General features: G+C 43.4%; 4 protein-coding genes across 10 annotated transcripts; 2 read left to right on the top strand and 2 right to left on the bottom strand.

Annotated features, from left to right (window-relative positions):
- The first annotated feature begins 60554 nt into the window (after nt 1–60554).
- Nucleotides 60555–67877, top strand: LOC144931511 (alpha-1A adrenergic receptor-like). Of its 2 annotated transcripts, XM_078855445.1 has the most exons (3): nt 60555–60663; nt 60905–62304; nt 66413–67877. In XM_078855445.1, the coding sequence occupies exons 2-3, from the start codon at nt 61383–61385 to the stop codon at nt 66850–66852; spliced, it is 1362 nt and encodes a 453-aa protein (XP_078711571.1). In that variant the 5' UTR covers nt 60555–60663; nt 60905–61382; the 3' UTR covers nt 66853–67877. The 2 variants fall into 2 exon arrangements, with proteins under 2 accessions (XP_078711571.1, XP_078711570.1); XM_078855444.1 differs by lacking the exon at nt 60555–60663 and having other exon boundaries at nt 60676–62304.
- A 7562-nt stretch (nt 67878–75439) lies between these two features.
- SMOX (spermine oxidase) lies at nt 75440–89564 on the bottom strand. Its single transcript, XM_078855442.1, has 7 exons — nt 89274–89564; nt 83942–84165; nt 81634–81860; nt 81250–81423; nt 79054–79867; nt 77601–77761; nt 75440–76843 (listed from the first exon to the last, which is right to left on the bottom strand). Exons 2-7 carry the CDS (start codon nt 84147–84149, stop codon nt 76673–76675), a joined length of 1755 nt encoding a protein of 584 aa, XP_078711568.1. The 5' UTR covers nt 84150–84165; nt 89274–89564; the 3' UTR covers nt 75440–76672.
- An 18878-nt stretch (nt 89565–108442) lies between these two features.
- PAOX (polyamine oxidase) lies at nt 108443–119785 on the top strand. Its single transcript, XM_078855443.1, has 8 exons — nt 108443–108669; nt 113159–113478; nt 114056–114231; nt 114766–114965; nt 116284–116539; nt 116826–116938; nt 117046–117206; nt 118001–119785. Exons 1-8 carry the CDS (start codon nt 108513–108515, stop codon nt 118151–118153), a joined length of 1536 nt encoding a protein of 511 aa, XP_078711569.1. The 5' UTR covers nt 108443–108512; the 3' UTR covers nt 118154–119785.
- A 759-nt stretch (nt 119786–120544) lies between these two features.
- On the bottom strand, nt 120545–283275 carry LOC144931507 (disintegrin and metalloproteinase domain-containing protein 12-like). 6 transcript variants are annotated; one of them, XM_078855435.1, is made up of 23 exons: nt 282495–283275; nt 271756–271886; nt 257761–257834; nt 215976–216054; nt 213177–213253; nt 191493–191688; nt 189231–189296; nt 184464–184535; nt 182946–183115; nt 180663–180747; nt 173983–174131; nt 160054–160231; nt 159649–159738; nt 148376–148571; nt 146589–146697; nt 144899–145097; nt 141576–141653; nt 133061–133169; nt 132236–132383; nt 131732–131849; nt 130176–130412; nt 129120–129277; nt 120545–120666 (listed from the first exon to the last, which is right to left on the bottom strand). In XM_078855435.1, exons 1-23 carry the CDS (start codon nt 282658–282660, stop codon nt 120549–120551), a joined length of 3003 nt encoding a protein of 1000 aa, XP_078711561.1. In that variant the 5' UTR covers nt 282661–283275; the 3' UTR covers nt 120545–120548. The 6 variants fall into 6 exon arrangements, 5 of the variants coding, with proteins under 5 accessions (XP_078711561.1, XP_078711563.1, XP_078711562.1 ...); XM_078855436.1 differs by lacking the exon at nt 120545–120666 and adding an exon at nt 125244–126338; XM_078855437.1 differs by lacking the exon at nt 141576–141653 and having other exon boundaries at nt 144989–145097.
- Nucleotides 283276–288358: the final 5083 nt, after the last annotated feature.

Here is a 288358-nt window from a genome sequence, read left to right as displayed (position 1 = left end):
CGGCCGGGGTTATCCCGTGTGACGGGCCTGCGGCGAGGACGCGTGCAAAAATGCGCAGACTCTTGTGATGCACGGAGTGAAAATGGGAAGAAAAAAAAAAGAAGAAATTTTTTTTTTTGAAATATTTTTTTTTCCTGTGTACGTTCACATGTTATGCCCACTGTGTGCGGCGTCGGTGGTGTGTTCCTGGCACATTGCATTGTACGAATGTTGTGTTCGCTGTGTGTTGTGTGTGTGCTGGGGGGTTTCCTGAAAAAAATGTATATACGTTGGTTGTACGGATTTCGTATTTATTCGGGGGTGGGGTGCATCGGGTTATTTTCCCTTCCTGTTGTTCTTCTCGTTGTGTTATTGTTGTAAAAATGAGGCACACGCTGGGGGATCGAGGGGTGAATAAACTTTTATTGTCAAGGTTACAGCCGGGACGGCTGCGAGCTGTACAGGGGGGGGTGATGTAGGGGTGTTACGGAGGAGCTGTATGTGTAGGGGTGTTAGAGAGAGAGCCGTTATGCATGGCAGCTTATGGGAAACAAACACAGTGGGCGGGGCTACGTGAGTGCACGGGGGGGGGGTGCTCTCAACGACGTCCGCACCAGGCAGCCCGGGGCCCCACCCCTCAGCGGGGGTGGAGTATAAAGGGGGATGTGTCAGAGGGCTCGGGGCAGAATGTTTAAGTAAACTCTTGAAGACCGAAGACTGCCTAGCTAGAGCCCTGGACTCCCCTGGGACGCCGCCCTTGTCAGGGCCGCGCAGGACCGAGCCAGCGGCGTGGTCCCGTGAACCAGAGCCAGGACTCTGGGACTCCGGGTACCGTAGCCCGACTGACCAGTGTCGGGCCAGACAGCCTCCCCTAGCCCAGTATTTGGAGGATTAGGAGGCAGGCTAGGGGTAGCTAGCCGTGTGTTCCCAGCTATCCGGGTGAGGGGGCCGATACCCCCTCCAGTACTGTATGTCCCCAGTGACTGTTGTGAAATAAATACGTGTGCCTCTACTCCGCTGTCCACGCGTCCTCAACGGTACTACACTAGTACCAAAATATAATAATAGGGTAGTTCCCCTTTTTTTCTGGCGACAAAACTGAAACCTTTTGCAAGGAATCATGATAATTTAGGCATTGTCCTTGAAACTGATTGGTCCGCACCAGAGACAGCTTTCCTTAGAGCCTAGTCTCATACGGTGTTCGACCAGATGACGCCAAAAGGCGCACAGTTCAAAGACAACACACTATCAGAGTAATCAGGACTCGGGGTAAGCATCTACCCCGAGCCCTCATTATTCTGATAGTGTGTTGTCTTTGAACTGTGCGCCTTTTGGCGAAAAACCCTATTATTATACTTTTTTTATTTTACCAAACAAGACCCAATGAGCTATATATATATCTTTTTCAGAAGCAACCTGGCCACAAATGATAGTCCAGTGAAGTGGCTTATCATGTGTACATTTTATAGCAGCCAAATACTCTAAACACATGTTTCTAAATGTGGAGGAAAAAACCGGAGGACCCGGAGAAAAATCCACCTGACCACGGGGATAAACATGCAAGCTCCAAACATACAGGCATCAGGGTCGGGATCGAGTTCACGACCTCCTGTACACCAGGCGAGGTAGTTAACATCTCGCCAACATGGAGTGGGGGAGGGCCTTCATCCATTCGTAGATTGAGAATATCTAAATAATTATTGTAATTCCTTGCATTATTTGTGAATAAACTTAATACTTCACATTTCATTGCCATTATGTCAATGTGCTTGCAAAGGTTGCCGACATCAAGGATAAATGTGAAATAGAAATTCGTATTCACAAATGGTATTGCCGATATATAGAGAGAATGATGCACACCGCACGGAGTCTTTAAATGTTGATATTTATATGTGTTGCTACTTAGGGGGAAATTATGAAAGTGTAACACCTCCTAGTTAAAACATATTTGCTGTATTGAATAATCCAAGAGTGTATGATGATGATGAGTAATCTTTGCCTTAATTTAAATTCTACAATGATATTACGGTATGCATATGTAATGTAGTAACTCCACGGGAGACGACTTCACGGGTAACACACTCTTTATTTTATCAAACTTGGTTACAGGTGACTAACACCTACTTTGTATCTCGGGTGACAAACACCCACTTCGCTACTTGGCGACTAACGCCCACTGAGTTACTCGGATGACCAACATCCACTTAGTACTCGGGTGACAAACACCCACTTAGCTACTTGGCGACTAACGCCCACTGAGTTACTCGGATGACCAGCATCCACTTAGTACTCGGGTGACAAACACCCACTTAGCTACTTGGCGACTAACGCCCACTGAGCTACTCGGATGACCAACATCCTCTTAACTACTTGGCGACTAACGCCACTGAGCTACTCGGATGACCAACATCCACTTAGTACTCGGGTGACAAACACCCACTTAGCTACTTGGCGACTAACGCCCACTGAGCTACTCGGATGACCAACATCCACTTAGCTACTCGGCGACTAACGCCACTGAGCTACTCGGCTTCACTAGGTCTTCAGCTCCGTCTTCGGGTCTTCAACTGGGTAACTCTCCCCGAGTGCTCTCGCGCGTCCCCCTTTATACCCCACCTGCGGACGTCGCTGCGAGCACCCACTTATTCGACCAATCGCCGGGTGCTGGCTACGATCCTCTTTTCCCACATCTCATCGTGCCTCACCACTCACTCCGCGCCGCCTCGTCATCTGTCACTCTCGGCGCGCGCGTCCACACCACGCCCACAACGCGTGCCCAACCCCGCACCCCGCGCCGCCCCGTGATCCATCACTGTCACAGTCGGCGCACGTCAATACCACCACTACATCACCCCCTACCACATAGCTCGCAGCCGCCCCGGCTGCTACAAAAATTACAACCCCTCCCTGTGTGCCCCGTAACACAACACAAGAACAAGAACAACAACTAAGCTAACAACACAACACGACGCGAACACCACCATCCGCAACCCTCAACCAATGCCACCGCGACAACAGAACAATATATACAAACCGGCGAGTGACAATAGCAATGTGTATACAAAAAAAATAAATGGAAATTTTTTTTTTTTCTTTCGACTCGTGCAGTGTCCCCTTTTCTTCCGAGCGTCCCTACAACGGGACATTATCCCGGCAGAGGGGAACACCGGGCGAGCTCGGTGTAGAGCACAAAAAAACCCCGTCCTCATGAAAATTGTTGAGACCTAGCCCGAGTCCGCCTTGCCGGTCCGTCGTACGGCACCAGACGCGGTTGAACGTCCGGTGGTGCCGGCGGTTCAGGAAGACATCGGCCAGGCATCGAGGACTCGTGCGTGCCCCGGGGTTCAGGCTCTCGATGGTCAGCAGCCGTCAAGCCCGAGGCACCTGGGGGTGGGTCAGGTGGAGACACGTGAGGATCAGCCTGCGACACCTCCCTCCCCGAGTCGACGGTCACATCACACGCCCGGTCGTCACGGCACAGAACGGGGTCACACGGTGCCGCATAGGGCTTCAGTCGGGAGGGGTGCACATACCAACGGCGTTTCCCCCATTTAATCTGTATACTCTGGGGCCGTGCAACCCGCACAATTTCCACCGGTCCCCTCCAAGGTCTCAACAACTTGGGGGACGTAGCCAACGGTGCATGTGGACAATGCAGCCAGGCCTTATCGCCTGGTTTCCAATCATGCGTATGCACCCTCCGCTCATGCAATTTCTCGTTTGCAATTTGCCGCGACCGCGAATTCAACCTTGCCCCCTCCCGCGCTTCAGTCAATTTGGCGATATTAAATTTGATGTGGTCTGCCAATTTAGATTTTGCACGTGGCTGGGAAATCCCCAGTTGGACGTCCATGGCCGGATCGGCCTCCCGCCCATACATAAGAAAAAATGGGGAAAACCCTGTCGCCGCATGAGGGGCCATTCGATAGGCCGCGAGTACCCCCGGCACCTGTAAGTCCCAATCAACCTGATCGTCGCAGACCTGTTGGCACAACATAGACGTAATCGTTCTGTTCAGACGCTCAACCATCCCGTCAGTCTGCGGGTGGTAGGGGGAAGTACGCACTTTCTTTGTACCCAACAGGTCGCACACCTCGCGCAACAAAACGCTCGAAAAATTCTTCCCTTGATCCGTCAGCAAGCGTTCGGGGGCGCCCTTGTCCAACACATAACCCTGGACAAAGGCGTCCGCCACCGCCGCAGCCGACTGGTTGGCGAGCGGCCATGCCATAGGCCATCGGGTGAAGTATTCCACGCCAACCAGCAGGAACCTATTTCCCCTTGGTGTAACCGGAAAGGGCCCCAAGATGTCCAACGCTACCAATTCGTTTATACGCGAAACCTGAATGGATTGCAGCGGTGGATTAGCCGCCAATGGTGGCGGTTTCCTTTTGGCGCACTCTACGCATCCCTTAAGAATATTCGCCACGTCGTTACCCATCCCCGGCCAATAATAGTCTCGCTGGATTAGGGCGAGCGTTTTGTGAAAACCCAGATGCATGAGCCGTTCATGAGCTGCCAGAACAATCCTACCCCGCATAGCAACAGGCACCACGAGCACGTGACGCCGGGACATGTTGTCCCACCTCATCAACAGGCCCTGTCTGCACACCCAGGAACCGACCCGCGCCTCCCCTTGTTCGGGAGCGCCAACTTTCCGACGCAGCGTAAGTAGGGAGCTGTCGGACATCTGGAGGCGGCCCCACTCAATGAGGGGCAACGACAACAGCGAATCCCTCCCCGTGGGGGCGTCCTCTCCCGGGGTGTCAGTGGCGGCGAGCGCAACTCCCGGGGCGCCGGCGACCGGGGGTTTGCACCGCGCTGATCCCAACAAACATGTGCAGTCCGTGCACGGCGGCAACCGCGACAAGGCGTCCGCGTTTGAGTGCCGCAACCCTCTTCGGTAAATCGTCGTGAATTGGTAGTCTTGAAGGACCTCCAACCATCGGGACAATTGGCCCGATGGCTGCGCCACGCGCATAGCGTATTGTAGAGCCGCATGGTCCGTCCGGACCGTAAAATGACGGCCGTAAAGATACGGCCTGAATTGCTGTGTAAAAAACACAATGGCTAACAATTCACGACGAGTTACGCAATAGCGTTGTTCTGCGGGGGAAAGAACCCTACTACCGTAGGCGACCACCCGTTCAACCCCCCCGACCAACTGTGAGAGCACCCCCCCGATACCCGTATTGCTGGCGTCCGTGTCAAGCAAACACGGTTGTGTGAAATCGGGGTAACACAAGGGGGGAGCCTGCACCAAAGCGTCACGGAGGGAGCAGAACGCATCCTCCTCCTCTGCCCCCCAGTGAAACCTCACACCCTTAGCCGTCAAAGCGTGCAGGGGCTTGGCTATGGTGGCAAATTGCTTGACAAAACGACGGTAATAGGAGGCAAAACCAATGAAACTACGAACCTCCGTGACCGAGGTTGGCGTTGGCCATGAGCTGACGCAATGCGTCTTAGCAGGGTCCGTCGAGATCCCTGAACGACTCACGATATGGCCCAAATACCTGACAGATTCCCGAAGCAGAAAACATTTAGCCGGTTTAAATTTTAGCTTAGCGGAACGCATCCTGAGGAACACCGCTCTCAGTCGCTGGAGGTGCTCCTCGAAAGTCCGACTAAAGACGATAATATCGTCAAGATAAATCAAACAGGTATCCCATTGGAGGCCTGACAAAACCAATTCCATGAGTCTCTGGAACGTGGCGGGGGCGGAATGTAAGCCCATGGGCAAACGGTTGAATTCAAAAAGGCCCCCAGGTGTGCGGAAAGCAGTTTTAGGTTTAGACTCGTTATCGAGTGGCAATTGCCAAAATCCAGAAAGCAGATCGAGTGTGGAAAAAAACTGCGCTCCCGCCAAGGCATCCAGCGACTCATCCATCCTGGGGAGCGGATACGCATCCGCCATCGAGATTTTGTTTAAGCGGCGGAAATCGACACAAAACCGCAAGGACCCGTCCTGTTTCTTTACTAGGACAATAGGAGCACCCCACGGACTAGAAGAGGGCGAAATGATATCGGCCGCCAACATATCATTAACCGCCGATTGCACATGTTCCTTCTCGGCCGGGCTGAGCCGGAAAGGATTCTGACGAATAGGGGCCGCGTCCCCTGTAGCTATGTGGTGGCGCAACAGGTCAGTGCAGCCGATATCGTACTTATGTTTGCTGAACACGTCAGCAAACTCAATGAGCAAACCCCTCAATGCTCCCAATTGCACCCCGGACAAGTTAGCAGAACCCGCACACAGCGAGTCCAACCACTCAGTCCCCTCATCACTTTGAGGATGCGACTCGACAGTAAAATCTGCTTGAGCCACGAGCCGTTCCTCAACGGGCAGCGGCGCGGCGTGAGCCAGCACCGTTCCCTGCGCAATTACGGCCGGCCGCGACCCCGTATTCAGGACCATTACGAACGGCTCACTGTCCCCTCTCACCATGGTTTGAGCAACCGCTAAGTCGAGGCCCTTACTGGCTCTGTTTGACGGCCCCAACAGCACCCCCTGTGCCTCCGCACCCACCTCGAGTGGCTTCCTGAACCGAAGGGGTACTAACATTTGCGATCCCGGGGGTACCCGTACAGTGTGAGTCGCCAGCGCCTGCACCGTCGCACAAACCGTGCGCACTTTGATAGGGCTCGACAAGAAGGCAACCCGCCGACCTGACGGAAGCTCTATGCAGGCCTGATCAATAAGAATTTTGATGGGCATTTTTGACAAAAAGTCCGTACCTAGCAAACAGGGAACGGCCAGCGATGATGATACAAAAATAGGGCCCGCTAATTTAATGTCCCCAATGCAAATAGTCGCCCGAATCTGGCCGATGATCCCCAGGGATCCCCCATTCGCCGCATAAAATGGCACGTCTACCGGCAGAAGGGGTCTACTTTGGACGGGAAGGATGTTATAAATAAGGTCCGAGATGATGGTGGCCGACGCACCCGTGTCAACAAGCACCCGGACCTCAACCCCGTCAATGAACCCCGTTACCACGGACGACCCGGCTGACGCAGCCACGATCCTGTGGGCCAATTCGGACCACTCGACTGCTTGCGGGCCGCGTACGGACCCCCCCCGCCGAATTGAACCCCCGGCACCCAGCCGCGAACCCCCCACCGCGAAGCGGCGACCCGAATGTGCCGTGTTTGTGGACCGAACGTGTGAGGTGCCGCGACTTGCCGGGTTTTGTTGGGATGACTTGTGGCCCTGGTCGTCGTCCCGACGTGGTCCTGCGGTGCGCGGACGCGGGGCCCGGCACCCGGCTGCGACGTGACCCCGAAGGCCGCAGTTGTAGCAGACGATGGACGTCGTAGGTTTCGGTTGCTCCAGCTTGCGGGGCGAACGTGTGGGCGAACGACCTCCCGTTCTCCACTCCCCCGGACACGGTGCAGCGAAGGCCCGCTCCTGCACCGCAGCTGGCTGAGGTTCGGCGATCGTGGCGGCCAGTGCCGCATTCCCCGGCCATTTGCAGACGACCCCCGGCTTGCGTTTGAGGACCTCGTACGCGTGAATGCTCGTGGCGATCGCCAGGGAGCAGATCTCCATCTCGTCTGCCACGTTGATGGGGACCCCCAACTCGTGGGCCAACACCAGCAGCTGCTCCGTCACCATGGCGTCCTTCCCCTCCTTATCCATGCGGGGAAAAGCCGCGTCCGCCAAGGCGAGCAGTGCCGTGCGGTAGGCTAGCGTCGTTTCCCCAGCCACCTTCCGCCGATCGTAGAACTGGTGGCGGCACGTGGAGGGCGGCCCGAACACCTTCGCCATCAGGTATAGTGCGGCCTGGAGCGTAGAGCGGGACGACCTTGCAGCAGATGTGAAGGCTGCAAGCGCGTCGTCGTCAAGCATCGCTGGCAACGCACGCAGGGCAGTGGTGTCGGACCACCCCGACATCTCCTGATGAGCGAGGAACCTTCGTTGGAAGGCTCCCCAGTCGCCCCCATCCGCCTTGAACGCCGACAGCGCGGGCAATCTTTGCTGGAGGACCCGATCGTCGTCGACGTCGGAGAGATTTTCCCGCGCTCCGCTGGAGTTGTGTAAAATGTCGGCTCGGTTGTCAGGCGCAAAATGGAGGGCTCCGGCGCGCGCCGATGACGTGGGCTGCGCTGCGCGGAGGTGTCCGGCCACGTGGCGTCCGTCTTTCCCGCCAATCGGTGGCGGCCCCCCAAAAACGGCGGCAACTTCCAGGCTTTTGGCGCGAAGCGCCCTTTGGCGGGAATCCTCCACCGTCGCTTCCTCCACGACCCCCGCAGCCGTTTTTCCGCTCGCCGGAACGGAGATGTCGGCCAAGACAGCGGCGGCGGCGAGTAGCAACTCCGCCAAGCGGGCGTGCGCGTCCTGGAGGCCGGTGTCGGAGGCAAGCGGAGCGTCGGCCATCACCGCGAAGTGCTGCATCGGCGGCAACTCCTCGTCCTCTACTCCCGAGGTCGGTGTCCCCGGTACGCAGTCGTCATCCCGACCTCGCTCGTGGGTACGGGTAGTCTTCCTTGTGTCCATACTTCTTGAAGACAGGTTTACTTCTGACGCCAGTTGTAATGTAGTAACTCCACGGGAGACGACTTCACGGGTAACACACTCTTTATTTTATCAAACTTGGTTACAGGTGACTAACACCTACTTTGTATCTCGGGTGACAAACACCCACTTCGCTACTTGGCGACTAACGCCCACTGAGTTACTCGGATGACCAACATCCACTTAGTACTCGGGTGACAAACACCCACTTAGCTACTTGGCGACTAACGCCCACTGAGTTACTCGGATGACCAACATCCACTTAGTACTCGGGTGACAAACACCCACTTAGCTACTTGGCGACTAACGCCCACTGAGCTACTCGGATGACCAACATCCTCTTAGCTACTTGGCGACTAACGCCACTGAGCTACTCGGATGACCAACATCCACTTAGTACTCGGGTGACAAACACCCACTTAGCTACTTGGCGACTAACGCCCACTGAGCTACTCGGATGACCAACATCCACTTAGCTACTCGGCGACTAACGCCACTGAGCTACTCGGCTTCACTAGGTCTTCAGCTCCGTCTTCGGGTCTTCAACTGGGTAACTCTCCCCGAGTGCTCTCGCGCGTCCCCCTTTATACCCCACCTGCGGACGTCGCTGCGAGCACCCACTTATTCGACCAATCGCCGGGTGCTGGCTACGATCCTCTTTTCCCACATCTCATCGTGCCTCACCACTCACTCCGCGCCGCCTCGTCATCTGTCACTCTCGGCGCGCGCGTCCACACCACGCCCACAACGCGTGCCCAACCCCGCACCCCGCGCCGCCCCGTGATCCATCACTGTCACAGTCGGCGCACGTCAATACCACCACTACACATACAGTACGTGTAGAGAGAACAGAGGAATAGAGGAAATGGTGGCTGAAAGCTGAACACATTAGTACTGTTTAAACATTGGTGCATTATTTGAAAAAAAAAGTTTGGAACAGGTTGCCAAGCAATCTAGTCCGCTGTTGTAGTAAATAAGAGTGCAGGAGAAGCACACAACATAACTTTCAACACCAACATTTTTACAAAAACATTTACGTATATACATGCGTACGTGCACGCATGCCCGTTTACCAGCAAAACACAGACACGCACAACAGACAAGTTTAAAGTATGACCTTCGAAACATTTAAAATGTGACATTTCAAAATTCGTCATTGGTAACCAGTAAGTAAAGAGACCCATGATAGTCTGTGTGCTTCTCACAAAACCTTGTAAGGTATGAGCTATATATTTTTCCTCGCCATCATCAAATAGATTTATTTAATTTTCTTGATTTTTTCAGATTACTGTATGGATGAACATAGAAAGGTAACGTTTCCGTCCTGGAATTACCTGCTTAAGATAGTTTTGAGGTGAAGGCTTCGATGAGATAGAGCTCCAGAGAGCCCCTCTACAGGATATTTGGCCTACTCTTCCACGCTTGCCAGACCTTTTGGAAGAGGAGGTGGGAGGACCCACACTTTAAGTGCAAAAGTTATCAAGAGCAGCATATTTACAAATTGTTAACTTGAAGTAATCAAACATTAATTGTGCATTTGGTTATTGATTATTCATTGTTCAGTGTATGTATGTTGAACTTCTTTCGCACCATACCTAACGGTATGGTGAGAAAGAATGAGCAATTCAGTGTTTTATCATTATGCATTACTTTCAATATTCTATGGATATTGTACTGTCAGCGATGTCTTTACGACCATTCTATTTTTCCCACTCTTGAGAATTATGCATGTAAAGCTACACAAATATGTGTGTACACATGTGCACCGCTCTCTATTAAAAAGGATGGCTGGGATTCTGCCCGCACAGTCTTTATCGGCCCAACCCTCCACGTTAATTGCACACCAAGGACTTATCCTGCGAAGTTAATGGGTGCTTAATAAAGTTTTTTTCTGCCACAATTAAGGCTTTTTTCTGTCATTATGAGAAAAGGCACCTCCAAATTGCCCTCATCTTTTCTGGTTCAGGTCAAATTGTCACATTCTCAAGTACTAGCTATTATTGAAGAACACTTCAGCATGATTTCGCAAATTAAAAAAAGCTATTTATTTTATAGTAGTACATTTATTTTAAGTTTGTAAGTCATGATAGTACTTTAATGCTTATGCAGCCGATTAAATTCTGTTACGTTCTCGTTGAAAGGACATTCGTGTCCACACAATTATCACAACAATTCTTCACGTATGCAATTATTTTACACCCATGTTACATTTTTAGCACCATGTTACGACTGCCCATCATGAAAGCACAATCGCCGTATTATATTATATGACACCATTAATTTATATTTTTCCTCTACTCCTGAGAAGCGTTTGTTACCATGGCTCACATTTCATTCACGTCATTTTCTTTCCATTACCTTGGTCATGACGGGTATTCTGCTGAACATAAACAGTCAAATAGTTTTCAATTGATATCAACAATGCTGGCAGGTGTGCACGTGCAAGCCAAAACAAACGTAATATTTCTCCAACATATGCCTGAAATCTGAAAGCTTTTAAAGGACACGTTTTGTAATGTTGCTTGCAGTCTGACATTACAAAAAAATACAACGTCGTAAACAGCTTTAGGAATGGCCTTTTTAAAACTTTGGCAGCCATGAAAGAAAAATAGAATCCTACGTCAACTTTTGCACACAGTTTTACTTGAGTGTTTGTGTTGTTACATCTATGTGTATAGATATAGTACATAAATAGTGAATGCAGCATCATTGGCAAGTTCAGTGTAAGGGTTGGCACACTCTACTTGTAACACAAGTCGCAAATTTGATCTCCTGCCGATCAGTCGATCACGTGCTGTGGGATGAAGTGTGGGTAGACCCACCTCTTCAAACGATGCCTGGCCAGTGTGAAAGAGTAGGCCAAAATATTCCCTTAGCGGTTTTCTAGAGTTCCCCCTAGTGGAGGCCCAGCAGTGGTGCGAGCAAATTATTGCAAGTGCTGCTCCTTTACCTATTACACAGAAGCGTTACTTTTTACTGGAACCTCCTGGTTACACCAGCCCACAGGGGATTATTGTGTCCGTCATGCAGGGAGGGGCTGGGTGGGGAGGGGCTGGGTGGGGAGGGGCTGGGTGGGGAGGGGAGGGGAGGGTGGGGAGGGGCTGGGTGGGGAGGGTGGGGAGGGGCTAGGTGGGGAGGGTGGGGCTGGGTGGGGAAGGGCTGGTCACCCCGTGGTGCCCTTAATAAACTCAACGTTTAACCTACTCACGCCGGCTTGTGCCCGCGCTCACAGTCGGGCATATTTGCGGAATACACCACGCCGCCGTTGACCCTGGCCATTGACCGAGCAACCCAACGTTCCTACCAGCTCTCTCCGCAGGAATGTGTTTCACCGCTGTCAACACAGGCCAATGGATGATCAACAGGTAAATTATACAACTATGAACTATTTTTGTATTGTACCAGGCTAAGGGGCCATCCATTTAGTAGGTACGCAAAAATCTGTCAAAAATCGACCTCTTCCCCCCCTTCCTGTACGCACGCGGACTTTTTACACCCTCTCCTCGAATCCTATAGAACGGCAGAAATTTAATCCACGCAGGATAAAGGATTAATCAATATATTAACGTGTTTAAGCAAACAGATAGTCCACCGCCGGCTGCATTAAATAATGCAGTTGCGTACCTTTAAACAGTGTGTCGAGTTCAAACGCCGACTAAACCCAGTCGAACAGGTGACGCGTTATAGGTGTCGTGTTATAGGTGTCGTGTTATAGGGGTTTCGTCAACAGGCGCAACGTCAGGCTGCAGCACAGCAGCGTGATAGCTGCAGTCAGGGGCACGGTGACACACAAGTGACACCTCTCCCACAGTCATACTTTTCGCGGTAGTACTTGTCTGAAAGCTGAATAAACTGAACTGTGGCTCAATATAGATAAATTATTATCGAGGCTTCACCCCCCCCTCCGTTTCCTATGCGTACGTACATTGTCAGTAGACCCCCATACGCAAGCGTACGTATAAGGCCCACTGAGCTACTGCATATAGCTCTTTTTCAGAAGTGACCTGGCTATCACAAATGATAGCCCAATGAAGTGGCTGATCACGTAGAAATTTGTAGCAGCCAAATACTCTAAACGCCCGTCGATTATAAGTGTGGAGGGAAAATCCGGAGGAGAAGAATTCACGCGACCACAGGGAAAACATGCAAACCCCAAATATACAGGCATCAAGGGTTGGGATCGAACCCACGACCTCCTGTATACCAGGCGAGGTAGTTAACATATCGCCACCGCGGCTCCAATGTTCACGCTGGGTATGCAAGTTATTAGTTGGCAGTAACCTTTGGACAGGTCAAGCTCTGTTTGAACATGCACTTACACATGGAATCAAGAGGTCCTCAATTTGAAACACATTTCCAGGAAGCGGCCATGTCTTGGGACCAGCAAGCAATTTCTGCTCCTTTACCTTGCCTGTTTGTGTAGCGTCAAAAGTGTACCTTGCCAGATTAACTAAGAAGATCAGTTTAAAGTCCGATGCATTTCACTTGTGATCACCAATGGGTATGTCGAGGCTAAGCACTTGCTGTGCATGAAAACCTTTCCAGAAAAACTTAAGTTTTTTTTCCCTGTTTGAGGTCACCGGGGTTTTTAACGGAGGTTTTTTTCAGACGTGCTGACACAGCACCTTTCCGAGGTACATTAGGACCCCCATAAGTCATTCAGCAGACCCCAGCCCGCTATATAAACCTACAAGCAATTCCATTAATCAACAAAAACTGGCTTTGCTCTACGTTTGTGTGTTTTAGTGAAATGGAGCCCTTTTGCCCGACAAGCCACCAGTGACCTTTGTGACGGTTGAGCATTCAATGCAAAAGGCCATGATGGGCCAAGACGCAATGTGTACAAGCCCAACATTTTAGAGGCCATACCACTTTATTTCAGGAGGATAAATCTCAGGATGAGAATTCAGGCCAACCTCTGACCTTGCGCCGCACAGCGCGGCCGACACGGGTATGTGGGAAGTGCAAACACGCCGTCACCGCCACAGCATGAAGGTTTCATGCTGTGGAAACAGGCTTACGATGAGGCATTAAACGCATTGCCTCTGCTCGCCGAACTGACTTCTAAACGGCGTCTCTTTCAGATTTATTATGAGACAGTGGTTCAGGGCCATAAAAAAAAATTGGCATTCTGCATATCTCCAAGAAAAACAACTTTCATCTTAATGCTGCACCTTCCATATGAAGGTAAAGGTGAAGCACTGCAATTGCTGGCCCATGCCACTGCTGACAGGAAGATCTAGATGACATTTGGTCTTCTCCTTCACGCTGAGCAGACGTGTTGGAAGCAGAAGGGAGTACCCGCGCTTTATCCCACCACACGCGACCGGACGATCGACTAACCGTGCTGTCACCATTTATACGGCTGGGTGAACAGAGACGTTGTGAGGGTGGATATTAAGAAACTTGCTCTGTTATTTCAACTGCCGCGCTCGAAGGCAGAATGGAGCTGGCGACCTCTGGATTGCATTTGAACGCAATGTAAAATGCACACTCTGCACAGACCGTAACGTTTCGCTCCCGTTTTTTTTAAATATGTTATTATGCAGGAGGGTAAGGGGGGACACTTTGTGCCAAATCTCTTCATTCCTGCCATGTGGGACCACTTATCTTCCACAGTGTGTTTTCAAGGTCTGGTATCTCTAAGGTTGAAAATAAAGTCTTTTATTTAATAAGAGTTGCACTTTTCCCCCAATTGTTTTTACATAACAAAACACTGAATTGTTTACTACAAATGTACTAAAGCCGACAAATACAAGAATTATAAATCATCTGGGTATTCCAGAAGATTCCAACATATTGCAATCGAACACAATGTGTACAGTGTGGCCACATATTTTTAAACCCTCCACATAATCACGCATTCCAAAACGCGAATTGTTCACTTCACCAATCGTGCTATGCACTAAATGTTTAGTGCAACAGCAACGGAATGATTTTTACACTCATGATATGTGCGTAGACTTGCACGCGTAAAGAACAGATGTTTCGTCTATTCGTATATGCTGTACTTGTGTATGGGATGTTGCTGTGGTGGAATGGTAAGCACACAAAATGTGCAATCCACAGGTAGCCAGTTAGATTACACTGGTCAACAAAAAAACATTTTTTTCTGGCCTGGACTTTTGCAGCTGTTTTAGACTAATTTCAGGGTGCTGATTCCAAATCTGATCTCAGATTTGCTCTATCACATCTCATTTTTATGCTATCGGCATACCCCCTTTTCATTGATTTTACCCGAAATTAACTCTGTCACTTATGATTGCAAGTTGTTGCGAGTCAGTGACTGCTTTAGTGTTAAAATATGGTGCTGTATTTTTATGATAGTGTGTTTATAATATAATTTTATGTAGATATCCACATTTATTTAATATTTTTCTTCTGCAGTTTTGATTGAAAATGCAATATTTGATATCTCAAAAACCTGATGTGATAGACAAAAACTGATGCCAGATTTGGAATCAGCACCCCAAAATTACATTAAAACCGTTGGAATACCTTATGCCAGAAAAAGTGTGTTGACCAGTGTTATTATTGTTATTTTACCAGGTAAGGCTCACTGCGCTATATAGCTCTTTCTTCAGAAGCGACTTGACCACAAGTGGTAGCTCAACGAAGTGGCTTATCACGTGGAATGTATAGTACCCAAATACTCTAAATGCACATTGATTCTAAATGTGGAAGAAAAAACAGGAGGACCCGGAGAAAACTCCACACGACAATGGGGATAATATGCAAATATATTGCCGTCAGAGTCGAGATCGAACCCATGATCTCCTGTATACCAGGTGAGGGAATTAACATCTCGTCACCGCGGCGTTCCTGTATATTGATGTGGCAGCAGAGACAATGATGCAAGTTTATTCAATGCCCCCACCTCTGCCCACCCAACAGTTTTAACGAGTTAACCACCTCTTCCAAGACGTTCATATAGCGTGAAAGAGTAGGCCAAATGTTCTCTAGAGGGGCTCCCTAGAGCTCTCTTTCATGACTGCAGGAATTCATATTTCTTGGGTCTTTTTTCTCCACCTGATGACGACCGCTTGTGTTGCGATCGAAACGTCGTAGTTTTTTGTTTATTTTATTTTTATTAATTTGAACCTATCTATGCGACTTTACTGAAAGACCCAAAGAATAGTTCACACAGAGACAATGTCACGAGGCCGAGGCCATTGGCAATGCTCGAGTGGAGAAGCACCACCAGCAGTGGCATGAACAGGTTATTTCAAGGCTGCGCCTATACCCAAGAATGTCAGTGTGTCACGCACGTGACGTCACTCCACGTCGACCAGCCCCCCTCATTAATAATCATGAACAGTTCACGTCCTCCACATGGACCCGCCCCTCATTAATAATCATGAACGGGTGACGTCACTCCACATCGAACCGTCCCCCCTCATTAATAATCATGAACAGGTGACGTCCTCCAAATGGACCCCCCCCCCCACAATTAATAATAATTAGCGGGTGACGTCACTCCACATGGGGGGGGGGGGGCGAGGCGCCTCCTCCCCCCTCCTCGGCGTCAACTTACAACCCTCACTACAAAGGCAGAACCCTCACGTCACGTGATCTCCGTAACGCTGTTGAGACAGAAGTAAAATGGACGTCGTGATGAACAAGGGATTATAACCTTTAAATGAATTAAGTCTGCGTCACCGAGGCCTTACAAATTGCACACGAATTGATGCAATGAATATCACGTCGTGGTCTGCTTTTCGCTTGCAATTTTCAGATTTACTGCAATACACCCGTCCTTGGATGAGCAAAAAGCTAGTTTACAATACACTACTACACTACTATACACTACTACACTATAAACTACTATACACTACTACACTATACACTACTATACACTATACACTACTATACACTATACACTACTACACTATACACTACTATACACTACTATACACTACTACACTATACACTACTACACTATACACTACTATACACTATACACTACACACTACTACACTATACACTACTACACTATAAACTACTATACACTATACACTACTATACACTACTATACACTATAGCTCTCATGACACCCACAGCCACTAGAAACCGCTACATCCACCTGAATGCAAATTTCATTGTCATTGTACTGTGAATCGCGACTCCGCATTGCGGCAATAACTAACATCGCCGGGAGAGGATGAATGCTTCACTCTCAGCAGTGGTCTTGTTAAGTTCACAGACTACACAAGTTGACACTGAACCTTGTATGCGGAGAGCTGCTGCGTTGCTTTGTGACATGCCAAACTACAGTAGTCCAACTAGTTGCAATGTGCGGGTCCCTGTTTGCATGCCACATGCCATCCCACTTGGGATATGGTTATACAATACCACTCACATCAAAGCAACCACTTATTCTTCTCAGGATTGCCGACACGTGGAAGCCAAAATATCCATGGCACATTAAGCTTCTGGCATCTGACAATGCTATCGCTCAACTGCAGCCATTATTTTCCACAACGTAGGCCATCACCTGATGTGTTTGTTCTGAACGCCAGCCATAAACACAGCACTTCGCTCCATGAAATTGGAAATAGCCTTTTAAGTGAAACGTTTCATAAGGCAATGTGGATGATAAAACGTATTTCCACCTGCAAGTGTGGAGAAGAACTATGAAGCACATAGCCTGCTAATGGTCATCTTTGCCATTGAATGGCAGCGCTCAGCAATTCGTGAGCTCACAACTTGTCTGATGTCGAATGGCTAGAACAGCTGTGACAGCAACGTATAACGTCTGTTGCCGTTCCCAAAATAAGTTGCTTATCTCTGCAACGTGATTAGCACCTCCGATTGGCACGGTTGGCTACGTGCGTACGGTGCGAAATAATTCTAGATTTGAAATTTTCGTGACTGCTTTCGGGAAAGTCACGTAGGGTAAAAAAGAAAACAAATAAATTAAATAACATTTGTTTTCTTCATTCAGACTCTCTCTTCTCGACAGACCTATTCTTCACCTGAGGACGGCTGCTTGCGTTGTGGCCGAAACGTCGTGAGAATTATTTTATTATGTTTTATTTTTATTATTTTATTATTTCCATTCCACGTGACTTTACCGAAAGAACCAAGAAGATGAATCCCTGCAGTCACGAAAGCTTTAAATCGGAATTTGTTTTCTTTCTTAACCTACGTGACTTTACCGAAAAAAACAAAGATTATGGTGTGAAAGAAGTTAAACATACATACGTACATGATATATGAAAGAATAATGGGACATTGTAATATTTAGGAAGCTCCAGGCCTCCTACCTACACCATGTTAGTCATGGGGGAAGCGAGGGGGGAGGGGTGTTTGATCATACTTCACCACGCTGGTCAGTAGACGTTAGTAAAGGTAGCCGGAAATCAAATGGACAGCGGTGTGGATTATAACGCAGAGTGATAACTATTGCCCCACAGGTCATGCTCTCAAAATATACATCACCGAGCATGGAGACAGAGTCATTCAGACTCTGTCTCCTCGACAGACCTGTTCTCCACCTGAGGACGGCTACTTGCGTTGTGGCCGAAACGTCGTGAGAATTATTTTATTATGATTTATTTTTATTATTTTATTATTTCAATTCTACGTGACTTTACCGAAAGAACCAAGAACATGTAAACACTGCCGTATAAATCACCGTGTTGTACGTTACATTAGCAAGCCGTCTGTTAAATTGCTTTCAGGTGTCATGTTAGCTTCTGATCGATTTGTGTTCCAAAATAATCTAAAACAAACAAGTGGCCAACTTGGCCCTTTGTATCTTCTTCTTCTACGCGTTTGTCCCACTCATGTGGGAGTGTCCGCTATCCTTGCCAACCTTCTCCACGCTGCCCTGTCCTGTGCTATCTCTCTTTCTGCTCCTCGGGCCACCGTGGTCCGATCGCACCACATCGCCTCCCCCCACCTCTTCTTCTGCCTTCATCTTGATCTCTTTCCTTCCACTTGCATCACTTGCACCTTCTGACCCACATCATTTTCCTGCTGTCTCTCCACATGACCGAACCACACCCACAGCCTTTTTCTGTTTCTCATTTTCTCCGTGATTTCTACCACCTTGAGTCTTCATCTCACTTCTTCGTTTCTCATCCCCCTGTCCTTCCTTGTTAAACCCCAAACATCAAACAGCAACATCCTCACCTCTGTGACTGCCATAGCTCGGTCCTTCCTCTTTCTTGTGCCCTGGTAATCGGCCCCATACAACAGCACCGGCCTCACCACCATCTTGCACTATACACTACACTATACACTACACTATACACTACACTATACACTACACTACTATACACTACACTATACACTACTATACACTACTATACACTACACTATACACGACACTATACACTACATTATACACTACACTATACACTACACTATACACTACACTATACACTACACTATACACTACTATACACTACACTACTATACACTACACTATACACTACACTATACACTACACTATACACTACACTATACACTACACTATACACTACACTATACACTACACACTTTTCCCTTCAACCAAACTGGAACCCTCTTGTCGCACACCACACCGGTCATCTCTCGCCATTTCAGCTATCCAGCCCTTGTTCTTGATCTCATCTCTCCTTCTAGTGACCCATCAGCACCACATTGTTCCACCCAGGTACTTAAACTCGTTCGTCTTCATTAACAGGTCACTTCAAATTCGCAACTTGGCCTTTATAAATATAATGTTTGAACTGAAAGTGTGGATACCCCCACCTCTTCCAAGATGTCAGTCCAGCATGGAAGAGGAGGCCAAATACCCTCTGGAGGTGCTCTCTTGAGCTCTGTCTAGTGGAGACCCTTCTGTCAACAGTGGCACGAGTAAGTAATTGCAGGGCTGTACCTTTAACACGATTGGCTACACACGGCGCGAAAAAAGTTCAAAGTACATACATACATACTTTCATCCATACAGTACTGTAATACTCGTCTGGATAGAGTCAATTTCCTATTCTGTTCCATTTTCAGTTTGGATATTGTAACTGGTAACGCATTAGCCACAGGGTTTGCAACAGATCTGTGACAGGTTAATCTAAGAAATGTTTGCGTCAAACTAACTCAGGAAAATGAGATTTTGACGCTGCAGTATGAACACTGATGGGTCCCAGCTCCCCAAGGCTTCACGTGTTCAACTCGATCACATTTTCTAAGAGAACAGGGACGATATGTGATATAATAATATTTGATACCACTTAATGTAAAAATATAAATATCAGGTGCCAATCATCTCCATTAAATTACGTTTTTTTTGGTATTTGCTTACATCAACTTAAGTGAAAGTGTCAGACGATTAAATGTTTAGCTCCAGATCAACTTGCTTTAACATACTTTACATCATGAAACAGCGTCATTGATGCCCACGGCGGAGTTACTAAATGAATTAGCAACAATAAAACGTTCTAAAAGTTTTGACATCATGTTTTCTGAGATACATATAAGACCTGCTGTTTATTTCTTTTATCTCGTAACTTGAAAACAAAAATAAGACGCGTATGGAAATTATTTCCCGAAATGGCATCTCATTCCACCTTCCAAGGAGTACATGCCACGGGCCAACAAATGTAAACGATTATTTTTTAATTTTATTTGTCAGCATCTACCCTGCAACCGAACTTGATGTGTGGCGCATTGCCAACGGTGAAGCCAGCCAGAAAGCGTGTCTAATCTCAAGGTCTGGTCACCAGGAAACATATTCCCTCCTCGCCGACTGGCTGAAGCACGTAACAGTGCAGCCCGGGATAGTGCTGTTCATGCCCAACTCATTAGACGGGCTGGGTGCACTAACTTATGAACCCTTTATCAGATGCAGCCAGTATTACCAGAGGCTAGTGGAGGTATTGTGCAACAACTGCATTTGACGTAGAAAAACACATTTTCTTTAAGCCACATGGCTCAGGAGGTTGAAAGTTCAAATCCTGTTTGGGGGTTGACCTTAGTCATTATTGGACTACCGCTGTTAACTTCCCCACAGAGACTCGCCCCCATCATAGGACTGTGGAATTTCCAACACTGCTTGAGGCTGTAAGCGGGAGCTGAGCACTGTCTCAGTGCTCATTTGAGCAAAAAATCAGTGACTCGGAGACAGCCAGCATCACAGCACCCAGTGGTGATTTTTTTTTTATCAGCACCAGCAAAAATAAAATTTTATATTTTTGGGTTGATGCCGTTTGTCTTTCAGCATGATGTCCGACGTTTCGCTCCAAGCGCCGACAGCTCCTTAAAGGAACTGGGCTCCCAGCACATGGAGCCAAACGTCAGACATTGAGCCAAGCCACATGGTGGTATTAGCCCAAAAACAGATCACAGCGCTGCACAGCACAACTGTGAAATTCTGCGTAGTAGTGCAGTAACACACATTTTTGCCCGTTAGAACTGCCTTGGCCCGCATTGGATACCACATGTGGTTGCATCTGTTGTCAATTGCTCGGTCTGCAGGATTGTGTTTTGGTTCCAGGATTTCAATAAAAGTATAAATCACAATCAATTTCTTTTTTGATGTCATTTACAACAACAAAAAATTGTGCAAAAATGTGCATTACTAAGTACATTTCTGAATAGGATTGTGAACGGTGGCACTGCGGTTGGTGCAATGTGCTCATGAATCCGGCAACATTAGCGACAATTGCAGCCACTACTAATATCGATCCGTGTTCACCGAGCCATACTGACCAACGTGGCGAAGTGCATCGTCAAACATCTCCCGTGACTCACGTGGTAATGGGTGACCCTTCATCCAGTATTTGTGACCAATTATACTGGTAGGAACCTCCTGGTTACACCAGCCCACAGGGGATTATTGTGTCCGTCGTGCAGGGAGGGGCTGGGTGGGGAGGGAGGGGCTGGGTGGGGAGGGGAGGGTGGGGAGGGGCTGGGTGGGGAGGGTGGGGGCTAGGTGGGGAGGGGAGGGTGGGGAGGGGCTGGGTGGGGAGGGTGGGGAGGGGCTGGGTGGGGAGGGTGGGGCTGGGTGGGGGGTGGGAGGGGTGGAGTTGGGTGGGGAGGGGCTGGTCACCCCGTGGTGCCCTTATAAAACTCAACGTTTAACCTACTCACGCCGGCTTGTGCCCAACCTCACAGCCGGCCATATTTGCGGAATACACCACGCCGCCGTTGACCCTGGCAATTGACCGAGCAACCCAACGTTCCTACCAGCTCCCTCCGCAGGAATGTGTTTCGTATAGAGTACATATGTGTGGTTCCTAAAATAAAATGTATTGCATTCCGGTAGAGTACATCAAATTAAATGGAAAGTGAACTGAAAATGTGTATTTCCTATCAAGGGATGTTTACAGAAGAATACAAAATCTACAAAAATGTTTACCCTTGTTCCTTCCAGATAAAATATACTACGTAATGTTTGTAACAGTAAATGTACATCCGTCCTCTAGACATATCACAAATATATAATTGTAATTGGCTTATATGTTAATGCCAAAAAGGTAAAAAAGCAGTATTTTAAAAGAAACAAACAAATGTACGGTGTTGTATTCCAACACATCTACGTAAAAAGTGTCACACTGCCATCATCAACAGCCATGATCTATCCACTGCTGGATCAAGGCTTCAACCGCGTAACCACCATCCCTCGTACTCTTGCAATGCCACTACCCATCGTGCCCCTGCGTGCGAGCATTTCTCGTTGCTCCATCCGTGCGATGGTCATCATCTCGGACAAATCCCTTCCTTCGCCTGCCATGCTGTCACCAGTCTCGTCCACTGGTTTCATCTGAACCGTCTGCTGTCCAAGCTTTTAGCACTTTCACATTTGATTTAATACGAGCATTGTCCACGCAGTCGCGCGGGGTATACGGTCCTGAGTGGAGGGGGGTGGAGGGTGGGGGCAGAGGGGGTGAGGCTCAACGCTGTGGGATGCGGGTGACGTCATCCCGCAGTGTGATATTTTCCCGAATTGTAGCCTGATTATGCTATAAGTATTACGTCATAAGACAACTAATCTATTTGTTTTTACTTTCCCAGAGCAAGGCATTATGTTGTATTATATAGCCCTCACTAGCAGTTGTTAAGGAACTGTGTTGAACTTCCCTTTAGGCGATCTGTTAGCCATTCTATGTGCCAGCACTTTTCCAGCCAAACTGCTGCAGAGACATTTTCAACACGTGGCAATCTCACGAATATTTTTTTATTCTCGGCAATTGACAATTAGCCAAGTTAGATACTTTTTTTTTAAACTTGCGGTCATTGATGACCGGGCTGAAAGCATTAACTCACTTCATCTAAAACTCCAGTTTAATTCTAGCATGACTACCCAGATATGAACCCAGGATCTCAGCGGGCGTCAGCTCAGTTCTCCGAACACTGAACCAAATGGCCACCTCCAAAGTGACTTTTATTCACATTGAATGACGCCTCTAATTCACGTTTCATCTCTGATTCATGTGTTACTCTGTCTGTGTCTCACTTTAATTCCCACCATGAAAATCACTCCACGCGTCTGTTTACTTTCTCAGCTTTTGTTCCATTCTCGCTGTCAGTGCCCGCGTTTCTTATCCATATGTCACAGCAGGAAATACTCTGGGAATACATACAGATTTAAAAGTTCCTATGTAGGCACATTGCTACGTTGCTTTTCATGATAGTTTTTTCCCCAAAAGCACCTCCTTGGGGCTCTGTCTTGCTTGCCTCCATTTCATCATTTTGATCTCCATTCACATTCACCGACTTATCCAGGGGCAGGATACACACTCTGTTGTTTTCCAGTTGTAACCCTCCAGCAATGAATTTGCTTTGTTCGGCGACCTTGACCGTGGATGTTGTTTGCTCACATTTACCCCTTGGCCCAACTTCGCACTCTTCATTGCCAATGTATTTAACAATTTCCTGTAGGTCATTTCCCTTGTTTGTTAGAATGTCTCTGTCTTTATAAAAATAAGATGCGGTTACTTGTTGACTTTGTTTGTACTAATGTCATTATTTCTCCAATCCAATGTTCAGCAATTGTCGTCTGTCTCTGTGAAAAACCTAAGTGAGAGAATATCTCCTTAACAGACTCCATTTCTGCTTAGTATTTTTTGTACATTGCATCTCAGTGTAGCTTTTCACTATGTTAAGTAAACAAATGCAGCCTCTGTAAAGGCATGTAAACAGGAATAGTTCAGCATAATATAATTGTAGCACATCAGTTGGTCATATTACGACAAACCATTTGCCCCTCTCATTTTTATCTCTCCCAGAATTTAACTCCCAGTTGTGCCTCCAGCATCACGCCACGGGACTCAGCCTCGATGTAAAACTCTCACAAAGCAGTCCATTCGCCCGTACGTCAAGGAAGAACTCGTGAATGGAGATCTTATTGTCCTTCCCCCGCACCTCCGAGGAGCACGGTTGGCTACGTACGTTGCGCAAGAACTTCGACATATCTTCTTGGTTCTTTCGGTAAAGTCACGTAGAAGGGAAATAATAAAATAATAAAAATAAAACATTATAAAATATCATTCTCACGACGTTTCGGCCACAACGCAAGCAGCCGTCCTCAGGTGAAGAACAGGTCTGTCGGAAAGACAGACAGACAGACCTGTTCTTCACCTGATGACGGCTGTCGGAAAGACAGACAGACCTGTTCTTCACCTGAGGACGGCCGCTTGCGTTGTGGCCGAAACGTCGTGAGAATTGTATTTTATTATGTTTTATTTTTATTATTTTATTATTTCCCTTCTACGTGACTTTACCGAAAGAACCAAGAAGATGAATCCCTGCAGTCACGAAAGCTTTAAATCGAAATTGAACTTCGACATACATAGTGGACATTCTCCCCACCAACATGTGGAGACAGGTCAGGGTTCCTGTCCGTGTATTCCACCTCCGTCACACACAGCTCCCTCCTTCATACGCCGCTCTCTCCTCCCGTCACTCTTCCAACGCCCCTCACAGTCCCCTCTCCCATTCCCTCCACCTCTGCTCATCCAATCCAATATCGTTACACCTCGGACCGTATCTCCTCATCTGCAGCCTCCAATCCCCTTTCTTCACACCGTGTGGGTTACTCCCAGTAAAGTATGTGCAAAGGATTTGACTTCAGAGTGCAGGGGGTAGGGGATGCTGATGTTGTGGAGGACCGTTGCAGAAGAAAGAAAATTAGCACTGATAACAGACTTCAAATAACCAAGTACTGTATTCCACAGTGGTCACATTAGGAACCACCCCCTCCATATTTCAACATGCCTTGCCAGAATGCGTTTATGCTGATGTTTTGACTGATTAAGAAAACAACAGCCGCTTAAACATTTGCCCAATAGAGTGTTTCTCAGGACCATTAAGTAAAATGTGGTCAACTGTTTACAGTAACTAGATTTATGCTTTCAATTAAAATGTTCTTAGAATATAAAAAACACGTAAAAAATAGACTCCACATTGTCCGCGACAACGTCGTTGACGGCGCTTTGGCCTTTGGTGGGCAAAAACAAGACGGGAAGGACTCGATTAGGGTCCACTTTAATATTCCACGTGGGAGCTCCACACTCCAATTACTCAAAAAAATAAATTGTGTAGGAAAAAGAAGAAGCTGCCCACGCATACACAGTTGCACATCTGCAGGAGCGGGCAGCCTTGATAGGTCCAATTACTACTTTTCTCGCCTGCCATCATGCTGTTCAACTTGATCAATAGGTAGGTGCTCCAACCACTTAACTGCAAATTCAATTGCTTAACGGTAACGGTGTACCGCGAAAGGAGAGCGACAGGGCCTCACGTTAAGGAGTGCGGATGGAGGGATAACGTGTGAGGAGGAGGAGGGTCACATATTACTCTTGTTGACCCTCAACAATCCCTGCAGTTCTGACAGCCACTGGCCACTCTGGGTGGCCCACAAATGATGCGCAGAGCTGGCTTTAAACAACCGAAAAATGGCTCTACGGTTAGCTCTCAATTAGTTCAACCACGAATTATGACAATTCATCGAATCATTTGACCGGGGGGGGTGAATAGTTCGTGTTTCCTGTGAATTGACAACAACTGCAATGCTATAATTTGCAGGAGTGCGAGGCTTGCGAGTTTGCAATTTGAAACATGGGGCTCACCCCTTAATTACATGGTGCATTAATCTAGAAAAAAACACAATGTTTGTTGGTTTAAGTGGAGAAAAAGGCCATCCGAGATCCCCAATGGAAGCCGCTGTTGGTATATACCCCTTCACTTTTCTATAAACACTTCCGATTTCTACAATGTATAGCAATAATAATGCAAAATTAATTGACAACCCTTTGCTAATATATTGCTGGGAGATGGCTTCCCGAGCAATATATTTGCAAAGGGCTGTAAATGCATTGCTACCCAAAGCCGTTGCCATGTCTCATGGACGAACAATGCAATAGTGAATCTAGCTTCCGCACACGACCTGATTGTGTTTTGTCGCTCCACGTCTATGGTGAAGGTCCTCTCAGGCGTGTTCTCTCCTTTGGCTGACACTCATTCATTGGCCTCGACCACCGGTAGCCACTCGTTTCATCAACACGTCCTGCCAAACCCCACTTACTCTTCTTAGCAGTCGGTTTTTACACGATTTGTCTAACTTGCTAATGCTTCCCGATCGCCGGTGTTTTTCCTCCGGTCTCTCAGTGTAAATCCAAAGCAAGCATCCTTGTTCAGTTCATCTTCAGGTACATTGTTGTTTTGCGATACATTTTGAAAAAAACTGAACAAAAAAATAGAAAATCAATGTTTAGTACTTGAAAAAAAAACTTCTAAATCTTGTTCAGTTCATCTTCAGGCACATTGCTATTTTGCGATACATTTTGAAAAATACTGAACAAAAAAAAATCAATGTTTAGTCAATATCTTCAAAATGTTGAAGCCAGTATGTTCATGCCCAAGCTTTTGCATGCATAAATACACCCACAGTTACTGTGCACATGCAGGTAGTATGTTGATGTTGCAAGCAAACCAACAGATACGTCACATCAGCCATCATTTAAAGGTCCGGCTATGAAAACAAGCACCATGCTGCACAGCTGTATGGTTCGGTGCCTTGGCATGAGGATAAAGTGAATAGTGAAAAACAAAAATCACACAGAACTCTAGCCTGCAGATGTTGTCAAGTCCATTAGAATATACCCACGCTTCTGTTCAAGGCCCCGTTACTTTTGTGCACTCAGTTACTGAGTGCGGGCTTCAGCAGGGCTGGATTAACGCAGGAGCTTTTCGGGCCAGTCAGTATGCTTTGTTTAACCAAGAGATGAAATAAACCTGTTGAGAGAAAAAAAAAGATGCGCCTCTTTTTGCAAAGACGACCTGGTTTCTATCCGAGCCATGGTTAATCCTGGAGGTAAATTGGTATTAAAGTCATAGATTCACTGTTTATTACGACCACTTGTGGGCTGAAATTCTAAGAATGTGCTCGTTGTAACATGAATTTATTCTTATTTCATTATTATTAGCACGCTTGCTTACCTGGAAGAGCCTCGCTGAGTCTCAAGCCACTTTCAGTCGGGGGGCTGCCAAGTTTTTTTTTATTTCCGGAAGGGGGCAACGTTGCTGCTGTTGTAATCCCAATTGAGTGATTTGCAGGGAATGTTTACAGCCTTGGGATGTTTTGGTCAACATCAGTGACGCCGTGCTTGTATGTTTAGCAATGTTAGGAAATCGGAGAACCCAAGGAGGAAACCAATGCACGACAGGGGGAGAACACACAAACTCCGCAACAGAACGGGGGCCGTGTCGGGAATCGAACCCAGGGCCTGCTTCCTGTGAGGCACGAGTGTCCCCACTGACATCCTGCCACGCATTTAGCTTTAAAATGCGTATGTGTAAAATTTGCAAAACTAGAATTGAAATAGCAGAGTTGAAGAGGACTGGAGTGTTCTGGGTGGTGGTAAAACAGTCCAGGGATGGAACTGAAACGTGCAAAGTGAGACCCCAAACTCCAATGGCCACAGGGCGCCCCTCAAACTTAATCCAGCCCTGGTTTGAATCCGTTTGATGCTGCCCTGCACTGAGAGCACAGAAGGGACAGCCATCGTCATTGTTGTCAGCCTCTTAACTTCCCGCTCCTGGTAAAAAAAATAAAAATAACCGCCTCCCCTTATTTCCTTCCACGATTCCTTTCCTTAATTGTTCCCTGTGGGGTCGCGGCCTCCGAACTATACCGATTTCATCACAGACAGAAGAGAATTTCGCGGTGAAGCAGACAATACGACGCAACGTGGGGCAGACTCGAGAGCGACTTTTTTTTTGAACCGTGGTCGTAAACAGCGCTCCGCGGCACAGAAGGCGCAGTCGTTCGCTGTGAGCTTGCCAATTCTCCGCAGCAAGTTCAGTCGATAAGGTAATTGTCCAGCCCGCACGCTGACGGCCCAGCTCCTCTGACTCCCCCCCCCACTCCACCCTTCCCTAAGCCGTCACGATGCCAATGTCTCCGGCTTGTCGAGCCGAGACACCTGAAAGTTCATTTCAGCACTTGTTGACCCTGCGTTGCCTTCGTCGGTGCGCGCACACACATGTCCACAGGCACGTGTGCGCAAGCCGCTCGTATAAGTACACGTTCGCATGCATCGATGCACACGTAAGGTACTGTGCGATATCACCTAACACAAACACTCCGGGAATGTTTTTGTTTTATTTTTTTTAAGCAAATAAACATGCAAAGTAATTGCAGATTTTGCACACACGCGCTCACACACATACACATAAATGCAAAGGTTCCCCATGTAGCCTTTCAAGAGTCTGCTGGGGCAAGTGCTGTTCGCGAATACCTTTGAAGGCCGCCATGGCGCACGACGGGGGGTTGCGTTGCCAAACACCACGCCCGGCCGCCTTCGTCTCCCCAGTGCTGAGGTTAAGGCCGAGTAGACCTAGGGGGAGGCCAAGGACCGATTCGATTTAATTCGCCACCGGTGTTGGCCGAGAGCGGGAATTGAACTGGCGTCGCCCAGGTTGTAGCGCAGCGCGCTGACTGCCACACACAAAAAAGACAAAGACCCCCTCCGTATAGCCTAAACAGACTGTCGGGGCAAGTGCTGTTAGCGAGGTAGCACCTACGAAAGCCGGCACGGCACACCACGAGGGGGTGGGTGGCCAGCACCACGCCCGATCGCCTTTGTCTCCCCAGTGGCGATGTTTAACTTCTCACCGTAGCACCAGGCGCTCGTTTGCTTTTTATGGACCTGGACTCAAACATTCTTGACATAAGGCATCAAGCTGCTGCCTCGGCGAACCGCAATATAAACTAACAAATTAATAAAAACAACAAGAGCTTTTTTCTTATTACTGTCATCGACATTTCACGTGACTGGCTTTCATCAGGATATATTGAGGTTTCCATCGAGGAGGGTGGGGGTCTTAGACAGCCTTAGAAAGTAGTGGCATGGGGGTGCCAGGTGACATTCGACAATAGACTCACTGGCAGGGGGAGACTCACAGGGTGCAAGGATTCATCTCTATCTGAAGAATGGAGCAACTCTGAACCAGATCCCTGGCGTACAAGCAGTGCCGGATTAATTATCCTAGTAGCAAAAGTAGCTACATATGCTACGGGCCCGCACTTTCAAGGGCCCCGCGCTAAATGCTTTCAAGCTAACAATTCCGGTTCAGTGATTCTACACTTGCTCAATTACTATAGTACTATACCGCCTTCAACTTTTATGAACGACTGGGTGTTTATCCGGCTGTATAGCAAATGAAAAAATACAATTACTTTACTGTGAAAATAAAAAATTTGAGTTTTAATATTTATATGTCTTTTTATTTTTATTTAAGACCCCTTTATAACATATGCTACAGGCCCCGCACGAGCTTAATCCGGCACTGGGTGCAAGGATTCATCTCTATCTGAAGAATTGAGCAACTCTGAACCCGATCCCTGGCGTACCGGGCACACGTGGAGAAAAGCAGGACAAAGGTGAGCTAGCTCACGACACAATACAATCCAGAGAAGTGGCCACCACTGAACGGAGAGTGAAAATGCATCTACATGCACTGGCTCCATTACTCAGGGCCTGCACGGAAGAGGTTCCTGCGTGCAAATAAGGGACCGACTGGGACTCAACCTAATGCCGGAGAAGCATTCCTGGCTGCCTCAAGAGGGCCACTGGAGACTTTACCCCGTGACTGGCATTGAACCCCTGGGTATCAGAAGAAATGTGGCCAGTCACGCAGAACGGTCGCAACAGGCCACGGACCCAAGGCGTATGGCACCACAATCATATACCTGCTACCAGTAGGCTCAAATCACATAGCTGCTACCAGTAGGCTCACATAACATAGCTGCTGCCAATAGATTCAAATCACATTGCAGCTAAGCAACGGTTTTGGCAATGTCCATTTATGTGTGATGAAGATGGGCAAATTCCTGCAACATCTCGTATGCTATAGATATTCTTATTTTTACGCAGTCCAATATTATAATCTGAAATCAAAGTACAAACACTGTTTGCCACATGTTTTGAATAATTGTTATAGGCATTGTAAAATATAAGAGAAAAGAGTCAAGCTGATATTATTCAACTGTACAGTATCGACTTAATGAGGTTTTTTAAATATTATATTTCGTGGCTATAGACTTCACCTTTCATCCCTTCGAGACGTTTTCTTTGCATACAAATGGTTTCTCCAGCATTATTAGGCATGATAAATGTATGTCATTTGCTTGAAACGAATGCCATAAATTTGAACGCAACATATCAGGGTTTTTGAAAGATGACTCACAAAGTGCCCTTCGAATATTCCCTTTGTGGGAGTCACGCTATCGTGAGGCTTCATTGCCTTCCACAAATACACGAAGGATCATTTTACATCTCTTCCATCGTTGGGTCGCAATGTGCTCTTCAATGAATAATCAAATACATCCTTTCAGCATCTGAAGCATTAACTCACATTTAATTTCCAAAACGTCTGTGCTTCATTCCGAATTTCAAATTACGGCACCCATAAGCGATGTATAGAACATACCAATCACCGCTTACATTGTTACATTTTGATTATGTTTTTTTCAATCAAATTATAGAATCCACAAAAACAGGTAACGAGTGGTAATTCGATTAGAGTTATTATTTTCGATGACAATAAAAAAAAACACCCAGAATGCTCCTGGTCACGTAAGATCTCGAATGCCGAACAGGAGTTGAGCCTCGATATTGCTGGGACGATTGACCACGACCCCCCTCCCCGCCCCCTCACCTTCGCCAACCCACACTGACCAGCGTGGCGAAGTATGGCCAATTATCCCTCGAGTCTTGCAAAGGTGTGGGGAGACCCCCATTCAGCAGTGGATTGACAAACAGTTCTTATGTTCGGCCATTTTTCAAGCCAATGCTGGTTGATGGATATTTCCCACACCTACTCGGTCTGGAACGGTTTTTTTTTTTCTTCGAACATACTTCACCACGCTGGTCAATGCGGGTTGGAGAAGCGGGAAGGGAAGGGTCGAGTCAGGAATGTTCCAGATATAACCTGCCACTAATGTTAGCCGGGGCCAGGGATTTAACTCAGGCCACCAGATTAGTGGCGTTGTATGCTAGCCACTTCACCACTTGGGTAACAATTATTATATATTCACAATATACGGGTTAAAGCAACATATCATTTCAATGTTTCGTACTTCATATATATGCCTGGCGTGTAGTTGGGTAAATCTTGAATATATATTCTCACATCTGTGGGCTTGGGCAAAGACACATCACAAGTCGGAATGATTACCGATGGTCAAAGTTCGCGACGGAGTGTGCAGCCAAAGACTGGAACGTGTCCACCTTGATGGAGCAGCAATAACATCGGCTGGTGTGGAGGGTGCAGAGTGGATTATTAAATCGCAGGATAATGAGAGATCAGTTTGGTGAGGCCTTAATCGAGCAGTGGATTGATCATGGCTGATGATGATATGTGCAGGTGATAACATTTACTTATCATTTTCAAATGGTTTTAGTATACATTTGCGGTCCTAAGAGACCACAACAGCGCAAGCCGTTTCTTAACACAGTACAGGCAGACAAACGTTGGCAGTTATAAAACTTTGGATTAATCATGTGCCAAATATGGCACATCACAGCTCAAGTGCATATTAGGGCGATGTTATACATGGGCGTTAACGTGCAAAACATCAAAACAACTACGATACGTCAAGTCAGAGTAACACAACATGCACTTTCTCGCTGAAATATATATTTAACATTTCCAACCTTTAAAAATACCCCGATAATATCCACTTAACCCATTTTATGTAACTAGGTGAATGCGCTTATTCTAAAGAGATGTAATCATTTTAAATGGATAAGAACATTGTGTTCTGGAGTGTTAACGTTTGACATTAAACAGTCAATTTAATAATATACACATCCGCCCCCAGGCCCCCTCCCCCTCCCATAAAATTAATTATCCTTGTTAGCTCGTTTCGGAAGCATTCTTTGGTCTCCTGGGAGCCGTGACTCGGTCATGTAACATTCCCATCAAGTTCTCGTTTAACCTTTCCAAGAATGTACAAGTAAATAAAGGCATACGAAACAAAAACACATAAACAAATACATGCGCTGGCTCATTACACACACACACACTCTACATTAAATTTCCTCTGCGAAACATTTGTTTATCATCCTCACAAGCATTTTCTCATCCTGCACGTATGTGTGTTGTGTTGTGTGTGTGTGTGCAAGGTAGTCGGTCAAACCTTGGCACCTGAGTCTGTCCCGTGACCTCCTCCTGCCAGCGAGCCTTCGACAACTTCACGTGACCTCAAAGTGGTGCCCGGCACGGCACAGGCCCCTTGGATGATGTCACTGCCACTTAGCGGTGAAGAGCGCTTCTTGTTAGTCGGTTGTCGCAAGGTACATCTCGGCATTCATCACTCTCGCTGTTATTGGTTCGACCCGTGTGAAGGTACAGCCCCTGTAATTATGAAAAAAAAATTTTTTCAATTACTCTTACCACCAATGGTGAAGAGCGTACCGTAAAGTGCACTCTCCGGAGTATTTGGCCTACTAGTCCATGCTAGCCAGATATCTTGGAATGTATGTACAGTCTGTATGTGTGTTCAAATGTTGAACTTCTTTTACACAATACGTAGCCAACCGCTGGGGAACAGGAGGTAGTACCCACGCTTTACCCCACCACACACGCGAACTGCTGATGGATTAGAGCTGGCGAGATTGTAATACACTTGCCCATTCTTTTCGACTGCCGCGCCACGAGGTGAAATCAAACAGGGAACAACCCCTCTGGATTTCAAGTCTAGTGAGCTCACCGTTACATACACAGTGGAAAACAAAATAGAATTTCATTGTCCATCACGTGTTGTTCTTGCGGTTCGACTCGTGTACAAGAATAATGGCTTGTGCGATTCATTTGACTTTCAAATCCATTTTCGACATCAATATTCTTGGCTATGTTGCGGAGTGGCGGTGGTGGCGGTGGTGGCGGTGGTGGTGGTGTCGCCACACCACTCTGAACGTTGGCACCAGAACTGCGGCTAAGTGTGTGACTAATTCTGGGTGATGAGGGACACGTGTGGAGACCGTTATGTGGGGGGCAGCATCGAGAGGAAAAAAAATGGGGTCACGCAGCCTATTCATCTTGCCCCAAACGCTACCCACATGTTGCGCTGCCTGCCTTTAGTGAAGTGTTGACAACATCCACCGAGATATTCGCATATATTCCACCGCTAACTCTCTCTCTCTCTCTAACTGGCCATGGGAGCTATTTCGCAATAAAAAACCAAACATTTAATTTTGTGCAGATTCGAATGGCGCAACGTGTGGTTAAAAGTTTGACATTAAAATGCTTTAAGTAATGCATTACCGGTCTCACTGGAATTCTTTAGACATATTTAGATTCCACAGGGGCCGTTGCCAAGAAGGAACTTGTTCTTGAAGACAATCATGCTGCACAAATATCAGTACCACAATGTCTGCTGGTATTCGCATGGAATGTCATACTAATTATTGAGTTGCTAACATTTTATGTTCCGTTAAATGTTTCTAATACATTTTTACATGTGCATTGAGTCAAATAGCATTGATGCAACGCCTGTGTTACGTACGGTGCTAAAGAGGCACATGAACCGTTCTCTCATGTGTCATTGCAGTCTTATATTCTAACTTCTACGTCACAGTGTTATACGACCCAAGGTGGTCGCTACAGCACAAAACAGCCATCACACAAACAAAGCAGCCAAATGCGTTCGAAAAAAGAAATCAATCGGTGCCATTTCTATCTCACCAGCTCATATCACAAAACGGATATTTCAATTAAAAAGTACAAAAGATCCCTTAATCGACCTCTCCTCTCTCACACCCTCCACTCATTACCATTCCGCGGTCAAAACGTGGAATGTCGGGATCTGTTTTTGTGTCCCATGGTGCCGTCTCTGGAGCCCATAGCCTAAACGCTTGCATACAGCATCGGGAGATGTGTTTACATTATTGAAAGGGGTTCCTTTTAACGGAATAGTCTCCACATTTCTGCCTTGACCCGCCCTTCATCCTGCACCACAGAGAGATCGTGGATAAGTTTTAATTGACAACATAATCATCGTGCCGTGTGTGTGTGTGCGTATGCGAGTGTATTTACCTGGATCCCTGACACCAGCTCGCTTTGTCCTCCGTTAAACAAGCGCTGTCTGTTAATTTCCCTCACCCCCACGCATGCCTTGCTGTTTCATTTGATTTAGAAGTTTAATAAGAATTAACTTCAACGGTTATTAAAATCACCATCATTTTGTTTGTTTTCTTCTCCCAAACAAATCATGCGCGCGTGAGCACATCCCCGAGGTAAACTTGGAAGAAGAAAAAACTTTGTTTGGAAAATATGGCCAGACACCGAAACTCAGGAAATCCCTGCTGTGAAAGCGCAGACTAAAGAGCAGAAGCTGTGCCGGACTTGAAAGGCCAGGGAGATGAACACAAGAGAGACGGTGCCGCGTAGCGAGTGGCTGTTCTAAAACTACAAAGGGTATGAATCTCGATGAAGGTTTTTCTGGGCTACAACTAACGAAACGCGTTGTCCGCTAAATATTTACAAATCTCAGTAGGTCAGAGCAATTCGTCTTCGGAGCAAAGTAAAAAAAAATAATAATAACCGGTGATGTAATTCACACGGTGAATAAAGTTCAGTTGTGAAATAACCACAGAAAACGTTGACAAACGATGTATCAAGGTGATGGAATCATGTAGTACGTGGCAAGGTATCGTACGTCGTGAATGAATTCGACAGTTTAAAAAAAAAATGTCTCTGACCATCTGGTCCTGACACGAATGGTACAGAGTCCTGTGATTACCATCAGGTGGGTTGCGTGTGCAGCGGTTAGATTGGTATGTGAATGAAAGAAATCGGCAATCGTTCCAAGCTGCACTCTTTTGTCCATGAGCCCAGACCAGAAGTCACTTGCCGTTACCACCTGGGGTGGCATAACTTTATCTGTTCCAATGTCGACGTTTAGCAAATACCCGCGAATTATGTAATAACAATTTCAAAGGAGTGCGGTCAAGTAATTTGCTCTGATTAGCCGTATAAATAAGTTTGTGTTACAAATTTCTGGTCTGGCCCATGGACGGACTACATGGGGGTGGGGGTTGCAAGAGTTGGAGTTCAATCAACAGTTGTATTGCTTCCTGAGCCATGTTATCTCTAGATATCAAAACTGTATGATAGCAAGATCAATGCAATAGCCTTTTATAATAAAGGGTACCGTGGCATGTTTGACAGAGACAATCGTTTGCGGAAGAAAAAAAAGGAAACAAATGTGTTATGAAACGTCTCTGGAATAGGGGAATAGAAAGAGTGTATGTGGAACAGACAGTATATACGCAAAGCTTTCTTCCCATGGTGGATAATTCCAATGTTCGTTGCATTAGCCATCCCCAAGAAGGAGGTACTGACCAACCCGCTTGGCTCATAGGCTTTACGTGCGATGTGGGTCGCAGAAAATCCGATCCACACTTTTGATGAAAATGAAATTAGAAAATTGGTTTAAAAAAAAATCATGGAACACTCATGGCGAGTTAAACATGCAAAGGTGCAATTGCTTGCTCATGGCACAGCTGGTGGAAGGGCCTCCATTAGAAGGACCTCTAGAGAGTATTTGGCCTAAACTTCCATGCTGCCAAGATCAACCGTGCTCTACCCAGTTACAGACAATCCTGTGCTTATGAACACAATTCATTCCTGAGACCCGTTCGTAAGTTGAACGGTTCGTACGTCGGAAAACAATAATGCACTGTAATCAAATTCCCATACCGTCAGTGTTATGAAATGCGTTGGGGTTCAACAAAAATGGAAGCTTTGTTATACTCATAATTACATTTGCATGCAACACGTTTTAAGCCAATGATATTTTTAAATATTTTATGGAAGCTGGTTCGTAAGTTGGGTGTTCATAAGTTGAGGACTGCCTGTATCCTGCTGGGTGGACAGAGTAGGTACAGGGTGGTGGTGGGGGGGATGAACCGGCGACCGTCTAGATTGCAAGTCCAGCATGCTAACCATTACACCCCAGCAGCATGCTCGAGGGAAGTTAACCATCGCTTTGCAAAGCCACAGTGCGTGGAGATGCAAGCCTCTGGCATGCAGCACAAACAATGCCTTAGTAAGCATTTCTTTCGAGACCAGCTGTCTGCGCTCACTGTCATTGTTCACCGACCGCAAACTATAAATCTGCTGCAAAGCTTATGCGCACAAATTCCTCTTGGCAGACACAGAAGGAAAACTATTTGTAACCTTTTCATGCAACACAGTTTGAAACCATTTACAAATAACATTTAAGTGCAAATCAGTTTAATGAACCGTCACTAATAAGAAATGTACATACAGTGTTCGACAAGGAGAATTAAATTATATATATATATTTAATGGCCAAGTGGCTCAGCGGTGCAGTGAGCGGTTCGCAATAATGAAGGTTGCGAGTTCAAATTCTGGTTGGGGTTATACTGAGCCCATCATCCCTCTGTGGTAGATAAAATGGGTAGACTTTCCCCTGTTAAAGGAATTTGGAATTTCAACCATGGCCTCATGGCTGTAAACAGGAGATAAACACTCCCTCGTCGTTCATTTGGCTCTATTTCGTTTCTCCCCAATATTCTTTTTCCACGCGTTTGTCCCACTCACGTGGGATCCGCTGTCCTTGCCAACCTTCTCCACGCTGCCCTGTCCGGCGCCATCTATCTTTCTGCTCCTCGGGCCACCATGTCCGATAGCCCCACATTACCCCCCCCCCCGCCCACACCTCTTCTTTTGCCTTCCTCTTGATCTCTTTCCTTCCACTTGCATCACTTGCACCTTCTGACCCACGTAATTTTCCTGCTGTCTCTCCACATGACCGAACCACACCCACAGCCTTTTTCTCTCTCTCATCTTCTCCGTGATTTATGCCACCTTGAGTCTTCATCTCACTTCTTCATTTCTCACCCCCCTGTCCTTCCTTGTTAAACCCCACATACACCACAAAATCCTCATCTCTGTGACTGCAATAGCTTCGTCCTCCCTCTTTCTTGTGCTGTTCTCCCCAATATTATCACCAATTCAAATAACATTGCAAAAATGTTGTTATAAAAAGTGTCAGTCTTGCCCATAACTACGACCATAACTACGATAATTTGGATATTTTGGGGGCATCACGAACTAAACATGAGTGAAGGCGCTGAATTAAAATGTTTAACGGTTTCCCAGAGGCTGATATTGTTTTAAGTAATAACAAGCTATTTGCAAGGGATGATGTGACAAGGCAATATGCTGCATATATATTTTTTCAGGTTCAAATAGTGTAAATATGTATGACAATGACCAGTTTCCATTTCTGAAGCCCTATGACTAAACCAGGAACGACCTCCAAGCCCTTTTTGATTTTGTTCCACCGCAACTACTTAGGAAAATTTACATTTTCCTAGAATTTCAAACAAACGGCCTTGAAACGTTCTCAATGTATTCACGTAACTGCCCTCACTCAGCTGGTCCCATTTATAAACAATTAAGTCAGCAGAAAAATTATTTCAAATGTCAAATATTTAAAACCCTTAATCCATCTCGTTGTTTTTGTATATTTCAGATTAACTATTTACGTCAACAATATAAGATTTATTTACGATAACAATCGAGCATTCATTAGTTTACACCACGCAACACGCCCATGCGTTAACTGAGGAATTAAAGAAATTATGAAAATGGCTCGGATAACAATTTCGAGAATGGAGTACAAATCTGCAAACGAATGCTGTAATATACTTACCACGTAAAAGCACCATTGTACACAAGAATAGGAAGAAAAAAAGGAACCACACTTCGTAACATTCGTCTCGTCACATGCAATGGAGTCGGGAAGGTCCAGATTAATTTTAGTTTCAGACGAAAAAGAAGCGCCTCTTACCTGCTCATTCATTTACCTTGACAAGAGGTTAAAGCGGTGCCTCACCAGTTGCTACCCTATTGATGTTCTGTATGATCTATGTTCCCTTGGAGGGAATTACAGTGATTTGCGGCCAATGGCAGACGCATCAGAGCAATGTCACCGGTCCGTGGACGCGAAGAGGTCAAATCGATCCAAAAAGCAGCTCAGCAGCCTTCGCCCATCAGTAACGGGGGATTAGCATCAGGAAATTAACCCGTTCCTCGCCTCACGCCGCGCTCCACTGCGAACATCGATTCCCTATCGATGGAACAGGTGAAATGAGAGGCGGGTGAGAGTTGCCTGTTATCGATACGCAAGATCTCTTCCTCGACCGTTTACTTTCATTTCAAATTCCCGTCGTCACCCTCCTTGACGTCAACTTTGCTCTTCGACACCTTGTGCATTGCCGTGAACAAAAAAAAACAAGTCAGGAATTTTACTTTGCACTCACTCGACTTTTAATGGATGAATTATTTACTTCATTAGCGAACCACCACGTTGGAACTCTATCATTCCTCAAAAGGCATTGGCATCGTTTGTGACAATGAGCTCATTTTTACGAATACGTTCTTGAGTAATTTGGAAACTCGATGACAAAAAAGCGGTGGTAACATTTTTACCGAGACCAAACACTACAAATGGCCTAGTGTTGCAAACAGCACTGTGGGAGATCTTTAACAACCAAGCTTGCAGACAGCACAATCCCAGTGAAAGATTGCGTCTAATTGATAATCCATTCACTGTCAAGAAGAACAGGGCTGAGGGCTCAATGTGAGCATCATTGCAAATCACTCACTAAACCTTCACGCTGCCAACGTGTTTGTTTTACATATGTGACTAAGCCGATAACACTGGTACATATACTGCTACATCGCCCAGATAGCATGTACTAACAGTAGAAGGCCTTAAAGGGCCTTGCACCATTTTACATTCAACAACTGATGCAACTGCACGCACCATCACGACCTCTCCGATCAGCCGATTTACATCCGCTCACATGCTGAGAACAAGACTGTGCACCTGGGGTGACCGAGTATTTTGCATGCGCTGCGCCAAGGCTATGGAAGGCCCTGTCACCAGTGGACAGACAGGCGAGTTCACTCGCCCTGTTCAGGTCTTCTCTAAAGACTCAACCTGTTTCGCCTACATGCCTACACTTCCCATGTGTGACCAGTGGACTCCGGACTTTGTAGTATAGTTTTTATATTTCCTAACTTCGTGCATGGCGCACTGAGATCCCTGGATGAGTTGCACCTTATAAGTGTAAATTATGATGATGATTAATTCAAGATCATCACTTTAGCTTCCTGCTGCTACTGATGCAATCATGCACCACTGCCCAGGTGCACATTTAGCGATTTGTGTGTTTGTTCTAACAGTTATGATGCACGTACGATTTAAGACTGCACACGATGGTATGAATACATAGTAGGAATAATATTTATTTTCTGGTTTCCCCTGCCAACAAACACAAATGGTAAATATTTGTCATAGGAATATTCACAATTAGTGGAGGAATGCTGTAATTGCCCTTTGTATGGCGAGTATATATTGGTGTTGCCAAGCATACATTCCTTAAATCCCAAAATTTTCCTTCATTAACTGCATTGTATGGTAGGGTATATATATACATACAGACACACCACACTTTTCTCTCTTCCTGTGTTGAATTGAGAAGAGAGCCATCTCTGACAATTTGGGCTTTGTCCGTTAGAAAGTGTTCCAAAATTCACCATTTTGGCATCTCCCCAAGATGGTGGTGCCTTGACAAGGCATTCATCGAGCAGTGGATTTACCGTGGCGCGATGGTGACATTGCTCTCGTATCGGTCTCCAGAGGGCAGTGAATACGGTCGAAGTTTGAGGCCACTTGGGTCCATTGTGTGCAACTCATGCCACGTTCTCCCCCACCCCTGGGAAAGCGAGCTGACTAATTTTTCGCAAACGAGGTCAACTGGCTTTGCTTTGCGCGCGTCTCTCTCTCTCTCCTCTCTGGCAGCCTTTTCTGGGTTGATCTGACACCAACGTCTTCCATGAACGAGCTGCAACACTTTCACCTGCGCCTCCCTCGGAACGAATTCTGACGGCACGGATTCGACGCCAAGAAGGGACGAGTGGTCGGTGCCATCCCACGCGTTGAACAAACCTCAGGGGCGGTATTCTGCTATGTTGCAGTTAAACAACGCACCGACAAATATTGCAAGAAGGTAAAAGGTGCAGCCCTGCAAATCGTATGCTAACACCACCTTCTGGCTGAAGGGCCTCCGGTCTCGAACCCCTCCATCGAGAATATTGTGGAACACGAAAAAGATATTAGCATAGGTTAACCTAATCTAATGTTTCGATTAAATTTCGGTATAAAGCTTTCGTGACTGCAGGGATTCATCTTCTTGGTTCTTTCGGTAAAGTCACGTAGAATGGAAATAATAAAATAATAAAAATAAAACATTATAAAATAATATAATACAGTAATATTTTTTATTATTTTCATTATTTTATTATTTCCATTCTACGTGACTTTACCGAAAGAACCAAGAAGATAATGTTTCGATTGTTTATGATTGATGTTAATAAAGCAGGACGATGGGGGGTAGGGGGGGCTGAGCTCATTACGCCGGGTGCCTCACACGTGTGTGGGACGCGTGCAATGCTGGGATCGGAGGCCTGCTGGAAAGGCCCGGGGCCATTCCTTGGAACGTTGAGCCCTGCGTGGCCCGTGGCTGTCGGAGACACAAGCAGCCCAAGCCCCATTTGGCTTTCGAAACACAAAGCAAGGGCATACATTCCAACAGCAACCAAAACACATGAGCAGAAGCCATGGCAGCGATGTTTGCTGTGTATTGGCTACGCGAACCCCTCGGATGACGAGCTCGTTGCTCAAGCTGCGAAACGTCATGCTCTGAAAGCGAGTGACCGGAGCTGCGGAGTTTTTTGTTTTTAAACAGAGAGCTGCCAGCATGTTCGGAGAAAAGGCGATCCCTGTGGCCAAACGGTCGGCTTGCCTCTCTGTGTTTGTCGAGTGCCACTGTGCGGGTAAGGGGTATTCACAGGGGTTAGAGTCCCATAGGCAGCCAATTGGGTAGCAGAAGTGGATTTGCATTGTTGGTGAACCTTTCCATTTATCGTGTTACGTTTGAACGTTTTAGAGAATGACTCAAAGGTTATCGTCAGTGCTTCTGTGAACCAGGCTAACCGTGCGCAAAACAGAGTCTTTTATTTTTAATTTCTTATCTCGCCATAAATGCTCTGTACACACTTTCAAAGTTTGAAACACTTTATAAAGAATGGCACAAGAGTATTGTTAGAAAGAAGGCCGCTGGCATTCTTGTCCACGTCTCAAATTTAAATGAACACATTAATTGCATTACCCAGCACAATATTATACGGTCGCTAAGTGTCAGAACATTGACGCGTTTGTATTGGGTTGCAGCTGTTGTTGTTGTTGCTGCCATTTGTGATACCAACGGAGAACACCAGTTCACTAATGATAACGTGTGCAGGAAGGGATTTCATTTCTGTGTAAATGACCTGTATTATATTGGCCTACCGGGGTCAGAACTGAACTTCGAATATAGCCATGGAGAAGTTAAGGTGTTTTCCCCAGCGAGAGCAATGGAATTGGGGGAAAACAAAACCTTAGTGAGTGCAGCGGGAATTGTAAGAATTTGTTGTTGTTGACAAGGCGTGGGTTGATAATGGCGTATTCTCCTTCGTGAGATCACGTGCAACTTTTTATCGCGAACATATGGGCCCTGCAATGCGACGTCTATCTGCGTCCCTAATGACATGCTACTGCGTGGTGCCGAATCACCTCACCAACCGCCTGTCGATATTAAAAATAGAATCCGCCATTGTTTTCACGCATCATTTACCACCTTCTCCCGACCAAGGACACGAACGTGAAATATTTCCGTGAAGGATTAGAAGCGAAAAAAAATCGAGACGAGTCCAGCACCTCCCCGCCATATAAATTACAGAAACTCCCTGAAGTAAACGTTCTTAACAACAACAACAAAAAACCCGAGGCTGTGTAATCAAGTGGCGTGCGTTCTGCAGCAGGTCAATACTGCCGTTCGTTTTTTAAACTCCTTTTCATTTATTTGATGGATGTTCTCCGTGAAAAGTCACCTACACAAGATGAAGCATTCGTCTTTCCAAACGAAAAAATTGGGGGGGTGGGCGGGGGGGCGATGGGGGGGGGTGGATGGAAAAGATTGCAAAGGTCATTAATAGCACAAGGGCTCCAAAGTCTGCAAATAGTCGCTCTAGAAATACCGAACCTCCTCCCTTCCGCCTCCAATTTATATTTAAAGTAAAGTGAGCCAAGTGTCTTTATTTCTCACAGTAACACCAGCGCGCAACACACCAAGCTTTCCATTGCCAGTCTCGGTGAGCACTCTACAATAAACACTCATTTTCTGTGTTTACTCTGACCAGTGCAACTGCCAGAATCTCGTACAAATATCATCATTGCGTTTGTTTTTTTTCGCCTCTTGCCTTATTACACACAAATTCAAGCCACCAGCGTGGGTCCACATGCACTATCTGAAGATGTTTCGAATTATCGACTTTGCAGGCTTGAGCGATTTGGCTTATATTTTAGATATAATACGTTTCTTTTAAACCATGTGCATTTAATTATAACATTCCACTTCAGCATGTTCTGGACAATACAAGCAAAACACATTTTTCTGGGGTTGTTCACAACTTTCATCTGAAATATGTCTCCAGGCTGTATCTGTGATAGGTTGTACACAAACACACGAGTTTAAGCCAATTAAAATTTGCTCTGCGGTGCATTTTCTGGTCGTACCGCGTGACTTACCGGCACAATATCCGACGTTCCGCTCCACGCGCTAGCATCTTTTTTCGGGAACTTAATTCAATCAAGCCAGTTCCTGAATTCAGCTGCCTTCCGGAAGTATTTTCCAGCGCGTGGAGCGAAACGTCGGGCGGAGTGGCGTACAAACACGCGGCACGACCCAAGAACGCATCAGACAGCTAAATGGGATCACTGCTATGACTTTAGCAAGAGTTATCAAGTGCATTTGCATTCGTTGAACACTTCAATATCTTGGCATCTGTACGCACTGCACAAGACGATCCGCTGGAGAGAAACAATCTCATCAGGGTAGACAGAGAAGGCACAAAAGGTGCAATGAAACTCAGACACGACAGGGGGAGGAAATAATAATGAGCTGTATGTATATTGAATTTATTTCACACCGCACATAGCCAACCGTGCTAATCGAAGTTCCTGCCCACACACACACACACACAGAGGGGCACGACAGCCAACCAAAGTCCACATAACTGACGAGTTCCAAGGAAAAGCCAAAGTCCAGAAGACGGGATGAAGAGAGCTTCCCACTCCGCCATCGCAGCACAATGCAGCTTCCCACTGGAGCCAGTGCAGCAGCGCTCACGTAGTTTCTACTTTACATTCGTCATAGACTCAGCGCAGTCAATGGCAACATGTGGAATTTTCGTCAAGTCGGTCTGTTGATTTTGTTTAGGGTTTGATGTTATTACATTAACTTAGTCTAGTCGTCGAAAGCGCTCACGTAGTTTCTACTTTACATTCGTCATAGACTCAGTGCAGTCAATGGCAACATGTGGAATTTGAGTCAAGTCGGTCTGTTGATTTTGTTTAGGGTTTGATGTTATTACATTAACTTAGTCTAGTCGTCGAAAGCACTCAATGTTGGCGTGGGGAGAGTGCAATCTACACCCCCGACCGCGCCTCCCAATATTTTGAGGTCAGCCAAGGCATGAACTGTGTAAATCTTGTTTTATTATACACACACGAAGCCCACTACCAATTTCGGTCTTCCTCAGCGCACTGCGGTCTATAATAACGTCACTAAATTACCTTAGTCTGCCATTCCGTCTATGTATTCCTTAGATCTTTGGTGATTCGTCGATGGCTCTATCATCTCACTCATCTGCATGCTTGAAGATTGCCACACGCTCATTGCCACCGTTGACGCAACTAAAATAACGACTGAGCAGGAAATATTTCAAACTCATTTCATTAACAACCTTAACACTTGCTCCAGCGACACCACCACGATGGGCAGCTCCTGGCAGGCCCCGAGGGAGTATGCTGCACCGTCACGACGCGAATCTGATTTGCCCCGCGTTTACCAAGCGGCTGGCGAAAGTCGGGGTGGTCTTAATTCGTGACCCCTCCGAGACTTTTAACATCAAAAGAACCAGGTTGGAATTTATGCTTTGTTTTCCTACTCGGGGGGGGGGGGGGGGAGATAGAAAAATGTGAGGCTCAGGATTGCAGACAACAGGATTCTTTTTTTTTCAAGAACAAAGCATTTAGCTTTGTTAGAAAACTTTTTTTTGTATTGAGAGCAAAGTCAAATGTGTATATAAATGCATTCAAAGTAAGCGTTATGTGTTTGAGGTGTGTTTAAAAATATATACACTTGACGAGTCCAGCAAACGTTAGCACTGAATCGTCTGTAAATTGACAGCAGTCTTCATTATATTTGATCGATGCAAAAATATGCCAAACCTTCAAAACACGTACAGAATATAATTTGAAAAAATCTTCAAAAACAGCATTTCAAGGAATGTAGATATCCCATATGCTGGACAAAGCATGACAGTGATTTCATAGCAAAAAAAAAGTGTCCTTGTTACACACGCTTTTCAATCAAGCGCCCTTATCAGGATGATCATCAGCCTAAAATTTTTACTGAAAACTTTCGTGACTGCGGGAATTCATATTCTTTGGTTCTTTCGATAAAGTCACGTAGATAGGAGAAAAAAGATAAATAAAGTGAATACAAATAATGAAAATAGAATAAAAAATAAAACAAAAACCACGACGTTTCGATCACAACACAAGCACTCGTCTTCAGGAGGAGTGATGGGGGGGGGCTATCGAAACGTCGTGGTTTTTATTATTATTAATCACTTTATTTTTATTATTCTTTTGCTATCTACATGACTTTACCGAAAGAACCAAAGAACACGATCATCGGCCTGTCCCTGGGTGGCCGGTCCCTCCAGATTCTCCCCGTAAGTGACTGCAGCGGGTTGAGGCGTTCCAACCAAATCGATGAGCTCTGCTGTCTCCTCTCCTCCCCCTCGTGTCCCATTATGTCCTCTGGTTGAAACTACTCCGTGGAATGTTTATTGCTCACGTTTTTCCCCGGGCGTGCCGCTGTTACAGCTCTGTAATGGGTTTTTTGGTTCGTACCGCGTGTCGTTCGGCACGGTGTCTGACGTTTCGTGCTGCGGGCTTCTTCGGGAACTGAATACGTAGGCGTGTATGTATGTTGAGCTTCTTTCGCACCGTACGTAGCCAACCGTGCTAATCGGAGGCGCGATATGTCACGTGACAACCAGTTTAACGCTAAGCTCTTTGATGCACTCCCTCTATGCATTATCAAAAAAAAATGTGTAATTAAAAATATAAATAAACAACCTATGACCACCATCATTAAGACATACAGTATTATACTGTAATTTGATAAACGAGCAGAACTTTCCTCTTCTATCACATTGTCCTCCACCGTATATGTTCGTCGTAGCCAGCGTTTATTTGTTATTAAAATATGAAACATTGCATGCTACGAAAAAAAATATCTGTACTCAATGTGGCATATTCTGTCCCAAGGACGTCCGCTACAGCAACATTTCACGTGGAAATATTAATTTTCCGAAGAAGCAGAACACCGGCGGAAAAAAACAAGGGGAAATAGCTGTCAAACTGTTGAGCCGAACAGAAAATAATCACCCGATATGTTGCCAATACCACGACATTTGTTTTTTTTATTAATTTGTTTACTTCCTCTTCTTCAAATGTCCTAATAATGTTCGCATTGTTATTAGTTTTTTTCGTCTAGCTCTCGTATTATAAAACATTGCTTTTGTTTTAGTTTGTTTCATTCATCCATTATTACATTTTCGAACGGGCACACACACTGAACTTAAAAGAGGGCAGAGGCGTGGGAGAATACATTAAATTTAACAAAAATCTTCAGATTCCGACAGACGGACGACGCCAATGTGCAGCAGCAACAGTGAGAGAGGAGAGGGAGGGGAATTCCAGACGACCGCAGCAGCGACAGAGAAACGACGATCATCTCGTCTCGCTCGAGAGACGGGGCCTTGGCAAGGAGAACTCGGCCACTTGGGGTGGACCGGAGGTTGCGAGGCAGAAACGCACGACGGGACGGTGGAAGCCAGCTGCGTGTGATTTTGCTTGGAGGACAGCGACTCTGTACAGGATGTGTTGATGAACCGAACGCCGGTGAAGTTGATTGAGAAAGCCTAAGGGATGGATGAGCTGATCATCGTGGGCGTTTTTTTTTACGTGCTCGAGATGATTTTTCGACACTTATACACGTACGTGTGTGTATGTGCGTTGAACTTCTTTCGCACAGTACGTAGCCAACCGCGTTAATCGGAGACGCTAAACGGACAAAAAGAAGAGCGCATTCCAGTAGTCCAGTCTAGATCCGACGATAGAGCAGGCAATGGTGTCTGCCAACTCAGAATGACAACGCCCGGCGAGATGGTAATTGGACACGTGGAAAACGAATGAGATGTGACATTCGAAACTCAGAGTCAGGTCTAATAGGACATCAAGAATCTTGAGATGAGTGGTCGGCATGATGAGGCACCCAGCTATCGCCAGGTCAGGAATAGAGGGCATACGGGAAAGCCTCTGTCGACCATCTATGATGATGGCCCGAGATTTTCATGGCTTCATACAAATAGACCATTTTCGCAGAACCACCGCTGGACACAGAGATAGCAGTAAAGATAGCAGTGAGTAAGACCAAGAGCAACGGATGGCGAGCTTGAGGGGTTGCTTGTATTAAGATGAACATCATCAGTGGAGATGTAATAGCTGACACCATGACTCTTTCACTGCAATCATGTTTTTAAACATGGTTTCTGGGTATGGACTACATTAGGACATAAATATACTCCACTTGTAGTTGCAAACTTTTAAACATGAATAAATAAATAAACATTGATTGCCACACAGACTTGTGGATAGTACCAGCAAGCACCTATTAAGGCCGGAACGGTGCACAAAGAAGTGGTGTGGCCAGCACCGTGCCTCACTACCTTTGTCTGCCCAGTGCTGATGTATTACACACTGCACCAGGTTAAGGCTGAGTCGATGTAAGAGAGGCCCAGGACCAGGATTGATGCAGACACACGGTGCCATTGATTTTGGCCATGGCCCGGAATCAAATTCAATTTGCCTTGTTTGTGAACGCACACTCACATATACTGGCAGTCAGCCTGCGGAGTTTTTGGCAGTAGTGATTTTATTTATTTGTCTTTACGTATTGATTTATGCATTGGCTAAAATTTCAAATCGCATAAATATGTCATTCATGTTTTGCTCTTGCGAGATACTGGCTTTGGCAAAGTCTTTTCCAACAACATGAACAAGTTGTGACTGGAAATACAATTTCCATCTTTATATCTCATCATTATCACGTGCCGTGGTTATCATCAGCTGGATGAAGGCATCCCCATGCCACCTGTACCTCACATGGCCCAACGATGCCACAAGCATCATCGGGTGCCGCAGTGGCCAGATGAAAACCGCCTCACCTGGTATACAGGAGGTCGTGGGTTTGAACCTGACCCTGATGATGCCTGTATATTTGGAGTCTGCATCTTCTCCCCATGGTCGCGTGGATTTATCTCTGGGTCCTCCGGTTTCTCCCTCCACATTTAGAAACATGCGTTGAGAATATTTGACTGCTGTAAATTACCACATCATAAGCCACTTAATTTAGCTTTAATTTGTGGCCAGGTCGCTTCTGAACAAGAGCTATATAGCTCAGTGGGCCTTACCAAGTAAATTTAGATTTTTATATATAGTTTAATAGTTTGCAAGCCATCTCATTCCACCAGCCAAAGAATAGAACAGGCCTGTGGTCACAAAATCAGGCCTGGTCTCTCCTTTGGCTGCTGTTATTTCACTCGTCTTCATTGTTTCCACTGATCGTCCCTGCCCATATGTTGCTCTCTCTTACTCTCAATGTAATTCCAAAAATGCATCTATCCGCACTTCGTTGCCTACTTCAAGGCGATTTGTTTCATTTTCTTTTGTCAGTATCCATGTTTCCGATCCACGTCAGAGCAGGTGAGAAATAATACGCACCGATTAAAAACCGTATTCTTCAGGCGCATTGATGTGTTCCTTTTCACATGCGGTACAACATATTCCATTTCACTATCATATTCAGATGTCCAAATTCACTTTATCCTGCTCTCGTTTTCCCTTTTTATTTAATATTTTGAACCATAGTCTGCGAAATGTTTTCGATTTTAGTAAATATGTTGGAACGTGACTTTCACTTTGCTCATATTTACCTTGGGCCCCAACCGCAGCACTTCTATGTTTGCGTTTTTCAATCACTCGCGATAATTCCTTTCCACGGGCAGTATTTGAAATCCGTGTAAAATTCCAACTATTTCCGCCCTTTTGGTAACTTTTTACGAACTCATTATTTTTGTATTTTAAGGGGGCGAGTGGTACTCGTGAGCAATGATTTCATTTATAAAAATGTTTTATTTCGACTCATCTATGAGTCGTTGTATAACTTTGCTGTTAAACCGCAAAGCTCTGCACGAAATACAATGCACGTTACAACTGAAAGCGCGTGTGTTATTGTTTCATGCATTATGTATGCGCGATGTGATTTTGTAAAGTTGCTTGTTTCTAATCAGCTAATTTAGATTCTGAACTTTAATAATACACAAGACAGCATCTACACTTCATACAATGTACGCTTGTGACAATTACAGAATTATTTAAAATGTTTCCACAGCAGGGTATTAAAATTGCATACGCAATTACACTTGTTTTATATAAACATTCAGCCTTATACAATTATTTAGCACTATTATACAACTCCCATAGCACATTCAAATATCTCGGTCTTTAATGTGGCCTCAAAAGTATCACCACCTCTAAGGTACCTAAATAGACTGTCCTGTTAGGATAAAAATATAAAGCAATGTTATCTTACAGTCCTTTATCAATCCAAGTAGTGTCAGACATGGTGGTTGTTTGACCATACTTCGCCACACTACTCATCGCTGGTTCGTGAAAAGGGAGCCCAGGAATGGTTCAGCTATCGCTCGCCACTGATATGAGGTGTGGCCAGGAGGTTAAAATCAGATTGTCGGGTTCATAGTAAATCTACGACCTCCACCTCTCAACCCCCAACTTCTTGTTTAGAGGAACAAGACACATTTATTTATTGCAGTTTAATTACTCAGGAAACCTTCAACGAGTCTAAAGAAGAAAAAAATTTCAGGAGGAATGTTTGGCCAAAACCATTAATTATTCTTTGGCACGTAGGAGGAAACCAGAGCACCCAGAGATGACCCACCGTGCATGCGAAGGGACGATACTTAGCAATGCTATCGCTTGGCCACAACTTGCAGCCCCCAGACCTACTACAGCTGTCGAATTCTAACAGAAGCCGTCGTCGGCACTACCGAGTCGGCGTTCGCACTCGTGCCGCACGCCTCGCTGCTGTGGATGCGGGTCGGGAAGAAGCTCCCAGCACGTGCAGGGAAACTTCAGACGTCGTGACGAACTTCGACCCGCGGTGCAACCTAAAGATGGGGTTGGAGAGCTCGTAAAGATTGTTGATGACTGGAGTTGAGACATCGCAGCTATCCAGTGTGCGCTCTGTCGGGACCTTAATTATAAATGCGGTCGTTAACGCTGGTGAAATGTACTGTTTTTTAACTCGCTGGCTGCTTTGCATTGTCGGCTTTTGGACCCGTATTTAGCAACTGTGTTGTAAAAAATTGAACTACACATGAATTAATTCGGTAATGCTCTCCCAATGTGCGTTTGTCCTTAGAAGTCTTTGATTGGTGGTAATGATGATGTCACGCAATAATGTCATCATGGCCGGGTGCATCATGTGTACCATCATTGCATTGGCCAAGAAGGTTTTGCCCATTTCTCCTGGTTATCTTATCGCCAGATTATTGGGTAACCCTATCATCACTTTGCCCAGTTTTCTGCATGGTGAATCCAAAATAGCAACATGGCTTGATACGAACATTTTCGTTGAATTATCTTTACAAGGGTTATCATGACCCCACGTTGCAGACGGACAGAGCAAAAGCCTTACCGCTGTCAACATTAGTTGGAAAAGCGATATTAACAGCAGCTTCATGTCGACAAAAAATGTCAGACTTTCTTATATCCAGTAGGCATATTTTTGTTTTAGCATCATACCTCCCAAAATGTAAAAACATGCTGAACTAGAGAACATGCAAACATCTATCTGCCAACTCTGACAACAGCATATCTGAGGATGCAATGCAACAAAATACGCCCTTCCTTGCAGTGGGCAGGGGAGCCGAAAAATCCAGCCAAGTGTTGATGGAAAGGAGTAAAAATTCTCTTCCTGCATGATTATAAATATTTTTCCCTGGCCAAATCAAGACGTGCAGGCATCTTAATCATCGAGTTATTTCTAAATATATAGTTGGATCAGTAGCTTCTCGAACACTTAAATTACTGCATTAAACTAAATCTATTTTTACATTGTACAGCTATTAAAAGGCAGACCAAAATTTTAATGATGAAATAAAAGAAGCGAATGAGAAAAAGTTGGAGTGCTTTTCAAAAGCTGAACCTGATTATGATTGTGAAAATTTGCATACCACTGTGGCGAAAGAAGAAAGTGTTTAATCAGTACTTCTTACTTGCTATGATATATTGTTTGCAAAGCAGAATCGAGAGAGATGTATGGTTGTAATTACACAGAAAGAACGAGGAGCATTAAAATGTTGAAAAAAAGTAAGTGGGCATGGCCAGGGCACATCACCAGAAGTGATGATGGCTGATGGTTCAGAATAATAACAGGGTGGAAGCCAAGGAATAGAACGCATCACAGAGGACCTTCCCCCATGAGATTGAGTGATGAAGTCAATAAGGCTGATTCTTACACCGCAGGATCGCGAGAGGCCGTGGCGGCTCGGGGAGGCTTTCATCCAGCAGTGGATCGATGATAGCTTATGCATTTCTTTTCCCCAGAAAAAAAAACAACACATGGCGACTTTCCAATCGCACTCAAAGAAGGAAAGTGGCAAAAAAGCCATCACACGCTGCATCCCACAAACGCGACTGTGTCATTGGGCACGGGTCCATGTAATAAAACACTATATATACTGAACACCTCTCCGCCAATAGGCAGGGGTCCAGACAGATACATTACTGGACAAACCATCCATGGCAGGAGGGAAAGAGTTTTCAAAACAAAACTGCACACAAACGCAGTGCGATCACCCAGTGAATTCACATACGGCTAGCTACTTTTGCTACGAACCTCTTCCAGACATGTGCACGCTGGGAATGTTTTGTTTTTCCCATTGAACGGGGTCCCATGTCTTTTTTCTACGGAGTGCTCTTAACCAATGACATATTGTTTTCTGACACTGCTTTGGCGGTGGTGCACAAAATAAAAAATAACAACAAAAAACTCATGTTCGTCAATAACACCGCATTAAGAGAAAGCATGAGAGGTGACGTTTTGGGCAATGGTCATTCTTCATAGCGCACGGAAGATAATGTCTGGCAATTCATCGGCATGTTTGACAAGCATAACTCTGGTAACGAGACCCAGAATGTCGAACGAAACCAGCCAAGAGTTTGCTTGATTTATAAAAATAAAATGTAGCTGGAAGCAAACAGGCTTGATGCCATGAACGTATTGTTACGCATACGTGGCAATACAAACGGGAGTTCACGTACATTCGCTTTGAATACGCGGCCTGGTGATGACGATAACCAATGTGGACGGAACACGGTTGGGTTGTGGGTAGAAAGCTGGCGTTCGTTCACCTTGTTTGCTGCCCTTCCCACGCACATCCGATTCGCACGCACGGTGCAAAAGAAGTTCAACGTACACGCATAGGGGCTATCCATTTAGTACGTACGCATGGAGGGTGGGGGGGGGTTAACCCAAATGAGTACGCTTGCGTAAGGGGGCTCTACTGACAATGTACGTACGCATAGGAAACGGTGGGGGGGGAGGGGTTGAAGCCTCGATAACAATTTGTCTACATTGCCCTTCAAATGAGCCGCAGCTCAGACAAGTGCTACCGCGAGAAGTATGACTGTGGGAGAGGCGTCACTTGTGTGTCACCGTGCCCCTGACTTCGAGCTATCACGCTGCTGTGCTGCAGCCTGATGCTGCGCCTGTTGACGAAACCCCTATAACACGACACCTATAAAACGTCACCTGTTCGACAGAGTTTGGTCGGCGTTTGAACTCGACACACTGTTTAAACGTACGCAACTTCATTATTTAATGCAGCCGGCGGTGGACTATCTGTTTGCTTAAACACGTTAATATATTGATTAATCCTTGATCGTTTCTACGTGGATTAAATATCGGCCGGTCTATAGGATTCGGTGGGGGGGGGGGGCGTGCGTCAATCGTACGTACGCAGGTGGGAGGGGGTGTAAAAAGTCCGCGTGCGTACAGGGAGTGGGGGGGAGGGGTCGTGTTTTGACAGATTTTTGCGTACCTACTACATGGATGGCCCCTTAGCCTGGGTATGTTGCCCCCCGTCTATGGAGCGTTTGGCACGGCCAAGGTGGTGAAGATGATTCAACGCATTAGCCAACCAGCGTGTGGTTGAGAAGTAATTGATATTCATACTCGAGATACTCTGCGAGGCTTGCTGCCATGGTGTGATAGTTCGCATACCGGACTTGCAATCACCCAAAGGTCGCCGGTTCGATCATTCATCTCGGCAGTTGAGATAATGCGCGAATTTCTTCGATGTATGTATGTCCTGTATTTCGATTTAAAGCTTTCGTGACTGCAGGGATTCATCTTCTTGGTTCTTTCGGTAAAGTCACGTAGAAGGGAAATAATAAAATAATAAAAATAAAACATAATAAAATAATTCTCACGACGTCCTTAGGTTCTTCACCTGAGGACGGCTGCTTGCGTTGTGGCCGAAACGTCGTGAGAATTATTTTATTATGTCCTGTATGTTGAACGTCTTTCGCACCGTACGTAGCCAACCGTGCTAATCGGAGGGTGCACTGAGCACATTCCCTCCGTCTCTTTCCACAGCTAATGGAGCGGTAGGTCTCGTGTGCCGGTGGCGAAGCGTGACGAATTCCCACCTTCAACGGCGTGTTCGGCCAGCGCGTCGTCTCGTGGAGGCCCCTTTCGCCAGCAGTGGAGTGAGCAAAGAAATACTAGGGCTCATACTCTGTTTTTTTCGGTAAAGTCACGTAGGTAAAACATTTAAATAGATTAAATCACGACGTTTCGGGCGCAACACAAGCGTCCTTCTTCAGGTGGGGGACAACTTAGCGAAAGCACACCGCTTAAGCCACCACTTAAGCGGTGTGCTTGAATTTATTTAAACTTTTTTACCTACGTGACTTTACCGAAAAAACCAAAGAGTATGAATCCTTACAGTCACGAAAACTTCAAATCTAGAAATAATAGGGCTGCAGCTTTACCTCCCTCGTACTTTTAAACCGCATTCTAAGACGCCGTGAGTAAGTACGTGGACACCTACGGGCTGTCTGCCCATGGATCGCAATGACGATGATGAAGTGAATACAGTTCATAGCCCGCTGTCTGTTGGAGTAACCAAACTCCGATACTCGCGAACCACCACGGTACGCCTTTTTTTCCTCCTGTTTACCAATCTTCTCCGTTCAAATTCCTTACACACTCATGCGAGCGATCTTTTTTTGAATCAGCGTAGTGCAATAGCTTAGCAATAAGCGTGTAACGACTTAATTGTATTTAAACTAGGAGGGGGGACAATTGGTAAATGTGGAGTAGACCTAGCATGGTTGGATCGCACAGGCTGTAGATTTGGACATCCTAATATGGGGACTGTTGCAATGGTTTAGCATTTGCAAGGAAAGTGAATAACTGTACTCTCGATGGAAATCCATCCAGAAACTCACTTCTCGCGCATTATGTCCCGTCCGTTACAAATAAAATGCGATTTTTTTTTTATAAAGCAATAATAAATCATGTTTTCTTCTGCTTCAACTTTCCTCTGAAGTGACCATAATTTTCAAACAAACAAAGGGCTTGTTTATACTGCATGGAGGAGCATGGCTGCATTGCGTCAAAGGGTGCAAAGCGCACAGCTTGCATTTAATAACAATCGCCAACGGGGACCCATCCGTTGTTATATAACTGTTTAGCAATTTCCGCTATCCACAGAGAGAGATAAAAAAAAGGCATCGGCATCTAGCATTAGATAACGACTTCAGTTTGATTTCAAGAGCTGCAATGATCGCATGGTATGTTACTGCTTGATCATTTAGGCAAAACATTTTGCCCACCACGACCGAATGCGATTCGAATATTACACGAATCCACATCACGATTTAACAACACGCACATATAAATGGTAGATGTTTGTCGTACCAATAATACGCCGATTGTGCTATCGGAGTCGTGTCATCAAATAAAGGGTCAATTCGGAACCCTCTCAAAGCAGTTGCATCACACCGTATGCGAGAACAGCCCGCGAAATGGGATACCACAGAACTACTTCCGACGTCTCATCACAAGTGAACATGACCATATTCTTGGGTCTTTCGGTAAAGTCACGTAGATAAGTTTAAAGAAAATAACAAAAAAATAACAATTCCATACCCGGACTCACTGAGAGGTGTGGTTATCATCGGCTTCTACTGGTGTTTTGTAAATTTCAAAGCAAATCAAGTGGAAAGTCGAATGCAACCAATCAGGGAAAACGACACATTTGATAACGTGTCTGTTGTGTAGACATTGGTGACCGGGCTGAGGCCATCAACTCTACAAACTTGAAAACCCGGTTTCCTCACGTGTGTGCCTCAACCCGAGATTCCGAGTTCAGGTTTTGTCGGCACAGTCGCCTGCTCAGTGCTCCGACTGTTGAGTCGTGAGGCCACCCTCACGCCCCCGTATTTCCAGGGTGACTTTTGAAATGCAAACCTCGTCCCCCCCTATCGTGGTCACGTTACACACGCAGCAAGCTGCTTGGCTGAGCCAGGGGTTGAAACGCGTTCGCGTGCGGGTGGCAATGGGCTCCATGTAAGAATATGTGTTTACTCTTTTTAGCAATAAAATAGGCGTGTTAAGATGGTAAAACACCAAAACAGAAACCTTTTGCCAGGAATCATGTCTGCATTGGCCACACGTACTTGTAGTGAACGTGCAAAAAAAAAACATGCTCTGATCGTATAAGCATTGTCTTTGAAACTGACTGGTTCTTACCAGAGAGAGCTTTCTTTGGAGCTGAGTCTCAATCAGTGTTAGTTCAGAGAACGCCAAAAGACAGGATTCCTTGCAAAAGGTTTTTGTTCGGTGATTTAACATCTTAACACAACTTTTTATTGCCAGAAAGGGTAAAACCTTTTCTTATATTTTGATACTGGTCCCATATGGTATAGCTCCAACCATACCTCTCAACATGAACGCAATGCAGTAAAACAAAACAAAAATGCAGTCACATGTGTAATGCCCTAGAAAAAAAAAATACGTATACAGTACACTATGGGAACCTCATTTGCCAGTAAAAATATGATAATTGGTTCTTTACCCTTCTATCTGGCAACAAAACTGACACCTTTTTACAAGGAGTCATGTTTGCATAGACCGCAATACCTGCAGTCATAATACAAACAAAAGAACATAACTCTGATAATGTGCACTGTCCTTAAAGTTGATTGATCCACACCCGAGACAGCTTTCCTTAGAGCCTAGTCTCATATGGGTTGGACTCATATGGGTTGGACCATCTGGTCCAACCCATATGAGACTAGGCTCTAAAGAAAGCTGTCTCGGGTGTGGATCAATCAACTTTAAGGACAGTGCACATTATCAGAGTTATGTTCTTTTGTTTGTATTATGACTGCAGGTATTGCGGTCTATGCAAACATGACTCCTTGTAAAAAGGTGTCAGTTTTGTTGCCAGATAGAAGGGTAAAGAACCAATTATCACGTATACAGTAGTTGCTCGTCACGTCCAGCGAATACTGAAACGACGGGAAAGATGCCACCAACATTACAACGTCAATTGTTGATAACACGGAATGCATCCAGGCTCATTCGGGGTCACATCCTTCTGGGGCTCATCAGCAAATACATGCTGAGTGACCAGACATTATTGTCAAGTGCACTCCCATATACTCCATCTACAAGACAGAGCTCTCCTCCAACGCAACGTCACATCTCCACATATATAAAAGGCAAAGTTGTGATTATGTGTGTCTGTTCAAAATGTTGGGCGTACTTCTCGACGTGCAACAAACTTGAAATTTGCCATGTGGATACTTTCCAGACTGTACACCATGCAAAAATTATAAAAATACACTTTTTTGGGGAGGGGGGAGCTCAATAATGCTAATATTTTTTGCACGGCAAGTGAGCTGTGACGTCACATCTGTCACGTGACCAACGCATGTGGAAGCGTAACGCATTGTAGTGTAGCGGTTAGCGCGCTGCGGTCTGAACCCGGCGACCCGAATTCGATTCCCGCTCACGGCCACCACCGGTGATGATTATTTTAACGGGTCCTGGGCCTCCCCTATGTCGACTCAGCCTCAAACGAGTAACTGATCTGCTGTGTGAACATCGCCACTGTGGGGACAAAGGCGCTGTCACCCACCCCCTCGTAGCATATAAAACACAAATCGCAAGAGATACATTATTATTTATTTTTATTTCCCATCTACGTGACTTTACCGAAAGAACCAAAGAGTATGCAGGAGATACATTTTCAGAAACCAACGGTTATACGGCCAATGCCTTCGACGCACAATTATACTTTTTTTTGTCTATCGAAACCTACATCATCATTATCATCATTAGCCATGGACAAACCACTTCTGGATGAAGGTCTCCCCAAGTCGTCTCCACCACCCCTCTCAAGATCCTCATATAGTACACTACCATCATAACGGACTGAACGCTGCACGAAATCGCAATCTCAAGTGTTTCCCAAAAAAGATGTTCTCTTCCCTTTGATGCGCGTGACGTGCCGGCCCAGATACTGCATTGCCTCTAATTGGCACTATTTTCAACAACTAAAAATCAATCTTGAGCCTCTGAACATTGGAGCTCTTACGCAATCGTTATAAAGTAGTTACTGCTTTCTGCACGTATAGCTTTGATTAGTAATCGAAATAGGAGCATGGTTTCGATATAATTGCCTCGCCGTACGACGATTATCGCAATATCAATTGATTTGAATTTGGAAATTGCTTTAAATTTATTTTTGGCGTTTTTGTGCTGTTCTGCACTTATAATGCAAAAAGATATTTTACTAAAAAAAAGTTTTTCCAAAGTAGTTCACTCAAAATAAGCTTGTAACGTGTCTTCTAATTTAAATTACATCATGCTGTGAGAAGACTACGGCGTCACATAATCACCACGCTGACAATTTATCCGGAAAACGTGTTTACAAAGCACAAACGCAATGCGTAATTGCATTTTCTTCACTTCAATTAGTGCGCCTGTCAAATGTAATCACTGTCGTGTTATTTCATTCATATTTTGACGGGAAATAAATTAAATTCTGGAGAGAGAAAAAAAGCAACGATAATTGCGATACCTGTATGACGATATCGTGTAAAACGGGCAATACGATTATCGTGGCTCATATACTGTACGATATATCGTCATATCGCCATATCGCGGTAATTCTGTTAATTTATCCGCCCTCATGTAGCCTATATACACCGCAAGACTCACTGCCCGTCGGCGGCAAATCATTGCTTGTATGCGAAAAAAATTGTGTTCCAACCGAGAACGTGTGCTTGTGGAATGTGGTTGGCAAATATCAAGTTAGGAGTTAGGCGTTTCCCCCCCCCACCTCTTCTTTTGAACTATGTCGCCTACTGCTTATAATTAAAAACGTCTCAGGTTTTCAATCAATAGCCTAGAATACTCGGGAGCAATAATGAACGATAGTGCCACATTTTCTACGCGTATGATTGATGACCATCTTTCGTTGTGGCGCGCAGCCCAATACTATGTGGGCTACTACTGTGTATGCGTATACACATGTAATACAACCTCAACACAGCCGTCAATAACACTGCCCTAAAAGAGGAAGCAATGCTTTACGTAATGAGCGACGTCTTGTACAATGGCCCGTCTTGATAGCTTATGCACCACTGCCAGGCAGTTACCATATACACACACACTTTAAAGCGTTATGGTGGCATAGATGTAAACGTTTCTATCCCAAGCCAAATCCCCAAAGCAAAACCCTCTTGAAACTCGGGGTAGACTTTCCTGGGTAATTAAATGGAATTGCTGATATTGATTTGCTGGCTACCAGCCTTATTCTTAATTGCTTTCAGGATTTTAAAAATTAGTAGAACTTAATAGGATGTTGGTTCAACATAAGTTATACTTACAAGGCAATGTCGCCCATGCAATTTTCGGACACAGTATGTAATAAGTTATAAGCCTGAATACACAATGTCTCGCTTTTCTAAATTTAAATAAACCCTGCGAAACGCTCTCTTTTTGTCCGATATTTCCCGAACGTCGACAAAACAAAATGATGAATCCCCATGCCGTACAAGGCCCGGACCCACGTCTTTCGTGGTCAAACATCTAAATTTGCTCGGGACGTCAGAGGATTTTTGAACCACAGCACGAGGTCCCCCTGTACATGCAGACAGTACCGTGGAGTCCAGCGGCGGGAGACGAGTAGGGGGGAGAGAAGGGGGGGGGGGGCAGGAGAATGGCTCGTATTGAGCAAATGTTATACGAGCATAATACTGGTAGGAACCTCCTGGTTCCACTAGCCCACAGGGGATTATTGTGTCCGTCCGTCCGTCCGTCGTGCATCCAAAAATGGGAGGGGTGGGGCTGGGTGGAGAGGGGAGGGTGGGGAGCGGCTGGGTGGGGAGGGAGGGGCTGGGTGGGGAGGGGAGGGGAGGGTGGGGAGGGGCTGGGTGGGGAAGGTGGAGCTGGGTGGGGAAGGTGGGGAGGGGCTGGGTGAGGAGGGGCTGGGTGGGGGGTGGGAGGGGTGGAGTTGGGTGGGGAGGGGCTGGTCACCCCGTGGTGCCCTTATAAAACTCAACGTTTAACCTATTCACGCCGGCTTGTGCCCGCCCTCCCAGTCGGGCATATTTGCGGAATACACCACGCCGCCGTTGACCCTGGCCATTGACCGAACAACCCAACGTTCCTACCAGCTCCCTCCGCAGGAATGTGTTTGGTACAAAAATAAAAAATCTAACTCTCGCACTTCCCGCGTATTTGCACGGGATACACGGACTGGCATGGGTGAGTGGGGTGGGGGGGGGTAGGCGTGACGTCAACACGCACGAACCCGGCTCAACGCTGGTGATGTCATCATGCACCGCCGTGCACTTGCCCGACCGCGTGCCAGCCAGCAAAACTTTCAAAATGTATAATGCTGTAGCGCACGAGCGACGCGCACGTGTTTTTGGACGTGCTGGTCCGTTCTTCCCGCCCTCCAGCCAGCCAGTAAAACTATGTTTTATAACATGATGCGATACGCCAGTTGCTGAGCACAGGCCCCAGGGCCTAAACAAAACAAAAACTCATCTTCTTGGTTCTTTCGGTAAAATCACGTAGAAGGGAAATAATAAAATAATACAAATAAAACATAATAAAATAATTCTCACGACGTTTCGGGCACAACGCAAGCAGCCGTTCTCAGGTGAAGAACAGGTCTGTCGGAAAGACAGCGTCTGAATGACGCGTCTGAATGACGCTGTCTTTCCGACAGACCTGTTCTTCACCTGAGGACGACTGCTTGCGTTGTGGCCGAAACGTCGTGAGAATTATTTTATCATGTTTGATTTTTATTATTTTATTATTTGCCTTCTACGTGACTTTACCGAAAGAACCAAGAAGATGAATCCCTGCAGTCACGAAAGCTTTAAATCGACATTTAAAACAAAAACTGTTAAGAGGCCAGTAACAAACAGCGCTTCTCATTCTGAGCAAGAGCCAACAGGAAATTTCCAACGTCGAGCATTGCGGGGAAAGAAACAGGATGAGACGTGTTTTGACCTGCAGTGTGGTAAACAGCTTCGACCTCCCCCCTATGCTAAAGCCAGCCCCTCCCCCCAGCCCACACTACTAATTATTACATCCATTTAAACAAATATTGGTGGCAAAACATCGTACAATTAAGCAGTGGGCGTCGCAGCCTTTCCTCACACGTTGTGTACATTGCGGGCGAGAGCTAGAACGGCACACACGATAGGCAACAGGCAGATCGTATCGATACCCGGTCCGTGTTTAGCATTTGTTTAACAACTACAAATTTGTCGCGTTGTATTTTGCCCTCTCTGAACGAAGTCACGCTGCGTGCACGGTCCCGTGAAGATCTTGCGGCACAGCGATGCCCTTCACAAGAAGCCGCGGTGACAATGTTGTTGTATACTACGTGTGGGATCTACGTTAAACTTAGATTCTTTGGGTCTACGTTAAACTGATTTCGCGACATTTCACCACGAAGCAGTGCAGTACTGATTTGCAGCAAATGTGAATTTACGTTTGCGCGGTGCACAAAGCTAGCAGATCACGTTTTGCAAAAAGGGAAGGAAAAAAAAACTAAAACGCCCCCCGAAAAAAATGAATTCGCAAGCGTGACGTCATTTGGCAAGCAACGTCAAGCATTAACATGTGCTTATATATGTGTGTGTGTGCAGTAACGAGATTCTTGCAGCTCCAGCAGCAGCAACAGCAGCAGCAGAATCGTTCAGCTATAAGCTTACAAACCCTCAAAGTATCCGTGGAAAGCAAAAAAAAAGCATCAGTAGAATCAGACATAAGCAGGTACCTTGGGGAGAGGGGAGTGGGGCGGTGGTTTTGCTGTTAGTTCAGTCATGATACGGAATCTCTGAACTGCCAGCGCTTTTTCACAGCGCTATTTATAGAGTCGATGCTCTACGCGCACACATCGGCGTCACGAGAGATGACCGACCAGTGGCTGGACACGTGGGTGTATATATGTCTGGGTCTCTGTGTGTGTGTATTCGCGTGCCGCCTTTTGCCGCTGTCACTTTCTTGCGCGCAGTTCGGCGTTGGAGTGAAACCGCGGTGGTGGTGGTGGTGGCAGCAACGTTGAAAGAAGATTCGACGGGCCCCCCCCCACCCATTCATCATCGACTACCACCGCCACCGTCGTCATATTAGTGTGCCTATGTATAGCCCGTTACATGTATGCGATTCGAGGAGAGATTAGTTCAGTAACACTGCAAGGAGGACGCTTGACGCTCTTAAGATGCTGCGGTATTTTTGTTTTATTAAATACGTGTTTTTAAAAGTTTAGTTGACTTTATACGCGGAAATATATCGGCATAGAAATCTCAGTTTTCTCGCAGTGCGATTTTAAATAATATCACAGTGTATTAATATATTTAGGGTTGTGTTATTTATTATTACAAAGTTGCGCATAACAGACACACGCTAAGTTACTTGAATGGATAACATCCCTTGGGCTAGGACCGAAGCCTCCAGTCGGTTTCGAAGACGGGCCAAATAAGAGCGACAACATGTTTGTGACTCACGAAAACTCAACCTCACATCTGAATGGGACTTCGGAAGGCATCAGCATCAGCAACGAGACGAGTCCGACCGTGGAGCCGAGAAGAGCTGTCACTTTGGCGCTGGTCCTCGGCGCATTCATCATCTTTGCCATCGCAGGCAACATCCTGGTGGTCCTCTCCGTGGTCTGCAACAAACACCTGCGCACCGTCACCAACTACTTTATCATCAACCTGGCGAGCGCCGACCTCCTGCTCAGCACCACCGTGTTGCCATTCTCGGCCACCTTCGAGATACTGGGCTACTGGGTCTTCGGACGGATTTTCTGTGACATCTGGGCGGCGCTAGACGTCCTGTGCTGCACCGCCTCCATCATGAGCCTGTGCGCCATCTCCATCGACCGCTACATAGGGGTCAGCTACCCGCTGCGCTACCCGACCATCATGACCGAACGCCGAGTGCTGCTCATCCTCATAGCCGTGTGGGTGCTGGCCATCGTCATCTCGGTGGGGCCCCTGCTCGGCTGGAAGGAGCCGGCGCCACCAGATGAGACCGTCTGCGAGATCACGGAGGTGCCAGGCTACGCGCTCTTCTCGGCCATGGGCTCCTTCTACATTCCGCTCGTCATCCTGCTGGCCATGTACTGCCGGGTGTACGTCGCGGCGCGTCGGCAGACCAAGAGCCTCGAGGAGGGCATCAAGCGGGAGCGCTCCAGCTCCTCCGAAGAGGTCACCCTGCGCATACACAGGAGGACCATCGCTCCGGGGGAATACTCGCTCAGGGACACCAGCAAGGGACCTCACTTCAGGAGCTCCTTGTCCGTGCGGTTCATGAAGTTCTCTCGGGAGAAGAAGGCGGCGAAGACACTCGGGATCGTCGTGGGAGTCTTCATTCTCTGCTGGCTCCCATTCTTCATCGCTCTGCCCATCGGTAAGCTGAGCCCCCCCCCAGAAGCACTACACATTTGTACAATACCTTGGGTGAGAGATAGACCGGGTGGCCTTTATTTGTAGATGAAGGTGCAGCCCTGCAATTTACTTGCTCACGCCACTGCTGGCGGAAGGCTCTCGACTTTCGGGAGCCCCTCTCGTTCGGGTACATTGGCCTACTCTTTCCCACACCTTACCCCACCACACGCCCCTGGCGGTCAATTAACTTGTGTCGTACCCATTTATACTGCGAGTTCGAACAGAGGCGGGGTGATTTCATAAACTTTCACATTTGCTTAAGCTGCCGCTCCGGGAAATCGAAACGGTGACCTCTGGATTGCAATTCGGGTGCACTAACCCGTATCCTCTTTCATTTTAATCAACAGGTAATACGTAATAATCGGATGGAGCAGTAGTGCAGTGGTTGGTGCACTGCGCTCTTAGTTTTTGTTGAGTGAGTGATATCCGAACCGATCCCGGTTCCCTTGCTCCATCAACTCGCACTTGCCAGTGTTGTGAAGTATGGTCAAATAACCTCCCATGGTCGACAGCGTGGGGAGACCGCACATCCAGCGGTGGATTAACAAAGCGCGATTACGTGATGTTTAAAATTCATTATTAATTGTTGCAATTTAATATTCTATCACCCCCCCCAGAAATGCCTCAGTGGTACACAATACTTTTTTTGAGAGGGTCTTGCTACCCTGGGATGGTTGGCTCATTTTGTTCATGGGAGTTTGACTCTGTGTGGTCCGACACAGAAACCCGGAGAACACCCACCACGCATGAAACAAGGCGTGTGGCAGAGGTCGCAACCGGGTACCCGATACCCGTACCCTACCCGATACCCGGCTACCCGTACCCGGCCGGGTACGGGTACCCGTTTGCGACCCTGGTGCGGCCGGGTACGGGTAGGCCGTGAGTCACTGGTGAGTAGCCGTTTGTCACTCATTTCGGGTAGGGTACGGGTAGAGAACGGCTACCCGTACCCGGCCGGGTATGGGTACCCATTTGCGACCCTGGTGCGGCCGGGTACGGGTAGGCCGTGAGTCACTGGTGAGTAGCCGTTTGTCACTCATTTCGGGTCGGGTACGGGTAGCGTACGGGTACCCATACCCGGCCGGGTACGGGTACCCGTTTGCGACCCTGGTGCGGCCGGGTACGGGTAAGGAATCAAAACCCGTTTGCGACCTCTGGCGTGTGGCACGCAACGATGCCACCTCCTGGCTACACCTCGAAGAGCCACGCATATACCCACCTGAGTTCCTAATTGCCAGGCTTCAAAAAAAAATATCCCGCTTAGCTCCCAAGATCCAACAACGAGGCGTTCGGAGCGAGTTTGGTCGGAGCCACCTCATGGCACAGACCACGGCCGCGTCAGATGTTTATGATGCTCACGCAAATTAAACGACGCTTAACTCACTCCAGATGTTATAACAGCTTCTGGGCTATTAATCCCGTTATGGTATCAATAATATCGACCACCCGTTTTAAATGCGAACAACTTGTAACAATTATACAATTCAGAAAGCGCTTTCATTTCGTAAAAAACACACTCTTTTTTTAAAACCACGCTGCGTGCATTTGTGGGTTGATCGATGTGTTGCAGCCTTTCCAGAGGATAACAAAAACCGGCTGCAGAGATTGGATAAGTTCCATTAAATTTCGGGCACAAGTGAGTCAATTCACCTCCTCCCCATCATTTGAGATGCGTGGGAGTTCATCTCTTGCGGCGAGGGATACACAACGTAATGAGAACGACGTGTTTAGTTTAAAGTATGCCTCTCCGGACACATAACCTAGCGGTGTTGAAAATATATCCTCGTGTAAATCATTGCTTTGTGAGAGTTTCGCGGAACTTTATAGTTCACAATTTAGATTAATGCACAAAGGAACTCGATTCATCACATTGCGGAGTTTTGAACCAACGTAAATTTTGGACCTGCACTTCATATAAATCGCCTTTTTGCATGCGAGCAGTCCTCGACTGCATGTCTCCTGCCGTCGCCAATGCCAAAGCAGCACATTTCAAACCCAACCAAAAACGTAAACAACAACGATTAGTGGCCCTATAATTCACATCGCTGAGCTCTTCTCGTTATTTTTTTAAAGGGGCAGCCACATTCCATATCTGTACTGCACTTATATGCTTTCTCATATATACTGCTCCACGCCTTTGTCAACCTGCACTGACCAGCGAGGTGAAGTATGTTCAATGATCAACAACGATCCGCACGGAGTGGAGAGGCCTTCATCTAGCAGTGACTTGACAAATGGATGTACACGTGTAGGTGATATGAAAACAAATCCGCATGCACACAATGAGTGTATAACTATGGTGCAGGGTTTAAGACCACGCTATATCACAGTGCTATGATTCAATTGCGGTTTTTATTTAATTCACAAGCATAAGCCAACCCATTGCTGCATGACGGCCTCGGAACGTCGTGTCGGTTGTGGGGGTTATTTGTAACCATACTTCACCATGCTGGTTAGTGCAGGTTGGTAAAGGGGAGCGCTGTGGCCGTTTCAGATTTGTTTGCAGTGGCTAAGAATCAAGTTGTCTCGGCTCATGACGCAGTGCTATGCAACTGCACCACCGCTCCAACATTCTTCCCTTCATTACTAACCCTAATTGTTATCTGCAGTTGCAATGTTTTGCACTTCCACTTGTACACACACAATGCCCTGCACTGACCAGCGTGGTGAAGTATAGTCAAACATAGAGCGTGGAAATGCCTGCGTCCGGCAATGTACTGACATAGGGCTGTACATTGTGACCAATAATATACATGTAACACGATCTCTTCTTTGCATGAAAAAAAAAGCGTCAACACATTTTAATAAAGTAACACAAACAGATTGGGTCACATTCCCGTATTTGCGAATGTTCTTTTTCGTGTGGGCGTTTGAATAAAAGTGCTGATGTCTATGTTCAACACCAGCATTGGGGCACGACGCCAATACGATATTTTAATTGTCAGTTTTGCGAACATCTACGTACGGTACAACCTGTAACACACATCGGAGTGCCATGCTGGAGAACCGTATGTGAATCTGGCCAATCGCGTGTCGGAACATCGCAAGAATGTAAACACGGTGTGCGTGCATTACACGCGTACACACGTATTCGGATGGCGTGGTGGCAGACGCCAATCCTAACACTCGGGGCCGGGGTTGGTGGGTCACACAGAGATGGGAACCCATCAGTAGGCAACGAAGCAATTCATGTTCATGAGGGGAAGCGTGAACAGAAGGGTTTAATTGCTATACCGACGTGCGTGGGGCACTTCTATCGACCACCAAATCCCACTTCTCCAGTAAAGTCACGTAGAAGGGAAACAATAAAATAATATAAAACAATAAAAATTATCACGACGTTTCGACTGTAACACAAGCAATCATCATCAGGTGATTGATGATCATCATCAATCACCTGATCAATCATCATCAGGTGATTGATGATTATCATCACACCTGATAATGATTGCTTGTGTTGCAGTCGAAACGTCGTGCGAATTTGTATTGTTTAATATTTGTATTATTTTATTATTTCCCTTCTACATATTACTAATATTCAATAATCAAGATATGTTATCGTTAATTTCACCTGGGCTCAAGAAACAAAAGTGGCACAATGCATGAGATTCCGTGTTGTCCACTTTGCCTTTATGTGTCCGTTGAACTCCGTAATTACGTGCTATGAATAAGGGCCGTTGCCCAAAACGTCACCTATTATAGATTAACGTTTCGGGCAGTGTCATTGACGAATGTTTCGAGTTGTTTATGTTAATTGTGCACGTGCTCCACTGCCATGCCGCCATCATCACGGAATAATCTAACTCGGTAAATGGTTGTATATGAACTTTTAAAATTGGTCGCTAAAGATGGATGGGTGAATTCCTAAATATATATATTTTTTTAAAGCTTGGATGCACTGTATTCAAAGCACGTGTTCGTCATCGTGCTACTTCTGCTGAAAGACATATGCAACAGCTGGCTTTTAAGTAGGTGATGGATACTCCTCTGCGCACGCAGTCGTGGTGGCGAGAGAGAAAAAAACACTTCCCTAACGCATTTGTTTGCGTTTTTTTTTTTGCACCCCACAGGTTCATTCTTCCCCTCGGTGAGGCCATCGCAGACCGTGTTCAAGGTGGTCTTCTGGCTCGGCTACTTCAACAGCTGCATCAACCCGCTCATCTACCCGTGCTCGAGCCAGGAGTTCAAGAGGGCCTTCCTGCGTGCCCTGCGTTGCCACTGCCGGGAAGGGCAGCGGCGGCGGAGGCAGCCGTGGGGTCTCCACCACGCGTCGTCGACGGGCAGCAGCTACAGCGGCGGTCGCAAGGGCAGTTCCCACCTCTCCCAGCTGCACGAGGTCCACGGGGGATGCAGCCCGGACGGCCTCTGCGAGAGGAGCCGGAGCCCCGACGAACCGTCGCCGGTCTCGCAGGACAGCCTCAGAGGCTGGAGATTGCTCAGCACCTCGAAAGCCCTGAGTGGCACCGCGCTGATATTGGAGCGGGCCAATTCTCCGCAGCCCGAGACGTAATGCTGCACGAAATTTCCGTTAAGCGATTGTACGCGCAAGTATAATCCGAAACGTCGTATGTGCTGTATGTCGATAATATATATTAATTGTGAATGTATATATTGTTATTACTATTATTATGGTAATGTGTTTTATAGGTCACGAAGCGTGATTAAATTATTGAAAAAATACAACCCGATGTGGGGAAAAAATACATTCCAAACTGAAGGCATATGTCAACGATTCGTCTTTGGACCACGTTTAAGTGGCAGCTGTCGCATTTTCTCCTGGTCTGTAACGTTTACAACCAAAAGTCGCCTACATATGAAGATGATGTCGATTATGTGTGTTGGACTGAGAACTATAGGCCATCAATTATCGTGCGAATTAACACAAAACCGGACGCTAAAAACACGTCCTTGGGATTGTCTTGTCGGTGTTATTTTAAGGCCCCGACTGCATTTTCATTGGACGTTCATTCGTGTAGCGTATGCGAAATAAGCTATGAAAGACATTTCATTAGTTTTCTTGCAATCGATTTGACTAATTCATCAAAACCAATACGCAATGCAGATATATAACCAAAGCGGTGGTGTTGAAGCCTCCTGTTTAACGAAAAAAAAACTCGTCCAGAATAAAAAAAAACACGATGGTGCCCTCTTGTGGTCACATATTGCTATTGAATTCATTTTGTACCGTGTTTTTGATTGTGCACCACGGTTGCAGGGTTTCGTGTTTGAGGGTTGACATTTTTGTTGTTGTGGCAAAGTGCAAATTACCCCTTTAATGTCGTTGTTTGAACTCACGACGACTTTTAAAGAAAACTGAAAATGGCAATGTCAGTGAGCGCTTTGCGTGATGTTGATGTTTACCGCGTAACACTCCGTGGCATTATATGTACCTCCAAAATGTACAAATATAGGTGTGCCTCGATTTGATAAACCGATGTCAGACGTTGTGAAGTTGTTGATAAGCCTGTAAGATGTCACCTTTGTGAATATTGGATGAAGTAAAACAATAAATATGTACGTGTTGAAAATATAAAATACTTATAATGATCTTGAGTTACTCAGGAACCTTGAACAACGGGTTATTTTGTGCTTGATTTCAACGTTTGCAAATATATATGTATTAACTTTGTCGATCCACTGCAGAATGAAGCTCTCCACACAAAATGTTGGTCATGGAGGGGGCGAGGGGGGGTTGTTTGACCATACCTCACCATGCTGGTCAGTGCAGGCTGCTAACGGGAAAGACAGAGTTTAGATATTAATCCCCAACTGATGTCAGCCGTGGCCAGGAATCCAACTCAGGTGATGGGTTCCGAGCCCACTGTGCAACCCACTACCCCAACGCTCTGACCTTTTAAAATGATATAGCCTATCAATTAGTTTTCTTCATATATATGACACATGCGTTAATAAACATGTGGATCAAAAGTTACAACAACACGAAAAAAAAAGAGCTCATGTGCAAATGTTCTGTATAATGAACCTCAATGTAAATAAGATGTCCACGAGTTAGAATCAAACTCTTGATGTGGGTAATTATAGAGCCCGTTTTAGAAGGCATTTTTCTAAAAGCATCTCTCCTGGCATTATTACTTTCAAAGCATATTTAATATACTCTCACTACTGAATCTAATAAGGTATGTTTACTTTTTGCTAAGACATTACTGAAATGACATGATAGTTCAAATGGTAATATTTTTTGAGACTCTGTATCAATGTTCAAGAACTGCTGTTAAAGTAATTTTTTGTTTGTATCTCATTGTTGGCCTCCCTTATTCACGAATGCAGTTTGCGTTTCTAGTCAATTGAAATACATAGCGACGCAAATCATAACCACGTACAGAATAAATTAACGCCTTTTTGCAAAGCCAATTCGCAATGTTATTTAGCCCCACATTATTTTTACACGACCCTACAATAGAAAACCACAGGCTATAAATGGGTGCGTGGTGCAATCTCCAGTTAATTTCAGATTTAATATGAGTCCGTGCACAGCCTCCCTGTAGCTCTCTGAGTGGGAGTCTCATTTTTATGCTCCCTTGACCCAGAAGGTGATGCAAACAACACGCTTGGTCCAAATTATACACCACTGGACCTTGCAATGCAATCGTTATGGAGATACGCAGCACAGAATGACATTTTCTAAGCACGCAAAGAGTAGGAGGGTAGTCACTTGGGCTTCCACATGTGAATGACCTACACAGATGATCACGTGCTTGAGCTACTCGAGCTGTCGTCGAGGTTACGTTCCTGCAAAATGTTTTCCATTCGGCCATGCCCCAACCGAGACAACCAGATCCATACCGCGCTTCCTCTGGCTGTAACACCGGAAACCATCTGGCTGCTCTGAAGCTTAAAGAAAACCACAGCACAACCAACCACACGGTTATGCTTTTAACAGGCAGCCTGTCCGCTAGCATTCCTTCTTAATACTTTGTTTTGGTAGATTGGTGTTGCAAATCAAAATGCAGACATGCTTGTTTTCCTGAAAATAAATTGCAATGAACGGTATGTGTTCAGTTGATTGTTGTGCTTGGGGAGTGGGGGGGTTTCCTCGGTCTTCCATAATCCTATCCAACTTAACATCATCGTTGGCCCAGTTGTTTCCACAACAGCATACTCATCACAAACTGCTACCAGTTTTTTTTCTTACATTCTACAGGGTGTACCAGATGTCCTGTGACCCCCCCCCCCCCCCATTTTATTATTTTAAACTTAATATTGGTTCTAGATTTGAAGCTTTCGTGTATGCAAGGATTCATACTCTTAGGTTTTTTCGGTAAAGTCACGTAGGTAAAAATTAAAATTAATAAAAGTAAAATAAAAATCACGACGTTTCGGAAGCAACACAAGCTTCCGTCTTCAGGTGGAACCGTCACAGCACGATTGCTGTATCAAGTTTTATTTTTTACCTACGTGACTTTACCGATTAAACCTAAGAGTATTAATATTGGTTGCGTGCCAATGTGTGTGAAAACAGAAATGAATAAATTTCGATTTAAAGCTTTCGTGACTGCAGGGATTCATCTTCTTGGTTCTTTCGGTAAAGTCACGTAGAAGGGAAGTAATAAAATAATTGTGAGAATTGTTTTATTATGTTTTATTTGTATTATTTTATTACTTCCCTTCTACGTGACTTTACCGAAAGAACCAAGAAGAGAAATGAATAAGCAAAGGAACAAAAAATGTTGGGGGTCAATGAATTTGGGGTCACAAGACATATGGACCACCGTGTATTGTATAAATGTTTTTGTTCGCCTGTCAACTTGTGAACTCATGAACTACTGTGTGTTGTAAAACCACGACAGTCCACGAATTTCACTGAGATTTTATTTTGTATTTATCCCAGGAGGCGTTTTCACGACAGAATATCAAATTTCTCTTGCGGTTCAGGCTTGCTGGACATACAGGTTATTCAACCCAAGTGCAGTGACTCAGAAACCCACTGCATAAAGGGTGTGCAGGGATTATCTTCCTAGCCCTGTCTCTCTCTCTCTACAATGTTCTGTTTTCCAGCCCAACATGAAACACGGATTCAGTGTTTCAATCTTGACTTGAAGCTTTCGTGACTGTAGGAATCCATACTCTTTGGTTCTTTCGGTAAAGTCACGAAGTTAGAAATAAAATAAAAAATAAAATAAAACAAATCACTATTCAGTGCTTCTTTGCTTAAGATACGCTTGAGCAGTAATCTCATTTTACATCTGTTGTAAATGTACCCCACGGCATATCCACTTGTACAGGAATTTACTACTATAATGAGCCAAGAATATCTATGTGTCCCGCGCATGACGTCCCTCCACGTGGGCCAGCCTCCCTCATTAAAACTCATGAACAGGTGACGTCCTCCACATGGACCCCCCCCCCCTCATTAACAATCATGAGCAGGTGACGTCACTCTACATGTAGCACCTCCCCCCACCCTTAATAATCATGAGTAGGTGACGTCACTCCACATCGAACAGCCCCCCTCATTAATAATCATAAGGTGACGTCCACCAAATGGACACCCCCCCCGATTCATAATAATTAGCAGGTGACGTCACTCCACATGGGGGGGGGCGAGGCGCCTCCTCCCCCCTCCTCAGCGTCAACTTACAACCCTCACTACAAAGGCAGAACCCTCACGTCACGTGATCTCCGTAAAGCTGTTGTTGAGACATTGAAGTAAAATGGACGTCGTGATGAACAAGGGATTATAACCTTTAAATGAAATAAGTCTGTGTCACCGCGCCCTTACAAATCGCACACGAATTGATGCAATCATTATCACGTCGCGGTCTGCTTTTCGCTTGCAAGTTTCAGATTTACTGCAATACACCCGTCGTCCTTGTACGGGCAAAAGGATCGTGGTGAAGATTAAGTGACGATAATGTAGCCACAGCGCTTGCGCAATGCTCGGTGTACTTTGAGGCCACGTGGAAATGTAAAAGTTTCGCCGGGTGACCCACAGGACAGGAAGACCCAGATGCTGTAGGTGCATTGACTGAGAAGATTGAAAGGTCGCTGCACCACCGCCACCTTGTGGACGCACATACACAAATCAGGTTGTAGCTGACGTTCACACGGAAATAGACTGCTCTCCCACGCAATCTGTGAAATTATGAATTTTCTCAATACAGGGGTCACGATTCGATTCCATTCGGTAATAAACGACGTTTGGCTCGTTATTACCTGCTCGTTTGCATTGTGTATGACTTATTTCCGTCTCTGTGCGCTTCGGTGTGTACCATTATCCCGAACGCTGCAGCGTTGGCACATCATTGGCGTAAATGGAAGAACGTGGATTGCTTTATCCAGACGATTTGATGTATGTATCGTGAGCCAGAAGAGCCGACACGAAATCTGTGAAACGTCTTCTGGGGGGTCCTTAGCAGTCTGCCTTTCATCCCACGAGATGCTCACCAGCTCACTTGGATCGTGAACGCATCCCAAGGGCAGTAGCAGCCTTCTATGTGCACAGATTGCGTCAGGACCGACCAGACCAGATGGGGTAAAGCAAAAAAAACCCAACGAGTTCGCTTCCCATTGACACTCGAGGTAGGCGATACTGCCTAAAGTATAGATATCAAAATGTATAGTACTTGCCAATCCTACAGATTTTATCGATTGGCTGCCGATTTATAAAGGCCATTTTACATCTTCAATATTGTCCAAATAAAACAAATAAGGCAACAAATGTGTTTTAAATGTTTTGTTTAGTCAAGGATATTAGCTTTGAAGTCAGATGACGTGGTGTTAATATCAGCAACCTATCATTTAAATCGGAAGGACTGGAACGGATGTTAGAGCATTGACACGTATCGCTGATTCCAATATCGAATATATATTATTCAAAGTACAAAAACACGACGGTAAACCTTACAGATTAAAATGACCAAAATTCCAAAGGTTGACTTTAGACTAAACTAAGTAGTAACAGCGGTGTGTGTCGAGGACACATGAAAGGTGGGTCCTAGGTGATAATTATCTGCACTGGAGATATAAATCGGCCAGGAATGGTGGGGACCAAACCACCCCTTGAGGAGGTGCTCCAACAACCACGAGGCATTGAATGTCCGATACAGGGAATCCTGTACTTACGAACATTCGACTTACGAACTTTCAGAGACACGAACAAACCTGTCCGTATGTGCAGTTGCCTGTTTAAACCGAGAGTCGTAAGTTCAACCGCCGCACAATAAATGGTGGTGGTGGCATCTACATCTGCAGATTATGAAGAACCAGTGGCATTTACATCTACATGAGATTGCACAACTTTTAAAGCCATTCCAAGTGTTTACTGTACATGCCATACAACAAATTTGGAATCGACAGGAGTAAAGTTGGACTTATGAACAAATCGACTTCCGAACAGACCTCTGGAACCTAACTTGTTCGTAAATAGAGGAGTCCCTATATGTCATGGTTCTCATTCGCTATGGCAGTGTAGATACTACAGTACTAGTTTTATAAGCATGAACATATCGGTGATATCTTCTTGGTTCTTTCGGTAAAGTCACGTAGAAGGGAAGTAATACAATTATTTTATTATGTTTTATATTTATTATTGTATTACTTCCCTTCTACGTGACTTTACCGAAAGAACCAAGAAGATGAATCCCTGCAGTCACGAAAGCTTTAAATCGAGAAATATCGGTGATACATTATAATATTGATATATGGGTAAAATCGATACCGATCAGCATTGTCGCTAGTTTACACTGTCGATTATCGAAATGAAGCTGTGTACAAGAATTCGTGAGGTCACTATAATTAACTTAACCAAATAGATTGTTTCATAATTCATTTTTATTTAGTCCCGTGATCTAATTTATTGCGTTTACGTGTAGGATTACTAGCGTGATCGGGACCAACTTATTTAACAGCAGCCCACCGAGCGTTTCTCTCCAGTGGGCATTCTCTTCTCCGTTGTCAGCCCTGAGATTTCCACAGACCTCATCAGCCTGGAAATAGAATATCGTCCAGGAGGCTATCGGAGGTGTCTGGTGGGCAGAGCCAGATAAAGTTTGATGGTAGCCCCACTTTGTACTTTCAATTCCTTCATTTGACCGTTTTGCCACCACCCATGCCCGATGCAAACTTCTCTGCTGTTATTAATCTCACCTCTTACCTCTATTGCCCATTCTCTTTCTCTTCCCTCCCCTCGCCCCTCCACTCCTTCCGTCCCTCCCCTTTCGTTAGCCATCAGTACCCATCTATCTATGATAAGGATCATCACGATATTAGTTTCCTCTCAATGTGTATTGTATTTCACATTTCTTTGTACCGTGTGCTTTGCTGTACGTACAGTACAATGGAAGAATACCAAAGAGTCTTCTTGGTTATTTCGGTAAAGTCACGTAGAATGGAAATAATAAAATAATAAAAATAAAACAATAAAATACCGAATAGTTTTTGAACTGCATGCGTCTGCGTTTATGATGATAGATTTACTATCAGTAACGCAATACATAAGCACATTAACTGTGAAAACGATTCCGTCAAATATTTAGCAAAGCACTAATTAAATGAAAAGACATTTCTTTACAACTCTACTCATCGAATTGATAATTGAATTCATATTAGGAAGTAAAATATCTGAGAATAACGTGAGAAACGATAATTATAACATTTTGTAAAAACGGATATGAATGTGGTGCATGAGGTTTCTCAGCCTTTCTGGTATAGCATCCAACACCAATAATCCACTCCCCTAAAGTTGCACACAAATCCATACCTCAGGTCAACATGATGCTCAGTGAGAAATATTTCATAGTGTCTTTTATGAGAAAAGTACGCTTCACGTTGTGTATGTATTCGTGTTTTGTTTCCACCACGTAACGCCCGTTCCCCTTGCATTAAAAATATTCCTGCACGGTGTCAATTCCGCAGCCTGCACGCCTCCCACCCTTGGACGCGTTGGCAGAACGAGACGTCTGGTGGGATTAACTAATCCTCTATATCAGGGGTCGGCAACCAAAATAACAAGAAGAGCCATTTCTTTCCAATTCGGTACAAAATTCAGTATTTCAAGAGCCGCAATGCATCTGAGTACATACTGTACATACGTACATATCGTCAAGAAGCAGCCCGTAACGAGCCGCATGCGGCTCCGGAGCCGTAGGTTGCCGACCCATGCTCTATATCATTCGACTCTTTAAGATTTGCATTGGGTGTCCCTTATGGAAGTCATCACTGTGAGCTTTGCTCTAATGCTAATCTAACTTTGCTGGAGCTACGTAGACATACACTGGACAATTTTCAGACAAATCCTTAAATCTATATCGACTCAGAATGTAACTCACTTTCTGCATCTATCAACCGAAGACGGGTCTCCAGTATCATGTAGACCATTCCTTCATCGAGAACTCAGACTGGTTTCTGAGCCTTCTCTTGCACAGCACCCACACTTTGGAATGTCATTATAACCAGTCTTACTATTCGAAATGTACCTTTCGTGTTTGAAGTCCATGCTGCAGGAGCACCTCTGCCACAATTGCCATACACTCCTTTACGCATGTTTTATATGGGTTATTTACATAAGCCTGTGAAAAGATTGTTTTTTTTTATTTGATCACAATTTATTATCATGTTTTTGTCGCAAGTTCTGGCATGGTTCGTGTAAATATTTCATGTTTTTGCACTTGTACGCACATTCCCTTCCTGCAATGTCCTGTAACTTGCCGGCACTGCTGACAGTGTTTGGCTGTTTGTCCTTGTGACCGAGATGCTTTGCCGAATGTTTCACCAGCTGAAAGTGCGGGTTAGATCGCGTAAATATAAATGCGTGGTTAATCCCGCCACGAGCCGACACAGACAAGGTTTGTCACCAGTGTGCTGAAGTAGCAACTAATTGCCACGTTTTGTTTACATGGCACACCTAATTGGCTTTGTCGGGTGGTGGCGGGTTTTAACGACACATTTATATTTACCCAAAAAAATATTTAATATGGATAATATTAGTCGCGAAAGCCTACGTGTTAAACTGAATAAAGTCCGAGTCTGTGTTGGCAATTCATGGTTGTGGATGCGATCTCAGTGAGGCTCCGTGAGCATTGCGAACGCTAGGGGGTAGTGTAAACACAGCTTGTATGTCAACCATAAGCAAACACACGTAATGCTGTAACTTTATTAATGCGTTAGCAAGATCAAATGACCAGTTAAATCAATTGTTCACGCAGTTCAGCAAAAGCACAAACAAGGCACTTGCTACTCTCTTTTACTTTTAAACAGTATTCTAAAGGTGATATAAATCCATCACGGTGAAAATAACACGTATTAAAATCACCTGTTTTCGAAACGTTTTAGTGGCACGTGTACACATACAATTACAAAGATTAAAAACAATTAAATTCGGCTGTGTAAAATCGACAATAACAGCGAGTACTGCACGGCTTGTCGCTACTGTCATTGCTACACATGCAGCGGTTTGCATAATTACTGTCCAATAAAGCTAAATGAGAATCAATGTGACCGATGCAGCGACAAATTATTTCTTTAGGACATTCTATGACACTGTAACCGACATTTTGGTTTATAACCACTCTTCTTTGATATCGGATAATATAAAACGAACTACCACAACGTTCATGGAATTGTTTTGTCTGCTCGTCTCTTCAACAACAACAACAAAAACACCGCACGTGGGGAGTTATTCTCAACATTCACCAGGACTGAAAGTGTTTGAACATTTGCAGTTGTTGTGCATCTTCCTGTATTCGACTCATAATTCTTTCCTGCAATTGACTATGAGAGCAAACGAATGAACTTGTTTTTCATGAATGTATTGATCCGTGTAATATTTCATAAATCCACTGCAGTGTTAGGAGGATGCATTTTCTATAACGAATAGTGTGGTACTGTTGTTGGTGGTATATGACCACATAAATACAGAGATGTATTAAAACCAGAATAACACATTGTAATATTGTTTAAAAAACACCAAATCATGAACACTGATGTTTGTGAAAGTTTAATATGACTACTGTAATGGAACTGCGTTTTGTGTTTAGTTTGTCGTCCTTTCCTCGAACATACAATTAGCACGGTTGGCTACGTATGGTGCGAAAGAAATTCAACATACATACAAGATACATACATATGCGTGGAAAAGCATGGTGGTTTTGACATGTAACGGTGCCATAAATACTTCCATTCTGATCGGCCTGATTCACAATACCAATCCACAGCACCAAAGGTTTAAGAAAATGATTTGAAGCACATGCAACGTGTGTATCTCATCTACTTGTTCCATTAATCACGCCACCAAGTCAAAACACAATACCGGTCTGTAGTCAAAGAGCAGATGCCACCTCAACAGGATGCGAACACATCTATGCTAACGCTCGCTAATAGCGTATGAGCTCCTCCAGTTTCTTCTCCTTCCCCTCTGAACCGTCGTCGTAAGCATACATCTCAACGATGCGGCCTGCTTCGCGCTGGCCAGTCAGCAAGGCACCATGTGTCGTGGAGTAGAACTTCCTGTGAGTTGCCTCTCCCGCAAACAGCAACTGCAGAGGCTGAAAGAGAATGACATTCAGAGGACATCTTTAAAAAAAAAAGTGCAACTATTTCCCATGTAGCCTTTTGACAGACTGTTGGGGCAAGTGCTGTTAGCGAGTCGCACCTATGAAGGCCGCCACAGCACACGAGGGGGTGGGTGGCGAGCACCATGCCTGGCTGCCTTTGTCTCCCTGAGTCGCAATGTTTACACATCGCACCGGGTACTCAATTGAGGCCGAGTCGACCTAGGGGAGTCCAAGGACTGGTTCAAGTAATTGTCACTGGTGTTGGCCATGAGCAAGGATCAAACTCGGGTCCCTGAGTAGGTAGCACAGTGTGCTAATCGCTACTCTACCGCTCCCCACAAATGCATGCACAGTACTTGTGTAAAAATGTGTGTACATATACACGCAATAAAATATGAAACAGATAATAAGCTGCCACTGGCAATAAAAGGAGTGGCACAACCTACTGCACACGATGAATCAGCCTGAGCAATCTTACACCAGTTTTAAGTACTCAACGTGAAAACTGCACGCAGAGTGATAAAAGCGTTAACAGCAATTACTGGAATAGCTCCGCAACGTGTTTGTTCCAAATGATTCCTGGCATGTCGTTCCACATGCTGGGAGCTTCTCAGTTCAGTTGCCAGCAGGTAGAGCGAAGCATCGGACACCGTGCCCGAATAACACGCAGTACGAACGGAAAACGACGGGAGAAATCATACGCAGTAGTGTAAAGCAGCGTGCATTGTGCACAGTGCATTGCTGGTACCTGGATTTTGGTGCTGTCTGTATAAGGCAGGGGCTCAGCCAATGTGTCAATATCCGCTCCGTTTGACCCCACGCGGGTGTAAGAGTACGAGCCACGTGTGTACGGGTCACTGCCCCAGAACGTCCTGAGGATCTTGCGTGGTTTCACGATGTTTGGGTTCCCTGTGTGACAGCAAGGGAAATGTTATTTAATAAAAGGCAGTATTTAAACGGTGATATTATACACCCACAGTGAGTCACAATTTGCTGTGTACCCTTAAGAAATGAAAAGGGCAATGCCATTTAAGAAAAAGGTTATAGAACTTATCATCACCGGCCATTGTCCATCCACTGCTGGATGAAGGTCTCCCTGCACCGTTGCAATCTCTCACCATCCTGAAAACCCACGATCCATCGTAATCCTGCGCATGAACTGACTTCACTTCCGGGAGCGTTCTGTCCTTCGGTTGCAATTCCATCACTAGTCTTGTTCACTCATGATATGTCCTACCCAAGCCCACTTTTGTTTTGTCAATAAATCTCTGTAATGTGCGCATGCTCTGTAAGCCATGCGTTATTTGTTTCTGTCTCAATATAATTCCAAGCGTGTAACTCTCCATGCTTCAGGTTTTATTACATATTAAGCACGACTTTTATTCTAGTAAATCTATTATTTTCTTTAGAAATACAATCATTATATATAGTCTATTGCATTGCTAAAGTATTCTAATGAAAAATAAAATTGGATTAAACCTACATTTTATCATAACTATGATAGATACATTTCTACCCTACAATGTACAGTGTGCTAATGTTTCAATTCTACTATTATTAACTCACACACTTACACATAGTGTCCAGGACACATTTTCATTTTTTTTTCATCTACCCAAACCATATTTGCACGTACTCACATGAAACTTTCATGCTGCATACTTACCTACGGCAATGCAAAGCAGCACACACGGCCACAAATTCAATAGCACGCTCACACACAAATCAGATACAAACCCTGCAATTAGCACTCAGGGAAATGTGCGTATACCCAAAAGAAGAAAAAAAAGAACTAAACCAATTTTAGAATTTGTGGAAGCCATGAATACATGCCGAAACAATTCATAAAGAGCGACGGCACTGTGAAAAAACCCCTTGCGAATTAAATCACACATTTGGCCTGGGGCATAATAGAGAGGCAAGGCATTTGAAAAATAACATGTTCGAACATAAAAAGGGCAGCGTTGCAATTGCTTACTCTTGGGTTTATGATAGCATATATTACAAAGGGCATACCCTTGCTGGAAAAGAAAAGTCACACCAGATTAAATGTGAGGCTCATTTTAAAGTCCTCTAAAGCCCGACCTATACACACCGATCATACAAAACACTGTATCATTAGGACTTAACCCCCCGCCGCCCCGAATTCTCTGTACATGCGCTATATTTCATCGTCACATTCTGCGTTGTGTTACACTTGCCCATGAACTTGCGGAGCAGTTCGGTGCACGTCTCGGCCACCGTCTCGTCGTCCAGCTTTTCCATCTCGAGAGCCTCGTCTCCGCACACCCAGCCGCCGAGCACATGTCCGTAGCGCGACGCCGGGTAGAGAACGTCGAAGCTGCAAACCTTGCGATACCAGGGACGCAGCTGTTCCTGCTCCGACTCCTCCCCCACATCATCCTCCCACACCAGCTGAATGCTGTTGCACTCGGGGCCCCAGAAGGGCTCCTCAAACTCGAGGAAGATCTTGTCAGTGGTGCCAATGCCGAGCTTCTCTATGGCCGCCACCTTGTCGCCGGGCAGCGGAGGATCGAACATGGTGCCATGCCGCTCCTTGAGGACCCCCAGCGAGGCCGTGAGGATGACGTGGTCGGCCAGGAAGCACTCCCCGTCCTCGCACTCGACGCGCACGGGGAAGGTACGCGCCGCTCGACAACACGGCTCCATGTTGTGCGTTGGATTCTTCTCCGAGTCTCCGTTTGTGCCGTTTCTGCCACCGCTGCCGCCGCCGCCGCCGCCGATTCCGTTTTCTAGGCAACCGCCGTCGCTGCTGCCGTTTTTGTTGGCAGAGCCGGAAAAGCCACTGCAGTGCTCGGTAGAGTCCCAGAGAACTCGGCGTACTGGCTTGCTGATGCGTATGGACGAGTTTGGTATACCTCGCTGAAGGATGTCCACGATGGATGTGAAGCCGGTGGGGATGATGTGGTGGGCACCGGGGATTTCGGTCCACTCCCCAAACGCGGCAAGAGACACGTCATCCATGCTTGACGCACTGCTCTCACAACTTTCCACCTGGCAGGAGATGAGAGAGCCCAGTTAGGTTCATAACAATGGCTCCTGTATATCTGGTTAACATGTGGAAAACAGGTAGGCTAATAGGCTGACATCCTTGATTTATTCTTGTGGAGATGCACAGCTATACTGTTGTTTAATTGGCCATTGCAAAGTACAGCTATAAATGATATGAAACCTAATTTGATCATCTGTGAATCCATCAAAATACTTGAGTAATTTTCATTGTACGGAATCAACAAAGGGCTTATTCTGGGAACATTGGTATTTGATGATGAGATGTGGCTTTTGACCTAGGTTAAAAGGGTGACTAAAAATCATTCACGTGCTAATATTGTGGAGTTTTGTGGAGAGTGTCTTTATGAAATGAAGATACAATCTGAGAAACACACCCATAGGTTCAAATCATCGTGAAACTTAAGATCACATATGCAATACAGTTGGATGAACGATTTTGGAATGAAAAAAGGGGTGGAGCTGAGGCATGGTGATTATTGCACTACGCTATGAATCCAGTCACTTGAGTTCGATTCCCAGTCAGGGTTAACACCAGTAGCGAGTGATACCTGAATCCATCCTGAATCCTCTCTTTACCAACCTGCACCAACCAGTGTGAAGTATTATACAACATTTTAAGGCCTTTATCAAGAAGTGGATTGACGAGCTGCAAATTACAGTAGAACCTTGGGATTGCGAGTAACTTGGTCTGCGAGTGTTTTGCAAGACGAGCAAATTTTTTAAATAAATATTAATTTGGTAAACGAGCGAGGTCTTGCAATACGAGTAGTACGTGTTTACACTTTATCTGCCGAGCATCACGTGATCACAACTGATATACGAGTGCTTTGATATAGGAGTGCTTTGGATTACAAACATGTTTCCGGAACGAATTATTCTCGCAATCCCAGGTTTTACTGTAGTTCCGAAAATTTCACCCCATCTGTTTGATGAACTGGAATTGTGCAAGTACTGTAAGCACTTTTCAATGGACCTCTAACCCACAATGACGCAAACCACACATTTAAATATATTTCCGGACTCATTCGAGCAGTGCTGTAAACACTGGTCGGCCTCTCCCCAATAAAAAAGACTCACATTCACCAATAACACTGCCTTCAAATATATATATATAAAACAGGTGACATTTTAAGCAACAGCCTTACTTCATAGCCATACTTTTTGAAGTCTAGATTGAAAACTCATTTCTTTAGAACTGATTTTTGTGTTTAGTTTGTTGTCCTTCCCCGGCATCTCCGAATAGCACGGTTGGCTATGTACGGTGGGAAAGAAGTTCAACACACATACCTACATAGCTCATGGACAATACAATAGGCTAATTGTATCTAATAATATATTATGTTTTGGTCTGGCCAATGATTAACCTTGAGAGCCTGCTGTAACATGGCCAGCTTGACCCGCTTGGTCTGGCTTGAGTCATCCGGCTCCTCCTCGATGCACTTGCGCATGACTTCACGGATGAACTCGCCCACGCTGCTGCTGTGCTCTGCGTCGAGAGGCTTGTTCCTTTGGAAAAACTCCTGTGTCAAGTTAAACACCTGCGGTTCATTTTTTGGTGTCAGAAGAAAGGGTCGAAGGGGATCAAACAACGGTAAGAAAGACAAATTGAGTAGGCGGTAACATGAGAGATAAAAAAAAACGTTGACGACAACACAGAGTAAAAAAAAAAAGCCCTGAGCTTGGGTTACATCAAAACGTAAGTGGAAGCATGGGGCAATGAGAAGGCAAGACCGACGATAACAACCAACCTTGTCATAGAGGTCGCGGAACTCCTCAACAAAGTGCCGCGGCAGGCGGCGGCCGGACGACGTGAAGTAGCACGTCTCGCCCACCGTCGAGTAGAGGCTGATGCGGCCGAGGCTGCGCTCCTCCTCCGTTGTCTCCACCAGAAGGTTGTGCTCCTCGGCCAGGTGATACACAGGGTTCCCACGCGCCCCATGGATCCAGGCTGCTCCGAGCTCCACCGTCGTCTGGCCTGTGGCCGGCAGTGAGAGACGACAGCAGAGATGCTGTGGCTGCTACCTGAGAAATCGATACTGGCGGGAAGATACGGTGTTTCGATTAAAGGAAAAATCTGTTGGAGCGTTGCATTTTTACTCCACATGCGGTAAGTAGACATGTTTGGTTGCGAGGACAACATAGTAATTTCACGTATTGCCAACAGGGGCGGTGCAGTGGTGGATGGTTTAATTCCCAGCCATGGCTAAAATCAGTGGCGATGGATAGCTTAACCAGTTCTTGGGCCTACCCCTTCAACAATGCGCAATGACCACAATGGTGAAGTGTGGTCAAACATCCAAAACTAATGGCCATTGTGGTCAGTCTAAATTAATTTGGAGGCTGAAAGGTAAACTATGATATTCAATCCAATTGGGCAAAATCATTATTTTATGTCATTTGTATGCCATTTACCGTGTAGTCTTAATTAAGCGTAACACATACAACAGGACTCAATAAGTGAGTATCTTTATCACAGTGCGATGAAATTTCACTTTCACAATTAATAAACACAATTCAAATTAGTGTCATTTTACAATAATTTATTAATTAGGGAACAGTTGTTTTTTTTATATTTTCATTGACTCAGTGCTCCAAAGATTAATTGCATGTTATCTACTATTATGCAAAGTCTAAAAAGCTTGAAACATGTGCTGCAAGATGAACTCCTCAAAGGCAAGGGTAGGAAGGATGCCATATAACACAGCAACACATGGAGAACAGTATCATTACACAAAAGGATATAGGGTGTTTTTCAAAACCTTCATTACATCGCTAAACACTAGAACACATGGACGGTTGGAAGAGCACTTTTAAAGATGTTCAAGCTTTGTTGAAGCAACAGTGAACATTTTAGGAATAAGACGCAATGTATACTCAAATGCAACTTGAGGGTATAAACCAGGACTCCAAATTCTGGAAAAAAAGGCATTTGTAAGAAATAGCAAAAAGCTCCACTAAAGCCCAGCAGTATTTGCAATATCTAAAAAAACTAACATATCTACCTTGCAAACGGTTTCAGTGAAAATAAATGAATCATTCATTAATAATTTATATTGAGAGTTTAGACTGAAGCGTTATTTTCCAAAGCAATTGTTTTGGCGTTTCAGTACACATTAAATGCAAATTTACAGCCATTATTGATTCACCAATGAATGAAGGACTCCTCACACAATATGGGCTATTGGGGCTTTTTAATCATACTTGCTGGTCAGTGCAAGTTTGTAGGAGAGGGCAGGAGAGGTTATGCCATCACTCGCCACCTTGGCCTGGAATCAATCTAGAGTTTCCGGGTTCATAGTGTAGCACGCCAGCCACTGCACCAATGTCACACTCTTTAGAGCACTTACAAATAAAAAACACAGAAAAAATGTAAGTGTAGCTTATGTTTGGGGAGATGTTTTCAAACACTAGCAGACCCACCCACTGCATGTAATAACTGTATTTAATAAACTGTAAACCCATGTGACGGGCTACACCCAACTTGTTATGAAATTTGTGCATGTCAAAACACGAGTGAACTATCACCTTCATTTTAGATAGTATCATTCCAGCCAAGGCCACGAACTTAATGTTTTTTTATTCACGTGTAATAATTGCTTGAATAAGAGAAATACAATGTATTCTTGGTGCTGATAGGCTTACGTTAGTGCTGAAAGCATATTCATTTAGATGGGCACTATTTTGTATGTAATTCTGTAAAGAAAATGCATTTATGAAGATGCAAATTTTAAGGCAAACAATAGAAATTTCACTGCGTTGATTTTCTCAGATGTGCTTTGTATCTCTGTGTCTTCAGGATGGAGAGCAGTGTATTTGGCACGATTTCCAATGTTTCGCTCCATTGCCCCATGTGCTGGGAGCTTCTTCAGGAACTGAATTCAAGTCAGTTCATGAATTCAGTTCAGTTCTAAAAGACGCTACCAGCTCATGAAGCGAAACATCGGGCATCAGGCCAAAAAACACATGGTTCAACCCGAAACACAACGGAATGCCATACAGCAATTTTAACTGTGGCAAAAACAGATTGATCCGATAAGGACGGTGCCCTGGACTCACAAAATTCCTTGCTGCGGACGCGCCCTCCAAGGTGGCCGGTGGCCTCGAGAATGACCACATGGCGAAAGCCACGTTCAAGTAGTCTGCTGGCGGCGGCGAGTCCAGCAAGGCCGCCGCCAATCACAATGACGTGCGGTTCCTCGCTCCCCCGGGGGCCTTTACTGTGAGGCTCATCAACGCTCTCTGAGGACTCTTCGCAACTTTGCATGCCTTGTCACCGGCTCCTGCAGAACACATTACAAAATGTTTACTTATTCGCAACTTAACTTACCCTGACAATTGGTGAAAAACGGTATCGCAACAACGTCCTCCCTACTGAAAGACGAACGCCTCACTTGCTGGCTAGTACTGTGTACAGCTTGTGCCGCACAGGTACAGCTTCCGCCCCATAAAGTAGGGCGGCACAACACGTACTGCATGGGAGGCACGGTGTAAATATTAAGTGGTGGTGATGATGATGACGATCCCCAAAGTAGCCCATTAGGTTTTGTTTAGAAAAGTGTTGTTTAGCGAGCATCTATTGAAGCAGGCACGGAGCGCGAGCAGTTGGTATGGCCAGCGAACACATCCGGCTGCCTTAGTCACCACACTAGGTATGCATTCAAGAACAAGTTCAGAAAACACTTGCCACTGGTGTTGCCATGGCCAAATATTAAAATCAAATCACCAGGTTCATAGCACAGTGCGTGAACCACATACACACATGACTCCCATGTTTTTCATACTTTTAAGACACATCTGTGAGTGGGTACTTGTTTGGTATGGAACAGCTTCTACAACTCTCCTCCATATACATCATCCATAACATAAGTTTTTGGGTTAGAGCGCGCAAATATCAATGTATCGTTAAACCCGCCACCACCCGACACAACCAATTAGTAAGGTTTGTCACGTAAACAATACCTGCCAATTCGATATGAGTTCAACACACCGGGTGTGTTGGACAGTAAAGCCATGACATTTATAATCCGAGTACGATGTTTCGCCAGTAATTACAACTAGCATCATCAGGCGGACAGCCAGAGTTGTGGTGAAATCCTTCTGCTTCGGTCTTAAATGCATCATAATGTGTCTGTACCAAAATGCTGAAATACTTTTTTGGTTATGATAGCTCATTAAAAGTGGGCAAAGGTGACAGTGTAATGCCAAGACATCTTATCTCTTACACACCATTATGTGACATATCGATGCACTTTGTTCTAATTTTAAACCAAACTGAACTATACAACGTCTATACCATGCACAATCACTACTCGTCTTGGCTATAAGTCAATCAAATTCACCATCGTAAATTTCCTCAAATCTGCCAATGCAGCAGCACACACAAACATGTGTCATCAAGGCTCCATTGCACATAGTGGTGTCACCCTGGCTGGGAAACGTTTACATGTAAAAAAAAATCAGCAGTCACTTTCAAGTGGTCCCAAAAAAAAAAGTGACGGTCTGTCAATGTGTGAAATTTTGCAATCAAATATGAAAGCACCTGTGCATGCCAGTGTGCCAGGACACACTCACTGATCTAAGAAGGCTGGAATGGCAGGCTTTATAGGCAAGTGGGGGCATTTCAACAAGTACAGTATAAAAACGAATATTTTGATGAGCCAGTTGGTGTCCAGCACTCATGGAAACCGTGCATACTTGTGCATCACTATTTCTCACATAATTCACATACCTAGTGTGAAGGAATCAATGCTGGCAGGATGGAGGCGAAATCATTACGTAACTTCTAAACCACTGGATATAATGTGTATTTCTTTATGGTGCAATTAAAAGAAACTTGTTATGCCCACAACTTCCGTCGGCCGGTATTTCCCAAGCATCTGTGTAGGTGGGCGTGTGTCGGTGTGTGTGGTCTGTCTGAAAAGTCAAAATATCGTGCTTGCGGCTATCTAAACATAACAGCTGTTAAGTGGGGATGCTGTCTGTTTCACATTCCCTATGACTCACACAAGTTGTTTTTTTGTGCAAGATCCCCATAAAAACTAGAAGACACATCATCAGCAGTAGCAGCCATGATCCATCCACTGCTAGATAAAGCCCTCCCAAAGCCAATAGCCATCTCTTATGATCCTGATATATCACCATGACAAAATAATTTAATTTAAAGCAAATAAAAAATTACCTTCGTAAACTATATTGTCGTTTCCCCCCCCCCTCAACACACACGGAAACCAATCAGACTTTCGAGATACACAATTAAGGGTGAGGTTAATTATGGTGGTGGGTAAACTACTTAAAATCTAGTAAATCCCCATTTTAACTTTGTATCTCATCCCGCTAATCCTGAAAGTGTAATCCAGCGGTGATGTCACGGACAATGTCTCGCATTTGTTATTTCCCTTTAACATATAAACATCCAAGCGATTTTTAAACCAAACGCGCATGACTCATCCATTTTCGTCAGCAGCTTAATGGAAGGTCACTCGATTTATACAATTGCGGTGGGGTCGTTTTCAATGCAGGTCGGTTTTTGACGGTTCCACAGATGCTTTGACATTTCACATTGGGCCACAGACATTGCAAACAAGTAATTTACTGTATTTAATGCAGAATAAATAAAGTTAAAATCCAGAATAATGATCTTCATTAAAACTACAAATGTATGCGCATAAAGCTAAACATCCCTTCGGATCAAATGAAGCTTTACGAGACGCGTTCACGACTACACAGTCCATCCGTTCAGGTAAACAACTAACAGAGAGGCCTATTTGATAGATATTGACATCAACCCCAAAACGGCTGTTCCCCATCTGCGACAGAGAGAAACGGCGTTGTCAGTCAAAGCAGCAGCAGCAGTGCGAATCACAGAATGGGTGGTGAACTGTGTGTATAATAGACATGTGCTAGACATGTGCTAGGCATGTGCTAGACATGTACAGTCACTGTTATAACTAAAGAGTATGCGGGGGAAAAAATGTGTAGCGCTTGGAACGGGGTTGTAACATTCCGTTCGCAGAATCAGATACACTGACTTGTCTGCGGATGGAATTTGTTCTTTCTTATATCCGAGTGAAATAACACTGTCACAAACCGCAACTAATACATTCGTGTGTCTGTGTGTGTCTGTCTGTGTGTCTGTCTGTGTGTGGGTCTGTGTGTCTGTCTGTGTCTGTCTGTGTGTCTGTGTGTGTGTCTGTCTGTCTGTGTGTCTGTGTCTGTGGTCTGTCTGTGTCTGTCTGTCTGTCTGTGTCTGTCTGTGTGTGTCTGTCTGTGTCTGCCTGTGTATGTCTGTGTGTGTGTCTGTCTGTGTGTGTGTCTGTGTGTGTGTCTGTGTGTGTGTGTCTCTGTGTGTCTGTGTGTGTGTGTCTGTGTGTGTGTCTGTGTGTGTGTCTCTGTGTGTCTGTGTGTGTGTGTCTGTGTGTGTGTGTCTGTGTATGTGTGTCTGTGTGTGTCTGTCTGTGTGTGTCTGTGTGTGTGTCTGTGTGTGTGTGTCTGTGTGTGTCTGTGTGTGTATGTGTGTCTGTCTGTCTGTGTGTCTGTCTGTGTGTCTGTCTGTGCGTCTGTCTGTCTGTGTCTGTGGTTCGCGTACTGCCCCACGAACCGGCCCACCCGAGTTCGATTCCCCGCTCACGGCCAACAGCAGTTGACGGCGAATATCCGAACCGGTCCTAGGCACCCCTCCCTCCTAGGTCGACTCAGCCTTAAAACGAGTACCTAGTGGCGGTGTGTAAAGATGAGTCAGTGGGGAGACAAAGACAGCCCTTGCCCCAGCAGTCTGTTGAAGGCTATACGGGTGGTGGGTGAGTCTATGTCTTTATCTTTGTGTGTAACGTTCGAGACATCGGAACAAAGGGACTCTCTTATCCGACGCAATTACCCAGTGGCGTTGAGCACTGTGGATGGGGTTGTACACTGTAGCATATTTCGCATACGTATTGAATACAGTGGTTATATTTTAATACACATATATAGATTAATACCGACACAATGATGTGGATATACGGTATTTGATACATCGACACACATTATTATTACTGCAGCGATTGCCAAACACAGCACCGTGTTGTGGGTATATTGCATTGTAACTCTTACATCACGGGAAGTGCCATACACGGTACTATATGGGTTATACGGAATATACACTGCGTATCAAATATATACCGTGTACAACTGCACGAATCACCATACAATAGTAGGTTTTGTTTACCGTATAGATAGACACATCAGTTACATTCGTATTATAAATGTGAACATATACTGCATGTGCCTACGAGCACACAGTACATGGAAAATCAGATACAGTGCCGTGGTTGTTTATTTATATATAAATTGCCATATAACGTTACATTCTGTACCAATGGAGTACACAACTTGCCGGTGTATAGTGTTACAAACACAAAGATCTATCTCATTGCTGTGATGCGCCGTGTGGCTTGTGTATCGATTAACCACAATAAGCACACACAGTATAATAATTATAATCACTTTGATTGTACAACACACAAGTTGTGATTTTACCCAGGGTATATAGACTCAAGTAACAGTGCTACTGGCTAACAAAACACAGCATAGGCTTGAACATAATACTACACACGTAGACACGACGATGTTTCAAATAGAGGCACATTGCCAAATAACACAATTTGTTAAATGTCACACACTCCACACACATGGAGCCACACCGCCGTACGTCTCAATACGACATCATAATTACCCCTCCACACGTCCAAACCTATGGACACACCACACGATAGACGTCCAGGTGGTGGTGGTGGTACAAACAAACAACAGCAACACACCCCACTAATACACACGGAGACCTCTCACGCGTAAACAACGAGACACAATCGCACAGAAATGTCGTGTGAACGCTTGTGTGTGTGGCGTGCGTAATCACACAGCGGCTTCGTCTTACACACACACACAGCGTCTTCGTCTTACACACACACACAGCGTCTTCGTCTTACACACACACACAGCGTCTTCGTCTTACACACACACACACACAACGTCTTCGTCTTACGCACACACACACAGCGGAATCGTCTTACGCACACACACACAGCGTCTTCGTCTTACGTACACACACACACAGCGTATTCGTCTTACGCACACACACGCACAGCGGATTCGTCTTACGCACACACACACACAGCGGCATCGTCTTACGCACACACACACACAGCGGATTCGTCTTACGCACACACACACACACAGCGGCTTCGTCTTACGCAGTCACACACACAGCGGCTTCGTCTTACGCAGTCACACACACACATACAGCGGCTTAATCTTACGCAGTCACACTCACAGTCTCACACACAACGTCAAATCGATGTCACTAGCCCACGGCCGAACACACTCACGACAAACGCCGCTTTGCCCTCCGTACCTGTTGTGCTGTGTATCCTCCCGCGTTGCTGTGTTGGTGGCCGTGTGGGAGACGAACCGGCTCCTACCACCCCCTTTGGCTGCTGCTCTTTGCTGTAGGGGGTGCTGCTCAGTCGGAACCGAGGAGGAGGAGGAGTCTCGTGGCTTGGTGATGTTACGAGCGAGGGGGGCCGTGGCTTACGTAGCCACCCACCTCCTTTATTTAACCGGCCCGAACCGGCTGCGGCTACCGGGAGAGAGGCGGGGTGGTTTGGAGCGCGGCGGCACCACCCCCCCTCTCTCCCCCCCCGGTCCTCCCCCCCCCGGCTCCCCTCCCCCCGGCCCTCTCCCCCCCCCCCGGCTCTCCCCCCCCCCTCATGCTCTCTCCCCCCCCCCGGCTCTCTCCCCCCCCGGCTCTCTCCCCACCACCACCACCCCCCCGGCCCTCTCCCCCTCCCCCCCCCCGGCTCTCCCCCCCCCCCGGCGCTCTCCCCCCCCCCCGGCGCTCTCCCCCCCCCCCGGCTCTCCCCCCCCCCCGGCTCTCCCCCCCCCCCCGGTTCTCTCCCCCCCCCCCCCGGTTCTCTCCCCCCCCGGCTCTCTGCCCACCACCACCACCCCGCGGCTCTCTCCCCACTGCCAATGCCTCTCACGCCCCGGAAGGGAAGGGACGCAAAGTCCCTCCCCGCTCGCCCCGAGGAGGACTTAGCGCCCGTAGCTCGCCTCGCTGCCTTGCACTCTCCCACTTCCCTTCTCCGCTATCCATTCCCTCTTAATTCATTTTATCCCCCACCGTGTGCTGATCGGCTCTTGCTTCCCCCGTGTTTTGAGTCTGCTCCCCCGCTCCCTTCTCTGTGTGTTTGACTCTGTTATCAATTTCCCTGTCTCTCCGTGTGTTCCATACGTGTCTCTTCCCTATATCCCTGTGTGCTGCATGTCTCCCTTGCCCGTGTGTTCCTCCTCTGTATTTGACTCTGCTATCCATTCCCGATCTCCCTGTGTGATCCATGTCTCCCTTGCCCGTGTATTCCTTCTCCACTCCCCCCGTCTCTATTTGCTATCAATTCCCCGCGCCGTTTCCCCACGTGTTCCACATGTTCTCCCTTCCCCGTCTTTTGACTCTGCTCTCTCCCCTGTGTATTTGGCTCTGCTATCCCTACCTCGTGTGCTTCGTCTGTATTCCCTTCCCCTTGTGTTCCATCTGTCTTCCTTGCGTGATTTAACTCAATTCCCCCTTCCCCTGTGTGTTTCTCCTTTGCATTGAGTTGAGCTAAGGGGGCCCGCTTCTGATACCATGTTGCACTAACATTGCCCATCAGGGTTGGGGATTAAACTTGTCCGACTGTTTTAATCTGTTGCTTGGTTTAATCCTTCGCTTGACGTTAGAGGAGTTGAATCATGTCGACATACTCGCCAATGTTATTCACTGCCACATTACAGGATACATTTTCAAACGTATTTGAAGCACAGGCATAAATATACATACATACAGAAACGATTTAGAATCTCAGATTTACTTCGATCTAAATGATTAAACTACTGGACATCTGCGAAAAGGGGCTTTACAGCTAATCGGATTCCGATTCTGAAATAAGAGGTGGGCCTGAGCAGGATAGAGTACTTTTGGAAAATTAAAATTTACTCGCACTGGCTTTGTGTTTGCAATGGATACAACTTAAGTGAAGTTACTCGAAATATGTAACATTGCAATGAAAACATACTGCCATGTACTTTAAGGCATTATTTTGAAGGTGATCCGGCTAAACGCGTCGAAGAATTCTAGTTGTGTTTAAACTCTCCTGCAAACTTCTGTTCAAATGGGCCCTTAAGCGTCGTCAGCAAATGTATATCATAGGATCTCATTCGGGAAAAGGAAATGCATATACCTTTTGCACATTCTCAATTATTACAACCAAATTTTCTCGGAATATATTTTATTTTAGAAATATTTACCCAGTTGTATCAATGAATTTTGACTTGAACATAGATGTGTGAATTTCATAATTGATTTAAATGAGCATTTAATAGATTTTATATATTCATCATAACAGTTCCATGTTCATTCCATCACTACATAAGCACAAAGAACAGTTGATTGTTAGCTAACTCACCAGGTAAATTATGGTGAACAGGGTTCTGAAGAACATTTTCTGGTTAACTAAAGTATTTCAATTGCTATATATGTTTTAATTTGATATACTTTGTGATTTCTATGGTCTTAAGGTAAAATATTTGTGCCTTTCTTTTATAAGTAGTTTCATTGCATATTTTGAAGAGTTAGATACATCGTGGCTATTTTGAGTTCTGAATTACATTAAGCTTGATTTTGTATTAACCTCATTTACACTATGCTGTGGTGTGGATTTGCTTAAGGTTTTTTTAGGCTTTAGATAATATACACATTAAAAATGATTGCTTTACATGAGCAATCTGCTGTGACCTTAATGACATAATTTGCTCTAAATTTGTTGGACGCATTTAAAGCTCAAACGCAGAGATTCAGTATATTACGATGTATGGGAAGAATAACAACCAAAACAGGAAAGAGTCACGCACATTGCTAAACACTCATGAGGAAATAAGATGACTGGCATTTGTGGTAGGGTGAAAATTCTCGTGAGAACCATGTTTAGTCATCAGGAAACTAAGAACGCTATAGTTCTATTGTCCTTTAAATTTCTCACGTCACTAAACAAATTTTGCTCAGCGTCAGTACGTGTTAGAGCTTGCCACTTCCACAGCAAAGACGCTAAATATTTCACTTCTCTCCAAGTGTAGCTATGTGATATAGACCAACAGTCGCAGTAAAATGCATTTTCATGGTATTGTTTAACACACATTAACGAACATCAAATAATACAAAGTAAACATTTTAATCCGGCCATTGTATGGTCTTGCTGGCAGACTAAGAATGGTATTCTATCGTTGAGAAAAGTATTACAAAAACATTGCAACTCAAAACTAAAGCACACCATTGAATAAAAAAAAATCAGTTAATGAATAAACGTCCTTTAACCTTGACGATTCACGGTACATGCAAGTGGGCCCTCACAAAATATATTATGCAATAAAACCCCACATTTATTATAAAGGTATAGCCAACAAATTTTTATTTCACCCGAATGAAGGCAAATACAGTCAAGATAAAGATTGAATCGTAGCTGAAGTCATGGATGCTACGCCTAGCCAACTCCTGCCAGATCCGACAACTGCCTCGCTGGAGACTTGCGACATCCAAAGTATGCCCTAAGATTAACCCTCCATCTGGTCTCGGGGCTTCCTTCCCCTCGGTCACTCGACCCGTGAAGACCACTCCAATGCCGGTCTCACTAACCAGCGCTTCCCCATTCTGAATATGTCCTACCCAACACAGCCGTTTTTGCGTAATCATATATCTACAACACTTACCTACCACGTCCATACAGTACGTATGTATAATATGCAAAATATAAATATCTAACAACATAATTACTTCAGAACAAAGCCAACTCCCCCCCCCCCAAATAAATCACATCTGAAATCAAAAGTTTTGACGGCTGGATTTCTTACCTGCTTAAACAAAAGCTGCGGCAATGCCTCGAGGCTTTTCGTCAAGACGAATACAACAGCGGTATGATGCCGAAGAACCTCCCCGTGTTTAATATAGTGGAGGTGACGTGTCATATGTTGCGTGAGCTTTGGCCAGAGACATGCCATCAAATCGCCCTGGGAAAGTTTTTTCGGTAGGGTGGTTGTTAAGTCCTTACACAAAGACATTCAGTACTGTAATTTAATATAACTTAGGTGGAGCGGTAACGCATTGGTTAGCTCTTGAACCGAGTGACTCCAGTTCTATTTCTGGTCAAGGCTAACATCAGTGATCAACCAGCCTTGGGCGTTACCCTCCCCCTTTCCTTCATCAAGCCACACTGGCCAGCTTGGTGAAGTATGGTCAAATAAGCCCCACAGCCCCTTCAAACAGTGGGATGTAAATATGTCAATGCACTACCGGATGATTCATGATACAGTACTTCACCACTCTGGTCAGTGCGGGTTGATAAATGTGGGAAGCATAGATGTGAGAGCATAGGAAATACAGTAAAACGATGCCTGCCAAGTAGCTCCACTTCAGACTACAACAACCTATTTAATACAGTGTGGTCCCCAATCCAAGCACTATCCAGGCTCTGATGAGATCTGTACATGGTTGGTGATTTGGACATATATGGGCTGTAAGGTATAATTTTATACTTTTTTTAAAAGTTACCGACTAAAAAAAATAAAAGGTGTTAAAAAAACAACGCACATTCATACAACAATACGGAGCATTATAAGCGTGGCAACAAATACTACAATTTATATTGTTTTAAATACATGTGGACATCATACAGTAATTTCTTAACGTATTTAAATAGTGATGTGATATTTCCCAGCTGATTTGTTTTATCTAAACATGCTGGTCTGTAATTGTCCTCTGAGGGTTCCTTCATTGATTTTGGCGTGTGGGATTCCCAGCTGTATTAGCACAAGGTATATCCAGCATCGGCATGAGTGAAATGTCATGTACAGCCTTTGTTTATTCTCTCTATCAGTAACCCTAACCTATATTGGGCAATAATCTATAAATGTTTCTTAACAATTACTCGATTATAGATCGTTCATGTTTGGAATGTAACGCTTAAGCAGAGCTTATCTACAAAATCTTGATAAAGTATTTCTCCGTAAATAAAACAAATGCCAATATTGTTTAATCAGTCAATTTGTATGTACATTTTTAAATAAGTGTTGTAAGCAATACATTTACAGTTTAGTTTGATGAAAGAGCATCTAAAAACGAAAATAACCTGTGCCTTACATGCAATGTGTAGAGCAATCGTTCTCAGCATTTTTTTTTAATATGATCGCCTTCCAATCAATACCACTGGCCCACTGGTCCTGGTTCCTCACCCTGCAGCCCCCGTACACCCGACCACCAGGTTTCTAAGACCACGACACAACAAAATCACATGCCCATGCTTTTAGTCACCGTGGTTTTAGCAAGGCATTTGTCTCACGTCGTGTATTAGTGTGATTTGTTACAGCAACGTGGCATTGATAATTCCCGTACACATTCAACATTTCTCCTGCACGGTATCCAACCTGCAGACTGCAGCCTGCTGCACCTCCCTTCCCACCCACAAAAACAGCCTGGAGCGGCATGCCCAATAGGTTGAGAACTGCTGCATTAGTGGTGCCTCCCTAAAAAAAAAAAATACCAGTAATTTAATGTATTCATTATAAGTAGGCCGTTTACTGCCAAGTGCATTGGAACACAATGTAAATAATGCATATGTAGGTGGTGCCGGTTGGTGTTGTGCCATTTTATATGTTGTGATGTATCAATACATATAAAAAATAAATTCCAGCTATTTTCAATCCCAACAATGGATGAAGGCTTCTCCACGACCTTGTCAAGTTTATTTTGTTTAATCGGTTGAGAACTCAAGAGACCACGACAGTCTCATATACCAGTGACCTGGGTAACCATGACAAAAGCAAAAATAATTAAATTAAGTACAGCGATGTCATGGTTTTTTGTTTACCACTCTTCACCCGGTGGCAATTTCGCATTCATGAAGTGAAGGATGGCAGGACCGCCATGGCCAACAAACAATCTTGAATTTCCGAGTTCATAGCGCAGCATGCAACCCACTCTACCACCGCTCAAACCTGTTACACATTTAACCATGGGCTTACTGTTGCTCAGGGGGGATGCTTTGTCATCCTGTTCAGGAGTGTTTTTCATTATTAGACACTAAAAAAGAACTCATATGCACGCATAGCACCGTATCAAATAACTCCCGTTTACAGTCAAAATACATGTGAAATACACCATTGGAACCTCCTTTGCCAGTAGCAAAATATGATAATTGGTTTTTTACCCTTTAATCTGGCAACAAAACTTACCCCGAGCTCTCATACTCTGATGGTGCATTGTCTTTGAGTTGTGTGCCTTTTGGCGTCATCTGGTCCAACACCATGTGAGACTAGGCTCTAAGGAAAGCTGTCTCGGGTGTGGACCAAAAAATGTCAAGGACAGTGCATATATTATCATAGTTGTGTTTTTTTATTGCATTCCGACTGCAGGTATTGTGGTCAATGCAAACATGACTCTTGTAGAAAAAAGTGTCAGTTTTGTTGCCAGATTACATGTGAAATGTTAGCTCGAATAATAGTTCGTGCAAACCATTCAGTGTACACATGGGTAGATAATGGCTGGTAATTGTAGGTGACTATTGGAAAATTGGGAAACCATATTACTTGCATGTTGAAGCCAATTCTTTGGAAAATAATGGGTGGAAAAAACTAAGATCAGGCGGTTATGGGGATACATATTTATGCACCTTGGTGTGGGTAAATATGCAATCTGGAGCCACTATTTCTTCGCTACATTGAACATCATGCACAGTACTGATGAATGCAAGCAGGGGTGACGAAACTTTAAAGCCATAAAAATTATTAATTATTTTACCACGTAAGGCCCACTGAACTGTATAACTTTTTTTCAGAAGTGACCTGGCCAAAAATGACAGCTCAACAAAGTGGCTTATCATATGGAAATGTATAGCTGCCAAACAAATCTAAAAACATGTTTCTAAATATGGAGAGAAAAACTAAAAGACCCGGATAAAAATCCACGTGACGACGGGGAGAAACATGCAAACTCCAAATATGCAGGTGTCAGGGACGGGATCAAATTCACGACCTCCTGTATACCAGGCAAGGGAGTTAACATCTCGCCACCGTGGCAAGGAAAAAGAGCAGCTGCGATTGAGGAGAAAATTGGCTTCGGATATGGATATGGCTGTGAGGGAAGATGCATGCATGCTAAACAATGCATTCGTAAAAGGTAAAGCTCTGGACCCAGTGAGATAATGATACGTCAGAAATTTTACAAGCCATATGCATTTGCAGGTTAAGACAACAAAACCTTGACATAGTATCCACATGAAAGGACAATCTCCATAAAATATCACGGTTTGAAAAAAAGACGATCTTCTATTGTATGGTGTTTTGCACAGATAATCACCTGATTTTGTTGGAATTCCAACAAATGAAATAAATTGATGTTTAGGTTATTTAACCATTGAGTGGCGTGGTCTGTAAACTGTTGAATGGTCTTGATGGGGAGTGTTTGTGGCTAGTAAATCAGACTGATAGCCACAACACTACCCATCAAGACCATTCAAAAGTTTACAGACCACGCCACTCAATGGTTAAAGAACCTAGACTTCAATTTATTTCATTTGTCATTTGGCTCAGCAGTAGAGTGAGCCGCTCCAATTTGGAAGGTTGCGACAATCCTGATTGGAGACTCAGCCATCATGGGGGGCAATAAAATGAGGACCACGTTGTGTGGAAGTTAACAGTGATTGGCCTGTGGATAGACTCACCCCTACCATAGGAACGAGGAATTTCTACCACTCGCTCAGAGCTGTAAACAGAAGGTGAGCACTGCCTCATTGTTCATTCGAGCAGGAAATCAATTTGACTTGACACGTCTCTTGACCCAGAAGTCACTATACACAGTGTCTGTCAATCGTGGCCTTGGCTCACTAGAACATATGTCACATCAGCACCTCGGGTTCATTAATTATTTTTTATCTGTACAAACAAGTATTTCCCATGGTCATATTTACATACAAAAAATGCTCTTTGTCATAAATTATTGCGAATTTGCTTCAGGAATGCACTCATGAGTACGCGTGCCTCTGAATAATCCTCATACATATTGTCACAACATAACACAGCTGGTTCCCAATTATCCTAAAAGTCTTAACTATTAAATGTCTCAACTGGTATCATAATTGGGTGGCGGGGTGGTGCAGTGGTAATAGTAGTGCCACACAGCAAAAATTACCCTGGGTTCGATTCCCAACTTGGCCACATTTTTTGCGTGGAGTTTGTAATTGATCCCCCTGTTCTGCATGGGTTTCCTCCTGTTTCCTCCCATAGCTAAAAAACATACAATGGAACTGTATTGGCCAAACATTCCAATGCTGAAAAATTACACATAGCTGCATGTACCCTACAATAAAAACTTGGCAGGACCCTTCTGAAAAAGAGCTGTGAGACTCCGTGAGACTTTCTGGGGTAAACAAGCATATTCCTAATAATAATCATCATCTTTCCACTGCTGGATGAAGGCCTCCAAGTTCAATCCCAAAATGCTAAAATCCAGTGTGTGTAAGCTGACTTAATCGTTCCATCTTTGCAATGGTCGTCCCCTCAAGTTTGTAATGTTCATATGGCTGCCATTCCATCACCAGCCAAGTCTGTCAGAAATCATTCCTGCTCATGATACGCCCTGGCCATGGCTACTTTATTTTCCTACAGTCAATATGATGTAACTTGCATTTGTTCCCCGATTCACGTCTCACTGTCTCTCGGTGTAATTCTAAGCAAGCACCTCTCCAAGCTTCTATGTGCACTTTTCAGCTTCGGTTACATTTTCTGTCGGCGTCCATGTTTTCAATTAATGTCATAGCGGGAAGCACGCATTGGAAACTTTCATACGCAGGCACATTGCCTCGTTGCTTTCAAATGTCAATATCATCTTTTCTAAAAAAAACTCCAACCTGCTCTTGCTCATTCCTCTATTTCATAATTTTTATCTTGATGCAACTTCACTCATTGGTCTACGTATATATACTCTTAACATGTTTGCTAGACCACGTCGCTACATGACCAAAACTGAAGATCAATTACGATTTTTTTCGCGTGTTTTTGTTGTGCATTCTAAATGTTCAGCAAAAAAAGGTCGCGTTTAGTAAAAATGGAGTACGTGTGGTTTTTTTTCTCATACAGGTATTTTTATTATGCCAAACGTTGCAGCCTGCCTTGTTATGTTCTTCAGTCATTTCCTGTTTTTGCTCGTGTTTATGAAACACCGAACACACATACGTCAAGAGAGGGGAATTAGTAGTGTCGTAGTTATTGCACTGCCCTAGAAACCCAGTAACCTGAGTTTATTTCCCTGCCATGACGAACATCAGTTGTGAGTTTTGACTTAAAACTTTCGTGACTGCAGGAATTCATATTCTTTAGTTCTTTCGGTAAGAACCAAAGAATTAAATAATATCAGTTGTGAGTGAATTCTGAACCAGATTCTCTGCACCTCCGTTGCACCGTTTAACAGCACAGCTAAGTATGGTCAAACAACCCTCATGACAGACAAGTTTAAAAGTGGATTTTATCCAGCAATGTATTAACAAATTACTTTAATATTCTTATTATGATATAGGTAAGACTATGGCACTAAAATAAATATAAAATTTCACCAGGCCTGAATAGAGGCTGGGGAAGGGGGTATAACTGCACTGGGTCCCGAGTTCAGAGTTCCCCCCAAAATTACGAGATTAGTTTTATTCTACGTGATAATTTGGTGACGAAATATAGCATCAGTGTAAATAATGCGCTAGTATCTCATGAAATTGGTAAAAAAAAATGTATTCACGCAACTAATACAGGATAAAGATTCATGCAACTAATATTGAATAGTGACTACGAGACTGGTAAATAGTGCAGTAAAACCCTCGCTATTCACGAGTTCTGGATTCGCAAGTTTTGTTTATTCGCGAGTTACGCAATGTATATTAATTCCCTATGCGTGGCCTGCCGGACTTCAGTATTCGCGAGTGTACGTGTCAGTGTGTCACACCACCGTCATCGGGAGGTTGCACACATCATGTGGTCACATTTGAAACTGCGTAGATGAGGCACGTGCCCTCGGCTGCCCGCTTAGCCCTCAGTCTCGAAGTAATCCAGCTATGAACTCGCTATTATGCATTTTTACTTCATACGTACTTACTTACAATCGACTCGTTTATACAATTTGATATAAACATGTAGGCTTTCAAGACCAATGTTACGACTAATAATAGATTTTTGAGTCAGACCGTTTGAGTACAATGCCAATGTGTATCGTAACACACTCCTCTGCCCAATAGAGCGAAATAAATATCGTTTTCAAGTGAACAATCCTCACACATTTAACAATTTGATACAACTTTTCGCTGGTAGTTATAACCAGCATTATCAGGCGATTTCCAGAATTGAACTCCTTAAAGTTTCCTCCGATCCTGGGTTTTACATAGATGGCATGACATCATTAGCACAACCTGATTTGAGGGTGAATCTTTACATGGCAAATCAAGCTGTGCAGTATATGGTGTCTCTTAGCACTAGCATGTTTTACAACAATGTGATTCTAGATTTGAAGTTTTCGTGAATGCAAGGATCCATACTCTTTGGTTCTTTCTGTAAAGTCACGTAGATGAAAAATAATAATAAAAATAAAACAATTTAAATAACTAAATTGAATCACGACGTTTCGGAGGCAACACAATGTGATTGCTGCATATGTGAAGTCTTACAAAGCATGTTTCCATCTTTCATCAACCCTGGGGAAAGTAAAGCTGATTGCTGTTCAGATGTGCATGCAGACAATATTTTATTTTATACAAGCAGTTGCAAATATTTTAACATTCCGGTTACGATAAACATGTTTGCTTCTGTCTGGCGACTGAATTGTACAAATGACACACTGGTTCAATTGGTCAACAAACCAGTGGACAATATTCTAATATAGTGCCTCCTAGAAATGTGCCTCATCAAATAACATTTTCAAAGCTTTTTAAATGTCTCTTTTTTACATCGCTGGTTAAATCGTGATATGTTGTGCTACTACTGTGTAGGTTTTCATGACTATGTTTGTCATGAATATGTTCTCGGGTTGGACTGCGGAACTGTAGTTCCTGATTAAAAAAAGCCCCCAGCACGTGGAGTGAAATCTTAGACAATGGTGGCGAGTAACAACAATCCTCTGCACAACCTGAAAAACACGTGAAGTGCTTTTACGCTGCATTCAAGTTTACTTGGCCATGATAATCTATAACCTTCGCAATATGATATTGGTAAACATCGTGTAAATTGTGTATACGTAACCTACCTAAATGCAGAGAACATACATGCAGCTCTCCATGCTTTTTTTGTGCATAGCTTTGGTAAAAAGATTTGTAGCAGCGTCCATTGGAACACTCATTGAAAACTTGCATCTGCAGGCACCTTGCTTTGTGGCTTTTCGATATCATTGTGAAAACATGTTTCAGTTCGACTTCCTCCTATAAAACCCTGGAATGCGTGGAAAGCAATACTTCCTTTTCTTTACAATGCATTTCATTTTGAAATCGACATCATTCATTGTTCACATATGCACACACACAAATCAAGGAGCTGATTACCAAGGGGAAAGTGTGGCAATGCAAGTACGTACAACGTAGATTTATATAAAGTTTCATCGTCACCATCAGCCACGTCTAATCCACTGCTGGATAAAGGCCTCCCTAACCAGTCGCCACCCCTAACAATTGTGCGGTCCTACAATCCATATATTACAGTACACTACTTTCATGTAAGCCAATTGTATTGCTCTTATCCACCGGGTGGATATCATTCTGGATGTGTTCTCTGTTTTGGCTGACACTGCCATTGGTTTCAACCATATAAGATAATATACATGATAGCAAAATACATGTTTTCTTTGTTTATAATTCTGAAGCTCAGTTTTACAAAATAAATCCAACGTTCTCATATCCGTTTCTTTATTTTCATCATTTTGATACAAATCCACCTCCAAGAACTGCTCTTTGCAGATTAAAATATATATATTTTTGTGAACTTGTTGTTCCATGATTTCTGTTTTGCTAATACTCTGAGATCCACTTTGCAGCCTTTTTTTATTAAGTTATATTATTACCTATAATTTGTTATGTATGTTGAACCTATTTCACACTGTACGTAGCCAATCGTACTAATCGGGGGTGGGGATGAAGGACAACAAACAAAACACCAAAAGCAGTTCTCCACAGCACAGTAATTACACGTGACATACCTGTACGGTTAGTCATCAACTGGTTGGCGCATTGTACTCAATATATCAATTGCAGTGCCTCATAAGTGGGCCTCCACTGGATACAATCGTAGAGTTAGTCTGATAATTGTTCTCATTAGATATTATATAGCTATAATAATATTTGCGAGTAATAGTCTATATTCTTCACAGCAGCTTTTTTGTAAACAGCCCAATTGAGTAACTGTGTTGGAAACATGGCAGAAGTAATGAATACATAACCTTGCTTAACTTCCTCACATTATAATCAGTAACGTATGGAAACCAATTCTCCTTTACAATGCATTTCAGGTTGAGATTTGTATAGTTCATTGTTGACACACGCACACACGCACACAATTCGAAGAGTTGAATGTCAAGGGCAGTTGAATGTGGCAAAGCAAGCGCAGTTATAATTATTAAAGGTTTGATCATCAGTAGCCATGATCAATCCACTGCTAGATTTAGATTTCTTTAAAACACATCTCACAGCTCTGTGATCCTGTGATGAAGTAATCCACCAAACACATTATCTGATGTCATCGCTGTCCTTCTCAGTGACGTCCTCTCGGATGCATTATATTGTTTGGCTGCAACGCCATTACTATTCTTGACTGGATTTCTGCGAACATATATTTTAGTTTGTATGGTCATTGTGAGACACTATTTCAGCCTGACTTCCTCCTATTAAAAGGAGTAATGTGCAGAAACCTCTTCTTTACAATGCATTTCATTGTCATATGTACTTCATTGTTGAAATACACAGGCACACAAATCAAGAAGCTCGATGTCAAGGTGAAGATGTGACAATGCAAGCGTTCAGACATGTTTTTAATTCTGAATATATGGGGATTAATTGGCAAAGTGTGATCCTTTTTCTCTGAGGATGATATCAGATCTTGTCAAACATTAATGGATAGACATTTCAAAAGAGAAACTGCCAAAGATACAGTACTCAAATGTGGCTTTGCATACACACAGCAATAGCCCACTATTAATTCGATAACTGCATATTTAATTGTGGGGAAACGGTGTTAAAAACATATATTTTATCCAATTGTATCCATATTGTATTATCTGCGTCATGCCATGAGATTAAATATCCATACGTATCTCTCGCAGAGTAGGAGTGCAACCCTACGTGTTAGAGAAGGGTCCATGGAAGTGGATATCACTGGACCACCTCTCAGATCGCTTCAAGTGACCTCTGTTACACACGGTAGAGGGAGGCATTTTTCCACCCGCTCTTCAGGAGAGGAATGTTTGTTAAATGGCCAGTAAACCGATATATGAATTCGCAGAGCTGAAATGTTTGGCCTCGATGGAGGAGGCATGTGAAGGACGCTATTGGGTGGTTGGATGCAGTCGACCTTCAAGATCAGCGAAGGGCAGATGAGTGACGTTCACATCAACGAGCAGAGCGCCAGGTGGCTAAAACGCAGCCAGTTGGCGTATTAGGAAGTACAGATGGTGTATCTACCAGTCATCTCAGTCAATCAACCCATGACACCTGGGTCTGTCCCGTGACCTCCCGTCAGCGAGCCTTCGACACTTCACGTAGCCTAAAAGTGCACCTAGCCTGGCACAGGATCAGAGAGTGGTCCGAGATAGTACCCATCAAGGCCGTAATTATAATATATTGGGGGAGACACACCCCCCCCAATATTCAAATACTGTATGCTCAAAATATCCCCCCCCAATATATTGCTATCAAAAATATTTTAAAATAATCATTGCTATGCTATGTAAATAAAAATAACAATTTGCTAAACCTTGGCCACAATATCTGGACTTCTCTTCATATGACAATGCATAGATTTCTGTTTATATTATTGTGGTTATGGTTGTACTTTATGTATCCCTAATCTCTGCCATTACATACAATGAAACAACAAAATGTAAAAAAGAAAAACAGAGTAATGTAATACAATAAACTATTAGACATTATTGTAATTTTTTTTATAAAAAGTCCATCCCATGCGTTAGTGAATTTTTTAATATTTTAGGCAGGAAATTAGTTTCAAATGTAGATATTTTCTGGGGGGGCGGGGTCCCCAGACCCCCTGGAAGATTTGATCCCCCCTTCAATGTTGACTCCATGGCTACGGCCTTGGTACCCATTACATAAATGTCAGACAAGCCGGTTGGTTGCAGCACGTTCACGTATGACATTGCGCGCATATCCGGCCGAATGTGTGGGTTCCCGCCTTAAAGAGAGTGTAATGCAGTTGTCGAGTAGGAGGATGTCGATGCCCTTCTGGTGTGGTGTTTCTTGGCATGTTTAAGTTAATGACATACACGAGGTGGCCGGTATAACTGTTGAAGAGTGTCTGAGAGAGTTCGTCAAAAAAGCAGGCTGGCGGTAAATGCTTAAGGACCAGTTTTTTTTTATCACGTGGATATCTTATCTTGTTTTTTGGAACGCTATGAGTTGACGTGCCCAGGTCGTTGCGATATACGATGACAAGAACACAAGATTTGCGACCTCGTGGGCTATTATGACCCGGGAGCATGAAGTACGCGGTAACTGCCCGGGGCAGTGTCTTTATTGATCCACGATTCGGTGTTACTGGACATCTGTGAAAAATAACTTCATAGCTCATCGGATTCCTCCAGTATAAATACATATTCTGATCAGTTAATTTAAATACTGTGCAATGGTACATATGTTAATGCTTTATTTCGAATGTAAAATTCTAAATATTGTACATCATATATTTTTAAAATATCAGATACATAATGTCATACTGTAGAGCATGCTATATTATGGTGTCAAGCTGTGTAGTAATAATAATAGCCCTGTCACAAGACTGCTGGACGCAGGCCTTGCCATGCCGTGTCAGTTGAGATTGTTTGACCATACTTCACCATGCTGGTCAGTACAGGTTAGTTGGTGGTGGGGGGAGAGCACTGGTTCAGATATCGATAGCCACTGATGTTAGGCGTGGCTGTAATCTAACTCGGGGAGTTGGGTCCATAGCACAGTGCACGAACCACTGCCCCACTGCTCCACAGCATTTTACAATTACCGTACTGTATTCCAAAATAGTTGACTGATTTTAACGTACTGTAATGTATAATTGAAATATATATGATTTTCGCAAATGGGTATGAAGATGTTTTGTTATATAACTATTCTGTAGTATTTCACAAGCAGGAGTTGCGTGGGAGGCAGTACAAAAATGCAAGAACGGAGCCCCGTGACTCAGAAAGCAAATGATGACACACGTGGGTCGCTTACATTGAACTTTGGTTATGAGTAACACGTACAAAACAGCCCCTGCTGATGAGGAAAGAAAGCCTTAAAACACGAACAGCAATTGCTACACAACTATGGACCCGAACGTGCCACGTAACCGAGTGAAACTATCTTGGAGGGGAGTTCTTCAACTACACACATATCGTTTTTTTTTACCCTTTGCATTTCATCCCGTGATGTTAATGCCAGTGAATCATTTTCCAGATGTTGTTTTAAAAGGCCACCGATCGGTCAACGGATTGCTTACGATGAAGGAAATATGCGTTAACCACGAAGGATCTTCATCCATTGTTCCAGAGCGTGTGGTGTCACGCTAGCAGATGCAATAACCATGACGAAAAAGTGACAAAGCCACTATTTGTCTCATGCCTATTGTCGGGTTTTTTTTTCTCCAGAGCATGGGATTATGTTTAGCACATAGTACTGTATTTTTTTTTTCTTAAAAACTGACATTAATTTTTTTCTTTAAAAAAAATAAAAAAATTCTTTAAAATAATTAATGTCATTTCCATGTAAAGCAGATCTTTAACAGCATGTAATTGTGCCGTAAAGGGCCATCGTCCGAAACGTCGCCTATTATATTATTCCTGTTAAGACAGCGGTGTTGGCGAATCTGTTGGGTTTGTTTTTGCTATTTGTACTTGTGCAACACTGCCAATGCAGTATCGGTAAATACTCGGTTTAACAAATGTGTCGTGTGATTCTATTCCATTCTTGTTAATGTCCATTTGTTCAGAAGCTATGTGTCAACGTCGTGGTCTGCTGTGACGGTTCCACCTGAAGACGTAAGCTTGTGTTGCCTCCGAAACGTCGTGATTTTTATTTTATTTATTATTTTACTTTTATTAATTTAATTTTTTTACCTACGTGACTTTACCGAAAAAACCTAAGAATATGAATCCTTGCAGTCACGAAAGCTTCAAATCTAGAATTAAGGTTTGAGGATTTCGTGTTGTTTCGCCACTCTGACGTTGACATCCACAATCGCCGTGGCTTTAAGTTTACATTTCTGCAGGACATGTGTACATCGGTCTGCTGATGTTCTGATACGCTCGATGATTCACCAGAATTTCCGAGGAGGAATGTCAAAGACAGAAGGTGCAATGCTTCGTTCTCGAATGAGGTGTTTATTCTGTACGCCAACGTTGTTTTGCGTTGCCAGGGTCAACGTGTTGTGTCATTGTTCCAAACATTCAGGGGACTGTTGAATATGCAGCAGTGTAGCTCCGATGCATTTTCTCAAAAGCAGCTAGAAGATTTGAATTATATATTTTTAAAAACACTGCACTTAATTTTGTTTTGTTCGGACTCAAAAGTCTGCAGTAGGTGGTGGAGTCAGCTAGGAGGCTCAGTCGGTGTCTCCACGTGTGATGGTGAGTAGTGTAGTCATTACTGGGAGGCTGTAGGTGTCTCCACGTGTTGTGGTGAGTGGTGGAGTCATTACTGGGATGGTCTGTAGGGGGCTCCACGTGTGGTGGTGAGTGGTGGAGTCATTACTGGAATGGTCTGTAGGGGGCGCCACGTGTGATAGTGAGTAGTGGAGTCATTACTGGGATGGTCTGTAGGGGGCTCCACGTGTGATGGTGAGTGGTGGAGTGATTACTGGGAGGCTCTGTAGGGGGCTCCACGTGTGATGGTGAGTGGTGGAGTCATTACTGGGATGGTCTGTAGGGGGCTCTACGTGTGGTGGTGAGTGATGGAGTCATTACTGGGATGGTCTGTAGGGGGCTCTACGTGTGATGGTGGGTGGTGGATTCATTACTGGGAGGCTCTGTAGGTGTCTCCACGTGTGATGGTGGGTGATGGAGTCATTACTGGGATGGTCTGTAGGGGGCTCCACGTGTGATGGTGACTGGTGGAGTGATTACTGGGATGGTTTGTAGGGGGCTCCACGTGTGGTGGGTGGGTGGTGGAGTGATTACTGGGATGGTTTGTAGGGGGCTCCACGTGTGATGGTGACTGGTGGAGTGATTACTGGGATGGTCTGTAGGTGTCTCCACGTGTGATGGTGACTGGTGGAGTGATTACTGGGATGGTTTGTAGGGGGCTCCACGTGTGGTGGGTGGGTGGTGGAGTCATTACTGGAGGCTTAGTAGGTGTCTCCACGTGTGATGGTGAGTGGTGGAGTCATGCCTTAGAGGCTCTGTAGGTGTCTCCACGTGTGATGGTGGGTGGTGGAGTCATTACAGGGATGGTCTGTAGGTGTCTCCACGTGTGATGGGTAGGTGGTGGAGTGATTATTGGGAGGCTTAGTAGGTGTCTCCACGTGTGATGGTGAGTGGTGGAGTCATTACTGGGATGGTCTGTAGGGGGCTCCACGTGTGATGGTGAGTGGTGGAGTCATTACTGGGATGGTCTGTAGGGGGCTCTACGTGTGATGGTGAGTGGTGGAGTCATTACTGGGATGGTCTGTAGGGGGCTCCACGTGTGATGGTGAGTGGTGGAGTCATTACTGGGATGGTCTGTAGGGGGCTCCACGTGTGATGGTGGGTGGTGGAGTGATTACTGGGATGGTCTGTAGGGGGCTCCACGTGTTGTGGTGAGTGGTGGAGTCATTACTGGGATGGTCTGTAGGGGGCTCCACGTGTGATGGTGAGTGGTGGATTCATTACTGGGAGGCTCTGTAGGTGTCTCCACGTGTGATGGTGGGTGATGGAGTCATTACTGGGATGGTCTGTAGGGGGCTCCACGTGTGATGGTGAGTGGTGGATTCATTACTGGGAGGCTCTGTAGGTGTCTCCACGTGTGATGGTGGGTGATGGAGTCATTACTGGGATGGTCTGTAGGGGGCTCCACGTGTGATGGTGACTGGTGGAGTGATTACTGGGATGGTTTGTAGGGGCGTCCACGTGTGGTGGGTGGGTGGTGGAGTCATTACTGGGATGGTCTGTAGGTGTCTCCACGTGTGATGGTGGGTGATGGAGTCATTACTGGGATGGTCTGTAGGGGGCTCCACGTGTGATGGTGACTGGTGGAGTGATTACTGGGATGGTTTGTAGGGGGCTCCACGTGTGGTGGGTGGGTGGTGGAGTGATTACTGGGATGGTTTGTAGGGGGCTCCACGTGTGGTGGGTGGGTGGTGGAGTCATTACTGGAGGCTTAGTAGGTGTCTCCACGTGTGATGGTGGGTGGTGGAGTCATTACAGGGATGGTCTGTAGGTGTCTCCACGTGGGGTGGTGGGTGGTGGAGTGATTACTGGGAGGCTCTGTAGGTGGCTCCACGTGTGATGGTGAGTGGTGGAGTCATTACTGGGAGGCTCTGTAGGGGGCTCTACGTGTGTGCCCAGAGCCAAATGTAACCCAGCATTGGGGCTTCGCGTCATAGCGGGTCAGAGGTAAGAATCCCAAACGCATCGCCACCTCTCACACAACGCAACACACACCAAATGGTAACAATTGCAACCTCTCGCGTGTCAAGATGAATACGAGTCCAATTAATCCGGTGAAAGTTAAATTTCGATTTAAAGCTTTCGTGACTGCAGGGATTCATCTTCTTGGTTCTTTCGGTAAAGTCACGTAGAAGGGAAATAATACAATAATAAAAATAAAACATAATAAAATAATTCTCACGACGTTTCGGCCACAACGCAAGCAGCCGTACTCAGGTGAAGAACAGGTCTGTCTACCGGTGAAAGTTGTAACGCCAGTGGGCGGAGTCGGGCGGGGGTGGGCGGAGTCGGGCGGGGGTGGGCGGAGTCGGGTGGGGTGGGCGGAGTCTGACGGGGTGGGCGGAGTCGGGCGGGGGTGGGCGGAGTCGGGCGGGGGTGGGCGGAGTCGGGTGGGGTGGGCGGAGTCTGACGGGGTGGGCGGAGTCGGGCGGGGGTGGGCGGAGTCGGGCGGGGGTGGGCGGAGTCGGGTGGGGTGGGCGGAGTCTGACGGGGTGGGCGGAGTCGGGGGGGGGCGGAGTCGGAGGGGGGTGGGCGGAGTCTGGTGGGGTGGGCGGAGTCTGGTGGGGTGGGCGGAGTCTGTGGGGGTGGGCGGGTCACTTTCTCGTGTCACTCCTCCCACTACCACCGCAACTTGGTGACGCAGTAGCGGCGACTTCGTCAAATTGTGCTGCGCGTCAAGTGTTCGCCAACTTGACAAGTCCGACGATTATGGCAGCGGCGAGAAGAAACGCAAAGGTCGTCATCGTCGGCTGCGGCATCGCCGGCATCGCCGCGGCCGAGAAGTTGCTGAGATTCGGCTTCACGGACCTCATCATCGTTGAGGCCACGGGTCGTGCTGGAGGTCGCATTCACAGCACCAACTTTGGTAACAGTTCGTTCACGTGCACACCCCACCCCCCACACACACTCACACGCATGATGTATATATTCTTTCGGTAAAGTCACATAGGTAGAAAAATAAAATAAACAATATATCACGACGTCTTCAGGTGGAAACAATAATCGAGCAGTTGAACTGCTGAACCAGGAAGAAGACAGCATAATGCCATGTTGACCCGCGGATCATTGGTCATCTATTTTAAACTACAAATTCAACGAAACTTTTATTTAAAACATTTTTTACACCAGGTAAGACCCACAGAGTTTACAGTACTGTATAGGTTTTTTTTTGCAGAAGCGACCTGGTCATACAATGACAGCTTTAACGAAGTGGCTTATCGTGTGTGGATATGTATAACAAGCGGCTAAATACTCTGATGATGTGTCTCAATGTGGAGGCGGGAGGGGGGAGAAACAAACCGAGAGGACCTGGAGAAAAATCCACGCGACCACGGGGAGAGAGAGACACGCAAACTCCCAAATATACAGCAGCAGGCACCAGGGTCGGCATTAAACCCACGACCACCTGTATACCAGGCGAGGTAGTCAATACTCTTAGGTTTTTGTTCGGTAAAGTCACGTAGGTAAAAAATAATAAAATAGTAATGAATGAAAATAAATCATGTATTATTTTATAATTAAAAAGAATAATATAATAAATGAAAATGAATCATATTAGTTTATTATAAAAAAATATATAATAAACGAAAGTAAATAATGTATTATTAGCTTATTATTAAAAATAATAAAATAATAATAAATGAAAAGAAATAATGTATTCTTTTTTTATTATTTAAAATAATAAAATAATAATAAATGAAAATGCATCATTATTTTAATTTTATTTTCCTTCGTGACTTTACCGAAAAAAACCTAAGTATGAATCCTTGCAGTCACGAATGCTTTAAATCGAGAGGTAGTCAATATTTCGCCGCCGTTACTTATAGGACCAGTATTGTAATGGTTTAAAAAATCGGTCAAATGTGCATTAAGGGGGAAAAACATGCTTAAGTGGAGGCGTTAATTGATGGGAGGTACTGCGGTGTAGTAATTCTAACTCGCAATTAGAACAAATTAAACCGGATTTCTTCCAATCTCAGATGATCGGGTTTAATATAAAAAGACAATTAAACCCGATTGTAAAAAACCCGACTGTGCCACCCTTGGGGAAATAAAGCTGTGGTCTCGTGCTAGCTTGCTAGCGTCTGACCCACCTGCCCACCCACCCCCCTCCAATTCTGTTGCCCCGAAGTTACAGAAGTTTTGGCAAATTTGTCCTCGCCACACACCGGATTATAAGACGCACCGCACCCGACTTTGGATTAAAAATACAGGGGGGGGTGGATGCGCCTTATTGTCTGGAGAATACGTCTCAAAATTCGAAGAATGTTACGTTAAAGTGTTGTGTGTTATGCGTTCATGAGTTAAATTTTTATTTAAAGCTTTCGTGACTGCAGGGATTAATATTCTTGGTTCTTTCGGTAAAGTCACGTAGAAGGGAAATAATAAAATAATAAAAATATAAAACAACATTCTCACGACGTTTCGACTGCAACACAAGCAATCGTCATCAGGTGTGAAAAATAATTATGGCTGTGTTTTTCACACATGATGATGATTTCTTGTGTTGCAGTTGAAACGTCGTAAGAATTTTATTGTTTTATTTTTTTATTTTATTGTTTTTTATTTTATTTATTTTATTGTTTACCTTCTACGTGAATTTACCGAAAGAACCAAGAATACGTTCATAAATTGTTTTTGTTACCGTGTATGGACAATGCATTATATCATTTTATACAATGTTTTAAAATGAGTTGTTCTGAAAGCAGTTGGATTGACTTTTGTATATATCCCCAAGCTTGATAGAGCATACGTTACATTTGTCACGCTGTCAATCACAAACTTTCATCAAGACTGCCCGCAAAATTAACATTGCCATTAATTTATCTACACATACTGTGGGATAAACGTTTATATAGTACCTGTACACGTACATTTATTGTAAAAGTATTAGATACAAGTAATGATGTCCGATATTTTTATCAATTGTTTTGTGTGTATGGACGTTATATGATGACATTTTAGTGATTGATTGAACAATTTATCTTAAGATATTTTTAATCAGTGCAATTAATTCGTAAAGTGTTACTCATTAGATGGGGAAAATAACTATGACATTGCACTGAGCCTATGGAAAGAAATATACATTTATGTTTGTTTTTGATATCGGCATAATATAAAGATACTGCCAAATCTTTAAAGCTAAGCTGGTTTGAGCAAGTATAATTGCTTGGATGAATATCCACCATGGGTGACAAGTTGTTTTAGGCTGCTGGACAACACAGCAGAGAATAATGCAGCAACACATTCCTGCGGAGGGAGCTGGTAGGAACGTTGGGTTGCTCGGTCAATGGCCAGGGTCAACGGCGGCGTGGTGTATTCCGCAAATATGTCCGACTGTGAGGGCGGGCACAAGCCGACGTGAGTAGGTTAAACGTTGAGCTTTATAAGGGCACCACGGGGTGACCAGCCCCTCCCCACCCAGCCCCACCCCTCCCACCCCCCACCCAGCCCCACCCTCCCCACCCAGCCCCTCCCCACCCTCCCCTCCCCACCCAGCCCCACCTTCCCCACCCAGCCCCTCCCCACCCTCCCCTCCCCACCCAGCCCCTCCCTGTACGACGGACGGACACAATAATCCCATGTGGGCTGGTGTAACACGAAGGTTCCTACCAGTAAAATCCACTATAGTATATACAATGTACAGTACTACGACATTCATATATACTGCACGCATCTATGAACTTCGCCTTCACCAACACTAAGTGACCAGCGGATTGACAAAGTGGCCGTGCATTTACCAAACTGATTTAATGAATGTGAATAATCAGGAAGCGATCTGTACATGTTCAGTAATGTGCACTTGGAATTCTAAATCATGGGCCAATACTGCACTCCTTGTGTGCACACACAAGTGTGAGGAAGCTTTCATACAAAAGTCTAAATTATAATGATTAAGGTCAAATATCAATTACGTACACGGTAATGTTCATCCATCTCTTCCCTCTGTTCCAGGCCCAGTATTGGCCTGGGGTTAACCTCTTTCCTGCCTTAGACCCCAGGTGTAGTATCTCTTTAGACGTTGGTATTTTGTGTGCCCTGTTTTTTTATTCTCATTTTCTCTGTTTGGATGTATTGGACTGTGTTAACAGAGTAGCTAATGTATGCTTATAAATTCAAATGCAATGTGCACCAATGCATTCAACTCCATCTTTTCAAGGTTGATCATAACGTACCGTACAAACAGTACCGATGGTGTTTGAATATAAATTGAGTTTACAGACATTGAAAGTTATTTCCTGAAATGATCTAAATCAGCATACACGAATGCAAATACTGTACTTTAAAATCAAATCCAAGTAGATTTTTAAATAAGGTAGAGTTTTCTGTCTTGATTTGAAGTTTTCGTGACTGCAGGAATCCATACTCTTTGGTTCTTTCGGTAAAGTCACGTAGTGTGAAATGTAGTTGGCTGTATGCCAGTTCAAATGCATTGAAATGTCCTCTTGCACTTGTGTACCAAGTTCACTGATTTAGTGCATCAATAATCTAATCTCTCACCAAAGGTTAGGAGCAGTTCCCCAGGTCTCACAACACATTGGTTGCAGATAACATGTTTTAATTGCATCTTGTGATGCAGTGGGTGAACTGTTGGTTGTTTGTAAGTTACAACATGCAGCCAAATATGTCTACAAGAATCCCAGTAAAGATAGATGAGGCTGAGTAAAACATTTACTAATTAAAATAATTGCTTGACATCTGAGCATCTGTTTCACAAACCTGCATGTGTTGCCATTTCCAAAGCGGAATATTAACACGCACAGGCACAAGAGGGTTTTTGAGAATACAGTGCATCCATGAAGGTCTTGGTTTGTCTTTGGCACAGTTCAATTTGATATATTACTGACATTCAACAAATACTATATGACCATGCCTCAGACCAAATCGCCTGGAATGCACCCAATTTCATCAGATCTCGTAAGTTAAGTAAGGTTGAACCTAGTACTTCGACAAGAGACGACCATGCCTTACAGATGCTATAGGCTGCTGAGCTACTTAGTGTGCAGAAGAGGACAGTACAGACCAATTTATTGTTGTACTATACCTCAGTGGAACTTCAATGATTCCCATCTGCATCAACACAAATACCAGTGTGGTGAAGTATGGTCAAATAACTCCCATGATCCACATGAAATGGAGATGCCATCATCCAGAAATGGATGGAAAAAAGGCCTGAACTTGCAAAACCATACCTTCAGCACATTTGCTAAACATACTTCTAGTGTTTGCCAGTTTAACAGAAAATGATCAAAGTCCAGGTTATGCCCATATTATCACTTGGATGTGATATGTAACAGTGGTGTACAAACAAGTAGTGTTGAATACTAACAGCTCGTTGTTATTTGCATGTGCAGGCAAAGGCATTTTTGAGATCGGTGCAAACTGGATTCATGGTCCCTGCATGGAAAATGCTGTATTCCGTGTGGCCAAGAACCATGGACTTCTGGACCAGAATGCCCTGCTGGAAGAGAATCAGCTCGTGGTGGTTGAGGGAAGGCCTCCACCTGGCGAGAGCGAGTTTCGCCTTCCAGGGGGTCAGCAACTTGATGAGAAGATGATTGAGAGCTGCGAATCCCTTTACGCTGAAATCCTGCAACGCAGCAAGGCTTTCTTCCAGAGCGGAGAGCCTTTCCCCAAAGGCATTAAAAGCATAGGGGGTTTTGTAAAAGCAGAGGTAGGGTATATACCACATATATATGTGAATGACACAAACGCATTTTGAGAGTTGTAATATCAAAAGTGGGCCTAGGCATGCACACACAGTAATGTATTTTTCAATAAAACATTTTTCTGCTCACTCACTTTAATGCATTCTATCATAAGCCATTTTTGTATCCACTACTGAATGAGGGCCTCCCTACACCATTATGATTATTCACAGTTAAGGCTACTATTTTGGCAAAGAGGTCAAGGAAATAGTGCATTTTATAAAGTCTGTGAAATATTGGAAATGGCTGTAGAAACACTTTAAATTAGCATGTCCTATATTGATGTTATGTCCTGACCAAGCTCACTTTCCATTAAACATTATTCTCTAGACAGGTGCTTCGAAATAAGTGTTTATCTCACTTTGTTTACTTAAAAAATGTCAGTACCTGTTGGATCACCTTGAACAACATTTGTATGTACTCTATAAGATCTCTTTTACCAGTGGCAAAATATAGTAGTAGGTTTTTAAAGGTGTCAGTTTTGTACCAGTTTAAAAGGGTAAAAACCTACTACAACATTTGTATGTGTTTGTTACGTTGCAGCTCGTTGAAGCATTGAAGAACGAACCGCCAGAGGAGCGAGCCATCAAGTTGGCAGTGATGAGCGAGAAGCTAAAGTTGGAGTGCGGCATCACGGGTTCGCACAGCATGGACGACGTGGACCTGCGGGCGTTCGGAGAGTACCATGTCCTCCCAGGCCTTGACTGCACATTGCCAAGGTTATTTCATTGCATGTGTAATTCAATATTGCTTGTATTAATTTTAAGTTGGCCTACCCAGTCTGTCGGTGCTGGGGGTTGTATGACCATGCTTTACGCTGGTTAGTAGGTCAGTGTGGTTTGGTGGAGGAGGGGACATAACAGAATTGCTGATTAATATATCTTGAAAATAATACGTAGAAATTTTTTTAATCCATTACCGGATGAAACCCTACCCACACCATGTCAGTTGTGAAGGGTCCAAGTTGGTTTCAGATCCACTCGCCACAGAGCTGTGGCCGGAAATAAAACTCGAGTCGCAGAGTTCATATAACGGTATATGCCACTGATACTCCTAAATCTCAAAGTAAGCAACATCAGAAATATAACTTATGAGGAAACGTGTAAGAAATTTCTAAATTTCAGTCAATTATTGCCACCAATTATTTGCACACATTTATTGCTAAACAAATGTATTATTTTCATGAGGTCTTGCTTTATTACGTGGGTAGTTATGGTGATGATCCTAATTTGCATTGTGGTCATTATTGGCAGGGGTTACCAGTCACTGACAGACAAAATGATGAACATGGTGCCTCTGGGATGCATCATGTTAAATACACCTGTGGTCTGCATTCACTGGCAACTGGAGCCCCAGAAGACGGACGGGAATACAAGACATCACTCGGTCTGCGTAGAGTGCGAGGGGGGAGACAAGCTGTACGCCGATCACGTACTAGTCACCATACCTCTAGGTAATTGACACAAGAAAATGTCACCTGTACATTGTAGAGCTGCGACAATTAATCGATTAAGTCCACTGATCGACCTAATTTAATTTATTACGTCTTTAAAATTCGCGCCACGCCACATCCTGCCTCCCGAAGGCAGGAAACCCCCTCCAAGCCACGGCGAGCGTGAGTATTTTTTTCCCCCAACTATTTTCACGTGATCCTATTTGTCGATTTATCGAACCGATAAGAGTAGTCAATTATTTAGAAAATCAGATATGTCGGCTTGAATAAAATGCAATGCAACTTTTGAGTTAAAAAGACACTAGCTTAAACATACCCAATTACATGGATCCACATTTTTCACATACTTGCGTAGTGGGTTCTAACCAGGCACACACCAAGTCTTGGAGGCAACACTTTTATTTACTGACACAACTTGAACCACTAACACAACCAAGAACTACTCAACGTTCCAAGGTTAACTATGTACATTCCGGGCAACTATGTACTACGTAAGGTGGTAGCCACCGTTCCTAACCACCTAACCACTTGAACGGAATCACTATATGGTTGAACCAGAACAGCCGACACGCCGTCTGGTCGTCGTGTGCGGAGACCGAAGAGCGAGGATCGAAGAAGGCGGCTTCATTCCCGGGTCGAACAGCCCCGCTCCCTCTCGGGACTTTGCGGAGGCTCTGGGTCAAAATCACGTGGCCCGCTCACCCCCTTCTGGGGGTCCCCGTGCCCCCTCGTCCGGTCACGTGCTCTCGCGGGTCACGCAGACTGTCATGTCCTGACCCAACCTCCGTGACATCCGGAACCTGCTCTTTAGTGAGCCTCTAGGTGTAGTACACCCACTGGGGCCATAGAACGGCTCATTTATGTCGCTACACTTGTAATAAAACCACACACGCTATCTAAATGAACAATTTCCTCGTGTTGGTACGATTGATTAAATCGGGTAAATAAAAACATTTAAACGATTAATTGGCATTCATTTTAAAATGGTGGGTACCAGGAATTAGTTCTCTAGAATGTGGGAAATGGCTCACCACCCTGGCTTCATCAGCAGCAGCCAAGGTCAATCCACTGCTGTATAAAAAGCTACCTAAACCACCACCATTTCTTGTGCTACTGTGATGCAACAGTCCACCTATCACCTGCACACGAGCTAATTTCACCCCGACTCAAGGCACGTAAAACACACTTTGAACGTTGTGTGCAGTTAAATATTTAAAGCAAACGACATGCAGATTATATGATTCGCTTTCATTAAATTAGTCAAAGCAATAATCGATGTTTTAAGTCAACAGTTGCAATTCTTGTTTTTCTATTGCAGGCTACCTAAAGAAACACCACACCATGCTCTTCAAACCGCAACTTCCTGCTGAGAAAGTCAGAGCTGTTCAGAAACTTGGCTTTTGTACCAACAATAAGATCTTCATGGAATTCGAGAAGCCCTTCTGGAATCCCAGCTGCAAGTTGATTGAGCTGGTGTGGCCAGATGAGTCGCCTTTCAAGAAGAGGAAGGAAGCCTTTCGGGCCGAGTGGCAGCGCAAGATATTTGGCATTCAAGTTCTGCATCCGCCTGAGAGGTCGGTGCCCATTCAGAGGCGATTGAAATTGTTTCATGACAGCTGTTTATGCAGTCTTCTAAATGTGGCACGTTTCAATTTGTGAAGTTCACTTAATTAGACGTGTTTCCCTGGGCAGGTATTTTACTCCTTGCAACAGATGGCTATCTTCTTTAGCTCCAGCTCATAAACCTTTTCTTGTCTTCCTTTCGCAACCCAACTACCTCGTGACATTAAAAACTGGGTTTTTTTCAGCATGTGCTACTCTGATGGCACCGTGATGCCAAAATTGCTTCTCTTTTTATAGGTTTGGTCACGTTCTGTGTGGATGGATTGCTGGCAAGGAGTCAGAGTTCATGGAAACCCTAACGGAATCTGAAGTGAGGCAGAGGATGCTTGAATTGCTGAGGAACTTCACAGGTGACTGACGTTTACAATCGCACCATCTGAAATGTTTCCATGGACGAGCTCCGATGTGACGTATAAAGTTGACACGATATATGACCCCTTTGGTTATTCACCGACAGGCAATCCCAATATCCCAGCTCCCAAGAGGATGCTGATTTCAAGATGGAACAGTCACCCTTACACACTGGGCTCCTACACCTACACAGCACTTGGTTCCTCCGGTGACGACATTGACAACCTGTCGCAACCTCTGCCCTCCAGTCAGCAGCGTGGTGTACAGGTATAGCACGTGTTCTTTAATTCAGAAGCCTTACCGCACATTACAGTTCAGGGATTTGGCTTTGAAATAGCACCAAATCACTCTCAATGCATTCGATCTCAGCAGGGCTTGAAAGCTAAGCTGGGTTGGGAGGCCTGGCTAGTGCTTTGGTGGGAGACTGCCTATGTGTTCTGAGCTGTGAGAGGTGGCTCAGAAATGGCATAACAGCATGTTTCTTGAATAAATGTGGAGCTTTGAGTCTCACTCCCTCATGCATGGGTTTTCCTGCTGTCACAAACCAAACACTAATTGATGGGATTGTTGAAATATTCCAATGCATGACCCTCCTGAGAAAATAATCTTGAGACTTTGTGAGACTTTCCTAATGGATAAAATGAAGAGCATTATATTATCATACAAATATTGTTTTAAAATAGTCATGCTTATCTGGCAAAAAGGCAGCAAAATCAACATACAAAACATGTGAAAATTGAAACCTTCACTATGCTTGACACTGAATTTGGTCATTGTAAGACGATTAACCATCAAGTTTTTCACATGTTGATATGTGCATAGTTGGTGTTTTTAGATATTTAGCTTTTTTTCACCAGTCATACAGCATAAGATAATTGTGGAAAAAGATAAAACAAATAGTAACACTTGCATTTTTTACTCCTTTTTTATTTTTCCTTTTACCACCATAGATCGTTCATTTACCGTGCTTCTGTTTCACCGAGCTTTCGTAACGACAAAGCAACGCGTTTTGTGCACAATGAATGTACGACACTTATCTGCTTTCTTCTACGTCTCTGCAGCCGCTGCAGGTGATGTTCGCTGGGGAAGCAACGCATCGGCAGTTTTACTCCACCACGCATGGTGCCCTGGAGAGCGGCTGGCGAGAAGCTGATCGACTAATCAAACACTACAGCACCAGCAACAGCAGGCACTTGTCGAATTCGAAACTGTGAGATTTCCTACGCGAAGGTTTTACGCTGAAATATTAATACCCCAGGCAGCGTAAACAAATGTTGTGCATTTTCGGGTTGTGCCGTGCGTTGTTTGGCATTATCCGAAAACGCATCGGAGTGCTGTACAGCATAGATGTGGAAACCTATGCAGTGAGGGTAAAAACTAAAATGCTTATCTCGAAGTGTTTTCGATTTTTGTAAAAAGGATATTCTACAAAATCTTTCCACAATTTTTTGAGAGATTGAAATAGTAATTGAAATAGTAGAAACTATAGTGTGATTAAAACTCTCCATTGCCTCCGTTGTCATTTGCAAGCAAGCAATGGAAATGTTGAAATAAACACGGATTGAATACGCAAATATTATTGCATGCATATACCCATATGGATTCAGTTTCCCATGGCAAATAAATGCATAATATAGGTAAACAAAAGACTGTAGTACACTATGGGCTTCATGTTACACATTGCCTATGTCATGTCAATCCACTGCTGGATGAACGCCTCCCATACCTGCCGCCATCTCCCGCGATCATTGTGTCGTGGCATAGAATAATGGCGTAGCAGCATAGCGCTGGCTGCTAGCAGAGAAGGGGATCTGCGGCTTACGGCAGGCCTGACGTCAGCAGGCCACGTGACACACCAGAGGGGGATCTAGGGGAAAGGTCACAGAAGGGGCGCACCAAGAACTCGCTGGTAGGTTCTAGAAAGGGGGCGTGGCCAGGGGCGGAGCCCGGCCTCGCTGAGAGTAAAAGAAGGGCCCCTGTAGGGGACCTCGGAGCTGTAGTGTGGAGTGGGATCCCCGTGGTGCTGCTGAAGTCTTCGTCACCGTTCTTCTCGTCATCGTCTCCATCTTCACCAACTCGGGGCGTCACCAGTCAGGCAGCCTACCAACTGTCTGAGTAACGTCGCCGACAATAGACGGACGAATTATAAAGTGTTAACTCCGATGGTGCTTGTTAATAAGGAAGTGCCTCCAACTCTTACAGTCTCCGAGTTAGCCGCTACAAATGTAACAGTCCTTCCAGCATCTGCACATTAGCTGATTTTATCGCTCTTATCTAATGTCCTTAATGCCACTAAGGGTGCCCTTTTAAATGTGTGAAATGAGATATGGCATAAAGCGCTTTCAGATGCCCAAGAATAAAGGCTGCTCAATCGTCATCATTCTAACAACGAATGGGTATGATTTACAGGAAATTATGGAAGAATCCAATGCAGAAGGCTGCTAAGTTGGGTTCAAGATATTTGAGTGGATCAAAACTTATTCACGAGAAGAAAATACTGTAACTATTGGGAGGGCACAACGTGAAAATAACCCAGTACAGTAGGTATAGCTAGGACGATTATTGACACTGATCAAAGTAAAACAGTAGAGGTGAGCAGCGAGTGCAGGAGTTGGCACTTTTAGAAAAAAAGGAATGTTATAACAAGCATCAGACATGTGCCAAATAAACAAAAAACATTAAAATTGGTGCATAGCCCGTTGAGAAATTCGTTGTAAAACATTGACACTTGACAAAGAAAATTAAGGAAATCATTAATCTGATGCATATCGTCAAATTACTGATTACAATTTTTGATTTCAACGAGTGTGTAAAGTTCTGATGATTGTGTTGTTTCTGGCATTTTATGATTAAAAAGTCTCCAACAAAATGTTTAATGAAACGTATTTTTTGTCACATCCTTAAAATAAGCACATGTTAGACCACATGCATGCTAAAATCCTTATGATGTTTTCAGCATTTCCTTATACCCTGAGAAAACTTTTATACCCTGAGAAAATTAAATCAAGCAGCAATTATTCTTCACGAAATTACCAACACGTATTTTGCTTCCAATTAATACTTTTAACCAGGTTGAAACACCGCTTTGCCTTAATTAAATTTGTTTGAAATGAGTATTATTTTCAAACATCACGCATTGTTATTTCTCTCTGCTGCTGTCAAGCAGAAGCAGAGTGGTCACAATTCAGTCGCGAAGCACGATAATGCGCAATAATTTTCACGTAAAATGTTTTTAATACACTGCATTTTTGTTCATTTTAAAGCAAAACAACAGCATAAAATATGCCTAATCTGAACAAATAAAATAGTTATTTAATGAAAAAGGCAGCATAAAAAATGTCACATTACACAACAGGTTATTAAAATAAAAAAGGTTAATATTAACCTGTCAAATGAAACAACACATTGTTAATTTGGATAATCTGGATTAAAAAAACGATTAAAATGTCATCATAGAAAAAGATAACTTACACAACAGGTACATTTTACTCCAATATTTATGAGCCTTGGGATGCTGCCCTGGTGTAACGGCTTGCAATCTGGATTTGCAATCCAGAGCTTGCTGGTCAGATCTCCCGGCCTGGCAGTTGAGACAATGGGCGGGATTCTTCAATGCCCCGTGGTCTCTGTCCAGCCAACAGTATAAATAGATGCAGCACAGTCGATCGGCAGGGAGTGTGTGATGGGGTAAAGTGCGGATACGTCCACCTCTTCCAAGACATTTGGCCTGCGTGGACGAGAAGGCCAAATACCGTCTACAAAGGTTATCGAACTCTCTCCAGTAGAAGCTGTAATTTATTATATCTCGCTGAGATGCATATTTGTATTTTTCTGAGATGGCATCAAAAGGCTGGCAAGCGTCCGGCAGACGCATTTTGCTATGTCTGTGGCCAATTTATCAAGACGAGCGAAAAAGTACTCTTTGGAAGCATCTGCTAAGATGTGTGAAGCCGACAAGGCATATTTCGGCATGCCTGTCGGGGATCAGGACAAACCCTTGGGCACCTCATTTCACCTTCGAGCAATGCAAAACAACTCTGGAAGGTAAGGTGGACAATTGTTGCTCGGAATTTTATGTTATAAAATGTATTACAATTTTTTTTAATTGTAAAAGTTTTTAATTTAAAAATGTTTTACAATTTTAAATGTTATTGAAAAAAAGTATCATGAAAAATGTTGCGAGAATCTCTTACACATTAGTCATGGGTGAAATAAATTTATTTTTGTAGGAAGGTACAGAGGGGAAAAGAGGGCCATGAAGTTTGCTATCCGAAAAATTTGGCGGGAACCCGCTGACCACTCAAGCAACTGCTACTTCTGAATGGTGGACCCTTCCAAACGTCGAACTGGCACGAATGCACCTGCTATCACACCTTCATCCATCGCCCCGGTGCCACACTTCCATGAGCTCCCCGTACCCACTCCTCCGGAGAGAGAGCAGTTGTATTTAGAAGAGAGCGGCAAGTCAGAGAGCGAGGAAGACGAATATCCAGATGACAATTTTTGAGGTGGAGCTGAGGAGAGAAACCCAAACTACCCCAACCAAAAAGACATCAACGACTTGATCAGAGACCTTGGTCTCACCAAGTCTAATGCCGAGCTTTTGACTTCAAGGTTCAAGCGGTGGAACTTGTTGGATAAAAGTGTGCAAGTCGCAGATCAGAGGAAGCGTCACCAACTTTTTTGCAGCTTCTTCACCCATCAAGATGGGCTCTGCTTCTGCCACAAATGTGACCAGTCTGTTCGAGGCAATCAGAATCGCCTGTAACCAGAATGAGTGGTGCCTCTTCATTGATAGATCATTCAGAAGCCTTAAAGCCGTGCTGCTCCATAATGGTAATAAGTACCCATCTTTTTTTTGTTTTATTTTATTTTCATTAATTTTGATGTTTTACCTACGTGACTTTACCGAAAAAACCTAAGAATAGAATAAGTACCCATCTCTTCCCCTGGCTCACTCGGTGAACCTCAAAGAGGATTACAACAGCATCAAGACCTTTCTGGACGCCTTAACGTATGATGAGTATGGCTGGGAGGTCATCAAAATGGTGGCATTCCTGATGGGTCTCCAAGGCGGTTTTACCAAGTTTCCCTGCTATATTTGCCTTTGGGACAGCAGGGACACCAAGGCGCACTACCACAGGCAGGACTGGCCACAGCGGACCGAGTTCTCTGTGGGGAGGAACAATGTCAAGTGGGAGCCACTGGTGGACCCCCGGAAGGTGCTGATGCCACCACTGCACATCAAATTGGAACTTATGAAACAATTTGTCAGAGCTGTAGATAAGGAGTCGGCAGCCTTAAAGTACCTTCAAGACTTCTTCCCTAAGCTGTCTGAGGCAAAGGTCAAAGTCGGTGTCTTCGTCGGACCACAGATAAAGAAGATCCTGGAGTGCAATGAAATCCCCAACAAGCTCACTAATAAGGAGAAAGCAGCTTGGAACAGCTTTGTCGCAGTGGTTCGTGGCTTCCTGAGCAATCACAAGGTCGAAAACTATATGGAGCTGGTTGAGACTGGTGAAGAACTACGGCACAATTGGCTGTAGGATGACCATCAAAGTCCATATCCTTGATGCTCATCTTGATAAATTCAGGGAGAACCTGGGAGCTTACTCAGAGGAGCAAGGCGAGCACTTCCACCAGGATATACAGTACTGGACTTTGAACGCCGCTACCAAGGACAGTATAACGAGAACATGATGGGAGGCGACATTTGGGGGCTGATTCATGAAAGTGGTTTACAGTATAATCGTAAATTTCGACAAACTACTCACTTATTAATCTTTTGTAGTCATTTTTGTGTTACTTTAGTAGAAATACATGTTAATTTTGATTCATATGTTTTTTATTTCTGACTTTATGTGAACGAAAAGACACAAATTCGCAAAAGCAAAAGTTTGTGGGGAATTATAGCCATTTTCTATAAGCAATTACGAAATAACACTTACTACCCAGGAACAAAAATAGTGTTACATAGTGTTATAGGTGATTTATGAATAGTACAGTAAAAGTAAAAGCCATGACGCACACTTGACAATCACACTTAATTAGTCAAACTCTCAACACACGATTACAATGACGAAGTGTGATGTCCACGAAATAATAATTGATGTGATCTTACATTAAGATAAATATGTAGAATTATCCATGGTATAAGTGGCATACCATCTGAAAAAAGTACACAAAAAGAGCAGAGAGATGCACGTTTGCATCGACACTGAGAGACAAGAATGAGCAACGTAAATGAACATGGATTAAGAAACACATTATAGACATTTCCTGGAATGCAGGAATCCGTGGCTTCGATCCCAACCCTGACGCCTGTATATCACACCCCGCGATTAGCACGGTTGGTTCCGTACGGCGTGAAAGAAATTCAACATACGTGCAGGTAGGAACACATCACGACTGTAAGGGATGATGGGTGAACCGGTGATGGAATAGCAGCCTGAGGAGAAAATCTGCCTGAGAGTACAATCACTTATTCTTAGGTTTTTTTCGGTAAAGTCACGTAGGTAAAACATTAAAATTAATAAAAGTAAAATAAATAAATAAATCACGTCGTTTCGGAGGCAACACAAGCTTCCGTCTTCAGGTGGAACCGTCACAGCCACGACAGCTGTATCCACCTGGAGACGGAAGCTTGTGTTGCCCCCGAAACGTCGTGATTTTTATTTTATTTTACTTTTATTAATTTTAATGTTTTACCTACGTGACTTTACCGAAAAAACCTAAGAATATGAATCCTTGCAGTCACGAAAGCTTCAAATCTAGAAGTACAATCACTGTTTTGGAATCAGAATCTTTATTTAGACCGTCGGAATCCGATGAGCTTTGAAGTTCATTTTTCACAGATGTCCACTGCTGCAGAAATGCTCCGATGAGGTCAGCTCGTGCGCAGGATAAGAATTGTGCAATGAAAGAACTCTGCGGGATTGCTACAGCATTGGGAGGACTTCGTCTCCAAGCAGATTTACATTGGCCGATAGTGACGGCATCCTTATTGCTCAGTTGTGGTCGCTTCGTGGCCTCGGTGACCTCGTGGGCGTTTTGAGAAACGCGTTCCCAGCACAAGGTGTGCTGGGAACGCGTCGTGGGTCAAGCGAGCTGCCACCGCAGCTTTTAACGTCCACAAACAGTATTTGGTGTGAGGACATTTAGTGCCGATTCCGCTCAAATTGCACCGCCCTTAAAAACTAGTTTTTTTGCTTGTTTAATGGCAGTGTTAATTGACAAAATTTTGTTTTTGTTATTCCTATTATATGTACCGCTGCCAACGCAATAGCACGCATAACATTGTGAGATACGGCTCAGGGAGGCCTTCATCCAGCAACTGATTAATCATGGCTTATGATGATGATGATGAATGACGTGCAGGCAAAATGTTGATATCTAAATGCTATTATATGTTTTGCTATTCCAGCGAATCGCTAAATGTTCAGGAGCTAAATGAAGCCACAATATGGCTTCAGGATAGAGTTGGTGGAGTTTTGCTCATCCCTCCTCTGTTAGAGTGCAGACTGCAGTGGTTTACTATGCGGTCCATAGTTTGGGCTGCATGACCACACTACCACCGGGGCTTGTCTTCGCATATTCAATTTATGGGGGAGATTTGCGCATAGGCCTGTTGATATTCTGACGCGGTCGATGATTACACCAATATCTTCTAGGATTGCCAAAGCCAGGAGGTGCGATATTTGGGTCGCCAATGACGTGTTTAGGGGCCGTCCATAAATGACGTCACGCACCTAGGGGGGGGGGTCAGATTTTTGTGACGATGTATGACGGGGGGGGGGGTTTGAGAAATGTGACGTCACATCAAAATGCTCAACTTTAAATAAAGATATAATTGTTATAACAACGCTAATTGTTATAACACCACTCGTACAACATCAGAGTGCAGCGCCACGTTAAATACGCACTACAATGGCAATAGTTTAAAGCGATTTGAAGAATGTTTTATTTTCAAAATAGAAATGCTTTCTGGGGGAGGGGCAGAGCTTTGTGACGTCATATTTGAGGGGGGTCTGACTTTTTGTGACGCCGAGTGACGAGGGGGGGGGTCAAAAATCGTCCCAAATCGCGTGACGTCATTTATGGACGGCCCCTTATTCTGTGTATCTGCATTGTTCCACTGTTCGCCAGCACCATTGTTGTTATTGTTCCATACTCAGTGAACTGATCAATATGCAGCAGTTTAACTTCAAGGCACATTCTTATAAGCAGTCAGAAGATTTGCATTGTATTAAAAGACACTATCTACTTTATTTTTGATGTTCAGATTCAACGATTCAAACAATCATATCAGGACACTTTGGTTTACATTTTTAATTTAAAATACAGCCTCCCAGTTCTCATAAAATATTTAGTGCAGGCTGTGAATAAATGACAAGACTGCAATGTTAATCAAATAATCAAATCAAATCAAAATTGTAAAACTGACAGTTGTGTGTATTAAAAAAAAAAGAAACAACGTTGAGTAAACGATTAAGTCGGTTTAAAAATGTGCAGTGGTAATTATTACAGTTTCCTATCGCTGCAGCAGTATGGGGGCACCACTAAAAAGAGTATGTATAAATGCACATAATGTACAATTGTATTAAAATTATTGTAAATGTACAATTTCACCCTTACCAAATAAAAATATATATACCACTAAATTGGATATTTTTTTTTACTTGGTGCACATGATATACAGTAATTGCAGGATGTAATTGAACCTACCCGTGACACCATAGAACAACAATTTAATGTGTACAACTGCTTACGGTGCCATTAGATTTTACCATTAAGGAAACACAAGGGTGCAAGCAATTTTACCAACACATTAATTAGGGCCATTATTATTTTTTCTTAAAAAATATGAAATAATATAAAAACAAAATTCACTGCAGCTTAAACAAAAGCAAATGCAAGACATTCTTGAAAAAAAAAATGAATGTCTATTAAAGATAGTATTATTGTGCAATCTTGTAAATAAAAAGTGTACTGTATATGCGATATATCATAGTACCTGAGTAAAAAAAAAACCCAACATAATACAAAATATCAGGAAATTAATCAAATAAAAAAACATCGTAGCACTCCGTTGACAATGCGTTGAAGTAGACATGTTGATGAGTGCCATAACTTGGCACTTCCGAAGTGCACGGTCACCATTACCGTATGACGTCATTCACAGGATCTCAATGATTAGAATGCGAGAAACCGTATATATATAAAAACAAATCAAAACAGAAAATGTTCATATTCACAAGTCCTTGTGGAACTTTTTAAATAGTGCAAATCGTATTGGATCTGTTTTACTGCCGGACTGTGGATTCTTGCTATTTACGGAGCAAGTAAGGTGGCACATTGGGTTTCGGAGACTTGGCCTTGTCGGGTTTTCCTGGAGCCGGCCTGAAAAAACGAGAACACAGGAATCAAAACCCTCGCTAAATGGAAATACTATGCCCTAAAAATAGCCGTTAATATGTAGGTTTGCACGGTTTGTGCTGTGCTGGCTCTGTGATGTGTTATCAGGTTGTCGTCCTGCACGATATTTGGTGTAATGCCTGATGTTTTGTTCCAGGTGGCTCAGCCGCAGAGCGAGTGGTTTGCAATCCTAGATTTGAAGTTTTCGTGACTGCAAGGATTCATACTCTTTGTTTTTTTCGGTAAAGTCACGTAGGTAAAAAATTAAAATAAATTAAATCACGACGTTTCGGGTGCAACACAAGCATCCTTCTTCAGGTGGGGACAACTTAGCGAAAGCACACTTAATCGAAAGCACACTTAGGCTTTGCCAGCATTTGTGTTTTTGACAACAATAGTTTGGCAATGTTCACTTGTGCAGAGTTCAGACAATGGTCAAACGGTGAGACGGTTTAATTGATGAAATTATTTTAGGACCTTGACTATTGTGTTATGTGTATTTTAACATGATTAAATATTTAAACATAATGTTATTAGGTGTGTTGATATTACTGCAATTTTACACGAGGGGTATACTTAAAGAATAGGGATAATTATAGTAATTAAGGCGAGGAATATAGGAAAATTATAATGCAACACATTCTTAAAAGGCAATATCCAATGGGAGCGGTATATTTAAAATCAGCCATGGCATTGTATAAAGAGCACAATTTAGAAAACTACAGGCCAACTCTCATTACATTTCCTCATTCAATATATAACAAGTAATCAAGCATAAACAACTTAAAACACAGACCGTTGGCCAAAACCATTTAGTACTGCATCAGCTGCTATGCAAGATATTGGGCACCCAAGTATATTTTAAGCATTAATAATGCTATGAAACGGGTCCATTGCCCAAAACGTCGTTGATTATGTTTTTTCTTGACAAATGTGTTGAATTGTTTTGTGGATTACTGCCACCGAAGATAATTAATATAAACATTATATAATTGGTGGGACAAATATATATATACTGGAAATATGTACCATTTTTTTAAAATCACATTGGAGTGCTGTGCAATCATCTCCTGGCAAAACCATGTTCAGGACTTAAAATGGCTCAGGACTTAAAAGGAAGTCATCCATGCTGCAGGATTAGCACTCTTAATAAAGACAATGCAAATTACTTTACCAGAAAAGCCTCACACTGGAGGTTATGCATTAGGATGTTTCACTAATACCATTAATATGTGTTTGCCTTGTGGAAACCGAAGCTCCCAGGCATACTAACGCATAACACTCAAAGCTCCGCACAGATTTATTTTATCCGCAGATGGAATACTAAATATAAGATCTTTGATTGGTGTAGACCTACAGGCGGTGTCGGGGCTTTCTCCTACATTAACGTTAGCTGCCCTGCCCATCTCTAAACCTTTATAAACAGCTTGCCTTCAGAGGCTAACCTCCCTGTTCCTGATGACGACCGCTTGTGTTGCGATCGAAACGTCGTGATATTTTTTTCCACTTTATTTTCATTTTTATTCTTTTATTTTTCGATCTACGTGGCTTTACCGAAAGAACCATAGACCATAGAATATACATCAATGATACAATTGATTTATAAATACATTATCCAATTGCTGTAGTGCCATCACCTGGCCACATCAAAAACTGCAGCCCCATCTCGACAAAACCAAAACACCAAGCAAACAACCGTCTAAGTGCGAACCGGGCTCAGTGCTTCTCAGCTTTCGAGGTCAGACAAGTTTCAGCGGATTCAGGGTGATTTGGTCAGGCATAAGCAATACAACTACCCGGCTACCTGTCTGCTTCACATTTAACCAGTGTTAATTAGTCGAGATTGAGTCAAAGTATTCGTCGAGTGTATGGCAACCTTTGGAATTCTAGCCAAGACATAATCAGTGGATTAAATTAAATTTGGTCAAAAATGTCATCCACTTCCAGTTATTAAATGTTCTTTTGGGAACACACATTTTCTCCACCTCCCCCTGACCCCCCCATCCCCCCCAATATCAGGTCAGCCAATCAGTGAATTCAGTACATTTTGACAGATGGCTAATAACCAATGATGGGCTTCCTGGGTGCGCTGCTGTCTCCAATGCTGTGACGAAATTATCTTAAATCTTGATTTGAACCTTTCGTGACTGCAGGAATCCATACTCTTTGCTTCTTTCGGTAAAGTCACGTAGTTAGAAATAAAAGAAAACAAATCACGACGTTTCGATCGCAACACAAGTGCCTGATGGCGACCGCTTGTGTTGCGATCGAAACGTCGTGATTTGTTTAATTTTATTTTAGCTTCTAACTACGTGACTTTACCGAAAGATCCAAAGAGTATAAATTATCTTCGCCTGCATTTTTGTGCAGACTCGTTAATTCATCTGGTCACAGTCAGTCACACCTTTGGCCTCGGGCGAGCCGCAGTCGTAGTCATCGACACGCTTGTTAACTGTTTGTCCGCTCATACTCATCGAAAACATTTTGTCGGTGAATATTTATGACATCAACACAGCATTTCGATTTAAAGCTTTCGTGACTGCAAGGATTCATCTTCTTGGTTCTTTCGGTAAAGTCACGTAGAATGGAAATAAAAAAAACATAATAAAATAATATAATAAAATAAAATATTATAAAATATTATATTATTTTATTATGTTTTTATTTTTTTATTTTTTTATTTCCATTCTACGTGACTTTACCGAAAGAACCAAGAAGATCAACACAGCATTTAACCGATGTCAGCTGCATCAGCTTCAAGCAAACCTGACGGGCCGAGCCTCCGCCGCTGGTGAAAAGCGAGCAGCCAGCGCAGCCATGTTGGGACTCAGGTTCTTGGCCTGGGCTGTGGGCACGGGGGACCGGCATGGGTGTACTGGCAGAGGTTTCCTTGGAGGCAGTGGCTTGGGTGAGCTTTGCGTGACCTGCAAGAGAGATAGGAAGGAGAAATCAAGGGTGAGATTTCATCCGCAAGACTAATGTCATGCTGCATAGATAAAGTTGCGAAACTGAATTCTCTTGCTGATGCCACTGCTGGTGGAAGGACCTCCGCTACAGGAAGCTCTAGAGAGCCCCTATAAAGGATTATTTGGACTAACACTTCCACACTGGCCAAACATCTTAGAAGGTGTGGGGGAGTATCCACACTTCCCCACCACACGTGACCGATCAATCGACAGACTGGTGACCCGCTCTATACTGATGGGTGGACAGAGGCAAGGGAGATGAAAGAAACTTGCACCATTATATAATTTGCCACACCAGCAGTTATATCCAGAGACTTTGGTATTTCAAGTCCAGTGTTCAAAACCATGACACTACGGCAGCATTTAATCATGCTGCTAAGCGATACAATGAGGGATGTTATTTCTATTGGCTTGGGGAGAATTAGAAATGGAAAAGATAACCCTAAAAAGACCTTTTTATAATTTTTTTGTGAGCCTCCCTTGTCATATCGCACTCTCACAGCATGGCAACCAACGGTACACAAAAGAAAGTCATTATGCTATTATCTTCATTCCACTGTAATGTGCAGAGTGAAAATACAAGTTGAGGTTGCTCAAATAAAACACATTTGTTGCTATGGGAATTTTTGTTTTAGAAAGGCCAATCCTTATGACACAGTCTCTTTGCAAAGGGGATCCAATTCCAAGCGATACATGTTCATATTTTCTGGTGCCATTATCATCGGATGCATACTCTTGTTGTACCGTGAATAAAAACTACACTACCATGTGTGACAACCCGACCTGATGTGTGTTTTAATTTTACAGATGAAGTTTTGTAAACCAAAAAAAAATATCGCACAAGAATTAATCTCACCTCCACCAGTCTGGTCTGAGGCCCAGATGGCAGTGGCTTTGCTGGTGGCCTCGGCACTGCAGGAGACGCAACTGCCTGATGATGGTTACCCGTCTTGGCGAGAGGTACGCAGGGCCGAGGAGGCCCTCCCGGACCCTGTGGCCTTGGAGGAGCGTTCGACGCTTGCTTTCTGGCCTGCCCGCTCAAGGGCAAAGGCCCCCTTAAAGCCGGCGGACACGTTCTGGGATTGTTCTCAAGCTGTAGGTTTGTGAATATACACAGTAAACGGGTGACGCAGAGACCACAGTTAATGAAGGTATTGCGTTTGTCAAAGTAGTATCATAAATTGTTCTGTTTAATTTGGTAGGTTTGGGGGGGGGGTTGATTTATTTGACCAGACTGAATTTTTGTTTTCCGTTTAAAGGTAAAGGTGCATCTCTGCAATTGCTTGTGAATGCCACTGCTAGCACAAGGGCCTTGACTATAGGGAGCACGAGACAGCTCCACGAGAGGGCATCTTAACCTATTTTTTTCCATGCTGGCCAGTCACCTTGGAAGAGGTGGGATTACCCACACTTTATCCCACCACATGCCACCTACCGACTGACTGTGATTATTTACATTTTTACTGCTGGGGGGGTAGAGGGAGGAAAATGATCTGGCCACCTTTGTATTGCAAGTCGAGTGTGATAACCATAACATTACGGGCAGCATCCCGATGTTTTCCAATTCATTTTAATTTGCCAGTTTGCTATGCAACATTAAATATTTCATTAAAAGGATTTGGGGATTTCTTTAGACTGCGAATGCACTCCCATAATTTTGAACTGTAAATTTAGATTGCATGTACAATAACCTTCATACATATATTTATGATTTTCATACGATTTTTCTCATAGATATTAAAAGCACACAGACTTATGTACAGTATTATATTTCAGGAGTCGCTGCTATAAATCATGTACAGCCCTTCTGTCAATCCTCTGCTGGGGGGTATCCTCTTGCCGTATGGGTTGTGGGCATTATATGACCATACTTCATCACCCTGGTCAGCGGGGGTTGGTGAAGGACGTGGATCATAAATATGGAAGCATAGAAGTACTCTACAATGCAACAATGGATTATGCAGCCTCACAGTCCTGTCAACAACCTAGCCGTGCATAGTGGTCACCCATACAAGCACCATCCCAGGTTCAACCTTGTTTAGCTTCAGAGATCCGATGAGATCGGGCACATTCGAGCTATTTAGGTCCCATAATGTCATGAGACGTGTATGCAAAGGTGACTTTACCGAAATAACCAAGAAGATGAATCCCTGCAGTCATGAAAGCTTTAAATCGAAATTTAAAGATGTTTCAAATATTTGTTTCGTTATATTCATTTATATATCTGTGATGTTGTATCTTAATAATTGCATCAAACATAATTTAGTTTTGAAAACAACTGTGAAGCTGTAAAGTTCCACGTGTAAAAAGAAAACACGGACTAAAATGGCAAACTCAAATTTTAACGCATTCAATGAGTAAACAAAAATGTTTAGCAACGGCAACAATTGGATTCGGGGAAGCGGCGCATACCATCTGAATGTCCTCATGGTGAACGGTCACCATGTGTGTTCGTTTGCTTGCAGCCACCTGGTTGTCATAGCCGGGATTGGTTTGCCCTCCATCCTTGCCAGAACGACCTCTCCCCTCCCTGAAACAATCACAGCAGTTGATGTATTGTCCCCTTCATTAACTTTTCGACCAATTTAGCATCCATAAACGTAGCGCGGTCTGGCGCGCAGATTTTTTTGTACTTGGCACGAAATGTTATTTTTCTACGTATGTATGCATGCGTTAGAAAATGTTTCTTAGATTATTATTTTTCACTCCAGTTGCCTTGGGGCTGGGTTTTACCATTCAATGCATCAATTTGTGGCATACATCTTCAAAGGATGAATCAAGAACAGGGCACCGTGTTCATGTCTCAAAATATTAGAGAACACTTCACTTAAAAAAAAAATAAGCCAGTAAAACACAGGCTACAAAGGGGTTTAAGGAAATATGTATTGATGAGCAGTGTGCAAGTGGTGCGCTGACCTGCACATATGAAAGAAGTGCTCTTTGCGGGTTTGGTACTGCTGCCATAACGTGGTCCGTTTGCGGTAACAGATGTACATGGCGAGCCCCAGGGAGGGCAAGATGAGAAAGAAGGTGACCATGAGAGCCACCATCAGCTCACATTCGCCTGGACAAACATATTGAACAGTCAATTACTTCTGAACACAAGCCACTCAATGTACACCGTCACACTGAGCTCTCTCTCTCTGTCTGTCTCGCACACCCACAGCCCATGTGCACAATCACATAAACATGCATTCTGCACTGTTTTTTGAGACACATTCATTGTCAAAATGTTATTTTTTCTCTAAAATGAACATTGACAGTACTCACCTCCTGTTTACAGCCCTGAGTCAGTGGTGAAATTTCCACATTCATATTGCAGGGGCAAGTCTATCCACAGGACAACTACTATTGAATTCCCAACAATGTAGTACTGAACATTTTGACCCGGGAGAGATGATGGGTAAGTCAACCCCCATCCAGGATTTGAACTTGCATCCTCCCTGATTGGAAGCCGCTCGCTCTGCCGCTGGAACCACCTGGCCGATTATACAACTTTTCAATGACGCAGGCTTAGAATATTATGCTCGTATATTTTACACACAGATCACACCCACAGAACAGATAAGGGTATAAATAACATTTTCCCCTTCATTTTCATTCTTACATCAATCGACTTGCCAGGTGGGCTGAATAGCCCTTCATGATGTGTTACCGGTGAGGGATATATTTGTACGTGGTTTGAATAAATGGAATAGAATTAAGAATGTGTTCTGGCAGTAAAAAAAAAAATCAACGTACGAGAGGGTCGGATGGGTCCACTGTCGATGCTTCCACCGTGACCAGGCTGCTCGCATGCAGGAGGTGCCCACTGCCCATCACAGTGACAGTTCCGGTTGCTATTACAAACCTACGAGTCCGGAAACACACGGAGAGAGTAAAAGGGCAAAGCCCCCAACACCCAACATGAATTCATTACTATTCACTGCACAGCTACACCTGCACAAGCATTATAGATTTCGCTTTTTTACCACGAGTAGAGAAATAGCTACTTTTAATGTCTCGTGGACGATTCCATGAGTTTTATTATACGAGATGAAGCAGATATACTACACATGGTACATGACAATTATGGGATCTGAATTTGCTTTTGGATTCTGGACACATTTATGATTTTTGGTGGCCTCAACACAAATACACAAAGGGCTTCTCTGAGGCTGACCTTATGACCACAAGCCAATGCACCCTTTGTTAGGCTTAAGTGGCATTTGTGCACAAAAGACTCCAAAGCTCAGGCCAAAAATAACAACATAGATTTACAGAGAGACCAAATCTCATCAATGTTTTTTTTTACCGTTGCAAGCTACCAAACATTTGCAGACCTTAACCTAACCAAGTAAACAACCACGTAGATTGTGTATTTGTGACAAGAGATAACCAGGTTTGAGTTACATGGTGGCATTAATTAGGGGGTCAAGTTTGTGATTCAGCACTCTCAAGGCAAACATAACTCAATACGCTGGTCAATAACAATGCCGTGTGCATTGTATAAGAGGAAACGTTTTGGGTAATGGCTCTTCTACACGGCACAAAATAATCAGGGCTACTGCCCAAAATGTCAACTGTTATATATTAAATGTTTTGAGTTTTTTGTTGTATTAATTGTGCTTGCACGCCACTGTCACGAAAGAATGTGTGTTCACTATGAAGGCAAGGGTTGGTGGATTACATAGATGTGTTGAACTCCCAATCCCGCTGAGCTGCAAGCTGGCCAGGAGATGTCAATGCAGCAAGGGGATTGATTGCTGACTGTGGGGCTTTGAATGTTCTTCCCTCGAATGTGTGGGATTTGTGCTGGTACTCCAGTTTGCTCCCAGATGTGCCACTCATTATTAAGAAACACTCACACCAACCAATGGAATTGGCCAACTATCCCATGCAGGACTTTTATAAAAAAACAAAACTCATTGATATTATTATCGTAAAAAAAAAGTCATGTGGAGGAGATCTGAACTCAAGGATTTATTCTGAGGCAACTATAAAATGGCGTACCCTTTTGAAACATTACTTCACCATGGGTTAAAAAAATACCACCTAATTTATTTTAATTATCTTTTGGTGTCAAATCATGAGAGGACGAATCCATTCGAAAATTTCCAGAGAAGTGAGCCCTGCGTGTCGAAGAATGTCACAAGATTTCTCCCCAAAAACATTCCCACACATAAGATGTTTTTTGTTCCATCACAAACACATATGTGTACGCATTTGTATTCTTCTAATACTTGAATATACCCAGATAAATGAAACACCAAATGTTTTTTTTGCTGAGACTCTCTCTCCTCATTGCACTTGTGAAACTTGTTTCAACCATGGGTGGGGCTGCCCAGATTTCAACACAGGATCTCAGTGGTGCCAATTTAGTAATTTTTACCTCTGAGAATGCATGTTTTAAAATATCCATTCTTCAGCAGGAGGTGTGCCTTGGTAATGGCTAGGCGTGAACCATAATGATTCAGCCCCACAGAGTTTCAAAGCGATGGCATGATTGAAGGTTGCAGCGTGATTTGATTGAAGAATATTTTTTTTGCCATGTTATTTGTACTTCTCATTTCCCACCCACCCTCTTATTTATTCAGCTTTGCTCACCCTGTTAGCCGGAATGTAACATTGGCATATCATGCATACAATGTGTACACAGTATACATAATATAACTTACACACACAATTCAGTGCATATATCATGAGTAAGTGAATCATTAGATGAAACATAGATCAATCCATGCTTAGTTGTATGCTGAGCAATGCCCAACAGACATTAACAGTCAACTGTGGGAATCTAACCACCACGTTTGAGCACACTGGACTGTACTGGACTGGTTGGCGAGTTCATTAACCAGCTGCCCAAACTTGAAATGTTGTCACTTCAAAACAAATAAGCCACAGGATGCTCTCTCTGATTGCATTACATTATCTCCCCAGACATTGTACCTGGAGAAACAAATAAGAATAATTGCAACCCCATTCGCATTGATTGTGGTGTGATTTTGTTTTTAAAGTCCAGGACGTCTCACCACCCTGATGGGTAAACCTTATAGGAGGGAGCCCCTTGAAATTACCTGTTCCTGCAGCTGCTGGCAAAAGGGCCTCCACTAGAGGGACATCTAGTGTGAATCTCAAGGATATTAGGCCCTTACTCTTCAATACCATCCAGGCGTCTTGGACGAGGTGGGAGCTACCCACTCTTTAACACCACCCACTTGCGACCTGCCAATCAACTCACTGTGGTGTACATATTCATGCTGCTAGGGGAAGATTCAAGAACCTTGCAGCGTTGTTTCAACTGGCACGGCAGGAGATCAAATGGCTAATCTCTGCATCGAGAGCCCAGTGCGATATTCATTACACTGTGGCAGCATCCCCTCTTACAGAAACAAAACCGAATGTTGTCTCCATAAACTATTACGGTAAACATTGCTTTCAATGTTCACACGAGTAATTTTGGGTTACTACACTTTATAAATGTGTTTTCTAACAGGGAACACGTGCGAAATATATGCTCAGTCCTTAACAAAGTTCTGAGTAGAATAGTAATTGTTCAATATGTTCAACTGTAAGGACAGCACCATTATTTCTCAGAATAATGTGATTGAAAGCTAACGGCAAAGCTATGTAATTTAAGAAGACGCTTAAATGATACAGGAATGCAATGACACACATTGACATAAAATAATACACAACGCATTACCATAATTTCAGCCATGCCCTATCCACCGTTGAACGAATGCCTCCTCACTCTGCATTATTTACACTCGTACGATTCGGCGATCCATCTCGTTCCCATGACATGAGCTGATCTCAGAACTCCATCTCCGTGGCGGTCAACCTTTGAAGCCATTCCATAATTAGTCGCGACCATCTGCTGTCATACCTCCTCACGACAGGTTCCGTGCCAGCCCAATTACTTTTCTTGAGTGAGTCAGTAGAGTGTCTACAATTTGCATGTTCATCTCCGAACACTAATCGCATTAGTCTACCACGTGCTCTCTCACTGAGTCCGGCTGTAATAGGTTTCATTCTATCGAGGATGTTCAAATAATGCAAGCTGCGTCACTAGGTTTTGGAGGGCTAAGCCCTGCTAGCCATAGCCAACCGCCACGTATAGCCTGTGCAGAGCGAGATGGAACCATAGCGCATGATAGAGACAGAATCATAAAACTATGCAACAAAATAATAGACCCCAGCAGACCAATAATTTCTCGGGTGAGGAGTATAATTCCAGCTGTCTCTCACCTGGAGTGTTCACCCATGCCCTCCACTGTATTAACTACAGGAAACGTCGCCTAACTAGATGGAATATGTTGGATCAACATAATCAGACAATGAAAAAAATATAAAGTTTACACAGAAACGAAATACCTCAATTGTGGAATGATGCTTCAACCATTCTTCTATTCAAAAAGAAAGACAAAACTCATTGGAAGAATTACACAAAGCAGAGCAATATATTGCGATATTTCGATTCAATATTAGCAAATCGTATCCAGATTTGACACAGAAGCAGCTTTGTCAGCTATGAACTGCTAACGTTTCACCTTCACAGCACATGTCGTGTGTGTGTATACATACGAAGAGGCACGTGCATTAAGGTGAAGATATATTTGTTGAGGATTATGATATATTTTTAAGCACTTTACACAAGGGATGTGGATTGTATGGTTTATTCAAGGGCGCTGATGGCTGTCTTGGTACAGTTTTGTTAGGTCTCGCATATTGGTGTCAGCCAGTTGCTAGCTGTAGTCAAATTTAAGCTACTTTTCCACTGTGTTTTTTTTTACATTTACAAGACACACAGCTTGTACGTTCTCAGCGAACAGCAGCATTCAGGGGTTCCTACATGTTTCCCAGGGACATTTGAGGATCATGGGTGGTATTAATATTGTTAGATTTTGTAATATCTAAACATACAGAATTGTGCATCTTAGATAACAGAAATAGGTTGTGTTATTAATTTTCTACAAGAAGTGGCACACGAGTAAGAGTATGGGCTTGGGGGGTATATATATATGCATCGCCGACAATCTCATTCTCAGCAACAATCACCACGAGCCACTGCTGGATGAAGACCTCCCCAAACATCATGGCCTTGAAATGCAGAATCCACCCTGTTTCTGATGTTATCGGTCCATTTCCACGGTGATCATCATCTTAAGTTTGTTCACTCCTTTGGCTACAATTCCATCATGTCTCAGCCATCATCGATTATAGCGGGTTGTACTGTCCAAGCCCACGTATATACGTTGTTCAAATTCCAAGGCAATACGATATCTTTACATTACGTTGGTTCATCTGTCAAGTGTTCCTCTTGCTGCTGTCTCTCGGTAATTCAAACATTGCACCTTTTCACGCTTCTTTTCGGATCTTTCATATTTTTGCTCAATCTGTGTTGATCGGTGGCCATCGAAGCTGGGTGGTTCACGTGATTCCAATCTTGGGATTGTGATCAAATTCCTAAAATCAAATGGGATTCCGAGCAAGAGTGGAGGTTCCGTGGTGAGGGCAAGGCTGTGCCGAGCCCAGGTGTGGCCCAGTCCCTTGAGCAAAATCACAATTGAAATGTACGGCCCGTGTCTGTGTCAGGGGTCAGCGACCCACAGCTCCAGAGCAACTTGCAGCTCCTTAAGGACGGGCTGCGCGATGTCATTTATTAAGGAGCCGCTGTCTCGTATTCACATGCAATGCGGCTCTTTAAATATTGAGTTTTGTACCGAATTCGAAAAAAAATGTGGCTCTTCTTGTTATTTTGGTTGGCCGACCCAAGGTCTATGTAGTACATTTCAACGGTAGTTTTGACAAATACCACTGGGAATACCAACTAGACTACCGGTGAAATGTGGTCAAAAAATGTAAGCTTGATTGTGACACAATGGGGATGTCTTCATCTCGCATTGGAATGACGAAGGGTTGTAAACTATGACAAATTAATTATATAAAAAGAGTATACTCTACAATATAAGCTTTGCTATTTCATAAGAGTATAACATCACACCTTTAACTAAAATAATTAATTACTAGTTATTGTTGTACAACAAAATTCACACTTAATAAGTAACTTTTGCTGGCTCCTAAGAATAATCTAAAATCAGGAGAGGCAAAGCCAATCCGACCTGGTCTAGAATTCCACACCAGGTCGTATTGGGAATGTGGGCACAGTCGAATATTTTAAGTAATATTTAAAAACATTTGTCTGCATCAGCTTATCCTTTTGCTGAATCGTTTGGCCAATGTTTATTTTTATCTTTTATTATTGCATGAGATTTTATTGTCAAGTGCCCTGGGACATTCTGCATTTAAAGCGTTCAATAAAATCTAAATGTGTTGACATTTATACAGAACAACATAGAATCTTAAAATTACTATTTGGCCAACTTTCAAATTGTAACACATTTGAGGCTGGAGTAATCTTAAGGTGCAGGCAAGAAGACATGCAATGACCATAAAATGGGATTCAAGCCAACACAGTGGATGAGCCATGATTCGGTAAGCTGTCAAAGCCATATTTCGTCAGAAGGAACTCCCTGAGACTGATGTGACTCACACTGGGATGGAATGGCGATTTCTCAGGCGCAAATGACTTCGGCAGACACAAAAGATGAATGGAAAGTTTTTTTCTCTCTCTCTCGAGTTTGCAATAGCAATCTTAGTCCTGCAGCTTAACGTTTTTAGCATCGTCACTTCAAAGCCGGATTTTACTTGCAGAACATTTTGTTCAAACGAATGTAACTCTAACTTAAGAGCGGAGACAACAAACAAATAATCAGCAATTGCATTTGTACTTGTGTCATTCTTATAGTACAAAGGCCACCAAAGATGCACTTTCGTTTTGCTTTGCAAACTTTACAGAACATTTCCATTTTGAGTCTACAGCAGAACTGGTACAGAATCAGTGAAAAAGAACAAATAGTAGGCGAGACACTGCCAAACAACAAACAGACACTGCTTTTGCAGGCAAGATTATATTGCAGACTGCCTTCTTTGAGAAGCACGTTAGTTATGTACAACGGAACTCTACATGCATCTGTGTGCAATTGTCTGTTCACCACATCAACTAAGTGTGGCCATGTGGCACGGACCTCGGAAGGTTACGAGTTCCAATCCTAGTCAGTGTTCGACACCGGCTCTTGATCTCTCTGGGGTCGATAAAACGAGTACTGCTTTGTAGGGAAGTCTAAAGTAGTTGTCCTATGGAAGACTCACCCCTGGCATAGGACTGTGGAATGAGCACCACTATTGCAGGGCTATAAATAGGAAATGAGTGCCACCCTGCGCTAGTTGAGCAGGAATCCACTTTGACTTTGGGTGGTGATGATGGGCATTAATGTGGCATGTCGAAGATTCGGCTTGCAGAGGCCTCCATCCAGCAGAGGAGCAGAGAGATGGAGTGAGAGATGGAGTGAGACATGGGGCGACGAATCCAGCTTGTGTGCAGACAGCTGGTGGATTATTACATTGCAGGGGAAGAGCATACACTAGGAAGAGGTGGATGTGAAAGCAATAGGTGAGAAATGATCAGTCCAAGTCCAAGGTTGGGGGCATGAAGACAAAGTGAGCCAATTCAGAATCAATTTTTGGGTCAGATCGCCGTGTGAGTAAAGTGTGTGTCGTGCACCCTCCTCCACCCGGCCAATCAATAAAGTTGTCACGCGAACAGACGTATGTGTGTTTTTATGTTGAACTTCTTGATTTGAAGCTTTCGTGACTGCAGGAATCCATACTCTTTGGTTCTTTCGGTAAAGTCACGTAGGTAGTATGTAGTCAACCGTGCTAATCGGAGATGCACATGGATTCCTGTTGGAGAGAAATCTCACGACATTTCAGAATTACTGTCCCCAAAAAATCAATTATGAATGATAGTATTGTTTAAAAAAAGACTATATGTTAATGGCAGCGGGCTACTTTTAGGTGGAGGCATTACAGGATGAAATTGGAGAGAGAAGCAATCACATGAAGAATTTTCATGGCTTGAGTGAGTATTCCTTGCCCAGATATAAAGCTGCCAATGACAAATGCTAGCTGCCACAATAGGGACCTCAATCTCCATATACACAATAATACTGGCATGGGGGAATAGATTAATACCGCATTAAGTAGCAATTAATTTACATTCCATTCTTGTAGGGCGTGGATTCGGAATGGAATTACATTTCTGTGCCTGACTGGGAAATGTAAGAGGTTTTTACTCATGCCAAACACACAGGAAGCCACTCAAAATAATGAGCTTGCATTTCCAATCAAAGATTATGATGAAACGAATGAGTATTGTGCATAATATGCAACACAAACAATATTCACATGAAATTGGTTCCACCTTATATAATTATATCATAAACGTTTCAAGCATGATAATATCAGAGCAGAAAGAAAAACTTGGTACACGTGGGCTCGAAGGTTGATGATTTTTTGTCAATCAAAAAGAAAATTTTCTGCAGTTGCTTATGACTAAAGCTGGGTTCAGATGTGAAGAATTGTCATTAATATCCACATCCAGCGGTGGATTGAAAAAAATGGTTGTACACGTGCAGTTGCAAAAAAAATAATTCACAAAAAGTGGCTGCCGTGTTACATGCAATCTGTGTCCGTATAGGTATCATCCATTATTTATTTCAAATATATTATTCGACAAAAGCTTGAGCTTGCGTGATAAAACTATACGTAGACACGTGGTAATTATGAAGTTTTCATTACACGAGTTTCGTCTCCCTTCAACCTCCCCCCCAATGTCCACCGCAGTGTCCGAGACGCACGCCGTGCAGAAATTTGGGAGAGAATTTCTCGTGCGTTCCATTCAAACGCTTCTGGCACAACATGCTCCTGCAAATCACTCGGAGAGGTTTTTTTTTTCAAGCTGACGCTTCATCTTCCACAAACCCCCCCCACCCCCCCCCCCCCAAATTCGATCGGGCAGTTCAAACTGCTGTCCCTAATTAAGCTTTTTAAAATAATGGACGACACCTTTATAGATACCCTGTATACATTAGAGTGACGAATCTTACACGCCGCTGCACGTCCCTTGCAAGCAATGCTCTGAAACCTATTCTATTTTTGGGCATTGCTGTGTGCTGACCCAGACACGAGTGCTAGCGACATGACAGTGTAGTGCTTAACATTTGACACTGAACGCTGAAGGATAATGCTCATGTATATGTGAGAAAAGCCATCAGTGACAGTATCTGATTGGCAGAGCTACAGATGAGACATCTCTTGATTCAAACGAATTGCTGTTCAGACCATGTAAACACGTGCAGATATGCAAACTCACCCCGTGGCCATTGCATTTGGTGTCACAGTTGCCCGTTTTTAAAATCGACACATTCTGGCAATGCCTGTTGTAGCAAATCTGCAAAAACAAGAAGAATAAAAATCACGTTAAGTTGACATTAACTTTGTAAAATGTAAAAAGAAATTGGATTATGCAACTAAAAAGGGTTCCTCTTCACACTTTTTAAAAACGTAATTTGCAGACAATTTCCATGGTATTTTTATGCATTGATAAAAAAAGAGTGCTCATAAATTTGGAGATATCAAATGCCAGGATCACATTCATGCGACTACATGAGAGAATGGCATATATTGCATTATGTTGTCTCATTAAAGATTACAAACGAAGAGATAACAAACCAATTTGTCATAGAAGACCAAATACTGAGAGGCAATGACATAGACATCTGCGCACTGAAGCAGAGTTAGAATATTTTAACATCCCGTGATCTATCCACCAGGGACAACAGCCCATTTATTTATTTAAATTACATTATAGACTGCCAGTACGCTCACTCAGTTTAATAACAATTGCTACAGTCTACATCACAGACAGCCAATACACTCATCAGCTTAAAAACCAGGCTACAGTCTACATTATAGACTGCCAGTACACTCACCGAGGTTAATAACCAGGCTACAGTCTAAATTATAGACTGCCAGTACACTCACCCAGCTTAATAACCATTGCTACAGTCTACATTACAGACTGCCAGTACTCACCAACCTTAATAACCAGGCTACAGTCTACATTATAGACAGCCAGTAAACTCACCCCGATTAAGAACCATGCTACAGTCTACATTAGTGTTTTTTTATTCACTTTATTTTTATGATTATTTTTCAATCTACGTGACTTTACCGAAATAACCAAAGAATATGAATTCCTGCAGTCACGAAAGTTTTCAGTAAAAATGCCAATTTAATTGATCTGCACAGACTCATGCAGCCCATGGCCAAGTAACCTGGAAACTTTCCCGATATCATCAAATCTTCGAAAGAAGCAAGCTTGAGAGCCTGGACAGTACTCTGGATGGACGACCACCGTGTCCCATCAATAGGCACAGTGGCTGTTGTGGGCAGCAGAGGGCGGTGTGGCAACATCAATTGCCGTCCTACACTCCCCCTCGCCTTCACCAACTCGCGCCGACCAGCAGGGGACCGACAACAGGTTTGCAAACACGCGTGTGTGTATATTGAGAAGACCTCACACGTAATTTAGTAACTTATTCGAGCGTAGCAATTAGCAAAACGTACATGTGTGAAAGTACTACGTGAATAAATGTACAACTAATTCAGAAACGTATTTTATTAAGAGCGTTCCAGCTTTTCCTCTCGGTGGTTCATTTTTTTTTTACGTCTTGTTTGCGTTGCAAGGTGCTTCGAGATCCTGTTAAATAATCCAAGGACAAAACTTATTCTTACGAGACATGTGAACGGATGAATGGATAAAAGCTGTTCTTATAACCCTGTGATGTGCCATGCGATAACACGACAAGGCCCCCAATTTCAAACAGGAACTTGTTGACCTGTCCTTGCAAACTTCGAAAGGTCATTCCATTTGTCACGGGCACAATGCATCACAAGTGAGGTTTTCAGCAAGTGTAATGCAGTACATGAGAGGGGAAAACTGTTTTGGGGCAAATTCGACCAGCCTAAATAATAAGCGGGTGTGGTTTTATGGGCTCGTGCTATAAAAGAGGCAGAGTGTGAAGCAGGGAGAAGAGGAAGCCACAACGACAACAACTTTGGAGCAGCAGTAACAGCAGCAGCATCGAAGGGGCTGGATGGATACACTAGCCGTAAGTACTCAACTGCTAGTGATTTCTTTGCCCCACCATACAGTATTATTGAGAAGTGTAGAGTGTTATTTTATGCATGGAAAAGGGCAGTGGGTTTTTTTCCCACCCTCTGCCATTTCTTGTGTAACAATCCGGGGTGGGAGCAAGGACCCAGCCCTGGCATCTCGCCTTCTCATCAGGATGGCGAACAAGCTCTGGCCTGGGTTTCCCAGCTGAAGAGAAGTGGAGAGGATGTGCGTGGGCTGTGTTGGTGCATTGCAAGCTGCGGTCAACTCACACCGCACTTCAGAATCCGAGGACCAAGTGTGTGTGGGCAGTTGAGTTGTCTGTGTCTGAATGAACTGGTGAAGTAGTAGTAACCCGTTCTAGTTAGAGAGAACTGAGTTTACTGCAGTTCATGTGCAGAGTTGAGCTGCGCGAGGTGAACCAGTGTGTGGGAAATTAACCAAACCCGGACGTGGTTCAAGTGTGGATGGTTACGTTACTTGTGTGGTGGCAGGAGCGATTCCTGTTATGCGAGGGCAGACTGTGTGTGGTGTCTCGCAATGGTGTGATGCTCACGGTACAGACGCAATGGGTGAGAAGCGACTGCACAAACCCGCATGGTGTGAGGTTATCGCCAGGTGACCTTGGGTGTGCCACAGGTGAATTGTAATAGTACCAGCCTATTGATTGCAATTGCCTGAACAGTGTTGTGTTGGGGTTGCATAATAGCATCGGTGTGGTTGAGGGTGAACCCGTATGGTAAATGATTACCGATCGCATCGTGACTTATTGAAAGTGTGGATGTGTCGGGTGTGCATTGGACCAGAGGAAGAGGGGGGGTGACATGTAAATAGTGTTTATTCTAGATTTTAAGCTTTCGTGACTGCAAGGATTCATACTCTTAGTTCTTTCGGTAAAGTCACGTAGGTAAAAAATGAAACTAAAATTAATAAAAAAATAATTTTAAATTCATTTTTTACCTACGTGACTTTACCGAAAGAACTAAGAGTATGTAAATAGTGTGTTTTGGAGGTGTGTGTGGCATCAGAGGGGTGCTGTGGCACATCTCCCCTACTGTGTGTGCATATCACCTGGCAAACAAAGCGAGAGTTGCTTTGGCCCCTAGAAGACGGTGCGTGGCACTTGCTGTCTACACGTTTCTGTGTACTGCCGGGTGGCCTGCACTATGCCTCACCACAGTGGACATTATATAAATCGTATTGTGACGCCAGAAACGGACCCAACATTGCACCATACCACAATGGTCACCACCACTCTTCCTCATTCGGCACAATACAGTACACAATTCGAGAACACACAAGAAAAACCTACAGTCCCAAGTAAACTATTCTTAACTTAACACATCTGATGGAAAGAACTCAGCGATTTCCCACACAAACCTGACTTCTCTATTTGCCCACTGCACTCTGTAATAACCCCACAATTTTCAACTCTGCGTGGAGGAAAACACGATCGGGGGTGGTGGTGGTGGTGGGGTGGGTGGGGTAGGGGCATCATAATGCAGCTTCGACCCCACCTTGCCCTCGCCGCACTTGGTGCCGGTAAGAACCAAGCCCGGGTCGAGCATGTCGTCCCCCAGGTAAACGTGCGTGCCGCGGCATAGCACCGTGCCGCCGCCCGGCACGGCGATGTTGGTGTCGATGCTGACGGCGTTGGTGCCGATGACGGGTCTCGCCGAGCCGCCCTGGCACTGGATTTTCCCACACTTCACGTCGCTGCCAAGGAAGGGAATTCGGGTGTGAGCAGCGACACGAAAATATGGCAGGGAAATACGGCACGTGCCGAGTGCTGCCCTGCAGGGAATGGGCAATTACGTTGCACGTGTCGAAAGCAGGAGACTGTATTGTCCTCGCCCGGTGCTGAGTTGGAAGTTGAAATAGCTTTTTTTGGTGTTTGAATCTGATATAGAGTGCAGTGACATTATTGCTCCCCAATTATCAAATTTTGACTGTTCCCACGGTATAATAACATGCGGATGCGTTGGTTAGTGGAAAGATGTGTGAATTATGTTGTGTTAATGGCAGGGAATTTAAACCATGTGCCAATTAAATGATCTCAAAGTGTAAATTGAAGCCAGCGGTCATAACTGGCAGATGGTTCATGTAAAAACATAATTTGGGGTGTTTTAATTACCCAGCAAACAATCTTTTCTCAAAATTGTACTTTTGAAATTTAAGACGGTCATAAAGTAAATTGTCGACATAAGTGTGGCCAATTAAAATGCATGTTTAAAATAAAGCTCCGAATAGATAACTGGTATTGCAAATAAACTAATTGGACAACGGTTACAATTATGTTTATTTTTCGATTTAAAGCTTTCGTGACTGCATGGATTCATCTTCTTGGTTCTTTCGGTAAAGTCACGTAGAAGGGAAATAATAAAAGAATAAAAATAAAACATAATAAAATAATTCTCACGACGTTTCGGCCACAACGCAAGCAGCCGTCCTCAGGTGAAGAACAGGGCTGTCGGAAAGACAGCGTCTGAATGGACTTATTATTTCCCTTCTACGTGACTTTACCGAAAGAACCAAGAAGAAGAATTATGTTTACTTTCTACTAACAAAGAAATGCTTCGTGAGCATACTTTTCAGCTCCCACCATGAAGCAAGCGGCAAGTCATACTCGCTTGTCCGGTCAACGCCTCACTGAATGCTCCACCAATTTCAATGACTGAGGTGGTCACTGGGAAGCTGGTGACATGCACACGATATGTTGGCTTATCAGCCCCCATAGCACTGCTTATATTTTCTACCATTTATTAAAGCATGGTGGATTAGGTGAGCCCTGTTAAGAATTATGTATGTATGTATGTTGAACTTCTTTCGCACCGTATGTAGCCAACCGTGCAAATCAGTTGGCTACGTATTGTGCGATTGTCCCTCATCCCTCTCTGTTGTATAACAGATGGGGGGGGGGGGGTGAAACATCACTGGGCCCTGAAAGTAATGTTTCAGTTTAATCTGAACGGGCTTCCCACTCGTAACATGTGCGTAGCAATTTTGTCTTTTGTCAAAGTTATACCTAGCAACAACACACTTGTTGTGACGAGGGCAACAACTGTGACATGCCTAGCAGGCATCTTATCTGATTGTTATTTGACAAACAGGCAGCCAGTACAAATGTTGTTCTTCTCTTTGTGGAATTGTGTTATTGTTGGAATTGGTATCGCGGTGTATCCTGTAGTATATCACACTGTATGGCACCTGGCCTTGCATTTCATGTAGACGGCCTTGGAGTCCTTCCCACAGTTCCCGTACTGGTCTCCGGCTGAGTTCACGTTGGCAAAGCATATTTCTGGAGCAGGTTTTGAGCCTAAAAACAATAACAAAGGAATTACATTTGCTCGCCAAGATCGCTGGAGGTTCAAGTTGGCCAGTTTGGCCTACCTCGAACGGAAACAAAAATGCGGCTTCATATAAATACAGAATAGCCATGCAATGAATAAACTTGCATACGTATGTGTACGTAGATAACGGTATCCTGTCATTGTGCAACGGTTAGCACGCTGGTCTTGCAATCAGAGGTCGCAAACGGGTTTTGATTCCTTACCCGTACCCGTACCCGGCCGCACCAGGGTGCAAACGGGTACCCGTACCCGGCCGTACCCGTACCCTACCCGTACCCGGCCGGGTATCGGGTAGGGTACGGCTATCGGGTACCCGGTTGCGACCTCTGCTTGCAATACAGAGGTCACCGGTGCGTTCAAGCAATGGGGCAGGTTTCTTAAATCCCATCACCTCTGTCCACCCGGCAGTATAAATAGGTAGGCAGCAGTTAGTCATGCGGCAGGTCGAATGTGGTGGAGGTAAAGTGTTGGTACTCCCACCATCTAGAGGGGTTCTATAGAGCTCCCCCCTCCTCGTGGGGACCGTTCTTCAGGCAGCGGTCTAAGCAAGAAATTGCAGGGCTGCACCTTTACCTTCCACATAAATACTACGTCAAGATAAACCAGCATGTGACTCTTCACATTGACAGAAGCCTCTAAAATAACAAAAAGCAAGTTACTAAGGAATGAAAAAATGTTAAAAGCTGCAAAATAACATCTGCTTATTATCAGAATATAAGTGACACCTCGCCATATTTCCATGTTGTTGCAAAGTTGTTTAATTTTAGTTCCATGTATTGTCAGCCACGTTAAGACCCCAAGTGGGTGCCCTTCACAAACACCTATTTCACAACCGTGTTTTTCAGAGTTTAAAATGTACAAGCACAGGTCAAACAATTGGCAAGATGTATGTTTATTTTACGGCTGTTCTCTATCCTTATCCACTACCAGTCCAAACAAATCAGACATCCGTACACCACTTGGAATAAAGAATAACCCAATTTGTATGAAATAAACATATGGTCACCATTCTTGCCTCACACTGGAAAATAACAGACACCAACGATCACAGTTAAAATGCACTCCCATGGGTAATAGTCATCTCTGCCAGATGTCCTCTATAGCCTGCACTGACTGCTGGGGCAAGTGCTGTAGGCAAGTGCTGTTGGCAAGCACCGATGAAAGCCGGCAGAACACTCGAGGAGGTTTCGTTTGGCCAGTTTCACGTTTGGCCCCCTTTATCTGTCCAGTGCTAATCTTTACATGACACCATCAAGATACCTCTTCACGACTAAGTCGACATATGGCTGGCCCAGAATAAGTTAATGCAACGAGCCACGGTTACTAGGCTCATCGTATTTCGCCATTACACTAAGACTCCCCACATCCACACCACTCCCCTGTTGTAACAAGTGCTGTTAACAACCACCTATTAAGGCCGGCAGGGCACACGAGGGGGTGGGTGGCCAGTACCACACCTGGCTGCCTTTGTGTCCGCGATGCTGATGTTTACACACCAAGTCCTAATTTAGGGCCTAGTCGACCTAAACAAGGTCACCAGTTTTGGCTATGAGAGAGAATCGGTCTCGGGTCATTGGGTTCATAGCGCAGCGCGCTAACCGCTACACTATCACACGCACATACACACACACATTCATCCCATACCTGAGCCCCACAGTGTGACACACTGCTGCTCGTGCGTGAGGCACATGCCGTTGTAGCAATATGCCTCCTTGCCATGGCACGGGTAACCGTCCAGCAGGTACACGTTGGGTGGACAGTGGGGCGACCCTCCATTGCAGTACTCGGGCAGGTCACAGGTGTTGGTGGGGTCACGACACCGGGTCCCGGATGGCTTCAGCTGCGAATGCCAAAAAGAAAACGAGGCAGTAAAAATCAGGCATGCGCGTGGATTCCGTAATGCTTTCCAACATGTGTTTTGTCCTCGGAAGCATGTCATTATTTAATTACTAGTATGGCAGAGGCGGATATATAAACTTCCTGGGGGGGGTGGATGCAGTTTTGAAATGTCAAGGTTTCTAAACAGGGCTCTACGTTAATAATAATAATAAAAGAAATATGATCAAATAAAATACAAACTCAATGTATTTTAGATGGTGAACATAAGTAAAATACCAATTTTGAGGGTGGCAAGGGGGCGATAGCCTCAATCACTGGGTCTTTAGATCTACAACTGCAGTGCGGAAGCTGATGAGTAGCAGTCAGGGCAAATCGCATACACATATTTGCACATAATCCCTTTTTGGTTTGGTTTTTGTTTCCTAGTTTTATGCAACTCATTTGATACATTTGGTCAATTTTTTTTAGGGTAAGTCTCTCTCATTCTTGATTTGAAGCTTTCATGACTGCAGGAAGCCATACTCTTTGGTTCTTTCGGTAAGTCACGTAGGTAGAAATAAAACAAAAGAAATCACGACGTTTCGATAGCAACACAAGCCATCGTCTTTAGGTGAAACTCGCGAAAGCCGTGATGTCTGCTGCGAGCAGCACGATGTCTGCTGCCATTGTTACAAGAGTTATCTTGACCCCATGTTACAGGCAGGCAAACAGACGAAAGGAGCTAATGCACTGATGCTTTCACCCTTAGTTTGAATAAACACAAGCAGGGATAACAATGTGTGTCGTTAATAAGCAGAGTAACATTTCCCGGTATTATTTTTCAAAGCCGGTCACTTGGAGCTAGGACCAGAACATTTGGATCCACACTCCACCAATAAACAAACAGTTTGTGTTGGTTTTGTGCAAACATGTAACGCTCAAGAAATTATCAAACTCTGGCTGGCGCGAGCATTAACCGCAAGGGCGTACGCTGATTATGTTATGTTCACAGCAGTGGCGGCTCCTGCAAAATCTCTCAGGGGGGGCAAATGTCTGGATGATTGATAAGGATAAGGTCCACCCATGCAATGGATAAATTAACAGCTTAAGCATGTAAAGGCAACTTCACTTCTTTAATATTAATGAAAAATAAAGTGACTCTTACAATACATCTTGTTTGTTTCTATACTCACTATTAAAACAAACCACTCAAGTTTCTTTTATTAAAGATTCCACTAGGTGGCGACAAATTATATTGTTGGATGAAACGTGCTTACGTATGATGACGTAAGCACGTATGATGACGTAAGCACGTTAGGGCGAGCCCTCCCGGAAGCCATAGAGAATGCATTGCAGCGCCCCCGTTCGAAAAAAAACATCTTTGAATGTAAGTCTATGGGACCACTCGGGGCGATTCTCAGCTGGAGGGAAATCACCCAAAAAGAGGCGGTACTCCACAGAACGTAGCATGATGCTGATTGGACTATATCCAGAGGCACAGTGACGGCTAGCGTGACTCTGTGGTTGAATGACATTGGTGGTGCGTCGCCCAATCGCCCTAATGAAGAAACCGCCCCTGGTTCACAGTCTATAAAGGCATAGGCTTACTGTTGGAACATAGCTTCAGACTGACCAGTTTTATGGTACATCGCTGGTCTTAGTTCTTTCAAATAAAGCAATCGCATGGGCCTTTTCATACTGGAGAATGCCATTTAGATTGATAGCATGTCCTGGACATGTCATTATGGAACACACACCAGTGAGATGCGATACCAATGCAGTGAATAATATATTTGAGGCTAGCTGTCAATGTCTCTGTAGCATTGAAATAACCCTTGCTTTTTTGTTAATATAAAACAATACCGTAAGGTATAACACAACATTAATCAAACACTCTATTAAATAATAACAGGTTCAAAGCGCAGTGTGCTAGTCATTGTGGTACTGGTCCGACCCACTTTGATTGAATGCTACAACACAATTTTTTTTTCATAAATCCAGGATTCTTAAAATATCTGTGCCTTTGTGAATTATGCAAAAAAACATTCGCATTTCCTCAAGAAGTGCATTGTGGTCCTCTCTTCTGAGGCCACCATCAAAATTAATGTCATAAAATATGACCAACTGGCAGCAGCAGAGGTGATGCAGTGAGGACAAATGTGGACCAGTTTCGTTATCCTTAGGACTCATCAGCACAGCATCGTCACCAATGCTCACCGCTGCGAACTTAACCTCTGGGAACCATATGTGTGGGGTTCCCACTTCCACACCATTAGTATGGCTAATGCCAACAACAATCACATTTGTTAGTGAGGATAAAGTCGGTTGCGTTTGCTCAAAATTAACAGACTTTGCAGCAGGATTTGTAATAAAAAAATTTTTAATGAATGCTAGAGACAGTTTCGTCTCCTTAATTGACTTTGATTCCACAGGGATCTCAAGACTCTCTGATCTCTGTGTTAAGGAATCATAGATTGTGCAATGGCATACAGTATTTTATCCTTCAATGTCAAGCTGCCCTGGAACACAGTTATTATTTCCCCTCTCAACTGAAAAATTGGAACTCTTACATGTATTCTTTTCTTACAGGCTAAATGAGAGTACTTTGAATGTCCCAGAAGCCAATTTTACAATTAATTACAAATGACTCATCACTCATAATTGACTGAAACAAGCCAATATCAAGCCCTTTTGGTCACATTTATATTAACAAATGCAATGACGATATGTAAAGAAATTAAACAAAGAACATTACTTTACAGTTCATTTCTTTTATGTTACAGAAATTTTTTTTCTAAAATGAAAAGACCAAAATTGTGTAATAAAAAAAACAAGATGTGGTCCGTGTGTTCTGATGCTGGGTTGAATGTCGTTGCGTTTTAAAATGGATCAATATAAAGGGAACTGGTATTTATAGTATTAAATATGCTTTTTTGGTTATGTATATTTGACAATTACATTTTGGTTCCACTTTGGCTCCCACTTCCGTTGGAAATGTGGTTCAAACGCATCTAATTTCTGGTTAACCGACATGCATCGAAAAGGTTCATTATCCACCGTGGAATGGCTATAACTTCACAAAGCGACGGTTTCAGAATATCTGTAGTTTTTCCGTTGGGATATCTCATTACCATCAATTTATATACAGACAATTTCCTTGCAGAGTGTTTTTCAAAGTTCATTACACCAACCAAAAAAATTGCTGCACATTTCTAGAGGATGTGAATTATGTGAAATCCTACGTATTAAAAGTACAATTTTCGAGCATGTAAATCTGTCGAATATCTCGGTACCATCGAGGTATTGTTTGTAAACAACAACAACAACAAAAATGCGGTAAACAACGTAAAAGCCTGATATTTATGGACGGGTGCCCAAATGAACGGCAGATAATGCATGCATGATTTTAACCTTAGTTAAAAAAAATTAATATAAAATGCCATGTCGTTTAATGAAAATGCTACTAAAATATCCAGAGCAAAGGAAATTGAACAATAAAGCTGTTAAAAGGGTACCAGTCTATCAGATGTTGACTTACCTCCAATAAACACGTTTCATTTTATTGAAGTGACAAAATGTATACCGAAATAATTATTTTGCATGTGTCCCACATCACCACGAATCGTAAACCCTAACTTTAAATGTCAAAGAACATCCACGATGTTCAGACTGCCCGAGTAATGGATGAGTTGAATAACAACAAAAAACACAGAATCAGAGGAAATCAGTTCATGGTCATGAAAAGCTCACCGATTGCACACGGGAGACAGGGAGAATTGTGGCTGGGACAGAGACATTTTGGTCATGTGTACAATGGGCAACGTGTATATGGGTAACAGTGCCAGAATTGTTTGTTGATGCTGCTGCTGCTGGGAAACGTTGATGGAATTTGTCTGAAATGACACTGATCTTTACAATGGGAACCAAGAAGAGGTGGCACGATGCATGCCTCTCCCACCTCCCCCAAACACCCTGCCCAACTCCCACTGCGAATTGTCGCGATTGAGGACGGTGATTTCATTCAATACAAAGGAATATGAAAATGAGGATTCATGCAAGCGTCTAAAATGTAACCGTATCTCAAGATGTCGCACCGACACGGCGTGCGAATTTATTTGAAGATAGAAACAGTCACTGGTGGAAAATTGTAATGTTTTTAGTCTGTACTGGGGGGACAGGGACTTCCAGACTCTTGCGGGGAGGGGAGAATGAGCAACCTCCCACGAAGCAGAGGTTATAACTGAACTTCAACAGAAGCTCTTGAGTTGTAGAAGCGGGGAGTGCGATGGGAGATGAGAGATGGGCAGGGGCGAGTCCATGGAGGATATCTAAGATGGTGAGTGCGATCTTCGAATGGATCTTAGATTGAATTGGGAGCAAGTGAAGGGATTGAGTACAAGGGGTTGATGCAGTCTCATTTGCAGGTGAGGAGTCTGGCAGCTGCGTTCTGATTTGGTAATCTAAACCCATTACGTAGAACACATGAATCGAAAAACATCAATGTTTGCACGCACAATACAATGCACGTATTCTGAGCATTAGAATTGATATTCATTCAATTACATCAATGCATTCTTGCTCATTTACAGAGTAGTTTGTCTTAGATTATAAACATAAAACATGCATCATGTTTAAAAAAAAAATCTATAAATCTGCAGTCACTATTGATACATTTCACGTGAGCACACCGCTTTTTTTCAATAAAATTGCAAAGGTGCAGCCTTGCAATTGCTCACTCACACCACTGCTGGCAGAACAGCGTGCACTCGCGGGAGCTCTCGAGCGCCCGTTAGTGTAGCCGTGCTCTATTACGCGACCACTGCGCTGTGCGTAACGTTAACGGTCACATTTGGGTCCATAATTAACTTTATAAACAGCACATTTTACGAAGTGCATTCGCCACCATTCAGAAACAACATACCATAGCACATTCCGTAAACACGCTGGCTACTAACTAGTGTAATGTGAGGATATATCCGGCTCACTGACGTATCACAACTCGTCATGATGATTGGCTCTGCCGGTCCTGGTCTATAGCCAATGGGGGGAAGCCTAGGGGCGTGGCCCTAATGTAATGGAAAGGTGACAGCTGTAAGTAGAGGATTGGTTCTGCTGGCTTTGGCCACAGCCAATGGGGAGATGAGTCAGGGGCGTGGTCCCGGAAGCTTACGAGGGAGCCTGGAATATTCCATGGAGGCTAACCAGGATTGGTGGAAACGTACCACGTGACCCGGGTATTAAATAGGGGTGGAGACGAACGACACGTGGTCAGAACGGGAACGAACAGAGGAAGGGGGCCACGCGGGAGCAGGGCTCTGGGTTGCCACGTGGCGGCGCGTCTCTCTCTATCTATCCCTCGCACGCTGTCTGTCAGCAGCGTGAAGGAAAGCTGTAATACAAGTTGAATAAAAGACGGATTTCAGAAGTCGCCTCAACGACCTTTATTACACTAGTATAACAGTAATGCGGGTCAGTGACTGGGTATTTTAATCCGAGAAATGTTGTACTGAATTTGGAGAAGTTGAATTTAATTTGAACACGGCCATCGAACCTCCATTGCCATGATCAGCCTACGACAAAAGTTGCATGCTTAAGGTCAGCTGCCTTATTTGTTATCAAATGACAGGTTCGCCAAACTTGCGTAGGATATGCACACGCATGCAGAGTAAATTAGTAATGACAGGGTACAGTATATTGACACATTATGATAGCGCACATTGCCCTCAACCTTTGCTATGCAGAGAAATTCAAATGTTCTCTCACGCGTGGCAAAACAAGTAGAAGTTTGATGAAATATTTTCAATCGTGCGATTTTTTTTATTCGTCGAGGAGCTATTTTACGAAATTGCGGAATCGTGTATTAATGTTCGGCGACACCTCCGACCTCGAGTATAGCTCACTTCGGCACGAGGCACCAGGGGCCAAGGATGGTTCTTAATTAACATCTCTCTGTTCTTATTTGATCATTATTTTGTCACCGTTCATCTCAAACAATCCTCTCATTTTAATTTGAAAACCAAGTAACAATACAAATATAATTTATATCATCCGCTTACATTTCTTTGTCCCTTTTGTAACAGATCTACATTCAAAATAACAATACATTTTTTGTAATTTACAGATCGTTGTACACGTTACAAGTCAATCTCCTCCTGTACGACGGCCTATCCAAACCATATCAATCATCGGTGTTGTTGGGCCATACTTCACCACGCTTGGTCAGCGTAGCTTGGTCAAGGGGAGGTCGAGGACTAGTCTGTATTATCACGTCCCACGGACGTCAGCCACATCAGGGAAATTCAGATCGCCAGCTTTACGGTGAGAAGAGCTCTAACCAATGAGTCACCAAACCCCTGCCACTCTTACTTCACGGGACACGCTCATATTGAAGGAATATGTGATCATTACTACAGTGGTCACTGACGCTCTTATTATAGACATTAGAACACCATTCCAGTGCCCAGCAATCATAAATCTTATACCACCCCCGCCAACCCCCTCAATCTCGTGCCATTATGGAGACTCAAGCACCTTGGTGTCATGCTCAACACAAGCCTGGGCCGAGTCTTTTTTTCATATTCTTTGGGTCTTTCGGTAAAGTCACGTAGATAGGTTTAAAGAAAGTAACAAAAACCTACGACGTTTCGATCGCAACACAAGCGGTCGTCATCAGGAAAAGGAGGTTAGCTTCTAAAGGCAAACTGTTTATAAAGGTTTTAAATGGGCGTATCCCAAATGTCAGCAGCATGGGCGGGGCAGCTAATGTTAATGTAAGTGGTGGGCGGCGACCACGACGATGTTGGGTTTTCCACCAATTAAAGGGCTGCCAGGTAAAACATTTGCATGTCAATGTAATATCGGTGAGCGGCCTCCACGGCGAGCGCGCTGAGGTGGCTAACATCTGAAGGTGGTAGAATGGAAACATCACAGCCAGTTATGACTTAAACTGGTTGATAACGTCTTTTCAGTGATTGCTGAGTTTGTACCCATCTTCTCTGTTGAAATTGTGTATGTGTCTGTATAATATGGATGGCTTCATGAACGAATATTTGTTGATAGCCAGTGGGTTTGCAAAGTACCTTCGTCTTAGAGAAATCAATTTTGTGTGAGCCCACCGCATTAAAACAATGATCAGTCATGGCCGAGGTATTGGTACTACCGTGTTTCAGTTATGCCTTATGTTCATGAACACGGTCCGAGACGTGTCGCTTAGTTTCCCCAATGCCGCAGACACAGCTTAGTTTGTAGATGCCGGGGTATTGCATGTCAGGGATCACATCCTTCACAGATGGGATCAGATCACGAATTTTATGTACTGTGTTAAATCTAACCTGGATCTTGTGTTTGCTCATGATTTTGGAAATCTTTTTGGTGACCCCTGCTATGTATTGAAAGTTGATGATTTTTTACTTGGGTCTTCAGATGGTTCTTTCCCAACGGTTGGGGTTACCATGTGGCCAGATGACGAACGTGTCATCTACGTGCCTCTTCCACAAGGACGGACGTAGAGTGGATGCCTGGAAGGCATCTGTCTCTTCATGACAAGATGGGAAAATAGAGAGACTCAGAAGCGCGGTGGCATTGCAGGTCACATGGCAGGCAGCGACAGTCGGAATGATATAGTGGGCCAGGTTACCCATGCAGGCTCATTAGACAACTGGGACCCCTAAATGGGGAGGGAAATGTGGGAGGAAGGTGGGGGGAGGGGGGGATAACTAGCATTGACCCGTGTTGCTGTATGTTCTTGAAAAAAAAAGGATAATTAAAAAATGGGGTAATTTCAGAACCCATTTCTTGTTTCTCGCTGGTGTCAGTCATTCTAGATTTGAAGCTTTCGTGACTGAAATGATTCATACTCTTTGGTTTTTTCGGTAAAGTCACGTAGGTAAAAAATAAAATAAAATAATTTAGTTGTTTTCATTTATTTTATTTTATACCTACGTGACTTTACCGAAAAACCCAAAGAGTATGGTGTCAGTCATTTATTAGCAAGCCACTGGCAGCGATGCACTTTGAGATCTAAATTGAAAACTCACTTCTTCAGAACTAATTTTTGTGCGCGTTTGGTTTGTTTTCCTTCCCCCTGCACCTCCGATGAGTACTGCTGGCTACGTATGGCGCGTAAGAAGTTCAACATATGTACATGCGTCTCTGTTTCGTGACCCCTGCTGTGGTCTCGGTTGGTCAGTCACTGAGGAAATGGCCGTGGGGTGGTCACACGTGGGTGGTTCTCCATCCCCCGGACACCCTCCCCATGTGATGTCATTAAATAGAACTCACAAAGAGCAACAAACATAACCGTCGTATGACCCTTTTCTCACTTAAGGCGATCGAATGCAGTCTAGAATAATGATTCTTGAAGCAGGGGCAGATGCGGTAGAGGTAATGAGGTACATAAGAAAGCGCCACAGGCAGAGTTTATTGGAAAAAAGATTTTGCGTTTTGTAACGATGCAAAACTGAAGTGTGGGTGATGGTAAGCTTTAATGCTTGAATAGGAATTGGAAAGTGTTATATATTTATTTAAAAAAACACACACACAAAATACCCTACGAATATGTTATTTATAACTTTTCCAGAAAACACTAAAATGAAACCACCTACAATACTAATGAATAATATATTCCAAGACAAAATGCACACATTCATCATTGCAAATTGAATGGAGGTATAAAATGTCACAATAAATAATTGCTGTTCTTTTGAATCTCGCAACCAAAAAAGGTTCATGGTGTAATTATCAAAGTTTCATATATGCGCGTTAAAAGCAGAGTAATCATGATTGAAAAATTGTTATGCAATGCAAAGATCATACTTGATTAATTAATTAATTTTGTTCCATTTGTGTTTCGTACTTAAAACGTTGGTATTTCGTTTTATGACCAAAACTTAAAGAGGCAAAAAAATGATTAAAAGTTGGTTAAAAAGACATGAATACAACTAAGTTAATTTCAAACCAAAATACCCGGAGCCAATCTGCACGCACGAGGCAGCAATGCTCAAAAGCTTCGCACAGATAGATTCAATAATCCATTGCTGTGCACTGGCATTTTCCTGGCCAAGCGTTTCAACAAACACGTGCACTTTAGCCAGCAGAATTAAGTTGTTTAAAATGAACGTGTCAAACAAACACTACTTGTGACAATAAACACACATATACATGTACACCTTTAGCACAGTTATCATGTGTCATTACGTTTTGTGTCCAAAATGTTTGAAACTGGAGTTAAGGTGGGGGAGGGGGGGGGTGCCGTAACATGCAACACCTTGCACCCAAAATCGGCAGGATGTACAGGCATGGTATGCATGCTTAACGTGCATGCATAATGTGTGTTGATTAGCCTATGAATAAGCCAACAACTAATACATTTTTATATTCCATCAAGGTCCTTAAGATGTTCTGATTTCCAACTGCTCAGCACTCCCAGGGCTCTAGGTTGCACTCTTTTTGGCGATCGGGCTTTTGTTAGCGTGGCACCCAAACTATTGGGACGCCTTGTCACTTAAAATCAGGCATTCGGAGTCGGTAGATAGATTCAAGTCTGCTTTGAAAACCCCATCTCTTTATAAAGTGGCCTTCCCTCTTTAGTTTGGTCGGTTGCCCTGGCTCTGTTTTTATTTCCTGCTTTTCACGCATTGGGCATTGGGATCATAGGATGGAATGCGCAATTATAGATTTGAATTATTATTAATAACCCAACCGGTAAAGCAACACCCGCCACTCACAGGTGGTCCCCCCCCTGTCCAGGTACTAACCAGGATCCATCCTTCTTAGCCTTCTAAGATTTCATGAGAGGTGGGCCGTCTAGGTAAATTTGGTTATTCGGAGTGATTTAATGTCTATTTGATGTTGCTAGGCATTACACGCATGGACATTCTTTGTTATAAGATGGCGTGCGGACTACGATTACAATGGTGAGAGGATATCTGTGAACATGTTTGAGGAGGAGGAGGAAACGTGCCGCTGCACACCGCCCATTCGGATTGTTAAACATGAAAGGTATGGGCAGTCTTATGGCTGGATTACCAAGTAAGTGAGCAATGAGCAGACATGATACGAATGACTTGTGAAAACCAACAGGATAGGCGGTCTGATTCACAGTGCTGTAACCCATAGTTACCTACGACGTAGGGAATGCATTGCCACCAAATTGAATGCACAATTTGAACATTATTCAAATGTGTTTTCTCCGTTACGGATGCCTGACTTCCAGGAGCATCGTATGTCACTGTGTATGTAGCAAAAAGTGAGCTCTTGACCAGCAAGTGCACGAGACTAGGACATGCAACACAGCAGAAGGTGTATGTAAGCACCACTGCCATAAGCACAGTCCTGATATAACCAACACCTGCTTAGATTACATTGATTTAGGCTGGAGGAATCTGATGAGCTATGAAGCTTTTTTTGCATGGAGACCAGCAAGTAATAAAAGCAAACCTTGCCACAAAGGCATGTGCATATATATACAAGCCCCTACCGTAGTACATAAAAAAAAATGCCTGCACATTTATGTGAAACAATCACAGCGAAAGTTTAAGTTATTATTCGTAACTTTTCATCCCAAATGTATAAAATAAATTGTGAATGTGACATGCACAATATCGAACACTGGAATGGACCATGAATAAATAACCAAATAAATAAATACACGTAGTCCCTAAATAGGTCACATTCGTTTGGCGGTATTGGTTTGAAGAATTTTAAATTTCTTATACAACACGTGCTTAGTTATTTATTCATCATTCCTGTAGCTCTCAATGCTTTCTCCCACCTTATTAAGTGTGTGTCCGCATGACGGCTGCAACCCAAAGAAATAGATCTCCCATACAGCTTTAACAAACTGTCGGAGCAAATGCTTTTAGTGAGCACCTATGAAGGCCTGTATGGCACACAAGGGGGTGGGTGGCCAGCACCACACCCGGCCGCCTTTGTCTCCCGAGTGGTGAAATTTACACACCGTACCACGTACTCATTTGTGGCCGAGTCGACCTACGGGAGGCCCAGGACCGATAGGAACCCGTCTCGCCGGGTTCGTAGCGCAGCGCACTAACCACTACAGTACCGCTGCTACACACACACGCAGTCGCAGATCCACTCACCTGGCAATCTTGACAGCACATTCCGTGCGCACATTCAGCGCCGGCCCTCAGGGTGCAGTTATTAGCATTGCAACAGGGATTATCACACTCCTGCAGGAAGAAGATGCACCCAGGTCAAGGATCAAAGCCATGGCAATTTTGGTTTTTAACCTCAAGACTCCATGACAATTTATCACCCTCAATCAGTGCATTTACATAAAGTTTTTCACTCACAACATCCATTTTTTTTTGGTACGAAACCTAAAACCCGGATAGATAAGCTGTTTTGCAATATAAAACATCGTGGAATTGTATATACAAATATGCACAACATCTGCATGACATGTACGTATGTATCCATTAATTGAATTGTTCTAGAAGGTTAAGTGTCCACATGAACGGCTTTGCATTGAGAAGGGCACTCACCTCAATCTCGCCACAATCACACTGTTCACCATCTTCCACGTAGCCGTTCCCGCAGCGCTTTCCTCCGTAAAGGTCCCGGACGTCCGGCATGTTGTAAAGACACATGCCGCCTCCCTTAGACAGGCTGCTGTCCAGGTCTCGGGTACTGCAGCTGCTGAACTTGCTCGGGAATGGGTGCCTTCTCGACACAAATACGACGACGACAACAACACACAAAGAGAGAGCGCTACAGACACCGAAGGGGCGTACTCGAATGAAATACTGCGCACGAGCACGTTTGGTGCCTGCGCCATTCTTAAAGTGCAAAGCCACCGTGAATGTGCGCTGTCGTTTTAAAACGGACGTTGCCTGCTGAAATATCACGGGGGGCAATTGGGCGGTGACATGGGCCAGCGCGGTAGTGCCGTCGGTCGCTCGTTGCAGAGGCTCATGGCTCGAATTCAGCGGCCGCCCTGATTATCACCGCGGGTGCAATGACCATGATAATGCTAAGGTGCCGCACGTCTGATTCACAGTGGCCATTGTATTGCTGGCATTAAGGATCCGAATGTGTTAAATTTGAAAACTACCCACAAATTACTCATTACTTGACCACACTGATCACTGGTGGGTTGGTAATGGGAGGGGCCACAGAACCAGTCCAGATATCACTGGCGACTGGCGTTATCCATGGCTGGTCATCAAACGCCGGTTCCATAATGAATGACGATATCCACCGTACCACCCTAAGAAAGCTTCACGGATTCTTAAGACTGCTGCTCAAAGGCGACCTGCATCGGGATGTTTGGACAATTCAATTGCAAGGAGTGCGTTTGCATGTGGAAGGAAACATCGGTGCAGGGAGAAAACAACGCGAATATGGGAGGATACCACTCGAAGGTCCACACAGGCATGTTGTTTAGACCTCACGTTATGCTACCACGTTCTGGACATCTTGCAGCCCAGAGGGTTTAGGAGGAGCACAGATCTGGGTGATCCACCAGTTCATGCCTCTAAAATGATGGATTGAAGATGAGCACCGCTCATGCCCAGATTAAAAACTATTGCAGGTATGATCCTGCAATTGCCGCTCATGCCACTGCTGGCTGAAGGGCATGCATGTGAAGGAGTTTTAGAGAGTCCCTATTGGCCTACTCTTCCATGCTGGCAAGACGGAGTTCCCACACTTGACCACACCACACACACTTGATGATTGACACAATTGCACTGTACCCATTCATACTGTTCGGTGGTCAGCGGTGCATAGTGTTTTAAGAAACTCGCCCACTGTTTCAACGTCCTTGCCGGGAAAAATGAATCAGTGACCTCTGGATTGCAACCATTGTGCGAACCATTACAATACCACAGCGGCATCCCATCATGCTGCTACCACAAAGCATTGAGTGACGTCATTTATGTTAGGCTTACGCCATGGAAGCATGACTAATGTGTGATCAGCATTGATACAAAGTGGATCTAATTCCATTGCAGATTTAGTTTTGCATACACATGTTATGTCTGTTGAATGTATTTCACACCATGCATAGCCAACTGTGCTAACGCAACACGGACCTACATGGGCAAAGCGAGTTAAACTACCTTTATTAAAGTGATATTTTCTCTAGCCATTGCCCGAAACGTCATCTATCATATATCTTTCCTTTTAAGGTCACAGCATTATTGACACGGAACGTACTTAATTTGGAGCTTTCGTGACTGCATGAATTACTCTTTGGTTCTTTCGGTAAAGTCACGTATAAAGAGAAAATAATCAATTAAATACTAGCATACGATGTTTTGATTGCAACACAAGCAATCATCATCAGGTATAAATGAAATAGAAACATAAATCTAGTATACTTAGAAATGAAATGTAATACAACAGAGAGTCGGATAACATAACAGTCAACACCCTACCTGGTTGATTACGTTCTTCCTGAGAATGCTAAATTTGAAAGAGAGATAAAACACAGAACCAGAGACATATAGACAGACATATAAGTAGAGACAGATATCACAGAGATACATAAATCTGGAACGGAACGTGTTGAATTTGTTGTTGTTGTTTGTGCTTGGTAACAACCTCCAAACCCAAGGGTGTGGAAAGGAAGTGGGCGGTGTTATTTTAAACTGGTGAGTTTCCGTGATGATAAATGTTGCCCAGAATATTTGTTCTCAGACGCGATACATGAGCCAGAGATTTTTCTGGGAAATGTAACGAAGGCATACATAGTTATGTGCAGATCAGTTCAGACTGGTACAGACCTGGAACAGATTCTAGATTTGAAGCTTTCGTGACTGCAAGGATTCATACTCTTAGGTTTTTTCGGTAAAGTCACGTAGGTAAAAACATTAAAATTAATAAAAGTAAAATAAAATAAAAATCACGAAGTGGCAAGTAACTTGACACAGCTGTCGTGGCTGTGACGGTTCCACCTGAAGACGGAAGCTTGTGTTGCCTCCGAAACGTCGTGATTTTTATTTATTTTACTTTTATTAATTTTAATGTTTTTACCTACGTGACTTTACCGAAAAAAACCTAAGAGTATGAATACCTGGAACAGAAGTATTATCTACTCTCACGTATCTATTTACTCCAGAATGCAATGTCACTCCACATGGCATCGCAATGGAAAACCCTCCTGAAAAAGAAAGGGTTAAGACTCCCATCTTTATCAGCCATGGTCAATCCACTGCTGGATGAGGGCCTGCCGAAGCTGCTCCCATCCCTTACAATCCAGCGATGTGACAATCTGCCCAGCACCTGCACGCAACTAATTTATTCGCTCCATCTCCTGGACATCTGTGAAAAAGAGCTTCATAGTTAATCGGATTCCTCTAGTCTAAATAACGATTTTCCCCCAACTATGCCTGACCTTCGGGCACCATCCCCCCCCCCCCCCATCAATGACGTGTCATGCCCAAAGCCCACTTACTTTTCTTAACAGTATAAATTATATCATTAACCCACGGATGTTCTCTAACACACTTGTTCCTCTGTCCGCCCAAGGCCGTAATTATAATATATATTGGGGGGGACACATCCCCCCAAATAAATATTCAAATATGCACAAAATGTCCCCCCCCCCAATATATTGCTATAAAAATAGCTATGCTATGTAAATAAAAACAACAATTTGATGAACCTTGGCCACAATATCTGGACTTGTCTTCACATAAATCAATGCATAGATTTCTGTTCATATGATTGTGGTTATGGTTGTTCTTTATTAATCCCTAATCTCTGCCATTACATACAATGAAACAAGAAATGGTAAAAAAAGTTAAAACAGAGCAATGTAATACAATACACTATTAGACATTATTGTAAAAAAAAAAGTCCATCCCATGTGTTCGTGAATTTTTAAATATTTTAGGCAGGAAATTAGTTTCCAAATTTAGATCTTTTTCTGGGTTGGAACCCCCAGACACCCTGGAAGATTTGCCCCCCCCCCCCACAATGTTGACTCCATGGCTACGGCCTTGTGTCTGCCTCTCAATGAAATTCCAAGTGGGGGTAGCTAAAGCTGCGAGGGCCATTGGCTCTATGAGCAGTTGCCTCTCGTGCCACGAGCCCCACAAACAACAGCAGGCACACGTGAGCTGTACCCAAGGGTGAATTGAATCTAGATCTAGAACACTCCCAGGGGAGGCAGGTGATGGGTGGGTGGGTGGGGGAGCAGTCCTGAAATGTCAAGCTTTCTTTAAATAGGGCCCTACATTAATAATAATAAAACACGCAATGTATTTCCTCCAGTAAATATCAATAAAATACCAATTTTCAGAGTCTCGGGAGTAGGGGGGGGGCATTCCCCCATCGCTCCCACCTCCCCCCCCACCACCACCCCCACGCCCCTTTGTTCCACCACTGGCAGTACCATTGATTCAAACACAGAGAGCTTAAAACCACAGTATAATATTGTTATTTTTTAAAGATTTATGTTGCCTGGACCAGCTGGATTTGTGTGAACGGTATTTGTTTATCTTTCTATCTATCTTCTGACTTTATCTCTCAGGAAGCATAGAAGAGACTATATACACCACTTTTTCTTTCTGGAGGTCATAGTGTCTGCTGGATAGGGTTACACACTGACAGAGACAGAATACACAATAAACATTCAGGACGGTGCTGAAGTGGCCAAACCCACACGATGGCGTGTAATTATAAAACAAGTACGTTTCAAATGAGTTGTTTATAAGCTAAGAGTGAAATGAGTGAAATTTATATTCCTAAAAAAAGAATAGAATTGTATAACTGCAAAATGTCAGAGCAACTGCATTTACAAATTAAGCAATTTCATAACCATTTAATATGTTTTAGTGTGCAGGCATCACTTGGGGAATTTGATTCACTTTGTGAAAAACTGAAAATGAGTGCAGCACTTTCCAACTATTCTCCAAAATTAAATACTAATTTAAAATCAAATACTTGTTACATATTCTTTCTATATTTTGTGGCACGCTTCATTTGGAGTTGTGAGATCAGCCCACGTGCCAATGCTCGGTGGATGATTCAATTGCTGAATGACAAGACATGGTGGCAGCAACTTAGGGAGGCCTTCATCCAGTAGTGGATTGACCATGGCTGTTGCTGATGATGATGATATGGGTTTCAGATTACCAACCCGGTATTTTAGAGAGTTTTGTCACTGTGATGAAGTGATACAGTGATAAAAAATTCACAAGAGAGAACAAATCTCTGACCTGTCAAATGCTGCTATAATGTATTGGTGGTTCTGGGCATCATAAATGATTTTTTTTTATAATCCCACCCTCAAGAAAGTGCAACAAAATAAAACATATGAAGGGCTTTAGAGGAATGTTATAGTTTATAACTTGAACCAAAATGCAAGTAAGGAATGAAGTGATTGAATATGATACAAACCTTGTCATTAGCATTTTACTGCATTATTCCCAAATGAAAAACATATATTTTACAAAACGGCCATTCAAACTGCTCATCGAATTCTAGAGAATTCTGCTTTCAATTGTCTGTAGGTATTTTAATTTTACATTTCAATTTTACTTGGAGATTTTAGGATTCCATAGATTATAGATACAGGCAGTGTGGTTGTGTGTGGCTCGCGCATTATGCTATGAGCTTGACCTGTCAAGTTATATTCCTGGCCCTGGTTAATACCAGTGCCTAGTGATATCTAAACCTCAACGAACGCACGGTGAACGGTGTGGTTGCGGTGAAGTATAGTTAAACAACTCCCATGTGCAAGGCCTTCATCCTTTCAAATTAGTTCAAAATTAATTAGATTTTTTATGAATCGTATATACACGGAAAAATAAAAGTGTGAAAGCATGTCCCCTTAGCTCACTACATAAAATGACACGTCCGCAGACGACTATCAAACAACTTAAATAACGCAGCTATAGTTGAAAATAAACAAAAAAAGGAATGCGAATACTATCTCATCGGCTTTGCAATACTGTAGTGTGAACACAATTGGGCTGCCCATTTTTAATCAGTGCCTCGACTGCTCTCTGCACAGAACTCACAAGTCATACTTGCACAGCTCGCTCAATGTTATCAATTCCTCAGTGGCTCCTTCAGAACACGGACACATGGGCATGGATGCCCCATTAAAATTTACGGCTCTATCTAAAGGGAGAAGCGTAAAGGAGAAAATCAATTGTCTTCGAAGCAGGTAAGACCTAGAAGCCACTGAAAAGCAACCACGCTCGCTCAATCTAAGATACTCTTGGGCCATTTAGAATTACGGCTATATTCACGACATGCTTATTAAAACATTTTCAATGAGTCTAAAGCACCAAGTGTATTCATTTTGAACAAAAACTTGTAAAATTGTGCTCATATTTAGAAGTGTAAAGTCAAAGTGATGCATTGCTCAAATGAGCAATGAAGTGGTGCTCATCTCTCGTTTACAGGCCTGTGCCGCTGGTGGAAACCACATTCATAGAGCGGCTCGCGATTGCAATGGAGCGAGCCGCTCTTTCGACCGCCGAGCTACCTAACCAGATACCGAAGTAGTTGCTAAAATGGCATATTTCAATGTCATTATGAGATATGACAAAGTCAGGAAATGGCACTCGTGGAGATGATGGCAGATGCTCAGGAAAATAGGAACAAAACGCATACGACAAATCTACCACTGCGGAGATGGAGCGAGCCAGTGTTCAGCATATGATTACACTGCTGGATCAAGTGAGATGGTGGCAGCTTGGGAAGGCCTTCATCCAGCAGTGGATTGACCAGTGCTGACGATGATGACGATGATTTGTGAGATGTGCATGGCTTTCGCAATGAGGCTTGAGTGGCCAGAACTTTGCATTGCATTCCATTGTCACGTGAAAGACAAGTGAAGAGTTAATATCTAGAAACAACTGATTTTCCATTCCATTTGATACACACATGTTTAACTGCAAATGCAGTTGGAAAACACACAGACACCAAACAAAAAAGTACGGGAATTGGTAATATGATACAGCCATAACAATATTAAATTTCACGGTTCCGTTACTGCAGAGATCAAGAATTATCTCCTGGTTTTCAGAAAACCATATCCGATCCGGTAGTCTGGACTTAAGGTTAAGCTAGCCATGTATGGCAGATTGTGCTACTAATATCATTAACATTTACCAGCACACACTGAATCGCACATGAATATAAACTAATTACTTTGACAAAAGGGCAGTTAGAAAAAGCACAGCAGCTTACACCACCAGATGAAAATATGTTTTATCAACCGTATTCTAGAGGCTGAATACCATTTTTACTACAAATCGATTTTAAAAGTAATTTGTTCACGACAAATTTTGTTGCAGGGTATGCTCTTATTTTATAATTATTTATGCTTATGCACTGATTTCGATTTCTTTGGCAACGTGGTTGTTTTGACCACGATTTTAGTTTGGTTATTGTTGGCCCTGCTTTCGATTTGCTTTGATTTGTATTAACTGCATCGTTGTATTTTCTTTCTACGTCACTGCTCAATCTTTCTTTGATCCAGGCCACTATTGCAAACGAGATGACCCTCTAGTCATCTCCCCAGTTACACAAGATACACTTGAAACCCAAAATCCATTTTCAAGCACACGTTTATAGCCGTCAATGATAATGATCACGTTGTTTTGTAACAATCGACTGATAAGGAACACAATGTCCTGATGTATGGAACAGTAACATAATTATTATTTGCTGGGCATACATACATGCTCTATTTATACAATGACCGCTTTTAAAAATTATTCCCATTCACGAGTTCACATCACAGCCAGTGCCGACTCAGCACCCCATCCCTCTAGGGCCAATAAAATGAGTACCATCTTGAGGGCACCTTTGGTGGGGTGTCAAGATCGATTTCTCCATGGGAAACAGTTCCAAGCCACAAAACTACAGTGCATTATTGCCACCACTGGCTCAAGACGGTTATAAGTAATTGAGCAAAACCACAATTCATTGTTGGGTTTTTTCAAGCTTTGATCTTGTAAAGACTCCATGTGTGGTGCAATGGCGCAGTGGTTAGCGTGCCGCGCTACGAACCCGGAACATAATGCATTGCATTTCATGGATACACAAATCCAATTTTGAGGAAATAAGATAAGCATTTTTTTCCTTCTAGATATGATAAGACCACATTATTGGCATAGTGTATTTCATACTGCCCATTGAACAGTAAACCTTCATTTACATTTTTTTAATAACAGACATCTCATTCAGTTACACTTATTTTACAGCGGTTTGAGAATCAGACATAAGGGCATGAGAGTTCCATCATGCATCACAAAACCAGAAAAATCATGCATGCACAACGCTTGCCAACGTGCATTTGACTTTGCACAAAAAGCAGTTCTAAGGAAATTCGTTTTAAATCTAGATGATTTAAAAGTGCAAATCTCCAGTGGCTTCCTAACCGGAACAGCGTTCCAGAAGGCCGCACAAGCGCATCTGAAAGCGCGCGATGCAGTAGCCGCCTTTATCATACCCCACGTTAACCGCAGGCAGACACGTGGATACAAAGACGAACAGACGAACAGAGCCGATGCATTATCACTTTCAGTCGCGGTTTGGAAAGTGTTAAAAGCCATTGTCATGCCTAACAGCAGCAACCATATTAATAAGAATCGTAGATGCCACATCAGCAGCAGCAGCAGCAGAAAAAAAAGACACGTAGCATTAAAAACATTGCTATGATTTTCAGCCCAATAAAGTATCCATCAGAACTCAAAGCAAGAATAAAAGATTAAGGAGCATCGTGTTCTGGAGAGCAAAAAAAACATTCAATGTGATGCCATGCGGATACGAAACAGGAGAATTGTTTTACTGTATACCATACATCGTTTCCCTTGGTGTAAAAAAAACCCAAAACCAAAACAAAGGACGAGAACTCTTGACAACATTTACAACACCAGTTCAAAACAAATTGCCTAGCAACACCGAGGTCCGTGTTGCAGGGCATATGGATCCAATTAAATTTCCTGAGCAGTGGAGCGCCTCGGAGGACAGAGTTCACAATTCGAAGGGAATCGCTTTGACATGACACACAGTTTCAATTATTTGTTTTTCGCTTGTGCTGTTAATTTGCCTATGCAAACACGACTACATGTGTATCGTCAATCTAACCAGGCTCACTGTGAACTGGACCTAAGTAAAAAAAAAATAGTCGAGGCAGTACTTTGTAGGTATGCGTGGGCCAATAGAAAAGTAATGCGAAGCCAATAGTCATATGTTGAACGTTTCTGTCATTTAAGAACATGCAGTGATATGAAAATGTTTTTGAAAGTGCTACGCCAGTTGTTTTAATACACTTTGACCCTGCCTTAATATTCCGTGCAAGTGATAACAAAGAATGGCCGATGCCCCAGAGCTTCACATCATAAAATTGTAATATTAAAGCTCTAAATACAGTCATACATTTTACTTGCCACGTTGGGTTTAACTATAGAAAATGAGAAAAACATCCCATTGAGATATGTCTATGATTAACTGTGCCGCATCAGCAGAAATTTTAAAGAGAGGAAAAAACGTCTCAAGAATTAAAATATGTGCCGAACAAAAGGCAATATAATGTCCATGTTTCAGTTTTCCTTCACTGACATTTCAGTGTATATTGCATGTGTTTATTTGATCTGGTTGGATAATCACATAAATGTGTAAATAGTGAATGTGCACTTTAGTCTAAACAAATATAAAATATACTCTGATCTGTGCATGATTGTCTGAACATAATCATGCTTCCCCCTGTCTTAAATAAGCCCAAAAATATAAAAGTCTGTGTTGCGTTGAACAGGACTCCGTCATTTGTATTGAGTGAGCCTGCTGAGAACATCTGGAAATCCCACAGCATTTGTTCGAAAAGACTGACTCTGCTGATGAGATGCAGAGTGTTGAAGACCAGTCAAGGATGTGATTGCGTCAACAAATGTTGCGGGAAAATATTGGTCTGGGAAGCCAATAGGCCCGCAGGACTAAAACATATCTTTTACGTTCTGTTCATGTATCTCAGAGTGCATTCCTTCCAGTATGCGAGGAATCAACCACACCCAGCCACGCCACGCTCCAATTCTATAAATTCACAGTAATCATGCATCGTTGGGCCAGTCGGCATCGCGTATCCCTCGACTACTTCCTGTCCGCATCCTGAAAACCTTTACCATCCTCCCCCTTTACTAACTTCACCCCTCACTTTCCCTATCATCACACCCTTCCTTGCCATCCCTTCCCCTCCCCAACACTCGAACGCCATCCCTTTTCCCCATCAGCCGATACTCATGTACCATTTTAGAATTCTTGTAAAGCACTTTGACGAAAGCGCTCTATAAAATCCTAGATAAGTTAAGATGTGGTTGGAACCGTTGGACCAACATTGGCACAACATTGGTCCAATGTTCCACGCGTACTGGGGCAATGACAATTCAGTGCAGTAATTCAATTCAAGAGTCAGTGATTCGGTCTTGTTTTCACCTCATTTAAACTCGTTGTCTCGACATTAGCTATAATTGTCATGTAAGATGCCGAGCATGCAAATAGTCAAGTCATAGGGGCGGGTGCGCTAATTTCCTATTTACAGCCCTGAGCAACTGATGTAAATTCTGCATTCCCATAGTGACGACTCATCTATCCATAGGACAACCATTGTTGACTTCAACTTTATCCATAGGACAAAGTGGAAGCGATACCTCAATCAGGGATTGAACTCGCAACCTTCCGACTGCGAGCCACTTCTCTATACCGCCGAGCCACCTGGTCGGTTTGTAAATAACGGGACTCTTCCACGCACAATTCACTTGGCGAGCAGATGTGCAGTGCCGAGCACAGTGTGCTGGGAAAATATGAACAGCTGGGACATTTCTTTAAAATAAATCACAGTTACAATGGGCTGTGAACTTGTTGACCTGAGCTCAATTCGCAGGCATTAGCAAGTGACACCTGAACCATTTCTGGGTTCCCTGTCTTCAACAAGCAGCACTGAGCAATACGGTGACGTGAAGCAATTCCCATGAGCAGCAATCTGGGGGGAACCGTCGTACAAAAGTGTGTTGACAAACTATGGCAAATTATCGTCATTAATGATCATATCCTCAACATTAGATTTTAAATAGGTGAATTAAAGCATCGTTACTCATTTTGTCAGTGAAAGTCAACTGTTCAGCTACTGAAGTTTGATCATAGCGGGCATTCAGCAGGAAAGTAAACTCCAATGCTGCTTAACAATGCTTTTATCTATTAATACTGGGAAATGCATTCGTTAGACCACAAGTACCGACTCTACAACCACAATATAAAATGTAACCACAGGTCATTGCTAAGAAAGAATGTATTTATCTAGCCTTGGAACGACCGTCACATGATATTTACAACCTGGGAGTAAATAAGCCTCTGGCGTTCATTGTCCCTTCAAATGCACAACACTCAATGAAGCTGCGCTTGTCAGAAGATAGGCAACACAATCCCAGTTCCCCTATGCAGGAACACACTTCAAACCCAGTGCTCACACCACCCCTGAAGTCTGTCTCACTGCCAGATGTAGCATGGCTCAAACTGTGTGCTATGAAATGTTCTCAAATGCCTGCTACTGTATTCTTGCACACACAGACACATCTTCAAAGACACAATAACAACATTATAGCCAGCTGATGTTTGGAGAAATTTCAGTGTGGACCAGCTGCATAAGCATTACTGATGTGCTCTCCAATGGGATTTGTCGGGTCGTACTTCATATGTTGGCGTTTCACTCCACATGCTGGGAGCTTCTTGAATTATTGAATATTGAACATTCAATATTCAGCAAGTGAATATTCAGGGACTGAAAAAAGTTCCCAGCCACATGACGTGAAACATCAGACATCGCGTGGAGCGCTCAGTGCAATCTAAACACCCGTCTCAGAATCAGAATCTTTATTTATCCTGCATTAATCCGATGAGATATGACGCTCTTTTTCATATATGTCCAATAGGGACGGGTAAGCCAGTCGGATAGCCGTATATCCGGTTTGAAACCTATTCGTGCTGCAGCCCATGTCCACTGCCATTACCCCCACTGCAGAAATATCAAATTTATAGGAACCATTATGAACAGTTCCGAAATAAACATTCGGTATTTTGACAAATGCCTGTATGGCGTGTTGTCGCATATATCGGCCCACTTCAACTACTGTATATGACACAACCGCGAAAACCTACGCATGTATACGAGTCATTATTATTTAAGCATCCCATCAGTGAATGTATAGATGTACAGTAAAGAAAAGAAACCCTCGAAATAACTCCGAATAAACTACAAGGGTACAGTTAAGTCGCTTTTAACGTAGACGGAGGTTGCAATTCAGCTCCAGCATTTGTTATTTTTGGCAGATGTAAGCTCTCCGTGTTTATTGGTGGTGGGAGATGGGGAACGCTGGCCAAGAGAGTGATTAGCCAGCTTAAAAAAAAACATGGTAATGGTTGTGCTTGAAGCGTGTTTGACAGACAAGGTGATATGGCCTTTGCGACATTGCATGGGGGAGGGCATTCCGAGGCTGGCTAGGGAGTCAGACGGTGTCAAGGTTGTAGGCTCGAGTGATTAACAGAATGAAATGGATTGATTACTGCCTCAAATAATTGTGTTCAAAAAGGCCATTCTTAGGCAATCATTCGAACGGGTAACCACGTGGGTATGCCCGGTCAAATCGGATTAAAATAGCAAAAGCAATAGAGGCAGCTTGGGTTATTATATATAAACACTGTAGCATCTTCAAGCATACACATAATCCATCACAAGCCCCAAGCCTTAGTAGGATGTTTGCCAAATTATTGGTTTATGGCGATCCTGTGTGTGGTTTTTTTAATAACAGATTTTACAAAAAATGTAAATACATATGTGAAATTTAGGCTGTTATATATATAAAAAAAATTTGAAAAAAAAAATCTACAAATCAAAAAAACAAAACAGTAAACACAAGACTACAACATTTTTATTATAAAGAACTCATTGGGGACTCAAATCGCAACCCCAATTGGTGACAATTCATTGAACCAGAAGGAGAAAATCATTGTAGTCATGGTGGAAAGAGATGTACACGGTTGTAAATTTTTATGCAATAATTATGAACCACACTTTATCATGCATTTAACAATCCTATTCCAAACAACCTTACAATATGCACACCATTCATACATATGTATGTTGGACTCCTATTCGTACTGCACAAAGACTTCTGTGCTATTCAGAGGTCCGGGGGAAGGACAACAAATTGAATACAAAAATATGTCATAAAGAAATGAATTTTCAATTTAGATTTAACAGTGCATAGCTCCAGCGGCACTAATGAAGAGAGTGAATACACTATGTAACACGAGTTTTGTTCCTGGGTAGTAAGTGTTTTTTCTAATTGCTTATGCCTCAAAACAATAGAAAATGTCTATTATTCCCCACAAACTTTGCTGTTGTGACCAGGACTTTATATGAAAGAATGACACAAATGCACACGACTTCTCATTGAAAATATGTACATTTCAAAATATCACTGTTCTGGCCACAAATAGCCATTTACTGTACTTTTGAGGCATAAGCAAGTAGGAAATAACACTTCCTACGGAAGAAAATATATATATAGTTTATTGTTACACAGTGTTATCAGTAACCAGGTGTCATACATCATCCATGACAGTCGTGTGCTTTATTTAGCAAGCGTTTCAAAGAGACTCGTGGAACTCTTGCGCTCATGATGGGTTCTCAATCTACTTTTTAAAATTGCTCTACTCTGGCTGTGACGGGTGGAGCGGTGGCACTGTGTTTAGCATGCCTCGCTATGAACCCAAAGACTCAAGTTTGATTCCTGGCCACTACTAACATCATTGGCAAGTGATATCGGAACTAGTCCTTTCCCTTCCCACCACCATGTACCTCTCTACCAACCTCCGATTAGCACGGTTGCCTACGTACGGTGCGAAAGAAGTTCAACATACATACAGCCTGCATTAACCAGCATGGTTGGGTATGCTAAAACAAAATCTATTAACAACATAGCAAAGGGGAGGCATTTTTCCATTTCTGAATTGAGCATGGATAGATGGATACGGCTACCGTTGTTATTTACACAAGTTTCTGAGGATACTAGCGTAGTGTAACGGTTAGCACACTGGACGTGCCATCGATTCGTTCCCAGTGCGGCGGGTTCAAACGACGGTGCAAGTTGCTTGGATCCCCCGTGCCTCGATCCATCCACCCACTGTTAGTCGATGGGCAGGTTGCGCGTAGTGGGGGGCGAACCGTGGGGACTCCCGCGTCTTGAAAGTTGTCTGGCCAGTGTCGAAGAAGAGGCCAAAATACCTTCTCTTGGAGGAGGCTCTAGAGCTCCCCTCTAGCAGAAGCTCCCTGCTCACAGCGGCGGCACAATAAAGCAATTGCAAAGCCGCACCTTCACCTTGGCTGGTTTACGATACATGCGAGCGCGCGCTGCGTTCCACATCGAATGTCGAATCTCGCACGTGGGGCTTACCCGGTTGATGGTGCCATGATGCAGCCGCCCTGCTCCGAGTTGGCTTGGCAGTGGCACCTGCGCTCTGGCGTGTCGTGGTTCATGCCGAAGTTGTGGCCCATCTCGTGGGCCATGGTGGCCGCCAGTCCCACAGGGTTCACAGCGTGGTCCTGAGCGAGCGGACGGAGCAAAACAATACTGCTTGGCCAGTCCGCATTAAACAGAATGAGCGTTTGAGGACCGCGTACCATTGCTCATTGGCAGCGCTGAGGTCGAGGTGACATTGATCGATAATACCGATAACTGGAAATAAAGTTTAACACGTAGGCTTTCGCGACCAATATCATCCATAATAGAGGTTTTTTTGGGTTAGATCTCGTAAATATATAAATGTGTCATTAGAACCCGCCACCACCAACTAGTAAGGGTTGTCACGTAAACAGAACATGCCAATTCGTAACTAGTACAGCACACCGGTGTGTTGGAGAGCCAAGCCACAACATTTACAAACTGGCATCATCGCTTGATGAAGCTAGTTGTAATTACTGGCGAAACGTCGTACTCAGATTGTAAATGTTGTGGCTTGGCTCTCCAACACACCGGTGTGCTGTACTAGTGACGAATTGGCCACGTTCTGTTTACGTGACAACCCTTACTAGTTGGCTGTGTCGGGTGGTGGCGGGTTTTAACGACAGATTTATATATTTACGCGATCTAACCCAAAAAAAACTCTATTATGGATAGAAATAAAGTGTTCAGAGTTTAGCATTTTTGTGTTCCACAATATATTTTTAAATAAATAAATTCTGCCCACATTCTGGAGATGGGTGTTAATAAAAAATACATGATGGTGTCAGAGGTTTTTTTTTAATCCACCAATTTATTTTACCGTCATTGCACATAATGTAAAATAAGTGGTGATTGACACGCTCCGATTACGCACATTAGAACACCGTTCCAGTGCCCGGCACTCGGGGAAATTAGCTTCTGCATTACAAACTTGCATTTATAATTATATAAATTTGTATCTGTGCTTATAGACGGAGGGGGACTGGGTGGAGGCGGTATGAAATAGAGAAGAGCGAACAACAGTGAGTGATGATACGGGGTCCTTAAACCACATACAAGCATATCATGGGACCTCCTTTGCCAGTACCAAAATATACTAATAGGGGTTTTCCCCTTTTTTTGGCAACAAAAACTGACACCTTTTGCAAGGAATCATGCTTACATTAACCACAATACTTGCAGTCGAATGCAAAGGAGGTCCAATGATGTAGCTGCTCACCCCGAGCTCTCATTACTCTGATAGTGCGTTGTCTTTGAACTGTGCGCCTTTTGGCGTAATCTGGTCGAACACCATATGAGACTAGGCTCTAAAGAAAGCTGTCTCTGGTGTGGACCAATCAGTTTCAAAGACAATGCATAAATTATCAGAGTATTGTTTTTTTTTGCATTTGACTGCACGTATTGTGGTTAATGTAAGCATGATTCCTTGTTGCCAAAAAAGCGGAAAAACCCTATTAGCACAAACAAGCAGTCAACATTTTCTCACGAACATACAACAGCACGGGTCAATGCCACGTAGCTAACCAGCCCATGCATACCACCGTCCGATAGATACCACCCCACCCCGCCCCGCCCTCCCTTTTTTGTTGAGAAAAGTTATTTTTAAGGGTACGGTGGGCAGAGATGCGGAGAATTTGAGTGACCACTTATGGAAACCAGATGTAATGCAAGCACCAAAATCTAGTTTGTTCACACAGTAGTCACCGACATGCTCCATTGACATTAGAACCGTACCCAGAGCCTCGTTGGAGGTGGGAACGAAAAAAATTAGATTTTCCCTCCCCAACCCAATGCGTTATATTGGACAACCACAGCCGAAAGGACAGCTCTACCCAAAGCTGCCATCCTGGGACAACCAAAGTGTCCAGACGGGAGCGGTTGGTAAAAGTGCGAGATGAACGCCACACTGCCAGCAACCCCCCCACCCCATCCACCGCGCTGTCCAGCTGGGGTGAGTTCACGAGGTCTTCGTCCAGCTGGTCTGGACAAGGGAACCTATCGAAATATTTCCCCCGTGTGGGGGTCCCGATTGTTTAACAGGCACCAGTGAAGAGCCCGGATGTGCAAACCTGGCCCACCGCAGCTTCTCGACCGTCGCAGCCACGTGGCCTAGGATTATCAGGGATTTACTCGCTTGACCTCGCTTGTCCTCAGGGAATATGGGCAAGGACGAGACTGATGAGAGTGGAAGCCAAAGGAGAGACTATGCCCGACAGCAGGTCTATGACAGAGATGGAGCAATTAAATATAATCCTAAACGAAACTCTTTTTTTATTTTACCAGGTAAGGCCCACTGATCTATATAGCTTTTTTTTCATGTTTCCAAGTGTGGAGAGAAAAACCGGAGAAGCTGTAGAAAAATCCACCTGACCACGGGGAGAACATGCAAACTCCAAATATACAGCAGGCGTCAGGGCTGGGATCGAACCCATGGCTCCTGTATACCAGGTGAGGTAGTCAACATCTCGCCACCGTGTGCATGAGCTACAGGGGTTGATGCATCGAAAGACTGAGAGATGGTAACTATTTGCAGACACCTTTTACCTGCAGTGGATAAATCAAGGCTGACATAAAATGAATATATCTATATTCATGAGTGCACGTCACTCTTTCAACAGCAGCATACATGGCAAGAATAAACACACCGTGTGAGCACATTATAAGAAATGTAAAAATTCCCGTTGTAAAATATTAGTAAGCAGCCAAGCGTGCAGGTAAATAAGAGTGGATAGCAAAAATAGGATAATTGCTGTATGAATAAGACCAAATGCAATCTAGCCTTCATTGTTGTAAAAATCTTTTAAACAAACCGCACGTTCCAATTTTGTTCACAAACATCCAGCCTGTTGGGCTAAATTGGACCACGCTCTGAGACACTACAGCACATTGCCAATTATGCCAATGCTGCAAACGTATGATAGATGCAACTTAAATATGTTCCGTTGTGCTTCACACTATATTTAAAGCCACTAGCCCCACTATTGCAAACAAGCAACGCTTGAAATACACCGAAAAATAACACATGCAGAAAATCTACAGCATCGGTATAAAATAGGAAATCTGTTCAAACGATAGGCAAGGGTGCTTAAAATGTACTATGTGAGGGTACATGGAATATGTATTCTTTGTCCTGCTTCTGTGAAGTGATTGAAATAACTCAGATTATTTAGAGCCAAATTTTGGTAGAGTGATGTTTGTTTAAAACTATACGTACAGGATGACCCAGCCACGTTGGCTGTGCACAGCTTTCCCATCACTGAAGCAATGCCGTCCATCTGATTTATGGCTTCCAGCTTTGCACACTATTTATTTCAACATCCTCTGCTCTATCCATGCTAGGCGGCTGTAACCCGACCTAAATAAAACATTTACACTCAGGGATTCAAAAACATTTCAGCAGAAAAAGGCTTAAGATGAAATAAAATATTGCTTTGTCCTCAAGATATATGCACCGCTTCAAAATGTTGATCAAGAATCTCAGACATTTGTTAAAATTACAATTTCTTAAACTGTCACTTAGTCCATGGGCTATGGTGCTAATTGGTGTCACCTCAGGTAGCAAAACTTTAGCCCTACTCATTTATTTATATGGATAATAAGGGTGAATATTTGAAAACCCACTCTTTCAAATGGCGATGACATATTCGCTGCTATTGACCACATGAATCGAATTCATGACGAAAGCATGTACTATATATATAAGCCATCTTGTGGGCACGTATATATCTGTATTGTAGTGCTGGCCTTAATAGGTGCTTGCAAACATTACTTGCCTCAACAATCCTAGGGGTGTTTTTGTGCTGTGATAGCGATGGTACAGTGCGACACTAGAATTGTGGAGCGATATCGCAGTGGTTAGTGTTCTGCACTGAAAACCCAGTGACTTGGGTACAATTCACTCGTGGAAAGTTGTATATGAACATGGTTTGGGTCTCCCTTGGGTCTATTCAAGTAGACAGTGCAGCATGTAAGTATACGCATTGGGGACAAAAGTAGCTGGGGGTTGTCCAGGCCACACCATTGCCTCATACGCTCTGTGAACAGCGCTCGCCCCAGCAACCAATAAGGTTTTAACTGAGGATCTTTTTCTTCTCTGTATTATGGTGCCAAATGTTACCCACATGTATGTGTTTTTTTAAGGCACTCTGATTGCCGTGGTAAATTACCACTTATATAAACTCACCACGATTGCCATCAATGGTGCTTCACACGCCATAAAAACATATATCAGGACAATGTTCATAGCAATAAGCTTCACACTTTCTTTGGTGACCGAAAAGTGCAATTTGGCTCAAGTGCTGCCCGGTTAATGTCTTCCCTCTGTTGTGTGCCAGTGTTTGTGATAGGCATGATGAGCTTAGTTTTGCTTAATTTCAACTTTTTAAAGACACGACTCAGTGGATCAGTTCATATGCATGCTCATTGGATGCTTCTGAATGGCTGGAATGAAAGTCAAATAGCGGGTAAGGAAACAAAAAGAAAAGAAAAAATTCCCCTCTTTGTGGGAAGTTTGACATTTGGAACTGAGGTGACAACCTGTGCACAAAAATGACTATTCCAGTGGAGAATTGAGAATGGCTGGAATAATTTAGTTCAACCTTTTTATTTTACTTTAAAGAATTCACAAAAGCTTTAAAAAGTTAACCTAACATATAAAGGAAATGTTGTATTGCTTGCAATATTTTTCTTTGCCGATGTAAATGTGCCAACGGGAACCCTGTACGTACTCTTGTGACATTACTTAAAAAGAACCACGAGGAAATTGTGTTTGTTTCCTTGGGACAGCCTGGCCATCCCGGGTTGGAGGTGAGCAATGAGTTTATTTTTGCAGGCGTAAGAAAGAAGGGAAACAGACATTTGTTTTTTTTACTTTGGCAGGCAACACTGGGCAATTGTGATAACAACCACGTATTGTACCCAAGCTTGGTGTCAAGATAGGCTACAACGGGAAGCAGCTGGGTGAAGAATCACATTGGACGCCACCCGCCCCTCCCCTGGCACATCCTGGAAATTATGAAATTACTAAATGTCACCACATCCCATTCCCACCAACCACTCTGGCTGATCCACACTGCCCCCCCTGCCCCTCCCAGCTGCACATTCATTGAATGAACATCACGTGCCATTACCTCTTCCCTTGGGACATGGAGCCAGGGAGGAAATAAAGTAATAAATAATTGAACCGTTACTTTTTTTTTACAATACCAAAAATGGTGTGGAAATGTACATGTTATTTTAGTTTCATTTCCAGAGTTAGATAAAATACTATGGAATGAATGCAAATTAATAATAAAAAAAAGACATTTATTGGAGGTTAAATGGTATTGGAATATTAATGACAATCTTTTATCAGCCTTGGTAAATCCACTGCTCGATAAAAAAAAACCTACCCACATGGCCACCATCTCTCTCACGATCGCGCGACAATCCAACCAATGCTCGCACACGAGTTGATTGTACTGCTCTATCTCCCAGCGGGACGCAATTTGGGACGTGTTCCGTTCCCCGGCTGTCATTTTGCTTCACCATCTGCCATTATCCGTTCCGGCAACGTGTCCTGCCCAAACCCACTTCCTTTTCGAGAATAGTTTTAATGATGTAATTAACCTTACGTATGTTCTCCAAGCCATATGTTCCTCTCTCTGTCTCAAAGTGTAATTTAAAGCTTGCATCTCTCCACACTTCATCATTCACTCTTCGGTTTTTTGTTAGATTTTTTTTTGTTAGTGTCCATATTACTGGCCCATATACTCTTCTCGGTAGTTCACACCAATGGGAAAAAAAACTTTCTTTTTTCAGGGAAGAACATTTAGATTTGTATAGGTATGAATAAATTAAATTACTGATGTGAGACACATTAGCTGATATTTGCATGAACCTGAAATGAATAAACAACAGGTAACCAGCAAATATACTTCTGTGAGCTTCCTCATATATCAGGTTACATAAAGGAGGACTTCTACAGCAGATCAAGAAGCACTTTATTCAACCAGACTCAAAATAATGTGGGATCCAGCCAGATCGCAAACCATTTTTCTCATTCTTCAGATATTTTATTTTCAGCCCTTAGACCCGACTCTCGCAAAATTAATTGTAAAAATAGCGACCATCATACAAAGTTGTGCATACACGCAAGCGCTATCTTCATCGGTGAAACGTGAAATTCCTTATGAGGAATTTTAAAAAAGATAACTCTCAGTACGACAGTGACGATGGACAAAACACCTGGAAGTGATAATAAGCAGAATACGACAGCAATTACATCATGCGTGCCAAGTAAACGAGTATGAACATGCCTATTTCTAAATATCTTTTGATTAAACTAAATGTTTCCCTTTTTTAGCGGTACTGTCACGCACATTGCGCATAACACAGCGCGCATCACATTGGAAATTTGCCATTTCCATGTGGAGGGCACACACGTAAAATGGTTATTTAAGCATACAGTGTGACTTAGCTTTGGGAGATACAATTTTAGGAATCTCCAAGAGAAACCTCCATTACATTGACAGCACAGTCATCCGAATAGATTGAACGTTTCTGGTTTCGGCCGATGAATGCTGATGTTGCACGCTGATTTTGTGTGTGTGAGAGAGAGAGACCAACCAGGGGCACTCTGGCATTATTCTCACCATGTTTACTCCACCCGACTGCTCAGCACTGCACATGCTCATGAGAGGGGCCATCCCAATGGTGGTGCCTTGAAAGGAAATTCCTCTGTTAAAGGGGAGGGGGGGGAAGAAATGACAAAACAATCACATAAGCAATAGAGAGGCATGTTATTGCTTAATGTCTCGGAAAAAATGGTTGTGGGGTTTAATGTGTGTCTGTTACAGTTCTGTTATTAGCAGTTACAGAGTGTTATGTAAAAACTCGCTGATCGCCGTGGTGGAGCGCAGTGGGCAAAATGTGGCAAAGGTAAAGGTGCGGCCCTACAATGTATCTGCTCGTGCCACTGCTGGCAGAATAGCCTCCAACTACACGAGAATGAGCAATAAAGAGACGCTATATCAAGGTATTTAGCCTACTTGTCAGTGCTGGCGAGGTGTCTGAGAAGTAGGTTTGGAGTTCCTGCCCGTCACTCCACCATGTGCAACCTACCGAACGACTACACTGTATTCTTGGGTTTTTTCAGTAACGTCACGTAGGTAAAAAATGTAACCTAAAATTAATTAAAGTAAAATAAAAATCACGACGTTTCAGAGGCAACACAAGCTTCCGTCTTCAGGTGGAAGCTTAAATTTTTTTTTTAAACTAATATTAATAAAAGTTAAATAAAAATCACGACGTTTCCGAGGCAACACAAGCTTCCGTCTTCAGGTGGAAGCTTGTGTTGCCTCCGAAACGTCGTGATTTTTACTTGACTTTTATTAATTTTAGTTAAAAAAAAATTACCTACGTGACTTTACAGAAAAACCCAAGAATATGAATCCTTGCAGTCACGAAAGCTTCAAATCTAGACTACGCTGTGCCCATTTGTACTGCTGGGGAGGGGGTTGAAAATACTTACACTTTTTTTCTGGGAGATTCAATCTACACTTGATAACCACTACACCACATTTTTCTGTGTGATAAGATTTTTTTTTATATCTTTATGTGAAGATACTGAGCAAAGGATAGTTTATTTCATTATTGTATTTTCAGAGTTTCAAGTGATATTGATACATTACATTCAGTATTTGAAGAAGCAGTGAAGTGAACTAAGTATTCAGAATTTAAGTTTACATCGATATTTGAGTTTCAAATATATGCAGGATAGATTCAGTTCAAATTAGTAAATTAAGGTGTTTCTAATTTGCAATAAAATTGGGGTGTTCTATATTAACACCTTTCTTTGCCAATATACATTTATTTAAATTGCCAAGCAGGAATAATGAGTCATGCAAATTAAACACCAAAGGCTTTAAGAGTTATATAATGAAAATTAATGAAAAGTATTTTGGGGGCCACATTAAGAGCGAAACCATTATGAAAATAAACAGACCGCGTTTTTGTTTATATAAAAAAATCAAGGCTATGGAAATTTCCAATTTTTGCTTTATATTGTTGTGCCTGAAGGGATTTATATTTTAAAAAACATGTAATTTTACTTGGACAATTTTGAGCTGGGCATCTGTTGAATCTACAGTCTAGCTGGAAGCTAGAAATTACAATGTCTCTCAGCTTAAAAAACAAACATCAACATTGGCAAACGGCCATGTTTTTGGTGGACCCAAATAAGATACTAACCTTGACTTAAAGCTTTCGTGACTGCAGGAATTAATATTCTTTTGGTCTTTCGGTAAAGTCACATAGATAGGTTCAAAGGAAATAACAAAATAATCACAAAAATCTACGACGTTTCGATCACAACACAAGCGATCGTCATCAGAACGATCCATCTACGTGACTTTACCGAAAGATCCCAAAGAATAAGTAACTAACCTGTGCTACTGTGGGATTTCTTTAAATTGTGATGGGAAAATGTTATGAGAAACAACTGCTATTAACAGCACAACGGGAGCATCTTTTGCATTTACTACCTCCCACTCCCTGCCGAGAGACACTGCACTGAGATAGTCTGCAGAATCTCAGCGGTGTCTGTTGTGTGTGCCCTGCTGGAGAGTGGTGGCACAGCGGTTAGTGCACTGCGCTAAAGCACCTGACAGCTCGAGTATGATTCCTGGCCACGTTGAACATTAGTAGCAATTATGTGAGCCAGCTCTAGGCCTCCCCTCTTAGTCGAATTAGCCTCAAATTACTACCTGATACGGTGTGTTACACATCAGTACTGATCAGACAAAGGCGGGTCGGGCATTGCACTGGCCACACCAACTCATCCTGTGTTGTGCCGGCCTTATCAGGTGCTCGCTAATTGCAATTGCCACCAGTCTGTGCGTCTGTAGGGCAATCTTTATCTTCGCCCTGCTACTTACGTCACGAGCTGCGCATTGTCGTGCTTCTTGCGAGTGAGCAGCTGCTTCTTGCGCCAGTCGAGAAATTCGTAGAGCGTGGAACTCGCATCGACAGTCACCGCACTCTTGTCGCTATCTGTCCACACCTCCACTCCAACCAGCGCGATCCGAATGTTCAGCGAGCGGTAATACTGACAAAAAAACCCAACGAGAGGAGATTAAAATCCTGTATATTTTATGAGGCCAATATATGCTTATTTATGAGCACCTTGTGAATCCAAGCGTGTGAGAAATGCACTTTAAGGAAATGACCTCTGCTAATTTATTAGCACGGTTTAAACATATTCACATTATTAGGTAGACGTTACCTCCAACTGACTTATGGCTACCAATCTGTACAAAAATTAAGAGTCGGTCGAGATGAAAAATTACACTCACCGATATCTCTTACCAGTCTATATTGTACGTGGGTATTTTCTTAAAACAAAAAAAATCATCACCTTTCCCATTACCACAGGGGTTATGCTTGCTCCGATGATAATCACTTACCTGCTGTATTCACTAAATGTTTTGTTTGTTTTGGCAGGTGGTATATTGTGCCATACACGAGCTCTAATGACAAATCTGAAGGACTACGTGGGGTGCCATTCACCACTTCCCATTGATTTGCCTTAAGGTGCACGTTTCACGACTAAAAACTTCCACATTGCCAATTTTCAAGATCATTTTAGCCCGACACAGCATGCCAACGCGGCTCACAAAAAACTTGGTATCACCATTCACGGAGGAACAGTCTCAACGCCACTGAACCATACGGAGGAAGGGAGATGAAAGGTGGGGGGGGGGGGGGGCGCCCCCCGCGGCTGCTCCAACCAAGTGAAGACACTGCGTCGGGGAGAAGATGGAAATGTAAATGGGGAGAGGAATAACCGGGGAAGGGGAAATATCACAAACCTAATGAGGGAAAAGCTAGGGTAGGCAGGGGATGGGGGAGAGGTAAGAGGAGGAAATGGAGAGGGGAGGGACAAAGGAAAAAACCCTAAAATCAAATAAGGTGCGTGTGGCCTTTGGGTGTTTATGCTATCCCTCCCAGAATTATTGCCCATTTAAAGAGCACTCGGTTGACGGAATGGCAGCCGAGGAGTTAAATGCGTCCGAGAGGACATCCACCGAAGAGATGTAGTGACGAAATTGGCTCGTGTGCAGGCACTTGGATTAGTATATCGCAGAATGAGAGGTAGGGGGCTGATTCAGGAAGCCTTAATCCAGCAGTAGATAGACTGTGGATGATGATAATGATTATACTTCATGATGGCGCAAAAAAAAGGCATTGCACCACATGTGAAGGTACAATGAAAAGATGACAAGGCTCAGTGCTAAGCCCTCCAGTTTCGCTTAATTAAAGAAAAGTGCACAAGAGCTGCTGAGGATGAGACAACAGGGAGCATGAGATTATTGTGGAAAAATAGGGTTATGAAGGGCTAAACAGAGCCTTGTGTCCAGTGCAGGAATAAATATTACTAAAATATACCAACCCACCTTGTCCACATGATTGGCCACATCTATCATCCGCTGCTTGGTCCTCGTAAGATCTTTGTTTTCACGATTGTACTAAAGGAAAAATGCAAAACAACAACAACAGTGCTTGCGTTTGTTTAAACTAATTTCCTGTTAAAAATAAACCCTTAGCAAAAAAAACCTGTTGCCAATTAAAAAAACAACATTACTGACAGCACATTTGATAGCACATTGAAAAGTTTGACATTTTATCTAAAGTTTGCTTTTTGTGCAAAAATATATTTACGACGCGGAATGCAATTTTTGTACGAAATATAAAAGGTGCAACCCCGCAATTGCCTGCTCATACCACTGCTGGCTGAAGGGCCTCCACCCAAGGGAGCTCTAGAAAGCCCAATTCTTCCACACTGACCAGATGTCTTGGTAGAGGTGAGTGTACCCACACTTTACCTCACTATACGCTACGTGACAAGTGACTGACTGTAGCGTACCCATTTGTACCGGGCTGTTAACTCCCTCGCCTGGTATGCAGAAGGCCGTGGGTTCGACCCCAACACTGACGCCTGTTTCATTGGAATTTGCATGTCCATCTCCCCATTGTCACGTGGATTATTCTCCTGGTGCTCCGGATTTTCCCTCCACATTTAGAAATATGCGTTCAGAGTGTTTGGCTGCAATACATTTCCACGTAATAAGTCACTTTGTTGAGCTATCATTTGTGTGCCAAGTCGTTTCTGAAAAATAGCGATACAGCTCAGTGGGCTTTACCTGGTGAAATAAAAATAGTTGAGTTTATACCATTGGAACCTCATTTGCCAGTAAAAAATATGATAATTGTTTTTTTACCCTTCTATCTGGCAACAAAACTGACACCTGTTTTATAGTTGTGTGCCTTTTGGCGTCATCTGGTCCAACCCCATGTGAGACTAGGCTCTAAGGAAAGCTGTCTCGGGTGTGGACCAATCAACTTCAAGGACAGTGCATATATTATCAGAGTTATGTTTTTTGTTTGCATTATGGCTGCAGGTATTGTGGTCGATGCAAACATGACTCCTTGTAAAAAAAAGTGTCAGTTTTGTTGCCAGATAGAAGGGTAAAAAACCAATTATCATATTTTGTACTGGCAAATGAGGTTCCAATGGTGTAAATGCTTACCCCGAGCTCTAATACTCTGATGGTGCATTGTCTTTGAGTTGTGCACCTTTCGGCGTCATCTGGTCCAACCCATGTGAGACTAGGCTCAAAGGAAAGCTGTCTCGGGTGTGGACCAATCAACTTCAAGGACAGTGCATATATTATCAGAGTTATGTTTTTTGTTTGCATTATGGCTGCAGGTATTGTGATCTATGCAAACATGACTCCTTGTAAAAAAAGGTGTCAGTTTTGTTGCCAGATAGAAGGGTAAAAAAACAATTATCAGTTGAGTTTATAGTTTAGGTTATACAGGTGTGTAGACAGAGGCGCGGCGAGTGTAAGGAAAGTGCCGCATTGTTGCAACCGCCGCACCTAAAGGTCGAATAAAACCAACGACCGCTCGACTGCAAATCCAAAGTGCTAAACAAGACACCACAGCAGCATCCCCATATTAAATATAACATGCAGTAGACTCTCGATTATCTGCGTGCGGTTTATCCCACTTGCAAATTAATTGCGCACATTAGATTTTGACAAATTAATAACTCGTGGGTTTTCCATTGAGTCCAAATTAATAATCTAAAAACAGTTAGACGTTGTTATTCTTGGAAGTGTGTATTACAAGTCACGTGCTTGAACCGACATCCACGTGATCGCCCCTACAGTACAGTAGTTGCATATCTTTACAGCAGGTGGATTGATTGGCGTGGCTCTGCGATCCACTTAATCGAAATCGTTAGTTGTGCTTCATTTTGAGCGATTTATCCGACTTTTTTTTCAGTTTTCATTTTTGGCACAGAGATCCGCGGAAAATTGATCTTTTCTGGTTTATCCGCGATTTTGGATTATCCATGGCTGTCCTCCCCGGTATTGGCGATAATAATTGAGTCTACAGTAGTGAGAATAGTTATCGCAGAATGTAAACGTGTAAACGTATTTACATATATACACACACGTATATAATCTGCATTTATTTTACTTTATGTAAAAAAGGCTAATTGTTTATCTAACTTTCAGATTAGAGAGCACAAGCGCACACGCTAAAACGTAAATAGTCCGTAACCTACATTTTAACATGCAACATTTAGAGAACAAATCCCGCCACAATAGCCATTATGAATTAATTTCAGTCACTAATGGATCTAAAGGACGCCCTTCATTTATTTACTTATTTACTTACAACAGCTCCAGTCGAGCGTACATGTGCTTATAGCTTCGCGATCTAAAAGGACATGGTAGAATGTGAGCATTGGCAGATCTGACTTCCCAAAAAAACAATTCACAAAGGGACTGTCGTACTGTTGAAAAAGTAATTTAGGAATGGCCATCGAAAAATCCCTCCCAGCTCAACGATATTAAAGAGCAAATACAACAATGGTCTCGGCTCACAAGCGCAAAGAGCGTGGGTACAATAAATCCATTGCGCCAATGTCTGCACAACGTTGACCTACGTATCTCCTCAGGAGGAGTAAGTATGAAGGAAAGAATGTCTGCAAGCTTATACGTCCTGCGCCATACTGTCTCCCTATCGAGCAGAGCAAAGCCAGGAGGAATAAATCAAACACTTGCAAGACTAACAGAGTCTTATGTTTTTATTCCATTCACCCTTTAAAAGAGAACAATATTTCTTGTTTAAGGAGCAATTTTTCTTCGACACAATTATCTTTGCATTACTGTTGCAATTCAGTGCGCTTACAGTTTGTTACCTCCATGTGTCAGCCAATACATCAGAAACCGGGGCACAATTTAGTGGTAGTTTTCTGTTTGAAGAAGGGCCTCCATTATTTAACAGCCATGCCATTGTAGCAGGCAAACACACTCGAGATCGTTAGTTCTATATCTTGAATGTTTTTTTTCCTTCTTCCCTGGGCTGGCCAAGTATAGAGCTGTGGAAGTAGCCTTTCCCAAGACAGCACCAGCTACATAATTAGAGATGCCATTGTTTGCATTACAAGTGCCAGGAACACAAACATAAACTAATGAAAGCTACGTGTGTGGCAAGCCTGGGCAGGTTACGGGCTTAATGAAATTGCCTTTAATGTGACAACCCATTTGCAAGGGAAAAAAAAAGTCCCCACAACAAAATGCTGCATTGAAAAAAAACATTAATCATAGTAATTGCACAGTAACGTCTTTTGTTAATATAATCTTGAGCAATAATGTTTACACGCCTGTACTAATTATGGAGAACAAAACAAAACTCTGACGACAACAGCAGCAAAACTTTGCTCTTACAATAATTGTGATGCTACTTTGGCTACCATTTATACAAATATAAAATGTGCATTTGCATTGACAATAAAGCCGTCCAAAATGTGATATTTTTACACACACACACCCACGTGCACGCGTGCGTGATGTATGATTTACTGCAGACAAAGCTTCAAACGAAGCCACCACATTGAATTGAATACTAGGGGAACCTGTATCAACAAAATGTACCACCGTGCAGCTTGGCTGCATCGTGCGGAATGTAATTTCACTCCTAAATCCTCGTTTAGGAGAGCACTGATGTGAAATACGGCAATGCGGGGGCCTGTTTTAAGTGAGCTGCGTGCAACATCCAGCCTGCTGATTGTGCACTATTCAAATAACAAACGCATGAAAGCGCATTGCAAATAAAAAAAATGTAAAGTCCACTGCAACATAATTTTAGCAGCGTGCTCATTAGGCAGGCTGTCGGTAGGTGGCTGAGCTACATTCTGCATTATTAAGAGCCCGCCTGGGCTTTGTTGACCAGGCTTTCGCTGCTGTGCTACCTTTGCTTCTGGTATAGCTCATGAACTGCAGTAGCCTGCATTTGACCTTCTTGGATCCCTCTGCAATTGTACCTTATAGAAGGCCAAACTGTCTTATTTCCCAAGAGTAAAGAATTCAAGTTGAACAAAGGAACTCTTGTCAGTCGGATTTCTGGCACGGTCCAGGCATTTCTTTCATTTTATTTTGTTGCTGGAGGCATATTGATGACCCCAATCTGTGATCACATAATCAGAAAGATTTGCAGTCACTTTTTTTTCTTCATAAAAAACATTCAATTTTCTTCTTTCACCTTGACAGCCCACTTGCTAACTCCTTGGTTGAAAAAAAAACGCGGACATCTGTTTATATTTTGAACGATGCTATGTTTACACCGAATTACCTACATAGCTGATTTTTGTAAAATCAAAATAATTGGAATAATGTTACAATGCGAAACAAACGTATCATATCCAGTTCAATTAAAATGTATCATAGTACTCCTGCCATTACCTTCAGTCTGGTTTTCAAACAATACAATTCTATGCGTTTATAACTGACTCAGCCCATCATCACTCCAGAGTCGATACAACGAGTACCACTTTGTGGGGACGTCGTTACCTGTTGCCCTGTGCTGTAGGAATATTGAATGTCTACCACTGACTGAAGGCTGTAAATATTGAACAAGCAATGCTTCAATGTTCATTTAAAGTGGGAAATCACCTTGACCTGGAAACACACAAATACTGCGTGCACATATTGCGCCGAGCGAATTGTCTGCTTGCATATTTGTATCTGAAATGGTATCGTGAAATACTTATTTTAATGAGCATCAAGTGAAGAATTCTTTCACGTTGTTTTGTTGGTCAAAGTGTGCATTGTGAACAATTGTCTAATATACCATGACCAAAGGCTTACCTTTGCATTATCTGCCACAATGATAAGTTCGACGTACTTCATGTTCTTCAAAGCACTTCTTTTGAGCTGAATTATATATAAAATGGGGAACAATATTGTTACGTGATGCACATTTAAAAGCTGACTTTGTCCAACCAGGCACTAGCATATAAAAGCCTTTGTAAATTTCAGAGTTCCATAACATACAAGCTCCTTTAAAAGGCCCAGGCAATTACCTCTGCTCGTATAATTTCATTTCAATGGAAATTAGTCCGATTGTAACCATTAATACAAATTTAACAGTTGAACCAAGTTGGCATGCATTCAATTCCACTGCACAGAATGCATGTTTTTGAGTGGCTTATTATACGAGTTTAATTGTAGATAAAAAACACATTTATAATAAGGCAGGAAAGCATTCTAAACCTCACAAGAGATGAGCTGAGAAGTGCATGAGCCATTAAAATACAAGCAGATATGTTTATAAAATGATATCATATCAGCAGACTACAGGGTATCTAGGTTACATCCTTGGCTGGCTATCAGAGGCTTTGTCCTAATGGAATGTAAAGTTATCAAGAAGATTTGTGCAAAGCCTGTGATATTGAAACATATGCATGTAAATTCATTTAATTTTAACACCAACAACACAAAAAAACCACAGTCTGATGGCCTGTCGCTCATATACCGCAAACTAAAATTCATGTGACATTTCAGTTAGCTCACAAAAAAACAAAAGAGAACAAATGTAAGTGACGCAAGAAGGACGTGCAGTCCTGCTTCGCGAATACGAGTCTCTCAAGACTGCCAGAGATTAACCAACTTCAACATCGTAAAATTAACCCGTAAAAACAAAGTTTTTCACTATAAATCCTTTATATGTGTGGCATCGGTTTGATTTTATTATTAATTTCTGTTTTTCTTGAGAAAGAGTTTCATTTTTATCACATTGGTATTTGGCTTGAGATGGCTGCCACCTATGGGTCAGATGATTGCCTGCCACCATTAAGCAATTGGTAATTGAATATAATTTTTTTTTCCCTAAAAAGTGTAAAATTTTGGAAAAATAATTTTCCACGAAAATAAATTGTCACGCACAACGAGTCTGTGTGCAAAATGTCAGCTCGATTGGATCACGGGAAGTCGGTTAAAAAACGACCGAAAGATTTGCATGGTCGTAAGCGCGCAAGCAAGCAAGCAAATTAACTTAATATAAAGGATTTAAAAAGGTAATCTATCCCACCACATCAAAATTAGAACATTGCGTTAAGGTGGTGCAGCCCTGCAATTTCTCGCTCGTACCGTTGCTGGCGGAAGGGCTGTCACGAGAGGGAGCTGTAGAGCGGCCCTCTAGTGGGTGCTTTGGCCTACTCTTCCACATTGGCAAGATGTCTTTGAAGAAGAGGTTGGGAGTAACCACAATTCACCCCGCCACATGTGACCTGCCGATCGACTTCCTGTGGTGTACCCATTTATCTTGCTGGGCTGTATTAAGTGATCAAGGCTCAATGACCTTTTGGCACAGTCGGATTAACCCAATAACACGTTGTGCCTTTCCAGGGGCTTTGGTGCTCCTATGGGCCCCCATGACAACTGCCAGTAGCCCTCCTAACGGAATGCCCCCCCCCTCCCCTTACTGACTGAGCGATAAATGTAAAATTAGTCCACTGCTTTCTACATTGGCCATCAGCTGTTCAGAGCCTTTAGAGGTCAGCTGCCAGGGTCTTCAACACTCCTTAATCCGGCACTGACTCTTGGCATATCCTTTTTTTTTTGTATTTTCCCAATTTAATCCGGTTGTGCTATCGGTTGCCTGTCTAGAGGTGAAAAATCCATTCAGAACACTCACAGCATGTCCCATTTGTCTGGGCATGGCCTGTAAAAGGCAATTCCTACACAGGAACTCTATTTTTTTTAAGAATGCTTAATGTGACATTTCATATCCATTGCACATTCAGGGGCACACTTTCCCACAAGCTCTGCTCTGAGATTCTCGCGCAAAACTCAAACGGATAACTTACATTTGTACAGGTGTAATGCAGTCAAAGAGAGCACAGGAACTAACTAATTGTATGCGATCGCTATTTTTGAATATTGTCGCAGTCATTGTTGAGCTGGTCGAGAAGATCAACTCAGTGCCGGAAGAACCCAGTTGCAATCGGGGGGCAGCAGTGGCTGCCCGGATGTGAACTTGGGAGGATGGCGGCGGTGCCGTCTCGGCGCTCGCTCTCCTACCGAGCCACCTCCCACCGCCCCCCGCCTCCCTTTCAACATCGGCCTCACCCTGGCGTGGCCGTGAGAGTCGACCGGCGGCAGGACGGGCAGCTTGTGGCGCGCGTGCGTCTCGTTCAGGAGGTCGTGCCCGCACGTCCTCCCGTGGGCGAGCAGGAGGTCGGCGCGGTAGATGCGGTGGCGCCCATCGCCAGCTCCTTCCAGCGGCTCGATTGCGTAGGTCACCTGCCCCAGCATCACGAACCCCCTGGGGGAAATGCAAAGTGCTCAGGATCGCACTTTCGTCCGAATGGCTTTTTAATCGTGGTTGTCGGCGCCATCCAGACAATGATGTTGTAATTTAATTTTGGCAACATGCTCCGTAAAAAAAAAACGATTGCATTGCACTACGCCAAGAATGGGAATCTTAAACAGCTTACAGGCCGGTCTGTGACTTCATTTCATACAGCCTCTGGCCACATGAAGTCTACCACTTGAAAACGGCCCACAAACAATATGAATCCTTCACTGCAAGCATCTCAGTTGCACTAATCGACAAGCAGAAAGGAATATTTTTGACCGAGCACCGCCGTGTTTATAAGGAAGGTATACTCAATCACTGACAGTGCTAAGTGACTCAAGTGTGTGGTAACGTGTTGCCCACCCTCAGTATTTAAAGGATTCGCCACCCCTGCACTATGCTCTAACGCAGGGATGTCCAAACCTTTTGCATAATGTGCAGATATCTGCACGTCACAAACATATCACAAATAAATAAATACACGGATAGCAGAACAGGAATGGGGTGTATTGACAAAAACGACGAGAGAGATGAAAGGTACATTGAGAATAATGACACAAGGAATTGGGATGAAAATGTATTCAGAAGAGACGCATGAAAGTTGAAAGGATAGCTGCACGGGTACAGAATGCGGGGTAGCGAGAGCGCACTGAATTCTACCGCACACAAGTCCTCAATCGCATCCCTCACAGCTCACTGCCCCCCCCGCATCCCCACGTGGCTCCTGCCTGCCGTGCGAACAGGACGACTAATTAAAACTTACTGCGACAGTAATTAACGTTTCATTTAAAGCTGCATTGACAGATTTGAGTGATGCCGTGAAACCGCATTTATTGAGTTGACGAGTCGGATTTGACTCTTCGGGCCGGTGTTTAGGAACACAGCCCCCCGCCCCGCCCCCACCACCCCCCCCTACTTTAACGTTTGCAAAGAGAGCATGAAACTTGGAGTAAAAAATAATGCACGGGCATAATATGACTTTGAAACCCCCCGCCCACCTCCTACGCATTTCACAAGTAGTGACTAATCCCATATCTGCATTTCCCATAAATATGCTAAATTCCTCTTGATATGCAAATTCTTTTGTCAAGGCGCTCGTCCCCCTCCAACCCAGCTTAAATATACGCTCCAAGCCTGGGGTGTTTCATTCAGACGCTGTCTTCCCGACAGACCTGTTCTTCACCTGAGGACGGCTGCTTGCGTTGTGGCCGAAACGTCGTGAGAATTATTTTATTGTTTTATTTTTATTATTTTATTATTTCCCTTCTATGTGACTTTACCGAAAGAACCAAGAAGATAAAAAATGGAATGTCAACAGAACGAGCTACCGCTGCCCACAGCGTTAGTAGAAGAGCTACACTGGGATCAGGATACTCAGCAGGCAAATAGCCCACTAGAAATATGCTGGAGATTGACAAACGAGCAGAGTGTCTCGTGTGTTCGAAGTCCAGAGGTTCACAAATCACCAGAAAATCCGAGGCATCTTAGCGGCCAAATATTTTACATGGTAGTACGTTCCCTAAAACGATGCAAACATCATTTCTGGCATTTTCAAAATGCATCTAGGTGTTAATACGAATATTTAAATAACCAATAACAAGGACAATGCAGACATATTGCAATTAACATTTTTTTCATTAAATATGATCCATAAAACGCATTAATAAATAATTTAAACTATATTAATGTACAGCCACTTGTCAATCCGCAGCTCGACAAATCCATGCAGTGCAGTCATGGGGGTTATTTGACCATACTTCACCACGCTGGTCAGTGCGAGTTGGTGAAAGGGGTCCCTGGGACCAGTTCAGCTATCACTCGCCACTGATGGTAGCCGTGGCCAGGAATTGAACTCACGTTGGGAGGTCGCTACGGCAGTGCGCTCAGCAATGTGCCACCAACCCATGATTCGATAGAGATAGTGGTGCGGCAGTGGGACAGGGGCTATCGCACTGCACCATTAACCCAGCAACTTGAGTTTAACTCCTGGTCACAGCTAACACCAACAACAACAACAGCAACGGTGAGTGATACCAGAATCAGTCATGGGCCACCCCGACCTTCGAGCAACCACACCAACCAGCACCAACAAACATCGATCAGCAAGGTCAAAATATGGTAACCCCCCTCCCCCATACCCCAACAACAAATTAACAGTGGATTGACAAAGGGTTGTAAATAATTATTTTATTATCTTTCGATTTAAAGCTTAGTATCTTTCACTCGACGGTCAATGGTATAGTGTATAGCAGATTGTATAATAATAAATAGTATAAAATTGCAATGTTTAACACAATGTATAAGGCAATATATAGTATCGTAATTGTATAGTGAATATACAGCAGTGTGATATACAGTAGGGTGGATAGAATAATACATAGTGTAATATTACACTATGTATCATTCTAAGGTATAGAGTGGTGTATAGTAATACAGTATATAATTTAATGTTGGGCTTGTCTATGTCTATAACAGACCTGGTCTTCACCTGAGGACTGCTGCTTGCGTTGTGGCCGAAACGTCGTGAGAATTATTTTATTATGTTTTATTTTTATTATTTTATTACTTCCCTTCTACGTGACTTTACCGAAAGAACCAAGAAGATATTTTATTATCGTTAAATCAAATTGGGCAGAACACGTGCATGTTCATTGGCACGTCAATCGCGGGGTGGAGAAGGCATCATGTAGAGCGCACGTCAGGAAGAATAAGCCACAATAAGGTCCGGCAGGAGATAGGATTGGATAAATGGGGGGCTCATCTGGCATTGCTGTTTCATTGCTGATTACACTCATGATGAAACCTTCCACATTGCTTATTCCCATTATAGTTTTCCCACTACAAAGCTACGTGCAGGTGTATTACTTTTCCATGGCAACCCTCTAGTGACAAGCTCATGGTACTAAATGTGTAAGTTTCAGGTTGTGCCCTGTGTCAGAGGTCGCAACCGGGTACCCGATACCCGTACCCTACCCGATACCCGGCTACCCGTACCCAGCCGGGTACGGGTACCCGTTTGCGACCCTGGTGCGGCCGGGTACGGGTAGACCGTGAGTCACTGGTGAGTCACTCATTTCCCAACGTCTTGTCTCTTCTCACAATTCAAGTTCCTAGAATCAACCCACCCGCGCCTGCAACATGGCTTCATCCCAGAGGTCGCAATCAGGTACCCGATACCCGTACCCTACCCGATACCCGGCTACCCGTACCCGGCCGGGTACGGGTACGGGTACCCGTTTGCGACCCTGGTGCGGCCGGGTACGGGTACGGGTAAGGAATCAAAACCCGTTTGCGACCTCTGCCTGTGTTGTCCGGCAAGCTGTCCGACGTTTCGCTCCCAACACGTGTAGTGAAACGTCAGGCATTATGCGGAACGACACGCGGCATGATACTTTTAATTCTAGATTTGAAGCTTTCGTGACTGCAAGGATTCATATTCGTGGGTTTTTTCGGTAAAGTCACGTAAGTAAAAAATTTTAATTAATAAAAGTAAAATAAAATAAAACCGTCACAGCACGCTTGTTGTATAATTTACTTGATACAGCTATAACAGCACGCTTGTTGTATCATTTACTGATACAGCTATCGTGCTGTGACGGTTCCACCTGAAGACGGAGGCTTGTGTTGCCTCCGAAACGTCGTGTTTTTTATTTTATTTTTATTTTACTTTTATTAATTTTAATTTTTTACCTACGTGACTTTACCGAAAAAACCCAATAATATGGTACTCTTACTCTGTCCTGACAATCATGCAATCAACAATGATAAAATCGCACTAAGACTGTGTCTTTATTTTAACAGCAGGTGCTGTAAAAGCATAAAATACGACTGCCAACTCGCATCAGTCTACCTCACACGGTTTTCTTATTCATGGTGAACTTTACCACGGCACAATAATTCGGATGACAAACCATTTTTTGTTTGTTATCCTATTGGGTCTTTTCAAGAGGATAAACAACATTTCCAGACGTAATGTGGAGATTAAATCGGGTTTTCATAGGTGGTTACCGACAAGCTCCGAGTAAAGTCCAGATGAGCTCCTCCAGCAGAGGTTAAGTTCACCTATACTTTACCCGGAGCATGCCAACGACCCCCATGTGAACGCCGTTTAAGTTGTTGTCATGACTATACAATTTTCACCTGACAACTAAAACATTTTTGCATTTTACATTTTCTTACCTTTTTGTGGTTTTCCCAAAAAATATTTGGGGGAAAAAAAATACTGACAAAATGTAACAACTAAAAATACATCGGCACTCTACAACAAACTTTGCAATATGCAAAGAAACATTTCTGTATATTTGTAAAGAGTTGAAGATTAAAAAAAAAAGAACAGCAACATTCACACTAGTGCAGATGGTCGTCGAGTATGCATGAGAACACTCATAAATACGCATTTGCTTTTTTTGGGCATTTTATCTTTCTGAAGTATTTCCCATGCCTAAGGCTTTAAATTCTTGGAAGGCGCCCGTTGCATTTGGTTTAAAAACACAATTCATTTCCCCCTTCTCACTAAAATCCCAAGGGCTGTTAAGCAAAAAAAATCCGATGCAAATTAATGGAAGGCCTGTTGTAGTTGTTCTGCACACATGTGTTATGTTAGTGCAGCATACGTTTACATACAAATAAAATATGTATTTGTTTTAAAAAAATTGCTATTATCTAAAACATATGTATTTTATGGTTTACTTCAGGTGGCCTTAACTTTGGCATAAATTTGAAAAAGTTGACACACTTAGGTTACAACACATATGCTTTGAAACAAAAAAAAACCGATTGGGAAATAAAACGAAAAAAAAACCTGGCAAGTGTCCTCATCACTCCCATGCTCCGTGTCATTAAAGGAAATTAGCTTAATTGGAGATGTGTCAGAAAAAAGAGGCCTTCAACAAAAAATTCATGCAACAATAAAGTGAATATATTGTGCAGCGATGTCCAATTGTGACCACAGCAAAGGATAAAGCGGCCACGTAAGTTAATACAATGTTAATGCGCAGCCCTGAAATTACCTGCTCGCACACATGCTTGTGGAAAGTGCCTCTGCTAGAGGCCGCTCCAGAAAGCTCCCTCTAAGTGGGTATTTTGGCATAAACCTCCGTGCTGGATAGATGTCTTCGAAGAGGTGGGAATACCGACACTAAACTAAATGACTGCGGTGGGCACATTTATACCCACTGGGTGCACAGAGATGGGAAGATTCAAAGTAACAATTGACCATTTATTTCAACTTCCGTGCCACCGCGGCAGCATTCCCACTTGAGTTTGTACAGTGTTGCAAATGCACATTGCAAGTGGCGCGTCCGTAACAAGGTGAGACAATCAGACAAGCATGTCAAAAAGTCTCAGGAATAAAACAATGGTTCATAACAGCTTTCTGTTGTCTTCTTGGTTCTTTCGGTAAAGTCACGTAGTAGGGAAGTAATAAAATAATAAAAATAAAACAATAAAATAATAAAAATAAAACATAATAAAGTAATTCTCACGACGTTTCGGCCATAACGCAAGCAGCCGTCCTCAGGTGAAGAACAGGTCTGTCGAGAAGACGTGTCATTCAGACGCTGTCTTCTCGACATACCTGTTTCTTCACCTGAGGACGGCTGCTTGCGTTGTGGCCGAAACGTCGTGAGAATTATTTTATTATGTTTTATTTTTATTATTTTATTACTTCCCTACTACGTGACTTTACCGAAAGAACCAATAAGATGATTTCCTGCAGTCACGAAAGCTTTAAATCGAAGCTTTCTGTTGCTTTGTGCACTCATGGACCATGATGTAGAGAGAGGGCTCTTACCAATAACATTTGGTGAAACCAACAGTGCTTATCGCACCTGCCTCCGCTGATGAGACCCAGAAGGTCGAAAGCGGAGCAGCGTTTGTGCGCTTAAACAAATGTTGCTGGTGAATGCCAGTCTAGAATACCAAACGGCTGAAATCTTTTGTTGAGATATGGAATGGAAGCAGATTTATTCATACATTTTTGTTTCACAGCTTTTGACCTCACCTCTATCGTTCTGGCTATGTATTGCATGCCATTCATAAAAATCCACCTGTTGGCTTGATTAGCCATGACATGGCTTATGCAACAATATTCGCAAGCGTGAGTCTGCATAATTGTATTATTTCATTTACAAGAAAATGTCGTAATTTGTTCAGAACACAAAAACAAAGATAAAAAAATAAACTAGCCTTATAGCTCAATAAACTAATAATACACAACTCTGTAAAAACACTTGCCAATAACCGCAACTAAGTGAGTAAGGAAACAAAATAGATAAAGGTGCAGCCCAAGCAGTTGCCTGTTCGTGGCACTGCTGCTGGAAGGGCCACCAACAGAGAGAGTTCCAGACAGCCTCTGTAGAGGGTTCTTGGCCTTCTGCTCGACGAAGGCCACACATGTAAGAGAGGTACCCACAATTTACCCCACCACACCAGACCTGCTGATTGACCAATCGTGGTGCACCTACAGTAGCCATAAATATCCAACGCTGTAAACAGCAGGATGACATTGTATCTATGAATAACCACGCAAGGGAAAATTATTACACATTTCATCTGCAGCTTAGTGTTCCAATCTAAATACAAAGTTACTGCCAATTATACAACTGTTGTTCATACGTCCTCCTTTGTCGTTGCGCGTATATCGTTATCATTTCATGCTCACGAAGATACTCATTATTGTTTAAGAGAATCATTCATTATTTTAAGTTTTTACTTAAAAAAATAAACGCGTGTTGCGCTGCTTCCCATGAAATGAATCATTTGCTCAGCAAATGGTCAGAAATGAATAATTAAAATCAGCAATGCACCGGCGTTAAGCGGCCCAAAACGAATAATTCATTGGTGACCTCCACACAGTCCTTCCTCACCACCCACATTTCCTGTCCAACTGTCCTATCCCACCCTCAAAAAAACAGTCTATGAGCTGCTAAACATCCCCACGACACAACACTTCAGACCATGTATTTATTTGCAATGGGAAGGGGGAGTGGTTGTACACGATGTCCAACATTTTGCTTCAGCGAGCCGCTACGAAACTTAAGGAATTGAATGCATTTGAATTTCATCTTAAACAATCCTGCACACTTTGCCTTCACCCACCGATACTGATCAATTCCACTGCCTTCGGTTGATCTGAATTGAATCTCGCAGCACGTGGAGTGAAACATCGGGCATTGTGCTTTGCAAATGCGTGGGTTCGACCTGTCAACACACTGGAGAGTGCTGTACAGCACGAGAGAGTAAAGATTCGCGGTAATTCCATTCGTGAGTGCTTGGCATGTGGGAGGAAGGCGGGCTCAACTCTGATTAGCTCCCAATGTCAGCCCTATTGTGGGTGTTTTGGTAATTTTCTATGAACTGCGAAGAGTGTCACACAACAAACCAAGCATTCTCAACCTGAATTAAATAGAAAACCAAATGTAATATGACCTCGTTGTGCAGTCATTGGTGACCAGGCTGAGTCCATCAACTCACTCAATTTGAAACCCCGTTTTAAATCATGACAAGGGTTGCCTGGAGTTGAACCCATGACCTCAGCGGTGCCAGCTCAGTGCCCTGACATTGCATTAGCCCCGTGAGCCACCTGGCAGCCTCCGATCCATGATTTGTTGTGCACTATCTAGACGTTGTGTTCTATAGCACATTTGTCCACAAACCAGCAAGAGTAGTGCTCTTAAAAGCAAGCTGGTGTGGTTAACGGTTACTTTTACAGGGTGTGCATTTAAGTGACGATTGACGATTCATTCGGCAGTGTTGTCCAAACCCAGGTAATGTTACTAAATGCAATGTACACAAAGCTAATGATCCTGGTATCATTTCATAAGCTACTGTTGTCCAACGATGTGTCAGATGCAGCAGTTCCCTAACTTAAGAGACATAATACAAAACAGAACAGCACCATCGCCCCTAGACACATTGCCATCTGCCAACTCGCTCACACTATTTCTCTCGTACATACGTACGTACACACCACACACTTCGCCTTCTGGTTAGAGTAAATGCTCTTGGCAAGCGCACACACATTCACACAGACGTAGAGACCGTGGAAGTAAAGGATCACATCTGTGAACTGGCTCAATGCAGGCCTCACATCTCATTTGCACCTCTCAGCAATGTGATTTTGTCTGACAGATACCATCGCCAAGGATTGCAATGGCATTAAGATTACCATGGCTACCGGTAATGCGGCTTGCATCTTAACTTCTTCGACCCAGAGGCAGTGGGTCCGCCGTAGATTTACGCAAGCTGCTACAATTTCTAAGCCACCGACGTGAACAACAGCTCCTGACAGAAATGCCCTCCGATTAATACGGACTGCAGGTAGACTTTGCGGTGTACGACTACGGATAAAGTCATTCATTTTATATTCCAAATTAAAAACAGATCTGCACATTAACAGTTGTATTTGTTGTTGCACAATATTTAGAGTCAGTTCGCCGACTGGCAGCTCACATGTGGTGGGGTAAAGTGTGGGTAGTTCCCCCTTCTTTCAAGACGTCTCGCCAGTGTGGAAGAGCAGGCCAAAAGAAACATCCTCTAGAGGGGTCCTCTTGAGCTCCCTCTAGTGGAAGCCCTTCCACCTGCAGGTGTGAGCAAGCAGTTCCAGGGCTGCACCTTTACCATTTATATAGTGCGAGTTAACAATGGGTTATATTAATATTCATTGCAAAGGAACACTCCGGTTTACCTTTGATTCCATGAGACACTAAGGATTGTCCATCTCAACTGGGGGTCTCCGCAGCATCTCCAGGGCAACAAAAACAACAGAGGCTCCGGGTCTGAAGATACGCATGGGGGTATGGCATCCCACAAAGACAGAAAGAGGATGCGAGCGGATATCTACATGCAAGCACACTCTTATACTTTACTTCTCGTTCCGTTTTCCACAGCTACGTTACAATAGCGCTCTCGCCATCAGGAGCCACGTGACGATGGCATTTTCGATCAGAGCTACCACAGCTAGCAGTGCACCACATTGTCAGAGAACATCTCACCGAAGCTGATGTGGTAATAATAATACAACATCTTTTCGATTTAAAGCTTTCGTGACTGCAGGGATTCATCTTCTTGGTTCTTTCGGTAAAGTCACGTAGTAAGGAAGTAATAAAATAATACAAATAAAAATAAAACTTCCCTACTACGTGACTTTACCGAAAGAACCAAGAAGAATAAAATATCTCTTCTGAAGTCCCTTTCGACAGACCTTCTTCTTTATCCACACCCAGGCACAAGTGGCTTCTGACATCGGATGTCATTCATATCCTGTTTACAGTCTCGAGTTACATTCCGATGCTCGGAGTGATTCTTTCCGTGAAATAACTCATGTTGACTTCACCCAAAAGAGGTGTTCACTCATTCCACGGTCCCCTCGTCGTCATCATCATCATCATCGGGCATTTGAACTGCCGGGCAAGATGTATCCACACTAGAGACACACATGTTTAAATACGCTCTGCAAAAAAAGTGTTCCGTGTAATATTAACGACAAAATATTGTACTTCTACTGCTGGAATGACTGCGTAGATTCGCACCCATAATCTCATTGTTGATATGAAAAAAAAACTCAACGCATTTGACAACGACACAGCCCTACAAGAGAAAACAAATATATTTATTTGGAATGGGCAATGTGCGGGCAAATGGCACCTCTTCATAGCAGAGATCCTTTACTAAAACATGTAGTTGTGGATAATACAAGTGAAAAATAAATAAGCGGACAAGATACTGCACTCATATATCTGTAACAAGGTGGGCTGCAGAAATGTGTTCCCAGAAGGTCGTGTCGCTGATGGGATGTTTAAAATGCTTTCATATTTAACGTGGAGGGATGGATGTGAAGGAGGGATTGTGTCTGCTAGTTTCAGTTTTCAGTTTCATTTATTAGGTATAGATAACCCTGTGAGCCATGCGGCTCTTGACTCGGGTGCAACCGCAACAAACAAAAACATGAACAAGAAACATCTTAAAGTGACTACACGCGACAGAAAAATCCAGGAAAAAACAGCAAAGTGTTCCAAAAAAAACACCGTATTTCAACGCTAGTTCTGAGTACGAGTAAAGCAGAATGAGTGAACTTTTAAAAGCCGACTAAAGTCGAACTCCTTCCCAAACTTCTTCAGATCATCGACCTATTGCACAATGAACATTTGCTTCAGCACAGAATATTTTTGTTAAATATATATTATTCTCGATTTTTCGCTAGAACATATTTCATTACGATTACAGTACCATAGATGAGGAGGTTACTTTGGGCATTGCTTGTAAACGACTGCCAGTGGGTGCGATTTCTTCTCAACGTACGTTGAGCAACTTATCTCCTTCACATTGTGGGTTTCCTTCCTCTCTTATCTTTTAACTGTAAAACCGGAATGTTGTGTAATTATGGGGTCAATTTGTTTTGAGTGCTTTTCTTGATTAAGTGTAAAAGATAAATGTAAGTGTATGAAAAAGTATTACAACAAAATAAGTTATCCTAAAGAGTCTAGACATTTCACGATATTTTATTTCGTTAAAAATGTAATGGCCGCAATTTTCATGCAATATTTTTTAAATCGTTAATTTCCAATAACAGACTCTGGTGAGTAATCCCAAGCCATTATTATTTAAGTTTCTGAACAGCCCAAACACCGCACATATTGAATCAATGAGCCAAATTGTCAATGCACCTGCAGATCTGTATAAATGAAGTTACTGCGAGTAAGATGTGTTTTTATTTAGTAGGATAGAACAAATAGTTTACTAGCCGACTATGAAGCAAAAATAGCAGAGGTCATTGATGTTGTAGGCACTTTAATCCACGTTGACTACATTCATAAAGCCCGGGCATGATCCTAGGAATTGTGTTGTTCATTATTTATGCTTCATATATATTGCAGGTAGATGCTGATGGATGCTCAAAAAAAAATCAGAATGAAGCATTGTGCTGTCACAAAAGTATTGACGCCGGTGGACAATGAACTGATTGGAATTTACGAATGCACGCTTTCAAGTGGACGTGGACAATGTGGCAACAGTTAAAAAGGTAGACCTTCAGAATTTGACCATGACAGGATCACTCTTGAAAAAATCCCCCCAGGGTCCATGGCACCCTGGCGTCTGCGGTGAATCGGGAATCAACAAAGCTGTGTAAGACGTGACTTTGCACAAGCGCCGTGTGTCACTTTTGCACAGATAGCCCCCCCCCTCACGCTTCGGGGACGGGTGTGACCGTTTTGGGATTGAACACGGCGTTTTGGGATTGAACACGGCGTTTTGGGCGTCGAGTCCCCCGAATGACTTACGTGCAACATCAAGATGAAACATCCGATAGCTTTCTCATGACAAACCTCGAACCTGGGCAAAGGCAGACTGGGGGACAGGTTTAAGAGGCAATTTATTACCGGGTGAAGAGACCTGAATCGGACATTACGACCCCGAGTTCAGAAATGGGGTTGTCCCCTTGCAATGGAAAAACCCGGCTTCTCCAACACCCAAGCGATTCAAGGCCTAGTGCAATATTGACTTCGTGCCACACAAGGAGACAATCGCAGGTCAATATTATGCAGACTTGGCTCCATCGACTGCATGAGTGAATCACGCCAATGCCCCGGCAACACGCACGGCAGGAACTGCAAAGGCCACTGGTGCTTGTCAAGGAATGCCACTCTGAGGAACTCCGGCATGCTGCCTCTTCACCAGATCTGACACCCGGTGACTTTCAGCGGTTTTCCAAATTGAGGGAGCGCCTGCGTGGGGAGCGTTTAGACAGAATGGTGATGATGGTGATGTTGAGCTGAAGATGCTCCAGGGGAACCCAAATGAACAAGGAAGAACGGTTCTGTTCTGGAGAAAATCGACAATCTTCAGCAAATATATGAAAAATGCATTGTTTAAGAAGAGTGACTCCTTAAACAATGCATTAAAAACAAAGAATATGGTTCGTATCGGCGTAGGCACTTTGCACGTTCAGGTCAGAATGTTGTAAAAACCACCCTCATGCTTCCCTTGAACACACAAGCATTGCATTGGACTTGCTCCACTATTATTACAAAATAAACTATCATGAATATTATACATTCTCTTTCGATTTAAAGCTTTCGTGACTGCAGGGATTCATCTTCTTGGTTCTTTCAGTAAAGTCACGTAGAAGGGAAGTAATAAAATTATAAAAGTAAAACATAATAAAATAATACGTGACTTTACCGAAAGAACCAAGAAGATACATTCTCTTGTAACAGTTTTACCTGGGGGATCTCCTCCAACTCAACACAGGGCGGTGCGGGGGTCCTTATTATTTAGTAACGCCGACACTTCTCTTTAATTAATGACAGTTGTGGTATGCTGTAAGCACTAGAAAGCAAAGTCACGGGATATCTTGCATGTGCACACTTAGCATGCTCGCTTGATGTCCTTGAGGCAGATGGAGGAGGCTGACGTGATGTCTGAAAGGAAATACCCTGGATTCAAACGCCGGCCATTCGTTGGTGCTATGGTGGTTTAATGACATGAATATGGAATATAAAGCATGTGGGTACATATACACGTGCAAACAGCACAATGAAACTGTACAGGAGTCAACAGAAAAATATAACACTTTTCTAAACTGAAAACATAAGCATAAGGGGAACAACACATTCAGCGTGTAATACCCATGTAATTTTGTTGACAGTGTCCACAATATACTTCAACAAAAATGGCAAACGTGTAAAGGACTTTAATTAAGCATTTATCTCATTAAATAAATCATTCCCAAACTTCCTGTTTTAATGTTGATGGTAAATATTTTAGGAAATTGCATAAACATGCTAAGTTGAACATTCGCATGCCATATCACCGGCCGTAGTGAGCACCATTTAAGGGGTTGGGGAGAGCTTCATGGCAGTGTGCTAAAGGTATGTGATCTTAAAGCCTTCCCCACAAAATAAAACCACCCCACTCGTAACAAGACAGTGCGCTGTATTCGGGAACGCATTCGATATGGCAAGTGACAAGAAGAAATCCAATTTAATTGCCCGCAGAATTTGGATGAAGTAAAACATTTGTCAGGCCTACTGGAGGAAAATTACTCCCCCACGAGCATTGCATCGCTTCAAGATATAACCACAAATTCTTGCTGAAGCTCTGCTAAGACCGACTCGAAGCGTTTTCCAACCGAGTCTGGAAAATGTGGCATTGGTCCAAAACGGATACGGTCTATATTGGCCCGGGAAAGACCAGATGCACCACTGTATTCAGAGAAAGCATTCCACTCGGAGGAAACCTGGTGTCCCTAAAGCTCAGCCTGGGAAGGTTGCTGGCCAGACAATTACAATTTTTGTCTGAAACCCAAAACGTGCCTCTAATTATATTCCGAGCTAGAATGTCATTTCGAATTGAAATAGCGACATGTGTATTCTCCGGATCATCGGTCGAACATACAAGAGGTAATTTTTGAAATGTTTAGGAGTAAGATATGTAGGAATATTATTTTCTGTGATATTTGTTACAGCAGCCTCTTGCATTATTAGACACTCTAGAAAGTAATGTGCACCCCAAACTTGTGCCCGTTGTCAATAAAGTTATAAAATCTGATGAAAAAAAAAACACCTACCAGACGTGCCCCCAACAGTTTCTTTACAATGCATGGAAAAAGTGTCATCATCAGGAGGCTATGGTACAGTATTACTAAATGATAGGGTTAAGAAAGTATAACATTATTATTATTTTAACGTATTAAATATCCTTCATATAAAATGCTTTGATGAATCCAGTGGATTTGAGCTGTCCGGGTATTTTTTTTAAATAACCACTTGTATTTGTTACTTTATGATTTTTAATCTGGATGTCTAAGTAGGATTTGCTGTTTTATGTAAAGCATTGCCGCAAAGCGTCACTCTACCTGTCACAACAGTGCGAGTCCATGCATTAATTGTTTTATTTATATAATTTATTTCTAAGTGAGAGATCCTTGAAAAGAAACTGTTTTTTGTTTCCCCCAATGTGCAACTGGGAGCGTAGCATACTAAGCCATATTAATGCTAGACAGCTACCAAAAGCAATTCCATGTTGAAAATAGAAAAACTAGTCAAGAATTTCTGGTAAATTATGAAAAAAAACCAGTCATAATAATAATTCTGTTTTTTATACCACAATATCCTCAATATTGTGCTAAACGATATTCAATCAAAATCAATGTCGGTCCGCTTTTCTGAACCGAATCAGGTTGCGTGAGGCAGTAACTCCACCAAGGCCTTCCATCCTGCCCTGCCCTCCGCCTAGCGGCATCAACTGTGGCTCCCGGACCGCCGGTCTCTCCTCGGCCAGGCGGCACCGCCCCGGTCTTGCCAGCGCGATTGCGGGCGGACTCTTTGTCTTTTGCCTAGAGGACGTCCTTTGAACATCTCCCGCGGGAGGAGTCTTTCTTTCGGCATCCTTAGCAGATGACCCATCCACCGTAGCCGGCTTCACTCCACGCTCAATAGTGCCGACTGGACATTGAGTCTCTGGCAGATAGCGATATTAATATATATATTTTTTACGTCAGTCATGAGTAGAAGCCTCGCTGAGTCTTGACTTTTTCAGGAGGGTTCTGCACTGGGATGCTTTGCCAGTTCCTTTTGAAGGAATGGGTTGTGCATGGACTACATGGAGAAACCCACTCAAATGAGGAGATAGTTCTTGAACGTCTACATAGTTGATACTCGTAGGCTTTTTTCGGTAAAGTAACGTAGGTAAAAAAAGAAAATTAGTAGAAGTAATAATAGAAATAAAATAACAAATTATTTTATTATTTTATTTCTATTATTACTTCAACGATTTATTTATCTATTTTTACCCACGTGACTTTACCGAAAAAAGCCTAAGAGTATGAATCCTTGCAGTCACGAAAGCTTCAAATCTAGAATCTACATAGTTGGCTTCACAATCCCGCTTGCTGTACAACCATCTCTTGGCAGGGAAGTAGGTGTGTCTGCATGATTCACCAACGCTTCCCTCAAAAGTGATGAATCACTGGCATGTGATGGCACCATGCCCAGCTCTACATGGCAGTAAGCTAACAAGGTTAAGCTACAGCTATGCAATTGCTTTCTTATGCCACTGGTGTTTGAAGGACCTCCATGAGAGTGGCCTTTGAAAGAGCCCTCAAATATATTTGGCCAACTCTTCTACGATGGCCAGACATCTTGGAAGAGGTGGAAGTACCCACATGCTACTCCACCACACAAGACTTATCAATCAACTAATTGCTGTGTACCCGTAGGTACTTCTGGGTGGACAGAGGCTGGAGGATTTAAGAAATGTGCCCATTGTTTAAACTCCTGTGTCCACAGTATGCTAACCATTACAGCAGGGCAGCAATGAGGCAACGGTGAACAATGAAGCAACAGTGAACAATGAACCAACAGTGAACAATGAAGCAACAGTGAACAATGAAGCAACAGTGAACAATGAACCAACAGTGAACAATGAACCAACAGTGAACAATGAAGCAACCGTGAACAATGAACCAACGGTGAACAATGAACAAACAGTGAACAATGGACCAACAGTGAACATTGAAGCAACAGTGAACAATGAAGCAACAGTGAACAATGAACAAACAGTGAACAATGAACCAACAGTGAACAATGAAGCAACAGTGAACAATGAAGCAACAGTGAACAATGAACCAACAGTGAACAATGGACCAACAGTGAACATTGAAGCAACAGTGAACAATGAAGCAACAGTGAACAATGAACAAACAGTGAACAATGAACCAACAGTGAACATTGAAGCGACAGTGAACAATGAAGCAACAGTGAACAATGAACCAACGGTGAACAATGAACCAACGGTGAACAATGAACCAACGGTGAACAATGAACCAAGTGAACAATGAACCAACGGTGAACAATGAACCAACGGTGAACAATGAACCAACGGTGAACAATGAACCAACAGTGAACAATGAAGTGACAGTGAACAATGAACCAACAGTGAACAATGAACAAACCGTGAACAATGGACCAACAATGAACAATAAACCAACAGTGAACAATGAACCAACAGTGAACAATGAAGCGACAGTGAACAATGAACCAACAATGAACAATGAACAAACAGTGAATAATGAACCAACAATGAACAATGAACCAACAGTGAACAATGAACCAACAGTGAACAATGAACCAACAGTGAACAATGAACCAACAGTGAACAATGAACCAAAAGTGAACAATGAACCAACAGCGCTCCTCGCCTCCAACTTTTTTTTGTCAGCGTTCCACATATGATGGCGAGTCTAGGAAAAAGTCCTCCGAAAATGAACGGTGTGTCAACAACACAAGTTAGCGGCACAGCTGCGAGAAGCAGAAGCCACATTTGGCCACGCACACACACACACGTACACACACGTGTTGCTCAGAATTCGTGATCAGGGCACCGAGACACGAATGTCAGGCAGTCGCTTTGGGAATGTAACTTAGGCCAGTCGCAGACAAGTCATGTCTGGAACCACTAAACACAGAGCAAACACCGCCCCATATATAGCGGGCCGTCTGCTCGCTGGCCATGGCAAGTGTCTACTGTGGATGAGATAACGCACATAAACCTGAACAACCTTAGGTGTGCAAATAGTTTAGGGCACAGTGCCATGCTCGTAGAGTGTTCTCTCCCAGGAGTGTTGTCGCCGTGTAGCTGTAAGAACAAAAATGTCGTTCTTTCGGTAAAGTCACGTAGGTGAAAATAATAAAATAAAATAAAAAAGTGAAAAAAAACAACATTATTTTATTGTATTATTATTTTCACCGACGGGATCTCTTCCGGATAAATAAAGACTTCTGTCAAACGGATAGGCATATATACACAAATATATGCTGTTGTATGTTTGGAAGTATAAAACAGAATGACATGAGATCATTATGCAAATGATTATAGGTTTCTGTGCCAGAAACAAAAGTATATTTCAACTTGCAAGTATGTGCCCCACACACGCGGCCTATTTAGAAGAAATATCTCATCGTAATGCAGTCAGAAATATGAAACACATGTATCTTATCAGACTGAAAAAGCATTATACATTTCATATATTCATTTTGAAGGAGTACTGCACTTTATCTTGTAAACATATTTTCTCATGAATATGATGGGCAGGGGAGTGCTGGTGGAATGGTTTAAAAACTGTGTGCTGAACTTCGTGACCCGAGTTCTATTCCCAGCAAACAGCTAACATCAGCAGAGAGTGAAATATGAACCGGTGCTGGGTCCCCCCCCCACCCCAACTTTACTAATCAACCATAATAAACGTTTTTGGGTTTAGATCGCGTTATTTATAAATGTGTCGTAACCCTCCACCACCCGACACGGCCAATCAGTAAAAAAAGTGTCACGTTGACAAAAGACAAATAGTTCACTGCTTTAGCCCACCGGTGTGTTGAAGCCACAACATTTTACTGATTGGCCGTGTCGGGTGGTGGAGGGTTACGACACATTTATAAATAACGCGATCTAAACCCAAAAACGTTGATTATGAATAACATTGGTCGCGAAAGCCTACGTGTTAAACTTCACTAATCAATAATGACCAGTGTGGTGAAGTATGGTCAAACAGCCCCCGTGACCAACACGACATAGGGAGGCATTCATCCATGAGTGGATTGACATCACGCCATAAATAATGATCAACAATTTGTTACTGAAACTTATCTACTCAAATGTATGTATTTTAAATTAAGTTGAGGTTTGATAATAACACGTAATATGTACAGTACTGATCCAGAGATTGCCAACCATTTTGATTCAGCAGTGTTCTTAATTGGACTTTAGATTTGTACCAAAATAAACTATCGAGGCCACAAATGCAATTTATAGGAAAATATAACCCTCTACAATGATATTCTAAATTACATTGATGTGCATTTTTAAGCAGTTTCCTAATATAATCTTGCATCATTTCCTGTCACCCAGCCCCCAAATTAATGACAGTCCCTCTAATTTCAAGGCTTCACTCTTTGATTATAATGAGTTCCTTTTATGATTCTTATAACCACTGATGAACAAAGATGGCATGTACGATTCTGTAATCGGCTATCATGAAATGTAATCGGATAGATCGAATGTATGCTGATGGTCAAAATCATATACAGTATGTGTGTTTTTCTCACAACAAGTTAAGTAACACCAAACCCACTGCTTTATAACTACTGCATTATTGAATCTAACACGGCAAGTTGAACAGGTAAGGCGCACTAAGCTATATAGCTCTTGTTGAGAAGCAACCTGGCCACAAATGAGAGCTCAACAAAGTGTAAGTAAAACTCATTTATATATAGCGCCATTCACACAAAGTCTCACATTTTGACATTTATAGCGGCCAAATGCTCTAAATCAGGGGTCAGCAACCAACATAACAAGAAGAGCCACTTTTTTTTGGAATTCTGTAAAAAACCTCAATATTTCAAGACCCGCAATGCATGTTAATACAAAACAGCGGTCCTTAATAAATAACGTCACGTAACAGTCCTTAAAGAGCTGCATGTGGCTCCGGAGCTGCTGCAGTTTGCCGACCCCTGCTCTAAACGCGTGATGTCGTTTCTAAATGCGGAGGGAAAAACCGGAGGACCTGGATAACAAAAAATCCACGCAACCACGGGGGAGAACATGCAAACTCCATATATATAGGCGCCAGGGTTGGGATCAAACCCACACGCTCCTGTATACCAGGCGAGGTAGTCAACATCTCGCCACCGTGTGCATGAGCTACCATGGCACCCCAGGTGTTCAGACGTACACTGCCACACACACATGGGTATAATTTACAATACAATACTCAATGGAAGTGTTGGAGTAGCTTGTTCAAATCTGCCTTATCTCACAGTGGGAAAAAGCACAATAAGCCAATCAAGACTATTTCTTCCCCCTCTAACTATACGACTACGGCCAGCCTTTGTACCAAACACTGGCCCAGCGAGGTCTTTTGTCTAAGCAGCGTTAGACACATTATGGGCTGATCAATGCAACGCAGGAAATAATGAATGAAAAATCAATGAATGAAATAATTAAACTCTGGCAATCTATTTCAACCTATCAAGTGCAGTTTTACACATACGATGCGCCGTGTACATGTACGTGTGTGTGTGTATTCTGTATAGAGTATGGGGAGCGGTAGTGTAGTGGTTAGCGCACTGCGCTAGGAACCCGGCGACCCGAATTCGATTCCCACTCGTGGTCAACACCAGTGTCGATTATCTGAAAAGGTCATGGGCCTCCCCTAGGTCGACTAAGCCTTATATGAGTACCTGGTGTGGTGTGCAAACATCGTCACTGGGGAAGCAAAGGCGGCCGGGCGCGGTGTTGGCGACCCACCCCCTCGTGTGCCATGCCGGCCTTTATAGGTGCTTGCAACAGTCTGTTTCAGGCTATAAGGGGGATCTTTGTCTTTGTCTGTATAGAGTACTTATAAATGAATCTCTTCCTTTCGATAGTGTACTAATTACACAATCACTCCTTTTAAACTACGAAGAAGGGAAATGGTGCATGAATGATTTCAAATTTTCATCTTGAATTACACAGATGGAATGTATCTGAGAGGAATGTCATCCCAAGAGATTGAGCGATGAAATCAGGTCATGTGCAGTTGCTGGGTCTATCATTGCATCGCAGAATCACGGAAGGTGGCGTGGCAACTTGGGGAGGCCTTCATCGAGAAGTGGATTGACCCTAGCTGATGTTGAGTCAGGGCCTCCTGGAAACCTTACCACACCAATGCTCTTGTTATGCACGCACATGACAATCAAAACATGTTGAGAATTATAATAAGAGACTGACAATCAAACAGGCCCATTGCTCAAACTCACTTATCTTTGTGTACATATTATATCCTGTAATCATATTCGATAAACCAGTGACAGGGGTTATGATACAATAATTAGTGTGGATAATAAAATAATAAGTGTTAAAATGAAGTATTGCAGTATGTTTAGAATCATACTCTAAACATTAAGACAACTTCTTGTTACTTCTGTATACAGTACGTTCCCGATTTTTTTAGAGAATTTTTTTTTATTTTTAAAGATTAATAAGAAAGTATGATATCACTGGAAACGATGTCACATTACGTCACTTACCTGATTGTTTTTGTCACGTAGCATGGGGGTGTGACGTCAGTTTTGTTGTCGCCAAGACCCGCAAACTTTTCACGTTGTAAAAATTATCCCAAAATCCAACATTTTTCAACCCAAAACTTATCCCACCAGTATTGATCTAATTCTCCGACACATAATGAAAATTACGTTGCTTATGATCATCTGTAAGGGCTGCTAATAGTTAAGCGTAATCCCAAGCGTTCGAGGGCCCTGCTTTCATGCGGTAAAACCAGATGTTTTGTCTCCAACAACAGAGCTGCAGGTGCAGAGCACTAACTGACATGCAGCACACAAGCCAAGGGAGATCAGTGCGGTCTCATAAGCAATGCGACAGCTTTAACATCTCAGATTCCGTGCAGCTGTGTACAGTGAATTGCATTTTCACATAACACGGCCATGTTATTGCAATTTTTCATTTTTTTTAACTCATAACAGAAAGAAAACCCGCAACACAAGGGAGGCAGTGAAACACACAACAAACTAAACGCTTGAGTATAAATGAGTGGATATGAATGAGTGCAGTGGTAGTGGTAGTTCATCAGTTTGACTTTTTTATTCCGCAAATGTAAAGATCTACTTGAAACTCCAAAGTGGCAGGCAATGTGATTGATGTAAGATCGACTGGACCCATCTGCTGTGGCCAATATGGATAATTGAACATATTATATTTCTACAATCGTTGTTTAATTTGCCATGAAATGGGCACACTCTGGAACATTCAAACTGACCGATTGTGCCCTCCATTGCTGTCTCAAAATGAACTCTCTCTCTCTGGTGCAACCTAAAAAAAAAACTCAAGTAATCATCTGCTTTTAAATGCAATGCTCCCTTTTTTATTTCTTTCAGCAAAGTCAGCCCCCTTCTGCGAGAAGAACATTTTAATCAAATCACTACAGGTAGCCAAATGACATTTGCATGAAAAGGATAACAAGCACCTTGATGACCGAGAGGAATCGTGAACAGAGGCTGTCGCAGGGAGTATTGGAGCATTTGAAGAGAGGCTCAGGACGAAGGGTGAAATCAGTTAGTTTGCTTAGGGCGTTAACAGCATTGTTAGGGCCTGAAACACATGTGCAGCCTTTGACACCCTTAACATTATGTTCGCGAGCCAGAAGGCAACCAAGCTTATTAACACCTCAACACTCCCCTGACTCCCAACACCCTCACCGCACCCCCCACCTGACCCCCTTTTCTACCCTTTCACTCATCCCCTCTCATTAAATTCCGAGGGAAACGGTTCGTGGTGCTGGGGTGGGGGCTCAATCTTGCAGCCAAACACCGACGCCTCGCGAAACCCTTTAGCACGCCGCATTCCTTTCGCGCTTTGGGGTGCACGACCAGTGCCCCCCTCCCACTCTTCAACCCTCCTCCTACCTGAGCCCAGAGCACGTGCTGAGGGAGACGGCGGAGTCCGCGTGCCCGTCGACCTGGCCGTGGTAGTAGCAGTGGTCCTAACGCGGGGCGACATTCGACACGTTAAAAAAAACAACGAAAGAACAAGAAAAAAAGAACTCGCTTTTGTTTCCTTCCCATTTTGAGAACATCACGGTAATGTGAAAATCAGAGACTAAAGCGGCAAATTGATGAACAAGTAAATTATAGAATCGATAAACAATCCGAGCGATTGCATTTGTTTTTTTTTTATACAGCGAGGAAACGGAGTAACTGTCATTGATAGAGAGAGAGATTAGTGACAATGTATACATATGCATTTGAGTGTACTGCACGATTTGTGAATATTGTTGTATCTTATCGCCGTTGGCTTACCCAGTAAATGCAACACTGAGTCTCAAGACTTTTTCACAAGGTTCATGCCGAGTGTTTTTGCGTTAGGGGACAAAGTTGCAATTGACAATCCCATACAGAGTAATTTGTGGGCAACTTTTCAGCATTCAGATGCATGGCCAATACCATTTAAACATTGTACAATTCAATTTTAGCCGTGGGAGGTCACTGAAGGACCTGGGGAAAACCAATGCATCATAGAGAGAGAACATACTCTAAACCAGGGGTCCCCAACCCCCGGGCCGCTGACCGGTACCGGTCCGCACCCTGTTAGGAACCGGGCCGCACAGCAGGAGGTGAGCGGTGAGTAGGCCTCGGCAAGGTGAGGTAATTGTACCCTTTTTACCGGGTAAAAGGGTAAAGGTAAAGGGTACAGGTGTCGACATGCCAAGGGGTAAGGGTAAAGGGTAGGGGTAAAAGGTAGGCTCGTTGCTTTTTACCTTTTACCTTACCTGCTAAAGGGTAAAAGGTAGGGTAGAGTGATTGTATTGTGGTAAGGTAAAAGGTAGGGGGTAAAGGTAGGCTCGTTGTTTTTACACTTTCGCCTTACCTTGCCGAGGCCTAGCGGTAAGTCCGCGCGTGGCCCGCCCCCATCATTTTATTTACCACTTCCGTCCGCGCCTCTTTCCCGCACTTGGCACTTGTCTCAGTCACAGTGTTGGTAAGCCCACAAGCTGCTAACCCCTAGTAGCCAGAATGAGTAAAAAACAAACATCGCTGGAGAGCTTCTTTGAAAAGGGGAAAGACCCAATGATGACCGCCCCCCCCCCCCGTTCCGTGAAAAAATTGTCTTCCACGAAACCGGTCCCTGGACCGCTGCTCTAAACGACACATGCGCAAAGCGCCCGAGTTGTCAATGGAAACGGGACCTGCTGCGAGGCACAAAGTGTTACCACGGTACCACCCTGCTGCTCCAACACATCGTGTTGACGCAGAGAGTGCAGCTGGCCAATTAGGATTCTGGGGAGATGAGTTGTGCTTCCAATGGAACGAACCCCAGGTCTTTCTGCTGCCAAAAAAATATCAAATCTGTGACAAGTGGCTGCAGCTGTCAGACAATTTTAGTTTTTTTATGTGTATTTTTAAAAATATATATATATAATACATAAAATGGGACAAGGATAATAATGAGTGTGTGAAGGGACAATGAGAGTGAATTAACCTGAACCCTATTGGAGATAATAACATAATAAATGGTAAAAGGTGAAGGTGCAGCAATGCAATTGCTCGCTCACACCCGCTGCTGGCAGGAAAGGGGCCTCCACTGGAAGCAGCTCTGGAAAGCCCCTCTCGAGGGTATTTGGGCCTACTCTTGCATGCCCACACTTTATCCCACCATGCATGATCGGTCGATCGGTGGTGTGCGCATTCGTGTGGGTGGGGGGTAGTGCCTTGGAGGGGTGCCACTGCGCTGAAAGGATTCGCTATGAAAAAGAACATAATATTTAAACTACACGACTAGAATTCTGCATGGGGTATGCTAGAATATTTGAAGGAATTCTCTCTGTAAATTTAGTGAAAATGGCAGCAATAAAAGGCTGAATATGCTACAATTATGTCAGCAGAAAAATGCATACAGTATACTTCATTGGATCCTTGAATACATCCCACAAAGAAAGAGATTCAATAAAGATTTAGATTCATCTAAACACAAATATGTTCAATGCCAACTATTTGATTACAATATCATTCATGAAAGTGGGGGTTTGGTAGCACACTGTGTTCTCAACCCAGCAATCCCCGGTTGATTCCCAGTCACGGACCATGGATGGCGAATAATATCCCGATTCCAACTTTCTTCACCAACCCGCGTAGACCAGTGCGGTGAAGTATGGTCAAACAACCCCCATGACCAACACTGCAGGGGATGGGGAGACTTTGATCCAGCAGTGAATTGATCAAGGACTGTATATTAGTATTATCGTATTTTAATGAGTGTGTACTAAAAGTCTATATTTTATTTAAAACATATACAACCGTAATGAACCCTCTAACCCCCCCCCCCCAAAAAAAAATATAATAGACACTATTTATTTATGAATATTAACACAGATATTTGTGAAAATGAACAAATATTACCATGATCCTGCCTCCCCCACCGGCCCCCACACCTTGAGTGATTTACTCCAAACCATGCCAAGTGCACTCACTCCCCACTCATCCTCGGCTCTCCCCTTGCTCGCCCTCCTCACTTTCCCTCCTTCAAATCATCTTAATGCGTAGCTTACGTTGACCGTGCTTTAAACCCTCTCTGGCCACCCCTTTCCCCCAGCCCTGTGTCCAAGTCACACTCTCGTGACTGTGCGGCGCTTCGATACTTTTTGATTTGCTCGATTTTAGCGCCGAATAAATGACAGTTGTTTGCTATTGATATCGCCTTGCACTTACCGCGTAATTTGGCGATTCTTCTATGAGGGTTCCATTGTCAGAGTAATGAGTCTCTGTATAATGTCTTGTAAACAGTTCACTGCAACAACAAAAAAGAAAACAACAACACAAGTTAGGCTTTCGCAATAAACACTTTATACAGATCTGGGATGCTACAGTGATTGTAATAATCAGCATTCTGAAGTTGCAACCTCGGGGTCGCAGAGGTTTGATCTCCCGGGTGTGAGGCAGTTGAAACAACGATGCAGATTTCTAAAATCCTCTGCCGCCTCAGTCATCCCAGCAGCATAACTAGGTTCAGCAAGATTAAGTCAATTGAAAGATTGCATGTGATGGGGCAGAGTGTGAGTACTCCCACCTCCGACAAGACGAACTCACTTTTTTATTTATTTTAACAGGTAAGGCCAACTGCACCTCCGATACGCACGGTTGGCTACGTACGGTGCAAAATAAATTCAACATACATACGGTGATTCTAGATTTGAAGCTTTCGTGACTGCAAGTATTCATATTCTTAGGTTTTCGGTAAAGTCACGTAGGTAAAAAATTAAAATTAATAAAAGTAAAATAAAATAAAAACCACGACGTTTCGGAGGCAACACAAGCTTCCGTCTTCAGGTGGAACCGTCACAGCACGATAGCTGTATCACTTGATACAACCGTCACAGCACGATAGCTGTATCACTTGATACAGCTATCGTGCTGTGACGGTTCCACTTGAAGACGGAAGCTTGTGTTGCCTCCGAAACGTCGTGATTTTTATTTTATTTTACTTTTATTAATTTTAATTTTTTACCTACGTGACTTTACCGAAAACCTAAGAATATGAATACATACGGTGAACTATAAAGCTCTTTTTCAGAAGCGAGCTGGCCACAGATGATAGCTCAATGAAGTGACTTATCACGTGGAAAATTATTTTCTTGGTTCTTTCGGTAAAGTCACGTAGATAGAAGTCATCGAAACTAACGAGCAAATCACCTGGTTTCGTCAATTAAAGACGTCTCACTGTCCCCAGGTGATTTGCTCGTTAGTTTCGATGATTTCTACGTGACTTTACCGAAAGAACCAAGAATGTGAATTCCTGCAGTCACGAAAGTTTTAAGTTAAAATGTGGAAAATTACAACTGGAATCGGCTACAGTGGATATGTTTTATTGCTTAATTACGAATAAGACTGTCCACACGTACATGACCTGAGTACTAAACAAGGAAAACGCATTGTAATTTGATCTAAATTCAAGAAGGTATGTCTTTTAAATGTGTACCATCATTAAAACAAAGCAAAAAAAAACTGAGCAATGCACTTACTCACAACAAATACGAGTTGACATATTTGATTAAATGCTGGATAATCAGCTCATGGAATGTTTTGCAAAGATAAATGTTAGCGTAAATATAACACGTGGATGCAGCAATTCACCACCAGCCCTTGAATTAATGAATTAGTTGCATTACCTTTTGAGAATCGATTCCTAAAAAGAAGACCGTTTCAGTGAATGTAACAGCCACATTAACCCATTCCATACACGTATCGAAAAAAACCTGTTTCATAAATACGAGCTTATAAATCAATAAAAATCAATGCATCGTAACAAACCCCCACCCTGTGTATGTACGTGTGCAGTTGAGAAAATACGCATATCCCGAAGCAGCCAGTTTGTAAAAAAAGTGACCTGCAGAATTATATTCGCCCAATTCGCGATTAGATTGTTACCAGTCAAGGTCACAATTCGTTTCAAGAACGTATCATTTAGTTTGTTACATTGTGGTGAACGCTAATGGATGATTCAATAGAAAGCGGTCACGTTGATTGATGATTCAGCACTCGTGAGATTCACTCCAGACACTCGCTCACCGGCAGTCAGTCGCCTACTTATCACCCGTCCATCGCTGTTGGTTACTGTTCACGTGAACTTTACCGTTGGTTCTGCCCCCTCAACCCACGTCAAGCCGCGCTGCGTTCAACCACCAACCGCACGCACTGCAGGTCACATATAACACTTAATTTGGGGCTTTCGTGACTGCAGGAATTACTCTTTGATTCTTTCGGTAAAGTCACGTATAAAGAGAAAATAATAAATTAAATACTAGCATACGACGTTTCGATTGCAACACAAGCAATCGTCATCAGGTATAAATGAAATAGAAACACAAATCTAGTATACTTAGAAATGTAATGTAATACAACAGAGAGTCAGATAACATAACAGTCAACACCCTACCTGGTTGATTACGTTCTTCCTGAGAATGCTAAATTTGAGCGAGAGATAAAACACAGAACCAGAGACATATAGACAGACATGTAAGCAGACAGATATCACAGAGTTAATTGTGTGTCCTCTGTGTGCCTATGTTTGTTCTCTCTCTATGTATCTCTGTGATATCTGTCTGCTTATATGTCTGTCTATATGTCTCTGGTTCTGTGTTTTATCTCTCTCTCAAATTTAGCATTCTCAGGAAGAAAGTAATCAACCAGGTAGGGTGTTGACTGTTATGTTATCCGACTCTCTGTTGTATTACATTACATTTCTAAGTATACTAGATTTGTGTTTCTATTTCATTTATACCTGATGATGATTGCTTGTGTTGCAATAGAAACGTCGTATGCTAGTATTTAATTTATTATTTTATTTTTATACGTGACTTTACCAAAAGAACCAAAGAGTAGATCACATATACTTCTCTCTCTGCCTCGTCAACTCGCACTGCTTGGCTTTGGAATTCCCTCTCATAATTATTTTTTTTACCGAGCATTTATGAGTTTGCAAATGAAGAAAAGTGGTGACTGTTGTTTATTACGACTTAGTGATGCTTCGAGCTGGCCGATTGCCTATGTTAGGCCCTTGGCCCTGTGTTTAGCAATTGTGATCAAAATAAAAATGTTTGTATACAAAATAGCACCTCTTGTGGTTGCAGAGGTCAAACGAACCCATTATTCTCAGTGTTCATGAATCATGACCACTATAATCTATTTTAAATGCCGAATCAATGCATCGTTACGTGCCTAATCACAAGATTTTTTTTCTTTCTGTTAAGCACTTCCTTTCGTGAAAGGGGCTATACACAAATAAATACTGGATGATCAATTGATGTATGGAAATCGAAATATAACCAGTACATTGATTCATGTAAACAGACTTCTCTTATAATATTCAAAATATTGATTGAATGCATTTACCATGCTCATCAAGGTCAGCAGTAAGACTCGTGACCTCGTAATAAATACATAATTAACATGTTTCTGAATTTTGATTTAAAGCTTTCGTGACTGCAGGGATTCATATTCTTGGTTCTTTCGGTAAAGTCACGTAGAAGGGAAACAATACAATAATAAAAATATAAAACATTATTATTTTATTGTTTATGTTTCTGAATGTTTTCAAACTCGCAAATCCAGAATTTGATTTAACATGTATCATAATAAGTGGCTTGTCTTCCTTGTTTTTCAAAGCTCTCTATGGTATAATTTTGCTTAGCCATTTTCCGCAGTGTTAATTCTAATTGAAAATAGTTGCGTTCATTCATATTTCTTTATACATCTGCCAATGTAAGATATAACATTGTCACTTGTTTGAAAGAAAAAAAAATCATGACCTCAGCCCGAAAGAAATCACCCTTACCAGGCAGTTCACCAGCTTTGGTTCAAATAACCATGACGCTGCTGAAGACATGTTTGACTATGCTGATGAGCCAATGAAAGTTGATTCCAAGCCCAGCATTTGCTTGTATTGAACCAATGCGTGAGAAGATGAACCAATGTTGTTGATAAATTAACACTCTCAGCAGGCCATGTGGCCGATGGCTTACGTAAAAGAAGACGTGATGTAGGGAGACAAATATGAGAAGCACTGATTGCTTCTTCTTGGTTCTTTCGGTAAAGTCACGTAGAATGGAAATAATAAAATAATAAAAATAAAACATAATAAAATAACTCTCACGACGTTTTGGCCACAATAAAATAATTCTCACGACGTTTCGATCACAACGCAAGCAGCCGTCCTCAGGTGGAGAACAGGTCTGTCGAGAAGACAGAGTCCATCGGACTCTGTCCATTCGGACTCTGTCTTCTCGACAGACCTGTTCTCCACCTGAGGACGGCTGCTTGCGTTGTGGCCGAAACGTCGTGAGAATTATTTTATGTTTTATTTTTATTATTTTATTATTTCCATTCTACGTGACTTTACCGAAAGAACCAAGAAGATGAATCCCTGCAGTCACGAAAGCTTTAAATCGAAATTTAACCACTGATTACGTATTTATTTTATTAACACACTGACAACTGCGTTTGATTCTTCGCTATTACTAACACCAGTCGTTAGCGCAATGTGAACTTTTCCTGAACACCTACCTTAAAAAATCCCCATGACCACAAATGGTGTGTCGCAGTCATCATCCAGCATTGGAAGAAAATCAAACCTCATCTCAAAGCACAATTGATACATACTATTGTGATACAGAAAGGTAGGCAGGCAACCTGCATTTTACGGAGTGTCCAAGTTGTGCTCTGTGATTATTCAGCGTTGCAGCACTACATTAAAGGAGTTTCAAGAAGCTTTCAGACCTACGAGAAAAAGTGGCAACATTCACATTTGCATCACTTAAAAAAAAATCTGAATTGCTAGATAGATGTGTTGATTGCTGCTGCTAGCATGTCCCTTCCCTGCGAGTCTACATCAAGTTCTCAGAACAAACTATTTTTTTTTATCAGAGTAGAAGCACTTTCGAAAATGCAGTTAAGTTATTAAATGTGGATATGGAACAAGCTGCAGAAATGTTATTCCTACTCTACGCTTTCTGCATGGAAAGACCCAATTCATTTGGTCAAATTGACATCCCCCTATTATCCGTACATTCCCACACGATTCCATACTTGGTTTTGACCCGTTTCGTTTGTTGTTGTAAGATAGCGCAGAGCCCACGTAACAATTTGCACTGCTGGCAAGAATAACAATATAACGCACTTTAATTAGTGTAATAATCAGTTAAATGACACGGTTCAAGTGTTTGCAGTATTTGGTTCTGACGACCGAGACATTTTAATTTGTGGTACAAAGAAACCTCCAATATTGTTCAGCAAGTGAAACACAGCCATTAATAAGCCCCCTTTGCTCGTCAGTAACGCATGCCTGAACATGAAAAACAAAACAATTCAGTGCGTGTACTTTGCAAGAACGAGTTTTGTATTGTTATTATATGCAACCACTGAGCCAGAACTATTTGTTGTGTCAAATAGTTATCGTGTTTATTTCTCGGTCACATTTTTACTGCTTGTCATCCGAATACTAAACAATCTCCTGCAGTGCAAGACGCCCACCCTCATTTAAATGAGACATCATCGTCACTATCGGCCATTATCTACTCAATGCTGGATGAATGCTCCGCCACACCAACACAAATATGAGTAGGCAGTCTGTATTTAGTTAATTGTAGCCGATATTAACATGTCAATATGCGGCGTGTAATTTGTTCAGCTGTATTAACAAATTTATGTCTGAAGTCTACATAGCCAGTAAGAATCAGAATCTTTATTTATACTGGAGGAATCCGATGAGCTATAAAAGCTCTATTTCACAGATGAACACATCTCTTGCACCAATATGCACCATCGCGTGCTTTTGATTCCATCACACTGCAACTGCAATGTTGCGGGTGAAGTAGAACCGTCGAAAGGAGAGCGGTGCTATTTGCACGCTGACTTTGCTTACGTAATAGTGGTCGGTTCAACGGCTCAATAACCGACCGCGGAAAAAAAACAAAAAAACCCCATTGAATGATCGACTCAATTCCACCCTTCCCCGAAACAAACCACGAGGCCACGAGCCCAACGGCCGACACCACGTGCAATGGCGGAGCCAGGATTTTAAGGTAGGGGGGGGGGCAACCCCTCCAGCATAGAAGTTGTTAGTTAGTAAAGACTTGTCCCTTGCTTTTTATTCGACGCGTGTGCGGCGATGGCGCAGCCATCGATCGAGGGTCGAATTCGAACCGCGTTGTGTGATCGGCATCGCGCACAATTCTGAGTCACTTATACACCGCTTTGCCGTTACTTATTGCCAATTATGGACTCGGACTATTGTCCTATCATCTCATAGAGTCCCTGGCTCGTAATAATATGCTACACAGTGGCAGTGGGGGTCATAAAATGCCGATTTATTACTAATAAACTCCAATGATCCGTTCGAAATTATGGATTTCGATCGGATCATTGGAGGGCACGTGCCCCCCCCCCTCCCACTGTCTCCGCCAGTGACCACGTGACCGGTCCACCGTCTCTCAGCGCACCCTGTACCATCATTGCGTGTTGGCGTGGGGGAGGGGGGCATCACACTGAATTGGGTGACACGGTAACAATTTTTGTTGTTGTTAACAAATGAATACAAATGTGGGCCGGAGCGGCCGTTTATATAACAAGGGAGACGTTTCTTCTACCGCACGCAATGAGATTGGAGTTCACGATCGGTCTGAAATCGTGCACACTCATCATAATGGGCTTATATAAGCACCCTGCGATGCAGTGGGTGAGGCAGCGGTGGGGGGAGGGAGTGGTTGGGAAAGAGGTGGGCCATGCACCTCGTTTTTACACAAATGCTGGTCCACGTGTTTATCTGCAGACATGTGCAGAATGCAATGTGTGCATCGGATTGGGCTATATATATGTATATGACTGCTGACTTTTGTAAAATGCTACTCCATATGTTAATCTGCAGACAGGTGTACATAATGGATTGTGTCTGATCGTAGATTTGACTATGTATGACTGCTGAGTTTTGTAAAATGAAAATCCATACGGTTACCCATAGGCAGGTGCATGAAATGCATTGTGCGTGTCGGATTATAGATGCAGCATCTGTAAACATGACCGTCCACCCCATTTTCTCTCTGCAAGCAGATGGCGAAGGTGGGAATTTCAGTCTAACGATGAAAAATCTCTCCTTACTGCAGTTAAAATGTCTCACTTGTTAAATAAAGTGTCCCTGCTCCCAATTGTATTTCCACGACAATTCGCATTCCCAACCGCCTGGCACGTATTCATACCTCCGATGAGCACGGTTGGGGCTACGTGCAGTGTGAAATAAGTTCAACATTTCAACATACCATTGTTGTAAATCAAAGGAAAATATGTCTAAAGTATTTATACAATCAACATCCACCTTTCAACATATCCCATATGTTGACTCTTGTCAGCCCTCATCACTTACATACACAAGCAAATGTACTCACACACAAAAATGCAAAGATCCCCCATTTAGCCCACATACACAGCTGGGACAAGTGATGTTAGCGTGCACCAATTAAAGGCCGGCACGGTGGACAAGGGCGTGCTGTGGACAGCACCCAAACCTGGCAGCTTTCTCCCCCGGTTGCTGATGGGTACACAGTTTACCAGGTACCCATTTTAGGCTGAGCTGACCTAGCGGAGGCTCAAAACTATTATATATTGCTCACCACTGATGTTAGTTATAGCTCACGCGAGGAAATCAAAGGCAGGACACCGCGTGGGTGTATCTTTGTTTTCCCCTTTCTGGGATCTACTGGCAGGTAAGGGTATGTTGGCTGTGTCATGTAGCCCACACGCCCAACCATTTTGCCTAGACCCCTCCATCCGCCTTCTGTTTGGCCGGATAGAGAGGTCTAGATCAGTGTGACAAAAGCTAGGGAGGGCATGACGATGTGGTACAGCAGGACCTGGAGCTGAGTGGACTTTCCGACGACGTGTTACCAGCGGTGTCAACATCGGCCTCTGTGGAGCAGGCTCGTGAACGACACAACTCGGCGGATTGAGACGGTCAACCCTTCCAGCAGCAACAAAGGGCGGAGAGATGGCTAAAACAGTGCAAGTGGCAGAGTTGGGAATGCTGGCGGTGCATCTGCCAGTCACCTCAGTCAGTCAACCCGTAACAACTGGGTCTGTCATGTAACCTCCTGCCAGCGAACATTAAACCCTTCACACAGCCTCGAAGTGTGACCTAGCCTGGCATAACACTGCGGTGACATGAACACTACTTAGTAAAGAATGGTGGCTATTTTCTGTACGCATACACAAGCCACATACAGTACTGGCGATAACCATATACATATACATTCTGTAGTACCCCGTGCCCTGTACAAAAACTATTGAGATCTTGTCCAAGTAATAATAAATGACTGACCATTGAGTCTATCGCGAAGCGTGGCTTCTGGATTTATGTGAATAGGCTCTATTTTATGACCCTATTTCTACGGATAAAATGGTGAGCCACGCTGGAAGAGAAGATTTATCTTGCACTGGCGAACTCACTATGAAAAACAAATTGTATCACTATCGAAATATCCTGTCATTGTCCTGCTGCATTAATTGTTGCACGCTGCGACCGTTTCCAAAGAGTCGCATTCGTTTCTCAGTCAGCTTATTTTCGTCTTCGCACACATCTCTGACATTGACCAACATTTAGTTAAACCACAAACCTGAACGTGTAACTGATCGCTCGGGTTTTCCCTGATGATAGTTTAACAAAGACTGCAACGCAGCGCATCGACTGCGATTCGGAAGGCTTTGGTTCCCCGCATCACTCTCCTGCCTTTCCTAACCCCCTCGCCCCCCCCCCCCGACAGCCACCAAGGCTCCGTGTGGTTGACATGTGTGTGCTCCTTGAAGCCACAGAACGTTGGTTGATATGACACATGTTTGTCTCTAGAGATGCAAGGCATTTCAAATAGACTAAATGTAGTGGGGAATCCTATATATATCTAAAAACAGATGTGGACCAAATGTTAGCTGCTAATTGGTTCACATCATATATGTATTATAAATTGAAAATAATAATAAAAATATGGGTTTGAAGGTAATAGCCTAACTACAATGTGAAATCAATGTATGCTACATTAATGTCTGCTAGTGAGCCAGGGAATGGCATTACAAGAACACTAGATTGTTTTGATATCTATCTGTGCAGCTTCTTGAGTGTGACACAATGCCAGGAGACATGAGCCGTTCATCCTGCAGTGAATGAGCAAACGGCTTTACATTACAAAAAAAATGGTATGTTTAATGCCATTATGAGTACAGCATTTACTTACGCAAAAATAACACTTTAAAAATACACAGGAAAATCCTGTTTGACATCATCCTATTTTCTTGGTTCTTTCGGTAAAGTCACGTCGAAGGGAAATAATAAAATAATAAAAATAAAACATAATAAAATTATTCTCACGACGTTTCGGCCACAACGCAAGCAGCCGTCCTCAGGTGAAGACCAGGTCTGTTCTGAATGTCCAGACGCTGTCTCCCCGACAGACCTGGTCTTCACCTGAGGACGGCTGCTTGCGTTGTGGCCGAAACGTCGTGAGAATTATTTTATTAGTTTTATTTTTATTATTTTATGATTTCCCTTCTACGTGACTTTACCGAAAGAACCAAGACGATGAATCCCTGCAGTCACGAAAGCTTTAAATCGAAATTTAAACCATCCTATTTGTTTTAATTCGAAGTATCTATACAATCACTCGCACATGACAGTTGCAATGCTGTCCTTGAAATAGAACTCGGCGGCGCTGAGCCGATAAAGGGCCAGCGACGAACGCCGCGTTTGTCCGTTAGACCGCCGCGTTAGTCCGTTAGACCGCCGCGTTTGTCCGTTAGACCGCCGCGTTTGTCCGTTAGACCGCCGCGTTTGTCCGTTAGACCGCCGCGTTAGTCCGTTAGACCGCCGCGTTTGTCCGTTAGACCGCCGCGTTTGTCCGTTAGACCGCCGCGTTTGTCCGTTTGACCGCCCATGGCCGTTACCGACAATGGACGTGATCTTAAAACCCAAAGGGGCTCCACGTATAATTGTCGTTAAGCGACAGACGGACCAAGAACAAAGGAATTACCCCGTTTTATTTCGTAACTGTCAGTGTAAGAAAGCATAAGCGTGAGTTGAAATGTATCTCTGTGATATCTGTCTCTACTTATATGTCTGTCTATGTCTCTGGTTCTGTGTTTTATCTCTCTCTCAAATTTAGCATTCTCAGGAAGAACGTAATCAACCAGGTAGGGTGTTGACTGTTATGTTATCCGACTCTATGTTGTATTACATTACATTTCTAAGTATACTAGATTTGTGTTTCTATTTCATTTATACCTGATGATGATTGCTTGTGTTGCAATCGAAACGTCGTATGCTAGTATTTAATTTAATTTATTATTTTCTCTTTATACGTGACTTTACCGAAAAAACCAAAGAGTAATTCCTGCAGTCACGAAAGCTCCAAATTAAGTACGTATTCTTGATGTTGAATGGCATTAACCCATGATATGTATGCATACATTGTACTTGCAAAACATTGTGCGGTTGGCAATCTTTAGAGACCTTTGGCAATTCACTGATGCTTGAAAGCCTCCCTTTGTCACGTTGGTTATGGGAGTTATACTGGTAGGAACGAAGTGAACCAGCCTACAATAGATGATATCGTCCGTCCGATGTCCGATTAGGTGTAGCAACATCGCCCCCTACTGCAAACACTTGGCAGGACCCTACAAAAACCTTTAGACTCAGTGAGGCTTTCCTGGCTAAACAAGTGTAACATTCCCTTATAATTCCCTGAGATAGTTTTTTAATTAAAACATTTAAATTAAAAATTAACTCACAGCGGCCTAAAGCCTACAGCTAGGCCTAAAGCCTAGAACTAAGCCTCAAACTCTCCCGTCGTATCGTACCCCCGCCATTTCATTTTATTATAGCCATTCATTTGTTCGTTCCTACCAGCCCACCCCGCAGGGACCTGTTTTGATTACACCTCACCACACTGGTCAGTGGGGGATGGTCACGTGGGTTCGGGTAAATATATCACTCGCCAAATGATGTTAGCCATGGTTGGGAATATAACTCGGGTTGCCAGGTGCATGGTGCAGTATGCTAATCCACTGCATTGCCAACCACTCTATGCCCAAATGGCATAAGCCATCCACAAACAGTTGGATTTAGAAATAAATGCACGCAAACCCCAGCACCAGATTCCACTTAAATAAAAAAAACGCAAATTTCAGTATTCTATTTTCACAAAAGAACCTATTACTGCATTTAATTATTTGCAGTTGACTGACCACAAGCGATGCTGAAAATGCTTCTGCACATTAATCATGGTTATGCAAAGGTAAACGAATGCACAGCCCATCTTTCATACACAAACAACCCAGAGTCGAGTGGGTATAGAAAATGTTATGCAAACAGTAGCACAATTAAAGTAAGCTATTTAAAAAATATATTTATACGAGAGCGATATGTCAGAGAAATGCTTCCCCTTAATCCTGGTTCAGTGGAGCATGGGGCACAATTGATTACCACTCCTGCCCAATCCATACATGGGATCTACGAATGCTGGTGCGCGACACTTAACATTTACGCGAAACAACAAAATAAATAAATAAACAAGCATCCTTCGTCTTCCTGGTAATTAACTAAAGACTCTACGTGCAGCATTGTAGTCTGATTTTTTTTTGTAATTACAGTTTTATCGCAATGCACAATTGCTTTACAATCAACAGTTATCTGAAGCATTTTGCAAACCATTGCGATAAGCAATGGTAGCGCATGTCTATGTGGACATGAGCGTTTATGTATGCTCATATTTGTGGTCAACGTTCATTGTTTCATGGCTGCAATGCATTCATACATTTTATTTTTTTAGTTTCCCCATCCATACACTGTATTGTTCAGCCACAGATTATCTACTAATACAAGTGACAAAACGCAAATGATTACGTTGTGTGACGAATTAAAGGTTTCGCGCTCCACAATGAAACCAACCAACCAACCCGAGTTAGAGTCCCAGCGGTGGCTAAACAACAGTGGCGAACGATGTCTACACCGCCCTTGTCCTCAATGCCCTTCCCCAACCCACAGTTGCAATGGGTGAAGTATGATCACAATAAAAAAAATATGACCGATATGGCGTGGGGAGGTGTCTTCATCCATTTGCGGATGAAGACACCTCCCCACAAAACAAATTACCTCATCTCTAGTTGTAAACACCATCATCAGCCATGATCTATCCACTGCTGGATGAAGGGCTCCCAAGACCATTATCATTCTCACGGTCCTGCGATGCAGGAATCCATCTAGCTCCTGCACGTGAGTTCGTTTCATTATGCCGTCTCTGAGAAGGATATCCTTTGGACATATTTCATCCTTTGGGCTGCCACTCCGTTGTTATTATCAAGGAGTTGTAAACATTTAAGAATGTATGCTAGAATAAAAAAAACTGATTGAAGATGCAAAGAGCAGCAGGGTAAATAGCCCAAGCCATCTTAATTTGGAGCTTTCGTGACTGCAGGAATTATTCTTTGGTTCTTTCGGTTAAGTCACGTCTAAAAATAAAATAATAAATTAAAATAATAGCGACGTTTCGATTGCAACGCAAGCAATCATCATCAGGCATAAAAGAAATAGCAATATAAATCTAACTAGAAAACTATAGACAGACATAAGCAGACAGACATCACAAGGACACACAGAGAGAGGACACATATCGGCACAGAGAGAGGGGTCGTTTCTGTGACGGTCCCTTAAATATCGAGAGGGGGGGCGGGGACGGAGAGAGGGAGGGAGCAGAGAAAATTAGCATATCAAAGATGACGTCATCTTGCGCAGCAGCAACACGTTGCCGTACACTCATTGATATGCTAATTTTCTCTGCCCCCTCCCTCTCTCCGTCCCCGCCCCCCCTCTCTATATTTAAGGGACCGTCACAGAAACGACCCCTCTCTCTGTGCCGATATGTGTCCTCTCTCTGTGTGTCCTTGTGATGTCTGTCTGCTTATGTCTGTCTATAGTTTCCTAGTTAGATTTGTATTGCTATTTATTTTATGCCTGATGATTGCTTGTGTCGCAATCGAAACGTCGCTATTATTTTAATTTATTATTTTATTTTTAGACGTGACTTAACCGAAAGAACCAAAGAATAGCCCAAGCCATCTTTGCCTTGTTTCACTCAAGGGTTGCCGCTTCACAGGGATAGCGCCGGTGAAATGTTTCAGCATTAATCATGCGGGGAAGAACAAAAAAAATTAACAAGGGAAATCTTGAGAAAGTTAATTATTGCAGCTTCAATGTAGTATCTCAGTCATTAAAAAAATACCATTTCTATTCTTCATTTTGAATGTAACATCCCACTTTTATCATTTAAAGCAATCCATTTATACATATAATCTAAAGTATACAACATAGAATATGTTTTGGCTAACAAAACAATCAATGGAATAATGTGTAAAAAACTATTATGGAACATGTACCCAAGGCAGAATAGCAGTGCTGTCTCTAAAATAACACTTTGTCCATTGATCTAAGTTGCTGCTGGATGTGCAAATTATACCATAAATTTAGCCGCTGTATTTCGATGACACTCAATGAACCCTAGCCGCTTTGCTTGCCTAGCTCTTATATATATGCAGCCACAAACTTTGCTACTTGCTCAGAATGTGAATTAGTGCTGGGAGATTCCTGCAAGGATTGCACATGTACTTTGCAATTCCACTGTACAGAATTTCTGTCAGGAATCACAATTCTCCTAGGAATCAATCTATATCTATGTATATTTCTCTTGCTAATATCTCTACTCGCGCACATGGGATTCTTATAGGGATTCCACCAAGGAAAGTGTCATCAGATAGGACTCACCATTGGTCTGCATGAGATTCTTTGAGAGCCTAGGACTCACCCCACCAGTAGAATATCCAGTTGTTTGAACAGTAATGAATGTGTCTCCAGTCAAAGGAAATGGGGAGTCATTGAGAACAGAGGATTCAAACCTGTAGAACCATCAATGCCGATGCCACGGATCACGATTGAAACAAATGGTCGATGAATAGTGTGCTGAACTGGCCCAACTCCAGCCTTATTATGGTATGGCTTTCAGGCAAGAAGGGACGGTCACGTAGAAGGGAATTAATAAAATAATAAAAATAAAACAATAAAATAATTGATTATGAAATAATAAAATAATAAACCAATACTTTTAAATGCTTTACTTTTATTATAAAAATAAAACATAATAAAATAAATTATAATGTTTTCTTTTTATTATTTTATTGTTTCCCTTCTACGTGACTTTACCGAAAGAACCAATAAGATGAATCCCTGCAGTCACGAAAGCTTTAAATCGAAAAAATGTACCCGTAAAATCTAAATGTTTTTCACTATAAATCCTTTATATGCGTGTTCAATGGGCCACAACCCAGCCCACATTGGTCTTTGAAACGGGCGGCTAGAGTCCTCTCGTCCTCTGGCTTGAGATGGCTGCCACCTATGGGTCAGATGGTTGTCTGCCACCATTAAGCAATTGGTAATTAAATATAATTTTTTTTTCCTAAAAGGTGTAAAATTTTGGAAAAAATTTTTCACGAAAATACATTGTCACGCACAACGAGTCTGTGTGCAAAATGTCAGCTCGATTGGATCACGGGAAGTGGGTTAAAAAACGACCAAACGATTTGCACGGTCGTAAGCAAGCAAGCAAGTGAACTTAATGTAATGCGGGCGTAAACGACCTTCCGGAAGTGACGTCATGGGGGGAGGAGTTACGTCACGTGGGGGAGAGGGTAGAGGTCTATAAGGGGGGTAACCGGAAGCAGTGGGGAGTGATCGGAGACTGGGAAAGTGTGAGGCCACGCAGGGCGAAGGGTGAGAGAGAGGGGGTGGCGAGATCGCCACACACCCGGGCCACGAGGATCGGCACCGTCGGCCAACGGTGACCGACCCCCGGGCAGCAGGAGCAGCGAGGAGGCTGCAGAGAGCAGCGGGTCTGCAAGGGAGGAGTTGGGCAGCAGGGGTCTGCGCGACGAGACAGCAGCGGGTCTGCTAGGAGGGAGTTGGGCTACGTGAGCGACAGCAGCCTGGGGCTGCAGAGCAGAGAGTATATAGGGGAGTGCCGTGAGGGAAAAGAGATCAAACCCAAATAAAGGACACAGGACAGAGAGAAGCGTCCGAGTCTTTTATTACATTAATATAAAGGATTTAAAAAGAAGGGACGGCCCAAGGAGACTGGCTGGCCAAGTGGAATCACCATTGAAAATTTTTGTTATGCCGTTACTGTTTTAAATTGTGTCCATGGCAATGTTATCTAATTGCTCATGTTAACATATGCAGAAGGTAGACAAATGTTAATATCAGTACCAACAACGTGAATAAAACTGGCAAGGCTAGGTAGTAAGTCATCTTTGGTAAGAACCCTATCTGTGTCAGCGATGCGTAATGTCTCTCATCTATTAATCACTACCTCAAGTGAGCAACGATAATGTGAAAAGACCCAGTATATGAAAACAAATTTATTCACATATTTGACATTAACATTTCTTTTGAAACGACAACTCTTTGTTCCACTTCTAAACATGACATTACACGTCATTAAAGCCGTGATTACATTAATGTGACTTTTTTCACGAGAAGCTAAATTTCACGTGACACGTTGATTGGCAAACCCTTAGCTAATTAACTCTCATAGATAGTGCTGCCAAGATAATGGATTACCTTTACTCTACACGCAGGGCAGTCACACGACATACGGCAGTTCACAAATCGGTACGCTGTGCAGGAGAGCCGGGATTCTCTCTCGTTAAAGACATTGTGCCACGGTCATTCACATCCCCTACTACCCCCACGGACTTAAAGAGTTGACCATATCTTATGCTTCAGCGCCTGCCTGTCTGCTCAGTAGCGGCGACGGGGCCTGAGTGAAATCCCTCTCCGTCTGTCTGCTGTCTACCGATCTCACAGATTAATTCATCGCTAATTCCCTCTGAACCTGTAGTAGTTTCTCTCTTCATTGGCCATACGAAATCGCCCATCCCCTCTGCTCTGTCTTTCTTCACTTCACCAATCCGAAGCATGATTGACTCAAATCACTTGAAAGCAAGTAGAAGCACAAATCCACTCTGTCGCTCCACATATACATAACATGCTTAGTCTATCTCCCAATTGGCTTCAAGACTAATGTTTTGAACCAACATTTGTTGCAGAGAGCAAGCAGACTCTGGACTGGTATCAACCTTCTGGGTCTCATCAGCAGTTAGGCTTGTGAAACAAATGCTGCTGGATTACCAAATATTGTTGGCAAGAACATTCAATGCAAATGATGAGACCCCCGTTCGATGTAAAAAAAGCCATACCAAACACACTCGTGATGCCATGGAGCACGATGGGTAGAAGCAAATATAAGCACAGCTCCATTTTTGTCTCCACATGTCAATTTAAATTTATTTTGGTCAATCATCCTGTTGGCTTTCCAGACCAATATTATCTCCAGGGGTAAATCAAGTGAAAAGCCGACAGTTTGTTCGTCTTAACTCCAGTTGGTGGAGGTCACATAAAAGATAAAAAAATATTTGTACCCAAGCGGTGTTATATTTTTAGCCTTTTTGGCCAAGTGCATGGAATTAAGAATGATTGTGAGCATGACGGGAATGTGCAAAGCAATGAGAGTCAAGAATTGCATTTATCTGAAATAAATTTGTATGTGCATGCAGTGTAGACATTCCTAAGTGCATAGCGCTTAAACTGTGCTCACTGTGACAGTGATTTATCACGTTTATAAATAGTTAATTCCTTATGCATGCCTTTGGGTTAATTTATATACTGTGTGCTTGTATTTTCAAAGCTATTAACAGCATAGAGGTTATCTGTGCACTGGAGTTTCAAATACCTACACGCTAAATTAGAAATAATTATTTAATTGCCAATGTTAAAAGTCACGAGACTATGAATATTAAATTATTACAGGGCTATCTGATTCGCGTTGTGTCATTTGCACCACAACTCTCTCTCCACTCGATGTCCTTCCACAACTCCCTCGCCCTCCAAACTCGAGATCATCTCAAATCCCACACACTGTCCGACTTTCCACCTACACCCATAAACGAGACCGATCACGCAAAAAATTCCCATCCCAGCACTGGCACCCTATCCAGCACCAGATTAACTACACCACCGCCCTTATGATTTTCAAGACCCCCCCCCCTCCCCATGGATCTTGAAACTTGTCACTGCCTAAAACTATAAACTAGAACTAAATTATATATCGTTTTTATTTGACCAGGCAAGGACCACTGAGCAATGTAGCTCTTTTTTAGAAGCGACCTGGTCACACATAATAGCTCAGCGAAGTTGCTTATCGTGTGAGAAATTTATAGCAACCAAATACTCTAAAAGCATGTTTTGTAAATGCTGAAGGAAAAAGCGGAGGACCTGGACAAAAATCCACGTGACCATGGGGAGAACATGCAAACTTTAAATATACAGGTGTCAGGGTCGGGATCGAACCTACGATCTCCTCTATACCAGATGAGTTAGTTAACATCCTGGCACGGTGGTGCTTAACCTCTCTTCTCAATCCATTCCGCTTACTGTGCTCTCAACTACAGCAACCAAGACGTTCTGTTAAAGCCTAAACTTAACCTTTGCTCTGGGAGGTTGCTCCTTCTGCTCTGCTACCTATACTGCCTGGAACTCCTGACCTCCCGCAGCCATCTGCAACTGTTGACTCACTGTCCCTGATTGAGTCCAGACTCATGAGCTTCCCCTTCTACTCCACTTATCAGTCGTTTATCTTCTTTGTACGAAAACTCACAGGGATAAGATGCGTCCCATTTCCCCCCTAAAAGCACACTCACCACTGTTTTGTACACCATCTTGAGATGCATTTGCCCATGAGATGCTAAATACATCTACAGTGTATCGTCGCATGATGGAAATGCATTCACCCACTTATCAAGGCATGCGCTTGATAGTGCTCATTATCATCATGGTGGCTTAATAACAAAAACCTTTTAATAATAACACAACCTTTTGGATAGACTCGCCTGGCATTCGTGGGATGTGACCGGCCCAGTAAGGTATTTCACTGTGAATTATTACACTTGGGAGGTATCTGCTCTGATCTATTTTCTACTTCATTGTCTGATGCATGGTCCTGCCATTTTATATTAAGAATTTTATAAATACAAAGCTATTGATGGATGTCTATTTGGGTGCTTCATTCTTCCTTGAGAAAGGATCAGACATTTCTCAAAATGTATATATTTACAAGCCGATGTAATATCCTTTTCTCATAGTGCGTATTTATTTTATGAATATAACACAAATATAGAGTCGATTGATCACCACTGATGCTGTTTCTATAATTACCTTATTCCTGTCACTGATTTGTTCTACCTCCTTGAATATACAGTAATCATGCGCATTAATGTGTGAATTTGTCAATATAAAGCCAAAAAAACAATAATATGATAAAGCCCCTTGTCATTCCAATGCTGGATGAAGGCTAACCCAAGCTAACATCATCTCTTAACGATCCTGGGCAGTTGCAATCTACCGAGAATCTGCACACGAGCTGATCCCTTCGCTCCATCTCCTCAGAGGGAGGCCCTCTCAAGACGAATTCCATTTCTGGGCTGCCACTATCATTATTCCTGGCCATCGGCCATCGCCTGTTACAGTGACGCATTCTGCAGAAGCCCACTTACTTTTTTCACAGTTTTATTGATGTCACTAACCTGCACACGTTATCGAGCACGTATTTATCTTTCTGCCTCTCAATACAACTCGAAGTGAAAAACCCCCCAAGACAATTACATATTTCCCCTTGTCAATCCACTGCTGGATTCAGTCAGACGGGTTCTTCAAATCTAGAATCAGACGGGTTGTTTGACATACTTCACCGCACCGGTTAGGACTGGTTGGTGTAAATGTGAGGAGGGCAAAACCGGTTCAGAAATCACTCTTAACTGACGTTAGCCATGGATTGGAATCGAACTCGGATCACGAGATTCATAGTGCACTACTCGAACCACTCTGCCGCCAATCCGACAAAACCAAATGTTGCAACTAAAATAAACATTAGCACGGAACACCAGTTCCAACCTCTAACCCTTTACCTTTGTTTTATGGAATGAGCAATATCCATTTGCACCAACGATATGAACAAAGCCCACAGTGTGATCTGCATCTCAAGCAGGTACGAATTATATGCGAGTGCTCTCAGATAAGTCCGTTAAACAATTAGCGCTGAATATGTTGATATTTTAAAACATATACCACTCCAGTCTACAATAAATAAAGCAAAATAATGTACAGCATACCCGCACTGATCTTTAACCAAAATAGCCCAGTGACCTTCAGCAAGGCAATGAGTTCAATTTCAACGGTGTGAAGAGTTAAGAGTCTACCCTATGAGTTAAAAACTATCACCTTCATCATCATTACCATCAAGAGCCATGATCACTCCACAGGTGGATGAGGCCTTCCCACATCATGGCTATCACTCATGGTCTGACGACGTTATAATCCATCTCACTCGAGTGCATGATGGAATCTAATCGGTCCGTCTCTAAAATTGTCATCCGTCATCCACTCCAGTGAATGCATCCTCAACAAGCCCACTTTTCTTCAAAGTCAATAGGATGTCTCTAATTTGTGTTCGTTCTACTATCCACGTGTTCATATTTATTTATCTCAGTGTTTATCTCTTACATTGTCTTTGCCAGTGTCTATATTTCCAATTAATATTTCGATACCGCTTAATAGGCGACATGCACTCACGTAATATGATGCAACGTATTGTGAAAGGCTACAAAGTTAAGCTAATGATATGTGAGCAAAACAAAAGTCACGTGCCACAACTGCAGAGCAAAACAGTATGTATATAATAACAGGATTTTATGTTGATGACAGGTCAATATTATGTCCCCAGAAGATGACGGCCAATGGTCAAGAATGATGATGGAGCGGCAGCCAAGGAACGGGACGCATGAGTGACGAGTAATGAATTCAGCTCATCTGCAGGTGCAATATGGATTGATGCCATCACAGGATGGTTGGAAATGACCATGGCTGATGAGCAGACGGAAACGCTTTGGCAAAAGTAAACAAGTAATTGCCTGCAGTAAATTATAACTCGAAGAATTTTTATTTTATTTTACCACGTAAGGCCCACTGAGAAATATAGCTCTCTTTTCAGAAGCGACCTGGCCGCAAAAAAAGTGGCTTATCATGTGGAAATGTATAGCAGCCAAACACTCCAAACGCATGTTTCTAAATGTGGACCCGGATAAAAATCCACGTGACCACGGGGAGAACACGCAAACTCCAAATATACAATCCTGATTTGGCGTCAGGGTCGGGATCGAACCCACGACCTCCTGTATTCCTGGCGAGGTAGTTAACATCTCCTAGCCACCGCAAGATTGGGACGCCATCAAGAGTTTGTGAAAATCTGGCTTCACGGTGGGCACGATGAACAAATAAGGTGACCTCCAGCCATCCTTGTGATATAAATACAGTGCAACCACGGAACAAGATGAAAAGCTCTACCAATGGCGAGAATTAAGATGTCGATACCGCTGATCTTCTGTACCCCGTCACTGAAATCTTCCGACGTGCTGCATCGGGGCTCGCGTTTTGTTGCAATTTTCAAAGAAAGAGGATGTTGAACGCTTCTTGGAAATTATCGAACGATCCATCCGATGTCCTTCCGTTGCCAATGTCGTTTTGGCGTAGCATCGGTGTAGAAATATTCAACTTGAAAAGTGAAACAAAAAAAAGATTGCGAGTTGTATCTGTTCGATGCTTTTTTTCTTCTTCAAATCCTATTTCTTTTTAAACAGTCAAAGCAAACTCATAACGCTGCATGTATGCAAGAGCGGTAAATATTTCTACGGTTGTTAAAGTTTCCAGACAGCCTACTTTTGTTTCGTCAGATGTCTCGTACTTTCCATGGCGTGTCAATGGATTAACCTCACACTTTGATTTCAGATATCAGCTGCAGTCACTGTTCAAACGATGCCCCACAGCCTAACGAGACACTGTTAAAGCAGCCTCTGCTATTTTTTTAAAACCTGAAACACAATTCCTTACTTACTCTTAGTTAACAACGAAGCCTGAACACATTAGCAGACGTTAAGAAAACGTACAGAAAACTTTGTAGAGGTAAGCAATTCAGATTTCCCGTGTGTGTGTGTGCAGCAGACTGATTAATCAGAAGCAGACTTACAGCTGTGTGCTAGCTGTGTGTCTGTACAGTACAGCTGTACTTGTTATGCCGGCTCTTGTTGGACACACTGACGTGAACACATCTTGCAGCATGGGAACCCCAGGATATTTATTTTGCCAAGAATTCCCAAGAATCTATTTTCCACTGGCCAGATTAGTACATTCTCAGAAGGGAAAATGGTGAATGGCTTGGGTGGTCTTAAGAGGCCTTGAAGGAATATGGCCGCTCTGTGTTTTCACCTTAATTTGGCTCGCTTGATGTCACAGCTTTTTCGTGAGAGTACAGATGGCAATTATGGCCATCGGAAGGTTTGATGACACAATTTGCACACGTTATAGGGAACAGGCTGTTGGTGTGATGTGTGTCAAGGCCACATTGAGTGTTTTTATTGTTGTTATTTTTTTTATGCTAGCGTTTGTTTGCATTGGTAGTAATTTGGTCCAAAGCTGTAATGCTGCCCCGTAGGGTGTCCTAGATTTTAGTGTTCATCTGTTATTTTGTTCGTCTATACTCTACTCAGAAGATTATTTTCTTCATGCTTAACAATATAAACACTCAGAGCATTTCGGTATTGTGAGATACGAAACATTGTATTCCAATATAATTTCGATTTAAAGCTTTCGTGACTGCAGGGATTCATCTTCTTGGTTCTTTCGGTAAAGTCACGTAGAAGGGAAATAAAAAAATAAAAAAAATAAAACATAATAAAATAATTCTCACGACGTTTCGGCCACAATGCAAGCAGCCGTCCTCAGGTGAAGAACATGTCTGTCGGAAAGACAGCGTCATAATTTTATTATGTTTTATTTGTATTATTTCCCTTCTACGTTACTTTACCGAAAGAACCAAGAATACCAATATAATATCGCGACATATTGAACAAATAATTATAAATAAGCCACACTTAAATATTAGGTGTGACAATTAATCTATTTCACTGATGAATATTGTTTTTTAAGCTCACAGTACATGTGTAGTGGTGTTATCTACTCGCTGTTCGCAAACTGTGAGAGCAGATCGTAAACAAGGTTGTCCCGCTCAATCAAACGGTCAGGGTCAAATGGGGTGAGGTAGGATCCAAACCCAGATTGGGAAGGACCAATCAGAGGGTCCCACAAGGTGGCCGGGGATTGGATAACCCGGCCACGAACAGGTATAAAAGCCAGAGTGCTGAGAGCTCTGGAGGAGTTCTGCTACGCGAAGACCCAAGTCGGCCGAAGACGTCTAGGACCCTGGACCAAGCCCTCCAGCCCTTATCAGGGCTCTGGCTCAGAGTAACCAGTGGTCGGGGAGAGATCCCCTAGGTCCAGCCAGAGGATGCTGGGAGAGCAGGGAGATTAGATAGCCTGCAAGGTCCGGAGGCTTGTACCTTCGGAGGGTAACGGGTGAGGGGACCATACACCCCTTAGTGTGATAGGGACTGTGTATTAAGATAATAAACAGTGTGTGCCATAAAGAAGTGTAGAAGTCCGTCTTTACAACACTACACATGCATCGAGTCACACGTGTAAGAATCAACGTTTTTATCTATTTATATGTCGAACGTCAATGGGTTTCACATGACTGCTGCTCCCACTAGTAGCCACTGTGCTCACCGCAATATAAAAAGCAATTCTTGAATTGGATCATGACCTTCAATGTTATAATTCATTAAATCAGGGGGGGGGGGGGGAGTGGGATAATTGTTAGACCTCTCAAATGTGTCTATGTTGTTCGCTCACAAAAATCTTACCTCCTACGCTCAGTGTTTTTTACGCAACCTAACATTTTACAAGGCTTTCACAAATATAACAGCGCACGTGGAACAAAAATAAGAATTGCATGTTCATTATAGAAGTATGTGTAAAACTACTAAAGTATAGTACAATAATTATTTATAAGACTAAAACCTTGTTCCTTTGATTATCTCCATTTGCGTTTTTCAATGTTTCCCTACATTACTGCTAAATTCTTGTTTCAAACGGTGAAGCCTCCCACTGGTAGTGAACCACATTAAATTAATTCTGCAGCATGTGATGCATCTTAATGGGCTAGAAAACACCAGGTGACAAACATTATCACACAGAGCCAAAAAGGCACATATCATAGAGTGTGAAATGGGTAGTTTAATGATTTATGATAAGTGTCAATTCAAATGTAAATAAAAAGATACGAGTCACACAAGAGGATAATTATTTCTAAGGAACACATCTCCTCAACAGTGCCAGCATGGTGCCAATCAGCACGGCAAGAGCATTTTTACTTCAAATTTTCCCCGGATTGTTCTTTATTTTTTTGTGCACGGCATAGTTCAACGTACTAAAGCAGGAAAATAAAGTTACTCAGTCTCGTAAATGAAAGAGTAGATAAATTTCGATTTAAAGCTTTCGTGACTGCAGGGATTCATCTTCTTGGTTCTTTTGGTAAAGTCACGTAGAAGGGAAATAATACAAATAAAACATAATATATTATTTTATTATGTTTTTTTTATTTCTTTATTTCCCTTTTACGTGACTTTACCGAAAGAATCAAGAAAAACAAGAGTAGATAGTTTTCACTTATTTTTTGTTTTAATGTCCACCTGCAATGCACCATACACAATCTAACATGTAAAATAAGTACACAAAGCTTTTCATGCTAACAATTTTTATGATGTATCGTGAGCTTGTCATTATTCATGTCAAGTGTTCCGGTACAAATACAAATATTAATCATCAGTAATTCCACGGAATATGTAAGTAAATTAAATACACCGATAAGAACATTATCATTCACTATCACACCACTGCCACACAAAACAGACAAAGGTCAGTGGGTAGCTTGCAGATGCTATTGGTGCAAGTGCATTTAGCGGGCACCTATGAAGGCCGGCTAGCACCAAGCCTAGCCACCTTCGTTTCCCCAGTGCTGATGTTTACACACCGCACCAGGTACTGTACTCCGTTACAGCCGAGTCGACCTAGGGGTAGCCCAGGGTCGGTTGAGATGATAACTACTGTTGTTAGTCATGGCCAGGAATCAATCTCGGCACCATGACTGCTCCCCATTACACTACAACACATAGACACATGCCCAGAAGACGGCTTTGTGAGTTTAGCACACGCTATGGTCAAGAGAAGCAGTTTAAGATGTACGTGCACATTCGCCATTGTCAATAAACCATTCATGTAAAACAGGTTGAAATGGTTTCTCAAAAACATTTCGACATTTCAACCCATCAAGAGGTACATTACATTTGCATATGATTATGGTTAAAACTGGTCATGTGAGCAGGGTTACAGTTGATCATGTTAAAAGAGCTGCTGTGGTCTCTCTTTCAAAAGAATAACATTTCTCAAGTGGCCAACACACCACGATGGCAATTCTGTCATATAGTTGGCTTGGAGTGAAGTGGAAACTCATTGAGAATGGATTGCCTCTTGCAAGCAGAAATAGATACATTTATTAATGTTTCATTGTTGTTGTTCTCTTGCACATTGTTTGCTTTAGACACAGTTGTGCTGAGCAATAGATTAAATGCCCCAAAGTCACGCGGACAGCAAGAATCAGCACGATAAAAGTTGTAAAGGGCGCCACGGTGGCGAGATGTTAACTACCTCGCCTGGTATACAGGAGGTCGTGGGTTCGATCCCAACCCTGACACCTGTATATTTAGAGTGTGCATGTCTCTCTCTCCGTGATCGCATGGATTTTTCTCCGGGTCCTCCGGTTTTTCCCTCCACATGCGTTTAGAGTATTTGGCTGCTATAAATCTCCACGTGATGATAATTATTATATATTTCGTTGGGATATCACGTGTGGCCAGAACACCTCTGAAAAAGAACTGTATAGATAGCCAAGTGGGCTTTACCTCGTAAAATAAAAACTAAACGTCTGTAATTGTTTTAGATTGTCATAGATAGGAGTTAACGCGTTTGTTGTATTGAGCCAGGTGAAAACGAGCTCGGACAACAGAGATGATGGGAGGACGTCTTGTGGTTGAGCAGTGCATAGGGAAGAAGGCCTTTGACCTGTCCTGTGGTGGCTGAGCACAGCGTGGATGAGCTGAAACAGTCAGCCATGTGGACCGAGTCCTCAACATGGGTGGGAAGAATCCATGAGAAGTCCATGGGAACGGTAACCATGGTTATTAGCGACAGCAGAACATAAATATGATAGCTATATATAGATGTAATATTGGCTATCGGTGTGAGCACATTTGCAATACATGTTGACCTTTGTGGTTTGCACCTGCCAAAGCTAATCTTGTATTACTTCTCAGCATGCGTGCAGAGGATTTGTTTCCCTGCCACTCCAAACAACACCAGCAGCGGATATTGTGATTAGCAGGTAAAATGCTGCAACGCATTCACTGCACGGAAGACCAATTTCCCCAATTTTAAAGATGTAATTTTTACGAAGTACTTGAAAAAAAGATTCGTAACTTAAATGGGCTGTTGTTGGGATTACAATTTGTTTCGTGGTTTACATGCATACGTGACATCCGAACAAATAACATGTGCTCATTAACTTTAAGTGCATCGTACGTGAGAGTTCACGCTGCATAATGATAGCCCATTTTATGCACAAATGCGTCATCGCCTTTCTTTCAGATAAATATTTAGAAGTGTAAGGCTCAAACATTTATGATAATACGCTCATCCTCGTTGTATTTTTCTAACATGCATTGTCTATTTAATTTTGCACTCCGTAAATGTCAATGTTCCGAGTCTGTAATTGAGAATAATTGCCAATGGATATAAAACAGAAGTGTTGCCTTTAAAGAATAGCTACAGAAAGAAAATGAACTCTCAAGAGATATTTGTGAAATGACCCTTCTGTGATCTACCATAATGCCGAACTGTCAGTTTTTATCTCTTGGTTGTCTGCATGTCCAGAAGATGGGCCAGAACCCCAGTCAGATCAAGATGAACATCTGTACTGCTGAAAACCAAGATTTATTGCCCATCACAATCCACACAACAGTAGATTTTAGTCTTTACATAATTTACAATAGGCCCCCAAAAAATACGAGCAACAACGTGTTATCATCATCTCTCTAGCACAATGCAGTAACTGATTGGGCATCAGTATAATTGTAAACAGATGACATCATAATGCGGCAAACGGCTATGAAATTCAGTGCACTTTGTCTGGCACAGTTGGTCTTCTGATATGAAAAATGTAACAGTGGCATATGCATGTGATATCCGTATGTCAATTTGTTTGGAAAATGCAAAGCATGCTGCATTCCAAACACAGAACATAGGGACATTAAAAGCACACTCAAATGGCATCTCTGCCATTGAGAGTTTAGTTCGCCAATATAATCCAAATGCCTTCCCATTTACTATATGTCAGACTGTAAGTCTTATTGGTAAACTTTTAAAGGGGCCTAGTTCTGTAAAAAAAATGTTATATATACACATATATACATATTTTCTGTCTATTTGTAGAACGGTGTGTCCCTCCAACAGATGTCTCCAATTGTTCCGTAAAATTGTTATCTGTAATCTTTCCTTTGCCCGTATTTACGTGGAGCCAAACTTTGGCAGCCATATTTATTAGGTTATTCTCATATCATGCATATCTGTCAGAGAGACACATCTGGAAAACACAGCAGAATATGTACACCTCGGACTTGGGTCACAATATTGAAATATATGGGGATGGACAAGAGCAGCTTGGAGTGCTTTAACAAAGTTGAACTTGATCATTAAAAGCAACCTAGCAATGTTCTGAGAGAACATTTTTAATCAACGGAATTTATATTGCCTGCTATGACATATGAATCAGAAACATAGACATTAACGAAGAAAACGGAACTCAAACAGAAAAGTGTGCAAAGAAGCGCACAATAATGCGTTCTTGGTATTACACCGAGAGACAAAAGAGGAACAAATGGATTAGAGAATATATGTTGGTTAAATATATATTTTTAAAAATAAGTTAAGTGGGCTTGGCCAGAATATGGCACGAGAAGGGGGCAATGGCCGTTGATGAGGAATAATGAAGTGGCAGCCAAGGGAGGGAATGCTTCCGAGAGGATAACCACTGCGGAGGTGGAGCAATGAAATGAACTCCTGTGTGGATTTGTGCAATGGAGGATCACGTGAGATGGCCCCAACTTGGAGAGGCCTTCATTCAGCAGTGGATTAGTTATGACTGATGATGACAATTATGATGTATAACAGTGGTACCATGGTTAGTGCACTGTGTTATAAACCTGGCGAGCTGAGTTTGATTCTCAGCTACAGCTAACATCGGTGGAGAGTGACATCTGTATGTCTGTATGTTGATCTTCTTTCGTGCACTGCATGTAGCCAACCTTGCTAATCGGAGGTGTGGGAGAAGGATATCAAACTAAGCATGAAAAGCAGTCCTGAAGAATCAGTTTTCAATCTAAATTTAAAAGGTTCATCACTTCAGTGGCTTCCATCTATCTAGGCTACCAGAGCTCCCCCGGCCATCACCAATCAACATGGGCCAGCATAGTGAAGTATTACCAAACATAACGCAGGCCTGAGGCAGGCTTCATCCAGCAGTAGAGTGGCAAAAGGCTGTAATTTATTAACTTATTATTTCAATAATCCTTTGTAGAATTCTGACCAGATTAACTACCCCACGTAATACATCTACGAATGCAAGGTAATTTGCTTGGAAATATATACACCTCACTATTATATTCATTCAAACATTTATATGCAACTGATATAAGATATTTAACATTTGAAGAGATTACACTCAAACGGACTCGCATGATCCCGAGGAATTAAAACAACAGCAAGTCACCGTGAGATATTTAAAAAATATATACATGTTGCGGTGTTGAAAATGCATAGATTTATGGAGGGCTACTAAAACTGACTTTATTTCATTTCAGAAGCAGAATAGGATGAGGTGGGCCATGTCACCAACAATGGCTCCTAATCTGGAAACCTTTACCGGTCATAGAGTTTTATGACAGCAATCACCAGCAAAGCAATCACTCGCTTTGCAGGGCAAATGTCAGAAAAAAAGTGGATGAATATGTAAAATAAGCAGCAAAGTTCAGCATTTCTGCAATGTGGGTCGTCCAATGTTAACCAATAAAAGTAATATTTCTAGTCAAGATAGGCGAATAATAATTACTGTGTCAAATATTTTACTCGATATGGAATTGAGGTTATAAAATTATTTTTGGTTCACTGTTACAAAATATGAAAATTACACAAGATATTATCAATGGGAAAATATTGTTTCATAACCAACAACATTATAAATACTTACTGAAGATGACTGGATGACATGATCTTTTTGGTATATTTTTCCCAATTTATATTCTTGGATTTGTCTTTTGAACTCGATTGCCATTAATTATCGATGCAAATAACTTTGGCTCAAGTGACTCATACAGTCTCCCATCCTATGAGCTTGTTCAACTCCTATCCGCGTGCGTATTTTCCTACTTTATTGGTGCAATCTAGGCGTGGCTGTTGTGAGGAAGGCTCTGCACGGCTGTTTCCCATAGTTAAATGAATATAGAGGGTGAACAATATACAAAATGTACTCTTTGGGTCTTTCGGTAAAAGTCACGTCGATAGGTAAAGTAAATAAGTAAATCTACGACGTTTCGATCGCAACACAAGCGGGCGTCATCAGGTGGAGAAAAAGAGAGGGGTTAGCCTCTAAAGGCAAACTGTTTATAAAGGTTCAAAATGGGCGTTGCCCTCGTGTTAGAACGGAGTGGGCGGGGCACAAGACTCCTGGGGGAGCATGAGGGGAGGAGCTTATGTTAATGTGAGGGATTAAAACTCTGCTAAAATGGAAACATTACAGCCAGTTATGACTTAAACTGGTTGATAACGTCCTTCCAGTGATAGCTGAGTTTGTACCCATCGTCTCGGTGGAAATTGTTTCTATGTCTGTACATATGGATGGCTTCATGAACGAATCTTTGTTGATAGCCAGTGGGCTTGCAAAGTACCTTCGTCTTAGAGAAATCAATTTCGTGTGAGCCAACCGGACTAGGTGGGGTTGATGGGCGTAGGGTGTTCCTGAGGAGTATAAAAATTAACCCTTAAAAACAAAGTTTTTCACTATAAATCCTTTATATGCGTGGCATCGGTTTTATTTTATTATTCATTTCTGTTTTTCTTGAGTAAGAGTTTCATTTTTATCACATTGGTATTTTAAAGTAAATATGAAAAAAAATCCTAAAAAGTGGAAAATTTTGGAAAAAAATTTTCACGAAAATAAATTGTAACGCACAACGAGTCTGTGTGCAAAATATCAGCTCGATTGGATCACAGGAAGTGGGTTAAAAAACGACCGAAAGATTTGCACGGTCGTAAGCGCGCAAGCAAGCAAGCAAGTGAACTTAATATAAAGGATTTATAAAGGCAGTACTCAGAGTGAAGCAGGCAGGAGCCATGTCTCTTATCAGCACCTCAGCAACCCATACAGCACTGGAGGAACGAGGGCTTCAAGCCAGGAGCAGTGGACTGGACACTGGGCGAGGAAGACTTCCTGAGCTTTATGTATAATTAGACATTGTCATTAGTGTAGAGTGTGGGTTGTTAGGAAAGTACTGTAGAAGGTTAGATGGGCTGTATTTGTGTTTCAGCACCTAGGGTGGGCCTGGGCAGGAGTGAGACTGGAACGTGGCAAGCTGGAGAAGCAATACGAGAGAAGCACGGCCAGTGCTGGCTGTACCCCTGTGACACTCGGCGAGGAAGAGTTGGCCTCTGTTGCTGCTGCCAGGGTGTCCTCATGTGCGTGTGGTTTGGGATCTACTGTTGCGTCCAGTATGCACATTGGTGGCTAATGCAAGACTCACATTGATAGGTGCATAGTGATAAATGGGGTGGCCATGGAGAGTCGCACAATTTCAGCATGGTGTGTGAGTGTGAAGGGTTTACACCAGCCATAAGGTGTGCGTGGTTTTGCGGCAAAGGAATATGTCCTTGAACTCGTAAGGAAACATTGTAAAGATAGCACCATGTTTATTTCAAAGCCTCTACGTGTGTCCGGCTGATATTAATACACATCCCTCTTCAGCACTTGTATCTGAGACTTCCATTAGTCGTGTGGCAACCCACCCACTCCACACAATCACCCCGTTTACAGGTGAAGAACGCCCTGGCTCACGAAGAAATAATTACAATACGGGGCGGGGAGTGAAATTTGGGGGAGAGCAGAATACCCCTCCCATTCTCCCAGTCACCCCGTTACACAGTTCCATTTTTATAAATGGATTTCATTATTTCTAAATAGGTGTAAATTATTTAGGGCTTGCTTTGGTAACCGTAGAGTCTGCAAAGGAATGTTACTTGAAATGTATTGGTCTGTTCCAGGATGTAATTAATTGGATGTACGTGGTCAATGGTAGAGAAACCTTTATTAAGCTCTGCTCGCTCCTGTGGATGGTTAGCCTCCCAATTGTTCATTATTCTGTTCCCAAAGACCTCCGTGCACATTTGTATACGCATGATAAGAGGCAGCAAATGGGTCTGTGGTTCTGCAAGCCAGCCCCTTTTGTCACCATTTTTAATAGAGCTGGGCAAGGCCAAGTTCAATTGGTAGAGGCATAATTCCATGATTGTGATGGCTCGATTTTGTGTAAATATCTACAGTCAACAAGTCCAATAATTTTGTTCCAACGATTGGTCCCACTTCCTTGATGATGTCCACAGTCGTCCCGTCTGGTTTAGAGTCGGAAACGTCCTCATATGAGTTTGATTCTTGGCACTACAGTACAGTATATATTTTTGTTGCGATAGAGATACGCATAAAATTACTACACTCATTTTAATATCCATCTCCATCACGACTTAAGGTTCCATCTTTCGCCTTAACGGTGACCATTTCATGAACTTACAATCATCAACCTGTTTTGCTACTTTCACCCTTCCATAATTACTTTTTGTGCTGTGTAGTTCTGAAATCGTTTCTCATTCTTGTCATAATGTAATGATTTTTCGGAATTCTGTGCTATTCAATCTTTAGTTACGCCACTCCTCTCTTCCACTGTCTTTTGCGGTTTAAAAAAAAATGTGCTCTATGTTTGCTCTCTAACCTTCACCTGCCCTCCTACGCCTCTCAATGCACCATCCATTGCTATGCTCGTGAATACATTACAGTATTTAAAGTGGTGACGTCCATTTAATAATGTTGTCGCTTTTTGCATTACATATCTTGGCTAGAGGTGTTACAATATTAACTACTTGTTGACGTACATTGACCAACTTTTGGTTTGCCTGTACAGCAATTAGCTTTGCTCTCTGGCTATTGTGGCTATGTTGTTGTAATTTTAATTGGCAACTAACTGCAGGAAATGTTAGAAACACTTCAGGAAGGGTGCAAAGTGGAGCAAAACAAAAGATCGTGCCCAACAAGTTTGCTAAAAAACACTCAGACGTCTGTCGGAGAGGCACAACTGGAAAACGCTGCCGAAATGTGTGAACCTCGGGCGTTTTACGCAGGCAGACTCAAATCAAAATGATGAAATGTTCTTCTTTCGTAGGGCTGATGTAGATGCTGAACAATAACTCCAAATTTCAACTGCAGTGATGACATAAGGAGGCGAATGAGAGCAGGTTGGATCACTTTTGGGGAGATGCATATTAAGTAATGTGTGTATTTAAAAAAAGAACAATTTTAACCAACGCTTATGGACCTGGCAGTGACGTAAATTAGTAACCATAGGAACTGAAGATGTAAAAAGGGCTAGAAAAGGTGCACACAAAGCGTGGAGAGATGCACGTGTGGGACTGCACTGAGAGGCAGAAAGGGAAGAAAACACGCAGATTACAGGACTTGCACATGTTGGAGACGTAATTTGGATTGTTAAGAAAAGGGAGTAGGATTTGGGCAGGACATGCTTGTAGATGTGGTGACGGTCGGTGGGAAAGAATAACGATGGTGTGGCAGCTAAAAGAGACAACGCTTCCAAGGGTACGTCTACCGCGGCGATGCAGCGATGATATCATCCCGTTTTTAGGTGCTAGGTATTATCGCAGGACTGTGAGAGATGGCAATAGCTTGGGGAACCCTTCGTCCAGCAGTAAATTGATTATAACCGATTTTGGTGATGAACAAGATTACTATAATTTACTTCTATTTAACAGGATTATATAGATTTATAACGCCCGTGTGATTTGACATCTTACCCAGTTAGTGCAGCATATGTTTACAAATTCCATTGAGTCATCGCGTAATTACAATATTAACTAACCTAACAATTTCTATTTACGAGAGCAAATCTTCAGAGGTGTCAACCGGTCGTTGGAGGCTAGCAACACAAAAAAACCAGTCATTTTCCATTGTCCTCTGTCAGGATATAAATCTATGACCAGAACACTGCCAACTCAGCAATGTGACAAAGGTATTAATCCCTGAGCTGCAGAGCGACCATCAGCACATACTCACTCGGTGATCAACTGCGCCACTTGAAGATTACCAAATTCTTACACTCGTACCGCACGGGCAATGTCATTATCAATAATGCATCACAGGTCTTCGAAAGAGGAGACATTGAATGGTTACATCAGGTTTGTTTCAACCCCAACTTGTTGGCAAAACATGTATACAAATTATATACAAAATCATTTACAGCTCTTTCTTAATGCGCTGTTGGATAAACGATTCCCCATCCTGTATCTGTCATGAGGATTGTTTGACCATACTTCACCATGCTGGTCAGTGCGACTTGGTGAAGAGCGGTGCCCAGGGCCCATTTCAGATATGACTAACGTTCAGATGTAACGTTAGTGGCGAGTGACATCTAAATGGGCAGGGTTCGTTCAGATAAGACTCGCTACCGATGTTAGCCGTGGCTGCGACCTGAACCTCGGGTCTTTTGCACAGCGCAGTGGGCAAAACCACGACATTACTGCAGCCCGTGGGAACAAATATTGCCGTCGACATATACATTAGAATACAGATTGAACATGGGCATTAACTAAAATGTGTCCTACATGAAAATGAAGTCCAAAAGGTATGTATTTTTTTTTTTACAAATGCTGTTTTGCAGTTGCAGTCAGCATTTAGGAGGATTCAACTTTAAAATGTCTTGTCGTTGTATAACTTTAAAAGAAGCTTACGCCGAACAAAATCTTAAACAAGAGCAAGCTGTAGAGGTGACAGAGTGGTTCATGGATCAAAGCACTGAGCCCGCACTGCCAAAATCCTGGGTTCAAATCTGAGCAGTCACCTATCATCAAACCTGGTTGCGATTTACCGAACACGGTACCAACAATCTCATCATATTGATTTCGTTTTTTTTATCAATTAGGATCAATTCCAGATAGATTTTTTTTGTAATATTGGTTCAACTGTCGTACAATAAACCGTTATCTGCCGGAGGACAGGAGAAAGAGTTCAGTGCCCCTAGTGTTTTAGGGTTTATTTTGGCACAGGGAAAATCCATTGGGGAACAAATACTCTGCTTTCGATGAGAACCCAGTTACACCATTGAAACCTGGTTACTAAAAGCAAAATAACATGATCTAAACAATACAAAACAACTGCACATTGTAAAATAAATTCCAACATGGTAGAACTAGGACAAAAAAACAAGGCTATAGGAACACATCACATGCAAACTTTTTTTTTATATATATAACTTAAAGTCTGCAACGTTTGTTTTTTTCTCAGTCCAATGATTCTGGTGAGGGTCATGGCGGCAATATGTTGAGTAGGGCAATCCAGACCTCCCTTTCTCTGGTGACGGACTCGTTCTACCTGGAGAATTCCCAAGCGTTCCCAGGCCCCCCAATGAGACATACCTGTTAGAGTTCCAGGGGGAATTTCTACCGGGGGGCATCCTTACCAGGTGCCTGAACCACCTCAACTGGCTCCTCTCGATCTGGAAGGAGAAGCAGCGGCTCGATTCTGAGGCTCTCCCAGATTACCGAGCTTCTCATCCGATCACGGAGAGTGAGCCCGGTAACCCTGCGGAGAAACCACATTTCGGCCCCTTGTCCCCATGATCCCATGATCTCATCCTTTCGGTCATTACCCAACGCTCATGACCATAGGTGAGGATGGGAATGTAGATCGACCTGTAAACCACGAGCTTCGTTCGAAAACTCAGCTCCCACTTCACTACCACCAAACGGTACAGTGCCTGCAATATTGCGGACGCCACACCAATCTGCCAGCCGATGTCCCGCTCCCACTTGCCATCACTCACGAAAGAGACCCCGAGGTACTGAAACTTCTCCACGAAGGGCAGCTGTTCCGCCCTCACTTGGAGAGAACAATCCACCATCTCCCAGAAGTGAACCATGACCTCAGATTTGGATGTGCTGATCCTCATCCCAACTGCTTCATACTCCACATGAAACCATTAAAGTGCACGCTGGAGATCACAGACTGACGCGGCAAAGAGGACAACGTCATTGGCAAAAAGCAGCGACGCCACTTCCATGCCCCCCTACTGGATACTCTCCATACCTCGGCTGTGCCTTTATATCCTGTTCATGAAAATCACAAACAGGACTGGAGACAAAACGCACTCTTGGCGGAGTCCAACACTGACAGTGAATGACTGATATAACACCAAGAATATGGACACAGCTCTCACTCCAGCAATAGAGGGACCGAATAGGACATAAAAGTGGCACCGGTACATCATACTCCAACAGCACCTGCCACAAGACATTGCGGAGAACATGGTCATATGCTTTCTCCAAGCCTACAAAGCAGAGGTAGACTGGAGAAGCACACTCCCAAGACCCCTCACATATCTGCGAGAGGGAAAATGAGCCGGTCCATTGCTAAACGACCATGATGGAATCCATATTGTTCTTCCTGAATCTTAGGCTCGACCATCGGGTGGAGCATCCTCTCCAGCACTCAGGCATAAGCTTTACCCGGGACGCTGAGGAGTGCAATTCCTTTGTAGTTGAAGCACACCCTCTGGTTTTTAAAAATAGGAACCACGACCCCAGTTTGATAATCCGGAGGTACTGTACCCGCCTGCCATGCAACATTGAAGAGGCGTGTCAACCACAACACTCCTACACTATCCAACACTTTCAACAACCCTGGGCAAATCTCGTCCACCCCAGCAGCGTTGCCGCTACGAAGGCCCTCGAACGCCATAGCAACTTCAGCAGTCTTGATGGATCCAACCCCCCCCCCCCCCACCTCTCCAGCTGTTCTCCTGAGAGGAGGGCATGTCCACCAGGTTGAGGAGCTCCTCAAAATATTCCTTCCGCCTCCCAAGTATCTCCGAAAGTTGAATTCAATGTTACGCCACCCTTACTGAAAACAATCTTGGCTACGTTCCAGCAACCCCTCCTAAGGCGTCGAATGGTCTGCCAGAACATTTATTTAGGCTTACCGTTAGTCCCTCTGCAAACTCTTCACATGCCCGGGCTTTCGCTTCAGCGACTGCTGCAGTTGCCGCTCTCTTGGCAAGCCAGCACACCTCTCAATCGAGTCGAGACCTTTTTTCCGAGAATAGCTCGGAAAGCCTCCTTCAACTTTACAGTTAACCTCACCACTCGTGTCCACCAGCGGATCCTAGGGTTGCGACCATGACAAGCACCAAATGCCTTCAGGCAACACCTTTTCGCATCTGTATCCACAATCGAGGTCCTGAATATCATCCACTCGGACTCAATGTCCACGATCTCCCCGGGAGTGAAGGAGAACTTAAGTTTTCCCAGAAAACCCATACTATCCGTTTAGGCATTCCACATCTATCTGGTCGGTGGCCCAAGTGTCGGATCATACTTACCACCAAATCGTGATCAGTTGACAGCTCTGTCCGTCTCTTCACCCGAGTGTCCAGAACATATGGCCTTCGGTCCGATTGATTCAACTATAAAGTCAATCATTTACCTTCGATCCAAGGTGCTCTGGTACCAAGTACACTTATGAGCATCCTTGTCTTCGAACATGGTGTTTGTTCTTGACACTCTGTGACTAGTTAAGTATTCCAAAAACATCTCACCATTCGGGTTCAGATCAGGGAGGTCATTCTTCCCAATCACGCCTCTCCAGGTATCTCCATAATTTCCCACGTGAGCATTGAAGTCGCCCAGAAAGACTATGGAGTCGGTAGACGGCACTCTCTCAAGCACTGCACCCACCGTCGTAAAGGAGGTTGAATACTCTGAACTGCTGTTTGTGCAAAAGCACAGCCAATGGTCAGAGTTTTCCTTTCGAAGTCTCATTGAGGCAAACCTCTTATCCACTGGGACAAACTCAAATCGAACAGCACCCAGCTGGGGGCTTGTGAGTATCCTCACACCCGTCCGGAGCCTCGCACCAGGGGTTACTCCAGAATAGGAGAGAGACCACCCCCGATGGAGAAGTTTGGTTCCAGTGCCAATGCTGCGTGTGGAGGTGAGATAGACGATATCTATTCAGTAACTTTCCACCTCCTCCACCAACTCTGGCTCCCCCCCCCCCTGCACCCCCCCCCCCCACCCCACCCCAGTGATGTGACATTCCATGTCCCAAAAGCTAGTATCCATCGCCAAAGTCCAGTCTATCTGAGACCATCCCACTCCCTGCCATAGCGCTCACCCTTCACCCTTCGTCCTGTGGCTGGTGGGTCCACAAGACGGCACCACATAGACATTTCGGGTTGGGCACGGCCGGGTGGCTGGGTGACTCCCAGGTCTGGCTCTAGGGGTGTGTCCCGGTATTCCTTGTCTGGGCAAAGTTCTCTGATTTTTTTTACCCTTCAAGAGAGTTTTTCTTTTCTTTAATTGTTTAGAACCTCCACCCAGACCTGTTTGCCAAGGGAGACCCTACCAGGAGTACAAGACTCCAAGCGACATAGTTACGAGGAACACACAAACCCCCACCACCACGATAAGGTTACGATCCTTCGGTGCAATTTAAAGTGAGGAGGATGGCAAAGTTTTGATTTTCAAACATTTTTGCTCAGTTATACCGGAGATTAGTGGCCACTACAGAGAAGGATTTTAAAACAAGTTTGGGGGTTACGCGTGGGGGGGGGGCGGATTTTGAGCAGGAATAGGGAAGAGCTTCTAAGAATATGGGCATTTTCCAGGGGGATTAAATGATCCAGGATATATTTCACAGACTTATTTTGCAACTCATTTCCTGCATAAGTCAGGAAACGTATTTACAAAATATGGGGATTTGCCTGGTGGGGGAGTGGGGGCTGATTCGAGTTTTTAAATAAAGTTCAATGATGGGTTCTCTCAGGGGACATTGAGGGCAAAGTGGAGTGTGGAGCAGGACAATGGAAGCAGTTTGTTAAGCGCTGAGCCTGCACCAAGCATATCAATAACATTACAATATGGATGTGTGTATGCATGTTGAACTTATTTCGCAAGCTAAATTTGTTGAGTCGAACGCCATCATTTTAGTGGGGGGTGGGTATCATTTGATCACTTTCCAGAACCTCCATGAGTTTTGTCCTACATCTGTAGTGAGTTCAACTGAGTCACAGTCGCACTTTTTGGAGGCAACACATTTATTAAAACCAACACACAGGGTACTACCCCTTAACACATTAACAACCTATGGTGGTGTACCACCAGGCTAGCTACTCTAATTACACTGGAGTTAGCTACGACGGACAGGACCCTGGCCGTAGAACGTAGATTCTTCAGGATGAACCACAGCAGCCGGTCCCTCTCGGAGACCCGGCTTTTATCCTCTGTGGCGGGGCTGGCTCCGCCCTTAGCCATGACCACCTTCTAGAATCGTCTAGCAAGTTCTCGACCCTGACACGTGACCACCCCTAGCCTCCACCTGGGTCCCCTGTGTGGACTTTACCGGTCACGTGTCCTTCGGGGTCAACCAGAGTGCCATGACCCTTAGCAACCCCATTCCCATGACAGGCACTCTCACACCCTATCCTGTAGGGGTCGGCACTGCACGCAAAGCGTGGTGCCACTCAGCACTGTCAGACAGCGCTCACCGAGCCCCTCTCGGGTCGGTACTGCACCCACATACACGTGGTGCCCGCGATGTCAATACATCGCACGCCGTGCCTCTCTGGGGCCGGCATTACGCAGTGACATCCGCGATATCACTACACATCTTTAAAAACAAGATTGAGATCAATTATTTGCATTTGGAGTTCGTCAAATTTTTGTTGCAGCTTTGCATACTGATCATCCTTAGATTTGCTAGACGCCATCACGGTATTGTCATCTGTGAATGGGTTTAGGTCGGAGTGGATCGGTCGGTCTCCTAAATTATTGACATGAAGAGAGACGCGCACAGGACCAAGTATGGAGCCTTGGGGGACACCTTTAGTGATAGGGATATAGTTCGAGGTAAGGTTGTTTGCAAAGATTAGTTGAGCGGTCTGAAAGTTAGCTCTAAAACCAGTTTAATGAAGAATCGGAAAAGGTCAGACATTTAAGTTGGCTCAATAAGTTGTGGTGATCTAGTGTACCACATGCTTTCGATCGGTCAAGAAAGAGGAGAGCACAGCGGTGTTTATTATCCAGGCTGTTGAAGATACAATCAAGAGTGTCTAGACCCGCCGAGGTTGTGCTGAACTTTCCCCTGAAGCCTGATTGCTTTTGGGTGGAGCAGGTTATTCTTTTGGATGAAGTCAGTAATTTGCATTTCTAGTAACTGTTCGAAGATTTTGATCAGCGGGGGGGGGGGGGGGTTAGATCTAAAGTGACCGGTAGTTTTTATTTGGAACATCAGCGACACCTCCCTTTATGAAGAGGGCACACAAAATATTCAGTTTTTCCATTCCTCAAGCAATAAACATTCCCGGATGGAGAAATAAAAAAAATTGTGAAGGCTTCACCAATTAGGGTTTTCCACACATTGAAGGGCAAAGCCAGGGAGAGATCATGGGGAACCATCCGAGGATGACGCTTTTTTTCATGTAGTGAGCACATCGGCGACGCCTGAGGCAGAGATTGGTTTAACATCAAATGTGGTTGTATTGGTGGGGTTCTTTGTGAGATGAGTCATAGAGACGTCGTTGGGGGTGTTTGGTCCAAAAATTACTGGAGATAATGACCTGCAGTTGTGAAGTGGAAGTTTAAGATAGTCATGTTGGTTGCATCAGAATAGCAGGTACCAATGACTAAAAGCTTTGCCAATAGGCCATGGTCCTCAATTTCACCTTCAAGAGACGTTATCACTGTGCAGAAAAGTTTAGGGTGGGGGAAAACAAGAGGTAACTCAAGGGACCTTAAAACGAATTTTGTATGTACGTTGAACTTCTTTCTCACCGTACGCAGCCAACCATGCTAATTGTAGATGCGGGGAAAGGACAACAAGATCTCCGTTCACAAGCCGTTCCTTGACGTACGGGTGAATAGACTCCTCCGCGGAGAGTTTTGAATCGAGGCTTAGTCTCGTGGCGTGGTGCTGGAGGCACAACTGGGAGTTAAATTCTTTGAGAAATAAAAATGCAAGGTGCAAATGGTTTGTCATTATATGACCCTTTTCAACTGATGTGTTTTGTGTGCAAAAAAAACACTGGGCAGTGCGTGACATGGAAAAGATGTAAATACATGAAAATAAAGTATTTTCTTTTACATAAAAATAGCCACACATATCACTAATACATACTACACATAGCGGTCTCAACGCATAGTATTTTGATTGCTATTACAATTTAAAGATATCGATTCACACAAGAATTATATTTTGCCCAGTACTGTCCACTATTTATGACACACCCGCGCAGACTGTGAAATGTTGGTTTAGTTTTAATTCACCCTCCGTATACTACCACCGATTTTTAGCAACCAAACAGCAAGATAGTACCGCAATAAAATATTCTACTTGCCAAAAAGCTGTCGTGTACAATTTCCAATTTGCCGTGCAAAAGTTTATTTTTTTTGGATAAGACAACTTCATGCCTTGAAAAGGAGATTCGAGTACTACTTTCGTTCTCTAAAACAATTGCTTTATTAGGCATTTCAGCTCAGGATGCATCTCCGCTCTTCACACAACAAGAAACATACACATTAACATATCTACGTTATCACCTAAAACAAGCCAACAAATTCTACTAGGAATCGGGGCTTCCTCATTAGATCAAGCCGACGCATATGCAAGATGCAAATAGCGGCAATGAACAAAATGAGGTATGTGATGATAAATAAATCATAACTTCACATTACCCTGCTCTCTGCGATGCTTAATGCAGCAAAGCAAAGCGGGTGCCTTGGGATTTTAAACCCTTGTGCCACCCAGAGCACCCGCTGTCACTCAAAGCCCCTAAACTATGCAGCTGAGAAAATAATTGCATTCATCACTTCCCAATTCAACTTGCCTTGAGGTATAAGTTAGCCTAAACCTTCCACGTTGCCCGTTTACAATAGCATCATTGCACTGTAGAAAGTTACTATCAATTTAAAGAGCACCCTGCTGAGGCATGCAAATGTGCACGCTTGGAATTACATCGAAAGAAAGAGCAGCACATGGATTTGGACAACCATAACGTACAGGTTAACAGACATTGTATTAATTGCTAAGAAAGGTAAGCAGACTTGGGCGGCACACACGAATGGAAGGGATGATGATGGCCAGTGGGCGAGGCTGACGAACAGAGTGGCAGCCAAAGGAGGAAACATGTCCGAGCGGTAGAGCACCGTGGAAATGGAGTGACCAGGTCAGCTCATGTGCTGTTGGTAGATGGACTGTGCCTTGGTAAGACCGCGAGAGATGGCGATTGGCTTGGGAAGACCTTCATTCACCAGTGGACTGATCACGGCTGCTGATGATGGAGAATTATGCGTGACAACTGACTGCAGTCCACCACTTTATAATGCAGCATTCGCAATCGTCGCCCCCAACTGGCAGACCGATGCCCATTTGCAGGCCAGGTACTGATTCACCTTGTGCCAATAGGGACTGCTGCCACTGGGGGTGCCCTTTAAAAAGTTTGAGATAAGATGTGCTATGAAGTGCTCAAATGCCCAGGCATATAGGGCACTATATGAAAAATGTATAATTACATTGAGCCTTATAATATATATATATAAAAACGAATACATGAAAATATGAAGGAAATGTTAAAAAATGGCCACGTAATAAAATACTATGATTTCAAGGTTATTAATATAAATTAAAAACTGTGAATGTTTATGAAAAAATAAGAATAGGTTTTACCCTTTCTGGCAATAAAACAGGTGTTAAGATGTTCAAACACCAAATAGACACATTTTGCAAGGAATCAAGTTCGCATTAACCACACGTACTTGTGGTGAACATGCAAACAAACATGCTCTGACGGTACTGGCAAAACAGGTCCCATTTTGTGAACGTTTAATTGAAACGTTACATAACGGCAGGGTACAGCAGCTTCAGAGGGAAGTTTAAATTAGAGTGTTGTTTTTGGGCTTTAAAAACAATCGAAGCTTGCATCCAATGTGAAGAGAGTATTGAGCTCGTCTGTCTTCTTTCTCCTCTCTGCTAGGCACAATGAGTCGACATCATTCAGTGCTGGAAGCGATTGCCCAAAGAAAGAAACGGAATAAAATACCGTTCCTTTCACGGTAGGGATGCAGGAGAGGGAATGCTGGGTCACGAACAACTGGCACATTTCAGTTGCGCCTCATAAGGGCAAGACCATTCTAAACTGTACATAACCTAGCCAATGCTCGCACGAGTGTTCTATGTGATAACACTGGACACGGAGAAAAAAACGAGTAAACAAATCTTAGAAATGCGACGCAATCATTTGAGTCATACAAAACAAAACCCATCTCTGTTGTGAACGTAAATATCATTCGGCATTGACAGCTGTTCTTTTTACCCCTGTGGCATTTCTGGCATTGTGCCTTCCTAACGACCAAGCAGTCTCTTGTTACAACTCGGTTGTTCGAGAGTTCTTTCAAGTGTCAGGATGGGCATGATAGCACACTTACGAATTCCGTTCCACATTTAGAAGAAGGCTTTTCCCTTCCACTCTGAGTCGGAACGAGGCCTCCCGAGGGTATGTCTGCAAGCGGTAAACAATGGGCAGAATTAGTCACTGCAGGGCATCTGTGGACCATTCATATCACACTCAGACAATGAATAACAAACACAATATGCCATAAAGCAAATTGGAAACGCTAATAAAATTATGCATAATTAACTACTTGGACTTTAAGTGCTACCATGAAGAATATTGGCTTTCATTAAATAATTAGGTGGATGTTGGTCCAGGTACGCTTGGCAAGTTACCTCTGCCGTGTGTCAACCAGCAATCACACTTTTAATTAAAGCCAATGCCCCGATTGACCACAATTAATTTTACAACATTTATAAATGTCAAAGTATTTAAATGCAGTCCATTACCTGGTACGTGTTTTAATGAAACCACATTCTAAAGGAGCAGAGTATACAATGCTTAATGCCGCTATTATTTAAAGCATTTTGGTTAGTTTAACCAGTGACACGACGTGAATACGTGGCCAAGTTGGGTATGTGTCATTTAGAATAAATCCTGGTGCTAATCCACATTAAAATCCCCAAGATTTTGATCTTAAAAAGGTCACACTCGTTGCTGAATACATAACAACAGCGAGGAATTATCTCACCAAAGTCAATATAAACGACAAGGAAAGTGTTTCAATTTCCCATTGGAGGCTTACACTTGATAATGCACGCCGGCATTTTGTAACCTTGTCTTTCTGAGTCCTGCCGTTATATATATATGTATGTGTAGATGTGACAGGTATCCCATGGGACTTAAGTGAAAATAACCATTAAATTGGTGGATTTCAAAACCGCCAGACGGAAATCGTGATGGATAGATGATCAAGGATTTAACCGGCCGTAAATAAGAGAAAATGTGAAAGGGGACATCTGCTGTTCGCTAGGAAGTTCTATTCTGAGCTATTGTATATTAAATAATATGCAAAATCCGTCCTTATGTGCCATCGTTCAAAGCTTAATACAGATGTGCATAAAAAAAGCATTTTCAGTTTTATTTGGTATATTAAACTATTTTCCATTTAGAAAGTCCTCATGGTGAAGCATATTTTTGATTGCTCAATCAAATATATTTTTTCATCTGCTGCATGGTAGTATTGCAAAGAAGAGAGTTTAAACCTGATAATAAATAAATATGGGATTGAATTGTATTCCACCGAGGTGGAACATACCGCTTTATTTTCGCAACGGTAAAATCTTAACGTCCCACTGTCACCCGTGAACCACAGCGGAACCTTTGCAGGCTTGCAAAATCGTAAATGAATCATCTTTGAAACTGAAGCATACAGCCCAGATAATTTCAAGGTCATTTTATCACAAAGTACATAAGATAATGAGCTAATGTTAAGGCTGATGTTTTTTTTCCTTCCATAAATGCCGGGTTACATTAGCATTTTTAATAGCTGCAAAGATACACGTGCCTTTTCATAATCCTGCTATCTATAAATTCTGCAAATTCAGCACCGAGGATATCTTGGTTATCACATTTTCATACAATGAACTTTACCTGGTGGAATGATCCTGTCAAGCACAAAAAATATTGCATTCGAGTCAAGCTGTTTGCAGAATGAGCTATATATCTAGAGGCATTGCAATAGAGATATATGTTCAATCTCATATATGGTAGTCTAACAAGTACAAAAACCTATCACTTTTTGAAAGCACATACATATAATATCATAAAATGAAGTAATCATAATACAGTGCTGGTAATAATAATTTACAGACATTTGTTTCTCTAACACCTTATTTAAATAAAAAATAAACACTGCTAAATGTGTAAATATGTATTGAAAAATGTTATGCTTGTCATTGCAAAGCTATATTTTAAAATTATTTCAGAGAACGGGCACAGTTGAACAGGAAAATCACCATTAAAAAAAGAGTACATTCATTAAAAACACACAAAGCTCTTTTTGAAAGCCACAGCTTGCGGAAGGCCTCCTGAAGCTACATTGGTGATGGGGTTGCTTGACCATACTTCACCTTGCTGATCAGTGGGGGTTGGTCAAGAGGTGGGGGGTTGGGCAGCGGCAATTCAAATACCACTTAAGCTAAGGTTTGGAATTGAACTCAGGTCGCCGGGTCCATGACAGTGCGCTAACCACTGTGCGCCACTGTTCCCACAAATTCCGCCGACTCAACCTCTGCCTCCCCACTTATCCAACACACCATACTCTTTGGTTTTTTCGGTAAAGTCACGTAGGTAAAAAAAATTACATTAATTAAATCACGACGTTTCGGGCGCAACACAAGCGTCCTTCTTCAGGTGGGGACAACTTAGGCAAAGCACACCGCTTACGTGTGTGCGCTTAAGTGTGTGTGTAAGTGTGTGCGACACACTTATTTTAGGGTATATTTTAATACAATTCAGAGCCCTTTTGTCAATCCAGTGCTGGATAAAGTTATCTCTCATGCAATTTAAAACGACATTTTTTTTCTATTAACAGGTAAGGCCCACTGAGCTACATAACTCATTTTCAGAAGCGACCTGGCCACAAATGATTGTTCAACGAAGTGGCTTATCACGTGTACATTCAAAGCAGCCAAATACTCTGAATGTACGTTTCTAAATCTGTAGAAAAAAAAAGAAAGACGCAGAGAAAAATCCACGCGACCACGGGGATAATAGGCATGATCCAAATATACAGCAGGCATCAGGGTCGGGGATCGAACCCACGCCCTCGTGTAGACCAGGCAAGGTAGTTAGCATCTCGCCACCGTGGTGGTGGAGGTCATCTGACTACGCTTCACCATGTGAGTCAGCATGGTTGATAGAGGCGATGAAGGAGTAGGGGTGGGGGCTGAATCGTTTGAGATAAACACTCGCTGCTGAAGTTCGCTGTTACCAGGAATTGAACTCAGGTCAGCCTTGTTTATACCGCAGTCTACTCTCCAAGAGCAATTTTTATCTCTATAAATATCGAGGGCCAAAGTTGCGTACGAATTGAGGGTGGCAAAACTATATCTGGTTTCTAAAGAAGCTCCACACGATGAGGTCAAGTCCCCGAGCTTGATGCTGAAACATGTGCAGCTCCATATAAAATCTCATTAAGGCTCGCAACAAAATTCTGGTCACTCCTGGACGCTACTTTCATCATGCTACGTCAAGTATGTTTACAAATTGCCACTCTAAAAACAACACTAATGTGGCCAAATTTGGAATACCTTGTCATATGATGAGTGGAGGCACCCAGCTCCGACTCCCACTGCACTTGATATAATTTATTATGAAAACGGGTTGATTGATGATACAGCACTCACAATTTCACAATAGCCACTATGTACCATGGTTGTTATCCACGTGAGCTTCACTCAACGACTCCTTCAGCTCGTGTTGAGAACTCTACAACACTGAGTTTTGTCTCAGCCACAATCTACTCAACCACCACACTTGCAAGTCAAGGCATGTCTCTTTCTGCTTCTTTCCACGCACGACTCGACTTTGGAATTCCCTCCCGCAACGGTGATACAAACTACGGATGTGTCCTTTCCGTTAAAAGATAGGTTGACAAAGCTCGTACGTAGATTGACATGTAAATATAGATTTGTTCCTAACAGCTAAATTTTGACAGTAAAATTGTAAAAGTCGCATTGTGCGGTTAAGACTGAAATGTCCTAAAAAAATGTCGTGATAGGTCGTGATGCTGAGTTGCTGGCCGTTTAAAATTAAAATTATCAGTATGCAAACGCGCTCAGCATGACTGCATCTGAGTAAACATCAACAAAATATCTGCAAAATCACAACACAGCTTGTAAAAATAAAAAAACACACGTACATATAATGAGCTTGGAAGTTTACCATCATTTCAATGGGGGTGTAAAAGAGGGGTCAAGCATGGTGTTGTGTATGACAAGAGGGAGTGATCACAATCTTTATTCCACGGGGAGTGCCTGGGTAATAGCTCGTGTGTCAAGACAAGCTCCAAATCAGTGATGATGGAGTGCTTTATTCCAGCCACTGCCACATCGAGGTCTTTGCCGTAATTGTGCATGTTATTTGTCAATTTAAAAATATGCATCGTATGGTTGATTTGAAATGATAGCATCCCTTGTTTTTTTAATACTCATCATGAAGAGATGCACTAAAATATGCCCCCAAATCTCAACGTAAATCCACGCTTAAAATAGACTCGCACAACATTTGCAAATGTTACAGCTAGAAATATTCCCAATAAACTGGCAGTGTGCGGTATATATTTAAGTACTTCGTTGTTGTGTGATGTCCATGTGCCCTGCTGCCCTGACTGTCTTGTTAATCTTCTTGATACTGCATGAACATGTATATGACATTTGTATAAACATACCCTGTTATGTTGTATTTAAATAATATATCACATGACACCTTGGATGCGCTTGTAAACGGAATGTTCCATCTCAAGGGATTCATATTCATCATCCATGGCCAATCCACTACTTTCCAAAGCTGCCACCACCATCTCTCGCAGCCCTGCGATGTAATAATCCACTTAGCACCTGAACACATACAGGTTTCATCACTCCATCTCCTAGATGGATTATCCAGGTAAAAAATGTTTTGAAATTGTATTTTTTTCCCATATTATAATGGTAACACTGTACCAGTAGCAGCACATTGGGACCCACGGATAAAACCGCTTTACAAATGTGAATTATTATTAATTCCACATTCCAATGGCAGGAATAGGTCCATCGAAAAGTCCACAAAAATGACTGTCGTTGGCTTCCCACCTCGTGCTGCAGATTTGTCGAGTGAGCTAAAGGGCTAAGTTGACCATGGCTGGGCTGTGAACTCACAATCTCATAATTTCAAGGGTGTTGGTGCTATCAATTCAGTCGGCCAACAACCCTGTCCTGTAGTGTGACGTTGCGTAACGGTTGGGCATACACAACCTCAGCAGGGAGCACAACACAGTCAATGTTAAATAAACTTTAAACAAAACCATAAATATGCAACCTATATGAGCTGGGATAGAAATCAGATTTTTTTATCTAACACGCAATCAGCTCCAGTACTCTAGCTCTCACTCCTGCGTGAGTGAGGAATAGCTGCAACGTTCGTCGCTTACTTGCACAAATATTTGCAATTTGTCCAGCAGCCTCCAGCTTTTGCTGGCAGTTTATTGGCATGACGATGAGAGCTTAGCTTGGGAGCAAAGCACCCTGCAACATTCCTCCCCCCCCGTGCCACGGGGCGAAATTGAGCAGCATCTGGTAAGACGAACACGGTTAAGTTAATTTAATGCCAAGGCCCAGGCATATACAAAACAAAGAAACTATAGAGTACCATTGGAACCTCATTTGCCAGTAAAAAATATGATAATTGTTTTTTTACCCTTCTACCTGGCAACAAAACTGACACCTTTTTTACAAGGAGTCATGTTTGCATAGACCACAATACCTGCGGTCATAATGCAAACAAAAAACATAACTCTGATAATGTGCACTGTCCTTGAAGTTGATTGGTCCACACCCGAGACAGCTTTCCTTAGAGCCTAGTCTCACATGGTGTTGGACCAGATGACGCCAAAAGGCGCACAACTCAAAGACAATGCACCATCAGAGTATGAGAGCTCGGGGTAGGCATTTACACCATTGGAACCTCATTTGCAAGTAAAAAATATGAGGAAACAAAAGAAAAAACATGACTCCTTGTAAAAAAGGTGTCAGTTTTGTTGCCAGATAGAAGGGTAAAAAACCAATTATCAAACTATAGAGTACACTCCGAATGTGCCATTCACTGCAGTAATTACGGCGGCGGTCTTTGAATAACTCGTGACATTTGTAACAAGTAAATAAGTGCATGCGATGACAATTGATTAGGAGGTGAAGCGAATAATTCAGCTCGTGTGCAGGGTGCTGGATGGATGATTACAAAGCAGGATCGCGAGAGATGGTGACGTTTGAGGAGGTCTTCATCCAGCGGTGGATTGATGATGGCTTATGTTGATGATGATGAATATGACATATTGCCATTACTCCCTATCAACAATGGCCGTCTCTAATTCAAACTCTTTCTTTTCAGACATCAGTACAAGACAGCAGCTTGGTACAACAGCGCAGGGTTATAGCTGGCCAATTCGTAGAAATCCCTCAAACAAGAAGCCACACACATTGTGTGCAGTCACCAGGAATATCGGCAGACAAGAAGTCAAGGAACTCAATCTTGGGAAACAGCACCCCCCCCCCCACTCCCGTTTATTAATTGCCCGTGAATCTTACACGTTTTAATCATGCTCACGGCCAAGGAAGTGTAATCTAATTATAGCTCTTACTTAAGGATTTTTGGTAGGTTAGACACCAATTGCCAGAGGTGTGGACTCGAGTCATGTGACTTGGACTCGAGTCAGACTCGAGTCATGAATTTGATGACTTGCGACTCGACTTGGACTTGCATAACAATGACTTTGTCCCACCTCTGCCAATTGCAATGCATCTTCCCACCAACGACTTGATGCTCGTCTCAATAAGTGTAGTATTTGAGGAAACAAAAGAGAAAAAAACGCTATACACACGCGCGCTAATCTCGGTACACACACACATAATGACGTAATTATACAAATAAAGGAAATTATATTTCCGATTAATTACATTCAAATATAATTCTTCATGTAAAGCAAACTCGCTGTGGACTGAGGTATCGGCGGACATGCAAAAAGGTTGGATAAGTGAACATCTACAGGAAGTACTGGGTCTAGTTACACCACAAATACTACTCTGGATGTGTGCGAGTTACATAAACTTGTACTGTTGTGAGGTGACCAAGAGATGACAGCACAGCAACGGAAGCTTGCATCCATCTGTGTGGAACTTTCAGTGTCTTTCTCTCGTTCGATACGAGTACTTTAGTTTTCCTCCCATGAGTCACAGGATGCTCAATGGAATTGGACAAACATCGCAATGCATGATCCTCCTAAAGATATCGTCTTAAGACTCTGCGAGGACTTCTTCGGCTAAAGGGCATTACCGTCGTCTTAATTTATTATAACAAAATCAGAATGCAATCGCCGTGTAATATCTTGCGCGTACATTGTATATGTCGTTTAGGACTCTGCACGTGTGTTTTACTTTATCTCAGTTTGTACTATTTAGGAACGGCTTTTAAGAGATCATAGTGTTACTCAGAAATGATTTATCGTGGTTTAACGACGTGTATTGCGATGTTCGTGCTCTCACTCATAGGACGCATAAATGAACTCAAGCCTGGCAATTTCTGAAGCGTGAAGGTTAATAAAACAGACGTGGATTTTGATACGTGCATTTTACTGCTCTGCGTCGCTCATCCAGTTAAAGTGACAGAGGGAGGTTAAAAATATAGCAAGGCTATTTTCATTGTCATAAGTGACCACTCACCGTAGTGGTGGTTAACCGGGCCTGAGTTCATAGCATGATGGATGAGTTTTTGTATGAATGTTGATCCAAACACAACATGTGATCCATAATACACAATATTTTCCATAAATCAGTATTAGCTGCAGAATGTTCAAACTTACCATTTTATAATCAATCTATATTACGATGGTCTGATGTTAATAAACACAATAATTGGCCATGTTTAATACACACAATTAAAACGATTCTAAGTTTGACAAGAAAAAAATGTTACACAAATTGTGGGTCGCAGTCGTCTGCAATGGAACAAATCTCGCCCATCCCAGAGAACGTGAAGTCGTTAAGAATGAAGGCGTTCAGGCCTAACCTGTTTTGGCCATCTGAGCTTTCAGAAGCCCAAAGAGTAGATCCTGAACAGCGTTTCACGTTGTGTCAGTTGGAATATATTACAGTTTTTTTTAAACGTGTCAAGAAGTCATCAAAACCATTGACAAATGTGTTACAACGTTGCATTATTCAAACGCAGCCAGTCACACAATGACAGACGACATGAAGCATGTGTTAAGTCCTTGGCGTGTGCATGCCGAGATACGCAATAGAAATGCAAAGGGGTCTTTGATACGATGCAAGGTTGCATCGATGGACCTCGTAAAAGTTGCATTGGAGTGGCACTTTCGTGTTCGTTCACTGCTGGGATTTGAAGGCACCAAAGTCAAGTCACATCATTTCTAAGTTCTCTAGAACATTAAATATATTTCAGGAAAACAAAAAGGGTCCCTGCTGAAAAACAATGGTGGCATTTTGCCAGCCATTTGTTTGAGGAAGCCTCACTCTACTGATGAGAGTAAATTTCGAACGCCGGTCCAGAGTTTGCTTGCTTTGAACCAATGCTGCTCGAAGATTTATTCCCAGAAGGCCGTGTTACCGACAGCTTTTGTAAAAAAATACTCTTGTTTTTTTCATGCGGAGAGACAAACACGGGAAGAAGGCATTATTTATTTTGTCATTCGCATTCTCCCCAACCGCAGCTCAACGAAGATGTGTGTACTAAAAGATAGGTCAAATAATCACAAGCTAATATTGTTACTGTAGTTAGTTTTTGTTTAAGTCAATTTGTGAGACAACTAAAATATTGTTTTATTTTAAAACATTTAACAGAATGGCATAGTTTGGATGGAACACGTTAAAATACATTCCCATGTAAAATCGAGAGAATACCATGACAACTTCCCATCACTGATTATGTTCTATCGGTTTGATTAAACAATCCCGAGTTCAAAATAATAATACGGCATAGCAACTCACAGAACAATCTATCTTTTTTATCGCTCTTCAAAGACATTATCTTGAAAATACTCGCAGCACAATAAGAGGTCACGACATTGTTATTTTATAAATAAAGTAATTATTATGCCATACCAGCCTGGGAGCATACAGAACCCGGAGAGCAGCTAACGTTTGTGCTGAGATTTTTTCCCCTCTCCCCAATAAAAATCAACCCCCAGTGATCGGACATGCCATGCACAGTCCCACGCGGGGGACATGTTAAGTATTTCAAGCTTAGTTTCTACCATGTCCCACAGCAATCCATTACTCCCCAGAGAGACTCCCTCAGTCCTGACCTCTGGCCATTCTGAATTTACCCTCTTGTGGCTTTGCTTCGAGTGACCTCCTCCAGGAAATTGTTACAACATAACATTAGTCTGCAAGGCAGGTCTGTTTTGCTTTTGACACCCGTATCTTAAAATGCACTGTTGATTCATCAAGTCAACAGCGCACGCTGACCGTTCACAATTGCACAGAAATAAAATGCAACGCTATGGTGAACTTGCCAATTGTATTCTCCAAACCATTTGGTTGGCTCCAGACTATTAATAACAACGGTACACCACCACCATCACCAGCAGCAGAGTTAGCTATGATTAATTCATGTTCTGAGGCTAGCCGGCCAATAGAAAAAAATATATATATAGTTACAGTAGTCACAATAGTGAAACACTTTCACACGATTTACAATTAAGCCATTGCCCTCAGTGTGAAATATGCTATGAATCTTTTTGTCTGTTAGGTCCTCCTGTGCGAATGACTGCTCTAATGATGCGGCAATGGGGATGGACATTGCAGTGAACATCACCACCCAAGGCTTGAGAAGCAGCCAGACCCTGCACTCATTATAGTCATGCACACATTTTTTTTTGCTTGGCTTGGCTGTCCCATTGTAAAGGATGAAACAAACAGAGAAAATTAAACTGGCAGTGTAAAACACCGCAACTTAATGCTCCTGAAATGTGATGATAATAAAATTCAACCAACAAAGTTCAATATGGTTAACGAGCAAATCCAAATTACAGCTCTCCTTTCCGTTGTCTTAATGCCGGCACGTTAATAACATTACATGCAATGATAAAAATTTTGGATGACCAACCAAAGTGTTTCCACGAAAGCGTCATAAATATTCTTCAATATTGATTCTAATTTGACGTTCATTTTTTATACTGATGAGCCAACAAAAAGGGTGACGCGTGCAATTTATGATGCAACACACATGCCTCAAGATGTCTCTCAGAGTGAATCTCGAGTTTCTGAGGTCCAAACTGGTAGCTAAATTAGAAACAGGGAAGGCTGAGCCATCTGAATCAAGGCAGGACTTAATGACTCCATGGCTTTCCTTTATTCTTAACCAATGATCTGCAAAAATAGCTATTTGCCGATGCTACAGACTTCCTCATTATTTGCACAAATCAAAGGCAAACCTGAGCACGTACAAAGCAGTGCCGCCTGTGCATTTGATTTTGAAGGCGCAACGATACATCACAAAATAGGCCATGCCGCTAATTCATCGTAACTTAGAAGGTTGGTTAAGTTTGTCAAGTAAGAAAACATTTCTTCATTGCACAATTTGTATGCATGTATTTAATTATATGAATTATTTTAATGAGCATACAAACCAACATTCATCAATGCAGATCTTCACATAAAAACTAAGATATGTACTCTTAGTTCTTTCGGTAAATTCACGCAGGTAAAAAATGAAATTAAAATTAATAAAAATAAAACAATAAAATCACGACGTTTCAGAGGCAACACAAGTCTCCGTCATCAGGTGGGACCGTCACAGCCAGATTTGTTGCATCACTTGAGACTTGTGTTGCCTCCGAAACGTCGTGATTTTATTGTTTTATTTTTTATTAATTTTAATTTCATTTTTTACCTACGTGACTTTACCGAAAGAACTAAGAGTATGAATCCTTGCAGTCACGAAAGCTTCAAATCTAGAAACAAAGATATGCTTTTTGTCAACCAGCCTACTTGGCTTTCCAAAGCAATATTATCAACGGCATGTGTTTAAGCCAGCAAATTCTGGACCCGTCTCAACCTTCTGGGCCTCAACAGCAGTCAGGCTTGTTAAATAAATGTTGCTGGATCAACAAATGTCATTGGTAAGTGCATTACATATCAACTACAAGACCCCGTTCGATGCATGTGTTCGGCGATGCTCATAGATATGTGCACCTTTTTTTTGCATCTTTCTCCTGCAGTGCTTGAATGTCGGCCGAATCAAGTTGATAAATTGCCCTTGCTGCACGGGCGAAAAGGTACGGTCACTTTATCAGCACAAAACACTGAGGCTAGCTACCCATCTGGCACCAGGACACGACCACAAGGAGGATGGATGGCACGTTCGATGTTAACAAAAATAATGTAAAAATTTAATTAGTATTGTTTAAACAAGATGTGACCTCATAAATAGGCAAATAACTGTTTCACTCAGACAGATATTCCTGTGAGAAACGAAACAGTGGTTTTATAACAGGTATGCGTATTCCTTCATTCAGTAGGATATGTGTTTGTTTTTAAGAATTTTATTTTTGGCACCTGCCTTTAACTATTCTTAGACATGGAGCAAGGTCACCATGCAGCATGGCGGAGTTCTAATACACGGCCACAAACCATCATGTTATATCTATTATCTCCAAAGCTATCATTTTCACTCTGCACACGAAAACTTTGGGTTACTCAGACTCTATGAATATCCTTTACACACGTAGACACAAAAACTGCCGAAGAATCATATCCTTGGTGCAGTATTTTGTACAATACCTGAACTGGTCCTAGGCCACCCCTTTTACCAATCCACACTGACCATCACGGTGAAATATGGTCAAACAACGCCAGTAATAATATAATTAACACGGCATGGTGAGGCCTTTATTCGGCAGTGGAATTACATAGGGCTGTACATTAAAAAATATCTAATTTTAATGGCCTGTCATCCTTCATATCATGATATTTATACAATATGCATCAGATTAAGTAACAAAGATGTGTAATATAATGGCAGAATTGTGTTCAAGCAATTATATAATTGTACGGACCATGACATACACCCATAATTAACATCTGGCTGTGTGTAGAAGAAGCTGTTATGTGCCGCTAAATATTGCTTCAAACATTATTTGGCCAACTGTTCTGAATGTAACGTGGGTCACGAAGGGCTTGTCTTGACCACGTTGTCAATGTGGGGCTATAACTGTAATCTTCTTAGATATGCTGCAACTAAATTAAAATAACCTTACATTAAATATTCCATATTTCATTGGCAAATTTACAATTTATTTCATTGATTTACAATTCACCATAGGCGAGTGTAAATTAAAAGATATGCTGTGATGACAAGGATGCATTTATATCTTCCAACAATGTACAGGTACATGTACGTGACTTTACCGAAAGAACCAAGAATATGAATCCCTGCAGTCACGAAAGCTTTAAATCAAAAATGTACAGATACTTCATGAGCACAGAACAATGTGCATGCATAATTTTCGTTGATTAACATATAAAGAACTCAACCGGCAATCAATACCCATTGTCATTTATATGCATTCATTAACCCCCCCCCCACACTTCGCACGTGAAGGGCTCACAAGTGACGTCATCACATCTACCCCTCTATTTAAGGAATGAAATAGGAGGATTTCTCTACAAATCTGGCTGTCGCCTGATGAAGTTAGTTGTAATTACTGGCGAAACGTCATACTCAAATTGTAAATATTGTGGATTTGCTCTCCAACACACTGGTGTGCTGTACTAGTGACGAATTGGCATGTTCTGTTTAAGTGACAACCTTTACTAATTGGCTGTGTCGGGTGGTGGCAGGTTTAATGGCACATTTATATATTTACGCGATCTAACCCCAAAAAAACCCTCTATATAAAGGTGTAAAGGGGTTGGAAGGTTTGACAAATAGTGGCAATTTCTGCACGTCTCAGTAAGAGTGATGATGGCCATGACAATGATGCACTCAGTTACAAAATACTTTAGCAAGTTGAGACTTTACTAGGTGATTACAGCACAGAAATTGTGTTCACGCTAACGCTTAAAATATATACACATTATACAGTGTATGCTTTGTGAAAATGGCTGGTAATACTTGTTTTTTTGTCAGGAATGTTTCCACCCTAAGGGTTCAAGATAAAAACAAGTTGGACGCAAAGGGTGTTTAAACACAGCAGCATCTCAAAAAATGTGTACAGCTGAAGAATGATAATCAAGTAAATCGGTCACGGAGTGAAGGTGAGGGCATCTTTTGCTTGGTGAAATAATAAAATGTACATGTACAGCTGCAGAATATGAAATCACCAAAATATAAATGTATGTATATATATATTTGCCTTTGTATGTAGCGGTTGGCACGCTTGCGCTATGAACCCAGGAACCCGAGTTCGATACTCGCTCACTGCTAACTGACGATTATCTGAACCGGTCCTGGACCTCCGCCTCAAATGAATACCTGGTGTGGTGTTTATACATCACCACATGGGAGACAAAGGTGGTCGGGTGTGGTGCTGGTCACCCACCCCCTCGTGTACAGTGCTAGCTTTCATTAGGTACTGACTAACAGCACTTGCCCCAAACTGTTAATACAGCGCCTTTGTCTTGTGTGTGGAAATAGGGAGCGCTAGAATGGTGGATAAGCATGCTACGTGACTAACACGGTGATCTGAATTCCAATCCTAGGCCTCCCCTTGGTCGACTCAACCTTAAATGAGTACCTGGTGTAGTGTGTAACAGGGCTTGTCACAACAGTCGCTATGGCTGCAGAGAGATATTTTCTTCATGTAAATGGGGACATAGTCGGTGCATCTGCCAGTCAGTCATCGCAGTCAGTTAAACCACAACACCTTGGTCGGTCCCATAAGCTGCTGCCAGCGTTAGTCATCGCAGCTGAGTGGTGGCGAATGGTTGCCTGCCGTTGTTGTCTTGTGTGAACAACATCGTTTGAAAAATGCTATTGACGCAAGATAAAGGACGTGCATCTTTGAATGAAGACAATCGCAGCAAAAATTAAGGTTTTGAGATTTTAGAAAAACAACGTTAATGGAAAGAGGTGAGCATCTTCACTTTGCCTTTGAAGCGGCGGGAAGTGAACAGTGAGAAGAGCAACATAGGGGGGAAATAAAAGTCATGTTTTATTCCATTATCAAATGAAAGACAGTTAATAATGTTGGGAGCCTCGAGCCCACGACTTGCTTATCTTTGAATACAAAACATATCACTTTCTCGACCTGGTACACGGCATTTCGAGTATGTAACATGAAACAGGATGAATGGATGTGTGCAGTGTTTACCTCGGCACGTTGCACTAAGCTCTTGGACCCATCTGCATGCATCCTGACAGGAGTTGTTATTTCATATTTGTGAATTTGGCTCAGGTGACTTCCAATTCCCCCACGTAAGGTGTGCAGCACACCGCGGGTCCCTGCGGGGAAAGCAACGAGAGATTAAAAAAACTCAACATGTCAGACGGCGGTGTAAAAATAGAAGACTTTTTTTTTCGTCAGCAGTCCACGAAACTCTTTGTCGTGACGAATTCTGCAGTTTGTGTATTTTGAACGTCTTTTGCACCGCACGTGGAAAACCGCACTAATTAGCGGTGCAGGGGAAGGGCAACAAACTAAAAAACAAAAAGCAGTTCGAAATAAATTAGTTTAAAATCATTGTTTAAAAGTGCATCGCTCCAGTGGCTTCCTAATGTCGGAAGGAAGAGCGTTCCAGACGGGTGCAGAAGCGCATCTGAAAGCACGCGATGCAGTGACCGCCTTTGTTGGATGGTTAGCCAAAAGCCACTGCGCGGATGACCGGAGTTCGCAAGATGGTTTATGCTCTTTGTGTGTAATGAGTGCAACCTTAAAATGCATTTGTTCGGCAACCAGAAGCCAATGCATCTTGGCGAGCACTGGACGGAACATGATCGCATCTGTGGATACCACACTTGATGTGCGTGCAATATTTTCAATCGTCTTGATTGTAAATTATTGATATGCATTCCCCCACCACCCCCCCCCCCCAAGATCGATATAAGGTAAAGGTGCAGCCCAACAAACTGCTCTCTGGAAGGAGCTCCAGAGAGCCCCCATCTATAGGGTCTTTTGCCTACTCTTCCATGCTGGCCAAACACATTGAAAAGTTGGGAGTCGCCCACAATTTGGTCCATTGCATGTGTTGAGCCACTACTTGTGGTGCACCCATTTGTACTAAACTAACTAGAAAACTAAAAAAAGAATGTTTTACCAAGTAAGGCCCACTGAGCTATACAGCTATTTTTAAATCCTTTATATTAAGTTCACTTGCTTGCTTGCTTACGTCCGTGCAAATCTTTCGGTCGTTTTTTAACCCACTTCCCGTGATCCAATCGAGCTGACATTTTGCACACAGACTCGTTGTGCGTGACAATGTATTTTTGTGAAAAAATTTCCAAAATGTTACACTTTTTAGGAAGAAATAAATTATATTTAATTACCAATTGCTTAATGGTGGCAAGCATTCATCTGACCCATAGGTGGCAGCCATCTCAAGCCAGAGGACGAGAGGACTCTAGCCGCCACGCATATAAAGGATTTATAGTGAAAAACTTTGTTTTTACGGGTTAATTTTTGTCAGAAGCGACCTGACCACAAATGATAGCTCATCAAAGGGGCTTATGGCGTGAGAAACGTATAGCAGCCAAATACTCGAAACGCATGTTGTTCCTGAATGTCAAGGGAAAACCCGGAGGACCCGGAGAAAAATACATGTGTTCACGGGGAGAGAGACACGCACACTCCAAATATACCGGCATCGTTAGGGTCGCGATCAATCCCACAACCTCCTGCATACCAGGCGAGGTAGTTAACATCTCGCCACCACGCCCCCCGCCCCCCCACTGCTGGGGGGACAGAAGTTGTGGGGGGGGGAAGAGGCGAAAAAAACTCGCACCACTTCCAGAAGATCGATTTGGACTGGCGAACTCTGGATTGCAAGTCTAGGCGACTGATCATTACACCTCGGCAAAGTGCCTGATAACTTTAACAATTGTATGTTGCTTTGTATCGTGTAAATCCACACACTTAAAATGAAACAGTTGAGAAGAAAATATGCATTTCATGTTGTGCTCTGTTAATAGCATACAGTTAAAGTTGAAAATGCTTACTGATGTGTAAAATATTTAAATCCCTGTCAAGATAAACAGCCACAGATACCATAAATATTGACAATATGACAGTGCCGTCCTTGAATAAGGATCTACTGATGATAATAGATTAAACCAGTCTTTTTTAAATTTTTCCCAAAATGCTTGCAAGTGAATTCTTTTGATAAGTGCTTTCTAATGCATCACAGCTAAGATGCTGCAAAACAGTCACTCTGAATGGATTTACATGCAGTGGATGCCGAGGATGTGGGTTCATTAATCTGCATGGCTTCCCATTGTTTTGATGAATGCAGCGACATATGAAAAACGTATGCCTTTTCACTCCATCACCACTCGTCTTTCCACCTGTATCAGCAAACTCCCTTTCAAAAAAAATTCTACCAATCACGCCGGCCTTCAAGTGTTCGGAACATTGATCTGCGTGGAAGATCTCAACGCGGCCATGAAATAAGATGGTATTGATTATAATAAAAAAAAGCAAGAGCATATCTGAAGGGTACTCGGAAAGGAAGAAAAAATACATCATAGGCGGAGTAGTGAGATGATGTTTTCCCTTAAAATATTTTGTTATAAAGGATTGCTGCTTTGAAGGCCCCGAAAAAACGGTTGTATTTAATCAAAAGGGTTACGTTTTTTACATGCAAATTAGTAAAAGGGCAAAGGTGCAGCCCTGCAATGTCTGCTCATGTCGCTGCTGTGTCGTTAAACCCGCCACCACCCGACACAGCCAACTAGTAAGGGTTGTCACGTAAACAGCACGTGCAAATTCGTAACTAGTACAGCACACCGGTGTGTTGGAGAGCAAAGCCTGTATTATGGATGATATTGGTGTTAAACTAAGTCACACATGTGACTTATCTAGTTTCTCTCCAAGTATGGATGAATTGATACTCAATACAAACCATACATAAGTGCATACTATAAACGGAATGCAACTATCAATGAAAATATACCCTTTCATTAAAATTTCACTTCCAATGTGCGGTACCATATTAGCAGTGGCTCGTTACAAGCAAACGTTGACAACAAAACTAAATTATGACGAGAATGCACGCATCATTTGATGTATACCATTTTCGTCGGCTTAAAAAAATTAACGTGAATTACATGAACCAAGTCAAAATATGTAGCTGTACATTGTGAAAAGAGTATTCAATTCATGTTAACATAAAAATGAACTGACATTGCTCGATATAGATGGAAATGGTTAATGCCCGTTTTAACACTGTTGAAATAAAAAAAAGTGCAAAATCTGGATATTATGGTCTCTTTGTTATACATGATATATGAAGAATGTGAACGCTACTGTACTTTGAACTGTAATTATGTATATTTTGAAATTATTTCAACAAACGTATTCAAATTACCATTAAAACATAATTAGATTAAAGGTGATTGTCTATCGATGCACCCTTTATTTAATTTGAAACAGAAATTAATTGAAGTGCCCATCATATTTTCATTATGATTTTTAAATTACAAAAAACTAATCGTGCTGAAAAAAATCTACATCCAATGCGCCAGATACTCACTACTTCTTATTTTATCATTCTTGCACCATCGCTAGTCGTGCTTGGCAGTAACCACCTGTGTTTAATATTCTAACTAGTTAAGCAAGCGTCACTGATGCATTGCACCCTGAATACAAAACAGCTGAGAAACGAAGTTTTCCAGATTTTTTTTTTTCAATGACTTTTGTTAGTTGATATATATGATTTTCGTCAGAGCCCACTACTTTCACACAATGATAGATTACAAATATTTTCTCCTTGTCAAGAAATGAAGGCATCCCTTGGACAGGGGAAGATCACCACAAGTTTATCTATTTGTTTGCTTATTTACTTATTCTGCAGATCACTTTCCACTGGATTGTAAATCAAGAGTTGGGGTCCAACTTACGATCTGCTAGATATGTGTGTGCGCGATTAGATTTGCATAACTTTAGAGTACATATTTACTTTCAGGAGCATCTTATAATGCAGAAAATATAGTAAAAAAAATGTGTTTGCCTATTTCTTAATTCAGGTACCAAGCTGTGCAACGTACATGTGTCAGCTAAAACCATAACATATTGGGCATACAATATTAAGCTACAATCTATCTGCTGGTGGATGCAGACCTCCTCAAAGCTGCCACCACCTCTCAGCATCCTGCGATGCAACAATCTGACCAGTACCCGCACATGAACAGACTTAATCGCTGTAATAATCCGCGGAAATATCAGATATGCTTTAAACACATTCCTGCGGAGGGAGCTGGTAGGAACGTTGGGTTGCTCGGTCAATGGCCAGGGTCAACGGCGGCGTGGTGTATTCTGCAAATGACTGACTGTGAGGGCGGGCACAAGCCGGCGTGAGTAGGTTAAATGTTGAGTTTTATAAGGGCACCACGGGGTGACCAGCCCCACACTCCCCACCCAGCCCCACACTCCCCACCCAGCCCCACACTCCCCACCCAGCCCCACACTCCCCACCCAGCCCCACACTCCCCACCCAGCCCCACCCTCCCCACCCAGCCCCACCCTCCCCACCCAGCCCCACCCTCCCCACCCAGCCCCACCCTCCCCACCCAGCCCCACCCTCCCCACCCAGCCCCACCCTCCCCCACCCAGCCCCACCCTCCCCACCCCACCCAGCCCCTCCTCACCCTCCCCTCCTCACCCTCCCCTCCCCACCTTCCCCTCCCCACCCAGCTCCTCCCTCCCCACCCAGCCCCTCCCTGCACGACGGACGGACACAATGATCCCCTGTGGACTGGTGTAACCAGGAGGTTCCTACCAGTAAAATTAAGGACCTATGGTGTTTACAAATAGAAGAACATTTGCTGACATGTGCACTCAATTGAATGCCCATCTCACACAAGTCTGAAAATGAAAGAGGCTTTTATAGAAATACAAACCCTCCATATAACATAATCTGCCAATATATGAATACTATACCCTGATTCGCGGTGCATGTATCCAGAACTGAGTTTATTTAAAGCATTTGTGGCATAGGACAATGACTAAGTTTCCAGCTCAGTCGTAAAAAATGTTTGTGTGATTTTTCGATTTCCGTAAAAGCCCCTGCAACCGAAAATGCGCTCCATCATAGAAAAACATAGCACTTTCACAGGATAATATAAAATGTGATTGACTCAAATTGCATATCGACTTTCATAACGTTCAAAAGCCCAGTTATGTGATTTTGATTTTACAAAATATATAATACATGATAGTGCAACCACTCCAATTGTATAATTAGAGAAGAACGGCACTCTGTAATATCATATTAATGTCATTGTGTTTTTTATTTTCACTAAAACATAATTACTGTACATCACTCTGGTATACAGTATACAGAGATAACCCCGAATGTTATAAGCAAGATATTAAGTCAACATCAATAACAGCTCACACAGTTTCCTAGTGCTGCCTTTCATCAGCTACGGTCAATCCACTGCTGAATGAAAGCCTATCCAAGTCACTGCCTCTTCTCACGTTCGTGCCACGTAACAATGGCACAGCAACGGCCAATGTCATCGCTCCACATCTTCGATGGGCATTCTCGGATGAATTAAAATCCTTGGCTGCCATTCAATCGTCATTGTTATTATGCTTTACCTTCAGCCGTCACCTATTCCAGTGGCGAGCCCTGCCAAAGCCTGAACGCATTTCTATTTTACAACATTTGGCAACGCCAAAAATACAATGCACTGTGTGTGGTGCTGTATTGCATACCGAGGCCATAACAACAGCGCACTACTGCTATTGTTTTCGCCTCTACCTTTTTTAGCGAGAAAGAAATTAACAGCTATGCAAAATGTGTGTGAATGTAACCCACCGGGGACAAGTAATGACCTGCGTTTAGTTATAGATGCCAACCCCGTTCACTGCTAAACCCTGCGTCATCACAAAAATATCAGCACCTGAGCAGATCGACATCCAAAGGGAACGCCTACATTGGCACCAACACATCGACTGTTAATTGTATCCTGCTTCAACGATAATGATTGTACAGTTGAAGCTGGACAACAAATACTCCTTATATATGCACAGTTCTGATCTAAGCAACGCATGCTTACATTGTGCTGGTGGAGGTAAAGGCAAAGGGTAACCAACGATATAAGCACACTACAGATATAAGCACACTTCAGATATAAGCACGGCTGGACTTGCTGCCAAGGGGTGTGTTTCTATCCAGTTTATACTGGAGTTGAATTCAATTTATCAGAACAAAAACAGTAATGACGCTTTTTCTAGATAAACATATGACTGGTCCACTCTATAAAGATGTAGAAGGGATGAAAGGTCAAATAATATTTTGCCGCAGTAGTTTCATGGAAAAACAAAATGAGAAAATTTCGCACTGCGGTGATTAGCCGAGCATTAAGTTGAATGCAAAATCATCATCATCATATCAAGGCCCGCATGTTAGAATTCCCCACATTAACAACGGAGCAACAACACATGTACCGCAGCCCTGCCTACGAAGCTGGACCTCTTCAATCTCTACCTTGGAGGAACTAAAAATGCTCCATATTCACACGAATCAAGTTAACTCCTCGTTGTGAGTGTGAAATATGGATTGGGTTGGGGTTATACACTCTTTACTGCGTCCATATTTCATATTGCTGCGTTTTGGCAGGTTAATGACATTCAAACTGTATAATAAACGTAATTGGGCTTGGGAAGGACAGCTAATTAGGAGGCATTATAGCCAATGGTTAAGAATACTGTAAATATTGGAGTGGCGGTCAAGGATTATAAAGAGTCCAATAGAATGATCACAGGAGATGTAGAAACATGAAATACATTTGTATGCAGGTGCAAGGTGGATTGTTACAGCGCACCATCGTGAGAGTTGGCAGCAGTTTCGAGAAGTCTGCATCCAGCAGTGGACAACTATGGCTGATGATGATTATTTTGGTAAAGCAATAGTCATGGTTTATTCGGAAAATGATTGTTTCACTCTGGTACGACCTCCTGGATAGACAAATACTGTATAATTAAACATTTTCTAGCTCAACACGTAAAAAAATTGGCTTTGATCATTTTTCGATAATTTATTTATGACATCTTTGTTCATAAAATACTGTGGTTAGTATAGAAGCAAATGGCAATTTTGTATATTAAATATGTAATGATTCAACGTGCTTAATATGATCGAATTGACCAAGGGCACTATTCATATTAAATTAACTATTGGAGCGCTCTGTATAATCAGGAAAGACAGATGGCTTTGTATGAAGCCTTGTCGTCACTAAAATGATTCTTGGATTTCATTTAACCCATAAATATCCTGGGGTTTTAAGCTTCAAAAATAAGCATTGTTCATGTTTCATTAGGAAGATGGTCAAATATGTTAAAGCGAGCTCAGGGCTTGAGAGTGGGCGTGCTGAGAAAAAAAATAGTTTTACAGCACTATATAGAGTCCATCATAATTGCATGCATTATACATTTAGCATATTTCAGCAAAGGAATGGAACGCGTCTCAGAGGATGTCCAATGAGAATGATGGGAGTGATGAAATCAGCTCGTGTGGGGTGCGGGGAGAATTATTGCATTACAGGATCATTAAAGATGGCGACGGATTGTGGAGACCTTCATCCAGCAGTGGTTTGATCATGGGTGATGATGACATTTACATTTTGTGTGTATTTCAGAGCTGAGGTGGCAAATTTTCTATTGCATCCAAGCACTAAGCTGGCGATGCTTAGATCCTGGATTAGAATCCGGGCATTGACCCCTTATTAAACAAATGTTTTCATGTAGAGAGGCGATGGTCTCATCCCAGTCACCAATGACTGCACACACAAAAATTATATAAAATGTGGAATTTCACTAAATTTATATTGTTCCAACACTGATAATCAAACAATGGTTTTACTGAAGAGTGATTCATGCGCCTTGTAATGTATAAAAAGGTGCGCCTAGAGTGTGGATTAAAGGCAAGTTACTTTGAAATAATCTTTGCGATGTCATCTTCATTGGTCGTTCTTCAAAAGAGGGCGATACACTGCTTCCTGTGAGAATTTGAAGTAGATATGTATTCAATTTGTTCCGTGAAACCAATCGTATGATTGCAATGTAACTGAAAAAAGCAATACTTCCCCCTGATTTAAATTAAATGCAGTTAATGCAACAAGCTTATGCGAGGAAAACTTCAAAGTGCTCTAGCCTTGGTCACATTCCTGTTTACGACCAGAGACAGATTTCAACTTCAACGTCAGCAAGCAGCCATAATCTATCCACTGCTGGTTGAAGGCCTCCCCAAACAAATCTGTGATATGGAAATCCATCGAGCAGGAGCCAGATGGATTGCCACGTACAACTAGCTCCTGCTAGATAGATTGATGATTTAAACGCTCCATCTCCGTACCCATCTGGGAGCGTTTCCTCCTTTGGCTTCCACTCTGTCATTGTGTATGTTGACCTTCTTTCGCACCATACGTAGGCAACCGTGATAATCGGAGGTGCGGTGTCGTTAGTCTATACCATGGCTGTAACTCGATGTTTAAATATATACAGTGTACATGCAAACAATAGTATTAGTATCAGCATCCTAATCATTTTTACATTCAACTAAATGTTTTCACAGCCTACAAAATGAACGCACATCTTATTTTAGCATCAGAATCAGAATATGTATTTATACTGGAGGAATTCGATGAGCCAAAATAGCTCTTTTCCACAGATGCCCAGTAGGGGCGGGTCAGAACGCTCGAACAACAAGACAAAAACACATTGCAGGTGACGTTCAGTCTCAAAAGCAAGCCGTATCAACCGTGCTGGTAAAGTAGTGCAAGCGTCGTTTAGGAGGCAGAGGGCTCAGAATCGCCTCCCCTATCGATGCTTTTGCAGCCATCAATGGGGCTCGTTTGGCGGAGAAAATAAATTGCAGCTCGTATGCTATCTGACATCATGTAGTAACTCACGGGGGTACACTCTGGTACAAATGTGTGCATTAAACGCCACTAGGATATTTCGATAAGTCAGTTCAAGCCCCCAGGAAGAGGTCAGCAAGACAATTATTTAGCATCGTACTGTCGTAGGTTGTTTTGATTGCTGTTGAGTCATTGGTGGATTTTGATCAAATTGTTCTATTTCACTGGATGGCAGAATAGAAAAAAACGACCCTGCATTCAAGCACATGGATAGAAAAGAGAGTCAAACTTGTTTTATTGGAAGTATTTAATTGTCTCCTAAACATTAGTACGGTGTCTGATGGTGTAAGTACCTCAAATGGAACAGTAAAGGGATTTATGGAATCCCCACAAGCATTTAAAATTCAAACTTGAGAAGCATTTACGGGACATTAATTTTTTTATGGCATGGTCATCTTGCACAAGACCCCCAGATAGGATGCCCTCCAGATACGATGTTCCTATTACATAGAGTCGTAATGTATTATGTAGACAATGAGGATGGATGCTTCAATTGGTTTGACTTGCAGTGCACCTAATACCTGTGAATTAAGATTCCAATGATCTAGCCTTGACAGAAAAACAATAAGGCCACCCCTACGCACACACAAGGTTCTGTCTCGTGAAAGCGGTAATTGCACACATACAGGCATATACGGTTTAACATATGGTTGTGATTGTCACTGGGGCAGCCAGATGCACTTTATCTGTCTTTTTTCATTCAAGGTCTCCCATGTAAAAGACTTGTATCAGTGGGCGAGTTCCGTTTTTAAAATAAAAATTGATTTCATTGATAGACATGTCATCTCCTGATTCTCCTCCCATCAATGCCATGCGACGTCACAGCAGAATTCCTCCTTTCTGTTGCCCTATTACCTGCTACTCTTTATTATCCAGGGAACCTTTAGGGTCTGTAAAAACTCGCTATTGGCACCCATATTCCTCATTACCTGTATTGCTTCCCCGTCTCCAATTGCGGAAAGGCTTATTATCGAAAAAAAATGTTCACAGATGAGTGGAGGTCAATAGCAAATAAATTCTAACACTCAATTATCTACCACTTTTTTGGGAGGGGGGGGGGAATTGGCATAAGTTCACGGATTACATCGCAGAACTAGGATTTGCGATAGCTGCCCCTCCACATCATAGCGGACCAGCGGAGTTGTTCTATAATCATCTACTCGTATCCCACAGTATTTAGTAAGCAGGACAAGTTCAGACCCAGGATATCATTGGCAAGCGTAGGAGGCTTCTAGTAATGTGGCAGCCATGCCCCACGTTTGAATATATCTCTGTAGAGAATTATTGCAACGTGAAAGACCTATATTAGCAAAGGTCTTGCCTCGCGTGCTTGCCAGAGACCTCCCCCCCGTCCCCCATCCTATTGGCTGAGATGGCACAATTCCCACTTGGCCAAACTTGTCCAAGAATATAATTGGCCCATTTGACCGTCCGAAACAACAAGAACTTTGAAAACAAATAATTTTATGTGTAACAAAAATACACCCGACCATCTTCAAATAAAAACACACAAAACATAGCCAATCGCCTAGAGTCCTACACGGACGGAAACAGCTGGGGGTCTCATACAGTGCAACGTTTCACATCTGGACTTTGCTGTAATCAAAACACACTGCTCAGTTTGGCGGGACTGGCGTTTCCAAGTCCCCCCCCCCCCCCCTGGTCTCTTTCACAAACGCACAAAAGTGTCCCGTTTCTGCAAGTATTGCACCGCTGTGTATGTCACCACTTCGTTTGCAAACGACACAAAGTCTTGAAATTATGTTTTTGGATTGTGTTGTACAGACTGCTACAGTGTGTGTGTGTGGGGGGGGGGTTACCAAAAGGCGAGTCGAGTGAAGAATGCAACACAAAGAGAGACGGGGGCCGGGAGAGAGGGAGGGAGTGAGTCGAGACTGTGAGTTAAAGCCAAACTTTTCCTCCCCTCCCAACTCCTTTGCACTAACGACAAACATATGAACAAAGATAAGTTACCTTCCACTCCGAGCGAAGCAGCTTTGCTGGTCTCTCCACAAACACAGACCAGGGAGAAGACAAGCATCATCATCACCACGACCACCATCTCCTCCATCAGCTGAAGGAATATGGAGAATTTTGCCACCACGGCTTGGCTGGGAAGCGCAGCGCGTCTGCTTCCCATGATCCCGAACTATCGTCTTCTCCTCCTCCTCCTCCCTCCCGTCGTTCCTCTTCTGTTGTGCGGCGCAGCTTGAACGGGTGACTCGGCATCACCCGGCTACGCCTGCTCCACAATAGCAGCAGCAGGAACAGGAGGAGGAGGAACAGGAGGAGGAGGCGCGCGCACAGCCACAAGCAGAATTCAAGAGGAGGAGCAGCGGCTGCAATCAGCCAGCCAGCCCCCCGCGCGTTGTAGCGATGTCGCCCTGCGGCAGGCGCAAGGCGAATGGATGAGGAATCCCGCGTGCGCTGCGCTGGCAGAGAGAGAGAGGAACAATGACGGTGGCGAGGATGAAGCCGCGACTCGAGTTCGCCGGAGCAGCGCTTCCACTGACCAATGCTGACGGGAGCAGCAGCCACGGCAAGCGAAGGACCTTCCCCCTTTGGAGGATGAATAAGAACTAAAATAACGCGTGTGATCTTTGGGAATTCGCCGGCTTCTTCCCGTTAGGAATTAACGAATTAAATTGCACGACCGGCCGAAGAGGTTGTTTTGTTGTTGTTGTGTATTTGATTTTAGTTTTAACTGAGCGGCTTAACAATCCATCAACAGTTGTCTGCGCCAGTCCATGTCGTTCCCTTGCTATGGGTTAGAGAGGTTGGTTGGGATCTGCTAGCCCACAAACCCCCCAAAAAACCTCGCCCAGAGTCACTCGCCCAAGCACACAACAAGCGTCGCTATTCGCCTTGGATCAATTCCTTCTTCCAGACAGGGGAACTCACTCATTCAGTCTCCACCAGCCACTTGCCTCACACTCTCTAGGATGATTACCCCCCCCCACCCCCAGAAAGACCACGGGGCAAAAAAACAAGAGAGAGAGGAACGCGGTGTGGAGTTTCTTGTTTTCAACAAATTGAGGACGTGCGGAGGGGAGGGGGTGTTAGCGGCGGTTTAGGCTCGCAGAGGCTGGAATGTGAGTGACTAAATGGGGGGTGGGATGGATGGATGGGTGCGATGGATTGATGGGTGGGATGGATTGATGGGTGGGATAGATGGATGGGTGGGATGGATGGATGGGTGAGTGGGTGGGATGGATGGATGGGTGGGATGGATGGGTGGGTGGGATGGATGGATGGATGGGTGGGTGGGATGGATGGGTGGGATGGATGGATGGGTGGGATGGATGGGATGGGTGGGATGGATGGATGGGTGGGATGAATGGATGGGTGGGATGGATGGATGGATGGATGGGATGGATGGATGGATGGATGGGTGGGATGGATGGATGGATGGATGGGTGGGATGGATGGATGGATGGGTGGGATGGATGGATGGGTGGGATAGATGGATGGTTGGGATGGATGGATGGGTGGGATGAATGGATGGGTGGGTGGGATGGATGGATGGATGGGTGGGATGGATGGGTGGGATGGATGGATGGGTGGGATGGATGGATGGGTGGGATGGATGGATGGGTGGGTGGGTGGGTGGGATGGATGGATGGGTGGGATGGATGGATGGGTGGGATGGATGGGTGGGATGGATGGATGGGATGGATGGATGGGTGGGATGGATGGATGGATGGCTGGGATGGATGGATGGGTGGGATGTATGGATGGGTGGATGGATAGGTGGGTGGGATGGATGGATGGATGGGTGGATGGATGGGTGGGATGGATGGATGGGTGGGTGGGTGGGATGGATGGATGGATGGGTGGGATGGATGGATGGATGGGTGGGATGGATGGATGGGTGGGATGGATGGGTGGGATGGATGGATGGGATGGATGGATGGAAGGATGGGTGGGATGGATGGATGGATGGCTGGGATGGATGGGTGGGATGTATGGATGGGTGGGATGTATGGATGGGTGGATGGATAGGTGGGTGGGATGGATGGATGGGTGGATGGATAGGTGGGTGGGATGGATGGATGGGTGGGATGGATGGGTGGGATAGATGGATGGATGGATGGGTGGGATGGATGGATGGGTGGGATGGATGGATGGGTGGGTTGTCTCAAGCTGTTGGATGCAGGCAGGCAGCCTTCTGTGCTCTCAATTCGGAACGCGTCCGCTCGGCGTGCGCGTCTACCGCCTGGCCACCTTCCAGCGTGCATCATCAGACGCTCCGGAGAAGTAAAATATGCACCTCAAGAGAGAAAAAGGAAAAGCAAGTCGTGTGTTCTCGCGGTGTCAATTAAATGTGTGTGTGTGGTCGCACACAAAGACTAAGATCCTCCGTATTGCCTGAGCAGACTGTTGGGGCAAGTGCTGTTGTCGAGCACCATACAGACACACAGACACAGTTCAGGTGTTGCTTTAGAATATATGTAGGGGGGTGGTACGTCTTATAATCAGAGGATTACGCTCAAACACAATTAACACGTTCCCCTTAACTTCTTTCGCACCGTACGCAGCTACCCGGTCTTCTTGAACCCCTTTCGCATATTCAGGGAACGTGGAGGCAGCCTCCGTCCTCCTAAATGTCTTGAATCGAGGCAGGCGACGGTAAAGGTGCAGCGCCTGCAATGTCTCGCTCACGCCGCTGCTGGCCGCAGGGCCTCCACTTCGAGCCCTGCCCTTCAATGGGTGTTTTTTGGCCTCCGCCTTCTAGTCCACGCTAACCAGACGTCTCTAAAAGAAATGGGAGTCACCGACCATTCTACTCCGCCACTGTTCACCCAGCAGGGAATTCTTGTCGTCAACGGAGTGGTTGTTGGTGGTGCCGGTATTTAACAGAGGCGGTGGGTTCCTGTTTAAATTCAACCACTCCCGGTACGCATTCGGTGTGATCTGGATACAGAATGAACCATAGACGAATGTAGATAATGTTGCTACTCGTTCCATTCAGCGTTTAACTATGCCCCCCCCCCCATCACTGCCCACCCGGCGTTGACCCTCGACACAAGGTCACAAAGCACCTTATACATGATTAGCCCACTCGCCGTTTCTCAGGAGTAATCTTTTTTTTTCAGATGTCACATGATTAGGATGTTCGGCAATTTCCTTTCGACGATGTTTTATGTCGGGCGCGGCAGGGAAACGAGGAATGTGCTGGAGAAACACCCAGCGAGGTTGGATTGCTACCCCGAATCTCAAGAGACAAGACAATACCTACCTGAACGTTGTAAAGCTGTAAAGCACTGCCTCCTAAAGACAACCGCAATGCGATGCAGGGGGTCGTCGGTGCCACGGCCGATAGCTTGAGTTTTGTGTGATTCATTGATCCGACCTGGCATGTGCCAACCACGTGTGAGAAAACCGCAGTCGCGTCACTAACGGAATGTTAAAAAAGTATGATTCAGCAGGTCTGGCTTACTCATGAAGTCAAAGTTATTGGATAGATAAACCCAATAAGATAACGAAACTGTAGTTATCATGAAAGGTTATCAAATACTGTTTTCTATGTGAACAGTGGAGCCAAAGGGGTTTCTTCATATGTATGAAGCCCAAGGGTCTAGCACCTCGCTTGAATGTCTGCGATTGCTTTCAAAGCAAGATAATTAAACGTATACAATTGCGGTGCACGTACGCTTATTTTGTTTATTACATATGTATTATTAGCTACGGTTGCTGTTGTTAACCTGTAGCTTCCCACTGCTTGGAAAAAGCCTGACCCCATTTCCTTCCACGTCTTCATTTCCTATATTGCTCATGCCCAGTCGCGGCCAATGAACTCGTTGATTCGTCGTTTCTCCATCTCGATCTTCCGATGCCTTCCACAGCTTGTGTTTGCCTCCTCTTGGTATGCACTCCGGAGTTTGCGGTCGTGTGGATTAAACACATTCCTGCGGAGGGAGCTGGTAGGAACGTTGGGTTGCTCGGTCAATGGCCAGGGTCAACGGCGGCGTGGTGTATTCCGCAAATATGGCCGACTGTGAGGGCGGGCACAAGCCGGCGTGAGTAGGTTAAACGTTGAGTTTTATAAGGGCACCACGGGGCGACAAGCCCCTCCCGACCCAGCCCCACCCTCCCCATCCAGCCCCACCCTCCCCACCCTCCCCTCCCCACCCAGCCCCTCCCTGCACGACGGACACAATAATCCCTGTGGGCTGGTGTAACCAGGAGGTTCCTACCAATATGACTAAATTACGAGTTGTTTTTAGTGAGTCACAGTTGACTGTAATAAATTGTATATCTTCTTGCCGATTCTCAATTGAGCTGTATTTGTATGCGTGTATCAGTCCGTAAAGGCGTTAAGACAGTGGTAAAATATGCCAAGATGACATTTCTTGCTGGTACCATAAAAATATATCCCACTCCTATTGAATCGTAATTGAGGTGTTGTAATTCCCTGCTCTACGATGTGCATATCACTTGTTTACACTTTGGATATGAACTGAGTAACTAGAATAAAGGCGTCACATGCGTTCGTGGTTTTCCATTCTTTCGGTCTGAATCAGCGGTCTGAATCAGATTTCCCTTTGGATTTTTGATTATATGCTATAAAGTGGCCTTGTAATGCATCACAAGTATTAATACACAGTAATTCATACGCATGACCAATGTAACAATGTTGCACTATTATATGCCCATATTAAGTACTCTGAGTAGATTTTTACTAAGCCTGCAACTGGCAGGTATGAACAAGCAACGGCCCTGGATTTGTCAAAATGTGTAACAGCTCATTAACAAACAACACATTCGTTTGTCTGCAGGATTGTTGGTTTGGCGCTCGTGTGTGGATTGTGTCCGTGTGCATAGCAGTGTTGTGTTCTCCGAGGTATAAGCATGCTCAACGTGGAAATCACACATTTGAATTGAATGTCAACAAATGAAGAAAAAATAAATCTTAAACACAAATAATGGGTCTACTCCCTCGTGTTTTTTTTCCACAATTATAGTCATTATTTTTTTGTTAGATTCATTTGCTTCTTTTTCGTATCAGTGTGAACAATTGCTTTTAGGTGCAATAGAAAATAACGGGGGCATGTTTACAAGGTGTTGTATATTTGTCTTATTTTAATAAATCGAATAACATGTACTCCAAGTCCAGCAGAAGGCAATAAGGGACAAGTGTTTTTAGTTTAACTAAATGCTTTGTGAACGAGATTATGCAAGTGAGTCTCATACTCTCATTTCACTTATAATACCGTACAACCTGCTGCACGTTTGATGTTGGTTTTCAATGCATGCTCTTCAATTGTGCGTATGCAAATGAAAACTCAAAACGATTTTTTTTTTCAAACAACCACTTTTAAAATTGCAAAGAAAAATGTACCATGTTTGTATACATTTCACTTGTAAGGTGTTGCAGCCTATCGTCGAAGTGTGATTTTGCCGGTTGCATTATTTAGTAAATTCAGCTTTATTTTAATCTGCACCTAAAATCTCCATAAGTATCGAGATTCCGTTGTTACTTCGCCACAACTCAATGATGTGTTTTTTCATATGTAAGTAATGGAAATCATTAATGACAAAGTAGTAGTTCTTTATAGTAATTTGCTGCTTCGCTGCCTTCACTATATACATTACGGCACTTTACGCTTGCACATAACTCAAAGTCTGATCGCACAGATCAAAGCTGTGTGACATCATTAGCCATTTAATCTCCACACTACACCACCCTGCAAATGGATAATTCCATTACGGTTATATATATGGGTTGGGAACTGTTACCCATGATAACTGTATTGTGTTTGTTGCTCGAGTTTCTTTTTAAGGTTGCTGCCCCCTACTGACATGTTTTTCTTTATCATGGGACCTTTTTTGCCACT

Source organism: Lampetra fluviatilis, chromosome 4 (assembly GCF_964198595.1).
Source record: "Lampetra fluviatilis chromosome 4, kcLamFluv1.1, whole genome shotgun sequence".
Taxonomy (NCBI): domain Eukaryota; kingdom Metazoa; phylum Chordata; class Hyperoartia; order Petromyzontiformes; family Petromyzontidae; genus Lampetra; species Lampetra fluviatilis.
This window is presented reverse-complemented; position numbering and strand designations above follow the sequence as displayed.

Bases quoted from the DNA above. Each gene is read 5' to 3' on its own strand.
- SMOX (XM_078855442.1), bottom strand. From the start codon at position 84,149: ATGCAAAGTTGCGAAGAGTCCTCAGAGAGCGTTGATGAGCCTCACAGT. The intron at 81,861-83,941 runs GTGAGTCCAGGG...TGCCGGCCACAG, and splicing joins CGTCCGCAGCAAGGAATTTT to GCCAGACGACGGTGGAGCTC. The intron at 81,424-81,633 runs GTTGGTTGTTAT...AATGAACCGCAG, and splicing joins TCCGCGACCTCTATGACAAG to GTGTTTAACTTGACACAGGA.
- PAOX (XM_078855443.1), top strand. From the start codon at position 108,513: ATGGCAGCGGCGAGAAGAAACGCAAAGGTCGTCATCGTCGGCTGCGGC. The intron at 108,670-113,158 runs GTAACAGTTCGT...TTGCATGTGCAG, and splicing joins CATTCACAGCACCAACTTTG to GCAAAGGCATTTTTGAGATC. The intron at 116,540-116,825 runs GTCGGTGCCCAT...CTCTTTTTATAG, and splicing joins GTTCTGCATCCGCCTGAGAG to GTTTGGTCACGTTCTGTGTG.
- LOC144931511 (XM_078855445.1), top strand. From the start codon at position 61,383: ATGTTTGTGACTCACGAAAACTCAACCTCACATCTGAATGGGACTTCG. The intron at 62,305-66,412 runs GTAAGCTGAGCC...TGCACCCCACAG, and splicing joins CTTCATCGCTCTGCCCATCG to GTTCATTCTTCCCCTCGGTG.
- LOC144931507 (XM_078855435.1), bottom strand. From the start codon at position 282,660: ATGGGAAGCAGACGCGCTGCGCTTCCCAGCCAAGCCGTGGTGGCAAAA. The intron at 189,297-191,492 runs GTGAGGCCGATG...TATATAATTCAG, and splicing joins ACTCTCACGGCCACGCCAGG to CTCAAAAGAAGTGCTTTGAA. The intron at 148,572-159,648 runs GTGAGTGGATCT...TGGCATTCGCAG, and splicing joins TGTGCTGTCAAGATTGCCAG to CTGAAGCCATCCGGGACCCG.